General features: G+C 37.9%; 11 protein-coding genes and 2 long non-coding RNA genes across 25 annotated transcripts; 7 read left to right on the top strand and 6 right to left on the bottom strand.

Annotated features, from left to right (window-relative positions):
• Positions 1-4,530: 4,530 nt before the first annotated feature.
• Positions 4,531-7,940, bottom strand: lbx1 (ladybird homeobox 1). 2 transcript variants are annotated; one of them, XM_078008501.1, is made up of 2 exons: positions 7,411-7,940; positions 4,531-5,487 (listed from the first exon to the last, which is right to left on the bottom strand). In XM_078008501.1, the coding sequence occupies exons 1-2, from the start codon at positions 7,841-7,843 to the stop codon at positions 5,090-5,092; spliced, it is 831 nt and encodes a 276-aa protein (XP_077864627.1). In that variant the 5' UTR covers positions 7,844-7,940; the 3' UTR covers positions 4,531-5,089. The 2 variants fall into 2 exon arrangements, with proteins under 2 accessions (XP_077864627.1, NP_001158500.1); NM_001165028.1 differs by having other exon boundaries at positions 4,531-5,484; positions 7,411-7,859.
• A 6,282-nt stretch (positions 7,941-14,222) lies between these two features.
• On the top strand, positions 14,223-18,510 carry LOC100366907 (putative glutathione S-transferase 6). Its single transcript, XM_002733872.3, has 6 exons — positions 14,223-14,508; positions 16,548-16,683; positions 16,778-16,882; positions 17,155-17,267; positions 17,424-17,537; positions 17,945-18,510. Exons 1-6 carry the CDS (start codon positions 14,467-14,469, stop codon positions 18,119-18,121), a joined length of 687 nt encoding a protein of 228 aa, XP_002733918.1. The 5' UTR covers positions 14,223-14,466; the 3' UTR covers positions 18,122-18,510.
• A 2,427-nt stretch (positions 18,511-20,937) lies between these two features.
• LOC100367059 (glutathione S-transferase 3-like) lies at positions 20,938-26,080 on the top strand. Its single transcript, XM_002733873.3, has 5 exons — positions 20,938-21,168; positions 22,302-22,421; positions 23,456-23,568; positions 24,503-24,610; positions 25,233-26,080. The coding sequence occupies exons 1-5, from the start codon at positions 21,036-21,038 to the stop codon at positions 25,422-25,424; spliced, it is 666 nt and encodes a 221-aa protein (XP_002733919.2). The 5' UTR covers positions 20,938-21,035; the 3' UTR covers positions 25,425-26,080.
• Positions 26,081-48,878: 22,798 nt separating this feature from the next.
• Positions 48,879-59,296, top strand: LOC146737982 (uncharacterized). Its single transcript, XR_014930801.1, has 2 exons — positions 48,879-49,133; positions 58,141-59,296. It is a non-coding gene; the product is annotated as an uncharacterized LOC146737982 (long non-coding RNA).
• Positions 59,297-104,509: 45,213 nt separating this feature from the next.
• Positions 104,510-106,630, bottom strand: LOC102803106 (transmembrane protein 45B-like). The gene has a single exon (XM_006815398.3). It carries the CDS (start codon positions 106,438-106,440, stop codon positions 105,598-105,600), a length of 843 nt encoding a protein of 280 aa, XP_006815461.1. The 5' UTR covers positions 106,441-106,630; the 3' UTR covers positions 104,510-105,597.
• A 4,664-nt stretch (positions 106,631-111,294) lies between these two features.
• LOC146737980 (uncharacterized) lies at positions 111,295-122,692 on the bottom strand. 3 transcript variants are annotated; one of them, XM_085504765.1, is made up of 4 exons: positions 122,498-122,692; positions 113,735-113,825; positions 112,791-112,919; positions 111,295-112,283 (listed from the first exon to the last, which is right to left on the bottom strand). In XM_085504765.1, exons 2-4 carry the CDS (start codon positions 113,744-113,746, stop codon positions 112,071-112,073), a joined length of 354 nt encoding a protein of 117 aa, XP_085360891.1. In that variant the 5' UTR covers positions 113,747-113,825; positions 122,498-122,692; the 3' UTR covers positions 111,295-112,070. The 3 variants fall into 3 exon arrangements, with proteins under 3 accessions (XP_085360891.1, XP_085360892.1, XP_085360890.1); XM_085504766.1 differs by lacking the exon at positions 122,498-122,692 and having other exon boundaries at positions 113,730-114,206; XM_085504764.1 differs by lacking the exon at positions 122,498-122,692 and having other exon boundaries at positions 113,735-114,206.
• Positions 114,521-116,860, top strand: LOC146737981 (uncharacterized). Its single transcript, XR_014930800.1, has 2 exons — positions 114,521-114,582; positions 116,730-116,860. It is a non-coding gene; the product is annotated as an uncharacterized LOC146737981 (long non-coding RNA).
• A 26,649-nt stretch (positions 122,693-149,341) lies between the features above and the next one.
• Positions 149,342-186,504, bottom strand: LOC144350257 (uncharacterized). Of its 2 annotated transcripts, none has more exons than XM_078008507.2 (2): positions 186,201-186,504; positions 149,342-152,122 (listed from the first exon to the last, which is right to left on the bottom strand). In XM_078008507.2, the coding sequence occupies exon 2, from the start codon at positions 152,105-152,107 to the stop codon at positions 151,145-151,147; it is 963 nt and encodes a 320-aa protein (XP_077864633.2). In that variant the 5' UTR covers positions 152,108-152,122; positions 186,201-186,504; the 3' UTR covers positions 149,342-151,144. The 2 variants fall into 2 exon arrangements, with proteins under 2 accessions (XP_077864633.2, XP_085360541.1); XM_085504415.1 differs by lacking the exon at positions 186,201-186,504 and adding an exon at positions 153,745-153,817.
• Positions 168,966-170,675, bottom strand: LOC100368570 (uncharacterized). The gene is made up of 2 exons (XM_002733882.4): positions 170,535-170,675; positions 168,966-170,271 (listed from the first exon to the last, which is right to left on the bottom strand). Exon 2 carries the CDS (start codon positions 170,236-170,238, stop codon positions 169,477-169,479), a length of 762 nt encoding a protein of 253 aa, XP_002733928.2. The 5' UTR covers positions 170,239-170,271; positions 170,535-170,675; the 3' UTR covers positions 168,966-169,476.
• LOC144350256 (uncharacterized) lies at positions 176,634-215,353 on the top strand. 7 transcript variants are annotated; one of them, XM_078008505.2, is made up of 4 exons: positions 176,681-176,746; positions 199,580-199,703; positions 206,838-207,025; positions 212,182-215,353. In XM_078008505.2, exons 3-4 carry the CDS (start codon positions 206,965-206,967, stop codon positions 213,378-213,380), a joined length of 1,260 nt encoding a protein of 419 aa, XP_077864631.1. In that variant the 5' UTR covers positions 176,681-176,746; positions 199,580-199,703; positions 206,838-206,964; the 3' UTR covers positions 213,381-215,353. The 7 variants fall into 7 exon arrangements, with proteins under 7 accessions (XP_085360539.1, XP_077864631.1, XP_085360538.1 ...); XM_085504412.1 differs by lacking the exon at positions 176,681-176,746 and adding an exon at positions 199,450-199,465; XM_085504413.1 differs by lacking the exon at positions 199,580-199,703 and having other exon boundaries at positions 176,634-176,746.
• On the top strand, positions 180,735-184,495 carry LOC146737979 (uncharacterized). Its single transcript, XM_085504410.1, has 2 exons — positions 180,735-181,432; positions 181,644-184,495. The coding sequence occupies exon 2, from the start codon at positions 181,831-181,833 to the stop codon at positions 182,800-182,802; it is 972 nt and encodes a 323-aa protein (XP_085360536.1). The 5' UTR covers positions 180,735-181,432; positions 181,644-181,830; the 3' UTR covers positions 182,803-184,495.
• A 3,985-nt stretch (positions 215,354-219,338) lies between the features above and the next one.
• LOC144350260 (uncharacterized) lies at positions 219,339-227,854 on the bottom strand. 3 transcript variants are annotated; one of them, XM_085504762.1, is made up of 2 exons: positions 227,610-227,854; positions 219,339-221,266 (listed from the first exon to the last, which is right to left on the bottom strand). In XM_085504762.1, exons 1-2 carry the CDS (start codon positions 227,674-227,676, stop codon positions 220,014-220,016), a joined length of 1,320 nt encoding a protein of 439 aa, XP_085360888.1. In that variant the 5' UTR covers positions 227,677-227,854; the 3' UTR covers positions 219,339-220,013. The 3 variants fall into 3 exon arrangements, with proteins under 3 accessions (XP_085360888.1, XP_085360887.1, XP_085360889.1); XM_085504761.1 differs by lacking the exon at positions 227,610-227,854 and adding an exon at positions 223,958-224,165; XM_085504763.1 differs by lacking the exon at positions 227,610-227,854 and adding an exon at positions 222,782-223,436.
• Positions 227,855-274,506: 46,652 nt separating this feature from the next.
• Positions 274,507-283,305, top strand: hhex (hematopoietically expressed homeobox; the record flags this gene model as incomplete). Its single annotated transcript, NM_001164930.2, is given in 3 exon segments — positions 274,507-274,946; positions 278,063-278,250; positions 282,738-283,305. Coding segments are annotated over 3 exon segments (804 nt in total), but the record flags the coding sequence as incomplete, so codon positions are not given.
• Between the last annotated feature and the right edge of the window lie 5,053 nt (positions 283,306-288,358).

Here is a 288,358-nt window from a genome sequence, read left to right as displayed (position 1 = left end):
ATAATGCATTTTGTGTAAAATTGCCATGTTTTAAGTGTTTACTTCGACAACAAGGGCAGTTTAATTGTTGTGTGAGATATATTAAAACAAACTTGCCATTTTCTTCCAGTTTCTCAACCAGATTATTTCATACGAGTTCCTTCTTTTTTTTTTGAAATTTTGTATTTGTTGTTCTGACGACGGGGATTTATTTGCTTTCGGACTCAGACCAATTTGACATCCTGGCATTTGGTGAGTACCACCATTGTTCCACTCACTCCGGTGAGATATGCAACTCCCCCTGTCAAAATCAGCCCCCCACATCATGATACACTTTCCGGAATCGACGGTATCTGTTTTCCAAATCAGACCGGAAACCCCCGAAGGCTCGGCTTTATCTACCGACTCAAACTTTCCATCTTGTTAGTTATCCAATCCCACGTGGCTGTAATGTTTACGCTGTTTGAAATAGACCATTTGTAGGGCTTCAATGACACGTGATACTTGATACAGAGTACGTCATCAAATTCGCCATTTTTGTTCACTGTAGTTCGTAACTAGTTCTAGATGTATATCTGTCACAGCAGGGCATAAAAGGCCGGTAAATGTTAAATTTGAAATACCGTAAAGTCATCATTTTGGTGCACATTTGAGCATGCATGTCTACCAACCGCGAACTAGCCGAAAGTTACGAACGTAATCGAACAGAATACTAGTAGCACGGGCTCTAGAATCTCGCATTTGGTATGTTAGTTAATAGAATAAAAAGTGATGATGGTCGAATACCATGCTCTGTTTCTTGTTGATCGGGTGACTAACTTTCATTCCGCACATGCGCACCGGGATATATTAACATTCAGCTTGTTTTTCAAATATTTAAATCATATCCTAATATCAGACGTTCCAAAATTATCAATAACAAATGATAACAAACATAATTCTGTGTTTTATTTACGAAATGAGATAAAAAGCTGTTAGCCGGCGCGCAACGCGTGTTCGAATTACAAGCGTAGTATGTCGCATGCAGTGGGACGTCTATCGAACACAACGCGGTGCAACGACTGACTGTAAAAAATACTGGGAAGTTATAATCTAACATGGCATGATAGCACTGGTCTTATACTGTGCTCAGTGCGTTGTCGTTATTGAAATAAACCGATGCTGCGCATTAAACACAGAGTAAGACCGATATGTAAGCATGCATGTCTGAACGCGAGACACAATTCCTTATCTTGCAATATACAGTCTATAAAGCCGAAGGTGAAACTAACTAAAATAATATTTACGTTCTGAATAACCATCTAGTCACGATGATTTATAACGAAATATTAAATCTCATGCATCCCTGCCAATATAACCATAATTTATTTATAACGCGTTGGTGTTCTCAAGACACGACCTATGTGTATTATTAATTCGAATTCCAGGCGTAGCTTTCTTTACTAAAGACATTACAATGATGGCACGAGAAACCCCGCTATATTGGAATCATGTCAACGGGATTTCTTGTTAATTACATGTGACGTGCAGTGAACACGGCGACACTACCACTGTGAATGTTTATCAACTCACGCAGGGTGAATTACCGAAGGCTGAGCTGTGATATAATGCAATCGAATGATTTTTACTGTTTGTGTGTCAAGAGAAGACACTTTCTCTATCCGGACTTGAGTCAGGTCTATAACGTGTGTGCATCGAACAGACATCGATAAGCGTCACAGAAGTGGCGTAGTGGTGAAAAGAATTCACGACGGACGCCAAATAATTAAAGTTAGGACCATAGCGCAAACCGTGATTCATCTCCGATGTGTCGTAGGTCAACTACACATCTGCTAAGATACTTGTTCAATTTCTTAAGCTGTGCCGGGTGAGATATTACTTGCAGCCAGTTGACTAACTGTTAATCAGAAACAAACACTGACGAATGGAGAGTGAATTAATACATGTTTTCATCACGTTCCTATAGGTCAACGTTATACCCCCTACCCTTTGTTCTACTCCGATGTCAAAATTTGAATATAAAAAATAGCCCGATACGTGTTCGTGGCGGGAAGTAAATATTCGCCACAACTTTTCGTTGGTGAAGAGGTAGTAATCGAAAAATCGAACTACTCGTAGCGGCGGGGAGTAAAATCACCGTTACATGGCTGACTATATTGCATTGACCGGTATGGTCACAAGCATTGGCTGAATCGACTCGGAGGTCACGGCTGGGATGGGTGAAGGAACTCGGAGGTCTACACATCGTGGGCAGAACCTGTCCCCTTGTTCTGTTCGTACTCTAAACTGAATGCACTTTACTTGTTGTTGTCATGGGGACTAATTGACACAAAAATAACTAGGAGTAGCACAACAGTATGGACGCACTGTGGATACGGCTTACGCCATCTACTACTTAACTAGTATTTTCAAAATAGAATATGCATATTATACGTATGTGTTGTTCTAAAACCCATTTCTACGCCAACCAATGGGTTGAAAGTCTTTGCGAATCATAATGATCAGCCATGATTTTTAGATATTTCTCAAACTTATATTTCAGTTTACCTCCGTGTATGTCCTTAGTTTGTAACTGTCCTAGTACGATTGTGTGTCTCAGTAATTTTTGAGTAAATCTTTCACTTTTGTGTTGAATACTGACGGGTTTTATTTATATTGTTTTCCTGCTTCTCTGAGTTGTTAAATGTAAGTGTTTGTATCCATTGTGATGGATACACATTTCTGTTTGGTATGTGTATTTTACACGTGCTGTATACGTCGCTATGAGTCCCATATCGAACAGGACGGGGCGCGACAACTTCCGCCATTTAATCATCACTTCATTAAAGCAAAGAAATTAGAAAAAAAAATTTAATATCTTTCATTAAAGGTGTTTTAATAGCGAAAATCGACTTATTGCATTCACCGTCTCACATGCACGGACTTCTCCTTCTGAAATCACGTGACGTTTCAAGATATTGATTGATAATAAACAGATAATTACCATAACATATGTCCCTCCTGGAATTTAAGCCTGTCTCTGCAGTTCACACGTAAGCCACATCGTGAACTTCTCGTGATATATGGGTCAGCAAGTGCTACCATAAACAACGGTCGGCCCATGTAACGTTCAAAGCGAAAGCCTAAATTCCAACGAGTCAATAAAAAACAGAGAATATTGATATTCAAGCTGGTATTTTATCAAGGACATTACTTACAATGTCAAGGATATACAAACTTGAAGTTCGGGTTGGCACTATAAAATATTTGTAAGCTTTGAAACTATCTTCGATTGATATTTGTTTTGAACACGGATTGTTAAAGTGACTGCTTAATATCATTACTAATTTCAATATTCCGGACACAAGAACACCAGTTTGTCGAAAGTACAGTGCGTTAACGGACATAAAACAATGAGCAACATGTTTGGAAACGCATGTTGCAGCAAATAACTTTTTGCTTTGATAAGGTCACTGGTGAATGGTGTTGAACTTAGCACAACACATCAACTATGACGATCTTGACGTTTACGCGTGACACTTAACTCGATCGCTGCACCAGTCAAACATGAAGCCCCTTGCATATTAAGTCATGCAATATAATTTTGGAAGTCAAATATTCACAGTTAATAGTCTATATAGAAGATATTTATTTTTAATTACCCGCAGTTCGTTCCCGACACTCTGGCTCAGTAATTACTTCACGAAAAACTCGTTCCGTTTCAATTTATTTAAATTCTGGCTGTATATATATATAGAAGTCGCATTATCAACTGACAAGTGGACTTTACTGTAGACAAATATGTATCGATTGGTGATTGATTCTCGCTACTCTTGATTAATTTCACATAACATAAATCATTGAATCGACCAAAATGTCATCAGAGTTTGTTGTTACAGTGTTAGTGCAATTCGTTTGTATTCACCCCGGACGGCGATAACGAACGTTCAAGTCAACTTTACCTTACTCGGCGTAGGTTGATCAAGTGCCATTAATTGCCCAATGTAAACCGATTATCTACTGCAGTGAGGAGATAAAATCCACTTTCCACCAAGAAACCGTCACACTGCGCAAACATAGCGCGGAAATCATCGGTGATTTAATTGGGATTTAAAGAGCAAACACTACCGTCGGGCCCGCATCTTTCTTAGCAAAGCTGTTAAATAAATTACATTATACCCATATGCAAGTCTGTGATGATGAATCATGTTTATCTTTTAGTAGGGTACACTCAGATTGTGAATAAATACATCACCGACATATGAAATGCGCCCCATGAAATATATACTGAGTATTTCTATCATTTATCAGACGGAGGTCAGTCGGGAGGGACCAGGGGTCGTGGGGTGAACTGTCACTGTCATTTAGTCTGAACGTTATTGCGGATTAATTACATTTATAGCTCCCAGATTTGAAATTAGACAACATGTCAAGTACGTAATGACATGCTACATGGAAACACCACATCATCTAACAGTGGTTGCGTGTGATTTCATGAACATGATACTATACGTGCATAATGTAAAAACGTTGCTGTAATATCAGCCATATACTAAACGTATTAGGAAACTGTTTTAAAAGAAAACCAACATTTATTATCTAACCAAGTTGTGAAGGATATTTATCACAATAGGTAACATACGTACTCGATAGCAGTATTCAAAATGTCCAAACAAGTTCACGGTGTCACTTTGGATAAATCTAGTACTACGACCATCATAGAGAAAATAGCGTATATCTGGTTAAACCAGGCAGTGGATGGAACCAGGGCGTCGAAACGACGTCATGCTACATCGAATGCAAATATTCGGAGTATACGTAATATATACAAAATAACACTCGTTTTTGTTAGTTAGACACCGTCTATCATTTCTCATAGTAAAAAAAAACACATTATATTGTCCTCTATTTCATTTCTCTTTAGAAGAATTCAAATAATTAATTGTTCTGGAAAGACAAAATTAGTGGGCCATGTGTTATTTAACAATGGAAGTGTGTTAATTCCGCCATTTATGTTCTTTCCTTCTCCGAAAATATACAAACTAGGCGAGATTACATACATATTATATCGTCGTCATAGTTCAATATCAAAAGAGGTTGCCAAATATGTTCATGATCACATCACTATTATTCATTTCATAGATGTATCCGAGCAACTTTCGTCTATTGTAATGTCTTCTTCGCCATCATTAACGCTGCCATTATCATCATCTTCGTCGTCATCATCGTGACTCTCTGTGGTCAGTGTTTTGGCAGCAGATAGGTCGTTATTCAATTCCTCTACGTCCCTCTTCAATTTCGCACGTCTGTTCTGAAACCACGTAATAACCTGTGAACTACTTAGGCCTAAACTCGAAGCTATTTCGTCTCGATCTCCAGGCGATAAGTATTTTTGATACATAAACCGTCTTTCCAGTTCGAATAACTGTTGGTTTGTGAAAGCTGTTCGAGATTTTCTTTTTTTCCTAGATGAAGAATTGCGTTGACTGAATAGATTGAGATGCGATTTTTTTCCATCTTTCGCTGCTGCTATGAAAAAACAAAAACAAAACAAGATGGTGTTAAAAATTAGGTGACTACAAAGTATTTTCTTTGTTAATGAATGTTCACTGTCCGCTTTGTCCAAAGTTTCGTTCGGAGCGCGCACTGTTCACTATTGTACCGCTCCCATTATCACGTCTTCAAATAGACACTCTTGCTCAGTTATGTTCCGTCTCGCATTTAAGCAAATCTGGAACTGCGTATTAGCCTAGCTGCCACAATGAACTGACATGCCGTGGTTACTTTCAATATCACACAGAGAGATTTTCGATACATGGTTTTACAGAATTTACTACTGCAACAATCATGTATTAAAAGTTGATATTCGACTAAAGTCTCCAGATTCATTGTCGCGAAATTGAATAGTAGTTTTATTTCATCTATGATTGCTGTCAAATGCTAGTGACATTTGCACATCACAAAAGATTGCGATCAATGCGACGGCGCTGTTGAGTAGTTTCCTAATTTATTTTCTTCACAATATTTTGAATGGGTTGTTGTGTGGACGCGGTAGATTTTTACGGGAATAGTAGACGAATATTTTAGTTGTTGTGCAATTGCGGTAGTTTGTTCACTTGACGAGATTATTTAATTTCCATCATATTTTACTTGTTTTTATTCAATAGCCGTTATGAGGTTATTTATATATAAACCATAACAAAAGAAAAGATGAATCAATAACAATAAATAAAATATTGAAAAAAATAATGGATTCTAATCAGATAGTGGTAATATTTGATTTTCATCTACACGACGACAAATGTACTCTTAGTTTAAATTGCTACCAACGTTATTATTTAGCCCCCTTTTATTTTAAACGACTACACATTATACGACGACTTCTTGCAGTACAGTCGCCTTTAGTTAGTTTGATATACGAGCTCCAAGCGGAAGACAACAAATAGCAGACTTACAAAGTTGCCGACTCCACGATACAGGGATTTAATTATTGCATTCAACAATACAGTCAAACGTCAATATTACATCTGATCGACTGTTGTTTATTATGTTATTTTTCTGACATTCGACCTCTCAGTATTAACTCGGCAATTATACACGGACGTACTTGCTATAAACCTTTGATCGACAGTTGTCATATGTCTTTCGTCACCGAGTTCTAAAGACACCAGATGCCGATGAATTTATACTTAAAACTGACATTTTACATTCATTGTCGTCTATTCGGCAAGTATGCATTGTTACCGAGCCCCTGATGTCAGTCTTGTGAGATGTCAGTGTTTTTTGCGCATCGAAACATTTGATGATTAACCACAGGGTGCCGAGGTTCGTCAATACCGTACGTGCCTTTCAATACTTGTCCTACAACAGGCGAATAATTTATTGAAACAGACGCGGAACTGATCGTGAAATATATACATATTTCACCGACCGCTGTGCTACTTTATCGTAAATGCGTACGTATCTGTGTCACTCCAGTTTCCTCTTCGCTCGTAACATGGATGACCCAGTGTTTGGAAATTGACACACGGTTTCTCGTAAATGAAAAAGAAATGTATAGTTGAGTTGAGGTCAACAATAACATAACAAATCTACTTCTTAACTGGATGTCGTTGAGACGTCTGTAATAAGCTAATGTGTAAACGTATCCGTCACCAAAGTTCATCATTTTATTTTTATCTGGTAATGTGTTAGTAATTACTGAGATTAAATTTGCTGTAACTTCCATAATTAAAGGACAATGAAGAAAATTAATTTCATTTTCCACGGAGACGCGTCTTGTCAGACAAGTTGATTGTCGTAAATTGTGAACCTTCATTTGACTTGCTCACGGTTACGGTGGAAACGAGTTAAATCAGAATATCTCTACAAATTATCGCTTACACCCTCGAGTATGGATGTTTTCAGATACAAATGACTAGTTGTGGAATGAATCACTCGATGTTAACTTACCCTCGGCAGTTTTGATAATGTTTTCTTCCAGTCCTTTGAACGTCTCTTGAGTGAGTTCTTCTAAAGCGTCCAGTGGTGAATCCGGAGTCATCTGGCTGGATGTGGCAGTGACATGACGGCTACCATGCGGTCTACAAGGCTGTACGGCTACATGGTGATGGTCAGCTTCTTTCGACCATCGATGATATCGCCTACTTGGAGATTTCGAGTTCAAAATATCCCGTATCGAAAATGGTGTGAGTGGCTTTGTAGGGTTCGCCGGTGGAGGTAGATGAACTTTCGACAAACGCTCCACTGGGTCAACTTCACAATTTCTCTTCGTCCTCGTTGATACTAGTTTCTCGGCTGATTTGTTTTCCGGCATGGCAGATACGACGTACCACGGTCTCAAAAAATGAGTATCAGAGCCGTTAACAAGACCTCTTCTTACCATAACATGATTCACGGCGTATTGACTGGCTATCACTTGCCTGACTTCAAGAGTGTTACGGGTTTTTTTTTCCGACTCCTTGAGAGGGTGAGAGGAAATACTGTCTGGCTAACAGGGTGGTACCACCTACTACATCGAGAGATTAGAGCATCTGATTGGCCAACAACTGAAAGTCCTTGTCAATTGCTAGAATTTAGGGCCAATCGTACAGTCCGTAAAAGTGATATCATTAATTAGCAATATTGGGCGGGGTGAGTCGGGATTGGTATTTGCGGAAGTTGGATAAACAGCTCCCAGTCCTGTCATCTGAAACTGGCCGGTGTCAGAGACTCACATAGCTAATCGTATCTCTCGTGTTACACTTGAAACCCGCGTTGCCCTTCAAGCGTTTTAATTAATTTGTTCAGACGTACCAGTTGGTACTACCAGTCTTATCTTGCCTTGCCACGACACATGCAATAAGTCAACTTTACAAATCAACTTAAGACGATAGTTCAATGTAAAAATGCAGTCAAAAGGAAACGCGTAAAGCAATAAAATTAAAGTGTGTTTTCAAAACAAATAACAACTGCGCATATATCAGGAGCCGTAATTATAGTTGCAAGCGTTAATATTAGTATTGTGATGCGTATTCACACATCGCTCATTTACCAACATTTATCTTACGATTTTATAGTTGAATGATGGCTGCCGGCAGTGGTGACAAATCGGCTGTGAAAAACCAACACGTACTTGACGGTGTTTGAATTATAAATTAAAACAAAAACGAATTCGCGCAATGGTCGTTTTGATGGAAAACAGATTCTTTGACGGACTCAAGCAAACTTATCGCTCGATCTCATGGCACTGAATTACCGTCGTGGTGCGGAAGCAAACCATATCAAGGTATTAAAAAAAGCTAACCGGACTTGCTCACTGAAATACTTTCTCCGTCAATTATGATCTTACTCATTGTGAATCCTTAAAAACCTACATATGTCAATAGAAGCGTTCGCGCACTTAGCACGGACTGTAAAGTCAATATCGTTACCCCGTACTAACAAAACGGGCCAGACCGCGCAGTACGAACTAAGAAACTGTCAGTCCGAGTTTGATGCGATCCCGGGCTTGTTAAAGTGCGGTGGTCGTCGCGCAACGCGTGTTGGAATTTCATGTAAGTGAACAATGTATTGTACACGCGTTGTATACGTCGCTATGAGCCCCATATCGAACAGGACGCGGCGCGACGACTGCCGCCCTTTAACGGTCCAGTCCCTTTGGTTAGAACTCACGGAGAGTGTGCGAACGGCTAGCTCGGACTAAGTGCCTTCTGGGAGTATATTTGGCAACAGATCCCACTGTACCGTATTCGTTGTTCATTTGAACGAGTAACTTCGTATATTCAGAACTAGTCATTTCGGTATGCCATTACAGACGTGACAAGCAGCGTAGTCGCGTCTAGAGACTTTGTTGTCAAGAACAAAAATTGACTAACGATGAAACTCTCTACTACTCTCTATTGTCTTTTGCCGTTGTTAGTGTACATGGTATAACCTAGGAACTAAAATGCATACCATCGCGTTTAATAATGACAGCAACTTTTGAAATCAAAGGCCTTTAGTACTTCAATACTACTAACAGTATCCCCTGCCCCTAACGTCAACACAACTGGGTCTACTTGATATACAAACATGGGTCTACCTTTAATTTTAGTCCGCAGTACAGGGTAGACTTAAACAACTAGTTTGAACAAACCTAATGATAAGTATATCTGGAATTCGTTACAGCGACGACCGTCATTCAGACTCACGGGGAGTTTAGTTTGTAAATGGGGGTGAAGTAATGTTACAAAGATAAAATTTTTGCTCCTCTTAGTAACAAGTAGAATTTTCGTTATTGTAGTAATCATGCCCCGATGATGACATGCTTGGAAAGCGGATACTGATCCAACGTACGAAAATTGTATTCATGTAACATGGCCTGTTGTTATTAGGGTCACATCTCAAAGTTACTTCTATTTGCATTATATTCGACGCTAAAATTATGAAAACAACCCGAAAAGTAAGTATTTAATATGACATGTTCATTTTCGGCTGTTTCTGTGCTATAAGACATAGTGACTAAACAGCGCAGCTCCGAAAAAATAAATTAATATCCCGGACGTTTTCCTGATCGCTGAAAACGGATAGCCCGACACGGTTAAGTGTTGTTTTTCCATCCAGCGTCCTTTTAAGTTTGCCGCAGAGCGCGACATGCCCGACTGATCAAACCCGAAGCCCTAAAACAAATTCCCAGCGAGAGCCGCATCCTATGTGGTCACTGGTTTGCAGGATTGTTCATTTCATCTCCCGTGGCTATTATCTCTTAATGCGGCGGCCCGCACTGTAAAGGACACCCTGCGAATGTGTGGATGAGTGGACGTCTTGTTAGTCCTTGTTAGCGTCATTGTTTGCCCTGCATTTGCGTAGCTCGCCATACCGAGCCTCGACCCCGATCTCAAAACGTATTTATCCATGTCAGAAACAGCGCTAACTTTGGAAATGCTCGAGGATCGATTTCACAGTTTCTCGCCGCGGCTGTCAATACGGATAAGCATCATCGATGTTGTTATCATCTGTTCTTTGACAAGAGCTCACCGATGATACCCTTGCTACTGACATCAAAACCAAACTAAGGGTCTGGAAACTTACAGAGGCTGTCACGTCCAGTAAACAGCACCCCACTTTTTAAAACTTGATTTCGATGCGTAAGGCTCGTAATTGATTTGGTGTCATTTATATATATCCCGTATTACTAGCGCTCTTTTTTAACTCTTGGTAATTTTTGTAAAATTAAGGTATTAACTTCCATTCAATTATAATGTTATTTATTTTCATATGGATGTTTCTGGTAATATACGATGAGTTGGATGAATCTGAATCTTTAAACAGTCGTATTTGTTTTGTAATTCGTGTAGTAAGTCTCAACTTTGGACTTCTCGCGTGATTTGTAAACCTACTAATTCATGATCATTTTTCGCTGTATCCCACGAAAATCAGAACTTAGATGCGATATGCCTTACTACATCTGCGTTCCTCCCTGGAAAAAAACTATATTTATTTCCATTGCGGGCAGCGCCCTCACACGTTAATCACGGAAAGCTGGATATTGTGGATCTAACTCAGTAAAACGCTGAACGCGCATACACAGTTGTTAGTTATCAACCAGGAAGCAGTAGCGGATGTAATACTCTTTGGATCCCGTAAATTTAAGCGACATGCTATAATAAGCACATTTATCAACTAACGGGCACTACATCCTGATGTTAAGGTCAACTGAGCCCTGGAGCGTTGGGCTTCAGTGATGTATACAGCGGATGTATAGTATAAGTCACATACTATAACACCAATAAGTCTTCTTGGACGACATTGTAAAAACTTTAAAAAATGGGGTTATTTTATAAAGACAGTGTAATCAATGCACACAACATGTACTCAACCCGGTTCACATAATTAAGGAATCCTTAGTGCCTTCACGTATGGGGTGCATATGTGACTTCACGTATGGGGTGCATATGTGACTTCTCGTATGGGGTACCTTAGTACCTTCACGTATGGGGTGCCTATGTGACCTAACATATGGGATGCATATGTGACTCAATGTATGGGGTGCATATGTGACTTCACGTATGTGGTGCATATGTGACTTCTCGTATGGGGTACCTTAGTACCTTCACGTATGGGGTGCCTATGTGACCTAACATATGGGATGCATATGTGACTCAATGTATGGGATGCCTATGTGACTTCATGTATGGGATGCCTATGTGACTTCATGTATGGGGTGCATATGTGTGACTTCATGTATGGGATGCCTATGTGACTTCATGTATGGGGTGCATATGTGTGACTTCATGTATGTGTTGCCTATGTGACTTCACGTATGATGAGGTGCATATGTGACCTCATAATTTATCTTCAATTCCCAGTAGTACAACATATAATAATTCTACAGAGTTTACCATCCCGCCCCGATATCCTGAAAGATTACTGCTGTACACCATATGGGATGCCTATGTGACCTAACATATGGGATGCCTATGTGACCTAACATATGGGATGCCTATGTGACCTAACATATGGGATGCCTTTGTGACCTAACATATGGGATGCATATGTGACTCAATGTATGGGATGCCTATGTGACTTCATGTATGGGATGCCTATGTGACTTAATGTATGGGATGCCTATGTGACTTAACGTATGTGATGCCTCTGTGACTTCATGTATGGGGTGCATATGTGTGACTTCACGTATGATGAGGTGCATATGTGACTTCACGTATGATGAGGTGCATATGTGACCTCACGTATGATGAGGTGCATATGTGACCTCATAATTTATCTTCAATTCCCAGTAGAACAACATACAATAATTCTACAGAGTTTACCATCCCGCCCCGATATCCTGAAAGATTACTGCTGTACACCATATGGGATGCCTATGTGACTTAACGTATGGGATGCCTATGTGACTTAATGTATGGGATGCCTATGTGACTTAATGTATGGGATGCCTATGTGACTTAAAGTATGGGGTAAATATGTGACTTCATGTATGGGATGTCTATGTGACTTAACGTATGGGATGCCTATGTGACTTAATGTATGGGGTACATATGTGACTTAACGTATGGGATGCCTATGTGACTTAATGTATGGGATGCCTATGTGACTTAACGTATGGGATGCCTATGTGACTTAATGTATGGGGTACATATGTGACTTAACGTATAGGGTGACCTAGTGCCTTCACGTATGGGATGCCTATGTGACTTAACGTATGGGATACCTATGTGACTTCATGTATGCCCCGATATCCTGAAAGATTACTGCGTACCCGGTCACACAGAGAAACAAATTGTGTTAAGTGAGTTTAATAAGAGCGATCCGGGACCAACTCTAATTTTATTTATTTATTCAGTCATATTCTACACATCAGGTGGAATATTTTGATAAATCATATGTTGATTTTCGTCAAATCAATTTTTAGATAAAAACGCAAATTACATACGTATTTGGTCAAATTATTCAAATTAAGGGAAGTGCATTCAAACATGGTGAATGTTAATGAATGTTTTTTTTCTTTTTTTTAGTTACATTGTAAGCACCTCCAGTCCATGATGGACTATCAAGTCACGGTTCAAATGGCTGCACGACTCCGAGTCGGACAAAGCAGTTTTGGCCCAGGGCGGTTGATGTACGTCTGACAGTGACCGTACGAATGACATATTCTTCCATTAACGTTTTGCTAATTAATTAATTTCAACTTAAGGTTTGAAGTTCGGTGTTTGACGATTTTTGTCAGAATATTGCTCCTGCGTCACGGTAGTCTCTTATACAGTTCCATTCAAATATATATTGCGCCATCTACGGACACCCACTGGTTGACAGACAAATGAAATCCCGCTAAATCAAAAAACTCGTTTTTATAATAAGCGTAAGGCCAAGGGGTTTAGATAAATGTTGTTTTATAGCTGTATAATTATTAATTGAGTTATTTGTTTCCATCATTTGCCGTCAGATGCGTGCTGCACCCTAATATATATATATATATATATATATCTGGGCAACCGCCGCGCCCAACCAACGCATTCTCTAACTTTTATTCTATCTGTTCCTCTCGAATATTCTTACATAAACTACGCCTTCTAAAAGTGCACTAGCTAGCCACATGGCAATGACTAATCATATTCCCAACATTAAACTAATCACAGACACGCCCGTTAACAATAATAGCAAATGATGTCATCTGATCTGATCTGCTGGTTCGTTTACTTTCGAACTGTGAAGTCCCCGAGTTTAAATTAACTCTATGCACAGACTAGTATCATTCAGTGCAGAATCGACCAAATGTAATTAATAAAACTTAATTTTACTTATATTGCTTTATTAGACAGTTGTTTGTTATAATTTACTATAAAGCGTCAGGTATTCCTTAGAGAAATAATACTGCCCCGACCGGCGTACTGTACGAGTCCATTGCAGGCAATTACACAACAAACTACAAATGTTTAACATGTCGTCAGCAAATGGCACAGGATCGCTAGGGTACTTTTACTGCAGAATGCATTCAGACGAGACGAGGTAAAACCATTCTATAACTGTATAGGTAAAAACATTCTGATTTAAATGTGGTGTGCAGAAATAGAATGATGACTTCACTTTAATATTATATTTACTGTGTGTGTATATATAATAATCGTAAATATTGTTTTGAAAGCGGCGCTCTGTGTCAATTTTAAACCAAGGAACTTGATAATGATGATTCGGGTAAAACTGAACATGATCGGGGTAATCGTTGGTGGCGTAACATGTCCACAATCACGAAACTAAGTGGCCCTTTAAGTGCTTGTCTAGCGATACGTCAATATTGTTGATAGTTTGCCCAAGTTACCTTTGTTAAATAAGTAGCGAACGAGGCATGCTTGAACACTACCCAGCTAAAAACGTTGACCTCAGTGGTTCAAAAGGTCATTTATTATCAACAAACCTGTGAGTCGTGAGAAGACATCGTGGAATAACAGTGAAAAGCTGTCAGTGTGGAAATCCCATACTCGCTCCGACACTAGACCATATAAGAATTCCACGTTTAGTTCTTTCTTGAAGATGGGTTGCAGTGGCAGTAAAAGCACCGGGGTGGACAGTCAGGTGAGCTGTATGAATGCATTATGCATGTATACGCAGATATAACTTCAAATCATCGGTTTCATACTCCCCAGCGTATTGTTTTCTTTATGTCTTGTTTTATTGCTTCAATGTGGGAGTCAGACTGAGGAAATGGACGTGCGGGTTGGGTACTGGCATATTCAGAGTACCTCGTACCATCTTCGACCGTCCGCGAGACACGGGAGAATTGGAGGTACTAGTCATCTATAAAGTGTTTGTTTTTTTCTTCATGTAACCGCTATTGCATGCGACGTATAATTTCGAATATGATATTTGGGGGATGAACCATTGAAGTGAGTACTTTCCAACTTCGCAAATGAAGGCAACATTTACCGTTTACCGCCCGTGTGTAGTCTCAAAAGGTCTAGTTTTGTATATAGATGATACCAGGTACGATGATCAGCCTCATCTAATGGAGCCAAAATAAAGAGGGAAATGAGGAAACGGGTCTATCTATAGTTATAATAATTATACCGACTCACATGTTCGCATGTGACTTTGGGTTTGACTCAAATAATAAATGCATTTTTTTCGTCGAGTTGAGTTAAATCACCACGTGCACTTGCGAATCACTAATATATAGAACTGACACGCACACTACGTACTATTAACAGAAAGGACAGACTGTCTGTCCCTGATTGGGAAAGCTTTCCTAACTTGAATGATTTGTAGCCACTGGAACTGCACAGGCCCTCAGGAAACACATTTTACTAAAATAAATCCCATTAGAGGGACGTTTCTCGGCCGTGATTGTATTTCAGTGAATGCATGGCGACTATAGAGCGTATTAGATATACACCCATTCCCTCTATACTTATGCGGGGTCGGTATTCGATCCCATGTCAACGAAGGCCACGGATTAACGTTTACTACACCGTACTGGCCGGGTGAGCTCCCATGCATTCGGCAATCTGTTTTCCCGTCAATGAATCATCAAAAATCAATCTACCGTACCACTGTTAGGCTACAATAGAGCTGTGCAATTCTAAAATTCAGCAAGTCATGGTGAATATTGGATACTAAAGAAAAAAATGAGTGATCGTTGGAAAATAAACACTTACATCCTTGTTTCTATGGGTTGCCATAACAAAACGATACCTTGACGTGGGTCAGTGACAAACTAAGTTACCGGGACACCTGTTTCCTTCGTTACATGTATTGACTGTATGGAAGCCATGGTGATTATAAAACAAATTAACCGTGATCGCCCATATGCAGATGGTGTTATTTCTTCTGTGTAAAAGTAACACGCCTGTCTCAAACGTCTTTTGCAATAATCTGCCCTTACGGTCAATATAAGGATATTTACATTAAAAAAAAAGTGTCGGACTTAACATCCTAATTTTTCGACGGCCATTTTGTCAGAACGCTTTAATGCGCCTTTACCATATGCCATCCTATGGTAGAGACATTATGAGGCTAGTACGAGAATGCCGCAAAGTAAGCGCGAAGGTAGTACTGTGATCGAATCGACCGATGCGTACCATACTGCCTGAGTGCATGCATACTTTGCGGTATTTCCTTGATAACCTTATTATTATACATCTGTTCTTTGCTTGTAGTAATAATTTAATGTGAGATAACAGCAAGAAATGGCAATAAAAAACGTTTCGCGATGTGTTAACATTTGCGTCCAGTGACGGGGTTCTATTTCCATCGTGCGCTGATAGTGCTTCTGCGTCGCAAGTAAACAAAGAAATATGTTCGAATCTGACGTAAATGTGACGCACATTTTTCAAATAAAACACCTTGTTAAACGCGTTCATGACACTTTTGACGGCGTTTTACGGACAGAAAAATTCTATTGTTTCTCGTGTCAGATGTATAATATGCCATGTCTAAATTTGTTTACCATCTTGTTACTCTAAATCATCAATAATCTGGTTTTAAAAGGCAAGTTCCTTGCGACATTTTCACCTCAAACTAAGATACTTTCTATTCCTTTTCCCTATGTTGGCTTGAACTACAATACCCAGTTTCCTTGACCAATAATAACTCACGTTTGCTTTATCTTTTTTCAGAGCACAAGCAAAATAGTATTGCACTACTTCGTTGTCCGAGTCCGTGCCGAACCGATACGACTTCTTTTGCACTATGGTGGAATTAAATTTGAAGACAAAAGATACACAATGGAACAATGGATGGAGATGACTAAGAGTGAGTATTGATAAACTGTATTATTATGTTTCTAATTTTATTTCTAAATCTATGTTACGCAGAATTGTATATTGGGTATTTTTTCTAACTACAGAGGGTGAGTTCAGGGGTCCGTTTGGTGTTCTGCCATATGTTGAATATAACGGTGAGATTTTGGGACAAAGCATCGCTATACTAAGATTCGCTGCTAGATCAGTCGGTAAGTTGTAATATTTGTTGTCGAAAGTTTTGTCGTTGTGATCACGTTTGTTTAAAACAATATTGAATGGTGTACATTTCTGCAGCTGTCGAGATCCACAAAGCCCCGAGTCCTCGAGAACAAGACGTCTATGAGTAGTGTCGATCTGATTTCTGTTTGAACTAATCTCATGTTCACCTCATTACCGCGTTGACCGTAAAGCGCCATGGCGTGTATTCAATTATATTTCAGGAGTGTGTTACATATTATTACATTATTGTATTCATTTTCAGGTGCGTTCGGAGAGAATGCTGTGGAAACAGCTCAGGCGGACAGCATAGCTGACACCGTAACTGAATTGGTGGAACCGCTTAGCGGCCTCTTACTTATGAAGCCAGATGACATGGTAAGCCCACCCGTCCAGGGCTGTATATCGAGATGCGAAACATCGTATCAACTCGGCCGAGTTGCATTGACCATTATTATAATCGTATATCCACGAAATACACAATTGCGCCATAAAGTGCGAATATTTTACCGTGTTTTTTTTTGTTTTTTTTAGGAGGAACAATTGAAAACCCTTTACGCTGCCACTATTGTTACAAGTATGAAAATGTTAGAAAACCAAATCTCGACGACGAACGACGGCAAAACAGGGTATCTAGTTGGCAAGAAGGTAATGAATCATCGTACTCTCTTACATTTCATCATCACTGTATCTATGACGTCATGATTGATAAATATGAATGTATAAATAGGAAATTATAGATTGTAATTTATACGTGTTCGATGAAATAACGAAAACGTTATACGCATTCATCTGGGATTTACCTTACTTATACTAGTATTCAATAGACCATTTTCCGTTCACTGCGAGATCCCGCGTTATGCGTGAAGTCGAATGTATAAACAGGACAAAGGTCATAGCTTCGTATGGTTGGATGGCTGTCATACACATGCTGGCCTTCAGTTGACTCCACCGCCTCCCGATAACATTAGAACATTCGATACAACAACTTAAAATTATCAGTATAGGAACAACATAAATAGACTACATGTATTTACGTATAATTTCTTTCTCAGATTACACATGCTGATTTCATGGTGTTCAATATTATGGAGACGATAGAGAAGACGTATCAAAAGGACGATTTGGACATCTATGCGGAATTTCCACTACTGAAAGGTCATCGCGACCTTATAAAAAATTTGCCACAGCTGCAAAAGTACCTTAATTCACGTCCTGACCTACCTTTGTAGTGACAGTCTTATAACTAATACAATAATTGTCTGTTTAAATTGGGAAATTCAACTTTGAGGTGACACAATTAGTTAAACTAACATGTACTTCCAATAAATTATTTAGGTTCGTATCCTGAAAAATAGTACAGTTTAATTGTATTTTAGTAACATCCCGACTTATTTCTTAAGCGGAAATTGCTCTTGCCTGAATAACCCACCAACAACAATAATAACAACGGGAGCTAAGGATTAGTAAACCACCTCACGTTCAGTTACACATTTTGTTTTTGCATATTGCAACTTTTGTACCAAGTTTGTTATTTTTGTAGAAATGCTTCATTTTCCATGTACATATTTTCATTATTCCTCCGTAACAAATAAATACCGAAGTGTATGATAAAAATAAACTGGTAATTTGTGTGTAATTTCATATATGACGGATTGAGTATATGAACAATAACAAGGAGCAGGGTTGTTACCATAATGTTGTATTTGTTAAAGCGGCAGGGTCGTCACCTGCGCACGCGCTGGAATTGCGTCTCGAGCGACGATAACAACACACGCTAAAAACGCAAAGGCTCATGGGTAGACGCTTGTTTGTAAACAATGGCACGCTATGGCCATCTGACGCATGCGCAGGTGACGACTCCCCCGCTTTAATCCCTTGAATACTGATTCCAACTGATTGTTTTGGTACCAAATGAATACACACAGGAATACAAATTCCCGGATGTACGATACGGTCCATACCCAAATTTCCAAAAATCACAGCTCATGGCGCTTCAACAGTGGGACTAATAACAAGAAAACATGTACTAAAGGACCATCTTCTTCGATCATATCAAACACACCCCATGATCATTCGCCATAATATGTTACAAGTTGCGAGAACAAAAAAATAACAATATGATAAAAACGACAAGTGCAGTTAACCAGTCATGAATATAATTTTTTTTTTGGCATAATTTCAAATTCTACTTTCATGCTGATGTCACAAGCCTTGGATACTTTTGAGCGAGGACACATTTTATGGAGTGAGGTCACTCCTTATTGGGAAAATTAGCATATTGGATACACTCAAATGATATTACACCATATTCCTCAATAACATAGTAACACACCTCTCGATGAGCAATCGATACATACTACTATCTATGGAAGGTACCTTCCATGTATTATCCAAGCTTATTTTATCTGAAAGAATTAAACAGATAACAAAACGTAATATTTTATCGGCTCGAGTGGTCTCCAAGCATTCGAACCCGACAATTGAGTCGGCCTCTCAATTTATGAGTCTCGATATGACTAATTCTGCCACGCCCAATGTGATTTGGCAAATTTCATACTGCATGTATTAACAACAGTCGACACGAGCGACTACCGCACGGTCACATGTTTTGAAGTGTCTCGGAAAAGAAATTTGTAACCAATTTGACCTACGCCATTAAATGGGTCACATAAAATATATATATCAAATATATATCAAAGCATCATGTATTCTAGGCAAGTAGAGATGAACCTAAAATTTATGTCGAAAATAAGTAACAACAGCACACTAATTGTTGCTTATAGAGCCTTTAAAATAGTTATCAGTGAGTGATGTAATTTCCCTTTAAGCATTGTTTGAGAATTTTATCGGCAAATCAAGTTGGGTACTGGACACTAGACTGTCTTCTATTGTTTTTTTAATTAAGTTTCAAACAGAAATTAGTAAACGTTTTTGGCTGAAACATTATTCGTTGGATCTCTCTTTTAATGGTATGCGCGGTTATTAAAAAAAATAAAAACCTGTAGCTCCCATGGGTATGTTGACAATCCCTGGTATTGCTAAACCAACAGTTTCAAAACATTCTCAACTCCGATGAAAAAACAAGTTTCTGCCACTCACCGCGAAAGCCAGTCATCGCGAAAGCCATTCATCGTGAAGCTACTAGTAATACATTAAAGGGAAACCGCTCAATCCCATGGATTGCACCAATGAATCATGGGACACTTTTGTTTATGTTGTTTACAAAGTTAATCTATCTTTTGTTATCCACTGTAATTTGAATCCAGAAAGTAAATTTGTTGTGAGATTAGGCTTAACTGGAAGTGCCCCTTTAAATAATATGATTTGTAATGGTAATTATTGAAACAACAGCGTCAGGCCAGTGTCACCATATTTCGTTCGAATGTTAATAGGGATGATCACATGTTTTTATATAAATGACTTTCGAAAAACTCCCCATTCTGTATTTTCTGTTTAGCCCCTTAGAGGAAGACAACTATTATGGTGATAGGAGCTTGCTAGGTGATTTGCTTCTTGAAAGCGTCGAATATTCACTCTCCTCGTTCGATGAGCGGTCAGCCTTACATATAAATGTCAAAACTATAAATTATAAGTGAGAACGACCACAAATTAGTCGAAATAATTTTATATTATACATGCGTCAAAACTCATAATCAAAGTGAACAATTATATATAGCACCACGTATCTAGTATCTAGAAAAAATCCTGACCCACCGTTGCCATGGAAACAGCCAAAACAACCTAATTTTTGAATACCTACGCGCAAAATGCATCCGTCTCCTTCTATAAATCTTGGCGTAAACACCTCAATTTGGCTATTACTATTTTGAGTATGTCCTACCATTACCATGGCAACACCCGTTTTTTTAGCGGCCTAGCGGATCGACAATCAGTCTACCGGCTTGTTTTCTGTTTGGTTCAATGGGTTCAGCTCTGATATAAAATAACATTATATTATATCAGTCTTTACTCTAAGCCAATAACACTAGAACATGCTGTCAAATAAAAAAACAATGCGCATGCTCAGCACATAAACCTTGTACAAAAGTCAGTTAAAGTCTTCCGCTTGCTTTACACTCTGCTAGCACCGAGAAGCGACTCTGTCATTCGAAGCCAACTTGAATCACTTATCAAGCGCACACTATGACTAAGCTAAAGTTAACGTATTTTGACGGTCCAGGTAGAGCAGAAGCTATCCGTCTTTGCTTCGTGGTTGGAGGAGTCGAGTTCGAAGACGAGAGAGTTAATAAGGAGCAATGGGGAGCCATGAAAACAGGTAAGTCGTCAGCTCTATGATAACGAGGAACTGTGGAATAGTTAAACTACGGGGATATGCAAGTTTCAATGTATTGCAATCAAAGATGTTTCTCGGCGTTGCATATAATTGGTATTCTTAAGTTATTTATATCGTCAATGTGAAAAAGATATCAGTTATAACTTGATTTGAAAATAAAAAATACACAATGAGGAAGATCCAGTTTACTATCGAGTGTAAACAGGTGTTCTTGGATAAATTGCTTTTAAATATGCAAATATGAATAAATAACAGATTTATCTTATCAGTAGTTGACAAGACACGTTTTTTTTCCATTATCGCGAATGTAAATATAGTTCAAGTTCAAATTGATGGATGTTGTATTATCCCATCAGATCGATGGTCAAAGTCGTCTAATAACAAAAATGTCATTATATTTATTTCGTCAAATTCAAGAACGTATTTTCTGGCCTTTGTAGGGCGAACTTTTATATTAGCCGTTAGTTCCTAAGAAATGTATGTATGAGTATCCTGCGCATGGAGTTGCCTGGACAATGTGCTAGTAAATAAAAACATGTCATTCGAACTGTACGCCTGGTCGATGCCCTTCGTCAACAATCTAACGCTTGCTTTTCAAAGTGTTTTTGTTCGCGAGACAATGCAATACCTCAACCATATTCAAAGGCACATACCTATTATTAACAGCTAGGTGCCTCAAAGAGAACCCCCTAACACGCTATAAATTGCAAAAAATTGCAAAATGGCAGCAAAATATATTGTCGGCAACATTAATCACGTCTCCTAGATTTTATAAATAATGTCGAAGATTTGATTTTATATTTTTCATAATTGTATTATACATTGCTAGATACAATTGTGATTATCGCATAGTGTTGCGTTGAAAAACGAACGCATCAGGCCTGAGGGCGTCTTACTGTGCCAGCCTGACAATAGTACTTTGTAGTTTCATGACTGTGCAGAATCAGCGTATTGTCATATTGTAAAACAATATTGCTGAGTCATTGTTCGCTAGACGAGTAGACAATAACGCGACGAATGCAAGTCACTGTGATAAGTTAAAGTGAAGGAAATAAGTCCCTTTTTTACTCATGATTTTTTTTTCAAATAACCAAAACTTTTTTTTTTGTCAACAGCGGCTTTGGAAAATGAGAAAAGAAATATATGTCAGATGCCATTTTTGCCTTGGTTGGAAGTAGATGGAGTCGTTATCAGTCAAAGTCTCGCCATTCTAAGATACGCCGCCGCAACAGCAGGTACTGTATGTCTTTATTTGTTCTTCTAGTTGTTGAGGGCGCACTAACCCGGACGTTTATTGGAGGATTGCAGCGATCACACGCACAACTTCCCATAGTCACAATGTACACAACTTGAAAAACAGGGGCTATTAAGATTCCAGTACTAGTACACAACATTTAACACAATGAATAGAATGATTTCTCTATTTTTCTATATTTCTAAAAAAAATGTCATTATCGCGGTATGATCTCGGTATTATCAGGACATGTCCCCCGCCAAATACCGACTGTCAGTTGTCATTTTCGCTAAAATCCCACTAAAAATCTATAGCTATACAAAAGTTGAAACTGGCACTCAATTATCAGGGTAATTATCAATGTTCAGTATTGTTGAATTGGGCATATTACATTTTTTGCATATTATCAGTTGTAAATTTGGGTATCCTTGGGGGCGGAGCTACGTCACAAGACGTTCCACGTTGCTAAGACGCGCATCACGTACCATGCATTTCTATGGGTTCTGTGCGCGCTGCTGTGGAACGCCGGTCGAGCCGGTGAAAATCCGAGAAAACAACACAAACTCAACTTTGAAGTAATCCTGAACAACCAAATTTATATATGTTACACACGTAAGGCTAATCTTGTTACACTGTTCAGGGAAGTCTCAACAACCATTCCAAAGTACCGTTTTCTGCGAGTTTTTGGCCTTTGTTTTCACCGCAAGGGTTGCCAAGCGATGAAAATGCCCGGATGTCCGCCCCGAGGATTATGATATTGAAATAATGGCTCTTATCGTTCAATGAGTTCGGTAATATGTATTTCGTACAATCGCGCCCTCTACTGATGAATTGAAAACAACTTGTTATTCAACTCGATAAATGTGTTTGGTTTTGTAGTTGTTTGTCATTGAGAATATAATGAATCTTTCAAAAACATTATCTTTTTACTGACGGACAACCAATAAAAAAAGTTATTATTCGTGTTGTTTTACATATATGACGTAAACAGTACGACATGCACATATTCTAATTATTAGTTTTTATGCTATCCAGGTTTGGATGGAAAGGCACCACTGGAAAAAGCCAAGATTGACATGGTATTAAGCACGTTTCAAGAGTTGTTAGAAATCACGGTGAAATATGTGTTGGCGGAAGAAAGTGACAAGGCAAGTATTATACGGGACTTTGCAGCTATAAACGGAGAATCAGCTCATCCAGGCACGAAATGTAGTTACACCTGCATGCTTGGTATATAATCACTGGGTTTTAATTTTGCTCATTTCGCTAACTGGAGAATGCGCTAAATTTAAAACCCAGTGATTATGTAAAATTTAGCATAGAACACATTATCTAAATGATAAAACAGTGAATTCAAAAACCACTGAAAATGCCTGAAATGCCAAATCAGTGAAATTTAAGTGAAAATTATTCATTTGAGTATATAATATATTTAAAAAAAAATTCAATATCAGACATACAATTGAAATACGTTTCAACAAAACTATATAAGTATACACAATCCGTGGCAGTATGCCACATTAGGCAACTAGTTTAGCTCATATATACCTACTGATCAACAATTCAATTTAAAACAAAAATCACATATTAATTCTGGCACTTACAATTTCGTGACTTTTAACTTTTACTTTGCCAAGACTTCGGATTATTCCTTCTAGTTCGGCTTGGTAGTCACTGTTCGTCCGAGTAGCCTCCAGTACCGCCACGAACAGACTGATATCTCGAACGATGTGCCTCTGTTTTAACTCCCAGTGATGGGACAGGGCAGGACCGTCACATAGTTCCCCCTGTAAAGTATAATGCAATGTATGAGCGTGATAGAGTGGGAGGCTAACAGTTGTATGTGGCAAATATGGACTGTTAACGACAATTTAATGGGACAGTACGGCTTCGTAAAAAAGAAAGTGACAAGGCAAGTATTATACGGGACTTTGCAGCTATAAACGGAGAATCAGCTCATCCAGGCACGAAATGTAGTTACACCTGCATGCTTGGTATATTTCTCCGATCCACACAAACTGACGATATATGGTCACGTACTAGGTCATGGTTGTTTAATACTCATTGCGTTTTATTTGACAGGAACAAGTGCTTGAAAAAGCCAAAGAAGTGTGGAAAAAAATGCTGACCAAATTAGAAAGTATGATGAAAGAGAGCAATGGTGGGGGAAAATGGCTGATTGGCAATGATGTGAGTTACCATGACAACGCTTCTATACTTTCGTGATTAGTAATATAATTGCGTGGGGCATTGGTCGTACTCTTGTGTCATGTGTGGGCCCAAGTTGGTACTGTGAGAATATGTCGTACAATTGTCTGGCATGGTCGATTCTTTAAATTCATTGTCGTGTTCCCCTACACCCAGCCAATGCATATGTCTCATGGTGTGTACAGTGAAGGAGAAGTTGTGAAACCGTCTTTTGGCCCGTGCTAACATATGTCTAGCATTACAAAAACCACACTAGCATAGAATAATCGGATCATCGTCAAAAAAATGAGAATTTTATGGGGGGTATTTTGAGAGGAAGAGTGTCGCTTCATTTTATAATCGTGTGGGTGGGGGCAGTAGATTTATAATCTCGTCGGGGTCGAACCATTCTGTTCCACAGCTTCTCGTTTTCTGTATCGAGACATACACGCCGTAATATTTTCAACGAAACTGCGCCACCAACGTTCGCTTTATCAAATTATTACACGTTAATGGTCACTGCCAGGGTGTGAATTGCAATGATAAATACTTTGCACGGCTAAAATGTAGAAAGTAACGAGCAGTCGATCATACAACTAAACGCTACCATGTTTTTTCTTATCAGATGTCTGCAGCGGACATAGTTATATTTTCATTCCTCAAACAAACGGACGCACGCTTGTCTTCCATGGTGAGTAAAAGTATATACGATGATCTGGACATCCCTTGTCTCAAAGGACTGGCTGAACGAGTTGGGCAGGTGGAGAAAATAAAAGAATACTACGACAAACAGGCGGAACAATCAACTAAATCGTAGTTTGGGTGTGTGATCTAATTTAAACAGAATACTTTCTTAAGGTAGCGAGAAGGGAAATTTTCACTTTTTTCTTGATAGAAGCAGTAATTGTCCATAAAGTAATCTAGGTACAAACTGAGACTTGTTTGCACTTACAATCGATTGAGATTTCTTGTCTCACAGTCAAAGAGCAAAATTGTCGGATTCTACAAATCGAAAACGAAAAAGCTCACTCAGTCAATATTCATTAGTTTCGACGTTTTTTTGTATTTTTTTTCCAGTTTAAATCTGTGTAACATTAAAGTCTAAATAACATGTGCTGTACCAAATGAGGGTAACATGTTAAAATGACTACACCCTAGACACCCCAGGAAAACTAAAGCATAGGGGTCTTCACCCGCGCATACGCGGGAATTGAGCCTCGATCACATCGACGCGAGCTAAAAACGCAAAGACTCATGGGTAGACGTTTGTTTGTAAACAGTGACACGCTATGTACGTCAGCTGCATGCGCAGGTGACGACTCCCAGGCTTTAATTTTGATCGAAAAAACTATTTCCAGACAGTTAATTTAGTTAATTTATATTGCATAGAATGAAACTGGGAACCATGTCCTTTTAACAAGATTTGTCTTTCTTTGTACTGGGACCACGTAATAATACTGAGGTCATGTTATATCAATTATGGTATGTTTTCTGTAAATATTGGGGGTGATCTGAAAAACCAACCTACTGTGTTAATATTTGCGCAACGCTCTCTAGTTAAAGCACTACTGTAGGGCTTGGATTGCAACTTTCACTGATGGAAACGTCATACACAAGGCATATTGTTCCGTGCAGTGTTTTTTAATACATTCTGTGTTATTTCAAATAAAATATTAGACCATAAAAGTATGAAATGCATATGTCTGTTTATTATATATCATACAGTCGTGATCGACAAAACTATTTTATTACATGTTTTTATCTCGTAAAATACAATATACTAAATTATGCACACAATATCAAGTTAGTTTGGTTAACATTTTATATTAAAGTTTGTATACATACTGCCACCAACGGTAATAACTGACTCCAACCCAACCGCGACCATAGTCACTTATTTAATATAAATGTTACATTTGATCACGTTGTATGTTGAACTGCACATTGAATATTACACCACCACATTATGCAGGTCGATTAACGCCATCACCGTCGGTTTCAATTTTAAGCGCCGTAGTGACAAAGAGGGCGCAACACACAACTCATCAGTAAGTTTTATAACGAATTTTAACACGGCGGATAATAATTATCCATATATGGGCATTTATTAAGAGATTACATTAGTGATACTTAGTATCTACGTGTCGTTTCCATTATACTTGGTTGTGTATTACAAGAGAAGTTTTCACACAAACTGTAATTTATTGTTTAGAAAATATTTGTAATTTTTCCTAACATCATGCAACACTAAATTTCTACGATGGCTTTTAAACTTATTTTGTCAATAATAATTTCATAGTTTTAGAATTATTGAATACAATAACAAAACAGATTATTAAATAACTTTTTGGTATTAAACAATGTTCCTGGTATATTCAATCGAAAATTTACCATATCGTTATTAGTTTTGAAATGAAACGTTAGAAAACACGTCGTGTAATTAAATCCTACATGAAATACTGTTCTAAGTTTCATTCTAAACGTTGTCACCTACACCTACATAAAAAAACACGCTAATACACGCTAAAAATATTCCTGGTTATTACATTCAGTTTGTTCCGGTAGCTGTTGAAATGGAACAGCACCGTCAATAATGAAATTTTGAGCTTCGAAACCTCGGTTGCAAGTAGAGAAATCAAACCTTTAAACGCGTATATATTTTTGGTTCTAACAAGAATCAACACGAGAAAACCCACTTCTCTCATTGACCAGAATATCAAATATTTCAACTTCCATCTTGAGCCTCTGTAGGAAGAGCAAAAGTCGATGCACTACCGCTATAGTGAAAGCATCTCTTTCAACTGGAATGTCGGTGAATACGGTAACTGGCTGATCAATATCCAGGCCGAAATGTAACAACTAAAAAAAAAGAATTGAAATAATTGATGTTATATGACACTGCATTTGCGATATTACCAGTATATAACGTAGAAGACAATCTTCTAATTAGTATTCACTGTACGAAAGAAATTGGTGCATGCGCAGTAGTTGACAGTACTGTAAAATGGTTAATTAATCACTGGGTTTTAATTTTGCTCATTTCGCTAACTGGAGAATGCGCTAAATTTAAAACCCAGTGATTATGTAAAATTTAGCATAGAACACATTATCTAAATGATAAAACAGTGAATTCAAAAACCACTGAAAATGCCTGAAATGCCAAATCAGTGAAATTTAAGTGAAAATTATTCATTTGAGTATATAATATATTTAAAAAAAAAATCAATATCAGACATACAATTGAAATACGTTTCAACAAAACTATATAAGTATACACAATCCGTGGCAGTATGCCACATTAGGCAACTAGTTTAGCTCATATATACCTACTGATCAACAATTCAATTTAAAACAAAAATCACATATTAATTCTGGCACTTACAATTTCGTGACTTTTAACTTTTACTTTGCCAAGACTTCGGATTATTCCTTCTAGTTCGGCTTGGTAGTCACTGTTCGTCCGAGTAGCCTCCAGTACCGCCACGAACAGACTGATATCTCGAACGATGTGCCTCTGTTTTAACTCCCAGTGATGGGACAGGGCAGGACCGTCACATAGTTCCCCCTGTAAAGTATAATGCAATGTATGAGCGTGATAGAGTGGGAGGCTAACAGTTGTATGTGGCAAATATGGACTGTTAACGACAATTTAATGGGACAGTACGGCTTCGTAAAAACTCAATAATATTATATCATGATTTTAACTGGGAAGATTTTCGCATACCAATCCGTTCCAACGACGACTTGAGGTTGGAATATATTCATCTATAAATCCTCTTTCCAAGTCGCTCAATGATGTAATTGACTCTGTGTAGTCCATTACCTAGCAAACAAAAGAACAGTGAAATATTGGTGATCAATACATGTTCTACCATTAGGCCACACTGATTTAATTTTATGGATGACATCCTCTGGAGACCCCAAAACTAATGCGAGAGGGCGAAAAAAAAAATCCTGCCAAAAAAAAATGCTGCTAAAACCACAGGACTACGGAGCTGGTATTACGAATTGAACCACAGAACACAGTGTATCGAAAAAACAACAACAAGTCTTTATTTGTAGAATGCACATGTTGATGTACACATCTCGTACTGTATTATTGTCACGGGTATAACCATTTCAGACAAGCTCTAGTACATGTAGTCATGATGAAGTACCTTCAGTCAGAAACATTGCATTCAACGTACAGCATGAACACCATTTTCAGTACAAGTCAAGGCGGAATGTACATATCACTACTTTATGACAATAACTAACAAAACATTGCAATGATACAGAAATGTCCTTGCTTGCTCCTCTTTACACAGCTGGGGTTAGCTTTAACTGTGTTGTCAGATGAAATGAAGCCTACATGTTAACACTGCAAATATGTCTAGTGTCCCATGTCTAGGGATCTCAACCTTAAGTATCAAAAAAAAAAATGATCTCTTGCACTCCTCTACACCCCACACATCGATCTCTTCAACAATAGGTTTTTTCTTCCTTCTCAGCTATCACATCCTTAGGCCACCATACACCTCCACTCCTATCCCATTTCTCTCATCGTTGCATCGCGGGACAGCCACTCTGGACAATATGTCCTTATAGCTGTGTAAACGTCACATCTCCCTGGCCGACGTCAATTGCGTACCAGTCTACAACAATCCCTCCGTTTTTCCTCTGAACTTTTATGCTCACGTATTTTGGTGGCGTGGTCGCCATGTTGGAATTCCCGGCAACACAGTACGCATGTGCAGAAGATCATTTACGACATAACTGACACGTTTTGAGATAGTCCAAAACGAGTTTTACAAAAAACCGGCGTTTTGAGACAATATGAGTTGGCAAGTTCCAGACTGAAAACCGATCTGTGGAGACTCATCGTAGGAGATTTTTTTTTTTTTTTTTTTTTTGTTGTTGAGATAATCGATTTGTACAAAATCAGATTGGTCTTGTGACTCGTTTATCTAACAGCAAAACCACACATTACAGATTAGCGCCAAGCTGAGACGTAATAGCGATACGCTGTTTCGATTACGTTCAGTGTATTTTTCTATTTTAATCGTTTAACCCTCTTTGTCAACACCATGTTACGTATCAAATTACCAAATGGATGAAAATAGGCCTGCTTTCTGGACCAACCACATGGTACGCGCCAATGTACCTGCTATTCATGGCAAAATTACATAGTTTCAAATATGTATATTCGAGAAATAAATCAGATTTGTTGATGTAATAAAGAAATAAAGAAATAAATTTTAACGTTGATTGCCGTTTTTCCCCGAATAATTTAGAGCACAAAACTGGAATGGCACATTGCTGCAGTGTATAATTCATTTCATATTTCAAGTGCGACCCCCCAATATAAAATAAATTGAAAGGTCATAAAAGAATATTTGATCCATGCCGGGTGCGGGGCAAACGTTTTTGCGATATTATGGATTTTCACTAGCTTGGTAAATTAGCGAGTGTACTGATCGCATGTTTACTTTGCCATGACTTAGAGTTTTATGATAGAGTTTGTAAGATATTGTAACAGAAGAAGGAGCGAAGAAAGCAGCGAGGTGTGACCTCAGCTGACGGTTTGGACGATATCAGTAGCGAACTAGTGTGTGTTCCTTTGGCTCGAATCGTGTATCTCTACGTGTAAGTCTTATCAGCCAAGTGAGACAGAGTTTCCTGTTCACAACATATGGTGGAGAACAGTACAAATATATATTACAAGAATCTTATGAATAGATTGCGTACTAATTGTATTTGGGAGTGGCAACTTCGAAAGGCTTTAACCGTGAGACACATCCCTGGTAATTATGTGACTTGGAAACACGCTTTTGCACAGTAACATATTTGTAAAATTATATTATTTATATTTTGTATTTATTTACACTGGTTTTGTAACAGCTCTTTCACCTTCAGTGTTTATCTTTTTCTCTCGATGTGCTATGCTACCAAGTGGATCAAAAGTGGGCCGGCGACGTTAACAAACAAACGTACCGAATGGGTGAAATCGTCCGTACTTTATTTGGGCTAGAAAGGTGTTAATTTACGCAATAAGGGAGTGCCCATTTTATTACAGCATTGTTATGAACATAAGTTAAAATTTCGACTGCGTTTTGTGAGCATTTGTGGAAACTATTTTCAGTGGCATGACAAAATACGACAGGTTTGGTAATTTAGAACGGATTACATAGTGGATAGAGTTGAAAAATGTGCCGATTAAGGATTAAATTTAGTAATGCAAATGATTATCTCTTATCCATTAACTCTTTTTGTGAACGTGACCGGTGTATATAAATATATGAAATAACAAATATATCATGAGCATCGAGAGAAATATACTCAGAAATTGCGAAACTCAATACTACGCACAATACCCTTCAGAACACTTGCACTTTTGGTTGAGCTTTTCAGTCTTCGAGTTGTTGGAACAAAAAATAGTTTGAATTCGAAAATGTTACGTTGTAAATGCCAAATATGTAGTGTTCGATGTACTCACCATGTGCGAGTAAACCTGGTTCGTTAACAATTGTACAGATAACACCTCTTGCCATGCAAAACACGATGCCGTCGACAAGACAGGAAACGACGACAAAGTTATGCATGAAAAAGCGGCACAGTTAGTTGAGTCCACCGATAGAAATATCACCAGAATACCTGAAATAAAGAGTAAACATCGCAATATTAGCAGCGAGTATAACTATACTCTTTTAAAATTAAAATTTAAAATTATTTCATTAACTAATGTATGTTGCGAAATCAACTACTGTACAATGGTTTCCAGTGAAATGAACATGAATACTGACTGACCTATGACAAACAGCGTATCCCGGTTCATTGTCACTGTTAAGATATATTGGTTATTAATCTGACGAATGTTTGTGTGATTCCTCCCACTGCAGTCCTGTTAATACCGAAGATTACATGCATTTTTCTATATTTATACCTTTTTAAGGTGAGAGACGTACTTTTCCTTTTTGCGGCATATTTCTAAAATAGCACAAATGTCATGGAATTGACACAAACTTCACAAATACTCCATACATTTAAACAAAAATCCAAGATTTTGTCGTATTAAATGACGGTCGTACACACCTTAATTTCATCATGACATTCTATGCTATGAATGACCATGTAATTTAATCAAGACGAATATTCAACCCCGACTTACCGTAAACACACACCAACAATGTGGGCCATATCAGATTATCTTCTGCCTTTTTTCATCTATGGATCGGGTGTCTAAGATGTGGGCATGTGGGAATGATAGGGGCGTCACTGTTTTCAATGAAGGTTATAATTTTACACGGTTCTACTCGGAAAAAACGTACCTCGCTATCCCATGTATATAACTTGTTTTGTGAAAGCAGTAATCAATGTATGAACACCTGTTGTGTATGTAATGTTCAGATCGGTAGTTTCTCAATTAATAAATCAAAAAAATCAACTTTTCAATCAATTTGTTTATTTAAATTGACACATAACTTGATGCCAGGCAAAAATGTTAGTATAAAAGTTTGACTATTTCTATGTTTGTTTCTATATTTTTCGATAATTTTGAAGAAAATTTACATACTTTACAATGGCTCGATAAAAGTATTACGGATTTTATTTGTTAAACTTAGAGGAGAAAAAAGTAGCATTCAAAATGTTAATGAATAAGAAAGCCAAAATATCTGTATACATGTATATTTCATCCGCCCATCGACTCTTGCATTGCGAGAGGGCGCTGTTCATGTTATAATCTGTATATTGTAAAACATGTCTTTTTCGCGGGCATGTCTTTTTACAAATTTAGCTAGAGAACTAATTCGCTAATTTGAGATGTCGCTAATGACTTTATTATAAATTCAAAATGACCAAGGCTTGAGGATTTGTATACAGTAATCCGGAACATAAAAATCTGGGGCGCTTTCTAATTACACTTGACATTTTTTGTTTGTTTTTATTGAGATGATAACTGCGCATTTGTTTTGGTAGGCGACAGACAAGTATTGTGAAAACAGGAGATCAACAAAGACAAGAAAGATTCGCTTAATCAACATCTCGCTATTACATCATTCTACCACAATTCACTAAAATAGTATGTCGCCTTTTCAACATGTTTTACAGTAATTCCCATGGCTTCGGACTTATATCATAGATATGACGTACGATATCGTAGGGAATTCCCCTTTCTTTTCCCTTCACATGCTGCATAAAAGATTAATAACAAAAATTTATTGATAAAATGTCAGAACCACGCAAAAATAAATGGGATAGTCTGCTCGGTGATGTTACATGGTTACGTGTTGACTAAATATTATGTCATTTTAAGGCTTGTAAGTAAATTATAGTTCAAGTCTCATACACAGTGTTCACCAGAATATCAAACCATTCTTATGCACATTTGTGTCTGCTGCTTTGCTGGGCGGATTGGGTGTGGGTTATATAAACGATTATTAAATTCATTTTTTCTTCAATTGATAACTTTTCCCCGAAACCTAGCTTTAACACTGTTTTTGTTTTTAGTAGATTTAGTAAATTTAAAAAATTTAAAATACATAATCCCGTTAATATATATATATATATATATTTATCAGCACCTGTACTTGTGACACTCTTTTACCAGCTGTAACAGGATGAAGAGGAACCCATGCCTAAGGTTTGTCTAATGTTCACGATTGAAGGCCCAACCCAGATGAATTACGCAATGTTTTACACCCAGTTTACTACAATGGACTGTTTGTTGTATATGTCATGTGAGTCCGGCGAGTAAAACTATTTTTGATACGAATAATGATTGTTATTGTTGATGTAAAATTACAAGCAATTATTATTATGAAAAATGTATGTCTATGACATTATTGTATTGATTAAGTGTTAAAACGGTTGTATTTGTAGTTTTATTTTTTTTTTATTGAATCATTTCTGAAATGCAAACGAACTTTCCAAGGAGAAGTTTAGCAGTTTATTAAATTGATTCTGAAGTTCAAACCAACCTTCCACTGTGACGTTTAGCAAATTACATTAAATACACGAAGCTAACTAATTTCCGGAACGATCATATTTACAGTTTATTAAATGTCAAAAATAAGTGCAGCACTATAGAACATTTGTCACAGTGACATGATACTTGATATAAAGCATTTTCAACTTTAACATCATTAGTTAAATAGTACTCAACGTGTTAATAAGTCAATTACTACTCTACCTGAAGCTCAACAACATATGATACACGTATGGGCAAAATATATTTATGGAATAGTAGAACATGACAATATTGTAAATATTTTTTGTATTGATTTTTTATAGGCGAACATATTCCCATACTAATGCATGTGTTGATTGGTACAGTGAGTTATTTTCAGGATTGATTGTACCTATCTGCTTGGGACTGAATACGTGGATTATACGGGGGGTATTACGTTGTAATATGATGGATATTTTCTGAAAAGGCATGATGCCAACGAGTACAACCTCCTGTGTATCGCATTCAAATATATCCATGAACTGGCAAATACTATGTCGTTATTGCATAACTTGGAACAGATATGGAACAGATTTACTAACTATTTCTTTTAAAAACCTGGCATCATATTTGGGGCGTATGTCCATAAAATCCATATACGTTTTTCTCGCTAATGTGACAATACATTGCAACTGTGATGGTTGGCCGTTTGATTTCAAGTCAGTGACTATAATTCTTTTATCGATCGCGTATTACATAATTTCTACCTATCTGCGTATCTCTCAAACTTGAACAGAACTTGAGTATATGTCATATATTGCAGCTAGTTTATAACAGTGAGCTAATGGCGCCAGGATGTCCCCCTATCACATGCATGTTGCACTATAATTGCATACACACTACCACTTGGTTATAACTTAATTTGATATACTACGGTGGGGTATCACTCGTGGAGAGCACGTGTGCTCGACCTTTTCGAAGTACCAGGCATAATTTTCTTGGCTTTGACGTCCACTTTCACTGCTTTGATCATGCATTGTAGTTTGCCAGTAAGTAATACGTTTATTGTATACTTTTTGTGTTATGTGGTATTGAACTTTACATATTACGAATCTGATTGGAGTCTGATTGAATATCATTCTACGATACACATACGTTTGTTAAAATGACTTTAATTCATAACACACTTGGGAATCTCTAGATGATATAGATCAATCAAAGACATTAAAATATTATTAATTACATAAAATATCAAGGTATTAAATATACTTGACGTAACTTGGTACTGTCGCTTCTGTTCGTGTAACCAATCGCAACAAAATACAATCACACAAAAAGTATGTACGCTTCAACAAAATGCAGAATGTGTACGAGCTTCCACGTAACTGACATGTCGTTTCGAGGGTACGTTCTTTTTGGTAAAGGATTTTGCACCACGTCTTTATGGACATATATGAAACAAGATTTGACTCAGAATTCGAAAATTAACACAGCTGGTCGGAACTTTTCAAATTAATTTTACAATATGGGACAACAATAAGAAATAGCTATTTAAAATATATCCTGTTATGCTGTGAACGATCTAAAATAATTCCGCTAGCTAGCTGAGACAATAGGTCTCTATAAAATTAAATCAAAAAATATGAATACTTTCGTTTCCAATTATCAATTTGAAAAACACTGTTTAAAATAGTCACCGTTTAAAAAGGAAATATCAAGGGCATGTGCAAAAGTCTGACTGTAAACATTGTTACTAAGGCAGTGTAGCAATAATATTATTGAAATCTCGCCCGAGGGCCACCTGTACTGCGTAGGAGTGGCGGCAGCATGAATTATCTATGGCAATTGTAATGGTTGATACATACGCGCATAGCAAAATTGCGAATAATTTCCACTAGTTTCCTAGTCTTAATATATCGTTATCGCATCCTTGAAAATGCTCGTGGAAGAGTCCGAAATAGTGTCTTAATTTTGGCAAATATAGTTGAAACTCTGTTAAAAGTACAATAGATTCGACAAATAATATACTAGTGCTCTTGTCTATTTCGAAGTTATCTAATAGCACTTGCTCTTGCTCTCGTCTGTCTGAAAGCAATTCGCAAAGCATCTCAGCGGATAGTTCAATGCCTGGTCGTTCAGAATCACTGTAGTTAGTAGCTGCACTGGCATTGCTCACGCTGTCAAGACCAAGTGGGATAGCCATCACATCAGAGTAATCTGGGGCTTCAGTGTTGTTGCTCACCATTTCATCCGTGTTATAGCAAGTTGTAATCTGTCGACAAGATAAATTACAAACAATTGTTAGACAAAAAAAAATACACATGGTTTGCTACATTAATTGTTCATTATATACCTGTATAATAAAAATTGATAACAATTTTAATTTAATATATTTATATTCGTTTTCAATAATTCCATATTATATATGATGATATATGCTAACACAAGAACGTCTTTGGCAAGTATAACTTCAACACAAGCGCAAGCCGATTACATAGTTACATTTTCGATGGGCTGACACATCTGATTATTGTACTTGGCGTTGAAATTGAGCGGTAAAATTGTCAATCATGAATTATTACAGATAAATGTAATTTATTAATTTAATTTAGAAATGCGGTCAATGTCGGGACCGAATCAATTCCATACAAATGAGAGATAAATATCTAAATTGTATTTAAAGAAGAACACAATAGCATCAACAACACAGTATTTAACAACACAGTATTGGCCTAATTGCCGGTATCTCTTTTCATTCATTTTAAAAAACAAACAAACAAAAAACTACCGTGTCATGTCGATTGGTAGATAATTCTGTATTCCGGTGATTGTATAGGTACATCAGTAATATAGGGTAACCGTTACTACTCACCAGTGACGATACAAAGTGAAGCGTACGACACGTGTGTCTCAATAATCCCAAGAAATCGTCGGCAATAGATCGGTTATCGCCAACAACTGATTCGCGCCGCCAAGTATGGAAAAGATGATTGACAAACACGTGCAATGTACTCTGCGATTCATATAGCATAGGTTCCCATTCGTTGGATATCTAGAAAGTGAGATATGATCATATATAAGACACACTTCCATTGTTATCACCGTTGATTACTTTCAGATAGAAATTGTTATATAAGATAACTCATATGTCTTACCGCCAATTGTTCTACATCCGATCGAGGATGGGATACACGAGGCAGACCCTTGATACGCAGACTTGTTTCCAGGCTTGCATTTCCAAAACGCACACGTTTCTGTGGGTGAAGAAAAATTATAATATATTTTGTTGAAGTGTATTGATTTTCTCGTCCCTTTCCTTCAGTTCACATACTATGTTTTGATTGCATATATTCGTAATGTACCTGTAAACTAAACTAAACTAATATAACATTAATTATTAATTATTCAATTAATTAATACTCATTCTGGAATTGTATAAATTAAAATGTTCTGTTACTAATGACATGCTTTGGAATGTCGATATTTCGCGATCTCGTTATTGACACTGAAAAGAACTCACGTAATTATTATACGTCTCAGAGATTTCGGCGTGCAACATTTGCGTGGATGTTCTGATTTTCTCGCCGAGTTCCACCACCATGTCATCATCACTCGTACGTTCAACATGTTCCATGTGCGATCGCAACCATAGCATATAGGAACTGCTTCCAACGATGTTAAATAACAGACCGACGATGACAAACATACTTCTTTGTGAGAACATGCTTGTCAATATTTCTAGTAGTTAGCTTTCTTTCTGAGGGATAGAAATATTTAATTTAATTTGTCAGATTATTATGTATTGTATTGTACACGGTTTACAAATACTTCATCATCAACAGGTTTAAAACTTATTCAAAATATAATTCATTGATAGTTGTTATTCTTTCTATTTACTTGGTGTTTCTAAATTCAAACATGTGTAACCGAACAATGTATCAACATAATGCTAGCTATGCCCAATTGATGTAAACTTAATAAATTTAGTAGAAATTTGAAAAGTTATACAAGAATTCGGATGACCAATGGCTACGTTAACTCCACTCATGTCTTTAACGAGAAGTACATACGTCATATCGGGACAATCGACATCAAACGCGTATATCAAATGCCAACGTGAATGTCAACCGTAATTTCTCCAACGCTCCTATTCATGGAAATCTAATGCTATTTCCTGGTATTCATTCCATGTAAGGGAAATCGCAGGAAATTAGGGAAACAGAAGTTTACAAACCTTCAACTGGAACAGAGTATCGCCTTAACGCCTAATTCAACGCTAGTTTTGATTCAATATTCTTCCTTCAAGTCTGCCAGCTGTAGTCTGTGCGCAAGCGTGATCCCAAGAACGTTGCTTTTTATAGAGGCCAGTGTAGCTTTTATGATTGCCGACTAGTTTAATTTTAAATTTATGTAAAACATAAGAAGACATCTTTTACAGCAGTTTCTCATTTGAAATACAGTTGTGTTGGTAATCTGTGATGCGATTCAACGCCCCCGTGCTTTTATTGGACTTCCTCACTATTAATACACCCAGTTGTTGGCTTCTGGTTGATTACTTAAATGCGCCAAAGAGCTTTACATACCATTTCCAAATTAAACGACTTCCCATGTAGTTTTTTTAGGCAAATTGTTAAAATAACCACAAAAACAATCGAGCATGAGCGAGTTTTCAAAAGATCAGAGTTTCATTTTTATCTTTAAAGATGGTTCATCTCTTCTTTTTATCTCTTTAAAGCAAGATACAGAACGGCTTTAACTTTAACAGGGCTGTTCTGATCGGTTGTATGTAATGTAGTGTGTAGTTCGAATAATTTTTTATACCGGTTACAACAAAAATAATTTGGCAGTAGAGAAAGATAATCTTGTCATTCTGAATATATAAAACAGAGACATAGATGCTGTCTCAACACATTCGTGACACAATGCATGTTTGCGCGAAAAAATGCATATTTAGTCATAGCAAACACATTTGCACATTTCTACTTAACTTAGTGTCTAATATATCAACATATTGCACATGTTTCTATATGTATAACTGAAACATACGTAACTTTTTAAAATTTAACAAAAAATGTTATATATATTTAATTGTTTTAGCAGCAACATGCTTGATACATACAAACTTCCAATGTGAAATCCATTTTCGTTTTATCAACAGAAGCCATGGAACGGACAACATAATATACATAATGCAAATTATGGTATCATTGGAAATGCAAAAGGTTCTAGTTCAAAAATCTCCCGTTTTGAGTAATATATATATTATATATATTATGTTTAAAATGTTTTCTTTCGGTTTGAGAAAAACATCTTATTTCGTAGCCGGCCAAATAGCCACTAAATGATCAACATCTGTGAAAGTGTTTTCATATTTTATTTTTAGAGGTGAAAATATTTGTAAATAAATGATACAGTGTGTCCAATAAACCTGCATTATATAAGCGAATTCGTTGAATTCGATCTGGCCATGCACTTCGTGCTGCACATACAATGATAAGTACGATCATAAGTGGGAATACACAATGTGCGTATCTCTCTCTATATATATGCGAGGTGTTTGCTAGTCGTCGCATTTCTACACGTTTTCAAAGAATTGAAAAGAACACTCGTCAGTGTGTTGTGTGAAGGTAGTATAGGATAGTGTAGTGCAGGTTTTTAGAATAACACCAGCTTTACACTTCGCAGATATGTAATCCAATGTATCGAAGCGGCGGCGAGTAGCCTTTGAACGTTGAGCTTTTGTGCACAACCCCCAATATGGTACGTACATGTAATATGTAATGTGTTTTACAAATATTAACCTTGAAACGTTTTGTAAAAACTCCGAGGCTTTCCATGCGCTCACTACTAAGTTTTTCCACCTCTTGTAAATATGATATTCTTTCAGCTTTCAGTTTGTGGGCCGGAATTTCTTCTATTTGCGCAGTTTGTATGATATATTATAATTGTCACAATTTTCATCTACAATATTTATTGTGACTACACGCTGGATTATAAAGAGTGACACTGTAGATTTGTTTTACATACACATACATATATGTATGGTATGATCGTTCTGGGAGGCAATTTGTGCATGGGATATCATATTGTCTAGGTGTGTGTGTGTGTGGTTATCTCTTATCGCAGTTGGTCTCACATAAACGTTGAGGTTTTTGTTATAGCCACATGGCAACGGCAAGAATACTAGAGTTTAATCACGTTTACAAATCCGTGAAAAATAACAACAATTACGTATACACATTCAAAGTTCAAATCTCAATTTGACTGGTACCTGGCTTACACGTATTTCATTTTCTCATCTCGTGTTGTCTCCCAAAGGTACAATCAGTTTGGGGTCCAGCATTCATTAAACGTAACATTGCACAATGTAGATCGTTTAAGCGAAGATGCTTAGGTTGTCTCAAGCAGTCACGTTTTATATGGAATCAATTGTTCTAATATAATAGGTATATTTTGAATATGATGAGATATTAATTCAGCTAGATATGTTTAAAATACGACATGCTACTCTTTTGTATAGGTTGCGTTATGTGTTGGGCTGTTTTATTCACGTGACCTTGGGAGATATGTTATGACGATATGTGCCATGTATGAAACAAACCGTTCTGACTTCTATAATATTCGATAAAATGGGTTGTTCCATGTTTGTGTGTTCTTGCTGAAAATAACGAATGTGTCCTGTGTAAGATAAACTTTCTGTATCGACTGTTTACTGAGATTGTGTTTTTGGTCGTAATGTTCTGTGTGCGAAAAGAATACTATTGTCATGGTTATGAATATATCAATACGGGTTGATAGACGGGATAGATGAGCTGATCATATTTGTTAATTTCTCCCAGACACATATGGAAGAGTTTATACAGATGAACGCTTGAAATTATAGCAGTCGTTTGTTTAAATTCGGTAAAACACAACAGGCTTACCAATATTAATGTCAGTTTTTTTTTATTTTTTCTAATAATATACGTGTTTATTTCAATATTACATTCCAAGAAACATGAACATTATTAATATGCAGGCACACAAATTCTATCTAAATGACGTATTTCAGAATCCACTGGCCTGTCCAACGTTCAAAATAAAAAAATATGTATAACTTTTAAAAACAAATCAAAATAATATAAAGTGCGTAAATATGAAAGTTAAAAATTATCTAACAACAACAAACTAGACTTTTACTACTTCATCAACTGTCGATGAAGTTTGTTTAAACTCAAATTGATAGAATCTTTTAATAATAAGTAAACGATGCGCAGCGAATTGCGCTACTATTTACATGCCACGTAGCAATGTTTTTTTATTTTTATTTTGACATTACGTTCCCGTATCCGAATATTACGACATCACCAATCTTTCCAGTCACATTTGAATACTATGATATTACAAGTGAATATTCCGGGGAGCTGCAGTCAAAAATTGCTGTTTAACATGTTAGTTTCCAACGTTGGAAAAGTGCTTCAAAAAGTTCTAGTCTGAGTTTCAGATTAGAAGTCATTAATTTGAAATCCATTAACGTCAATTCATTACGTACTATGTCCATTTCATTTTGTACTTCAGCATTGTCGTCGGAATCACCACCACTTCCCTGATCATTAAAGTAGATATAGCCTTCTTCATTTTCAGACAAGATTTTTGGGTCTCTCTCAATTACAACGTATTCACCTGGTTCTTTATCTCTGTAATCTTTCTCTTCCCTCTGTACCTCATCCTCATCCTCCCTCTCGGCATCATAATATCCATCATCACCAACATCATTATCATCACCGCTTCCCTGCTCGCTGATAACACCATCTTCATATTGCCAGTATTGTTCTTCTTTAACTTCGGTGACGCTATACAATAAAACCTATGAACAACCCATGTCAATAAATAACACTGTTATTTTATCACAATGGTACAACACGTACATGGCATTTCGTATAAGCAGTTGATGCGCCCGTTTTTATTTTCAAAAATTTCGATTAAGGTAGAGATGCAGGTTCGTGGGCACTTGGGAGTGAATTGTTTTTTTCTTTGCTTTTTATTATCCAGAAAGTCTTGACTGTTGAAATTGTGTAGAATTGTGAATAGTGAAACATACTCAAAAAACGATTTTAAAATATAGATAACAGGTGCAAAATTATCTCTTATGAATGCTTAGCAAGATATAGCAAGGCTGTACATAAATAATAAAAAAAAACATGGTGAAAAAAAGAAATAACGGGATCTCCATATTATGCACTGTATTTAACTTTTTACAAAACGATAATACATTTAAATTTGAAACTGTTACAGCCATTTTAATTATGAGCATTAGCAAACTTCTTACTGAGTGAATTGTTATGCAAATTAGTAATTATCTCAGCTTCTTTTTAGTGCACATTCCAGAACTTAAAAAAAAATAGCTCCTAGACGCTTTGATCTTTTGTTTTGAAATTTTCACAAATGATTGACAATGTGTTTATCTTCAAAACGCCGTCGGGCATTGTTTTAGTTGACTAGTGTTGCAGCAATCGTACAGACAACTAGCCTGGGTGTTAATTTATGCATAAATTTGAAGTAGTGAAATTTGAGCTGCTGCCCTACAAAATTGACAACTAGTAGACAGTTTTCAAGACGGCGCTTTCTTCATAGTAAACATATGTACCCAATAACCAATTTTGACAGGAAACAGAAGCATGGTTTAGAAGCTAATTTGTTTTAAATCACTTTTGACCAAAAAAGCACATTTTTGTGCATATTTCAAATCAAACTACAGTGTCCATAAAAATAAAATATTAACAAAACTTTAAAATTCATACAATAAGCATTCCGAAAATATAAAGTTTTGTGGACAAGGGAGGTCATCTTGGTTTCGTAATTAACTAATTAAAATACCTGTCAGGTAAACTGCATCTCTACCTTAAGTGACTTATAGTATCAGGTTATTGCAAGAATGAACGAAGTATACAAAAATGCAGTACGACGATATAGTGTCGACCGACGCGTGTATACTTTGCGGGAAATCATTGTCTGTTTGAAGTTAAAATTTAGCAAGACTAAAGACTACATCATCCCGAAAAGCCACTGAAAAGCATTTTACGAGATTCGTGCTTCTGTCGTTATTTTCGTTGTTAACGTAAATATGACGTACATTTTCCATTTAAGGAAGATGACTCTAAGGCCACACCTTGTTCGTAGTACATTCGAAAACGACCATAAATTGTTTCTCAACTTTATTATTTACACTGCCAATTGTATAATAAGGCTTGATATCTTACAATTTTTTCAAGAAGCCTCTCTAGAATCTTCATATAACGAACAATTTTCTTGAGATCACCGATAATCGTTGCCGATATATCGTCATTTTGCCTAATTTCCCACTCAAGTACTTCTTCAATGGGTTCCACATAGTGTTGCAATACCACGTAACTTTCTGTTAAGATCTGCATCCACGAATGGCTGTCCTGTATACAAAAACGGAGATTCACAATAATAGCAGAATCATATAATTGAAAAGTCAGGTGTTTCGTCATCAGTGCCATGCTACGTTTTGACTATCGTTGGTGCAATGTACGCCACTCACAATTCCTGTAAACCTTTGATTGAAACGGTTTCTAGTGTCGACCTGAATGTCTATTCTACAGTGCCCATATTGATGACCGACTCCATGCGTGGGGAGACCCTTTCAAGTCACACGCTGATCCCAAATGTTTGTATAGTAACTTTTCAAAGGCACGTACTACTATTGATAGTACGCACTGATTCCATTCATCCAATGACAAGAGGAAGTACTCGGAACTGTGTGGACATAATGCCCTCACTGTATCGAATGGACGGTCTTTTATATAATTTTACCTACACTTTCCAATCACCGCACAAAACACCGAACAATCCTTCAGTGTAAACACACAGTTAACATATATATATATGTATATATATTCATCGCACAAATTAAGTGTACGAGTACTAACCGTGAGTTTCTTGAGAAGCGATCTAGCGCCAGATAGTTTTGGAAGACGTCTCAATACGAGTTTCTCACTATGGTAATTGCCCAATGTTTTGGCAAATCGTAAGTCCACCTGAAACAAAGATAAACACGTATAGTTAGAGTGAATGTAAACTGATCGAGCGGCATGGATAAATATATTCTGAACATAATAAAAACTTACAAATTTCTTGTAGGTGGTATCTGTAAGGTTCTGTAGCAGTTTCGCTGTTGATGACAAACGACTTTGGCTTTTAAAATCGCATATGATTGCCTTCCATTTCGCAATATCTAACTCAACCATACCAGTTTCGACTAGATGGAGTTGTTGGTAATGTATAGGACTTGGCCCGGTAACTGTCGGTGCTCCACCAATCATTTCACACCACACGGCAACAAACACAAATACACCTGTTGGTAAATAATCCTAGAATAATTCAAGCATTCTATAATATAATTTTTGCCATTTTAGCACATTGTATACCCGGTTTACGAAATTACAATTATTATTGTATATTTTTCATGTTAAAGTCTACTTTAGTTTCTTTTCAAGTTTTTTTAGCAATCAATTTAAGATCGTGACATGTCCCGGAAATATGACAGAAACCAACCGTAACACTATCGGAGCACATACAACCCGTGAATGCGGTACTGGTAAACATAACATATTATACTCACAATGGGTCAATAATAGGTGTGCCATTATAGGCTGGTTCGTTTAGAAATCAATGGACCGTATCTTCACCTACTAAGGTGGAACTGTTAAAATTAGATTATATCTCGCTGTAGGTAGATTCAGTTACCTCTCAGAGTAATGATCATTGACGGTGAAGTCCTGATTTATAGATCGAATTCTATTATTCAACAACAATGTAACAGTAATTCTTTTATTTATTGTCGCATTGTAAGTGTCGCCGATTTCCCTGTGATGACTCTGGGACAGTTATATGCGATCATATCGCACTGTGCGTTAGATTTTTTTGTACGTAGGGTAAGTTCCCACTCGTTTTACTATAACAATAACAAGAACACATTTCTGTCCTTGCTTTGAAATGTTCCTAATTCGAAAATAGGAAAATGACTCACGTCGTTGTACATGTTTAAGGCTAAGTTAAATACAGTTTTAAACAAATCATTCTAACGGAACTACTCGACTAATTCCCCGTACGGGAAATATTGCGTCATAAAACTTGCGGGTGTGGAATAATGTGACAGGTACTCGTTTTCGTAGTTCTGGGTACGGTCGAGTAATTTAACAAAAATAGAAAGTACTGTGTGATTTAAAAAGTGCGAGCGTTCTAACTACAAATGAGTGCTCACTCTAACACAATAAAAACGTTACAATAATAATGTTATATTTATAGTTATTAGATACGGGTGGTTGAGCACGACATACTTTTATCAGTGGTCAGTCACACTGAATGTATTGGTCATGAAAAGATCGGTTAACTATATTCGTGACAATGTTGATGTAACGATTTCCATTTGACTCAAGGAAAAACTTGAATATTTTTAAAACTAAGCATTCAATTTGGAGCACATCACCACCCGCCAAAAAAACAAACTCTGCCCAGACATTGAAAGGTAATTTGTATTGTTGTTGACAGAGACAGTAGTGGGTAGCAGCTTTCCAATTCATTCATTATGTGCATGTTACGTAACATCAAAGATGATTTCTGGATGTATTATTCAATCTGCCTCAAACGTTTTTCACGGATTGTTCGAAACAATATTCACTGACATGAACACGCAATTTCTTGATGTCGACACATTGACTACGGTTTTATAATTGTGTAATTTCGGAAGATCGACACATCAACTGAAAATGAAACATAATGAAACAAAAATGAAACGATCCTTCGAGATATATATTAAATTTAGGTCTTGACGGGGGTGGTTTAAGAGCTCCACACTTTCCCACTATATTTGCAGCACAGATCCCGTGGTTGAAACGACAATTAGTGTTCTATCATGAGTGTTCATATGCCCAAAATTATATTAATAAATATGGTGGTTTATAACTAGTTTTATTATGTAATTTTGTTGTGAAATATTATAATAAAAATCCTACCAATCTGTAAAACAGAAATGTCACTTTCCTGGTCACAAGTAAATGGTTTATATGAATCAAGTGTTTTTAAATCTTTTCGAAAATGATGGGGATGTAGTAGCTTTTGAAATATACGTACAAAGGGAAGTTAATTTTTTTATAATCTGTCAGTGTTGCAAAACAAAAACAAAATATCAACAAAACAAAAAACGATCGGAAACAAATTCCACCAACATCCATGCATCCAAATCAAATTTACTGGAAACTAAGATGACATATTTTCTGCTTTCTCTATAGCATAATAGTTTCTACCACGAGGAATTATCAGTATAAATTTCTGCATAATTTTCATGGCACAATAAATAGTTACACAAATGGAAAGGGATAAATGGGTTTGTACAAAGATGAAGGTTAACTTTTTTGCACATATTCTGTGACTGTATCTCTGTAAAATTGTTTTGGACAGACTATAATGTCGAATGGTGAAACAAAAATAATAATATTTATTTACAGTTGACAAATGATGATACCATTATGGTATCTCCTCATCAATTATATTACGTTTAATTTAGTAATTTAGAAAAAAAAACATTTTTACAGGTTCTATGACAAAAAATAACCATATTAAGAAACCGTTGGGGGCACTTACACACAACTTTGCTGACTAGTTTAGATTTTTGTTATTGTTCTTTGTATTTGAATATAAAAAACAACAACATAATACAACAATGAGAGAATAAGGAAGATATAACACTTCTACGGTCACCCAAATACAGTATGTTTCAAGGTATGTACAATGCTGTGCGAATGATTCCAATATTTACGTACATTGGTAATCATACACTTACTGACTACAACGGGCCAGATACCATACGCACTCGAGATCAAAAATGTGACAAAGGTAGATTCTAGTACAGTTCATATCAACACATTGAAAGTGTATTCGTAGGTTAGTAAGTTTGATTGATTGTAAAAGCGGTCATTATCGAAGTAAAAAAAGATATTTTCCAAATTACATTTGTATTTCAAAGAAGGTTACTTATTATAATGAACATTGTCATGTGAAATAAAGAAGCACTGCAAGTTTCAAACTTGAAAAGGGTCGTTATTGCTTTGGTTATTATCGCATTATTTTAAAAAGCCTTTTTCAGAAAATCTGACATTCATTCTCTAACCGTTTTCGTTAAGGTTATAACTTGCCGATTATACTGTGTCCGTGTTGTCGTAAGTCGAGATCAACCACCGTTAATGCAGTCCGCAGTAGTCGATACTCCCATGTTCTCGATAGAATTTGATCTGTCATTAGACAATTACGAGCGGTTGACCCCTACCACTGGGTGAGTGTGCCACAAACTCGTGGACATGGAGGCAAAGCTCACTAGATTAATTCAAGAGAGATACATTTCTGTATTTGGTGATACAAAATATGACTACGTCGCTAAGTAGTATTATGATACACGTCTTGGATACGAATGTCGTATTTTCTCTACAGGCCGCCGTGGAAGGGATCCGATTCACTGTTTCATATGTGCACGATGATCTATGCCATTAAATCGCCGTATTGTTAATTTCTCGTTTTAGCTTTAGGGATGTAATTTTATATTATGATTGAAATCGAAACAAAGCGTGACAAATGCAAATTTTGGTTATCACTAGATATTCGTCATAGGAGATAAATGACATTGATTTGGACATCAGAGTAGATATATGGGCACACATCGCCTCGACAGTATTTCAATGCATTTCATCAAAACGAATAAGATTACATTAGAAACAAATTAATATTCTAAAGCAGAACGATTAAGTACATGATGAGATTCTTTTTTTTTAAATATTTTGGCATTTGCTTCTTTTTTGGCAAGCAATTGTAGTATATAATCGTGAGAAAAACACAGCCACAACAAGTCTTTATTTGATATGTAGCAAAGTTTATTCTTTTTAATAAGCAATTATTTGAAAATAAAAATCGTATATGTTATGATATATTCTGTCAAATAGATATCCATATTCTGGTTAATAATACTAAGTGAAAAAAATGAAAATTGTACTACAAATGGTTCATTTTTTGAGAACAATAATTATATAATATGTTTCAAAATAATGCTAAATATTCTACGGATATACACACAAAATACAAATTAACAAAAACAGTACTATTATAGTAAAAAATATAACTACAAATTGTTTCAATCGATAATAAATTACACATTTTTCGAAAAATCATCTGTTTGAGCGCTGGGAAAGACTATATTGCCGTATATATGGTATATTATATATTAAAACTGATGAACAGTTTGAGAATTACATCTACGAATATAGGTAACTAATATTTTTCACAGATTTTTCATTGACGCATGTGCCAATATCACCATCCAGTTAATATAACGTTGAATTCGGTACCATAAATTATACATATATTAAATTTAAAAAAGGTTTAAAAACACAATCCATTTATACATTGATATTCTGTTAGATTGGTATATATAAATATATATATATATATAAAAATCGACATATATATCTAAAAATCGACAAAATTGGAGTCTTGTATTTATTGTGAAAGACGAATGATTCCAAGGAAAATCAAATAATGATTAACAATAAAACAATTTACTAATAAGATGGAGGTATTAATGAAATGTAAATCAGATAAATCTCTTTCCATGTATTAACTAATTTGCAAGCTAAATTAGCGAAACATTGCGTTAATTTCTGAAACGAAATTCAACACGACTGTTAGTAGTCAATATGACCTACTATAATTGAAATTGGCAAGCCATAAACTTGGCCTCGTGAGTGTAATAGTCGCCCGTCTATATTATCGGCGTCTTTAAAACAAACTCTGCATATATTCAAAGTCTTTTTTTGCACGAGATAGATACTGATGGTAACCATGAAGCACGGACAAATCCCAAACTGCCAAGTCGTTTTCATTCCTGGTAGCAAACCGGGCTTGTAAACTCACTATTTCGCTGCGATGCACAGAGCTGTAGGCGAAGGGAAGTCCTTCCGATGATCTGATTCGTTCAACCTGCGAAGAAGACATTGTTTAAATTCACTGCCATGAATTTTATGAAAATACTCCTAGCAAACCGAAATCTACTTTGTGAGAGGCTAGTAGTTGTTTACACTAGCACCGGTGTCTACATTGCTTGTAACAGTCGCGGTAAAACATGAACACTGAACAGTCCCACCCCCTTATGTCTGTCTGTACATGATAAATAGATTTATGCTTCAACAACCACCAGTGCTAGTAATTGAAAGCACCATTGAAAGCGCGATAGGGAGTACAAAGATCGGTTCAAATAGCGAGGACAATAGCATCACTATGTTTGTATGCCTCGCCCGGCGGTGTCATTCGTAAAGTACTGCTAATGCTAGGCTGCAGAAAAAAGAGGTCGTCTTACCAACGCCGTAATGTAATTTGCAACTTGTTGAAGTCTTCCATCCATTTCGCGAATATCGTCGACAAATGTCCCATCGTCTGCATGGTTGACTTCTTCGTCGGTGAGTACTTGCACAAGGTGGATACGAATGATTTCCAGATCGTCTCTGTTTGTCTGTAGCATGTCTAACATCTGAAAGCAGCGATAACATATGAGATGTGAGTACATAACTATTAATTCGTTTACTATTACGTATTACTGACTAAAAATCGATCCTGTCCAGACAGGTCAAATGGAAGACGTGTCTAAAAATCATTTTGCTCATTATGCATGGGGGAAATGTTATTGAATAAGATGTAACACTCACCGTCATACTAAACCATTCACTATTTGACCTGGCTGCAGTTGGTAAGTGTGCGAGGGGAGTGACAGCGTCCAGAATTGCATCCCTACTGTGAAGACTAAGCCGTTGACGGCCCTGTATAGGAGACAAAATATAATTTAATAGAATTTAATCGTGTTATGATTGAACGTACACGCATATAGTTTTTTTTTACCTTTTTCATTTAACCATAATAGATTTTGCACTTTAGATTTTGTACAAAAGGTACATTGTTATTTATTCGACGAAGCGCTTCGCTTTCCGAGAATTCGCGATAAATATAGCATGATAGGCTTTGCCATGGTAACGCTTTATTGAAACCTTTTGTTGAATGTCTAAGGTTGAATTTAGTACATTGACTCATTTAAAATGAACGTGAACATGTAAAGTTCATTCTAAAATTAGAAAGTGGAAATAAGACTTTTCCCATCAACCAATCCAAACTATTTATGTTCGGAAAATACGGCAATATTAATGGCTGGAAATATATGTATCCAAACCCAAAGGGTTCTTGATTTTGCCGCTCCAATGACAACCACGTAATACCATGTTATAAAACCCACTTACAAATTGATGTAATGCCGTTCTGGATTCCTCCATCATTATTTTAATATGACCGGTAGTGATTTGCATGATTTCCTCATTCGTCATTCTGTGCACAAAGTCATCTGCTATAATGTCATCAACGCTTCTTTTCTCAAGCTGTCTAGTGTGACGGGCGTGGAGAGGAGTGGAGCAAACAGCTAAAATCGAAGACAAAACATTAAATTGTATTTCAAAAAAATCTGAGACAAGAAATCGTACCGTGTACAAATAATGTATGTTATAAAAAGTAAAACTCGTTCTCTGCCTGCAAACGAACATTTGGTCTCTTCTAATGAATTAACTTACAAAGCAGAATCATGTCGCACATAGGGGTGCATTGCTAGGAACCAGATGAAATTGTGTTCCGAATAGTTGATATAATGGCATTTTGAACAGCAAATGAAATACTCGGTTTGGCACATTTACAAATTACGCGACAAATGACCGACAAATGAATCCAACGTAAAAAGTGGAAGCGGAAAAGTAGAATTTGGAATCGTGCCTCTGTCATCGACCTACCTGTAATCATATATAGCATTACCGTGACTAAAGTTAGTAATAAAGCCATTCTGAGTTGATACCCAAGATCAAATTTTTGTTCGTATAAAATAGTATACTATGGTCGATACTGAAGTGGAATCTCACCTTGTGTTTACTTAACGTAATTCGATCATATTTATTACCTGATGGCACCGGAAGTGGGTTTAAATATAGACTGATATGACTTGTAGGATAGTCAAAGAGGTCACCAAAAAAATCCCCAAATTGTTGTTTATCTTGCGTTACCTAGTGACTGATCGTTTTGTATAGGATATTTCCTATAGCGTGCGATGAATCCACAAATACGTTAAACTGTTAATCGGACTTCCCTAAGTTGATTAATTGAGGTAGGAGCAATGACTCACCTTTGGGAACAGATCGTTACATGAATTGTATAGTTTTAACAATCGTAGGCTTGGTTATTAAGTCTTTCATTTGTCTACGTGCGGTTAAAAGAATATGTTTTAAATCACGTTGGTTGAATTCAGACGCCCGAACTCACTCACTAAACATATCCGTTAATCAATGGCCTGAAATTACATGCACTCGGAACAGTAAAAATGAAATGTACTTAAATGTTGGGGATCAATATGTATTCGCCACTTAATCATACTCAGGGCCAACATACTTCTGGAACAGAAATTTCTTAAAACTTTGTTGAATTGTTCTTGGTAGTTAACCAGTTAGCTTTCATAAAATCCTAACAAATACACCTGGATATCGTGGATAAGTTTTGAATTACAATCCACAATTTTGGACATATTTTCTAATTCAGAATGGCCACCGAGGTAGAGATTAATGCTATAGAGTGATAGGAAAACCGCTGAGTCGTTATTTCTATGTAGATGAGTTTTGTGCACCGATTTATATTTGCTACTTCGCGTTTAATATTTGTTGTGCAAAATTATTTGTTGTGCATTTATTAATTGTTATCCGCGTCCGTCTATAACATCACGTAAAATGATTGTTTTTATGTTTTTTTAAATGTTCCAATATTTGTTTTATAAAAAACAGACTTGTATAATTGTAGCACAGGGTGGGTATACACATTATGGACATAAACAGCGCCTCGGGCCATACAGCCAGAGTAATAGATTCCCAGAACTGAATTCTTGACAATGGACATTTTTATTGATCTGAAAAAGGTGTGCAGCCCACTGTCCGATGGAATGCCAGGCGTTTTTGCGTGTCATGTTAGTGGGTAGATACTGGTGTTTTTTTTCACACGCGACGTATATATACTAACGCCCACAGATGGAGATTTCATGACGTGAATTTTTAACAGGATAGTGATGAAAAGTACGACAAAGGTCATTTATGCAAACGTACATTTTCTTTAAAAAACATAAATGATTTTATTTTATTTTATTTTGTATTCAAATTCTTCCGCGGATCGTCGTGGAAGCTAGTCAGAAGGCTAAACACTTACCGTCACAGACCACTACTTTTATTTTAGCATTGCGGCATGTCGTTGTGTGGTCAAACCGATTTGTCGGTGTTTTTTTGGTCGAGTGAAGAATGATTAAGGGCTTGTTGTTCACAATCTATCATGTGCCGGATCACCGGTCATATGTATCACTGGAGAGCATCCCAACATAAAATGACAGATTACCGTTGGAGAATTCCTCACGGTTCCACAGTTCCGCATTCTTCGAACTGATCAATGGAAATCCATTCTGATTAGTAATACAAACACGTGCAATTTTGTTCTTAAGAATATACTACTTTTATTTGTTGCGTAAACTGTGAACGTTTTTTGTTGTTGTTTCCCTGTATTCATGACTGCAATGAGCTCCAATGAAATTTACTGACAGTGTAACTTGGCCGCTAAGTGAAAGTGTAAAAAACAATATTTTATATTGCTCTCAAATTCACAACAATATTCCGTCATTTATTTAGTAACTTAGTGCGTGTGGAAAAATCTTACTTTTGAAGAGATGTAAAATCTTGGAATAACCAGTTCTAACTTGAGGAATTTTTTTTTATTCTCGAATTGATATAATAATGCATATAAAATGTATAAAATCGAAGTCAATCTCAGGTTCACCAATGATCTCATGCAGGGATGGTCTACTCTTTGTATTCTAGCGAATGTTTATTATTTTGTGTTGACGATGTTTAAATTTGCAACGACAGTAAATTTAAAAATCAGACCTTCAAATCAGTTTTCGATTCCAAGTTAATCAATGTAGCTTTCGCTCTCCGTTCATAATAATATATGTTTTGCTAGCTGTGATTAAAATAGATTAATTACTAATGAATATAATTAGAACTAATTGCCGACTTGAAAAACGATTGACCTATGGGTTGGGGGCGATACAATCTGCCGAACCCGTGTGTTTCTATGTTCACAATACACGTTAAGCAGCGGCAGTATATATAGTCTATGACCGGCTCAAATTTGCCTGAACGCCCACTGATGATTTGTTTTGCCCAAAGTGGTTTTACAATACACCTAAGCTTCTTGATCTATTTTCAATGTACTAATTCCGATAGATTGAACTAAAACTAAACATTTACAGTAACAGTGGAATTCATATCTCCGACGTATTTGGATAATTTATCGCAACTGCCAAGAAAATACATAATGTTGTGATAGAAAGCCTAGATCGACAATATATATTTCTAGCGGACAATGTGCAGCATTACATCTCAATATGAAAATGTGAGTGCAGAATAAATGACTTACAGTTGAAGGTTGTTTTTTATTTAATTTTTACTAAAAGAATTACATAAAATCTATAAAAAATTCATAGCACTCAATTATATACATTCTACATCCAAACAGGAAAAAAGTCTGCAGCTTTGTATTATTATTTGTACTATCTGTACTGTGCAAGGTGTAGTATTCGCTTTTGATTTAATTGTGAAATTGGGGAGAAGACTAGTTAAAGTTGGTTTCTATTAATAAAATACGTATTTCATGATCCAAAAAAACATACAAGTATGGTTTATACATAGAAAGTTTAATTTGTTAACATGCATATATTCCCTGGGGGTCAACAACAAGTTGTCGCTAATTCGGATGTAGGAACAAATTATCAAGAGAATGCATAGTTGATAACCGATGGCACATCCACGCTGCCGTATGTGTTGCTTCTATCCAAAGTTATCGCCGACAATGTCACATAAGTGTTCAATGCCATCGCCCTTTCAAGCAACTTCCGATATTATAATACGCGATCGGATCGATAACTTCATGATATTAATGAACATTAGAACAGACATCTGGTGTTACGCAATCAACACAAAGAATTCCGTATTCTCTACTGAAACTGCTCAGATACAGCCCTAATTCTTGTAGGAATACACATGATTCTATTGTGTCTTCTTCATCGTCGCCTGAAAAGCTGCCGCTAGCATCCTGAGTTATTTGCGAAACGCGTGACACCATCTCGCCAATGTCCACTCCTACGACGCAGTTCAGCTGTTAGTCAGAAAAAACAAAACAAAAAAAACAATATAATTAACGTAATTCTTAATTGCGTAACTGCATCGTGCTACACGGGACCATGGTGGCCTTTTTAATTTTCATAAAATGATGAAAAGGTATGTTTTTAGTATGTTAGCGGAATCATTAATTCTATCATCTTCGAAACTATACTTACCAACGATAACAACCCAATCTAGATCACTTAATAGTATGAATGGTTTAGGCCAGGATATATTTAAATAAACTAATAAATAGAAAAAAAACATAAAACAAGTAACAACCATCACGTGCATTCTAGCTATTAAATACAAAAGCAATACATCCAAAAAAATAATTCAACGGAATAAATAAATGAATAAACAAATAAATAAAACAAAAGTGTTCAAAGGTTTGACTAACTAATTGCTATGAACTTACCACTGAAGATATCGATCGAAATAGCCGTCCAATTAGCATATTCATTTGAGTCCACTCGCTGTTTATGTTTGGTTTCACTTCTCCTAAATGCTCGGTGTACAGAAAAACGTCGGTCGCCACTGCTATCAAGTTATCTAACAATATTCCTTCCTGGGAAATGTGAGCATCATTAGAAAACAAAAGCATACATATTTGTATTTTCAGAGCGTTGGTGGCAGTACTTCGATACTTTCAATTATATTCGGGGTGATGGGAAAAGTTGTTGAGACAAAATTGAAACAATTTAAGTTACGTTAGTGTCACCCTTAATACAGTGTGAACAAATAAGACCAATTGTTTCCGTTATGGAAATTTGCAGGATACATTAACGTCTGTTAGATAATGTTGCAAACAAAACAGTCGCGGTGTGTGGTGAAATATCGCCATGAAATTAAGCAGATACGCTGTTGCGTGTCTTACATACACGCCAGTTACAATGCGATCGCACCTGGTATATCAGCGGTATTTGGCGCCTTCTCATATTCAACAACATTCTTGGAAGATTCAGATGTGTTACGAACCGGAATTCGTCTTGGTCGCATCCCTGTTGATATCAATAAAATATCAGGTTTACAGTTTTTGACGTTTGACGATGTTGTAAAGATTATTACGTAACACGTCAGCAGCGGTAACAGATCACCGAAACACGTATGCTGGCTGACGTATAAGTAGAAAGCCTAAGAAAAACAAATGCTACAACAATACCCGGAATTCGTACAATGTTTTCTTGAACTTGCTTCACTTGGAATTGTGCCTCGTATAAATGGCAGATCATGTATTCATACAGCAGACTCCTTTCGGGGCAGCCACCTGAGGGCGCTGCTTCCAATTGACCAATCGGAGTTGTCGATGCCATGAGAAGACAGCACCAAAACACAGCAACTGAAAGACAGAGTTGTTGAGAAAAAGTCGTTAGTACAAATATAGATGATGAAGGTCTGTTTAGGATGTGTTAGGAATATAACCATTATTCGCTGGTGGACAATTGTAACCAGTAACGCGCCGCGTGTTCGATATGGGTTTCCAGTGACGTAAACAACACGTGTAAAATACGCTGTTTGTTTACATACAATTTAAATGGGCGATGCGCGATACGCGATAATCACCATGTATATACACATAAAACACAAGTATGCTCACTTGGTACTTACATTCCATGAAAAACATATTATTTTAAATATATTACGACGCTTAAAACGAACTACGATGAATTCAAGTTGGAAGGAGGGTGATGTGTTCCGATGTTCCTCCGTCTACGCAAAATGTATTTTGTTTCGAAAGTTGCTGTTTTTATAAGTTTTCCTCCTGATATATTCAAAATCGATCGTTAAAATTGGTAATATTACCGCAGTCGGAAATCGTCAGTCGTCACTTCAAATTCCCACATCTATTTACCAAGCGTATTATCATATGACTAAAATGTACAATATAAACTTACTATTGCTATTATCCAGCTTACACCATGAAATTTCCAACAACAAAAAAAATATTAATTTGCAGATTTATATTGCCATGTCAGTGTGTGAATGTTTTCTATTTCGTCGTCATGACAACAATGATGCTTTGTGGTAATTCCGTAATGGCAGACTAATGACTGTTCTTCACGGTGATCTAACATAAACGTCGGGACCACTATTTACCTCGACGTATGTGTGTTCTACGTACGTGGTTCAATTCTTGTGGCATATATTATCTCGTTTATCCGTAGAGAATCGCGGTTCGTGCTCGGTTCACTCTTACTTTGAAGGCCAAAGTCACTGACCAAGATTCATTCATTCGCGAATTCAACTTTCAAATTGGAGGAACCATGTAAAAGACTGTGTTCGTCTCAGTCTGGTTGATTCCAGAATAGTTCATTAAAATTGCTAAAATATCGCTATGATAAACACGTGTCCACACATTCCTCGCTCGCACCGCACACTACAGGAAATTATCTATGTGAAGTCAACGTTGTATTTTTTGCAAAAATACACATAGTAGTAATAGAAGCAGTCGAAATGAAATTTGAACTTATGTCATTTGTGATTTCTTACAGCCGCTTGACACCGAATGACACTTTGAGCAGAATTGGACTGTATAAATTTCCACAACAATGCGGCGCTATTTAATAGAAATATTACATAAATATATCTGCGTTGACTGAGTGCCCATTCTCGTCAATCCAATTTGTGTCGGTTGGTGTATATTTGTCTCGTATGGAACACACGAGAAACACGATGAAACTGATGCAAGACTATACATGTCAACTAAATATGTACATTTTAGAGGTGATTTTTTTTTTTTTTTTTTTTTTTTTTAAATAAAATGACACAAATTTGTAAACATAATGCAGTTACAACACGATTAATGAAAACAACCTAATATGCAAATTCTAAATGCAATCAAAATATAATAATGAATATATAATAGGTCTAATGTTTTTACAAGGCATCCACTGTAATTCATAGCTTATGGCGTGTATAGCCATTACCTATGACGTATATAACTTTACTATGACGTATGAATATGTCCTGAAGCGAGCGAAATCACAAAGCTCTTCCGACTGTGATGTATCCGAAAAGAATATATACATTAAGTACATATACCAGTTGACATTTTCTATCAAACCTGGCCGATCAGAAAGAAGCAAAATTCTAAAGAAACACATTTATTTGTACTGATTCCTCAACAAATCGATTGTTGGCCATACATTGTTAGCTAAGAATTGCTTCTAATGAATCATTCAACATATTTCCTTTACTTTTACAATTGTTTTTTTTTTATTTACAAAATTGCAAATTCCATATGTAAATTAAAAATATTTAAACACCTCAAAATATTGCTCGGTAACAACTTGATATATACAGGCGCTGTAGAAATGTCTTATGCAGTTGTAAGTTGGGTACTCAAGGCTACTCAAGGACTAGTGGGTAATTCCGATGAATAATATATGATTTGTTTATGATATGATTACTTCATGGATTTAAAAATTGTTCAAATTTTATTGTGAGATACCTCAGGTGATTTAAATTAATTTCAATAAACAGTTTTTGTTTGAACCCGTGAACGACAGTAATTCTTAATCCCTTTTCATGTGAACATTTTCCAGAGCCCATTGGTTACAATCTGAACACCGCATTCTAATCAGGCAACTAAATCCACATGCATATTTCAAAGTGTGAAAAGAAAATTTAGTAATTAACAACTTAGTGCAAATACACACATGTCAATGACATCATTGACTTAGCTTCGAAATTCCCTGATGCAATGTTCAAATAAGGTACATAACGTAATATTTATACACTATTCCCTGACGTAGTATTTACGTAAGATTCCCTGACGCAATGTTTTTTTTTTTTTACAAAACTTCAATCCAAGTTTCAACTCATCGCGGTATTTTGCATTCTAAATTGAATATTTTCACTATTTTTACCACAATCACGTACCCAAACCTAATTTTATCATATATTTCAATTCCTTGATTACAGCCATTTCAACGAAAGCATTTATTAGAGTGACGTATTTATGAATGAGCTGCAAAATGATTTTTTTCTTATACATGTATATGATAAGTGTATAGTTTCACGTGGTTTCATGTGTTGTGCATTAGAATTGCTAGTTAATTATTTAGGGGATAAATAATAATTTGTTCATAACCTTAGTATTAGTAGCAGGCCTGTAATAAAACAATTAATTTTGTTTCAAATACTGTAAATTTTAACAATTGGAAACCAGACACGAGAATCATTGCTGAATAGTCAAATTATTAATATAACTGGACAATTAATATAAAGATGCTCTCAAAATAGATTTTATTTATTAATTTATTTTTATTTATTTATTTATACAGATTTTCATTACCAAATTATGTTCCCCAGAGGGTATGTCCATGGAAATATATTGGAGTTTGGTTGACCGACTCACATTGCCAAGGAAGCGAAGCCTATGTGGTTGCCTGAATACCACCAGCCAATAACAAGGAATGTACATATCATAATTCAATTCGTGTAATTCGAAAACATGGGACAATATTTAAGGCATAAAAAACATGTATAGCTATGATACAATACCCGAGACGATCTACTTAATCATTCCAACATATAAAAAAGGATCCACTGATGACCCGGGGAATTATATAGAGAAATTTCCTTGCTCAGTTTATTTGGTAAAATTTTTACTTCGATACTAAATAGACGGCTGTATTTTGGGTAGAAGCACTTGGTAAGATCGATGAAGCACATGCGGGATTCAGGAAAGGTTACTCAACGTTTGGTAACATTTTGATTATGCAGTCAATTATTCAAAAGTACATTACCAGAAAACGGGGAAAATATTATTGTGCGTTCGTCGATTTTTCGAAGGCCTTTGGCACTGTTGGTGGACAAAGGTCGTGGTATATATGTGGTATATGTGGTATAGGTTGTGAAAATGAAATGGAATAGAGAAAAAACAAAAGTTGTGATTTTTAAAGCTGGTGGACACTTGTCTAAGAATGAAAAATGGTTTTATAAACATAACGAAATCGAGGCAGTTTCCTATAAATATCTTGGAATTGTATTTTTTCTTTTAGAGTTCTATGGTCGACAGCAACAAAGGTTTTAGCACAACAATCCAAAACGACCATGTCTGCCATTATGAAAATAGGTGACAAAACAGGTACCCTAAATTATGATGTATTTTTGTAACTTTTTGACTCCAAGATTTTGCCAATTTTAACATATGGTGCTGAAATTTGGGGTTTTGACAGTATGATTGCCTGGAACGAATCCAGTTTTTTGCTTGTAGGTATTACCTTTGTGTCTCACAAAAATCCCAAACAGTTGTTTATTAGGTGAGTGTGGGAGGTATCCCATTTTTTCTATATACCGCGAAACGCTGTGCAAAATATTGGGCAAATTAATTAACATGCCCCTTAATAGATATCCCCGCAAATGTTATGATATGCTTTACAGTATAGAAGAGTCTGGAGTTAGAAATAAACATACATGGATTACTGATATAAAGAATTTGTTGTTTATTTGTAATATGCATAATTGTTGGTACAATCAGGAAGTTAACAATACAAGCACGTTTATGGAAACATTTACTGTTAGATTAAAATGTACGTTTGAGAAACTCGTGACATATCGCGAATTTAAAACAGCGTTACAGCGCGAAAAATATCTTACTTCGGTCAATATAAACTCCCACAGAAAAAGCTTAGCAAATTGTCGTTGCTCTTCGCACAGCCAAGGCATCGAAACTGACAGGGGAACTCTTGAGAGAGACCAGCGGCTTTGTAAAGTCTGTGATACAAATCAAATTGAAAACGAACACCTTTTAGTATGTCCAATTTATTCCGAATTTCGTCAATTGTATCTTCCAAAATAACTATTTCAACCCTCCATCTTTTCATACATTTGTAGAATTATTAACTTCACAAGAAACCAATATAATTAAATGTTTGGTTGCCTATGTTTATCACACATTGAAACGTATGGACGATATTGCTGATTTTTGAACTTGTAAATATATATATATATATATATATATATATATATATATATATATATATATATATATATATATATATATATATATATATATATATATATATAGCACCCGGGACGATCTACCTATAGCTGTGGTCAAGTAAAATGAATGAGCCCTGGAACTAGCATACAGCGAGTATAGAAATATCGAGCAGTGGCGTAAATTCGCATAATACGATGTGTAATTTCATAGTAATGAATGCGTAATCACAAATTAAAATTACATTGGAGCAAGGGACTCCGTGATAAGAGTTGGGAACATAAAAAGGAAAAAAACACATACATTTATTTACCAAATTTCTAACTCCCCGAAGTATCAGTGACATAAATCCATGTAATATTTTTCATATCAACCCCCCCCCCTACCCTGAGCGGCACATCCATGCACTCAATTTGACGTCACTAGCCAGTAACCTCCTAGAACGGCAAAACGTAGCTCGTTGTTTAAAATGTGTGAAATATTATGAATCTGAATATTCTCACTATATACAGATATGCGTAGCCGTTTTAAAAGATATCGTTGCTTCTAATTCTCCCAACCTCACCGTGCGTGACAACGCAAAAGGATCATTTCACCACTGAATCGTCTCTGCTGATGAGCAGTGCGTGAAGACAGCGATAGAACTAGCCAATATTAGTGTAAGTTTAATGAATTTATCGCGGCGCACCAACAAACTTGGACCAATAAGATGAAGGTGTTGACCACGTACTCAAGACAAACATACGATGTGACACATTGAACTCTATTCAGACTTTTGCCGTGACTGACGGCGTTAATACATGGTATAGTAATTAGTATGTATAATCCCACGATATAAATCCTAGGTGGGCGCAAAGAATACGAGTGATTATCGCCAATGTTTCGCAACTACCACTAGAATAGCAGGGGAATAGCATCAATCTTTGCTATTCGCTCGGATTGATACAAAACTCTGGCGGAAATCACACGAGTCTGAAATAACAAATAAATATATAATGTACTGGAATATAGTTAATATAATACCTACACATTATGAAGATTAATAACCAAATATACAAATGAAATCCCAGTTGAATAAAATTTTACAAATATCACAACAGCTATATCCATATACATAACCATAAATAAATGTACATGTCAATCAAAATAAATAAATAAATAAATAAATAAATTAATTAATTAATAAATAAATAAATAAATAAATAAATAAATAAATAAATAAATAAATAAATAAATAAATAAATAAATAAATTCTCTATTTAATCATTACATTTTATTTAATTACATTTTACATATACTATTTTATCTAAATTCTATTTTGAGAGCATCTTTATATTAATTGTCCAGACTATTCAGCAATGATCCTGTCTGGTTTCCAATTGTTAAAATTTACAGTATTTGAAACAAAATGAATTGTTTTATTACAGGCCTGCTACTAATACTAAGGTTATGAAACGTAATTATTACATAAATAATTAACTAGCAATTCTAATTCTTGTACATGTTTATTTTATTTTATTTTTTACTAAAACGGTTTAGAAATGGCCGATGAAATCATGTTGAGAGTGTGATTTACACACAAATATATGTATATGTTACATATGAAAATGAATTCTAATTTTTTTAAAATGCGTAATACGTCCACATTCTGCCTGGCCTTTTCTTCAGTCGTGACGTCACTAGCTTTTGTGATTATTAGCTTGTAGGATAAGATATTCTATCATTTGTTTCGCAGAGGGCGTGTACACAGTTGCAAGATGGCGAAGCACGGCTAGCTGTCGTTCGTTGATCAAAGCCAAGTCATCGTATGGTAGCATGTCTCCCTCATCGAATGGCGAAATGTCATGGCCAGTCGAAAGAACCTCTCGCTGGTTTATTATCGAAAGCTGAAAGAGTGAAAAGGTTAGAGTCAATGTGTGGATTCAGTTGACGTCAGATAGTGATTTCGCACTGAAAAGTATAACTTGAAACAGAGTTGCTCATGCACGCATAAATGAACAAGTGTGGTGGAAATACGTACGCACATATTTCCTAACAACTAGTGTTCGCCCCAGGTGGATGGAGAGTACTCCCATAGTTGGACGGTATACGGGTATACGGGTATGCGCCGATGTTTTTACTCCATTTTACGATTTTAGCAAAAGTTAGGACATATTTTTGCGAAAACGCCCTCAACGTCGAAAAGGAAGCATTCCAACCCCAAATCCAGATGAGAGTACCCTTCCGGATCGCGCAACAATCACAGAGAATGGAGGGGACATACAACTGAAACACTGATTATTTTACATAACATAAACAAAGCGTAACGATGCTAACGTAACGATGCTAAGTCACGTAACACTAAACGTAAATACAATAAATTACGCAGTACTTATATAAACAACAACAACTAACACAAAAACACGTCTGTACGTGCGACTCCATAAACTTACAAAATCGGGAGCCTCTGTTAGCTGTGATAGAAAACATTACGTAAGAGGTCAATGAAATCAAGCAACATAGCGAATTAACAAAACTAACCGGAACGGAAATGAACCATCGCAATTCATATAAAGTGACCGGTGCCATAATGTGGTAACATGGTTCAAATGTTTTTGTTTTTCTTTTAATATTTAGCTGATAACAGATTCAACTTACCACGGAGTTAATGTCCGTTATCGTACGCCTCAATCTCAAAGCAATCTCTTGGAAATCAGTCGCAAAATCACCTCCAAGTTGAGCGTTGAAGATCTCGTCCTCGAGAATTAAAACAACAAATACGTGGAACACTTCGAAGTCATTTCTTACCCTCACCAGTAGGTCATTATCCTGTTTGCATAACAAAGGAAACTGGTTACTTCGCGGAAAATTTCTGTCTCGTAATGTATGTCTATTTCCTAAGCGGTATGAATTTCAGAACATAAACGTCTAAATTTCGAAACAGAGTAAATAAATGAAGTTCGATTGATATGTTCATGTCCTCTGAACATAATGCTTGTCAACGAATGGTAATGTCACGACTATAATGTTTATCTGATTGCATACTTAGTCTAATGCAATTCGCGTCATAGAAACGACAATTTCTACCATGCACGGTTTCCAGGTACGACTCACCGATGTCCTCATCATCTCTATCCTTGTGAAGGAACGTGGAAGTGTCAGATGCGGGTAGGCACTGATAACTTGGTCAACGTCAATGTCATGGAAACGATTAATTTTCTGATGGAAAACAGAATTAAAAAATTAATAAATTAGATTTTAAACAAACAAGGCAAGAGAATGTTGATCTGAAGCAACGTGTCACGTAGAATGCACGAATTGATGAAATGTGTTCACAACCATACACTGAGGGTTGAACAGAATATACAATACATCCAAATTATACACATACATTCAATTAAATATGGCGTGTGTTTTCTAGTCAGTTAATTAAATCAAATTATGTAGACGTATTTATATGTATCCTATACACAATGACGGTTCAGCGTAAGAAAACAGTGAAATCATTTTCGATATCTTATTGGTCAAGGCAAGCAATCTAAATATGTTGACATTGATCATGGCAGCAATCAGTAAATATGCCAATATCTCAAGAAGAGAAATGAGAAATTTATTTATTCGATAATTTCTGCTAGTTCCAAATGTCAACTATAACATGTTTGCGATACAGAGCTTAATACGTGTGTAAAACCCACAGGTTGAATTGCTTTCGAAATTATTAATCACGTTAATAATACGTATCTCAAACCGCAAATATATTGATGCTTCAAATATAATCTTAATGGCGTAAATGGCGATAATGGATATTATTTATGATAAAGGATGAACGCACTACGATGTCTTAAATGCGCGCTCATATATTACGATTTTTAAGGTTTAAAACTAATAAATGGGATGACATATATTTCAAATTTGTGACTCTACAAAATCCTATTTATTTAACGCGTACAGTAATTTTCAGGTTTGCCTTGCGCATGCTCGGAATGACAATTACTGCAGTCGGTAATAAATAAATCTAAGATTATGTTAAGTAGTAGCACCATTTACACTGATTAAAACAAAATAAATTAAATAAATAAATCTGATACTGTATGGTCGTTCGCGAGATATCGCATATGTATTTAGTTGCTATATCGTATTGATGAAAAACGCGAATATCCCAATAAATATCAGCCGGGTTTCTATTGTTATTATGATTCACATAAGGTACATATACTTGTATCATGGATTCATCACTTAGTATTGCCGATGGGGGCGCTTTCCTTGATCGTACTTACTCTGAAAATTATAATTTTTTCCCGGAAATTGTGGCGCTGATGTTGGCGTGGGTTTCTATTTTTAAAACGGACATATCAGCGATGCTGCGTCTGATGTAGCTACTGACTTACGTGCCACGTGTCAGTGTCCAATGTCGCAACAACGCAACCACCAAGAGAACTTGGCAACTGTAAATGTATTGGTCAAATTCACAATAGCAGAGGATTGGAACTAAGTATAACTAAAGCAGACGTGGGTTAATTCTGCGAGAGACATCGTAGATTTGATGACGTAATCAACCACACATATTGGGCCTCAATTAGTCATAAACATTTTTCGTGTTCGGAGTTGCCTAGTAGTAATATGGGAGTTCCGCAGATTTTCCCTACGTATACCGTGACGCAAGAGTGAGGTCGATTTTCATTGAAGATGAGTGTGGGGATCGGAGAGATCGAACGTGGGCGTGATCCTCTACCGGATATATTTAAGTTAAATTTACATTAATATGTATGTTATTTACTGACTACATTATACGTGGAACCGTGCCGTTCAATCATAACACGCCTCGTTTTTGTTTTCATTCTGAGACTCATATAATAGGTGTACCTAAGTTTTGTGATAAATGATATATCAGTGTTTCGGTATTATAGCAACGGTTTTAATATGATAATTTGTTAACTGATTACATATTGTTCTGTGAATGGCTCCGATGCAAACCCGTTAAGCAACTGAGAATACAATGGGCTACGCCGCGTACTGTCCGATGAAACCGCTACCCACTGCGTTCCTGTTTTCAAGGAGGAGGGGCGCGGTCATTTTTGTCTGATACATAATATCAGTCAATGAATTCATCGTCTTTTTTCGAGAAATTGTATAATGTATAATGATATTTGCATTTGTAATTCGAAAGTCCAGGCTAAGAGTCTAGGTTATGATAAGTCAGTTTTTATTTCTTCCTTCATTGTTTATATCTGTTGAAATGTGTCAGGGGAACATGTTTACAGTTTGTCAATTCGGCATTCAAAGATAGAAATAGAATATTTTACACTCCATGGTTCACAGATTTTCAAAAAAATGGTTTGTCACCAACATTTTCTCTAATATTTCGTACTTAAATAGTGGGTTTTCTAAAATAAATTCTCTGAGAAAATGGGTAAAAATTGAACATCAGCAACAAGTGTTGGATCCATTTGCATAAATTGTGCCGCCACCGGGATTTCAACAGCCACGTTATGCAACATGTGTAAGTTCATACAAAGTCTAGCCATTTAATCAATAAAATCTTGTCTATATTCGATTCAAAAGTGATATAGTGTTAACACATTTTTAAGACATAAACTTTTTTTGAATTAATGCAGTCATGGGTACTTAGATCCCTGATTACATTTGCACACCTGGTCTCAAGCGTTCAAACACATATTTTTTCTTGTTAAAAACTAACATGACTAATTTAAAAAAGGAATTGAAGCTGAATATTATATTTAACTCAGTTTACCTGGCATTAGTGAAACCAAAAATGCGCCTTTTTTATCGTATTTATTCCGAGGTCACATTTTGTGTATAGTGCAATAGCACGTGATTATTATACAAAGAATACTTACAAAACTGTCATAGACTGCTTTCACTTTTTCCCTCAGGTCGTAAATCTGGCATTGCAACGTGGTGTATATCTCTTGATTGTCTGTAAGTCGGATCTGTGATTGGCATGGATACGGTAGGGGGTTGCTGGCATCAATGACACAAAGCAGAGATGCTGCCACTAAACAAGATACCAACTCTAGATGGATGGATACATAATTATGAAAAAGATAACAAACTTTCATAAGAATAATTTCGAGAAACAAAAAAACACTCGTGATTTAAAAAAAAAAAAAACGATAGTTGATACAAATTGTAGGTTTCTAGAAAGTACGTGTTACTATAGTAACTGAATCATCATGCATTATATCGCCTAGCGTACAATAATACACATTTCGCAAGCCGTACTTTACGACTACAAAGCGAATATTATCCAAAATATGTCAACAGATGATTATGTTTTACATACCCATCAAAGGAACCTCAGAATGTTGCCAAATTGTACAGAAACATGCACATATAGGAACCCCATTGACCACTACACCCTTACATATATCGGAAAATGCAATTCAGAACGGATATAGGCATTATTAAATAAGGGTAAAGACCATCCAGCAACGTTAGGAAGAAGTGTATCAGTAGAACAGGAAATTATAACATTTAACCATATTCTCCTTTGAGCTATCTTACTGAATACGGTGTACGAACTCATCTTAATAATTGAGGATTACGAGCACTCGCACTGTAGTAGGTGTTGTCGAACGAAATGTGTTTCATATAATGAAACGTTTTTTTTTATAATACTATATGAAAGTATTAATAAGAATAAAATAAAAATGTTATTTGGGTGAAAACCCCCACATTACTCACGATTACGTTACACGTTATTTCCGGCGTACCAGTCTGTTTCCTAAAATATATTATAATACAAATGTGTAATAGACAGCGTAATATTTCTTAATTACGAAATGTAACTATTTCTATATGTTATACTTCCGGGTCTAGCTGCCGTGTGGGCACAAATAAGCGTTATCGGAAAATGTAATCGTTTAATCACTTTAATAAGAATATTCAAATTCCTGTGACGTCGGAAATTTCCATCCTCGACGGGGATGCCATGTACGAGGTGACGGAAAATTGCTGGCAGTGTAACATACTAGCAGTTGTAGTGACTAGAATATTTGACACATTGTTATTGTTTGATGTTAGCTATACTACTGTTTAAGGAAGTCGTTCTTGGTGTGAATAACACCAGTTGTGGTTACAATTTATGAAGTTGTGACTAATATCACTACAAACTGGAAATTTAATTTAGATAAATCCGATTGTGTAAACCGAAAACTCTAACGTATTCAATTTCATTAAATTACCCTGATCGTTTGATAGACAAGATTATGTAAACTCATATTTATTTTTCCATCTGATAAATTGGATGCAGTTTTGTCAGATAGTTCTATTATCGTGTTCGATATGGAACGCATAGTCACGTATACAACGCGTGTAAAATACATTATTAGTTTTCACGAACACGCGCTGCGTGACGACTGTAGCGCTTTGAATTCTGTACAGTGATTGGTCAACCTGGCATATTCAAATGTTATTTACAATAGATGGAAGTTTGGTCCAAGTTTTCTGATGAGCTCTCTTGTCCAAGCGCAAGGCTAAATTGCCCCTTATTGCATAGTGTGTATGTTTCTTTAGACATATGATTGTCTCAACCACGTGTTCCCTCTTGCTATGACCAATTTCGATGAGACTTAGTTGCTATAACGCTAGTACAGTGGCGTGGTTGTCTGGCAGAACTTTACAAAACGGAAACCCTTCAATTCTGTCGGATTTCAACCGAAATTTCAACCGACACGACCATAACTATGTCCGATTTCAATCGTTATGTATTCAAAGTTATCAGGTACATAGTTATTCACAGAGGGCTACAACTTTAACCTTAAATTTCAAGTTGACAGAAAAATTGGTACTATTGGCGGTTTTGATCCAAAACTATTTACTGCTTTAGCTTCCACATTATCGCTTTAAAACTATAACACAACATTGACAGACATGCTCCACAAAATATATTTGGCAGTTGCAGAAAATGAAAATCGATGCGAAAATAACTCGGATTTCAATCTATATGGCCATAACTCGATCGGGTTTCAATCTATATGGTCATAACTCTATCGGGTTTCAATCTATCGGTCATAACTCTATCGGATTTCAATCTATACGGTCATAACTCTGTCAAATTTCAATCTATATGGTCATAACTCTATCGGATTTCAATCTATCGGTCATAACTCTATCGGATTTCAATCTATATGGTCTTAACTCTATCTGATTTCAATCTATACGGTCATAACTCTATCGGATTTCAATCTATACGGTCATAACTCTATCGGATTTCAATCAATACGGTCATAACTCTATCGGATTTAATTCTATACGGTATTAACTCTATCGGATTTCAATCTATACGGCCATAACTCTATCGGATTTCAATCTATAGAGTCATAACTCTATCGGAATTCAATTAATACAACCATAACTCTGTCGGATTTCAATCTATACGGTCATAACTCTATCGGATTTCAATCTATATGGTCGTAACTCTATCAGATTTCAATCTATACGGTCATAACTCTATCAGATTTCAATCTATACGGTCATAACTCTATCGGATTTCAATCTATATGGTAATAACTATATCGGATTTCAATCTATACGGTAATAACTCTATCGGATTTCAATCTATACGGCCATAACTCTATCGGGTTTCAATCTATGTGGTCATAACTCTATCAGATTTCAATCTATCGGTCATAACTCTATCGGATTTCATTCTATACGGTCATAACTCTATCAGATTTCAATCTATCGGTCATAACTCTAACGGATTTCATTCTATACGGCCATAACTCTATCGGATTTCAATCTATAGAGTCATAACTCTATCGGAATTCAATTAATACAACCATAACTCTGTCGGATTTTAATCTATACGGTCATAACTCTATCGGATTTCAATCTATATGGTCGTAACTCTATCAGATTTCAATCTATACGGTCATAACTCTATCAGATTTCAATCTATACGGTCATAACTCAATCGGATTTCAATCTATACGGTCATAACTCTATCGGATTTCAATCTATACGGTCATAACTCTATCGGATTTCAATCTATACAGTCATAACTGTATCGGATTTCAATCTATACGGCCATAACTATCGGATTTCAATCTATATGGTCTTAACTCTGTCGGATTTCAATCTATACAGTCATAACTGTATCGGATTTCAATCTATACGGTCGTAACTCTATCGGATTTCAATCTATACCGTCATAACTCTATCGGATTTCAATCTATATGGTAATAACTCTATCGGATTTCAATCTATATGGTCTTAACTCTGTCGGATTTCAATCTATACAGTCATAACTGTATCGGATTTCAATCTATACGGCCATAACTATCGGATTTCAATCTATATGGTCTTAACTCTATCGGATTTCAATCTATATGGTAATAACTCTATCGGGTTTCAATCTATACGGTCATAACTCTATCAGATTTAAATCTATACGGTCATAACTCTATCGGGTTTCAATCTATACGGTCATAACTCTATCGGATTTCAATCTATACGGTCATAACTCTATCGGATTTCAATCTATACAGTCATAACTGTATCGGATTTCAATCTATACGGCCATAACTATCGGATTTCAATCTATATGGTCTTAACTCTGTCGGATTTCAATCTATACAGTCATAACTGTATCGGATTTCAATCTATACGGTCGTAACTCTATCGGATTTCAATCTATACGGTCATAACTCTATCGGATTTCAATCTATATGGTAATAACTCTATCGGGTTTCAATCTATACGGTCATAACTCTATCAGATTTAAATATATACGGTCATAACTCTATCGGATTTCAATCTATACGGTCATAACTATATCGGATTTCAATCTATACGGTCATAACTCTATCGGATTTCAATCTATACGGCCATAACTATCGGATTTCAATCTATATGGTCTTAACTCTATCGGATTTCAATCTATATGGTAATAACTCTATCGGGTTTCAATCTATACGGTCATAACTCTATCAGATTTCAATCTATACGGTCATAACTCTATCGGATTTAATTCTATACGGCCATAACTATCGGATTTCAATCTATACGGTCATAACTCTATCGGATTTAATTCTATACGGCCATAACTATCAGATTTCAATCTATACGGTATTAACTCTATCGGATTTCAATCTATACGGTCATAACTCTATCGGATTTCAATCTATACAGTCATAACTGTATCAGATTTCAATCTATACGGCCATAACTATCGGATTTCAATCTATATGGTCTTAACTCTGTCGTATTTCAATCTATACAGTCATAACTGTATCGGATTTCAATCTATACGATAATAACTCTATCGGATTTAATTCTATACGGTATTAACTCTATCGGGTTTCAATCTATACGGTCATAACTCTATCGGATTTCATTCTATACGGCCATAACTATCGGATTTCAATCTATATGGTCTTAACTCTGTCGGATTTCAATCTATACAGTCATAACTGTATCGGATTTCAATCTATACGATAATAACTCTATCGGATTTCAATCTATACGGCCATAACTCTATCGGATTTCAATCTATAGAGTCATAACTCTATCGGAATTCAATTAATACAACCATAACTCTGTCGGATTTCAATCAATACAACCATAACTCTGTCGGATTTCAATCAATACAACCATAACTCTGTCGGATTTAACAATAATCAATGAGAACTAAACATTTTTGGGCAAGTTTATGTGCATCTTTCCCGCACAGAACCGACTCTTCGTGCAATATGAGGCTCTGGGGGTCGTTCATTGTTGTCTTAATAATACATAATTATTAATAATTATAATTCGATCGTATTTATTACTTCATGCTCACTATAGAGTTCATTTAAAAAAGAAAAATTCTATACAATGTTCATTTCAGTGTAATATAAATAAGATTGTGTACTTTAAAATCAACGTTAGCTTAAACAATACTGATAAATAAATATATATGCAAGAAAATATTATTCGCCAATAGGCATACATTTCAGTATATCCCCTTACTGGGGAGTAGTATGTGTAAACCCGAACAGGGTTCCAATGACTCACCGCGCCGAATGTGTTCTACACATTCAATTCGATAAATATGTTTATAGTTATTCACATAGAGCCGATAAATACATTAAAAACACGTCAATGAAATAAATGTGTAAATTTCTATTTTTTTTCATAAATTATCCGCATTTTCAAATGTTTAAAACTATCACAACGCAATGATGTGTTCGCGTTATTGCTGTCGATAAATAATATAAAAAATGGCGTCATTAAAATGACAATAAATATACCAGATAATGATCATCCACATTGTTAGTGTCAAATTCACTTGACAGTTTTTCAGTAATAAAAAAACATTATCTTCTCTAAAGAAATCACACTGTGAACTATTCTACTAACACGTCCTTCCTTAGGAAGTACACTTAAATAACTTGAATTTACGTGTTCGTAGAATCCACAGGATTTCAACATTACTTCATAATAAATATTAACAATTATATTATATTAATATATAAACTGTATACAACAATAACAGTTTGCACATCATAAACCTATTAACGACAATTCTACGCCGTCTGTTTTGTTAGGTTGAAGTATTAGATGTACGCATAATATATGCGAATACATGATTTCGGTTTGTCTATAAAATGGCTCACTGAACACATTTATACAAATTATAAAAAAATTCCGAAATGACAAGTTAATTTTCTGGTCGAACATTTGTCGTGAATGTAGCTATGTCAAACGACATCATTCTATCTCCGTCCCCGTCGCTTTCTGGGATATCAGTGGGTTCTGGTTCACCTTCCTCTATTTGATTTAATCTATTGAAGTCATATTTGGCACCAGGGAGATACAAATACAATGCGTAGATGGTTTTCAGTGCTCTCAGATCCCTCAGTGCCTGGTTATCTATCGATACCATAACGCTATCCATTGGTACATCAATACTTGCTTGTAGTTCTTCTATGAACCCAAGATCGAATAACTAAATAACAATAGAAGTGAGATGGTTAAACTGGTAACTAGCAACATTATCAAATATGGATGAAACTGTACAAAATATGTTTTACTTTTCTGTGTATAATGGTGAAGTTTCTGTCAATACGATGTTCATAAAAGTTGGGGTTTCAAGCAACAAAGGGCCTCTGTGACGTAACTAGGTGTACGGGACTAAGTTCACATCATGGATATTGCTTTGATCCGTTGCCGTCCGTGACAATTGTATTTTCGGGTTTATTAACTTGACACGTAATTTCATGAAAGTGTAACATCGGCGGTCCCTCGATCATAAAGCTAAACTAAAAGCCACTCTTGATAGTATGCAATGTCAGAAAAGAACTCCCGAGAGCATCAATCGTATGTAGAGTTGTTTCAAGACCCCTTTCACGTGATCCTCCCCGTGGCTTCTCTCTGTGAGGCCCACTCCCCGGGTCCCGGACGCGCGCGCACATCTGGAGAACTGTTAATCGGTATGACCCTGGCAGTTCATTAGATTCAACTTAGGTGTAAAAGTTTCCAACAACATGTCTGTGTATCATTTCATTTATATTGAGACACGTCGAGGCTTTTTGTGCCACACTTAAACAACAAAACAAGGACTTATTGACTTACCAAGGAGTTGATTTTCACCAATGCCCGCTGTAGCTGCCTATTGACTGCTCTGTATTCAGTGACAAACGTATGGTTACTATGATCGTTGTTCATTTCTTCAATTGTGATGATTTCAGCAAACTCTTGAAATATTTGCAAATTAATCTTGTGTGTTATCAATAATTGACGCTCCTGTGAATATAATAATTATATGATAAAAGTACTCATTATTGTTTTTGTTTTTTTTCTAAGGATGTGCTCATTAGAAAGGCTGGGGTGGATTCTGAATATAACAAAAACGCACTGGAAACATTATGAAAAAAAAAACAATCTCCAGGGAAAATTAGAATTTGAAAGGCACACACACACATACTTGATAGAGAAAAAAAGGAAAGAAATAATAATGGTCAACAACTAATAGTGATCCCATATTTCCATTCTTGAAAAGGACTCTTTCATTTTTCTCACTACGATCATTGCTGGGTACTCATGTTTTAAAAGCAACACGTTTTTGTTAATGCTGTTCTTATGTATCACACACGCCTACCGATCTATATGATGACAGCTGTGCGTACTATCATGGCGGTTTGTCAAATCTATAGGAGCTCAATGGAGTCACATTGTTTCCTCGTGAGCTTCTGTCCTCCGATGGCATTCTCTGACAATTTTAAAATCAGCGGTGAACAGCTAGGCAGCTCGTCAGCGGTGAACAGCTAGCAACACGACGTCACAGGAGCTTCCGTGTTTATATTGCTTATTCCGAGGGGGTTTCCCCGAGTATTAAATGTAGGTCAATGTGTCAAATTGGATACTATACAGGAAACAACGACATCCCTCGTGACGTCACACTCAACTGTCAAGTATTAATTAATTAATTAACCATATACCCGTAGCGAAGAGTCTAAGTAACCAATTACCATGGCAACACCGACAGAGTTCATGACGACATTATACATGATTAACCGACATGATGTACCAGACAGCGCGGATGAATTACTAAGGGGATTGCCTGACCTATTTTATAGGCTATGAGTCAACTATATTGCCTGTCTTCTGACGGCACTGAATGAAAAGCATTGGTTCAGAGGTTGACAGAGGTTGACACGTTTTGCTGGATATCTTGAATATCATACATCGAATCGAATAGCCAGTATGTGTTGTTATTTTTTTTTTTCATAACGGGGTACTGACTGACATATATTGGCCCAGGAGTCAACCTATATTGTTGAATTTCTCTTCACATAAAGGATGCTGAATTGAATGTAGTGGCGCATAAGTCAGCCTGGGACGTTGAATGAAATGGAGTGGCTCATTGATTAGTGTTGCCGGGTTTCTGTAACGGAATTTAGGGGACTTGGACGTACCTTCATCGTGCGCGCTGTGAAGTGTGACAATGGGTTTGGTAGTCCGGGAATTAGAAACACGTCGATTTCACGTTCCACATCTGGGTCTCCGAAGCGTACCGTTTTCTGGAGAGAGAGAGAAAGGGAAATCTGAATTTCAGAATATATGATATCGTCTACTGTACAAAACACTTATGAACATTGTTTGGTATAAGAACACATTTTTGATCGGACATGGCCGATAACGCGTGAGTTGAAAATGTATTCGTTAAAGCTAGAAGGATTGGTACAAAATATAGTGTAGTAACTCTACCGACTGTTTGACGACTAAAAGAGGCATTGTGTCACCTACCAGTTTGTCGTATATGTCTTTGTTGGCTCTTTGTAGTAATATCATTTCGTGATCCAATCTCCTGTACGTTTGCGATATTTCTGCACTCCGAACTGAACGTTCTGCTCTGTCCGTCTGTCCGAGACTGTTTATTAGCGGAACAGCGTTTGTCACCACCGCGGATAAAAATATTCCACATAAATCTACGAGAAATTGAATGATAGTATTAATTAACACACGCATATCAATAATTCTGTTATGATGTTCATTACCACTAAAAAATGAGTTTTCAAAGAACTATTGTTTTAAAACGTGAAAGAAAAGTACGATGCTTACATATAGGAACCATGTTTGCTATTGAGATGCTCGAGCCTAAAGTCCCTGTGTCGATCTGATGTTTTTTTTTGTTACGTTGCCGAGAACATTTTTATAGTATTTTCTGTTAGGGAATTCCTTTTTGCGAAAATCAGGTTTATTTAGGGATGAAATCCCCTTACAATTATTTCATTCCGCTGAAAAAACGAAAGTGATATGAGTCACCATGGTGCCGCGGCGCATGCGCTGAATAAACCCGTATACGAATGATGGAGCAAAGTATTTGTGACGCGTAGTTATAAATAGCGCTAGGTCGGATTTGTGATACCGTATCATTCTCTAAAATTGTACGCTCTCTCACTGATTCAGAAGATGATCAACTTCAAGTGAAACAAAACGTGTCGGATATTTGTGAGTTTACAAGCTAACGTAAAAATATTATCAATTCTGTAATACTTCAAGACATTATAAAGTACCTTTATATCTTTCTTTTACCGTATGTCACCAAGCAAAAGTTTGCGATATTTAGAAAAATCCTTATCAAGGGAAACAATACTAAAATGCTCTAAAACAGACAAAACAAAACCTATCATTGCTCATTTTCAATTTAATTTATAAAGATAAAGAAGAGAGAGTTACGTATTGTATACAAATTGAAATGACATCCATATCGATATTGATCAGGACTATATCCCGCGAAAAATAAACACTCCGGAGTAAGTTATTTGGGAAAAAGAACAAGATTATAGCAAACAAGATCCAAGCTTCAAAGCGAGTGTTAATACTTATAATCTAATAATTGACTGATAAAGTAATAATTTTACAATCCGCGTAATGTAATAACAAATTTTACCGATATTGTTATTTTTTCTTCAGCCAAAAATGGAAAAAAACGATTTTACCGGTTGTACTGATATACTTGTAATAACATCCCATAATCATGTAATATTAATGACAAAACATGTATTTATGGTCGACGAGTGTGGCTTTGAATTCAATTGTTTGTTTGCACTCTCCATCCACTATATACCATATACAGAGGAGGCGGCACGAAATTTTGCGCGACCTTACTACGGGGTTCGGGGGTATGCTCCCCCTTAAAAATGTTGAATTCTACACCCTCTGAAAGACTATTTCCTGCATTTTGAGGGGCAAATTTTGCTGACACAAAGGGTTTCAGCTTAATTTTGGAAGGGCGACGAACCCAAGGCTTTTTTCGAGGGCCCCCCTCAGACCCCCCCCTGTGTCACCGCCACTGATATATACGGAAAATATCACACTTTTGAACGAGTGTCTCCGTCCATTGTACACCATATATACGGGGAATATCGCTCCTTGTGAGGGACTATCCCTATCCAATACAAAACATAAATACGGGAAATATCGCTCCTTCTGAAGGAGTGTCTCAATCCAATGTACACTATATATACAGGAAATGTCGTCTTATCTGAAGGACTGTGTCAATCCACTGTACACCATACATACGGGAAATATCGCCCCTTCTGAAGGAGTGTCTCAATCAAATGCACACCATATATATATATATATATATACGGGAAATGTCGCCCCTTCTAAAGGACTGTCTCAATCCATTGTACACCATATATACGGGAAATGTCGCCCCTTCTGAAGGAGTGTCTCAATCCACTGTACACCATATGTACAGGAAATGTCGATCCTTCTGAAGGAGTGTCTCAATCAACAGTACACCATATATACGGGAAATGTCGCCCCTTCTGAAGGACTGTCTAAATCCAATGTACACCATATATACGGGAAATGTCGACCCTTCGGAAGGAGTGTCTCAATCAAATTTACAACATATATACGGGAAATGTCGCCCGTTCTGAAGGAGTGTCTCAATCCACTGTACACCATATATACGGGAAATGTCAACCCTTCTGAAGGAGTGTCTCAATCCACTGTACACCATATATACGGGAAATGTCAACCCTTCTGAAGGAGTGTCTCAATCCAATGTACACCATATATACGGAAATGTCGCCCCTTCTGAAAGACTGTCTCAATCCACTGTACACCATATATTGACAATGTTTTTTTATTTGGATATCAGGCAATTCAAATAGTACCTTTCACATATGCTGACATTCTGAAAAAGACTTAAGAATTATAAATGTAATGAATTAGTGTGTTCTGCTTTCAACCAAGAAAAAAATAATTGGTTGCAAAGTCTACAAAAAGCAGAAAATAACAAATTACAAACATACAACAAAATAAAATTAGCATTCAAATTTAAGCCATACCTGGATCTTGTGAAAAATATGAAACATCGAACGAGCTTAACTATGTTTAGAATTTCAGCTTATTCACTTCCGAATGAAAAGTTGAGATATCAAGAATTACCTCCATAAGGAAGAATTTGTACACTGTGTGATCTAGGGGATGTTGGCAGTGAACCTCATACATTCATGGACTGTGAAAATATTGAAATTAAAAATAGTCGTATAGAATTTTCAAATATGGTTTCAGTTCATGATGAAAAAATTCAAGAACTATCTAAAGATAACTTACTTAAAAAAATATTTACCTCAAATGATAATTGTTAACAGTGTCGAAAAATTTGTTCAACAAATTATAATGTCTAACAATATCTGAATTTTTTCTTTATTACTACTATAATTTCATATTTCTTTGCTTACTTATTCTTTATTTGTTATTGATGTTTATTGTTTTTTGTTGTATGCTTATTGACTATAGATAATGTAATTCAATGCATTATTTCGTGCCAAATAAAATGTACCATTACGATACTATATACGGGAAATGTCACCTCTTCTGAAGGACTGTCTCAATCCACTGCACACCATATATACGGGAATGTCGCCCCTTCTGAAGGAGTGTCTCAATCCACTGCACACCATATATACGGGAATGTCGCCCCTTCTGAAGGAGTGTCTCAATCCACCGTACACCATATATGCGGGAAATGTCGCCCCTTCTGAAGGAGTGTCTCAATCCACTGCACACCATATATACGGGAATGTCGCCCCTTCTGAAGGAGTGTCTCAATCCAATGTACACCATATATTCGGGAAATGCCACCCCTTCTGAAGGACTGTCTCAATCCACTGCACACCATATATACGGGAATGTCGCCCCTTCTGAAGGAGTGTCTCAATCCAATGTACACCATATATTCGGGAAATGACACCCCTTCTGAAGGTGTGTCTCAATCCACCGTACACCATATATGCGGGAAATGTCACCCCTTCTGAAGGAGTGTCTCAATCCACTGTACACCATAAGTACAGGAAATATCGATCCTTCTGAAGGAGTGTCTCAATCATATTTACACAATATATACGGAAAATATCGCCCCTTCTGAAGGAGTGTCTAAATTCAATGTACACCATATATACGGGAAATGTAACGCCTTCTGAAGGAGTGTCTCAATCCAATGTACACCATATATACGGGAAATATTGCTCCTTCTGAAGGAGTGTCTCAATCCACTGTACACTATATATACGGGAAATATTGCTCCTTCTGAAGGAGTGTCTCAATCCACTGTACACCATATGTACAGGAAATGTCGATCCTTCTGAAGGAGTGTCTCAATCAAATTTACACCATATATACGGGAAATGTCGCCCCTTCTGAAGGAGTGTCTAAATCCAATGTACACAATATATACGGGAAATGTCGCCCCTTCGGAAGGACTGTCTCAATCCACTGTACACCATATATACGGGAAATGTCGCCCCTTGTGAAGGAGTGTCTCAATCCACTGTACACCAAATATACGGGAATGTCACCCCTTCTGACGGAGTGTCTCAACCCATCTTACACCATATATACGAGAAATGTCACTCCTTCTGAAGGACTGTCTCAATCCACTGTACACCATATATACGGGAAATGTCACCCCTTCTGAAGGACTTCTCAATTCACTGTACACCATATATACGGGAAATGTCACGCCTTCTGAAGGAGAGTCTCAATCCATCGTACACCATATATACGGGAAATGTCACCCCTTCTGAAGGACTGACTCAATCCACTGTACACCATATATACGGGAAATGTCACGCCTTCTGAAAGAAGTGTCTCAATCCATCGTACACCATATATACGGGAAATGTCACCCCTTCTGAAGGAGTGTCTCAATCCACCGTACACCATATATACAGGAATGTCACCGCTTCTGAAGGACTGTCTCAGTCCACTGTACACCATATATACGGGAATGTCACCCCTTCTGAAGGACTGTCTCAATCCAATGTACACCATATATACGAGATATGTCACCCCTTCTGAAAGACTGTCTCAATCCACTGCACACCATATATACGGGAATGTCGCCCCTTCTGAAGGAGTGTCTCAATCCATCGTACCCCATATATACGGGAAAATGTCACCCCTTCTGAGGGACTGTCTCAATCCACTGTACACCAAATATACGGGAATGTCACCCCTTCTGAAGGACTGTCTCAATCCAATGTACACCATATACTAGTATACGAGAAATGTCACCCCTTCTGAAGGACTGTCTCAATCCATCGTACACCTTATATACGGGAAATGTCGCCCCTTCTGAAGGAGTGTCTCAATCAAATTTACACCATATATACAGTAAATGTCGCCCCTTAGGAAGGAGTGTCTAAATCCAATGTACACCATATATATGGGAAATATCGCCCATTCAGATGGAGTGTCTCAATCCAATGTTCACCATATATACGGAAAATATCGCCCTTTCTGAAGGAGTGTCTCAATCAAATTTACACCTTATATACGGGAAACGTCGCCCCTTCTGAAGGAGTTTCTGAATCCAATGTACACCATATATACGGGGAATGTCACGCCTTCTGAAAGAGTGTCTCAATCCAATGTACACCATATATACGGGAAATGTCGCCCCTTCTGAAGGAGTGTCTCAATCAACAGTACACCATATATACGGGAAATGTCGCCCCTTCTGAAGGAGTGTCTCAATCAAATTTACAACATATATACGGGAAATGTCGCCCGTTCTGAAGGAGTGTCTGAATCCAATGTACACCATATATACGGCAAATGTCACGCCTTCAGAAGGAGTGTCTCAATCCAATGTACACCATATATACGGGAAATGTCGCCCCTTCTGAAGGAGTGTCTCAATCAACCGTACACCATATATACGGGAAATGTCGCCCCTTCTGAAGGAGTGTCTCAATCAAATTTACACCATATATACGAGAAATGTCACCCCTTCTGAAGGAGTGTCTGAATCCAATGTACACCATATATACGAGAAATGTCACCCCTTCTGAAGGAGTGTCTGAATCCAATGTACACCATATATACGTGAAATGTCACGCCTTCTGAAGGAGTGTCTCAATCAAACTTACATAATATATACAGGTAAATGTCGCCCCTTCTGAAGGAGTGTCTAAATCCAATGTACACTATATATACGGGAAATGTCACCCCTTCTGAAGGAGTGCCTCAATCCACTGTACACCATATATATGGGAAATATCGCCCCTTCTGAAGGATTGTCTCAATCCACCGTACACCATATATACGGGAAATGTCGCCCCTTCTGAAGGAGTGTCTCAATCAAATTTAAAACATATATACGGGAAATGTCGTCCGTTCTGAAGGAGTGTCTGAATCCAATGTACACCATATATTCGGCAAATGTCACGCCTTCTGAAGGAGTGTCTCAATCCAATGTACACCATATATAGGGTAAATGTCGCCCCTTCTGAAGGAGTGTCTCAATCAACCGTACACCATATATACGGGAAATGTCTCCCCTTCTGAAGGAGTGTCTCAATCAAATTTACACCATATATACGAGAAATGTCACCCCTTCTGAAGGAGTGTCTGAATCCAATGCACTCCATATATACGTGAAATGTCGCCCATTCTGAAGGAGTGTCTCAATCCACCGTACACCATATATACGGGAATGTCATCTCTTCTGAAGGACTGTCTCAAATCACTGTACACCATATATACGGGAATGTCACCCCTTCTGAAGGAGTGTCTCAATCTAATGTACACCATATATACGAGAAATGTCACCCTCCTGAAGGAGAGTCTCAATCCATCGTACACCATATATACGGGAAATGTCACCCCTTCTGAAGGACTGTCTCAATCCACCGTACACCATACATTCGGGAAATATCGCCTCTTCTGAAGGAGTGTCTCAATGCAATGTACACCATATATACGGGAAATGTCGCCCCTTCTGAAGGAGTGTCTCAATCCAATTTACACCATATATACGGGAAATGTCGCCCCTTCTGAAGAAGTGTCTAAATTCAATGCACACCATATATACGGGAAATGTCACGCCTTCAGAAGGAGTGTCTCAGTCCAATGTACACTTTATATACGGGAAATGTCACGCCTTCTGAAGGAGTGTCTCAATCCAATGCACACCATATATACGGGAAATGTCGCCCCTTCTAAAGGACTGTCTCAATCCACTGTACACCATATATACGGGAATGTCGTCCCTTCTGAAGGAGTGTCTCAATCCACTGCACACCATATATACGGGAATGTCGCCCCTTCTGAAGGAGTGTCTCAATCCACCGTACACCATATATGCGGGAAATGTCGCCCCTTCTGAAGGAGTGTCTCAATCCACTGCACACCATATATACGGGAATGTCGCCCCTTCTGAAGGAGTGTCTCAATCCAATGTACACCATATATTCGGGAAATGCCACCCCTTCTGAAGGACTGTCTCAATCCACTGCACACCATATATACGGGAATGTCGCCCCTTCTGAAGGAGTGTCTCAATCCAATGTACACCATATATTCGGGAAATGACACCCCTTCTGAAGGTGTGTCTCAATCCACCGTACACCATATATGCGGGAAATGTCACCCCTTCTGAAGGAGTGTCTCAATCCACTGTACACCATAAGTACAGGAAATATCGATCCTTCTGAAGGAGTGTCTCAATCATATTTACACAATATATACGGAAAATATCGCCCCTTCTGAAGGAGTGTCTAAATTCAATGTACACCATATATACGGGAAATGTAACGCCTTCTGAAGGAGTGTCTCAATCCAATGTACACCATATATACGGGAAATATTGCTCCTTCTGAAGAGTGTCTCAATCCACTGTACACTTATATACGGGAAATATTGCTCCTTCTGAAGGAGTGTCTCAATCCACTGTACACCATATGTACAGGAAATGTCGATCCTTCTGAAGGAGTGTCTCAATCAAATTTACACCATATATACGGGAAATGTCGCCCCTTCTGAAGGAGTGTCTAAATCCAATGTACACAATATATACGGGAAATGTCGCCCCTTCGGAAGGACTGTCTCAATCCACTGTACACCATATATACGGGAAATGTCGCCCCTTGTGAAGGAGTGTCTCAATCCACTGTACACCAAATATACGGGAATGTCACCCCTTCTGACGGAGTGTCTCAACCCATCTTACACCATATATACGAGAAATGTCACTCCTTCTGAAGGACTGTCTCAATCCACTGTACACCATATATACGGGAAATGTCACCCCTTCTGAAGGACTTCTCAATTCACTGTACACCATATATACGGGAAATGTCACGCCTTCTGAAGGAGAGTCTCAATCCATCGTACACCATATATACGGGAAATGTCACCCCCTTCTGAAGGACTGACTCAATCCACTGTACACCATATATACGGGAAATGTCACGCCTTCTGAAAGAAGTGTCTCAATCCATCGTACACCATATATACGGGAAATGTCACCCCTTCTGAAGGAGTGTCTCAATCCACCGTACACCATATATACAGGAATGTCACCGCTTCTGAAGGACTGTCTCAGTCCACTGTACACCATATATACGGGAATGTCACCCCTTCTGAAGGACTGTCTCAATCCAATGTACACCATATATACGAGATATGTCACCCCTTCTGAAAGACTGTCTCAATCCACTGCACACCATATATACGGGAATGTCGCCCCTTCTGAAGGAGTGTCTCAATCCATCGTACCCCATATATACGGGAAAATGTCACCCCTTCTGAGGGACTGTCTCAATCCACTGTACACCAAATATACGGGAATGTCACCCCTTCTGAAGGACTGTCTCAATCCAATGTACACCATATACTAGTATACGAGAAATGTCACCCCTTCTGAAGGACTGTCTCAATCCATCGTACACCTTATATACGGGAAATGTCGCCCCTTCTGAAGGAGTGTCTCAATCAAATTTACACCATATATACAGTAAATGTCGCCCCTTAGGAAGGAGTGTCTAAATCCAATGTACACCATATATATGGGAAATATCGCCCATTCAGATGGAGTGTCTCAATCCAATGTTCACCATATATACGGAAAATATCGCCCTTTCTGAAGGAGTGTCTCAATCAAATTTACACCTTATATACGGGAAACGTCGCCCCTTCTGAAGGAGTTTCTGAATCCAATGTACACCATATATACGGGGAATGTCACGCCTTCTGAAAGAGTGTCTCAATCCAATGTACACCATATATACGGGAAATGTCGCCCCTTCTGAAGGAGTGTCTCAATCAACAGTACACCATATATACGGGAAATGTCGCCCCTTCTGAAGGAGTGTCTCAATCAAATTTACAACATATATACGGGAAATGTCGCCCGTTCTGAAGGAGTGTCTGAATCCAATGTACACCATATATACGGCAAATGTCACGCCTTCAGAAGGAGTGTCTCAATCCAATGTACACCATATATACGGGAAATGTCGCCCCTTCTGAAGGAGTGTCTCAATCAACCGTACACCATATATACGGGAAATGTCGCCCCTTCTGAAGGAGTGTCTCAATCAAATTTACACCATATATACGAGAAATGTCACCCCTTCTGAAGGAGTGTCTGAATCCAATGTACACCATATATACGAGAAATGTCACCCCTTCTGAAGGAGTGTCTGAATCCAATGTACACCATATATACGTGAAATGTCACGCCTTCTGAAGGAGTGTCTCAATCAAACTTACATAATATATACAGGTAAATGTCGCCCCTTCTGAAGGAGTGTCTAAATCCAATGTACACTATATATACGGGAAATGTCACCCCTTCTGAAGGAGTGCCTCAATCCACTGTACACCATATATATGGGAAATATCGCCCCTTCTGAAGGATTGTCTCAATCCACCGTACACCATATATACGGGAAATGTCGCCCCTTCTGAAGGAGTGTCTCAATCAAATTTAAAACATATATACGGGAAATGTCGTCCGTTCTGAAGGAGTGTCTGAATCCAATGTACACCATATATTCGGCAAATGTCACGCCTTCTGAAGGAGTGTCTCAATCCAATGTACACCATATATAGGGTAAATGTCGCCCCTTCTGAAGGAGTGTCTCAATCAACCGTACACCATATATACGGGAAATGTCTCCCCTTCTGAAGGAGTGTCTCAATCAAATTTACACCATATATACGAGAAATGTCACCCCTTCTGAAGGAGTGTCTGAATCCAATGCACTCCATATATACGTGAAATGTCGCCCATTCTGAAGGAGTGTCTCAATCCACCGTACACCATATATACGGGAATGTCATCTCTTCTGAAGGACTGTCTCAAATCACTGTACACCATATATACGGGAATGTCACCCCTTCTGAAGGAGTGTCTCAATCTAATGTACACCATATATACGAGAAATGTCACCCTCCTGAAGGAGAGTCTCAATCCATCGTACACCATATATACGGGAAATGTCACCCCTTCTGAAGGACTGTCTCAATCCACCGTACACCATACATTCGGGAAATATCGCCTCTTCTGAAGGAGTGTCTCAATGCAATGTACACCATATATACGGGAAATGTCGCCCCTTCTGAAGGAGTGTCTCAATCCAATTTACACCATATATACGGGAAATGTCGCCCCTTCTGAAGAAGTGTCTAAATTCAATGCACACCATATATACGGGAAATGTCACGCCTTCAGAAGGAGTGTCTCAGTCCAATGTACACTTTATATACGGGAAATGTCACGCCTTCTGAAGGAGTGTCTCAATCCAATGCACACCATATATACGGGAAATGTCGCCCCTTCTAAAGGACTGTCTCAATCCACTGTACACCATATATACGGGAATGTCGTCCCTTCTGAAGGACTGTCTCAATCCAATGTACACTATATATACGTGATATGTCGCCCAATCTGAAGGACTGTCTCAATCCACTGTACACCATATATACGGGAAATGTCGCCCCTTCTGAAGGAGTGTCTAAATCCTATGTACACCATATATATGGGAAATGTCGCCCCTTCTGAAGGAGTGTCTAAATCCAATGTACACCATATATATGGGAAATATCGCCCATTCAGATGGAGTGTCTCAATCCAATGTACACCATATATACGGGAAATGTCGCCCCTTCTGAAGGAGTGTCTCAATCAAATTTACAACATATATACGGGAAATGTCGCCCGTTCTGAAGGAGTGTCTGAATCCAATGTACACCATATATACGGCAAATGTCACGCATTCTGAAGGACTGTCTCAATCCATCGTACACTATATATACGGGAAATGTCACCCCTTCTGAAGGAGTGTCTCAATCAAATTTACACCATATATACGGTAAATGTCGCCCCTTCTGGAAGAGTGTCTAAATCCAATGTACACCATATATATAGGAAATATCGCCCATTCAGATGGAGTGTCTCAATCCAATGTACACCATATATACGGAAAATATCGCCCCTTCTGAAGGAGTGTCTCAATCAAATTTACACCATATATACGGGAAATGTCGCCCCTTCTGAAGGAGTTTCTGAATCCAATGTACACCATATATACGGGAAATGTCACGCCTTCTGAAGGAGTGTCTCAATCCAATGTACACCATATATATATATACGGGAAATGTCGCCCCTTCTGAAGGAGTGTCTCAATCAACAGTACAGCATATATAAGGGAAATGTCGCCCCTTCTGAAGGAGTGTCTCAATTAAATTTACAACATATATACGGGAAATGTCGCCCGTTCTGAAGGAGTGTCTGAATCCAATGTACACCATATATACGGCAAATGTCACGCCTTCAGAAGGAGTGTCTCAATCCAATGTACACCATATATACGGGAAATGTCGCCCCTTCTGAAGGAGTGTCTCAATCAACCGTACACCATATATACGGGAAATGTCGCCCCTTCTGAAGGAGTGTCTCAATCAAATTTACACCATATATACGAGAAATGTCACCCCTTCTGAAGGAGTGTCTGAATCCAATGTGCACCATATATGCGTGAAATGTCACGCCTTCTGAAGGAGTGTCTCAATCAAACTTACATAATATATACAGGTAAATGTCGCCACTTCTGAAGGAGTGTCTAAATCCAATGTACACCATATATACGGGAAATGCCACCCCTTCTGAAGGAGTGCCTCAATCCACTGTACACCATATATATGGGAAATATCGCCCCTTCTGAAGGATTGTCTCAATCCACCGTACACCATATATACGGGAAATGTCGCCCCTTCTGAAGGAGTGTCTCAATCAAATTTACAACATATATACGGGAAATGTCGCCCGTTCTGAAGGAGTGTCTGAATCCAATGTACACCATATATACGGGAAATGTCACGCCTTCTGAAGGAGTGTCTCAATCAAGCGTACACCATATATACGGGAAATGTCGCCCCTTCTGAAGGAGTGTCTCAATCAAATTTACAACATATATACGGGAAATGTCGCCCCTTCTGAAGGAGTGTCTCAATCAAATTTACAACATATATACGGGAAATGTCGCCCGTTCTGAAGGAGTGTCTCAATCCAATGTACACCATATATACGGGAAATGTCGCCCCTTCTGAAGGAGTGTCTCAATCAAGCGTACACCATATATACGGGAAATGTCGCCCCTTCTGAAGGAGTGTCTCAATCAAATTTACACCATATATACGAGAAATGTCACCCCTTCTGAAGGAGTGTCTGAATCCAATGTACACCATATATACGTGAAATGTCACGCCTTCTGAAGGAGTGTCTCAATCAAATTAACATAATATATACGGTAAATGTCGCCCCTTCTGAAGGAGTGTCTAAATCCAATGTACACCATATATACGGGAAATGTCACCCCTTCTGAAGGAGTGCCTCAATCCACTGTACACCATATGTACGGGAAATGTCGCCCCTTCTGAAGGAGTGTCTCAATCAACAGTACACCATATATACGGGAAATGTCGCCCGTTCTGAAGGAGTGTCTGAATCCAATGTACACCATATATACGGCAAATGTCACGCCTTCTGAAGGAGTGTCTCAATCCAATGTACACCATATATACGGTAAATGTCGCCCCTTCTGAAGGAGTGTCTCAATCAACCGTACACCATATATACGGGAAATGTCGCCCCTTCTGAAGGAGTGTCTCAATCAAATTTACACCATATATACGAGAAATGTCACCCCTTCTCAAGGAGTGTCTCAATCCAATGTACACCATATATACGTGAAATGTCGCCCATTCTGAAGGAGTGTCTCAATCCACCGTACACCATATATATGGGAATGTCACCTCTTCTGAAGGACTGTCTCAAATCACTGTACACCATATATACGGGAATATCACCCCTTCTGACGGAGTGTCTCAATCCAATGTGCACTATATATACGAGAAATGTCACCCTGCTGAAGGAGTGTCTCAATCCATCGTACACCATATATACGGGAAATGTCACCCTTTCTGAAGGACTGTCTCAATCCACTGTACACCATATATACGGGAAATGTCGCCCCTTCTGAAGGAGTGTCTAAATCAAATTTACAACATATATACAGGAAATGTCGCCCCTTCTGAAGGAGTGTCTAAATCAAATTTACAACATATATACAGGAAATGCCGACCGTTCTGAAGGAGTGTCTGAATCCAATGTACACCATATATACGGCAAATGTCACGCCTTCAGAAGGAGTGTCTCAATCCAATATACACCATACATTCGGGAAATATCGCCTCTTCTGAAGGAGTGTCTCAATGCAATGTACACCATATATACGGGAAATGTCGCCCCTTCTGAAGGAGTGTCTCAATCCAATTTACACCATATATACGGGAAATGTCGCCCCTTCTGAAGGAGTGTCTAAATTCAATGTACACCATATATACGGGAAATGTCACGCCTTCTGAATGACTGTCTCAATCCAATGTACACTTTATATACGGGAAATGTCACGCCATCTGAAGGAGTGTCTCAATCCAATGCACACCATATATACGGGAAATGTCGCCGCTTCTAAAGGACTGTCTCAATCCACTGTACACCATATATACGGGAATGTCACCCCTTCTGAAGGACTGTCTCAATCCAATGTACACTATATATACGTGAAATGTCGCCCAATCTGAAGGACTGTCTCAATCCACTGTACACCATACAACTGTACATACGGGAAATGTCGCCCCTTCTGAAGGAGTGTCTAAATCCAATGTACCCCATATATACGGGAAATGTCACGCCTTCTGAAGGAGTGTCTCAATCCAATGTACACCATATATACGGGAAATGTCGCCCCTTCTGAAGGAGTGTCTAAATCAAATTTACAACATATATACGGGAAATGTCGCCCGTTGTGAAGGAGTGTCTGAATAAAATGTACACCATATATACGGCAAATGTCACGCTTTCTGAAGGAGTGTCTCAATCCAATGTACACCATATATACGGGAAATGTCGCCCCTTCTGAAGGAGTGTCTCAATCAACCGTACACCATATATACGGGAAATGTCGCCCCTTCTGAAAGAGTGTCTCAATCAAATTTACACCATATATACGAGAAATGTCACCCCTTCTGAAGGAGTGTCTGAATCCAATGTACACCATATATACGTGAAATGTCACGCCTTCTGAAGGAGTGTATCAATCAAATTTACATAATATATACGGTAAATGTCGCCCCTTCTGAAGGAGTGTCTAAATCCAATGTACACCATATATACGGGAAATGTCACCCCTTCTGAAGGAGTGCCTCAATCCACTGTACACCATATATATGGGAAATATCGCCCCTTCTGTAGGATTGTCTCAATCCACCGTACACCATATATACGGGAAGTATCGTCCCTTCTGAAGGAGTGTCTCAATCAAATTTACACCATATATACGGGAAATGTCGCCCTTTCTGAAGGAGTGTCTAAATCCAATGAACATCATATATACGGGAAATGTCACCCCTTCTGAAGGACTGTCTGAATCCAATGCACACTATATTACGGGAAATGTCACCCCTTCTGAAGGAGTGTCTCAATCCACCGTACACCATATATATGGGAAATATCGCCCCTTCTGAAGGATTGTCTCAATCCACCGTACTCCATATATACGGGAAATATCGCTCCTTCTGAAGGAGTGTCTCAATCATATTTACACCATATATACGAGAAATGTCACCCCTTCTGAAGGACTGACTCAATCCACTGAACACCAAATATACGGGAATGTCACCCCTTCTGAAGGAGTGTCTCAATCCAATGTACACCATATATACGAAAAATGTCACCCCTTCTGAAGGACTGTCTCAATCCACTGTACACCATATGTACGAGAAATGTCACCCTCCTGAAGGAGAGTTTCAATCCATCGTACACCATATATACGGGAAATGTCACCCCTTCTGAAGGACTGTCTCAATCCACCGTACACCATACATTCGGGAAATATCGCCTCTTCTGAAGGAGTGTCTCAATGCAATGTACACAATATATACGGGAAATATCGCCCCTTCTGAAGAAGTGTCTCAATCCACTGTACACCATATATACGGGAAATGTCGCCCCTTCTGAAGGAGTGTCTCAATCCAATTTACACCATATATACGGGAAATGTCGCCCCTTCTGAACAAGTGTCTAAATTCAATGCACACCATATATACGGGAAATGTCACGCCTTCAGAAGGAGTGTCTCAGTCCAATGTACACTTTATATACGGGAAATGTCACGCCTTCTGAAGGAGTGTCTCAATCCAATGCACACCATATATACGGGAAATGTCGCCCCTTCTAAAGGACTGTCTCAATCCACTGTACACCATATATACGGGAATGTCGTCCCTTCTGAAGGACTGTCTCAATCCAATGTACACTATATATACGTGATATGTCGCCCAATCTGAAGGACTGTCTCAATCCACTGTACACCATATATACGGGAAATGTCGCCCCTTCTGAAGGAGTGTCTAAATCCTATGTACACCATATATATGGGAAATGTCGCCCCTTCTGAAGGAGTGTCTAAATCCAATGTACACCATATATATGGGAAATATCGCCCATTCAGATGGAGTGTCTCAATCCTATGTACACCATATATACGGGAAATGTCGCCCCTTCTGAAGGAGTGTCTCAATCAAATTTACAACATATATACGGGAAATGTCGCCCGTTCTGAAGGAGTGTCTGAATCCAATGTACACCATATATACGGCAAATGTCACGCATTCTGAAGGACTGTCTCAATCCATCGTACACTATATATACGGGAAATGTCGCCCCTTCTGAAGGAGTGTCTCAATCAAATTTACACCATATATACGGTAAATGTCGCCCCTTCTGGAAGAGTGTCTAAATCCAATGTACACCATATATATAGGAAATATCGCCCATTCAGATGGAGTGTCTCAATCCAATGTACACCATATATACGGAAAATATCGCCCCTTCTGAAGGAGTGTCTCAATCAAATTTACACCATATATACGGGAAATGTCGCCCCTTCTGAAGGAGTTTCTGAATCCAATGTACACCATATATACGGGAAATGTCACGCCTTCTGAAGGAGTGTCTCAATCCAATGTACACCATATATATATATACGGGAAATGTCGCCCCTTCTGAAGGAGTGTCTCAATCAACAGTACAGCATATATAAGGGAAATGTCGCCCCTTCTGAAGGAGTGTCTCAATTAAATTTACAACATATATACGGGAAATGTCGCCCGTTCTGAAGGAGTGTCTGAATCCAATGTACACCATATATACGGCAAATGTCACGCCTTCAGAAGGAGTGTCTCAATCCAATGTACACCATATATACGGGAAATGTCGCCCCTTCTGAAGGAGTGTCTCAATCAACCGTACACCATATATACGGGAAATGTCGCCCCTTCTGAAGGAGTGTCTCAATCAAATTTACACCATATATACGAGAAATGTCACCCCTTCTGAAGGAGTGTCTGAATCCAATGTGCACCATATATGCGTGAAATGTCACGCCTTCTGAAGGAGTGTCTCAATCAAACTTACATAATATATACAGGTAAATGTCGCCACTTCTGAAGGAGTGTCTAAATCCAATGTACACCATATATACGGAAATGCCACCCCTTCTGAAGGAGTGCCTCAATCCACTGTACACCATATATATGGGAAATATCGCCCCTTCTGAAGGATTGTCTCAATCCACCGTACACCATATATACGGGAAATGTCGCCCCTTCTGAAGGAGTGTCTCAATCAAATTTACAACATATATACGGGAAATGTCGCCCGTTCTGAAGGAGTGTCTGAATCCAATGTACACCATATATACGGGAAATGTCACGACTTCTGAAGGAGTGTCTCAATCAAGCGTACACCATATATACGGGAAATGTCGCCCCTTCTGAAGGAGTGTCTCAATCAAATTTACAACATATATACGGGAAATGTCGCCCGTTCTGAAGGAGTGTCTCAATCCAATGTACACCATATATACGGGAAATGTCGCCCCTTCTGAAGGAGTGTCTCAATCAAGCGTACACCATATATACGGGGAATGTCGCCCCTTCTGAAGGAGTGTCTCAATCCACCGTACACCATACATTCGGGAAATATCGCCTCTTCTGAAGGAGTGTCTCAATGCAATGTACACCATATATACGGGAAATGTCGCCCCTTCTGAAGGAGTGTCTCAATCCAATTTACACCATATATACGGGAAATGTCGCCCCTTCTGAAGAAGTGTCTAAATTCAATGCACACCATATATACGGGAAATGTCACGCCTTCAGAAGGAGTGTCTCAGTCCAATGTACACTTTATATACGGGAAATGTCACGCCTTCTGAAGGAGTGTCTCAATCCAATGCACACCATATATACGGGAAATGTCGCCCCTTCTAAAGGACTGTCTCAATCCACTGTACACCATATATACGGGAATGTCGTCCCTTCTGAAGGACTGTCTCAATCCAATGTACACTATATATACGTGATATGTCGCCCAATCTGAAGGACTGTCTCAATCCACTGTACACCATATATACGGGAAATGTCGCCCCTTCTAAAGGACTGTCTCAATCCACTGTACACCATATATACGGGAATGTCGTCCCTTCTGAAGGACTGTCTCAATCCAATGTACACTATATATACGTGATATGTCGCCCAATCTGAAGGACTGTCTCAATCCACTGTACACCATATATACGGGAAATGTCGCCCCTTCTGAAGGAGTGTCTAAATCCTATGTACACCATATATATGGGAAATGTCGCCCCTTCTGAAGGAGTGTCTAAATCCAATGTACACCATATATATGGGAAATATCGCCCATTCAGATGGAGTGTCTCAATCCAATGTACACCATATATACGGGAAATGTCGCCCCTTCTGAAGGAGTGTCTCAATCAAATTTACAACATATATACGGGAAATGTCGCCCGTTCTGAAGGAGTGTCTGAATCCAATGTACACCATATATACGGCAAATGTCACGCATTCTGAAGGACTGTCTCAATCCATCGTACACTATATATACGGGAAATGTCGCCCCTTCTGAAGGAGTGTCTCAATCAAATTTACACCATATATACGGTAAATGTCGCCCCTTCTGGAAGAGTGTCTAAATCCAATGTACACCATATATATAGGAAATATCGCCCATTCAGATGGAGTGTCTCAATCCAATGTACACCATATATACGGAAAATATCGCCCCTTCTGAAGGAGTGTCTCAATCAAATTTACACCATATATACGGGAAATGTCGCCCCTTCTGAAGGAGTTTCTGAATCCAATGTACACCATATATACGGGAAATGTCACGCCTTCTGAAGGAGTGTCTCAATCCAATGTACACCATATATATATATACGGGAAATGTCGCCCCTTCTGAAGGAGTGTCTCAATCAACAGTACAGCATATATAAGGGAAATGTCGCCCCTTCTGAAGGAGTGTCTCAATTAAATTTACAACATATATACGGGAAATGTCGCCCGTTCTGAAGGAGTGTCTGAATCCAATGTACACCATATATACGGCAAATGTCACGCCTTCAGAAGGAGTGTCTCAATCCAATGTACACCATATATACGGGAAATGTCGCCCCTTCTGAAGGAGTGTCTCAATCAACCGTACACCATATATACGGGAAATGTCGCCCCTTCTGAAGGAGTGTCTCAATCAAATTTACACCATATATACGAGAAATGTCACCCCTTCTGAAGGAGTGTCTGAATCCAATGTGCACCATATATGCGTGAAATGTCACGCCTTCTGAAGGAGTGTCTCAATCAAACTTACATAATATATACAGGTAAATGTCGCCACTTCTGAAGGAGTGTCTAAATCCAATGTACACCATATATACGGGAAATGCCACCCCTTCTGAAGGAGTGCCTCAATCCACTGTACACCATATATATGGGAAATATCGCCCCTTCTGAAGGATTGTCTCAATCCACCGTACACCATATATACGGGAAATGTCGCCCCTTCTGAAGGAGTGTCTCAATCAAATTTACAACATATATACGGGAAATGTCGCCCGTTCTGAAGGAGTGTCTGAATCCAATGTACACCATATATACGGGAAATGTCACGACTTCTGAAGGAGTGTCTCAATCAAGCGTACACCATATATACGGGAAATGTCGCCCCTTCTGAAGGAGTGTCTCAATCAAATTTACAACATATATACGGGAAATGTCGCCCGTTCTGAAGGAGTGTCTCAATCCAATGTACACCATATATACGGGAAATGTCGCCCCTTCTGAAGGAGTGTCTCAATCAAGCGTACACCATATATACGGGGAATGTCGCCCCTTCTGAAGGAGTGTCTCAATCCACCGTACACCATACATTCGGGAAATATCGCCTCTTCTGAAGGAGTGTCTCAATGCAATGTACACCATATATACGGGAAATGTCGCCCCTTCTGAAGGAGTGTCTCAATCCAATTTACACCATATATACGGGAAATGTCGCCCCTTCTGAAGAAGTGTCTAAATTCAATGCACACCATATATACGGGAAATGTCACGCCTTCAGAAGGAGTGTCTCAGTCCAATGTACACTTTATATACGGGAAATGTCACGCCTTCTGAAGGAGTGTCTCAATCCAATGCACACCATATATACGGGAAATGTCGCCCCTTCTAAAGGACTGTCTCAATCCACTGTACACCATATATACGGGAATGTCGTCCCTTCTGAAGGACTGTCTCAATCCAATGTACACTATATATACGTGATATGTCGCCCAATCTGAAGGACTGTCTCAATCCACTGTACACCATATATACGGGAAATGTCGCCCCTTCTGAAGGAGTGTCTAAATCCTATGTACACCATATATATGGGAAATGTCGCCCCTTCTGAAGGAGTGTCTAAATCCAATGTACACCATATATAAGGGAAATATCGCCCATTCAGATGGAGTGTCTCAATCCAATGTACACCATATATACGGGAAATGTCGCCCCTTCTGAAGGAGTGTCTCAATCAAATTTACAACATATATACGGGAAATGTCGCCCGTTCTGAAGGAGTGTCTGAATCCAATGTACACCATATATACGGCAAATGTCACGCATTCTGAAGGACTGTCTCAATCCATCGTACACTATATATACGGGAAATGTCGCCCCTTCTGAAGGAGTGTCTCAATCAAATTTACACCATATATACGGTAAATGTCGCCCCTTCTGGAAGAGTGTCTAAATCCAATGTACACCATATATATAGGAAATATCGCCCATTCAGATGGAGTGTCTCAATCCAATGTACACCATATATACGGAAAATATCGCCCCTTCTGAAGGAGTGTCTCAATCAAATTTACACCATATATACGGGAAATGTCGCCCCTTCTGAAGGAGTTTCTGAATCCAATGTACACCATATATACGGGAAATGTCACGCCTTCTGAAGGAGTGTCTCAATCCAATGTACACCATATATATATATACGGGAAATGTCGCCCCTTCTGAAGGAGTGTCTCAATCAACAGTACAGCATATATAAGGGAAATGTCGCCCCTTCTGAAGGAGTGTCTCAATTAAATTTACAACATATATACGGGAAATGTCGGCCGTTCTGAAGGAGTGTCTGAATCCAATGTACACCATATATACGGCAAATGTCACGCCTTCAGAAGGAGTGTCTCAATCCAATGTACACCATATATACGGGAAATGTCGCCCCTTCTGAAGGAGTGTCTCAATCAACCGTACACCATATATACGGGAAATGTCGCCCCTTCTGAAGGAGTGCCTCAATCAAATTTACACCATATATACGAGAAATGTCACCCCTTCTGAAGGAGTGTCTGAATCCAATGTGCACCATATATGCGTGAAATGTCACGCCTTCTGAAGGAGTGTCTCAATCAAACTTACATAATATATACAGGTAAATGTCGCCACTTCTGAAGGAGTGTCTAAATCCAATGTACACCATATATACGGGAAATGCCACCCCTTCTGAAGGAGTGCCTCAATCCACTGTACACCATATATATGGGAAATATCGCCCCTTCTGAAGGATTGTCTCAATCCACCGTACACCATATATACGGGAAATGTCGCCCCTTCTGAAGGAGTGTCTCAATCAAATTTACAACATATATACGGGAAATGTCGCCCGTTCTGAAGGAGTGTCTGAATCCAATGTACACCATATATACGGGAAATGTCACGCCTTCTGAAGGAGTGTCTCAATCAAGCGTACACCATATATACGGGAAATGTCGCCCCTTCTGAAGGAGTGTCTCAATCAAATTTACAACATATATACGGGAAATGTCGCCCGTTCTGAAGGAGTGTCTCAATCCAATGTACACCATATATACGGGAAATGTCGCCCCTTCTGAAGGAGTGTCTCAATCAAGCGTACACCATATATACGGGAAATGTCGCCCCTTCTGAAGGAGTGTCTCAATCAAATTTACACCATATATACGAGAAATGTCACCCCTTCTGAAGGAGTGTCTGAATCCAATGTACACCATATATACGTGAAATGTCACGCCTTCTGAAGGAGTGTCTCAATCAAATTAACATAATATATACGGTAAATGTCGCCCCTTCTGAAGGAGTGTCTAAATCCAATGTACACCATATATACGGGAAATGTCACCCCTTCTGAAGGAGTGCCTCAATCCACTGTACACCATATGTACGGGAAATGTCGCCCCTTCTGAAGGAGTGTCTCAATCAACAGTACACCATATATACGGGAAATGTCGCCCCTTCTGAAGGAGTGTCTCAATCAAATTTACAAAATATATACGGGAAATGTCGCCCGTTCTGAAGGAGTGTCTGAATCCAATGTACACCATATATACGGCAAATGTCACGCCTTCTGAAGGAGTGTCTCAATCCAATGTACACCATATATACGGTAAATGTCGCCCCTTCTGAAGGAGTGTCTCAATCAACCGTACACCATATATACGGGAAATGTCGCCCCTTCTGAAGGAGTGTCTCAATCAAATTTACACCATATATACGAGAAATGTCACCCCTTCTCAAGGAGTGTCTGAATCCAATGTACACCATATATACGTGAAATGTCGCCCATTCTGAAGGAGTGTCTCAATCCACCGTACACCATATATATGGGAATGTCACCTCTTCTGAAGGACTGTCTCAAATCACTGTACACCATATATACGGGAATATCACCCCTTCTGAAGGAGTGTCTCAATCCAATGTGCACTATATATACGAGAAATGTCACCCTGCTGAAGGAGTGTCTCAATCCATCGTACACCAAATATACGGGAAATGTCACCCTTTCTGAAGGACTGTCTCAATCCACTGTACACCATATATACGGGAAATGTCGCCCCTTCTGAAGGAGTGTCTAAATCAAATTTACAACATATATACAGAAAATGTCGCCCCTTCTGAAGGAGTGTCTAAATCAAATTTACAACATATATACAGGAAATGCCGACCGTTCTGAAGGAGTGTCTGAATCCAATGTACACCATATATACGGCAAATGTCACGCCTTCAGAAGGAGTGTCTCAATCCAATATACTGCATACATTCGGGAAATATCGCCTCTTCTGAAGGAGTGTCTCAATGCAATGTACACCATATATACGGGAAATGTCGCCCCTTCTGATGGAGTGTCTCAATCCAATTTACACCATATATACGGGAAATGTCGCCCCTTCTGAAGGAGTGTCTAAATTCAATGTACACCATATATACGGGAAATGTCACGCCTTCTGAAGGACTGTCTCAATCCAATGTACACTTTATATACGGGAAATGTCACGCCATCTGAAGGAGTGTCTCAATCCAATGCACACCATATATACGGGAAATGTCGCCGCTTCTAAAGGACTGTCTCAATCCACTGTACATCATATATACGGGAATGTCGCCCCTTCTGAAGGAGTGTCTAAATCAAATTTACAACATATATACGGGAAATGTCGCCCGTTGTGAAGGAGTGTCTGAATAAAATGTACACCATATATACGGCAAATGTCACGCTTTCTGAAGGAGTGTCTCAATCCAATGTACACCATATATACGGGAAATGTCGCCCCTTCTGAAGGAGTGTCTCAATCAACCGTACACCATATATACGGGAAATGTCGCCCCTTCTGAAAGAGTGTCTCAATCAAATTTACACCATATATACGAGAAATGTCACCCCTTCTGAAGGAGTGTCTGAATCCAATGTACACCATATATACGTGAAATGTCACGCCTTCTGAAGGAGTGTATCAATCAAATTTACATAATATATACGGTAAATGTCGCCCCTTCTGAAGGAGTGTCTAAATCCAATGTACACCATATATACGGGAAATGTCACCCCTTCTGAAGGAGTGTCTCAATCAACCGTACACCATATATATGGGAAATATCGCCCCTTCTGTAGGATTGTCTCAATCCACCGTACACCATATATACGGGAAGTATCGTCCCTTCTGAAGGAGTGTCTCAATCAAATTTACACCATATATACGGGAAATGTCGCCCTTTCTGAAGGAGTGTCTAAATCCAATGAACATCATATATACGAGAAATGTCACCCCTTCTGAAGGACTGTCTGAATCCAATGCACACTATATTACGGGAAATGTCACCCCTTCTGAAGGAGTGTCTCAATCCACCGTACACCATATATATGGGAAATATCGCCCCTTCTGAAGGATTGTCTCAATCCACCGTACTCCATATATACGGGAAATATCGCTCCTTCTGAAGGAGTGTCTCAATCATATTTACACCATATATACGAGAAATGTCACCCCTTCTGAAGGACTGACTCAATCCACTGAACACCAAATATACGGGAATGTCACCCCTTCTGAAGGAGTGTCTCAATCCAATGTACACCATATATACGAAAAATGTCACCCCTTCTGAAGGACTGTCTCAATCCACTGTACACCATATGTACGAGAAATGTCACCCTCCTGAAGGAGAGTCTCAATCCATCGTACACCATATATACGGGAAATGTCACCCCTTCTGAAGGACTGTCTCAATCCACCGTACACCATACATTCGGGAAATATCGCCTCTTCTGAAGGAGTGTCTCAATGCAATGTACACAATATATACGGGAAATATCGCCCCTTCTGAAGAAGTGTCTCAATCCACTGTACACCATATATACGGGAAATGTCGCCCCTTCTGAAGGAGTGTCTCAATCCAATTTACACCATATATACGGGAAATGTCGCCCCTTCTGAACAAGTGTCTAAATTCAATGCACACCATATATACGGGAAATGTCACGCCTTCAGAAGGAGTGTCTCAGTCCAATGTACACTTTATATACGGGAAATGTCACGCCTTCTGAAGGAGTGTCTCAATCCAATGCACACCATATATACGGGAAATGTCGCCCCTTCTAAAGGACTGTCTCAATCCACTGTACACCATATATACGGGAATGTCGTCCCTTCTGAAGGACTGTCTCAATCCAATGTACACTATATATACGTGATATGTCGCCCAATCTGAAGGACTGTCTCAATCCACTGTACACCATATATACGGGAAATGTCGCCCCTTCTGAAGGAGTGTCTAAATCCTATGTACACCATATATATGGGAAATGTCGCCCCTTCTGAAGGAGTGTCTAAATCCAATGTACACCATATATATGGGAAATATCGCCCATTCAGATGGAGTGTCTCAATCCAATGTACACCATATATACGGGAAATGTCGCCCCTTCTGAAGGAGTGTCTCAATCAAATTTACAACATATATACGGGAAATGTCGCCCGTTCTGAAGGAGTGTCTGAATCCAATGTACACCATATATACGGCAAATGTCACGCATTCTGAAGGACTGTCTCAATCCATCGTACACTATATATACGAGAAATGTCGCCCCTTCTGAAGGAGTGTCTCAATCAAATTTACACCATATATACGGTAAATGTCGCCCCTTCTGGAAGAGTGTCTAAATCCAATGCACACCATATATATAGGAAATATCGCCCATTCAGATGGAGTGTCTCAATCCAATGTACACCATATATACGGAAAATATCGCCCCTTCTGAAGGAGTGTCTCAATCAAATTTACACCATATATACGGGAAATGTCGCCCCTTCTGAAGGAGTTTCTGAATCCAATGTACACCATATATACGGGAAATGTCACGCCTTCTGAAGGAGTGTCTCAATCCAATGTACACCATATATATATATACGGGAAATGTCGCCCCTTCTGAAGGAGTGTCTCAATCAACAGTACAGCATATATAAGGGAAATGTCGCCCCTTCTGAAGGAGTGTCTCAATTAAATTTACAACATATATACGGGAAATGTCGCCCGTTCTGAAGGAGTGTCTGAATCCAATGTACACGATATATACGGCAAATGTCACGCCTTCAGAAGGAGTGTCTCAATCCAATGTACACCATATATACGGGAAATGTCGCCCCTTCTGAAGGAGTGTCTCAATCAACCGTACACCATATATACGGGAAATGTCGCCCCTTCTGAAGGAGTGTCTCAATCAAATTTACACCATATATACGAGAAATGTCACCCCTTCTGAAGGAGTGTCTGAATCCAATGTGCACCATATATGCGTGAAATGTCACGCCTTCTGAAGGAGTGTCTCAATCAAACTTACATAATATATACAGGTAAATGTCGCCACTTCTGAAGGAGTGTCTAAATCCAATGTACACCATATATACGGGAAATGCCACCCCTTCTGAAGGAGTGCCTCAATCCACTGTACACCATATATATGGGAAATATCGCCCCTTCTGAAGGATTGTCTCAATCCACCGTACACCATATATACGGGAAATGTCGCCCCTTCTGAAGGAGTGTCTCAATCAAATTTACAACATATATACGGGAAATGTCGCCCGTTCTGAAGGAGTGTCTGAATCCAATGTACACCATATATACGGGAAATGTCACGCCTTCTGAAGGAGTGTCTCAATCAAGCGTACACCATATATACGGGAAATGTCGCCCCTTCTGAAGGAGTGTCTCAATCAAATTTACAACATATATACGGGAAATGTCGCCCGTTCTGAAGGAGTGTCTCAATCCAATGTACACCATATATACGGGAAATGTCGCCCCTTCTGAAGGAGTGTCTCAATCAAGCGTACACCATATATACGGGGAATGTCGCCCCTTCTGAAGGAGTGTCTCAATCAAATTTACACCATATATACGAGAAATGTCACCCCTTCTGAAGGAGTGTCTGAATCCAATGTACACCATATATACGTGAAATGTCACGCCTTCTGAAGGAGTGTCTCAATCAAATTAACATAATATATACGGTAAATGTCGCCCCTTCTGAAGGAGTGTCTAAATCCAATGTACACCATATATACGGGAAATGTCACCCCTTCTGAAGGAGTGCCTCAATCCACTGTACACCATATGTACGGGAAATGTCGCCCCTTCTGAAGGAGTGTCTCAATCAACAGTACACCATATATACGGGAAATGTCGCCCCTTCTGATGGAGTGTCTCAATCAAATTTACAACATATATACGGGAAATGTCGCCCGTTCTGAAGGAGTGTCTGAATCCAATGTACACCATATATACGGCAAATGTCACGCCTTCTGAAGGAGTGTCTCAATCCAATGTACACCATATATACGGTAAATGTCGCCCCTTCTGAAGGAGTGTCTCAATCAACCGTACACCATATATACGGGAAATGTCGCCCCTTCTGAAGGAGTGTCTCAATCAAATTTACACCATATATACGAGAAATGTCACCCCTTCTCAAGGAGTGTCTGAATCCAATGTACACCATATATACGTGATATGTCGCCCCTTCTGAAGGAGTGTCTCAATCCACCGTACACCATATATACGGGAATGTCACCTCTTCTGAAGGACTGTCTCAAATCACTGTACACCATATATACGGGAATATCACCCCTTCTGAAGGAGTGTCTCAATCCAATGTACACTATATATACGAGAAATGTCACCCTGCTGAAGGAGTGTCTCAATCCATCGTACACCATATATACGGGAAATGTCACCCTTTCTGAAGGACTGTCTCAATCCACTGTACACCATATATACGGGAAATGTCGCCCCTTCTGAAGGAGTGTCTAAATCAAATTTACAACATATATACAGGAAATGTCGCCCCTTCTGAAGGAGTGTCTAAATCAAATTTACAACATATATACAGGAAATGCCGACCGTTCTGAAGGAGTGTCTGAATCCAATGTACACCATATATACGGCAAATGTCACGCCTTCAGAAGGAGTGTCTCAATCCAATATACACCATACATTCGGGAAATATCGCCTCTTCTGAAGGAGTGTCTCAATGCAATGTACACAATATATACGGGAAATATCGCCCCTTCTGAAGAAGTGTCTCAATCCACTGTACACCATATATACGGGAAATGTCGCCCCTTCTGAAGGAGTGTCTCAATCCAATTTACACCATATATACGGGAAATGTCGCCCCTTCTGAACAAGTGTCTAAATTCAATGCACACCATATATACGGGAAATGTCACGCCTTCAGAAGGAGTGTCTCAGTCCAATGTACACCATATATACGGGAAATGTCGCCCCTTCTGATGGAGTGTCTCAATCCAATTTACACCATATATACGGGAAATGTCGCCCCTTCTGAAGGAGTGTCTAAATTCAATGTACACCATATATACGGGAAATGTCACGCCTTCTGAAGGACTGTCTCAATCCAATGTACACTTTATATACGGGAAATGTCACGCCATCTGAAGGAGTGTCTCAATCCAATGCACACCATATATACGGGAAATGTCGCCGCTTCTAAAGGACTGTCTCAATCCACTGTACACCATATATACGGGAATGTCGTCCCTTCTGAAGGACTGTCTCAATCCAATGTACACTACATATACGTGAAATGTCGCCCAATCTGAAGGACTGTCTCAATCCACTGTACACCATACATACGGGAAATGTCGCCCCTTCTGAAGGAGTGTCTAAATCCAATGTACCCCATATATACGGGAAATGTCACGCCTTCTGAAGGAGTGTCTCAATCCAATGTACACCATATATACGGGAAATGTCGCCCCTTCTGAAGGAGTGTCTCAATCAACAGTACACCATATATACGGGAAATGTCGCCCCTTCTGAAGGAGTGTCTAAATCAAATTTACAACATATATACAGGAAATGTCGCCCGTTCTGAAGGAGTGTCTGAATAAAATGTACACCATATATACGGCAAATGTCACGCTTTCTGAAGGAGTGTCTCAATCCAATGTACACCATATATACGGGAAATGTCGCCCCTTCTGAAGGAGTGTCTCAATCAACCGTACACCATATATACGGGAAATGTCGCCCCTTCTGAAAGAGTGTCTCAATCAAATTTACACCATATATACGAGAAATGTCACCCCTTCTGAAGGAGTGTCTGAATCCAATGTACACCATATATACGTGAAATGTCACGCCTTCTGAAGGAGTGCCTCAATCCACTGTACACCATATATATGGGAAATATCGCCCCTTCTGTAGGATTGTCTCAATCCACCGTACACCATATATACGGGAAGTATCGTCCCTTCTGAAGGAGTGTCTCAATCAAATTTACACCATATATACGGGAAATGTCGCCCTTTCTGAAGGAGTGTCTAAATCCAATGAACATCATATATACGGGAAATGTCACCCCTTCTGAAGGACTGTCTGAATCCAATGCACACTATATTACGGGAAATGTCACCCCTTCTGAAGGAGTGTCTCAATCCACCGTACACCATATATATGGGAAATATCGCCCCTTCTGAAGGATTGTCTCAATCCACCGTACTCCATATATACGGGAAATATCGCTCCTTCTGAAGGAGTGTCTCAATCATATTTACACCATATATACGAGAAATGTCACCCCTTCTGAAGGACTGACTCAATCCACTGAACACCAAATATACGGGAATGTCACCCCTTCTGAAGGAGTGTCTCAATCCAATGTACACCATATATACGAAAAATGTCACCCCTTCTGAAGGACTGTCTCAATCCACTGTACACCATATGTACGGGAATGTCACCCCCTCTGAAGGACTGTCTCAATCCACTGTACACCATATATACGAAAAATGTCACCCCTTCTGAAGGACTGTCTCAATCCATCGTACACCTTATATACGGGAAATGTCGCCCTTTCTGAAGGAGTGTCTCAATCAAATTTACACCATATATACAGTAAATGTCGCCCCTTAGGAAGGAGTGTCTAAATCCAATGTACACCATATATATGGGAAATATCGCCCATTCAGATGGAGTGTCTCAATCCAATGTTCACCATATATACGGGAAACGTCGCCCCTTCTGAAGGAGTTTCTGAATCCAATGGACACCATATATACGGTAAATGTCACCTCTTCTGAAGGACTGTCTCAATCCAATGTACACCATATCTACGGGAAATGTCGCACCTTCTGAAGGAGTGTCTAAATCCAATGTACACCATATATACGGGAAATGTCGCCCCTTCTAAAGGACTGTCTCAATCCACTGTACACCATATATACGGAGAACGTCGCCCCTTCTGAAGGAGTGTCTCAATCCAATGTACACCAAATATACGGGAAATGTCGCCCCTTCTGAAGGGGTGTCTCAATCAAATTTACATAATATATACGGTAAATGTCGCCCCTTCTGAATGACTCTCTCAATCCACTGTACACCATATATACGGGAATGTCACCCCTTTTGAAGGAGTGTCTCAATCCACTGTGCACCATATATACGGGAAGTATCGCCCCTTCTGAAGGACTGTCTCAATCCAATGTACACCATATATACGGGAAATGTCGCACCTTCTGAAGGAGTGTCTAAATCCAATGTACACCATTCATACGGGAAATGTCATCCCTTCTGAAGGAGTGTCTCAATCCAATGTACACCATATATACGCGAAATGTCGCCCCTTCTGAAGGAGTGTCTCAATCCAATGTACACCATATACAGAGGCGGTGGCACAAAATGTTGCATGAGAGGCGAGATCTACTCACCAACCTAGCGCCGAAGGCGCAACCTTACTAGGGGATTTGGGGTAATTTTGAAATCTAGACTCTCTGAAACGCTACACCATATATACGGGAAATATCACACTTGAACGACCAATGAATATCAAGAATTGCTAACTGTACCTAATCGGACCTAACAAATATCAAAACTGTTTTGGAAATATAAAATGGCAATTTTTACAGAAGAAACAGAATACTTACTAAAAACACTGTTAATTTAATTTAAGCCATGAAAGGCCATATCTGGTAGACTAACAAATGAGTATCGACACCACTTGGCAAAAAGTGTGAAACTCCATTATCATCACTGGTCGTGATCGTTGGTGGTAGACGTCTTGGCTAGGATTTCAAAATGCTTTTGTTTTTTCTGACGTAGTCGGGGAGGCAAGATAGAACTTGTAAAGGGGTAGACTGGCATGGTGAGGCACAATACACATTCAAATATAAGAATAAAAATCTAGATTTAATACTAAATATCCCTATCACAAAATAATAATATGCTAGCACATAAAATAAAGTCTAATCAAAAAACTGCAATAAAGTGTCAGTGATTTTAGTGATTACATTACTACATAACAGTTCTCCCACACAATGGAGATGCGTTGTCGCAGGTACAGTATCAAAAGCCTGTTTCACACATGTAATAAATTGCACGCCCATCAAATCGCGAATCGAATCCAATCGCAGCTACATACAATATTCCATTCACACACCAAGAAAAACGATTTAATATTTTTCTTATGTTGTCAGGCAGGCTAACACCCTTTGATCGACCAGGACCAAAGTGGTTTCGATCTTTGTTACGTCCCAAATGTAGTTATAAATATTTATAAACTCATTATGCAATGTACAATCTCCATGTGCGGGTGACGTGCTGCAAGTCAGATAAACTGTAGAAAGGTTGATATTTAATGGAAAAATAACAGAAAAACTGCAATTTTTCGGCCGAACGAGCTTCAGTTCGAAAGTATCGGATAACTCACAAGGCTTGAACTGTATGTATACTGATTTCGCGATCATTCCAAAGCAGACAATAAGAACAGAAGTACAGAGAAGTGCAGTGAAACCATTTATCGAGGGTGTCCAGATCAAACTGATTAAAATCAGATGTATTGTTACAGTAGGGCAGCTTATTTTTCTTTCTGAATTTCATATATTTTATTTTAATAGTACTACATTTGTTTAGTATTTCGTAATTTTTATAAAAACTGCTCAAATGCTTTAAATGCTCAATTATTCAGTTTTACAATGTACATATTCACCCCATCCTCAAATAAAAGCTAAACACCCCCTAAACAATTATAGATAAAAACTTCTGAAACATGGACATGGAACGGGAGCTGGGATTAACTGCTCGAGTTAATGTATCAACAAGACGAAACCAACAACGAGGAGTATACATGTTCGTGGAGTATACATGTTCGTGGAGTATACATGTTCGTGGAGTATACACCCTGGACTCTTCTCACGGGGACGCACACACCTCCCATACGCTTACGCCGAGCGTCAACGTCAATGTACCGGCATGACATTCAAATTTCATCGATAAGCTTATCGTAGCATTCAAGGCGAATTTCGTTGGTGCTGGCCTGGGTGATAGTCATTCGGAAATAGACAGATATTACGCCGAAGATTCCAGCCATCACAGCCATACATGCGAGGATGTGCCAGCAGAATGCCATTGTTACAAACATCAGGTTCTCGTGACTGTCGGGGTCCCAATGAGCGCCGCCATTAGGTGGGTATAATACAAACGCGACTTGCCAAAACCACGTACCCTGAGTGAAGGTTAGACCGGTGCGAATGAACGGCAGCAGTTGGACATCAGTTTTCCAAATTTCGGTGAATGTCACCAGTGCGGTTAGCAATACTGTAATCACCAACATATAGTGCAGTGAAATGTCTAAAGGCGAACGGGCGTGAACGTGGAAGTAAAACAGCATACCTTCGATGAAAAAAGCCAAGGCCATGAAAAAGTGCTCAAAAGCTTTCAGCCCAGTGACACACGTACGTGCAATGACAAATACTGCACCGGCGATGCCAAAGAATATGTACATAGTGCAGTGCTGCCATTCTACCGAATGCACAAATTTTCCCGTGTCTTTGTCTAACATGGTCCATTTCCATTCAGGCCAAGATTGTTCAACGATGACCCCAACACTACCGAACACAACGACGATTATACCTTCAATGAACTCGGCATCGCGGCTTGTAAAGAAACGTCGTGTTCCATTGCTGTTGACAGTCGGGTTGTTGGTCTGCCTAAATACGTTTGAATTCTTACGAATAAAGCGGTAGGAATACTTTATGCACCACCATACCCCGAAGACGATGAAAAAGCTGCCGGGGAGAGCGTGTCCCATGAAAAGCCCCATAGCTGTTCCCGTTAAATTATCGTCCAATTCAATCGTAACTAAGAAAGTAATCAGATGTTTGACCTGCGGTGTTTCGCCACGTCACTCGTACGGACAATATGGCTTCTCATAGGGTCTATGAGCTTCCAAGACTGTAAGCTACTACTGCGGGTCAAATCGCGAAACAAAAGAGTCGTGAACAAAGAACTTTCGAAGGCAATAAATAATACATGTGAATTACCTAGAGGTCGCTGTTCGATTCGCTAAAGGGTGAAATCGACCATGGAGATTTTTTTTGCTCCATGAGTCGACGCATGTGTCACCCAAATTAAGTTTGAATGACAAATTGAAAAAAAAAAAAAAAAATTTAAAGATATCCCCACTTATTTAATGAACCCCTGCAGATGGTATTACCATGAAATACAAAGGATCAGAAATGTGTGAACAATTATCAAGACAAGTTCTAACAGGAAACCGGTTACGTAAGAACGTATCCACTCACTGTGTACTTGTACCTTTTTTTAATTATCATGAGTACTACGTTTAGGGGGCGGTAAAATTCACATGGGTCCGAAAGTGGGGGGCTTGTTGCTGAAAATATTTTTAAGTGGCACATGAATATGAAGTCCCATCCCCTTAATTGTAAACAGTGACCCCACTTTTTCAAATAGAGTACCCCCCCCCCCCAGTTTTTATGTTGAGCTATTTTTTTTTTCTAAGAAATAAAACATCATTACATACATTTAGTTACTTTTAGAGTCGCTACAACATGAATACATGTACGTCATAATGAAAAAGATTTGATAATTTTTTTTTCAGTTGTGACTTTCACTAATTCATGGTTAGTACCTTCATGGAGGTAAACAATTTACCTCCATGGTACCTTCCATGACTAATTGAATGGATCTCGACGGACGAAACATAATAGTGGATGTTCCGCTCACCGCGATATCCCACGAGATGCCCTGACAACGGTTGCCAGCCACGTGACACAAGCTTTGGTTCAAAATGGCGTCCTAGCTTACGATCCGTTTGTTTTACGTTAATATAATGGATAATGTCGACAAACTTACAGTGCCACGGTTCAAGAGCTTTTTACGTAAATTTGGTGTCTCAACATCGAATTCTACACTCCTTGCACCAATCACATTTGCCCATTTCAACCACAGTCCCTCAACAAACGGTTTAGGAACGCTATTGTTCAAAGTTGTGAATTACACTTTACGTTGATCCGACGCTGGTTATGCTATGAGTTGTGGGAAAAACTGTCATACCGCCCTCTTATAGCTGTGCTTGTGAATTTTATTATACATGTATATACATATATATATATTTAGTTTCCGTTATTCTGACATTACTATTTGAAATCACAAGAGTCTCAGATAAAGGAGAGAACAGATTTTATGCACGAACTAGGTGCTTCTCTTAAGATAATTGATCTGGTTATGATGCGAAGTACTGATTTTATAAACCTATTCAGATATGTTGAATGGTACCCAAAAAAAATATTAGCATCTATAGAACAAATATAAACTAGCAATATTAAATTGCATTCTATTCCATCTATATTTAACACAGTTTTCTTAATCAAAACTTGGGTTGTTTTCAAAGTTAAAATTTGCTATAAAGGTGTGAATGTGAAGCCATAAAATCATGTGTCTGCTTTTTTCAGGTTTCCAGAATGGCTTAAAAGTCTAATAAATAGGCAATATTCCCAGTCGACACCAACATCATCAAAATTGACGAAATCGTCGTACATTTTCACGTATTTGGTTATATTCTTGGTTATATCGAACGATCGAGAGTCACATTGCATTGATCAAAACAATAACATTGGGTATGAGCATACGCATACTGCATTTGCGTAAAGCACCCTGGGTTAAATGATATCGTGATTTATGCTAATTTAATCGTGATATAAATAATGCTATGTTCCACTGGACTATATCTCCAGAACTATGGTTTACGGGAACGATTGTAACTTAATCCCCAGAGCAAATATTAACACGAGACATACATGAATGTATATGTCAGCTTTCTGAAAACATATACATTGCCATAACTGCATGCTTAGTAACTGGCGAGGAAAGTCCTAAACTCTATTAAACTATAAATTATGTTTCCCCTCTCGCTACCTTAGTGGGGAAAAAATCATTCGTAAGACGTCCGTTCTTATCTATCGAATAAACATCCAGCGGAAGCGTAATTAGCATAGTACAAAGGGAAGATTTTCGTTTCTCACCCGTTTTTGAGGGACTGTGTTTCAACGAAGTTGACGTAGATTCTCATCAACTTCGTCACTTGAGGGCGCGGTGTGTATATATCACATACTCATACAGTCTATTGTTCTATATACCTTGGGTGGCTAAATGCCCACTTTGTAGACCTGTCAAATCTGTTACACTTAGTGAAATAGGTCTCACTGAATCGTGGTTACAGAGCTGTCTATATTTATATTTCCGAAAATGTTAAAGTGGGATGGTGCAGATCTTTGCATACACCAATTAACACACAGCTATTGCAATATTCTTGTGTACAATACTTTATTTTCGCTTGGAATTTATTTTCGCTATTTTCGTTGAAGGGATGATTCAGCGAAAATAAAATCTACTGAATATGCCTTTTTTCCTATATTTTACATTTAACTTCAAAAATCAATGAAAATAAATTACATACAAAACACCCAGCAAAAATTAATTCCAGCTAAAATACAGTATTTTACAGTACCGCGTTTCGAAGTATAGCGGTAAACTATTATCTGTTCCTAATAAAAACAGACGGGGTATGGTATGAGGGATCACGTTACTAGGTTTTGAATACCAGTCTAGACCAGTCACGCCATAATGCAGTTTTCAATTTAATTTGTTTGTATTTTGTTTATATTTTTCGTTGTCACAAGTGGTGTGACACCCGCTACTGTCCTCGGGACACGCCTGACAGTGCAACGGATACAGGCTTTTTGCCAAACTTCCTTTTGGAAAGGACTTTTCATTCCTGGTCGGCGGTCGGAGTGTTAGTAACGGGGAGTGTTATTTTTATTAATGATTGCGTTTACCATTTTCAAATTGTTGTTGACTTTGTTGTCAGTTATTTCGAATTTTCTTTCCCTCGTAATGTTAGTTGCCGTGTTCCACAGCCCATTTCGGCTTTTTGGGGATATAGAATCCGAATTCAGTAAACTTGTGCACTACATGCAATATAATGACAAATATTTTGGTTTGTTGTGTCTTGATAAATAAATTATTCGCCGTACTGCATATATGTGGCTGCCCCTTACTATATGCAAGTGTGTGTTGTACATTATTCAATGCGGTGGGTCTAAATAAGACTTACTCGTAGTTAGTTTACGCCATTGCGTTTATTCGTTGAGATTCACATAATATCACTCTAGAGGGCGCAATTGCCATCTATAATTTCTCCGGTAGACCTTGTATGTTCTGGGACGACGGTAATTTACTTAGTTGAAGGCCTCATATTAATACAAATGAGAACAAAATTAGTAAAAAGATTAGGTTAATATTTACGTCATTATTTATCCAAGTGAACCATGATAATATTATATAACTCACTAATTCTTTCACACACATACATGTATGGGGAAATACTTTCGCCACGTTCATAGGTTCTATTTTTATATTACAGAAAAAAATGTGTCTGTTTAATAACCTTCTCGTATTCAACTTCGTATTCATTCAACTACTTCTATTGACGTAGCTGCGTAATCTTGATGTATATAATTAGCATATGTAATTATCACATGTATATACGACCTGACAACTATAGATGCGCTCGTTTTTCAAGCCATTGCGCTTTTTTTCAAATTCTCACTCATATTCGACCATATCAACAACCAGCGATAAACTTGCAATTCCAAAAGAGAAGTTTAGCATGGCATTCTAAATTCATTTAAAACACTAACCACGAGGACTCGTTTTAAAATTGCCCAATTTATAATAATTCATTTTTTAAGTTTGACTATTTTTGTTTACTGCTATTGGCATCATAATTTTCTGCATTATCTTTATTATAATTACTGAATTTAATTTTCCGATTTCACTGTCCATTTAAATATAGTTTACAACAATTAGCAAGGGCAAGCTACTTGATTAGTTCCACCGTGACTAAAACTACATAACTAGTCCTCATCAAATAAGTACATATATTTCTTTTCTTAACGGCGTTTGTTGTGCGTGTATACTTTATTTCATATCTGGTGGAATTAACTTGTATAATTATTCAGATGCAAATAGCCACCGAGATCTCAATCAGAGCGAGGGAGCCGCGAGACTTCGATCACAGCGAGAGTGTTGCGAGACTTCGATCAGAGCGAGGGGGCCGCAAGATTTTGATCAGAGCGAGGGAGCTGCGAGACTTCGGTCAGAGCGGGGGAGCCGTGAGATTTCGATCAGAGCGAGGGAGCCGCGAGATTTCGATCAGATCGAGGGAGCCGCGAGACTTCGATCACAGCGAGGGAGTCGCGAGACTTCGATCAGAGCGAGGGGGCCGCAAGATTTTGATCAGAGCGAGGGAGCTGTGAGACTTCGGTCAGAGCGGGGGAGCCGTGAGATTTCGATCAGAGCGAGGGAGCCGCGAGATTTCGATCAGATCGAGGGAGCCGCGAGACTTCGATCACAGCGAGGGAGTCGCGAGACTTCGATCAGAGCGAGGGGGCCGCAAGATTTTGATCAGAGCGAGGGAGCTGTGAGACTTCGGTCAGAGCGGGGGAGCCGTGAGATTTCGATCAGAGCGAGGGAGCCGCGAGATTTCGATCAGATCGAGGGAGCCGCGAGACTTCGATCAAAGCGAGGGAGCCGTGAGATTTGGATCAGAGCGAGGGAGCCGCGAGATCTCGATCAAAGCGGAGGAGCAGTGATATCTCGTTGGCTGTCTGAGGCTGAGGTTTATTCTAAGCGAAACAAAAAAGAAACAAATGAACAAAGCGAATACAACTTTTTATAATAGTACATCACTGGAATCCATACCTTATATTTCAATTACATTGGAATGATAAAACTAATCTATATCTCGAGTAAGTACATGGCGAGCTTCATATAATGTATAACGTAAAATGGGTTCTTGTATATTTATATATATATATTACTATATTTCTGGGTAAATCTCCATAAGCGGCAGTTTTGTAACCAATGACGGCAATGATCTTCTCATAAGTAAATGTTGTGTATTATTTTGGCAGTCATGAGTTGTCTTGAATTGTTGCGCCCTCGCCGGTGGAATTTGCGTTTGCGATTACCGGAGAGGGCGCACTGATTAGTGTTGACTATATTTCTATCACGTTTTTTAGTTTGAAATTTCGATAAAACGAGCAAGTTTAACTAGAAAGGCGCCCTCCCAACATGCCCCCCTATTGTCAGCACATATTAAAGCAATCGATACAAACATACCCACATGACTAAGTGGCAGTCGTTCGGATAAACAAAAAGTAAACATCGACAATATAGTAAAGTTCGAGAAGAGCTGGCAGTCACTTTTGTATTATATTTTTGTGGACTAAATACAAGAGACAAACTTGATTTTGCCGTAAATCTACGAAATCCAAATCATGCGACAAAGATTGAACTAGAACATGCGCGGATTGAACTCTATGCATGAGGTAAATATAACAGACGTCGCTGCAGACAGCCGCCATTGCATCAGGTGATTATTTGTTCACATCGAGGCACTGTGATTACGTCATCATGATCACTTACTGCTTGCTGAAGAATTGAACATTTAGACAGCAGGCCGAAATATAGTCGAGGAAACGTTCCTGAATATACAAAGATATGGCATCGGGGTCGTTGCTTGGCAAGTGTCGAGAGCGATGTACCATCGTGATTATCTGGCTGCCATTCGAATTGAGATAACTGAAATAGGTAAGTAGTAGATCCAATAAATCAATATGACGAGAAGTTATGTTGTCATAGTAATAATATAAATACATCATGTTAAATTTGTGATTGGTATATGGAATACTCGCGTCGGACAGCACAATCGCTCAAAAAGATTTTTTTTTTGCCAAAGAACATATACATAGGTGTCCCGTGGAAAGAAAGTAATTATAATCACGTCTGACGTATGTGCACTTCAAATTGGCGTTGTCTTCCATTGAACATGAAACCTCGAAATTAAATTTACTTCATATTTAATCAAGAGAAAATAATGTACAAATGAAAGGAAATCTGCCATTCCCAAGGATTGTAATAGAAAATCATGGGACACCATAGTCTGACAAGTTGGCGTGCGTGGGGTTCGCCCTTTGTCATTTTCAATGACTAATTCTAAATTATTTCACAACCAAGTTCGTCAAGACTGTCTCAGTCGGTACTCACCCGCCCTTCCAGTTTGTGGATAACTCTTTCTGTTTTACTGACCTGTTCTTTAAAATGAATGGCATAGTTTGGTTTGGTACTCTGACTATGGCGCTTTTCTTTTTCTTCAAGGGCTGCCAAGTAGGTAAGAAAGACACGCAATTCTCCCATGTGCTGTAGCAGGACATCATCCTTGGGTGGGAATAAAAGAACGAGATTGAAAAATCAATATAATTCCACACTTTAAATTGTAGTTAACTTTATTATCGAAATGGTTAAATTGGGAATAGGTCGAAAACCTTAATAGATATAATTTATTCAAATAATTATTCGGCGCAATTTATTTATTGTAAGAAGGATATTTTCAAACGAAGCACGTGTCAAAATAATCTGAAGACATCATGCATAGTCAATCACATTACGTCATGCGGAGTGACGTCATTCGTTATTCATATAAGTACTGGTAACAATACTGGTAACGATGCGATTTCCGTGTTCTTAGCAAGGTTTTAATTAAGCCTAACGATTTACATGTGAATGTCACATCGCAGACCAACGCGGCGATGATGATTGTCAGTTAAAAATAGAGCACGAAATGTAAACTATTGATTGACGGGGACTGTGGAGACTGGCCAAGTCGGAACTTCTTTTTTGTTTTACAAAAAGAAATAATTAATTGGTCTGTTAGTCCTTTTAGCGTGATCGCGAAAACTAACCTGACCGCTAGAGAAATCCTGACGGGATGTCTTTCGCAGTCACGCTAGTTTTCGTGATCACGTTAAAAAGGCTAATTGACAATTAATTATAAGAAGTCCCGACTTTTCCAGTCTAGGGACTGTGCTGTCCCTCATTTTTTCGAGTCTGTAATTGACTCCGACGTGATGATCAGAAATGATAGTATGAGTGGGCACAGCTTCAATCCTGGAATTGTTGGCCACACAAATTAAAATTTAATATTTTTTTTTTAAATGTAATGACATAAAGGAAACATACAAATGTTACCTCACCCATTTCACCATTCAACCGGAATGGTGTCGGAAGTGTATCAACTTCTGGGAAGTCGGAGGGCAGTGACTGTTTAGTATTCCGATTCTCGACCTAAATATCAGAAATATATTAAATTAAGACGGTTAGATATACAATTATATTAAAAAAATCCATGACATATAAGTTACAGAGCCAGTAAGATCACTCTACTGCAGACGGTGGTTTGATCACTTTCACGTGCTGTTGAATGTTAAACGCAATACAGACATTACGTATCATAGTTTCAACTTATCCGGGTCATCTCCCATTTGCCGTGGATAACTGGTATATTCCATGACTACTAGTATTTGACCTCCACTCTCATAACTGTTCAGTTGGAATGCTGAGGTCGCGACCTTAAAAATTGTTGACAATAACATGAAGGTGATACAGCGGCGATAGTATATTTTGGTTTCGTGTGACAAAGCACGACTCGACGCAATGATCCCGGAACCCGCCGTAGGCGGCAGTATTTTCATTCGAGGTCAATTTTGGATCACCAGGTCATTCCTAAATGCGTAATTAGGACTGAGTCGAGAATCAATTTTGGGTGCCAGAAATCATCCAAAGACGTTTATTTGGGTATAATTGGCGCTGTCAAGACAAAGTTCAGGCTAATAAAATAAGATTAGCGACGTTTTCCTATGAGAAAAAAGTGAATTATTTGTTGAAAAAAGCGGAGAAAAATTGATACACAGAAATCGTGACGTTGACTCTACGCATGCAATGCAGCGTCATGGAAATTGTCTACAGTACACGTGCACGCATCTTTCGATGACGTGATTATTTTGCCAGCCAGCCCAGGACGCCGTACAGACATTGTACTAAGGTAAGAGCCTTTGCCCTTTTCCACAAATTTTAATATATTCTTAACAATTGCTTTACCTCTAAAATAGCACACCATGCTATGATCATTCAGTGTTTTGTATTAAACGACTCATCGCTTAGCAAAACCAATTTTCAGGATTTATTGGCACATGATGTCATGAATCAGAGAAACTAATGACCAAAAATAAATATTGCATCGTATATAAATGATGACAGCAATTTACTGGGCCTATGGCCTGTGAACTCATATGACGTGTGTGCACGGTGCAACTAGTAACAATTACCTAACCTACCGGTCCTTCACGGTCACAGTTGTCGCGATGCATCTCAATAAAATAGCATCTAAAACCAATTAAAGCCGATATGTGTAAATACTTGTACATTAATAGTCTAGTCTATGCAACCAGCAATAATGACATGCAAGAATGGCATTGGCAAAATGATGACCTCGGATGTAGCCATGTCTAGGGCCATGGATATGATTTTAGTCTTTGCCCATTAATGTAATGTTATAGTGTCTATGAAGTATGTGATCATGATTAATCTTCATGATTATTTGTGACCACACCATTGATTATTCGGCATAGGCTACCACACACTGTATAATATTGAGCAGAAAGTCATGCAAGAAATTGCATTTGACCACCACATTGGCATGGCTGGCTGTATTCATTCTTACTTTTTCATGATCATTGTTTGGCTCACTACAAGTTTCTTGTGATTTAGGCGGATTGTTGTCACATGCAAGAAACAGCAAGAGCTGCAATGTGTACATCAGAGTGCTTTTATCATTCTTGTGTTGTTGCTATTGTAGGTAAATGGCCACAGCAGAAATGTACATAACTGTCATTTATGGCAGAAACTGATAGGGGCCAATTCCTTGCGCTCACTACATACACATGTACATCAGTGAATGTTTTTCTGTTGCCAGCTGCCATTTTTGAAATGGTGCCACCGATCAACAGTTCATGCCACTCACCTCAACCTTAAACAATGACATGTGTTGTCATTTGTTATTAATTTTATTTTTATTAAAATGAGTTACCTTTTTCTAAAATAAACAAAATTTGATAGTAATATCATGTAAAAAAAATGTTTAAAATGATTGTATTTGATATAGACTGAACATGTTGGGGAAAAAATAAATCTAAAATAATAAAATCCCTGCCTAACTACCCAATATTTTTTACTCTAATACTGGAAACACCAAATTTGTTTTTCATTGGCCTCATAATGGTTTGAGATCTTTTTAATATGATCCACATAAATAATGAGGGATGAACTGGGATTCTGTACAAACAGGTCCATGACTCATTTACAGCCCTGTCATTGGTGATACCAGGATTTTACTCCTTATAGCATGTGTGTGGGCTGTCTTATGCAAACCAACAATGCTGTTTTTGCACATGGTCAATTCACTTCGGTTATATGTTAGATGACACAATACCATTGCCATGCGATAAATTCATTACTTTTACCGGTTCTATCAGTCTGATGGAATTGATATCATCATTGATAACTCTATGAAGTACAATTACATTCCATATAGTCTCTTTGCACCTACTTTATTTCTTATTTATTCTGAATGGACAGTTGGATGAACATACAATAGCCTAAAAGTAAGGGGGTATATTTGTACAACACCCTGTAACTTTGCATGATATGGGTCTATAATACTGTCTTGTAAACAGTTAACTACTGGTTTTGTACAGTTTATTGTTGCTGCACATATACTTATTGAAAACAACAAGATATAGTATTTTCGGTAATATGACTACTACCAAATTGATCGGTGGTGATACCTATCATTTGGGTCTTCCGTCAACACTTATCTGCTTTTGCACCATGAGTCGTTCCATGCACATCATACCAGATTTAATCATGACACTCCGTTTACAACACTAATTTACCTCATTATAACGTAAATGTGCATAACCTGTGTTTTCATTGAGAGGATGCTTGAATGCACAGTTTTGCTTTCAGCGTCCTCTCACTAGTTATTTACAATGTGCCTCAAGATTTCATTTATGGAAAGTTCAATCATTTAAACAATGTTCTTCCTATTGAACATTCCTCTACTCAACACCTTACTCAAATCATTCATTACAATATATAATCCTTACCACTTGTTTTTTTATTTTCTTCCAGGCGAGATAATTCAACCATCACCTGTATCTCCTATTGGTTCAACTTTTTACTTTATTCTTACTCAAATTTTTTTGTAAACTTGTTGTATATTGATGGTTAAGATAAAAAATAAAAACTTTATTTTTTCCTTGTCATTACAGACGTTTATTCTATTCACACTACTTTTACATGGTTGTCTTCCAACTAGTCATGCTGAGTGATTTCTAATAGCAGCTGGCCAAATTACAATCGAGTGGTGGGTGGGTCACAGTCAAGTACAAATAAGCCATTCACTGCCAAAGAACAAATATAATCATTCTTTCCGATCAAGTACTTTAACCTCCCCCTCTTGATTCAAATGACATAACCAACAGACTTAAGACACCACCTACTTCCTATAACACACAACACCATATTCACATAATTGTTCATACATGTATACATTGTCACAGCAAAATCAATTAAATAAATTTACCAACAGCTCCAGCAAATCATCTGCCCATATTAACTATAGCCTCTTTTGTAATCCCTCTAATACTTATATTTTGTGTTTCAATTACATAATGTTAGTCCGAAAATGTCAGCTTCTATTATTTGAACACAATCCTATTATCAAGGTCACGTTTGTATTGCGCTGGTCCCGCTAACTCTGGACTCTTTAATGTAAGGTAATACAAACGCCATCACCACGGTGAAAAAAAAACACCGTTACAGTAGATTTACACTGGGTACGTGATATTTTTGTCCGTTCGGGGAGTGGTGGGCATTAATTCTATTGGGACTACGCTACAACCAGGTAATTAAAAACTGACAATTAATTTAATCAAGTAACCGAGAGGAGGAGACTGGATCTATACACGGCAAACGATAAATCACCAAAGCAACAGATAACAAGAAAATGGGCAAAGACATGTACATTCCCGTAAGATATATTGGTCTTCACCGTCAAGAAACACAAGCTTAAAGAGAGTATTAACTGAACTGAATCTGCAAATGCTGTTTAATCACTTCAGTTAAAATGGGGCACCACAGTAACCGCAGTAAACAAAATCTGCTTATTTAGAAAGTTAAGTCAACCCAGACTGTTGTAATTAATTTACTATTATTCCGATCCCTGTTACGTGAGAAAATATCTGTAGTACAGCAACCTATCCACATAAACGTTTACGCACAGAGAGGGACTGTGATTTACGTAACTCCATATTTGCAGGCAGCTCTCCAAGTTTCCGATTCCTTACCGACGTCTTGAGCACGGCCCCTTCGTGGTGAAATAACTGAGTAAACGCTCTTAAATACACATTCGACCGAGAAATCCCCGGACAAGAATAACTACTTGATCTCATAGGAAAGTTTTCCACTGTGACGATGGTAATCCCCATTTATCCCACGTGAGAACCGCGTGATCCCCGCCACGTGCACGAATTGACGCGACTCAAGGATGTTGTAGAGTTTGTTTTGTTTTTTGTTGTTTTTTTTTTGGGGGGGGGGCAAATGTTACCGGTAATCTAAATGAACTTTTTTCTAATAATCTATCTAATCTAATCTAAGTATTTTTTCAATTATTATACAATTAAACTGGTGATGGTTGTGAAACCATAACTGCCTCAGCACAAAGATTGTTATGTAATACAAGGGAATGTAAAGGGAAATGACTGGTAGAAGCAAGGCTGGGCAAATTTTGCGAAAAAGTAGTTAGTTAGAACAAGACATGAATGTCACAGTCCCCGTCATTTAATTATAAAATGCTCATGTCAAAATAATACATGGAACATCTGCAAACAGTTGAATTAATATGTACTAGTACTCTATGTGTGTACTACTCATCATAAAGTGATTTCCCTTAATCTAGTAATGTACTGATAACTGAAAACTTTGTTAATTCGGGTTTTTGTATATTACCAGGACCTGGGTTTGTTTCAGTATCACCATTGTAATTCCCCTCAAAATGTAGCCCTGACACCCGATTATAGTTTTTTCACTGAGATTGGTAATGGTACGACCTATCTGTCACTGATTCAGTCCAAGGTCACGACCAGGCCATGACATCACTAAAAACCCTAGCATTACAATTTAAGCTTAGCCTAATTATTTATTCTGAGCATGCTCAGTTGTTCTATCAGGGGTGTTGGGAGAGGTAATTTTGGGTGAATATCATGAAAAAGACCCACTTAGGTTTTTCAGATCTGGAATAAAAATTACGTGCATATTCGGCAGAGACTTATTCATCAACCTGCCAAGTTTCATCGATATCTGCAGCAGAATTTCTGAGAAAATGTCACAGACGGAAACCGGAAATAAGAAACTATACTCCCGACTAATTAATTGCCAGACACAAATTCGACACATTGTGGGATATCGAAATATGGATGATGAAAGTGATATTTCCAGAGATATAGTTGGAATTGAAGCAAATGAGTGGCTTATTAATCCATGAATAAACAACGAAACACGGAAAGTAAACCTAATATTGTAACCTGGTCTGCAAAACAAGGGGTTTTAAAATGCTGCCCACTGTCTTCCCCCAATCAAAAATGAGAGGGGGGCAAGGGGGTAGCTGGTACAGTTTTACGGAAAATAAAAAAGGCTTTTTACAATTTACAAGGAAAAAAAGACGTTTTTACAGTTTACAGTGAAAATTGAATGTTTACAGTTTACAGAGAAAATAAAGGTTATTTTACATTTTACGTACTCAAATTCTCTGCCATTACTGCGCCGTGTGACGCATGCGCATATTACCCTCGTAGTGCTCTTCATTCGGTTAGAGGGCCTTTTACGTCTTGACATTCAATTTTGCAGTGAATTGTGTCATCTAGTCGTTTTACAGTTTCGAAAATGTAATTTCCCTGGATTATTCTTTACAACTTTTTTTATTTGGATGTAAATTCTTGTACGCACCGAGAAAAATTACACATTTTTACAGTGTACGAAAACAATATTTGATTGATTACGTTGTACGTCTAGCCTGTGATTACAGAATTACGGAATTTATTTTTTCAATTTACGTTGTACGAACAAAAAATTTTTGCAATTACGTTGAACGAAAATACCCCCCCCCCCTCAAACCTGGGTCAGTAAGTTTTTCCTGGATATGTCATTAAACTCAGCTATGTATGTCAGCAAAATTTGCCCCTCAAAATTCAGGAAATAGCGTTTCAGAGGGTCTAGATTCTAAATTTCGACGCGAGGGGTGGTTAGCAGACCCCCCCCCCCCCCCATGCACAATTTCGTGCCGCCGCCCCTGATTCTATTTAGCGGACTCGTATGTTCACTGCTGGACACTTTAAAAAACAATGTCTCGATAAGTGTTTTATTAACCGGAATGAGAGGTCCGGAGTCACGGTGACTCTAAACATGTCTTCAACCAGCCTAGGCCAATTATTAATGTGCGGGGTAATTACTAGTACTCTGGCCAATGATATTGAACTTTGCTCCTCGATAAAGCAGTGGTTTTTCACTTCAAATAATACTCTTGATACCCTGGAAAAATATGTCAACTGTTTCAAAGGATTTTCGTCTTCTCAATTTCTCACGATATTGAATCTCCATATGTTGTTTAAATTTGTTTACTTGAAGGAAATGTCTTTTGACAGCATTTCTTGTATTAATTTCCATTGCACAAAAACAGCAAACACTGTTACTGAAGCACGGATTTTGCATGTATTTTTCCCCGGCCAATTACGAAAACTGCAAATCAAGGCTAATACCTCATCCATAGTTGTTGACACTTTGCAGCCGCCATGATGGATGTACTAGTATTGTGGCGTATTTGACCCCGGAATCTGACCTTGAATTCTGGCTACATTTACTGTCCTTTCATATCAATTCGATTTCCTTTCATTATTTCATCCAGATTTCATGATATTTAATATTTAAAACCAACCTTCATTTTACAGTCACTCTAGTTTTCACTTTTTTTAAATTATTTTACTGATCAAAAGAATTATCACTCCCATCATGCAATCCCCCAGAGTACTTCCACAAAGTCAGCGACGATCACCAACATAAATACAAAAAACCTCGCTCTCGGAATGAACATTTCAGAGCTCTATCATAAATGGAATATGCTTAAAAGGTGGTGGTGGTCGCGTAAACAAACAATGTATTTTACACGCGTTATATACAGTACGTCGCTATGAGTCCCACATCGGACAGAACGCAGGGTAACGACCACCGCCCTTTAAGACAGTGATCTCAATTTAAAACCCATGTTTTATTAAATAATTAATAGTCAAGTATAAAATAGTCTTAGAACATCTTTAGTTATATATACTGGACGTCAAAACATTAGTGCCATTATTCATTTATTGATATGCAAATTGGTGTATTTCTTTGTATTAATTCTAACATCAAAATATTCAATCAAATGGGTACTACTGTAAAATACTTTATTTTAGCTTGAATTAATTTTTGCTGTAAAGTCTTTTAATATTTTGGTGTTCAGTATGGAGTTTCTTTTCACTGAATCATCCCTCCAGCGAAAATAGTGGAACTAAAGTATTTTACAATATTCACCGGCACTCATCAGATCTTCGCACTGTTTTCAGAGATTGTAGATGTAATACATATGAGCATACCAGTCATAACAAATAAATTCATGCATTCTAGAGATTTCACTATCTGAATTTAAAAAAGAAAAACAAATCTTGTAAAAAAGCAAACATTTACTTTTTGTTACAGCTCAGTCCCGAGAATTCCCCGGACGAGAATAATCAGTACATGATCTCATCATGGGAAAGTTTTTTCCGCCGTGAATATGTCCATTGCGAGGACAGCGTGGTCCGTATATATGATATGAAACTTATACGGCTTAATGTGATCGACGAAACGAAACGAAACAAAACGAAACTGAACGGGATGACACACATACCCGCCGATAATAAAAAAATAAACTGCAATCAGAGAAAATGGGTTTTATACTCACAATATTTACAAAATATTTGCCGCAAATAACAATATGGTTCGTTTCGCTAATTACCGATAATCGGAAATCTGTAATCAGCGAAACAAGGGTCTTACACGTACAATGTTCACAACTGTGGGACGAAACTTGACCAGTATACTTACATTTCAGTCGTGTATATAACTACATAGAACATTTGCCGAAAATACCAATATTTAATCAGTAAATGGTTCGTTTCGCTAGTTACAGATAACCAGAAATCTGTAATCAGCGAAATAAGGGTCTTACACGTACAATATTCACAATTGCCAAATGCGTTTTTTTGCAGACTTTACAAAACTGTTCAATTTTCAACAATGTGCCTTGAACATTACAAACAATTGAAATTACTAAACAAAAAATGCAAAAATTAAATAACTGTAAAAGACAAGACTCAAAAATAATAAATTTTCTCTCCATATTTGGTAATTGGTATGAAATGTCAGCATCTCTGAAAATGAAATAAACACGAATTAAAACATAAAATGCCTTCAGTTTGTTAAAAAATAGAAAAAGTTGTAATTTATGATTACTGACTTCAGAAACACTAATGTTTTGGAAAATACTGTATTTGTATCTTCTTTACATACATTTTTGTATCGTTAAAAAATGTGCATTAAAAAACTTAGTTGTACTGACAATGAAGCAAAATGTTCTTTTATTAAATAACCCTATTATTATAATACCTCATTGGTTGAAAGGGACATCATTATAGGAGGGGAACAATGTGGGACCCCCTCCACACACACACACACACACACACACACACACACACAAATCTGCCCATGACATGTTACTTGCCTTTACTTGTTTAATCACTGATTAGTACAAGAATTTTTTTTTTACTTACTCATCACTTTCATCCTCATAATTTTCAGATTCATCTGTTTCGGTCTCTGGTATATAAACAGACATGTCCTCTGCTGATGATTCAATCTCACTCTCACCCTCTAATTCATTATCTGAATTTATTGGCGTAGATGCAAGTAATTGTTTTAACAGATCACACTGTATTCCAACTGTGACTTGTTCAACTTCTACCAGACATCCTAAAAAAAGACTTATTGAATGAGAAATTTTTAAAATGTGCGATTATATTAAAGAAGGAAGTAAATTACCATGAAAATAGCCATGTCTAAGGTATTTTGGCCAATAGCAAAAACAAATTTTAGTTTATAGACAAATGCTATGAATCATAGTTCAAATATCAGAGAGGTTATAAAACTTTCCTACTGGAATTTTTGACTCCCGTGTGCGAAGTTTCTGTCTGTCTGTGTGTGTGTGTGTGTGTCTGTTCCATCGATATCTCGAGAACCAATGTTCGGATTTCAATGAAACTTGGTATATAGCTTGTCTGGGGCAATGCGCAGATTTGATTAGTTTTTGGTTGACATCCATGCATATTAATGAGCTCATCTGCATAATAATGTGTGAATTTTAAGCTATTTCAGTTATATCGCAAGAAGCATTAAAAGAAGCATTTTTATAAAACTTGGTAAGAATGTTACTAATGATTGGCTGCTGCAATTCATTGTTGTATTTTACATTTTAATTAAAATTTTGCATTTTTTATGTATTTTTTTATTATTTTTTTAAAAGTTTTTTTATGCCAAATTGCATGGATACAACTAATAGGAATCGGTGAGTGGACTAATTTGCATAATGATGCGCATGCGTATTCTATTTTTTTCATGACCAGCAATTTATGATGCTGTCAGCCATTTTGTTATTTCCAGTGTGTTGTACAAAAACGATGCAAGCGCTCGGGAGATGAAATGTATCAGTTTACATTATGAAAAGGTCTAAGAAATTACATGTATGATTTTTTATTATCGTATAAGTAAATAAATAAATAAGTAATTGACCAAATGTATAACCTCAATGACTGTGAAACGAATTACTGTGCAAGCTAGTTTACATTCACGTGTGGTGTACAATTACATTCAAGCCACGGAACATTGAACCCTGTGTTAGCCCAGTCAGGAAAATAATGAATGTGAGATTCATCATCGCCAAAACCATGGCAGTGTTGAAGATAGGAAAATGGTTGGTAGGTTCGATTTCATGGTAAAATGTTGTGTAAATTCGTTGTACTTGTGAATCCTGATTTATCACCGTATTATTGAACGCGAGAACAAATATGGTGACCTCCAGCATCAATGTAGTTGTATCAAGTCACTGCCGTAAGGAGATATTTCCTTTGTATCGCTTACCAACATTGTATTGTACTTCTTTCCTTTATTTTCCTTTACACATTTGGAAACTTGCATGGTGTACTTTCACCCCCACCTTCCCCAAATTATGAAGCTATCAAGTCGATTAGTAGGTATAGGAGGTCTATGTGTGTCGATGACTACTGCGTTGTGTAAGGGCTTCTCGTACGTAAATGGGACACATTCCCAGTAAAAATATTTATTTACACAGAGCTGACAAAATTCGCCTACATGTGTAAATATATGTTGGGATTTGAAGAAAAAAAACTCGTAAAACATACCGAATTTACCGTGACAGGAGTGATCAATTTTGGTGCCGATTGTTGGTGGGCTAATCAGCATGTCGGATTATTTCTGAGAACGTTCTTCGTGTGGGAAATCACAAAATCATTAGCACTAAGTAAGCTGGTTTACCTTATTTTTGTGTCAGAGTACCCTGTACAAATGACATGAATCGACATGCGATGATTACCAAAACAATTTGACAATCGGTGTCTCATTTGTTCACCACCCCCTCAACACGGTGATTTGTTATGACGGTGATTTGTTATGAGGGGTATTTTTTCCCGGCCCTTTTCGTCGGAAATGACGAATTCATTGGCTCTAATATATCCTAGTTTACTTTAGTTGTTTCATCCGATTATTGTGTACATTGATTTTACCTAGCAAAGGAAACAATCGGTGTCTGGTTTTGTTATATTTACACTATTGCAACACCTTATGTGGGCCCCCAGCGTGAGCCACGTGTTTCACTATTTTTTTCATTGAATATTACACGGCACGATATCCCTCAAATCGGAAGGCACATTTATTGCTCGAGTTACTGTTCCTATTAAGTTAAGCCATGGAGCAAAAAAGAAAATATGGTTAAGCTGAATACCATGCTTCATGTGGAATGTATAGACCGTGATGTCGGCATTAACTACTGGATGCACAGTGGAAACCACTGGGGCAACGCCACGCTGACCGGCGTCTCCTGCCTGGTAAAAAAAAACATGCGGGACGGGCTGCAGGGTTTTAAGCCATCGTAGATGTTTTCGAAATGAAAATTAGCGAATAGGTTTTGTTTCGAGCCACTTATAATGTCCTGTGTGTATTTTTGTTTGGTACTCATCGCGTGCAACGTGTCCCAGATAGTGTCAATTTATACGCAGTAACAAATGAGACGCGTTGGGGATTACTTTGAATTTTATGTACCGAGAAGTACGTCTGCCATAAATTATTAAGAGCAAATGTCTGTAAGTATCAAACAATGGTGGCAGGGGTTAAAAAATCGATTTGGCTCATATTTTGCACAGTGATAGTACTTGGTCCACAACCCCTCAAAACAGCCTTCTTTTAGATCAAAACTCATTGTTGCCATGGTAACGGGCAAACAAAGTTTTCTGGCCATTTTCCCCAATTTTCGCATCTCAAAAACACGGAAATCAGCATAATTTACGGCATTGTCTCTGCCACACCTTTGAACTTATCGTCAAAACAAAACAAGATCCTAATAGACCAACATATTTGAAAGAGATAGACTTCAGTTCCTTGGCAGCCTGAAAACAATGCAATGTTTCGAGCTTCTAAAAAATGTAATTTTTTGTCAAACTTTGTAATGCTATAAGTGCCGCTCTGGTATTTTTTTTTACTTGAAATTTGTACCATACATAGATAATCAAAATATCTTTCAAATAATATCTTCCAAAATTTGGTAACTTGTTTGGTTCATACGTGGTCGTCCCAAGAAGTAGGTCATTTTTTTGCGTTTGACCAAAATTGTGAATGTAAGCCATCTTCAAAGTACTCTACATTCTAACTCTAGAATTCTAACTCGACTTCTTTCCAAATGTAGATCTATGCATAACTTATCAAATAATTGCTTGTAGAGTTTCGGGTCGTAATGTTTAGTCACGTGGTTGTCCCTGAAAGTAGGCCATTTTTTGCACTAGGCACAATTTTGGAATTTTAGCCATGTTCAAAGTACTATACTAGACAAAGTGAATTAGAACGTTAACTCAACTTCTGGTCAAATGTAGATCTATGTATTGTCTATCAAATGAATGCTTGTAGAATTTTGGGTCGTAATGATAAGTCACGTTTGCATTTGCCAAAAAAATGAAATTTTAGCCATCTTCAAAGTACTCTACGGGACAAAGTGTAATCAAAATGACACCTGGCATGTACTTCTGAATAACCTGGATAATACAAGTGTGGTTCTGGTAATGGACTGGGCCATGAAGTTTCTGCCAAGGAAGTACAGGGAGAGCCAAACAGACTGGTTTAGAAAGCGGGGCATACCATGGCACATCTCGGTAGCATACCAGCAAAGGATCTATCCAAGTTCTTATACCTCCGAAGTGACTATGCTGGGTGTTATCACAACACACTCATACTTCAAGCAGCTAGGCATATCAATGAAACTGCAGGAGTCACCATCAGACGACTGGACTATTGCGACCCACAAGGGGGGAAAAGGTCATGTGACAGACAGGCCGCAACAGTGAAGTTCCACATCAAGACCTGGATCAATGAGGGCCACAATGTTGAGATGGCCGAGGAGTTTAAGATTGCTGTAGAGTCTCGTGGTAGAATCCCGGGAGTAAAGTCTTTCTGTGTGAAGTGGTTGCAGATGTTGCAGCGACATCCATGAAACTGGATTAAATCACCAAACTGATCATGAGTTTAGTGATGCAGGTCTACGTGTCTGACGAGCATACAACATCGGGGAAGGGAATATTGTCCCTTGGCTGCGATTGCCTGCCATAGAACCACCGCTGCTGAAGATTGTCAGTCAGCCATCAAATCCTGGTTCTGCATTTCGACCCATCAGGTCCAGGCAGATGAAGGTGTAAGCTCAACAAGAATCAGATTCTGATGAAGATGTGGCAAGTCATGAGACTGTGCAACCCAGTCAATGGTAGCCTTTTCCCTTGTCCAGAAGAGAGCTGTGTCAAGATTTATAAAACATGCAAAGGTCTGGAGGCTTATGTAGCTGTCGGAAAGCACAAACGTCACCTTGAAAGAGAGACTTTGCTGGACAAGACAAAGTTGAAGTACGCGAAAAAGTTTGCACAGGGCCTGTCAGAAGTGCCACATGTAGATCCATCCTTAGAAGTAAATAGAACAACACCTTTCCCACAGCAAGGATGGGCACTGCGCAGTCCGAAGATGGCTGTCTGGTTTAGCCACAAGTAAACAATGACCTTGATAAGCGGTTTCGGCTTGGACAAGCTACTGGACGAAAGTCAGACCCGTTACTGTGTCCAAAGAAATGAGGCATGCGCGTGATGCACAATGCCAACGGCTATTCCAGTCTCTAGCTATTTCTCCCGACTGGCAGCTAAACGCCTTAAAGCTTCAGAAGATTCTGAGGAGGAGGAAGAGGAGCAACATGACCCTGCTGTAATCGAATCCTCCAACAGTCGCATACAAGAGAAAATCATCACCAACGTCGAACTATGTCACCCTGTCTTGTACGATACATTCAACCTTTGTGACTTTGCAAAGAGGGGAGGCCTGTATGAGGTTGGCATAGTACTATTAAGGTCAATTTGCCAGCACTTTGATGTCGACGTATCCTCCATCACTGACCGTCGACGCAAGTCAGCATTTTTTGCAAAACTTCGAGAGTACTTGAGTTTCTGCCTGGTTTGTGTAAAACTAAGTGTACTAAGACATAGAGGTTTGTGTGTTCTTATGTAGGCTTAGTTAGAGAAGTGCTGTTAGGATGTTTCGTTACTTTGGAGAAGATGCCTCTTGAACCGTTTGTTTCTTTTAACATTGTCAATGTCCAATGTATATTATATTGGTACTACAATGACTGATAATGCACTTACAGTGTTAACTTAAAGTTTAGTTAAGCGCCGACTCTGTTATAAGTGTAAATATCAATTTTAATAAAGAAACTAAGATATTGTTTTAAATTTAGCTATGTTCTATAATGCATATCAAAAGGAACACAAACACGGGAACAAAAGTTCCTAACATTCAGTTGATACACAATGTCAGATACCTCCCGGGACTAAACGTCACTCCCTAAAACTCTACGAGCATTTACTTGACTGGCTTAAGAAGTTGAGTTAGAATCCTGTTTTGTCAGGTACAGTAGCATACTTTGAACATGGTTCAGGGACAACCATGTGATTAAATGCCATGTCCCGAAGCTCTACAAGCATTTATTCAGTAAAAAATACAAAGATGTACATTTGATCAGAAGTTGAATCAGAATTCTTCTTCAGTTCTTCACATAGCATACTTTGAAAATTCACAATGCAAAAAGTGGCCTACTTTCAGGGACAACCACGTGACTTAACGTTATGACCCGAAACTCTACAAGCATTTATTTGATAGACAATACATAGATATACATTTGACCAGAAGTTGAATTAGAATTTGTGTTCACTCCGTCACGTTGCGTACGTTAAACAAAGCTAAAATTCACAATTTTTGTCAAATTCAAAAAATGGCCTACTTTCAGGGACAACCACGTGACTGAACGTCATGACCCGAAACTCTACAAGCATTTATCTGATAGACAATACATAGATGTACATTTGACCAGAAGTTGAAATAGAATTATAATTGTTTACTTCGTCACGTAGTGTACGCTGAACAAAGCTAAAATTCACAATTTGCGTTAAATGCAAAAAATGGCCTACTTTCAGGAACAACCACGTGACTGAACCTCATGACCCGAAACTCTGCAAGCATTCACTTGATAGGCAATATATAGATTCACCTTAGATAATAAGTTGAATTAGAAATATATTTTACTTTGTCATGTAGCGTACTTTGAGCATGGCTAAAGTTCACAATTTTCGCAACACACAAAAAGTGGCCTAATTTAAGGGACAGTCACGTGACAACCAAACAAGGTACCAAATTTTGCAAAAATGCTTTTGATAGATGTTCCAATTATCTATATATGGTACAAGTTTCAAGCCAAAAAAATACCAGAGTGGCACTTACAAATTTGGGCCAAAAATTATTTTTTTTGAAACTTGAACATCTAATTGTTTTCAGGCTGCCCAAGAACTAAAATGTATGTCTTTTGAAATTGCACAACAATTTTGAAAAAGCCAAAATGTTGGTCTATTCAGATCTTGATTTGTTTTTATGGTAGGTTTGAAGGTGTTGCCAAGACAGTTCCGTAAATTATGCTGATTTCCGTGTTTTTTAGATGCGAAAATTGGGGAAAATGGCCAGAAAACTTTGTTTGCCCGTTACCATGGCAACAAGGAGTCTTGATCCAAAAGAAAGCTATTTTGAGGGGTTGTGGACCAAGTACTATCACTGTGCAAAATATGAGCCAAATCTATTTTTTGACCCCTGCCACCATTGTTTGATTCTTACAGACATTTGCTCTTAATATTTGTTATGGTACTGAGCTGTACGATGGTTGTAATTTTACCATGTCGATTTTCGGGATATACGAACCAATCCAAAAGATTGTGATGCCTTCCTTATTAATATACGTAACTGAAAATAAATAAATATAATATTTATTGACACATATATTGATATTAAGATAGTGGTTTGAATTTTAGATATTTAGATTGTGATTGTTTGTCAGAAATTTACATAGTTGTTCTTGCTACTTTACGTTTTCCGTGTTAACTAAATTTTTAAAATATTTTTAAATGCCCTATAAGTTTATTTTGGGCATTTATTTGTTTACTATTTTCGTTGCATTTCATTTTCCCCAATGTTTTATGAATTATTTCAGTTTTCTTTTTAATGTTTCAATTTTGTGTAGACTTTTTATGCATATTTTTAAGTAGGCTTATTGTAGGTATACGGTGTCTATGTGTGTAGATGACTACTGGTGGCTCCTTATTTAATAGATTATTAATAATTTGTTTATCATTTTCAAATATTCCCGAATATTACATCATGATCCCTATTCCCTCAGCACACGGGAGTTCTTTCTAAGCTTTCTTTGATTTTTATTGTATATATAAATAAACATACCTTTACTTTTATGTATTGTCTTTGTTTGTGTCTTGACACGTGTCACTTGTGTCTGTATCTGTGTTTGCGTTTGGGTTTGTGCTGGTTTCTTTACAGGTTTTTGGGGGAACTCCGTGGTAGTTTGTGCAGTAATAACTTGTTCGTCATAATTTTGATTTTCAAATGTATGGTCAACCAAGTCATTTGTGATTAGCGTTTGACGCACCTGAAATTAAATTTAATAAAAAAAACATTCAGTAATATTTTAGTGGAAAATCAACATCAAATAAAGATTTGGTTACAGGTAATTTGTTTAAAAACATTTAAAAACTGAAAATGGTTATTGGAAACCATCCCATTGTCAGCAACTAGTTTTACTGTTGTGACCTGTAATGAACAACTGTATTAACTCACTCTTGAGTTCTCTCGTCTTCTGAATGTTATTCTTTCTTCAGTTGGTGACAAACTGCTACCCGAATGTATGGTGGGAACAGCCTCTGGGAACAATCTAGGGCGCCTATAGTAAACAACAACAAAAACTCTCACAACATTTTAGAAATAATAACAAAGTTGACATCACCTTTGCAAGAATTAAAAATGAAAACTTGTTGAAACGTTCGCATATGCAAGTAGTTTCTACAATTTCGACCCTCTGTTATGAAAGGATGCGAAAATCGCTGGTAAACATTTTTCATATGAATTCGATCCACGGATAATAAGGGCGAGAACACGTAATGTCAAACATGCAGTGACCGCGATTGCTAGTAACATCTGTAACTGTCTGTCGAGGCTTAGTCTTTTCCACGAAACGAAACGAAATGAAACGAAACGAAATAAAACTATATCAAATTTTTTAACGACATAGAAATAAATTTCTCGAGAATATTTAGTTTGCAGCTCAATAAATACCGGTAACTAACATCATGACAGCTCAATAAATAAATACGAGTAACTATAACATGGCATGACTTTCTTCATAGTAAACAGATTTACCCGTAAACCAATTTTGACAGGAAACAGAAGCATGGTTTAGAAGCCATTTTTTTAAATCACTTTTGACCAAAAAAACACATTTTAGTGCATATTTCAAACTACAGTGTCCATAAAACAATACTAACAAAATTTTAAAATTCATAAAATAAGCTTTCCAAAAATATATAGTTTTGTGGACAAGGGAGGTCATCTTGGTTTCCTAATTAACTAATTAAAATACCTGTCAGGTAAACTGCATGTCTACCTTAAATTCTGGCTACATTTACTGCCCTTTCACATCAGTTCGATTTTCTTTCATTATTTCATTAAAATTTCGTGATATTTAATATTTAAAACCAATCTTCATTTTACAGTCACTTCAGTTTTCACTTTTCTAAAATTATTTTACTGATCAAAATACTTATCACTCCCATCATGCAATCCCCCATAGTACTTGGGTTTATAGGTTTATAGGTTGATTGAAGGTTTTAGTACATAAGTTCACCAAGCTAGTTTGTCCCTATTAAAATGCTACGGGGAATCACAATCTTGGGGTATAGGTTCTTAGCAGTCAGGCAAGTGTCTCCTCGCTTAGCAACCGGGTGTTGCCTTATATCCGCGGACAGACACTTCCTCACAAAAAGAGCCGTTGACACTTTCCTATGGAGTGCGAATACAGGTCACAGCTTGGGTAATAAAGTCACAGCTTGCCAAGTAATAAAATTTCAAGAATGTTTGAAACATCTCCAAATAAGTGTAATATAATTCTAATTTAGTAAGTCAAATTGAAATAAGTATGGATAGTATCATTTGTGAGTTAACTGGAACCCACAAATGATTTGGAATATATTTTAGCTTTGTGACATTCTATTCGCTTTCCAAAAAAGGAAATTTCCTCATTTCGAAGGGAGCTATCTATTCTGTTTATGGACAACTAGCTTGCAAAATTAATTGTATACATTACACTTAAAGATAGATAATACATATACAAGAGCACAGAGTAAAAACAAATACCATAAATAGTCATAATACATATCAGAATGGGCACACAAATAGATCAAAATATACAAATTTCAGAAAAAAATACGATAAAAATACGATATTCCATAAGATGGTGAACCATAAGTAAATTAATGGTGATATTTATATAAAAAAAGAAAAAAGCACAGAAATTAACAAACAGATAAAAATATATATATATAAACATCAGAAATATTGGTAACAGTAGTCACCAAAGGTAATAATTAGATACAAATGTCTGAGGTATTCATAAGGCATTTGCAGAATGGGAATTTCAGAGTAAATAGAGGATTGGCCAATAAGGAGTCTATGGTAATAAGCTTGGGAATTGATGATTCTATTTGTCTTTGAAACATAGCCAAATGGAATTTGTATACAGGCCGGTAGATTTAAGGTGTTCATGGGGTGGCCATGGAGCATAAATTTGACATGTGTCCTCTGAGAGTCCCAATCTTGACTGCAGCATTAACAATAGATTTGCGAAAGCTTTTGCTAATGGGATATGATATGGGATGGTTTGGGTGAAGAAAGTCAAAGATTCATCATCATTTGCTATTTCTAATAGGATTTTTGCTTCCATTTTCGGGAGCTAAGCAAGGAATGGGAAACAACTTATTTTTAACATAACATAATACGGATTTCCCTAGAAAAAATAAGATCAGACCAGTCATTATCATAATGATACCAGAAGTGTGTTCAGGTTGAAGAATAGTCTCTGCAAGTGGAGTATCAACTGAGTTTGCCGAGATTGAGGATGCAGTTGTAACATGTAGCCTGAGAATGTTTGGAGCACTTTTTACCTCAGGAATTAGATTGTGTGCAGCAATGGCAAACGTAAGATGTTGTATCTGAGCATGCATACGGCGCATGTGAATATAAAGTACCAAACAAGCAATAGAAGTACATACAGCTATGACCAAAGAAGGAGTAAATATTTGGGCAATATAGGTATATGGGGCAGAGAAGAGATCATAATTCTGATCTGAGGTAAATGCTAATTGGTCAATGGGGGAGGCATAATGACATTTTAGTTCTTTATGTGATTTAGCAATTTTATCCATGTCCAAAACAATTGATCGATCTTTGGCCAGTGTGTCATCAAAGTCCTTTTTCAATATGCTTATGTCTGGTAGTTCAGCTTTCCACGGAGATGCAACGGTTTTGCTGCCAGTTAGGTTTGACATATCATATTTTGGAAATATAGATTTTATCAGCTGTATGTTGAAGATGTGAGATGTGGTTGTAGTCTTGTTTTCTGCGCAGTGTAGCAGAGTGGCACCGACAAATGCCCATTTAGATTGCAATTCACAGCCACATCCCACGTCAACTAGGCATAGATCACATGGATCAATACGCACATCTGGTTGTCTTGGGCAGACAAGTGTCCAGCTGGTATTGTGGCTATGCAATAGAATTTGGGAGTTGTCTAAATATACAGCAGTAGGTTTTGGAACATGGTTTAGTAGAAGTCTAATGTCACAGTACTTAGAAATGTCCTCATGTCTGTCATAAAAGATAGCATACGCACATGAGGGATATGTTGTTTTATAGGTGGTGAACTGGTTATCACAGTAGAGGTTATTTTCTCCTAGGCACTCGATGATATCCCATTCAGAAAGTTCCATGAAGGCATTGCCATGTTGCGATATATGCCAAAGTATTCTGGCAAATTGTTCATCACAGTGTAAGAGTTAGCCAAACTAGAGTTGTGAGTTCCATGGACAGTTTGTGGAGCCGGGATAGCAAAAGACATCACACGATAAATATGATAAGCTGAATTTGATTGGGAAAGAGGGATTTTGGTCTGTATGTATAATGAGGATGCTGTCTGATGAAATACAACATCTTTGGTTTGATAGTAGTATGCAACATCATCATGTGTAATTTTGAAAGCATCGCTTGATACTGATAAATCAGATCTCAGCTTGTCCAGTGTCTGTCTCATCTTCTGATGACTGACAAACTCTATTGGGAGAAATCCTTCTATCAGGGAATGTATACCATTTAGATGATACTGATATGTAAATTCCAATTCTGTGAGAAGATTTGTTCTGTCAGAAACCTGAAATTGTAGTGCTAGAAGAGAGCTCAGATGTTTTAATTCATTTGCAGTGTTGTTAATGCTTTTATTTTAGTGGATTGGTATGCAAATGTGTTGAGAAGTGCTATTTTGTTTATAACTTCTTCTATGTTTTTGTTGGAAGCAGTAACACTGTTTGTTAGTTAGAACATTTGTGGAGCTGAGCTTATGGGCCTGATTATTTAATTCCAAAAATAAATCAAGAATCTTGCCAGTTTCCAGATTGTCAATTTGAGCCGCAAGTATTTTTAATTGTTTTTCTTCAACCAAACCAGTAAGAGAGCCAATAAGCTGTCCAAAAATGTCTCTCTTGTTCCTAACAGAAGAGGTCATGGTAGTGTCAGGACTGCCAAGCAGAGAAATTTCCTTTGCAAGGTGTCTGATCCTCCCAATGGTTCTTTCCGTATGGAACTTAAATGAGGTAACAATTTGGTTATACGTGTTACAAAATGGATTATTAGTAATCGAATCACAGGGATGCGAGAAATCTTCAAGGATGGTTTAAAAAATCTTCAATTTTGGCTTTGGTACAACAAATGTTGCATAGCAGTGGGAGCTTGTCTGTTGGATACGCCGAGCAGGTTTAAATATAACACCATTGTTGAGCCTCAGTCTGACATCAACGGCAGATGTGCATGGTAGAAGTGGGAGTAGCGTTGCTAGGATGACTATGATAGAGTACATCTATAATAAGAAATCAGAGATTGTATAGTTTTAAAATCAGCGGTAGGTAATGTGCCATGACCAGAAGAATTTTTTTTTTTTTGTAGTGATCACCAATAGACAATTATCACAACCATACAAGTTGTAGGTTGAATCACTGTTAACAGTCATGTTGGCAAGGGAAATAGCTTGATAATATGTATATACAGTACCTTGGATGGTCTTGAGTTAGTAGCAGGAGTCAAGTATACAGTACGCTTACAGAGCAGTAAAGCTGGAGCAGTTCTCAGGAAACCAGTCATGGGAAAAGCAGCAGGGAATAAGTGTCCGCACTGACACTAACTGCTCTTTAAATAAAATAGGAATATGCAAATACATACCTGATGGTACCTTCTGATTGGGAGTCAACTAGTCATAAAAGTTTTGCACCAATCCCAAGACATTTTAGCAGGGTCATGTGATTGTTTGTGAATGGTAACTGGACAATTATACCATTGCTCACATGCCACATGTATTGTTCTATTATTGTAATTAGCTTTTAGCACTATAGGATGTTTGGATAGATTTAACAAGACAAAACAACTGTTACAAAGCATGACAAAAGATGTTTGCTCTTGATGACCGTGTGTGATAACAGGGTCTTTGTTTTAATCTTGTCTCCGCAATAGCACAATGCAGACTCTAGTAAAAAAAATAGAAAGCTTTATTAAAGAAACAAAAGATTAGTTATTTTAGTACCTCAATGGTACTCGTAAACCGGTTTAGATCAATTTCACAAGACCAAACAATTATTGTAGAGCTTCAGAAACATGATTGCTCTTAGTGACCGTGTGTGATAACATGGTCTTTGTTTTAATCTTGTCTTTGCAATAGCACAATGCAGAATCTAGGATAAAATAGAAAGCTTTAATAAAGAAACAAAAGATTAGTTATTTGGTATCGGATGTACCTCAATACTGTAGTATTTTTTTTTTTTTTTTGGTACCCATGGCATGTTTGTTCAGCCTAGAATAAATGAAAGAAAGACTTGGCTCCTGCTAGAGAAAAGTGAGATATTATTGTAAATCAGAGTCATATGTTGGCATACCACTGCTTTTTAGTAGAGATTTAATATAGTTTCCTTTAGGTTTCTGGAGTCTACCAGTATGAGGAATGTAATTGTTGTCTACATAGTCTTGGGCTGCCTTATTCAGATCTTCATAATTAACATACTGGTTATGACTGTGAGCAAAATTTAACCATTTGAGCAAGTATTACATCTTTCCTCGATGAAGTCTAGACTTGACTATCTTTTCAATTTGATATTGTTCTGGTTCTCAGGAGACTGTAGTTTGAGATGAATCTGTCTCTGAAACTTGAGTAGATGCATGTTCACTGTTTCTAGCCACTGGAGAACCAGGATGCAAATTATTTGTTAAGTTAGGGGGTTCTTCTTCTTCTGCTGTCAATTCTTCGCAAGTAGATCTCACATATGCAAATTTTAGTCTATCAAAATGGACAATATGTTTTAGTCTTTTGTTTGTTTCAGGATGAACCAATTGTACAGAGTTGTTAGGCAGTATATTTAGAATTTTGTATGGGCCACGAAATTTCCTACTGAATTTACCTCTTTTGGATGGGTTGGTAATATAGACCATGTCATCTGGTTCAAAATGTATAGGATGTACATGTTTATTATATCTTTCAACCATCTTGTCCTGATATTTTCTTATGTTCTTTAGTGCGGTGTCTCGCATTTCTTGCCTTGCTCTGAAGAGATTACTATAAAAAACACCAGCATTCCTAGGATTAGTAACATTTGGCGTGGTGTCCATTTCCAATGGTATTTTGATGTCAAATCCATACAAGATCTGAGATGGAGCCAGTCCAGTCATGACTTGTCATCCTATATGAAAGTAAAGAAAAGGGAAGAAACTTATCCCACATGGTAGGATTAGAATGAACATGTCTGCTTAAACTGTTCAGAATAGTTTGAACTTGTCTTTCTGTTATGCCTTGGCCTCTAGGATGTACAGCACAGCTGGGTCTGCAGACATGAAAGATTACATGAAAGATTACATCCGCCCATAGATTTGAAGCACAGTCAGTGTACATTTCTTTAATCACTCCAACCATACAGAACAGATCAACTAATCTATAGGCTATCGTCTCTGCTTTGCTATCTGGAAGTGTATATGCAATAGGAAATTTTGGGAACGAATCCATAGTTAACAGAATATATTTCATGCCATCTGCTGAAGTAGGGTATGGTCCCATTAGATCCGCACACACCCTGTGAAAAGGAGAAACTACAGATTGGGAGAGAAGTTTAGAACGACAAGGAAGATTGGCTCGTTTGTTAGTATGACATGTTTTGCATGTACGTACATAGTCATAAGTATGCTTGGACATTTTCTCCCAAAAATATTTGTCTCGTAGTAGCCCATATGTGCGAGCGTAGCCCATATGGTTGGCAGCCAATTTCGAATTGTGTATATGACTAAGTATTTCTGACTGTAATGATTTAGGTACAACTAGTTGTTTCTTGACCCCCAGAGCACTATTTGCTTTACCCACAGGGTTCGCCATCCTGTAAAGAACACTGTCTATTATTACATAAAAATCAGCTTGATGCAAAATCTTTCTAGCTAGTTTTGTATCTTGAGGCAAAATTTCATCCTCATGGAATTTAAATAAAGGTTGTAGGTCTTGGTCTTGTCTTTGCTTCTGAGCTATAGATTTAAAAATATAATCATTTTCATGATCCGATGGCTCAGAATTGACAGCCGGGCTAATCAATTCTTCAGAAGTAGAGTTTGGGTCGTATACGCTGTCACCTTGTTGAGATTGAAAGCTGTGAGTTAATATGCATATTTCATCCATAAGTTGAGTGTCAAATGCAGGTGTAGGTGTGGTTTCTGGATTTAACAGTTTGAAAGCGTTAAGATCAGACTCAAGACAATTTAGGCTGTATACCTGGGAGTAGTACTTACCAGTTCTTTTTGGTGGATGAAGGTGGATCAGTGGAAGTTAGTGTAATTTGTTGGATGCTTTGTTCTATCATGTTATTGGGTCGGTTTGGCAGCTTTGATGTAAAAAGAGTTTTCCAACCAGATTTGGTGTGACATCAGCATTGTCAGAGATATCAGAATCTACTAGTATGCCTTCTCCATCAGCATATGTTCTTCTGCTGAGACAATCAGGTTGATTCATATACATACCTTTCTTATAAATCAGCTGAAAGTTGTACTGTTGTAAGGCTAAAATCCAACTACATAACCTACCTTTCAAGTTAGAGTCCTTGAAATAAGAGACCAGGTTGCTGTGCTCAGTGTATGCTTTGAAACAACGACCAGTCAGTTGTTTTGATGGCATAATAAAGTGAATAAAGCTCTTTTTCAGCAATGGTCCAACGGGACTGTGATTGAGAAAGTTTATGTCCACCACACATTATAATCCGTTGTACACCCTCTTGTTGCTGTTCTAAAGTGAAACCAACACCTATATCACTAACATCTGCATATATTTCAAATGGAATGTCCGACTTTGGATATGCAAGTACAGGTGATGAAGACAGTTTCCCTTTTAGAGTATTGAAAGCAGTCTCACATTTTTCATCCCAAACAAACCTTGTATGTGACTTGGTGAGTTCATGTAAAGGACTGGCAATGGTAGAAACATTAAGAATAGATCTGCGATAGTAGCCAGCCATGCCGAGAAATCGTCTCACCTCATGGACAGTTTTAGGAATGGGAAAATCTGATATAGCAGAATTTTTGGTGGGTGAGGGTGATATGCCCTTAGAGTTTAGAGTGTGACCAAGATACTCAATTTGACGTCTGGCAAATAGACACTTTTCTGGTCTAAGCTTCAGACCTGCTTTTCCAAGGGTTTCGAGTACTTGAGATATGTGTTTGAGATGAGTCTGAAAGTCTTTGCTATATATCATAATACCATCAACATAAATTGTGAGATATTCATACAGTGTTTACTGAATAGAGCGAAGAGTGTTCTTTGGAACTGGCTAGTGCTGTTTATAAAACCCATACATAGGACATCTACGGTACTGATAAATGTTATTGTGGGTTTTAAATGTTGTGAGGTGTCTGTCAGCTTCATGCAATTCTAGTTGGTGAAAACCAGATTGAATATCCAGTGTGGTAAAATATTGTGGATTTGTTGTTCCCACTGCTTCCAAACATTCGGTAATTTTTGGCAAAGGGAAAACATCAGGAATACTTGTGAGTTAAGGCCTCGCAAGTCACAAGTGATTCTACATAGATCATACATGTTAGGATACATGTCCCCGACCGTCCGTGAGTTCCTAAGTCTGTCCGTCTGTCCGTCCGTGTGTCCGTCTGTTCGTGCGTCAGTCTATCCAATGTCATATTTCAGAATCCTGTGGACCGATTCTGTCCATTCTTTGCATGTGCCTAGTACCTTATGTGGGACATATGCACATGCAGTGGTTTAGCGATTCGATTCAAAATGGCCGACTGGCAGCCATCTTGATTTTGAAAATGTTGTATTTTGGACATGCTTTGTCAGTTGTCATTCAAACTTGGTACATATATTATACATGTTAGGATACATGTCCATGCCGATTTATTTCGCAATTGGATCAAAGATGGTCGACTGGCAGGCTTCTTGTTTTGTTTTTTATGCGGTATCTTGGACGTGCTCTGTTAGTTTTCATTCAAATTTGGCGCATACATGTACTTTATACGTGTTAGGATGCATATCCATGACAATTTGTTTCAAAATCTGGTCAAGGATGGCCGATTGACAGCCATCTGACTGTTTGGCCTTACTACTATATTTCCACAATTTATGTACCATTTTCATTCGAATTTGGCACATACATCATACATTTCAGTGTGTTTCATAATCAGATCAAAGATGGCCGAATAACGGCTGTTTTTATTTTTGGCTATATTACTACTACACGAAACATGTGTTTTGATGTAAATAAACAATATGTTGTATACGCCACTTGGAACTCAAGTTTCAAAGACACGCTCGTGACAACCCCTCTGCTTTAATATGACGAGCACAAAGGGAACTTTCAAAAATTTAACGGGGACTGTGTCATTTTCAATGACTTGTTTACCATGTTTCTTTTTGATTATTTATGTACAGCCTTGCTAAATCTTGCTAAGCATTCAAAAGAGAGAATGTTTGTACCAGTTTTCTATATTTTAAAATCGTCTTTTGTGTATGTTCCACTATTCATAATGCTGCGAAATTTTAACAGTCTATAGCCAAGACTGTTTGAATAATAACAAGCAAAAAAAAGAAAGTAAATTCACTCCCAAATGCCAACGAACCTGCATCTATACCTTAACCATCCATGGTTTAACACTTTCCGTTTCGTGGATTTTACCTTTTTCATCGACTGTTGTCAGTCATTTGTTTGTACATTGTTCGTACATTTTCTTCCCACGAGTTTTGTAAATAGATCTACTTGCTCACTCACCTCTTCCCCAATGATAATAAATGAAAAAGAGGTCAAAGTGTAGGGGTGACGCCGCGAGATAGAAAGAAAGTGGTTTGAACCGCACGCCAGAGTGCAAAGGTTAAAATGATTGTAGCATTGATATTTTTAAAATTCCGTGTACTATATGGCTGCCAGCACTATGGAGTCGGTGAATTCTGGCAAGTTTCCATTGGTTTCTTGGTGAGCAAACTGTACATTTTTATGTAGAGTTGACATATTTTATTAATAATTGAAATAAGTGGTCTCTGACACGTCCATATTATTAGCCAATCAGGACCAATCATGCATTTAAGATGGCTGCGCCCGGCAATTGACATACAGCGGTAGTCATTCAGACTCGGAAAAACGTGTATTTTATCGCTAATTTGCCGAATTTGATCGTGGTATGAATAGATTAGCACTTAACTGTATTCAATTTGTGTGTTGTTTTTTCTAAGGTAAATGATTGATTACTGTTTAAAATTCGAATAATTGTGAAACTATGACGTCACTCTGGTTTTAGAGTGTCCACCCTTCTCGAACTTCGTTCTCGCCTAGGGGCTTTCACGGTCAGTCGACGAGCCCCTGTGGTCAAAACCTCCATGGCCGAAATTCTGCCTTACAATCATCCCGTATCACGGGACAGTTCTCTGCATTACCCATCCCTTGTAGAATAATACCTCCCCCCGCATGGAAGAGATAATTGTGGATTGCTTCCTGTGCGAATGTTATTGTTTTCAAGTGCATTGCTTCCCCGATGGACTCACTTCGATTATGTGCATGCAAATAGTATATACCGTACTAGAAATTCATTTGGCGTACATTTTGTATTTTTATTTTGACGAATACTATTTTAAGGCATGTTTTGTAAGTATCCAATGTGCTTATGAACATGTACTACTAGTATAATTAACGACAAACACTGCACCACAAAATACAATAGAGCTCAATGATAATACCTACAAAACAGTCATTAAATTGGTGGCACCACGTGATATTAACACGTGATTTTAAATTGTCGCGCATTTCGTGGACCGTACCAAATCGGTCGTTTTCTTCTCTGTGTTTGTTTTGCAATACCTTCAACTATGTACCGGCAAGCGGATACCGATAAAAAATACTGTAATGGAAACCTGTGCTTTATTGCATTATTAAACTACGATATTTGTTAACCTAGATAGACCTTTCGGGTCGCCAGGTAGTGGTGGAATATTCCACTCCATATATGTATAAGATGTACGCCTATTACAGATATTAGCCTATCGGATTGAGTATATAATATCACATGACCATTTTTGATTGAAACATAGAAGGTACTAACGGAAGGAGCCACGACGCCTATCAAGTGGCCACTTAAGCCTCTTAATTGGCTTATTTCCTTTTGTTTCAACCCAAATTAATCCTGATAAGGCCATTGTGTAGCTCATCTTTGATGTCCATGATAGTTTGCGATTGTTTACACAAGTAACGAGTTAGCGGAGTATGATACAACCCCGCCATTTTTTTAATGTGACTATGAAATATATGGGCATTAAGAAACTACGGTCATCACACATGCGCACTGGGTTTGTGTAGGTGTAAAAGGTCAAAATACGTATTTCACAACCGGAAATTCAACAGATGAACGTTTGACTTCACAAATTTCCCATGTTTTAAATATTTTTTTTTTTAGCAATTGTAACTAGAACAAGATTTCGAGTGCATACAACAACAATTCCTACGGACTCCTAAGAAATATTATCACAGAGAAAGTGTGGAGGCATGCTCTTCTTTCGATACTATCTTTTCTGTTGGTGTTCGCCGATGTCCGGTGGTCAAACATTTCGACAGTTTCGGGCGCCAAAATGGTACCATTGAATAATGCAATCGTCACAAGCAATCATTGATTAACTCTCATTACCATTACAAATACAAAATTCACGATATTTCATCAGTTCTTCTTCAATCAATGTTATATGTGACAATTTTCTATTAAAGTTTGCCATTTTCAATATTGTACATGCGAGGTACTATCGCTTCCGAACATGCTCCGAATATTACCGAATGCTCGGGATTAGCATAACCCATTGTACGAAGGTGTTAAAAGCTAACAAGAACAATGTTTGTGAACAAACATTGACAAACGATCATGGGGTAAAGCTAAAACAATAGCGTCGTGGCTCCTTCCGTTAGTACCTTCCATGATTGAAACGTACACTCTCTGTAATTCTTCTGGTCGAGCAGCATGGCGTTGATGTGATGCTTCATGGAAAATATAACTACTCTGTTTTCATCCAAAATCAGTGTTTGGATCGTTTTATTTCGATAACATCGTAAAGTGGTTGAACCGAGACTGTACCAGGATCCCCCTGAGAAGAAAGTGCGTGCTGTGTGTCCGCTAAATCAATTAATTTGGCCGCTTGTACGTACCACGTTACCATTTCAGTACACGTTCATGATGTTGGTCGGCCATATTTGTGTTGACTCATTAGCTTGCCAGTGGATACGAACGTTGTAATTTGGCGATTGAACGTCGGTGATTTTTGCACACTCGATTTGGTTTCCGACAGAGAAAAACAGACAAAACGAATTGTCTTTCTTTTTTTCAAGGTTCTGGGTATTTAAACTGCAGGGTCTGCTATCACGTTGTTTATTAGCTAGGGAAATTCTAGCTGCAGTTCTGTAGCTCGCTTGGTTTCGCTGTCGGTTATTTTGTTCGTCGTGGTGTTAACGCGAAACCAGGGAAACTACAGCGAAATCCCAGCGTTTGCCGCCATCTTGAATTAGTTATCGTGACGTCACAAGGCGTCACAGTTTTCCCATTTCACGCAGTTTTCGTCGTGAAATCGACCAATTTCGGATCATCGCCCTCAAAATAATTGATGAAATAGTTTCGGGATCCATCGACAGTAGAAACGTAGAAACTTGAGGCGAAAATAATGAAAAAAAAAACGGCTGTTACGGCCCGACCTGATTTCAGGTCGGTAAAATATGGTAACTCGCATAGGATGGAACTGTAGCTCCCTGGTTTCGCGTTAACACCACGACGAACAAAATAACCGACAGCGAAACCAAGCGAGCTACAGAACTGCAGCTAGGGAAATTCTATCGAGTCGGTATGGTCACGCGTCACACCTCCTTCTTGTCTATAAATACAACACTTCTTTTTCTTCATTCCTTCTTTCATAATCGTGAGGTCCGATCGATGTAGTATGGAGGTTTCTGTTGATAGCGAGATTATATTTAATGTTGACTCTGGGTTTTCTGCATCGTCACAGAAACAAGTGAGCAGTAGCCCTTTGGCGGGAAGCAATAACGTACAAAAATGAAAAGCTGGAAACAAGCTTTAGCTGATGAACAAGAACGCCTTGAAAATGAAAATAACGAATTAAAGAAGGCGTGGCAATCTTTCTATTTGTCGGAGTCCGTATTGAAGGTAGCAGGCAGAGAAAATCAACCTGTAGAGACAAGGCGGGAAAAGCATAGTGACGTGTTATTTTTACCACAAACTCCGATCATGCATAATGCTGTTGTTAAACGTGAATTTGACAAGTCTGTGAACTTTTTCCCAATATCGACTTGTAATAAAGTGAAAGAAAATACTAGTGATGTTTCCGTGTATGCAACCGATGGCGGATCCAGAGGGGGGGCATCCCCCCCCCAAACGCATGATGATTTATATCATCTGGATTACGCATAGCTTCTCTGCGATTTTCGCTCCGTATATCTTAAGCGAAGCTTCCCCCCCAAAAAAATACATTTTGCTGGATCCGCCACTGTATGCGACTGATGTTGGTGTCCCGATGTACCCTGAACAGAAACCGCCTGTTGCTATGTGTCACACGCAACGTAATATTACCGTAATTGATATAGTACAGGTGTGATGGTTCAAATACCAAAATGACAACACTAACAAAAAGACTTCCCTGGCGGCGATGATAAAATACGAACACGGAGCCAACTGATGAGGTTTCAACTGGTACTGGTATTATTATACTCTGCAAACATCAAGTACAATAACGCGGTAAAACTCCACTACTCCAATAACTAGATACTTAAACTCCAATACAATTCAACGAGATCTCCGATCTGATCTCAGCGCTGAACAACTCCCCTATATATACCCACACTGTCTATAAATAGACCATTACGTCAGCATACATAATGAGTCTGGAACTTACTACAAATTTCTAGAATGTTCCATTACCTTCTATTGCCTCCTACAGTGTTCTATTACCTATTCAACCAGTTTCTAAAAATTCGACCCAGACACAGTACGGTTCTAGAACATTCTCAGTCACACGGAAGTGGTAACAAGTCGTATGCGACACTATGGGAACCAATTCCAGACCCATTGCTCATCCAGTATACCCTGAATATGCATCGCCTTTCGCTATGGGAACCAACTCCAGTGATACTATGGTTAACAGTCCCAGTCAAACAGAACATGATGCGAGTACCTGGGTTGACAATAAAGTTAGGCACACTTCATATCGTTAAAGGTTGACCCCTGAACGATATTCAGGAAATGTATCATGGGATATATATCGAATCCATTTCAAGATTTACTGTGATATGCACAAACTTGATGAAATGGAACGCAGAGAGTATTTGTCGGCATTGTTGACTGGCCCTGCACTGCAATTGTTGAATTCTCTGGATATTGAAAGTCTGACATATTCCCAACTTTGCCAAAAACTTGCTGATCGGTTTGGTTCCATAGGTAGAAGGGATATCTGTAGGTTGCGACTAAAACAGTGTGTGAGAAAAGATGGTGATTCTTTACAAGGTTTGGCACAAGAAATCAGAGAACTAGTTTCTGTTGGTTATCCCGATACCAAGGGTGACATGTTTAAGCAGTTATGTATCGATGCCTACTCAATGCAATAGATATTCCAGAAGTTCGTAGAAAAGTTAATGAAACTGCACGTAAACCAGTATGTATGTTTGATGAAGTAGTGCGTGAGAGCATATTGGAAGAGAATTATTAACTGGTCCCAGAAAACGACCTATTGTACGAGTTGTTGGTGATAGAGAGGACTCCTCTGACAAAATAAATGAGTTGTCTGGTGTTGTGAAACAGTTGCTGCTGCAGTGTGTTGATAAAATACAGGGTGAAATTGCTATTCTTAAAAATTCAACTTCGACTCGAGATCAAGGTCAGGGGAAAGGTCGTAAAACTAAACTTTTCACTGAAGTAACAATTCAGGGTGTCAAATGTCATATACAAGTCGACACAGGTGCCACAGATACCTTTCTTGCAGAACATTGGTTCTTCAAAATTCCAGAAAAAGATAGACCTCAGTTGAAGGTCATTCACGAGTCAGTTTTGTTGGAAACAGTAAACAAGAAATTCTTGGAATGTGCCTTTGGTGTCTTGGGTCTTTCTACTATTGGGCCATTAAATTGTAAAATTGATGCTTTTAATGGAGTGTTGGAGATGAATGGACAAATTATTACATGTTCTGATAAACTTGATAATAATGTTGAATTTAAACCTTATGTATCGAGAATAAGTGTCACCAAATACACATATATCCCTGCATTGAGCGAATCTTTGGTGATTGGTAGAAAGGTTGAACCACCAAGGGTTGGTGAGGTTGAGTACTACTTAAAACCATGTTATAAAACTAATATTGGGAAAGCTACAGATAGAGCCACTGCTTGTATGAAATGTGACACAGTGCACTGCACTTTTGAGTCTTACGATGTCAACTAAATCTTTTGAGAATGGGATTGGTGTGTGTAATGCTATTGTGAATCCCTGGAGTACCAGACTACCTGTCCGTGTGCTCAATGTGAATGAGACTGATCAGTTCTTAAAAGCAGGTACTGTTATGGCACTTTTGCGAGTTGGGACAGAAGAAGTTGAACAGTTTGATCTGCCTGAGGGCAATGTTAATAATAGTGGTGATTGTGAAGAGATAAACACTGCTAGTTGTGAACCCTCTGGAGACAGATTTTACTCAATTAAGGCAAACACGGTTAAAGCTAAAGCCTAACAAATGCATTATGTTTAGTAAGGTTGTAGAATTTCTTTGTCACAGGATTTCAGCAAAGGGAATTGAAACTGATCCTAGTAAAGTAGAGGTTCTGCAAAATTGGCCCACTCCTCAATCTGTATCCGAGGTACGTGCATTTATAGGTTTAACGTCTTATTATCGGCGATTTGTTGAAGGCTTTGCAGAGTTGTCTCGCTCATTACATGACCTGACAATTGAAAGAAAAATGTGGTTTTTATCTGGAACGAAAGATGCCAGAGTGCATTTTATAGTTTAAAGGAAGCGTTGACTACAGCCTCAATTCTAGGTTTTCCTTCTCAACATGATACTCTTGTCCTTGACACTGATGCCAGCAATACCGGCATAGGTGCTGTCCTCTCTCAAGTTCAAGACAATAAAGAAATTCCAATTGGTTATGCTGTCGTGTTGTGTCTGCTACTGAACGTCTGTACTGTGTAACTAGGAGGGAGTTGTTAGCTGTAGTTAACTATGTAAAGTACTACCGTCATTATTTGTCTGGGAGACATTTCATATTGCGTACAGACCATGCATCTCTAATTTGGTTGATGCGTTTCCATAATCCTGAAGGATAATTAGCCCGTTGGCTAGAAATGTTACAACAATTTGATTTTAAAATCATTCATAGACCAGGTGTGAAACATTCTAATGCAGATGCCCTCAGTCGTCTGCCAGTGCAAACAATGTGGACATATGCACCCCAGTAGCTATATTTCCGAATGTCAGCAAAAGTTAACAAATGTGAAAACCTTTTCGTTAGATCCTAAAGCTCCAGAGTATGTACCTGTAGCAAGTACAGAGCATAACAAAGTTGTAGAAGTTGGTGATGCTGTTCAATCTCTATCTGTGAGGATGGGGCTGCAGGGAAGCCTTTGGTGGCCAAGAGCATGGATTCTCCGTCTGATAGTGATAAAGACCTTGATATTGGTCAGAAAAGCGGGCAGCATGATGTTGGCATACTGGTAGCAGTACCACTGTGGACCAACATTGAACTTCGTGTAAAACAACTTCAGGTGGATGGTATGAACATTTTGATTTCTGCTGTGGAAATTGGTGAAGAGAGACCTGCTTGGAAGGACATTTCATTGTTCTCACATAAGTTTAAGATGTACTGGGCTGCGTATGATCATCTGCGAGTAAATAATGGAGTTCTGTATCGCCTGTTTGAAACACCTGATGGTTTCAGAGTGAGGTGGCAAATGTTCCTTCCATTTGATTGTTGAGAACGTGTGCTGCAAGAATTACATACTGCTAAGTCTGGAGGTCACTTAGGAATGGAAAAATCACTTTCTAGACTGAAAATAAGATATTTCTGGTATGGTATGGCTTCAGATGTCCGGGCATATGTGAGGTCTTGCAGTGTTTGTGCTCAACGTCAATCTGCACAAAAACCAAGAAAAGCACCACTACAAACATATATGGTAGGAAATCCAATGGAACGAGTGGCAATTGACATATTGGGGCCTTTTACTGAAAGTTCTGAGGGCAACAAGAAGGTCTTGGTCTTTGCTGACTATTTTACTAAGTGGCTAGAATGTATACCTTTGAAAGATGAGAAAACAACAACAGTTGCCAAAGCTTTGGTCAGTGTTGTCTTCAGTCGCTTTGGTGTGCCAGGTGAAATTCATTCTGACAAAGGGAAGTGTGTTCATTGTTGGGAATTTCCAAAACTTACACCACTCCACGACACCCTCAAAGTGATGGAATGATAGAAAGGCACATGAAGATTGTAGTGGGAGTAATTAAGTCTTATATAGACCCATCGGCCCAACAGCGTGATTGAGATCAGTACTTGCCATATGTGTCCATAGCCTATCACTCATCCGTACATGCATATACCGGGGAAAGCCCAAACATGTTGTTGGGACGAGAGGTAACATTACCAGGAGATTTAATGTTTGAAGTCAACAACGATGAGTGTGACAGTGGTAAATCTGATTATGTTTTGGATCTAAAGGCCAAAATGCAGAGTGCACATGTATTGGCACGAGAACGACTAGGTGCAAGTGCTCGTCATCAAAAGAGACATTATGACCATTACCTTATAAGAAAGGGTACCTGGTCGGAGAGTTTGTGTGGCTAAAGGAAGAATGGAGGAGGAAAGGTCTCAGCCCCAAACTACAAATGAACTTTGAAGGTCCATATATGGTTGTCAGTAGAATATCTAGCGTAGTCTCTGCAGCAAGTTTAAAGTAGTTCATTATGAGAAACTGAAAAGATACCAAGGAAAACCAATCATCCCTTGGCTAGATCGTGTACCATTAGTAGGCTTGGAACAGAGAATACAAGATGGTCACCCAGAAGAAGAACTCCAAACTACGAAGGTGACGGACCAGATTTCTGCTGTTGAAACTTCACCTTTAGACCCATCTGGAAGGCCAGAAGAGTCAGCGAATACTGAGACTATGACTATGCTTTGCAAAGACAATAATTGTGAGAAGAACAACCAGGGTGACAGACAGTCTAGGTACCCGAATCGTGATTGGAAACCAACACTTTATTATGAGTACGGAAGGATTAGACGTGTAAACTTGGATGATGAAGATATTTATCAAGTTTGAGAATATATTTGAACATATTGAAAACTATAGAAAACTACTTTTGTTTTAGATGCATGAACCCTTTTTTGTGTATAAGCATATTGATGTTATACAGACCAGCAGCCTGCGTGCATGCAAGTCTATTAGGTGTTATGTGTTCGTGATTTATTCTTTTACAGGTATATACAGATCGGATTGACAATGTTTATTGTAGGTAACCTATGTGAAGCTAGACTTGTTGTAACTACTGTTGAGATTACGACTCAAACACAAGATGTAGTTTGGACTAGGGAGGAGGAGTGTAATGGAAACCTGTGCTTTATTGCATTATTGAACTACGATATTTGTTAACCTAGGTAGACCTTTCAGGTCGCCAGGTAGTGGTGGAATATTCCACTCCATATATGTATAAGATGTACGCCTATTACAGATATTAGCCTATCTGATTGAGTATATAATATCACATGACCATTTTCGATTGAAATGTACACTCTCTGTAATTCTTCTGGTCGAGCAGCATGGCGTTGATGTGATGGTTCATGGAGAATATAACTACTCTGTTTTCATCCAAAATCAGTGTGTGAATCGTTTTGTTTCGATATCATCGTAAAGTGGTTGAACAGAGACTGTACCAGGATCCTCCTGAGAAGAAAATGCGTGCTGTGTGTCCGCTAAATCACCGTACGACACAGTAGAAAGTGTTGTTGTTTATCGCCCCAAAATTACTAGGCCGGGTAAAGTTCTTTTTGTAGTGGAGCCCCGAATAAATTCCATTACAATACCATATTAATAACAAATAAACTCAAAGTACTCACATATTTATCAGTTATTAATTTATTAAATACATTGTAGTTTCAATCTACCTTACCCACTTGAATCGATACCACCGTTGGTTCACACCCCCCAACACCAAATCCAAGGATGCATCTAATTAGTGATATCGTGCATCAATCGAAACGACTCAAGCATAATGCGTTAACTATGACACCTTCAGTGATATATTTAGTAGCTGCAATACAACTTGCACTAGTCGCGCGCCCTCTAGTGACCAAGTGATTCTGTGACGTCAAAATGATGTAATGATTGAAATCAGAGCGACGACTGCGCTTGCTTGTGTCGTCGTACGTTATTTAGAATATAGTGAATATCGCAAAATTGTACTCATTGACAGACGGTCATGGGAAGTAATGTGTTAACTCCATATTGGGTTTTGCAAAAAAATTGTGGTTTAGCAAATTGAACTATAAAGGGCGTTTGAGGGAAACTCGTATCTTTTCCACAGCACTGAGCTAAAATCCTATTTTCAAGCAACGCGTTAGTGTTTTTTTTTTATGTTATGGTTATAAAAATAATGTATTCCAAACCTGATTTAAAATCCACCAGATCTGTTTAGTAAATAAGATAGATGCATGTTTGTTTTCCACTGTGATATGGAAAATATTAAAACATAAGTTAAAATAAATGAAATAGTCAATCGGATACACTTGCCCAGTTCCTACGGTTCCTACAGCTAGACAGCTTGCAGCCAAAAGCAGTGAAAAATCTAAAAAAAAATCTTTCCGGTTAAATTAATGGAAAGTCCAACAATATAACCATAATTTAGAAAAAACTAAAGCATTGCTTGAAACAGTTGGTTTTAACATAGGGCTCTAGAAACATTATACGAGCTAAAGGTCCGGTTTTTTTTTTAATGCACAATGTATTTTATAAGGCGCACTAATTTGTATCACCAGCGGGGCTGGAAGTCCTAGAAAAATTGCTCAATTCGTCAATGGACGTACTAGTACGTCCATGCTTCGTCATAGAATAAAGATTAACCCTGCAGTAAAGATCTTCCCGAGTTCGAATTATTCTGGTAAAGATCTTCCCGATTCCGCATTATACTGGTAAAGTCTCAGGCTGGGTGCGGCACGCGTTAAAAAAAAAAAACTTTCACGCCATGAAAGTGGTGGACCGCTGTGAGCCGCGCCGGGCTGTTGCTATGGTAAATGGCGCGCGGAAGTCTCACTTGGCGGCATATGGATGACACGACCAAGCGGCGACACAGTCTCCTAATGTCATGTGTAAATCCTGCCGCTGGACATGATGTGGTTTCACACATTTTAAGAGGGAAAACATTTCAAACACAAGAGCGTTGTAAAGCATCCAGTTTTCAAGACTAATTAAAATCTGGAGGCCATTTCGTAACGGATATTCTCAACCTTTCGTTTTCATGCAATAAAATATTGTCTGAAGCAGTTATGTGAGTGTCTCTGAGTTGTCTTTTGAAATCCTCTTAAAAACTCAGGTAATGTCATTTCAGAAAGTTCAATTTTCACAATTTTATGTCGATGGACCCCCAAGAAAGCTCGCACCGTCAGCGCTCGTTGGTCCCTCACAGAGTAAAAAGACCCCCCCCCCCCCAAAGCAAAATCGTGGCTTCGGGCATATCCCAATGCCCTCTACAGTTCATTTTTTTATCCCATAATCGTTCGCAAAATCCAATATGGAGTTAACACATTTTTCCTTAGAGATAACTCTTTGAGCTACATTTCTTTCAATCATTTACGTCATTTACACGCGACTCATGGGACATATATATTGACAGTGTATAAATGATATCAGATTTCTTATTATTTAAATCAGATTTCTGAGGTTTTGACAAAGAGTGATTTGTTGTCATCCGGTTCGTCAACAAGCTCGTTGATCGTTTCCACTCCTTCCAACCATTGATTAACACGACATTTTAACGCTCGCATCTTTTTATCATCTATGTGGGTGTCATTTGTTCTGATGCTGTCTGCAGGCGTTGCCATGACACCCACATAACCATCAGCAGTTTGGCTTGCATTGCTAGAGTCCGAAGACCTGCTGGTTAAAAGATGTTTTCTTTTACTTGTATATACATTTTTTTGAACTTCGTTTTCACTGGGAGGCCTTGGGACACGAATAGTGTCGTTGTCGTCGTCATCGCTACTGTTAACAATCGTTGTCTCTGGTAGGTCTAAAGTCGTATTATTGAGTTTTCTGTACATCCTATTTGTTACCACGCTGCTAGAAGCGATACGAGAAGTGATAAATTCAACGTCCTCTGGTACCCCTGCTGTACGGTAGAAGAATTCCTCTTCGTGGGCTCTCTTCCAAAAATCGCTTGCTTTTGCTCTTGCCGTCTCGCATTCTCTTCGTGCACGCCGTTTCAAATACTCCGCTCCGTCCGAGGTTTGTGGTCTGTTCGGTCCAGCTTCTTTCCCTCTGCTATGTTGTGTGGACCCAATCGCGGTATACCGTGAACTCTGTGGAACAATCGGCGACCGCACGCACGCGGTTCGTAACAGCCTTGCTCTCATTCGTGGGGAGTCGACCAATACCGGAAGACCTTCTGAGTTGATTTTAATAGTGCCTACAGAATGAGGGCGCTCTTTTGCAGGTCGCGCAATAGTCCCTTCCGGGAGGGTGAAAGTCACCGCTTTACCCAGTGATACGCGTTTGTTATTTTCAGGTTGGTGTGATGTAAGTTTTCTGTTCGGTTCTCTGGGTGCACTTATTGCATGTTTGTTTTCCAGACCTGTTTCTGAACGACGTGGTAGTCGGCTTGTCATCATCATAATGATGGATGTTATCTGAAATGATAAGGAGTCGCATATTAAAGACTGAGAACATACCCCCTAAGTCAATTACATTTTTCACAGTAAGCAGTTTCGATTTTTTTATATTTATAAAGAGAAACAAACATATTATTAAATAAAAACATTCAAAAAGTACTCGCATAACATATTGTTTTTTTTTTTTCATTGACAACCTGGGTGATATTGAATGTTTAGGCACTGGGGTTTGAAGTACAACATTTTGTTTCTTTTCACACAAACTTAGCTACGTAATATTAACGAATAGTAATCGAAATGCATATAAAAACTTTCACGTTGTATCTGACACATTTAAATACCAACTGGAAAAAATTATCAAAGCGCCCTCAACAGGTCTGATATGTGCATATTAGTTAATATGTGTGAATTCGCTGAATACTACTAGTATATTATTAGACTATTAATTAAAGCGCGGCAGTCGTCGCGCTGCGCATGTGCGACATTTGTATTGATAAACATATATTTTCCCACAATCCAATGCGCTCTTCAAATGGAAATCACATGTATGAGGTTTGACCTGGGCGCGACTTGCACTGATTACCGCCGGTGACTCCTTCGATACCTTCCAATCACATGAAAATTACCCAATTAAAGCTTGGAAACGTCTCAGTTCGTACTCGTTGGTCTGCACAACAGTCAAAGTCGTCATCTTTGTCTATATGAGAGCCATATATCTCGCACATGCGCAGCGCGATTACTACCGCGCTTTATTACACAGATGTTACGACGTTATACAGTGACGATGGTACATACTAGTAATGGTGTCTACGCTATATCAGACAGGGCGGAAAAAAAGACAAAGTCATTTGTTCTGCATGAAGAAACTCTAACACCAGTGATTAGGACATAAATCCAAATATTCCCAGAATGCAAGTGTAACATTTTTTTTAAATAAACTCAAACATTTGTAACCACTATCGAGTATAACAGTCATTATCACCACCCAGGCCATTTCCACTGCGCCAATATCATGTGTGTCGTTATTTCCTGTGCCACCTGTACCAGTGACATTATTTAATAAATTCTAAACCCACAGTCCCTCCTTGTAAATATAATGCCATGGACACTCAGCCTCGTCATACCATATCCACTTTGTGATACTCGGAGTGTGTGTTGACGGCCGAACGGGCGGGTATTATCTTCACTGATACGAGTTCAAATAATAAACTAATAAGGTGGAATATTAGGACTATGATAGTACGAATGTGTAAATTAAAAGCGAATCTCAATACAGTTGAAAATAGTTTGTGTTTGTATGATGTTCACTGTACAGTAAACACGTCGATCCTACTGCACTGTGTTGGATGCCACAAAGGGTACACCAAGGTATCATCAATGAGAACTGTTTGTATCTCAATTTCAATCCCAAACTCAGTGCCGGAAAGACCAACAAGGACAACCACGACACCACCAGACGACCTTCCATTGGCACACATTACAAAGGTATGTCCTGACCGACCAAACGAGCGATTAGAAATTATTACGAAAATGTACAAAATAAAATTCTAATCGAAATCAGTTGGACCTCAGACACTTGGGTTGGTTGTCTGAAGTTGGACTAATACACAACGTCAGAAAAAGGAAACAATCCGGCTTACCTGTAGTTTGACCTACTGATTGCAGTACGTACACCCTATACTACAGCACAGCCACTCATAATCCGTATTGGCAGAACAAAGCATATTATATACTTTTCACAATAACAAGTTTATTGACTTTTTACGTCACTTTAAGTCTATTATCTATTGTTTTCTTGTGGAAGGATAGATTGTATAAAGCATGCATTTAATTTCTCCAGTGGTGCGATACATGCCACTCATAGCTAGTTTACCAAGTCAGTGGTGGAAGGTTTTGGATTACCTCCCGGAGGCAATGTGTACGACTGATAATAATGGGTATATGTTATATCTTGTTTTCGTGATGTTGTAACATTAGATTTACTACTAGTTTTAGTGGAAAACATGTTTATTTACTTTCGAAATTAACTATCAAATCGAAAATGGGAATGCCTGTACTTTTTTTTAACGATCGTTTTCATCGGCGTGGCTATAGAAATACTAGTATTCGCTTTGCTGATTAACTACCTTCTATTAAAACATCGGCATGACGTGACGTGACAAACAACGTTATTTATAGCAAACACGTGATGCAGACTAACGAATAAGAGCCCCGTAATTCAACAAACTCACGTTACATCGAATGGTCGTTGAAAGTAGCGCCCGCATACATCATATTACCTGGAATTGTGTTTTATAGAATTTGGACCTTGTTGTTGGAAGAAAAAAATCGTTCGTTGTGTTGTTTAAAGATTGTTGGACGAGATTTTAACATATATATGGTATTTATTGTACTACATGGCCAAAATACAACGGCACATAAATAAACATCACATAGTAATGGTCAAACCATGCTCAAACTAAATTGCTGTTTCAGTCATTTCTTAAAATTACTCAGGCTTGGTGAACGAAATCATACAATTGTTTGAGTAAGGTGTCGTTCTCAGATGACATTGACTTAACAATGGAGGGTTATAATAATAGTTTTGTATGTATTTGCCTTTCAAAGTGTCAAAGAATGGACAAATCAAAACAAAATTATATTCTTGTGACTCGCACGTAAACACTTCATAAGCACAGGTGTGTTTTAAAAGCACAGATTAAAGTCCAGTATTATAAAGCATTTTTCAGTATTTACTAGTAACGTAGTGAGTTGGCATATTAAAGCGCGGTGGTCGTCGCGCAGCGCGTGTTCGAATTTCATGTAAATAAACAATGTATTTTACACGCGTTGTATACGTCGCTATGAGTCCCATATCGAACAGGACGCGGCGCGACGACTACCGCCCTTTAATTAATTTTGCTGAATGCTTGATAACTCATTTGCTGTTGATAAATACATTGGGTAACGAACGCACTCCCTGACGATTACTAAGTTTTAAAATTAACTATATATGCTTTCCTTGCTTGTTGGGACAATACTTTAGCATCATTAAACCACTACAGACGACAGGAGAATGAGACACCCAAATATTTGCATGACGCACGATTTGACGTTTTGATAGATACTATTTAAAATAGTAAACATTTCCCATTTTAAAAGAATATACCAAAGCTTTTGGCGCTCAACGTTATCGACAGTTTTTGCGCAATACAATACAGGGATATTTTTGAAATGTCAACAGTAGAGTGGCTCTCCTAAATCACACCCGAACTTCCCCCATTACGCCAGACTAGTGGACAAGACTCCTGTTTAGAATAACTCGCGGAAATATATTTTGAAGAGGCATGTCGCTATAATTACTTGGCGAGTGAGAACAGACTTTGTTATATATAGCTCTTTGGATCAATTCTCTGGAAATACTCCGTTTTCGAATAACCTTTTGAAAAGGATGCTAAGATGGGGAACCATCTGCTCGCACGTTTCTTTAAAGCATTTAGGTCAGACTTTTTTTATTCCTTGTTTCTCGAGATTTTATAAGGCAATTTTTGTGAGGAGTGCGGAAAAAATAAAATTAATTCTTTTTTTTCCATTAGATTTGTGTGATTCTCAAAGAATTGTAAGTGAGATCATTGATCGGAGAGAAGAAATGAAATAAAATTTTATTCCATGTATAACCTTGTTTCTCATCTGCGCGAGACTTCGGTGCTTTGATCATGATACTCCCACGAAAATGCAACTTAGATTTGGTATGCGGCGGGCGGTGAAGAAAATGAAGATAAAAATAATATTTTACGTTGAAATAAATTATTATTTTAATTTCATTTTCGGCTCCTGCTCATTCGGCGGGTTCGCAAAACATGGGATAATACAATTCTGGCCTTACCGATGATTCCATCTGAACCGGGAGATTTACAAGGTTATTCGCAATAGGGTCATTCAAAAGGTCAAAATTCTAACCCTCATTTACATCAACTAGCGGAAGTAGATTGTGATCCAGAAGATCGTGGAAGAATGTATGTCATTGGTCAGAGGAAACATGTACTGAAGTGGGAGTATATGTACGATTGAATTTGGTTAACAATAACTAGATTATTTCTTTCATTTTCAAAACGAAATCTGTTATAAGGTTGTACTAGTACGTATGGCTGTGATAGACAAGCGTCTATTGAATGTTTTGACCATGTTACACTCCTTAGCTGCATCATTTTCACAGAATTCTGATGGGATAATTAGCATCTAGACAGTTGGGGAGAACACGTGATGAACAAATTCCTCTGATTTTGGGGGTCCCGGACAAATTTTGTTACATATTTACATTATTAGACAGTTGGTTAGTATTCAGAATTCTGAAGGTAAATCATGGTTAGACTCTAAACGGGTCAGAATACAAATTGTTAATTTCATAGCAAATTGCTAAAGAGGCTGGAATATGTTCAACAGCTAGATTGCGCTGCATGTGTAAACAGCACGATTTACGTCTTACTCGTAACTCATTGGTAGTGTTAACGCTACACAAAGTACGGGCTAATCTCATATGTTTGCATGTCGGATAGAACCAAATGCGTTCACACATAAGAAGAAACAGTGGTTAGCTAAGGAACGTCCAAACTAGTTAAGAATACAATGTATACAAACATCTTCAGTCATTTTTACTATGATTATTCGGTAAATATGAAAGTATACATGTGAGTTCCACGCTTATAAAACAGTACAAAAGCAAATTCAGGAAGTGCAGATTGCAGAATAACAGGCCTCACATGTCCCTAGATGTGCTCGTATCCTCGGGGCGGACATCCGGGCATTTTCTACCGTCTGGCAACCCTCGCGGTGAAAACAAAGACCAACAACTCGCAGACTGAAACGGTACTTCACGATGGTTGTTGAGAGTCCCCTGAACAGTGTAACAAGATTAGCCCTACGTGTGTAACATATATGAATTTGGTTGTTTAGGATTACTTCAAAGTTGAGTTTGTGCACAGGGAGCTGGACAAACTTATGTATTTTAATAAATTATTAAATAATAAATAGTTATATAACTTTTCTTTTACCCCCCCCCCTTTCCTGGTGTCGATTTCAAGTAATCACTGGTCCTTGTTTATACCACTCTTTCCTTTATCACAATCTCCGTTACGCGCTAATGGTATATGCAAATTTTTACGCGCGATGCAGATACGCCCTATATAGTAATAGTGATTACCTGAAATCGATACCAGGAAGAGGGTGGGTAAAAAAAAGTTATATAACAATTTATTATTTAATAATTTATTAAAATACATAAGTTTGTTCAACTCCCTGTGGTTTGTGTTGTTTTCTCGAGTTTTCACCGGCTCCACCGGCGTTCCACAGCAGCGCGCACAAAGCCCATAGAAATACGTGGCACAGTGGTGCGCGTCTTAGCAACGTAGAACGTCCGTGACGTAGCTCCCCCCCCCCAGGATAGTCAGGTTCCACGCCTGCACGTGCATTCATGCCACCTACCACCATGACGATAGCAGATACCTCGTGAAAATTAGCTAATATTCAGCAATAGCTTGACTCCATTGATTGAATCAAGAGCATTGTAAGCGGAAAAGTATTCGAGAGGAATTTAATAGTATCAAATAAAATATTTTTTTTTTTCAAATTAAAAGTGACGCCTTTGACTAAAAATATACAATCACAGTGAAGAGACTGAATGTGTTTACCGAGGTCAACAAATATACAACCGTGGCGCATATCGCATGTTTCACGGGACACTGCTACACCGCGGTTTAACACTTTTAACCTAATGTGGACATGCTATCACGTGTATTAGTGACGTACGACGTGCATCAACGCGCTTACAGCGTGGGGGTAAATTGTAGTGATCAGTTGATCAAGTATTCTGGCGTCATCTCGTATCACATCATACATCAATACTGTCGGAAAAAGACGTATCAGTTTGTACGCCCTCTGTGGCAATGTGGTGTTTACATCTAGCTTTTGTATGATTCTATGTTAGCACTATACGTCGTATATAGTTATATATAAACGAAACATATCCATTGTGTGATTTTATAAATACATACACGTATTCGGAGATTATAACTGGCAATTCTCACAAGATATATTAATTTATCAATAAATGTGGCCTAATAATGAAATTGCTTTGGTTGTGTAGTAACATTTTAATTTCTTATTTTACTTTCTATTTCGTCATGGACTGAAGGCAAGGCATGTATTATTTATCTGGGACTTATGGCATCGCTGCACCGAGTAAACGGTGAAAATGTTTAAGAATTACGTACAATTTGTTATAAGCTTTTAAAAGTCATTTGTTCGAAACAAAATCAGCCCGGGGGCGCTCTGCTGACGTCAACAACACATTAGTAATATATGGGTACTCGGTACTATGTACCACCACCACCACAACAACAACAACAACACATTGATTTACGAGGTGAACCAACATTATATACATTAGTTTTCTCTTCTAGTACTTGAAATGAACTTAACATATATTTCCAACCTTGGACTATGTGACTTCCTCTGATACGCACGATTGTGTGTGAGTTGACTCCCAGCCAAGATGTGTCGGCCTTTGTGTTAAGTACCGTACCCGGTTGACGAATCGCCGAAATTCTGAAAATTCAATTCCGAGAGAAATAACAGGTCACGTAATCAAACAATCAAAATAGCGGTGTCGTCCATAGAATAAATTATAAAAAAAAAAACAATGTTATTTAAAAAAACAAATAGAACTGTGCTGGATGGCTTGCTAACGGAACATGATTTTCAACTGAGAGAATGGTCGACATTTATCTCAAATCTCATATACGGCAACGGAAGAAGGTATTATGGCTGGGGCTGGCTAACTCTTGTTGAAGCTCAATTCCCAGGTGCTGCTTCAAATTTAAATGTTGATGCTGGACGGGTGTATAAAAACTAAATGCTAACACGCTTACAATGGAAACCTTAATTGACAGGAACGAGATTGTCGGGTCATATTGAGTTCACCGACACACCAATATCGATTTCTTTCAGAACATCATCGACATCCCAGTGGCATTACCAAGGAAACGTCAACTGTCAATCTGGGACTGTGTTGATTGAGTTCGCTTATAGGTCAGTTTACAACTTGAAACGGCCATCGTCGTGGCATTGTGGACAATACAATAGTTGTTATTTTATAAAAAAGAACAATCATTGCATTGGACACCGACATGTGCGAAACATGCGTTAAACAATAACTTTTTTTCGGAAATCGACCTTATTCTGAACTTATTAGGACAGTTTTTACTGATAGGTCCACTTACTCGTCACGTGATTTAATCAGACAACTGTTGCTAGCAATGCATCTGTGCCAGCAGAGACCGATTTATGAATAACAGACATATCGAGGACAGTCACGTGACATGATCAGACGTTGGTCAAGGTGAAATGTAGGTTCAAGCAGTAAATAGGCAGAATGTGAGAGGGCGTTTAGTCGACGTGTATTTATCCCCCGGGCCATTTCGCCCTGGCAACAGCGCCATTATCATTGACGGCAAAAAAGCCGTGATATTATCTAAATTATTAAATCTATCAGCGAACACATTTCACCACCGCCGACTTTTTCAGCAGGATCGGGTTTAGAGGGTGCGAATCCCATATTTGCGCAAACTCGAATTACCCACAATGCAATGTGATAATAACTTCATTGTAAAGGTGACCCCGCCGCCTCTTCAAGCATAAATCCTACATGCGTTCCCTTCTAAACTTGTATCCTTCGCCCAGCAATCACACCTCGAGATGATTTCCAAAATGTTGTATAGTATAATATTAAATAAACTGATGAAAAAAAAATCGATGCAAAAGAAATATGTTAATTAAAATATAATATAATAGCCCAGAATTGTGTCGGTTCAACGTGATATGTGTGTCGGGGTGTTTCGAATAAGTGAGCACGGCCTGCTCCACGTGACAAGCCTGAGGGCTTCAACCATGTATCGATACTTTAGGTAATGAAATTATGAGGTCTTTGCCATAATAAAGACCTGTCAAATGATAGAAATTGAGACTAAAACATTCATGAATAGGTTTGGTATACTAGTATTGAAATACGTATATCCCTGGCAGCAAAGTATTTTCGCGCTCAGCTATAAACGCATGGAACACAGCGATAATTCGACCACCGATGAAAGAAACCGAATCACGGCATAACCTGGCCAGAACAGTTATTTTTGAAACATTTTACTATGATTTACTGTGGTAAAAACACATTTAGACCAATATTTATACAGGAATGGTGATAAGAGAAAACGATCATGATTGAAATTAGAGTTGACGTAATCAATGTAGAAATTTAAAAAAAGCGATTCAATTTTTACTGATGATTTGCTGACATATTTGCTTGCACCTATTGTGTGTGTATACAGACTTTAACGTAACTCTAAGCAAAGACTATAGAGAAGAGTCTTTGCTCCAAGACAGATACGTACGACTAATACATCAGTACACCTGAGTGTTACTGAATTATGTATGAATATTAATCTAGAATTGTTGGTGCATTGGAGTTAATAAACAATAAACATACTTGTTCAAGGCTATGATATAACGCACCTTGACTACAAACTAATAAGAACAACTTTTAAAAGCATAAGTACACTTTCAACGAAGTCCCATGAGCCTAACATCGTTCCCTCTCAAAACAAAACCTTGTCCAATTTTTAATCTCATTCCGAGTAACAAATACAAGTTGATTAGTTCTTTTGTTCCGTACGATTCAGATTCGAAGTTGATTCCGAAGCTGATCTATCAAACACGGTTTCGAGGTTAAAATAGTTAATCATTATGTTCGACCCTTCGATTGTTTTGTAGAATAATACGATTCATCAATATAAAGCGCTATTATTGGAAGGTGTCTGTCATTTGAACAAACAGCCTTGGATTACCATATCGGGTGGTCAAGATCCCGAGCTGAGTAGTCGATGATTCTCGGCGTTTTAACTTGAGTTGCCCTCTGGGATCATTCCTATAGATTTATTGAGTCCTGGGACTATTGTGTGACTTATTGGATGGTATGAATAGTTGACAATTCACTCGTCGCAGAAATTCGGGACAGAGACAAATCTTTGTGAGTTCACACGCTTTGGAAGATCGTTCAAAAGAGTTGAGAAATGAAATTTAAACTATGAAGACGAAACCGTCCTCGACATTTGGAGGAGCTGGAATCTTTCAGTACATATTTCCTTCGATTCGTGCATAATTATTTATACTAAAATATGTTTGGATATTTAGAGTACTAACAAAATTTCCACTTCCGGTCCGGTTAGACTCAAAATACACCACACATATTCACTTTTGAGATATAATTTTTGGTATGTGTTGGTTCTTAGATATTTCAGCTTCGTCGTCATGTACTTTATTAAGTGATTCGAACTTCCCAGATTGCGAAAAAAGGGAGAATTTCGCGATTTAGACATCGAAAATACTTTGGCTTAATTGTTTGCCGAGGAACGGCCGCTTAGATACGTGCCCTGTAGTTTGCAGCACATGAACCTAAAAACGTTAGGTAATCAAATTCACGAGAAGTTGACTATCCCTGATACGGGTATTGCTAAATCGCCAGCTGTGAGCTTTAGCAAGATTCCCATATAAGATTATTCATCATTCTAGCAAGGAAAAGTAATGATTACTTTTGTGCAGGTTAAATAATAAAATAATTAATATTTCATTTTTGTTAGTGTATCTTTAATTTTATTTATTAAAATATGTACACATTATATCTAATTGGGGTGGGAATTGCCAAGCCAATTTCTAAAATTATAAACAAATATTTTTGTAAATAACACTGACCGTGAAATACGCCCCTGAAAAGTGTTACTGACGGAAATTTATATTGCAATTTCTTTCAATTTATCTATATTGGAAAACGGTTATGAGGATTATTAATTTTAATAAACAATATTCAACTATCCTTTGCAATACCAATAAGATCATAAATATAATGTTTCTTGGTCTTTGAAACTATGGGCATTTTCAGAGCCTGGGTCTTATTTTGGAACTCCTGCCAGAGCAACTGCACACATCATAAGGGCAAATTAATAGCTTCTAAGGATGGTATTCCCAGAATAGCGCAAGTTGTTAAAGAAACATAAAACTTTAATTCTCAACAACGATGAAAGGACTAGTTACTGCGACAAAGCCCTACTCCCCGCGAGACCCACCCAATACGAAACCCACTTACCGCGAAAGCCACTTACCGCGAAGCTACTAGTTAAACCATAAAATATTTCACATTATAGTCCCAGCCTTACAACCCCCGAAAAGCTTTATGAGTGATATTACAGTGTAACATAGCGACCACGTGTATGTGGGACCCACATGAAAACGACATGGCGCTTTCAATACTTGAATAATATTATGAATCAGTGGAACGCAGATTATGATGTATTCCTAGTCGTTTGAGTAGAAAACTACACCCATCCTTTGTAATTTGGGCTATCTATGTTAAAACATCAAGGTGTGTTTGTGGTACGATAAATGACGCAATCACAAGTCACATGTACCATGTGTTTAGTCGGTCATTCACATCATGGCGATCCAATGACTGTCGTCCAATCGACTGCGTACTTTAATGGTAGTGTTTGCTGAAGAGAAGAGCCTCTTGTGAGCATAAGTGGAGGAGTTATGGTATTTTTACAACGCCCACTGTCTTCAAGTTGAATGATGAATAGCAGTCGGATAGACTGGACAATTAATGTTTATCCGAGCTAGAATTGAGGCAAATCTGTCTCAACATTTTATTAGTTATTTGTAGTTAACAATCGAGGACATGTGCAGATAAGTCCTCCGATAACAAGAAAACAAGTGACGGGAAGGTGCTCAATTGAAACGTGACCTGTGTGTGAATGAAAACAGATCAATTCAAATCAGTTTGGTAGTCGTGTGAACGATCGAAGTTGTAGAACATTGTAAAGGATTAGCCCTGGAGTGTGAATAAATGCCAGTATCCATGACTACGAAGGATAAGATACTTAGAAGCGGTATAAAGTGTGATAGAAGCACTGTGGAAGCATGTACGAATCAAAATGCCCTGCTTTTGTTGCGATCAATCTTTGCAATACCACTACTGAGACACGTCATAATCCCATGCTCAAGGATGGTGATACTGTTAACAGTCGACACTACGGGATTTTCTCCAGATGTTTATATATTTATTTTATAAATGTTACCAATTTATCACCGATACCTAATCGTGCGACAAGGCGCCAACTTTGTACATGCGATTTGGGGAATATAACAATAGTTCATGAAAAAAAAAAAAAAACTTGATTGTGGGTCCATCCAGACACGCATCGTCCTTTATTGTGGGTGATATGGTTTCTTTTCACAATACAACAATGACCGGACTCTCATTTTCTCGGTCATCCCATTAACCCAAATTCCGACGTTGTTGGAGTCCGTAGTAAAGAAGCCAATAACATATAATTGGATTACTCACGTGTACGTGTGTATTAGTAAAAGCCTACCACACTAACAGTTCGACAACTTAAAGTTGGTCACAAATCGCACATATGACTATGTTTACCGTATTTTAGATAAATTGGATAAATATTATTCAAAATGTTAAAGCAATTTTTTCAAATTCAAGTTTGGAACGGGGAAGTCGATGTAACTTATGTTTTGGTGATTTGAAACAGTCGTTAAGCGTGGTACGGCAAAAACTGTTAAATTTGTCGGTAAATAATTGTTAGTGCTAAAGTGTCTACACCTACTTAAAGGCTGGCAGTCGTCGTGACGCGCCCTGTTCGATATGGGACTCATAGCGACGTGTACAACGCGTGTAAAATACATTGTTTATTTACATGAAATTCGTTCACGCGCTGCGCGACGACCACCGCGCTTTAACAGCAACGCAGTATTCCCGCCGTTTTCTGGTCGATATGACGTGTAAAATACATTTGACTACATAAACATCGATTGTGGTGTCGGCGAAATTTTTGTTTTCCGTATCACCTCTTCGCACTGTGACGTCAGTGTTTACATTTTAGTTAACCAGCGTGCGAATGTCTTATAACAAACGTGGCTTACTGATCAACACTGGATCTCAATCTGCTGTGGCACAATTTCCCGCAATGTTTCAATAACAGGAACACATACACTATATATATATATTAACAACAGTAAAAACAACGCCATTCTTATTTTATCTTCGGTTGCGAATGACCGGTCCTTGTGAACCAGACTCTCTGCGCATGCGTGTTCAAGCGTACAAAGCGTAAGCAACTCTGATGACTGTTTAGCTCATTTTACCACTGCTTCCAGGCGAACTTCAGAAATAATTACTTACTTTTTAGCTTAGTGGAAAATCCGAAGCAGAATATGGACAGCAATACATGGGATTTATTGCAGCGAAACAAATAATAGTACCTTAGCCAGGTTTCGATCGGTCCCGTCTAGAACGCCGCAACTGATTTGATTTTTAGCGATGCTAGTCAAAATTGGAAGGACTTTCACTAAGTTTTGCCGACAATACAACTCTAATTTAAAACACCCTCTTACTTTGGGTTTAAACACTGACTTTTAAGAAGATCTGTCAAATAATGTATACTGTCGAATTATCGAATGAACTATTCGCATCCAAATGGTAAGGAAGTAACAAAGAACAAATGCATTGTTTTCACTTTTGCAATTTCAGCATACACCGATCTTGCCACCAGCCTGTGACATATCACATAAAAAATAGGAACTGTTATTAATTATTCACAGAATCGTTAAGTCGACTGTAAACATATGTTACTACCAGAATGCAACAATGTACATTAATTCAATTACCTTCTGAAATTATAAAACAAAATGTACCGACACCATGTATGTTATCAAAATAAATATACGTTATTTCCGCGTTCCCTGGTTACCTAGTTACTCGCGCCTGCAACAGAAAGAGGGCAGATTTTATATCAGTTTGTCTAAATTTTCAGTTCAATATACACAATCATATGCTCTCAGATATGTCATAAATGCACGTATGAACATGTTGTCAATTATTTTAAATTTAGTTGTTCAACTTCATCAATGGAAAACACGTTTTCCATATTCGTTAGAACCATGAACGTACCATGTTAGCACGTTCATGTTAGAACTGAAAAATATTGAATTGTCTTGTTAGTAATTGAATCTCACTATGTCACGGAAAGTAGTTATAATACCACAGGGAGCCCAGGAACTATAATCAACTGTACGCAGCATCTATGTACCGGGGGGGGGGTATCGGCTAATATCTAGTGTAAGAAATAGACAAGGAGCCCAAATTTTTAAACTCGAAAAAACAGACGAAAAGAATGAAAATTAAAATCTATAAAAAATACTAGCTTAAACAATATTAGTTGCTTTTTCAAATTTCGCCAAAGACTTACTTTTATTTTTCCGATATAAATAGAATAAATCAAGAAAACTACAAAAATTTATTCCATTTACGAACAATTAACGGTTACACAGAAAGCACACGGCACACGGCGTGGCCTGTTCAGAATTTGTCAAGAACCAATCACAAGACTGGTTACGAACCAGTTGAGCAAGGCTAACCGAGTCGTAAACTCGGTGTGGTTTTGTATTTTTTCATTTGTATATCGTAGAACGTCAAACAGTGGAACTACCTTGACTATACTTTCAAGGGAGCAACAAACTACGTATCAGTACATATGTGATAATTGACATGACACATGTGGGCCACCGTATAATCTAGTGCACCGTGATTTGTAGGTTAAGCATTCATACAATTGAATTCTGTAATGACCCGCCCGTAAAACGTCCGTACTTTTTGCATTCAATAGTTTGTCATATGTCGTTGTCGTTGCAAAGAAAAATTCAAATATTTTGTTTGTTTAAAAGTCATTGTTAGCATTACGGATCGAGCTGCTTGCTCAATAAACTAGTAGGGGAACTCATGGAACTACCCTGGATTGCCACCCCCTACGAGACAATTCAAGCGATATCACCTCAGATTCGAGTATACCAATTTCAAGCAACTTGAAAGCGATGTCCGTGCGCGCCTCAGGGACAAGTAAGGACCATAGATTGATGCGCGCTCGCTCCGGGAACGCCACGTTCTCAGTCTAGATTTGTGTGGGAAAAGCGGCATCTTCTATGTCCGTGCGCCCTATCCAGGACAAGCGAGAGACGAAGCTCCCTAGATTGTCATCTAACCATAAAGGTGTTACTCGGCAACGCACAAAAGCAGTAGTGAAATTTATACACAATAATACACGGATAATACACAATGTACTGTCACGATTATTGAATTATTCTATACTGTGGTCACATTGACCCGCCTGACATCAATGAATGGTATCAACCTGGGGCACGGAGGGTGGTAGTCACGGATTTCTATAGAGAATGACGTCAGTGGGATGGTTGCAGACGATAAGTAAACATCGGGTTTCCTTGTATTGTCTTCACCATTGTGTACTTCTGTCAGCTACGCGCAGGGTTCAAGTTGAACCCGTAGCACGCATCTTCCAGATAACGTTGTTAATGGAAACTAAGGAAGTAATGCAAAAAAGACTGGACGTAGTCGAGATAGTATTTTGTGTGTGTCAGATTTGAAATTAACAGCAGATTCACACATGCGCTGTTAGTTGTATTAACAACGGTGATGTGATCTTGCCACCAATTTCGCGAACCTTGCACTTTTCACATTTTTACATTATTTACAGTGTTTTTGTACACCCCCTCTAAAAAAATACGCCAAAAAGTGAAGCCACTGTCCGTAGCCAGATAATGGTACCCGGAAATACACACCGGTATAGTCACAAACGAACTTCCTTCGGACGTTAGTAGAGCGTAAAACAATATCATAATCATCCTTGTCCCACGGACAGTCTCGGATAATATTTGTTGAACCGCTTTCAAGTTTGCGGCGGACAACCCAGTCTGAGTGTATTTGTGTCACGTGCCAGATTTACATTAGTTAATTAGATGTTATTCTTCAATTATAATCTTCACTATGGACGACATTATAAAAATGTTAAAAGCAAGTCCATTAGACGCACAGAACCAATACGTCAGGTACCCATAATGTTAAACACATTGAAATAGTGGTTTTATTACCCGTATTACCACAGCAGTTGAAAGTCTAGATGAAACCGACTGAACCACGCCGGTAATATATGAAAAGTTGATTTTTTAAATTTGTCTGGTTGGTTTTTCGTAAATATTCGTACAGTATCTTTTATTGTTTTTTATATGTTATTCAGAATACGGCTCGTGCTCAACCCTTGGTTCCGATTTCATACATGATATTATTCTACATGAGTAAGTTTAAATGGCCCCCTCATTAGGATGTGTATCACGTTTGTTTACCACGCCCTCTATATTCATAGGTGACGTACGTCGAGAAATTCAGTAAACAGTAGAATCTCTGTTTAGTAATCGGAACCCTCGATAAGGACTAAGCCGTAGTCTCAACGGACCCTGGCTGGACTACATGTTGCTGTGTATACATTAAGGTGTCATGCATGGCAACCAAATAACTCCATAGTTCTCTTTTCCAAGGTCTGTGATAAAACGTACGTCTCCAACATGATCACTGTGTTTAAATCACAATGACGTCACGTCGGCGGGCTTCCTTATATATGTGCGACGCACCAAAGCACCGACCAAACAGTTATCAACTAAAAAAAGTTGAAGAGATTGTCAATATATTTGATTTTAAAAGTGCTCCCTGAAGTACCAATTCACTATCATTCACCCTACTAACATCGTACGTTGAACAATCAAAACGACATTCCACAACGTTCGTTGGTATCCGACCCGGTCCGACCGAAACTCAAACCTGAATACTGATCAGAGAGTGTGTGTGTCACAAGTATGAAATGGGACATTGGACGATAAAAATGACAACGCATCGAACAGAACAACAATTGAATGTACAAGGTCAAGTAACAGTCTAGTACCTAGCATGGTTACAAAGGTATGACTGTATAATACGAAACACTAATTGTCAAATAAACTGTATGGGACAAGTATTAAAGGAACTGGTAAACAAATCTTTCAAGCAACTTGAACCCCGGTAACGATGGCCCAACAATATTAAGACTGCTAGCCTACTTAGTGCTTCGGGGTTATCGTTCTTTACAGTTCATATTGTTGTTGAAAGCTTCATACTCTTTCATTGTTAGAACCGACTAAGCTGTAATTATGCAACTAGGTCTCCTGGGCATGTTAAACAATGTTACCCCTGAAAGTACGATTGGCCCTCTGTTTTCTCGCCTTAGTTTTATTGAGTCCCCTAGGCGCATGCGCGTTGTGATAAAAGCCCAATAACAGCACGGAACAAATCGCTTACTAGTACGTGTTAATCGTCATGCGACGCGTTCAATTGATAAACAACATCGAACCGAATACAAATGAGACATGTATGGTTTTGTGGGCTTGTTGACATCAAGCCAGGTCATCAATATATCTTCTTTTTTTTAATTTACGTTCAAAAGAAGAGTACAGTTGTGTGTTATACCACTGATTTGGTACAATGTAAATGGTATACAGATTGCATTAAATTACAAGGGATTGTCTTCTAGTTATAAAATCACCCCTCCCATCCTTACATGTTACTCGTACATGAATTATCTTTTTATTTTCACTATTATTATAGGATAATCTGATTAAAATCGGATGTAATGTATGGCGTGTATTTTTTTGTATTTAACATATTTTATATTTGTTATTATGTTGTAATTGATTTTGTTTGTTATTACATATATCTTAATACCGAAACTTTAAAAAATACCAGCAGATAAATAATTAATTGTAATAAAATTAACAATTAAATACACATTAAAAAAACAAGCCCAAATTAGTATCTTATTTTAATCAGACTAGGCCTAAATGTTGTCAGATAGTATCATGCGCGGAGGGGGCAGTCAACGGAAAATGAGGATAACATGAAAATTAATTTACTTTTCGTTGAAAAATGTAGTACCGGCCCAACTAAAGTTAACCTTAATTAAACTTAATATTTTGTCCAGACTATTTTACAACCAAAGGCATGAAAGAAACGTACAACATTGAATGGCTCAACTAATAATGAAAACAGGCAATATTAAAATAACCTATTGGTCTGTAGATGGTGTTCGTACATAAAATATACGAGTGTCGTAAACGTGTTCAATAGATAGAAAATATACTTTCAGTAGAACGGAAAATTCCACGTAAAAGAAATAAATTATTCTAATTTACTTATGTCCTTTCTCGGCAATGAATTGTGCGTGTTGGTGACGGACGGAAGGGGACAGTCAACTGCCATATTGTTATCATAACGTGACTAAAACATACACAAAATAAAAACAGAACAAATTATGCTCTTAAAATTTCCAGAAAATCGGCTAGTTGTATTAAACTGCATCGCAGCGTTGTAAATAGCAGTGAGATTGACTTTAACGTCAGCATTGTTACGTGGTGATATCGGTTTCCTTAGTCACTAAAGCGGGTAAGTGGTCGTGTGTGTCCACTGAATCATGATCAACATCGTCGAATCCAGTAAAGTGACATTTTTCAAGCCACTGCAAAATGCTTTGGTTTTTTGCTGGAGCCAGAAACCCTACAATTTCAGAAGCATTCTCGTCCTCTTTAGGTAAAGTTAGCGATGCACGTCTTCCGTTGAAAGTCTCTTGGACACACTCGCCTCCTTCGTATTTTATGATAAGAGTCAGTTCTCGTTGAATACCTTTTCGCGGCCGGGCGATTGGCATACTCGTCTGCTCCTCTTGAACTTTTGGGAGCGACGACGAGGCAGTAGTCGAGGATTCCCGCCTCTCTTTACTCGTTTTCCGTTCCCGTGTTGGCTGAACAATACTGCCTTCATTGGTCGTTTTAATCGCAGCGCGTTTTGCAGGTTGTAAGACAGTATCCTTTCCCATCGTATTAAGTCCAATTGTTGTATGGCTTCTCGTTAATAGGGGTGACTCCTCCGCAAGTGCCCTGCTGTATCGTGGGTTAATCAAGTTATGTGTTGTACGTTTCCTGATTTTCATCAACGGCTGAGTGCTTTGTGAGCTGCTGCTCGACCAACTGTTGGATGCCTTACTCTTGCTGTAAAGAGATAACGATTCCATACTTTCTGCGCGTCGCAGACGACTATTGCCAGACACAGAAATAGGCGGAAAAGTCGCCAGAACTTTTCGTCTTAACACGTCGTCCGTGTCTTTGTACATGGTTTAGAATATATAGGATGAGAGCGGTAAACCCTGTAAAACATAAAATCACTTCTGTTTAAAAGTCGTCGAAAGTGTATATTAACATAATACGAACTACGGCTTGGAGTACTACTAGTGGGACAAACGTCACGGCGAACTAACTAATTGCCCGGTCGATTCAAAACCCCGTGACTGCGACACAAAGATGAAATTTTCAGTTAAACAATACGCTGATCATTGACATTATTTTGTTTGAAGCAGGGGTTCCAAGTTACCACAATAAATGTTTAAAGCATCGACATATTTCACCATACCTTTGTTGCCGTGCTCCCGGTCTAACGTCTGCCGTAATCACGTGGAGAGAGTTCTGGTGCTGAACCTGTATTTGCCACTCATCGAGCCTTCCCCACAAATATGTCAGACAGAAGTTTATCGGTCTTATACCTTGGAAGTGTCAGTATGCGTGTGGCTACAGAAAAGCTGACAAGGTTGGTTGCTCATTAAAACCCCGTGGCTGACCATTCATTGTCATGGTATTAGTGTTTAAAGAGAGTCGCGGCCCCACAAGAATGACTATGACGTAAATGCACTGATCACACTCACAAGGGATTGCTCCTTGCCAACCAATCAAATACCACGACTCTGTGCATGCGTAGAACGTTCCCCCAGGTCGCTCAACTGGGGGCAAGGACTGCCAATTTGCGGGGTTTGTTGATTTGTATCGATTGCATCAGGTGTGAGTCAGGCGAAAATTCGAACATTTTTGGGGCTGAAAATGTCACATTTTCGCTGGTGACCGCATTCTACACTTTGTGCGAACGCATTGTAGAAGATATTGGCGAATATTATTGAATGCACACCGCCATGGAGACATCAAAACCAAACGTATTACAATGGGGCTTGTGCATGGTTCTACCAAGTGTCACAGCTGATGACACAATTGCGTGTCTCAGACTGTGAACGCTCGAGTTAAAACAAACGCGATATAAATATGAATTCGAACACATTCATTAGAGCAGAATATTGCAACTGAGTTCACGTAATTGCCTCGTGGTGCGTTCGCCCAATCAATAGCAAAAACGGGAAAAGCACGTAAAACTGTAGTAACGATGATTAAAAGAACACATCCGGTATTATAAAAAAAAAATCGTTGTAAAGTGCCGGTAATCGTTACGGTATTATGTTCACCAGTGTTGATACTGACAATCAGCTTGGAGTAATGAATCCATCTGGGATGTCTGTAACTGTAGACGGCCATTTGCACACACAGTAGGGGGTAAAACGAACGATAGATTGGCTTGGCGGGAGAGGGTATTCTTCCTTACACGTAAGCGAAAGGAGAATATCTCCCAAGCTGACTTAAAAAACAATAAATTAGCTGGAATATAACAAATACGGTGTAATTTGTCAATAATTTGAGTCTTGGATAAACAATCGTCTGCGTGGTAGGGATAAATTATGGCCAGCCTTCTGTCTCTATTTCACTTGGATGGAATATTTTCACGTTTTAGCTGTAACAAATAGGAACGATTTGAACTTTTTTTTTTTTTTTCAAGTGTATAAATGTGTCAGCGCATCTTTAACTTACACTAACGCTTAGTCATGGTGATTTGTTTGTACGCTATAAAACATAATGAGTGTCTCGAAATTGGTTGGGTGGTCTTGAATGGGAGCTGTTAAACCCGAAACAACCTTCATTTTGCGATTACTAGCGCAAATATTTTGTCTACCAGATATAAAAAAAAATAACTCCGATAGCGTGTCGTAATCGTTTTTTTCTTCTCCCTCCATGTCAGGTGTCTAACATCTTGATAGATTCTCACATACCACGTGGTACACGCATTAAACACAAATAGGTATGTTAAACCAGATTATATTGAGTAAAACATTCAACAACAATATCCACTATTTATCCACGGTTTATCATTTTAATTTCTCATATCAGACGATTTTGCAAAAAAAAAATGCGCGTATTTACTATATATCTTTCCCCCACTAGATAGACAGCAATGGTACTAACAGAAGTAACTGACGTACTGAGTAAGAACACTTGCTGTAATGATATGGCGAGACACAGTATTAGTGTTAGACTGAGCTAACAATGTCCAGGAATGCGTGCACGCCAAAATTGAGCTGTATCCTTTCTCAATGTCAGCATGACCCAAGAAAGTATCATATTTGCCTGAACAGTGTCACGTGGCATCGGAGACAGGATATGACACGGCAGGGGGCACTCGAGGAGATAGTGAATACGCAGGTGCGAGGTAATAGGTACAAAAGAATCTACCGTTGCCTTGTATACAGTTCCTTGTTTGTATTTTGTTTTGTTTTTCTGAATGAATAAAATAAAATATTATGTGATTGTATACAGATCTTTCTTGTTTCGCCATCTATCGATTCACTTTCATTTTATTGAAAAAAACAACACCTTAAAACAAACAAGAGGCTGTCTGTTTGCAAGTCTGGGCCTACCAAAAAACAAAACAAACTGGATAATGTTGAATTATTTAAGACAATTTATTAAACCATGACAATTTTTTAAAAAAACAGATTACCGGTTTAATTTTGTTAACTTTAGATCACCATGCTGCAGTTAAAAAAACGCTCGAATGTTTTAAGACACAATATTTGCCTCGCTAACTATGACGGAGCCATAGTAGAAGACAAATAATATTCTGTATAAAAAGCCGAGTGGACAGTGTACTTTTTTACACAACACAATATGAGTCACAATGGTAATTGTATGAACAACAATTATAACATAGATGTATTCTATTCCTTTGTTCAATAGCTCGGTAATTGTTGGAAGAAGCCGTGTCCTAAGCCGTCGCTCTGATTTTTGTCAAACTTTTCACTTCAACTCGAATCATGTACGTTGTATAACCTTTGACCTAATGTGAATGTATATGTGATCGTGGAATCTGTACTATACAGGTGAGGTGGGCTTCAGTTACGTTTTAAGTGCACATTTGTATATTTAGGTCTCAATCCTCTCCATTGAATAAAAATGCCTTAAAATTCAAATGAATTCAAATCATTAGGTTTTACAATGTGTGAATTCCAGTTGTTAGTTGTTACTTACAGCCTGTATTTTACTTTAAAGTCACACTTGTCACAATTTAAACATTTATTGTAGTATATATATATATATATACATTGTATTTCATAATGTTGATCAAGATCTGCAACGAATGGTATATTCTGTCTGTTTGATTCAAAATGCAAAAGGAAACCAATTGACATAGCTCGAGCCATTTCATTAGACAATCTTGAAACGTGTCATGTGAAATTTCGACCAACATTTATATATTTTTAGGTTTTTTTTTCTCATAAATTATGGTTATAGATGTATTTGAATGTCGACCAGTGTTAGTACGCTTTTATCTTTGGTTGATTTTCTCAAGTTGACTCGCCAACTTTGATTTCAAAAGGAACGGATTTGCTCAAAATATTGGTGTAAAATATGTCACGTTTTTCTAAGACAAATGAAGGTAAAATGTGGTTTATAACCAAGATTAGTTGAAGCAAATCTAAAACAGTTAAGATAAATGGCTAAATAGGCTTGAATATCACCAATAACGTATTTTTTTATGTAATGATCACGTGATCACAATGATTTGTGTGGTAAACTATCATGAATACATTCACATTTCAATCACCTCCAGCGCACACATGCTGTAACACCGTTACTATAGTGCCCACATTTCAATACCACTAATTAGGAATATTTCCACTCATTTCAGTGACTCAGTAAAGCTACGTAAATAATAAAGTGTTTTCAAGCTCAAGAATGAATGTCCACTGACCCGGAAAAGTTCTATCACGTACTACGTAGTTGTGATTACGACGACAACAAACAAGGCGTGGACTGAAGATGGCGTGATATTGATAACATGTTAGAACATGGCTTTTTTTTACGTCCGAACATTCATCACGCGTGGTACAATGTTTTGATCGGATTACTGTACTTTGACACAATTAGTTTTCTGAACTGCTTTTTTTTCATGAACACTATCCAACTATCCCAATTAGAACCAACGGAAACAAAAATTAAAATTCACTCACACCAATAATACGGAGCATACGTTCGACGTAGATGACGCTGTTGATACGACGAGGGACCAGTAGAAAACAATTTTTGTAAAGGTGTTTTTATTGTTCACATGTACTTTACATAAATTTGTATGTATGTATCTTTTTAGTCTAGTTCCCGAGTATTAGGCTCGGGGGTTAAATAAAAATTCACAATTACAATTACAACTATCGTGGCTAATTTTTAAAATAATAATCAACACTTATAGTTCAGGAGAACGGACCGGACCTGGAATTGGGTGATCAGCATGAGCTAAGGCTTGACTGAATAACACAGTAAAATTGCCCTTCTAAAACACCCCCATGTAGTATATCGTCCGCCATTAGGACAGACTATGTCTTACACTTTGACCTGCGAGTGAAGACTCTATCTGTTCACCTCCATCTTTCGGGATTTCGAGACATATTTTGTTTGCTCGATCATATGAACTCATATTTGCTGGTTTTGTGAATTTAAATGCGGTCAAAAGTATGCGTTGTCTTCTTGAAGTTCTGACATATAAGGAATGAACATGCCTTTGCCAGTGAAATCGACCATGTACTAAATAAATGTACAGCAACATGGGGTGGATAGGCCAGTGTTTATGCTAATACACAAATAAGGAGCGGCCCCTAAATGTGTTTAAGATATATTCATATATTTCCCACTATAGAAAATTATAACACTTTTGCAGACATATTTTAAAAATTATTTTTTACGTTTTGTAGTCTATGAGATATTATATTCATTTATTTGCGTCCAGGCACATATTATACTTTTACAATTTGTATTTTAATAATTCTGTGAAAACAATGCACGATTTTGAATACTTGTCCACATAAAAGTGCCTTTAGTTGCTATGTGATTACATATAGTGAGAATAACACAAATCCGTCTTTTTTGATAATGTATAAAACAAATCAAACCATCACAACAATCCACCAACAAAAAAAAGCGATATCTCAAAAATTAAACTTCTGTGAATTGTACATCTAGGCCCCCGTTATGTGATAAATCACATAATATATAATTTTTTAATAATAATAATAATTAGGAATAATCTATACATGAATATCAATTAATTATGATAAGTTTTTTATGGCTACATATGCAAATTAGGCATGGACCATCCACACTTTTCAAATGTAAACATCGTTTTTTTTTTCTTTGGAGGACACCATAGACTACTTGACCCGAATATTGATCTTATACCTCGGGTTGACCTTTAGATTTTTTTATTATTGAAATGTATTGCTTTAGCATAGCGAGACAACTCAAAAGACACGTGAAACTTGGACCAGTATTGCTCAAGTTATTCGTATTAATTGTAATTCTAATCCACATTTCAAGTAGCTGGTTGCTATAACATGCCGTATTCTATTTTAATTGGCCCTAGAAAAAACATTTATATCACAATTTGGAGCCACATAAGAACTGGGGTTGTTTTGGAAGCTCCATTATACAATTGTATTCAGTCAAACCTTTAGATATAGTGACGTTTGCACAAAAATGATTTATTTGGGCCCTGTCATGAATCCGCTCCAGTACTGTATAGCTTACTCGTATATTATACACAAAATTTACAAACAGCATGACTGTTCTAAGTGTGACCATAATTGAGTGAATAAACTAATCTAAAGTTAGAGAAGCGCGCCTGTTTTACTTCCTTACCCTTCCCCCACATTCAAACCGCGTACTTTACCAAACATTTCCTTTAATTCTAAAATGCGTGTGTAAACAAAAATGAAAAGAATGAAAAAATAAATCGGTTCAGTGAAATAAAAAGTGCAAAATCTAGATGTATATAAATGACCATTATTTTCATAGTTACATCGTTCGTTAAACGAGGGCACATTTTTCAGTGTTTGAAAACTCGTAAGGAGAGCGCCCTCAATGGGTATATAGCAAGATTAAATAGTTCATATAATTAGGACTGATACACTTGATAGATAATTTAAACTATATTTTGTGATTGTAGTTTTATTTATTATTAACCATATTACATATACCATGTAATTATTGTATGTTTAATTCACACAGATGTAAATAAAGGGCGGTTTAGAATCATGCGTCGTACTCCGCATACGAGTACACGAAAGAGACACTATTCCTATAAGCGAGGTAATTCTTCAGATGATCAAAATACGCAAAAATGTCTGTGAAAAGTGTCTTTTTTTTATTAATTTCTTTTGTTTTTGAACCCAAATGCAGACAATATAATGCCTGGATACAATAAACCTTGACGCCCTGCGAATAAACTACCAAATTAAGCGTGTGGCTTTAGCGCTCCTCGTGCGGCAAATTGTGAAATATCTTGTTTCAGCATGTCTGTTTACCAGACTCTCTGTCGCATATTCCGTGAACAAATATCTGTTACTCGTACTATATTAACACTTTCAGGAAATATATGTATTGCCGTTGTGATGTAGAAGTCACCGACAGAAACTGATAAAAGTGAGTATATCTGTGTAATGGTTTTGTTCGGCATAGTTTATCTAAGAATTCTTGTAGTCATTAACTGCTTGTTCGATTGAAACTAGTAAGTGTTTGTAAGCAATTGGTATTACACTTTAATCAATATAGACCTGGACATACATTTCAAGTTGTCAATGAGTTCCCCTTTGCTGTAATGAAAAAGCATGTTTGCATGTGTCTTAGATTTACCCTTTACGTTCAGGTAATTTGATATTTTTTTAATTTACAAAAAAAAATCAAAATTAGATAAAAACGTTCTAGAAACCATTCTCATTAAATAGGCAATAATGCTTATTGCCTATTTAATGAGAATGGTTAGGTAAAATTAAATTATTATATCCTAAAAAAAGACATATTTCAGTGGGTTTAAATTGACTAAAGTCGATTATTATGGGCATTACAGGCCATAGTTGAGTTTTACAACGATTGATTTGTCTGGCTGATTTTCTTCCCCGGTGACAACGCCCCTACCTACTAGTTCTGTTATACGACAATTTGACAGAAAACAGTTCGATAAAGTCTTTCCGTTTTCGACATTGTGAAATTCATTCGTTTTGGAGAGAAAACCTGAAAACAACTTAATTACAAGAAAATTCAGAAACATAATAGGAATAAATCAGAACGAAATGTATTCGATATGCACACATCGTAGAGTTAAAATAAGGCGATAAAGTGAGATTGGGGATAAAGGCACACATATATGACATGCAATTTCAATATCAATTTTTAAAAATTTATCAGAAAAAAATTGTCTGGCAAATTTCTGTCTCGGATGACACCTCAATCCTAACTAGTTAATTTTTACGACACTTTAGCTAAAACGAGGCTTAAAACAGAAATAGTTCATACATTTTTGGAATCAGCACCCCCACAGTTTTTATCAAAAAAATTCTCGGATGACACCCCCCCCCCCCTATTCTCCTTCTGGTCTATGTACAGCGCAGTGCACAAATGCATTGACTTGTATTAAATTAGTAAAGTATTAGTACCAAACACTATATGAGTACACTTTCTAATGTAACAGAAAACCAGTGTCGTGCTTTACAGATTGCAGACATAGTTATTTTATATCCGGCCTCTCTTCTATAAAATTATCACAACTTCATGAGTAATGTTTTTAACCGTTACATAACCGATTTGTAATATGTAACTGCACGTGTTTACAAGCAATAGATGTTAAGATTGGGTGAATGCTCGTTATTAGAACTACATATTTTTATCAAAATACACAAATATAATTATGCTATGAACATCGCGTATGTCGTAGTCGATATAAATACAGATACATTCTGTCGTAGAACTGAATTCTACACAATCAATATACGTTTCACTTCAAATATCAATTTGTATATCTGCATATTTTACGTCATTCGTTTATGTAAATACGCAAATTGGGGATGGGCTATCCACAACTTATATTTATCATATTTTTTCCATATCATGACATACCTCGAAATGCCAAATTAAAAAGAATGAGCAGCGTTTGTATTGTAATCTTAACCATGATTTTGTGTTTAATTTGAAATCTACATTGAAGATACCTTTCATTCCATATATCACATGATTATGTTTGAGTTGGTTTAAAAATGTATACACAAATATCATTTATTTCATTTGTTTACCTTAATATGCAAATTCGATAATTTTAGTTATAATTCGAAATCATCCAAAAACGAATATGAATTTAGTGATCAGTCACGTGGTATAGCCACCATATTTGATTTCTCAGAAAAGACCATAAATTGAGACATTTGCTATTATTATATATATATATTTTTTTTTTTACAATATTTCTTATTTCATAAGAGTCACCTAATATGGCGGCCATTTTGGATTTCTATAAATAATATTTCTCATGAGTGCGTCAACCGATTAATTTGACAATTCTCATGATTAACTTGATATTTTGCATGTAAGATCTAAGTTTTTTATGGAAAAAATCAATAATTACGTAGTCACGTGGTTTGACATTAATTTTAGATTCCTGTCTGTCAGTGAATGGCCACAATTTAAACGAGTGCTTTAAACGATCAACATGATAATTACCATGTAGCACATGGGACATAACTATTTGGAATAATTAAATAATTTGCATTGGTCACATAGTTTGGTACCAATCGTGGATTTCCTGCATAACTGTCACAAAACATTGTTTAAACAATGCTTTGACCGATTGATTGTGAGTTTTGCGTGCGAAAAATAAAAAAAAAGAGTTGTGATCAGTCGCGAGGTTTGGCTTTCATTTTGATTTTTCGAAAAATACATTTACCTAAAAATCAACAGTAATAAATTACTCATACTTCTAAAAGTTGTTGTTTGCAAAATCCATGGCAAGTGTGCTCCTACTTTTAAATTTATCATAGCATCATTTTTGGTTTGATGAATAATAATTCTTCAAAAATCTTCTTCTAAAATTCTTTGTTGATTGACTTGTAATTTGGCATAAAACATCTATATCTGAACCAATGAAGTTTGAACCAAAAATGACAACTAATAGCATGCTTTTGGCTTGCCTTTTGTTTTCACAAGAAATTGCTGAAATTCTTTATTTTTTTAAAATGTTCATGGTTAATTTATGCGCAATTTAGTATGAAACATTAATTATCATTAACATCAGAAGACATTCAACGTTTGACTTATGAGACTTTTTTTCAAAATATTACAATTTTACAATAATATAATGGTTGCTCACATAGTTAAAATAAAATAAAAAACACACTAGAGTAAAAAAAAAGTAAAAAAAAATGCCCTATAATCTATTTCCCACACACTGCACCACCAAATGATTTTACATTCAGTTTGTAACGTACAAAAGCAACTCACATTATTATGGTCATTTGCTATTTGGCTCCATTTCAGATTGAATATAAAAAATAGAGAGTATTCAAATGTTTCTACCTCATATTGCTTCACAGACCAGAAATCTTGCAAAGAAAACATATCATACTTGTCAACCATTAGCATGTTAATCTGAGATAATTAAACTGTACTGTACAATACAACTCTGGCTTAGACCCCCTTTGTGACATAAACAACAAAATCCTAAACAGTAAAATGTTTGCGTAAATTACGGGAAAATGCATGGAATGTTTCAAGAACAGCAAAGTTTGTAATATATATTGGCAAACCTGCCCCAAATCCTTGGATGACTTTTGTGAAAAATTTAAATTATTCGAAGGGTCAGATGCTGATCAATTCGATTATTTGAAAGGCATTTCATAGTGAACTATAATAAAAATATAATTTGATCACGTCGGTTCTAGAGAGATGCCCAACCTAAGCTAGTGACCTCAACTTTTTCTCTTAACTTGCCCCCTTCCAACCTTTAAAATATACCCAGTATTGCGTCCCACGACCGCCCCGACGATGAACTTGATTATTTTATTTTGAGTTAGAGCATTTTTTACGATGATGTTGCTGTATGTTGTTTCATTTTCTTTCTATATTGTTTATAAATATTTTTTTTTTTCGGTAACACCCCTCCCCGCAAAATTGTTTTTCAATTTTTTTCTCCAAATCTACCCCTCCAAGAAATTGTTATGGTCGTAAATACGAAATGGATTCATCTATCGCGCCCTCTTTTCATCCGGGATGGGATTTGAAGTAGTTTATAGGCGAATCTGAACACTGGGACATCTGAGATCTTGTGGATCTACTATAAAACTGAATCGCAAACTATCTTAATCCTAAAACAATGATTTTAGAAGATCAATTCTCTGAAATATTTAATTTCAAATACAAAGTGTTGTGCATTTCGGCTGCGTCCTTCAGCCACATTGTAACACGTATTGTTACAGTAATAACACTGAAGTTCCGAAGAGGGAGAACATTTGTCTGTATATTTGTTCTACCCCGCAGTGGATATCGTCGAATACGATACGCTGGCGCTTTATTGTTGTACAGACGGTGTGAACTCTTATCAACTGGCGGAATTAGAAACGATACTATTCAAATGTTCGCCACGTAAACAAATGCGATCTGTTTGTATTGTGGTGGTTGGCGAACGCTGTAATGCTGTAAGGAATTCATACCTGTATCGTGTCGCAGTTGTTGCCGACTAATGTGTCAATGTGTTTTGCAACGCGAGTCCCAAGACGACAATGTGACAGTTGAGATCATGCCGATCATTCCCATAAGGTGAAAATGTCAAAAATAGCCTGCCAGTAAAAACCAATTCTGGAACTAGACCATGAACGTTTTTTTTTTTTTTATGTAAAAGAAATAAGTATGCCCTCACTTGATTTAATGGCATCTGACCAAGTCGTAGGTATGTCACCATGGAAACTACCAACTGTAGGGCATCAGGGGCATATTTATCTACGGGAATCAGCTGACACAAGTTTGGCCATGATCTATCGATTAAATGGGCTTGATATCATTTGATTTACACCCAGCTAGTAAATCACACGCCATTCATATAGTGTGACCGCCCGACGTCAAACAGTATTTCGTTTAAATAAAAACATCGCAAAAATAAAGTAAGAAGTGTACAACTCGAGAATTTACCAGCGCGGACTCTGAACACCAGTGACAAACGTAAACGAACACGGGAGCTAGCATGCCCAGGGCGATTGACTGCGTGGTGTGCGCATGGCAACGATAAGTGGCTAAGTAGCGACGGGAGCACAGGTTAAAATAGACATGTGGAGGTTGATCAATTGGCAGGTACGTTTATTTTAATGTCGTGTGAAAAAGAAAACAGTCGCCTGCTTCGACTTGATTATGTGAATGAACTTTGCAGATACTTTCAATTTACTGTGGTTAATGTTATACTTCAAAAAGAGGGTAATTGGAAAGCAACAAGCGAAGCGAGACAGTCAGGTGTACGCGTTCGTAGTTTAATATATTTACCTTCCTGTGTGTCTTTGTGTTACAGACAATCGTTACATTTGTTAAAGTGTAATGGCCGACTGACGACCCACTGAATACCAACAATCCATAAACAACATACGAATCGCCGATCTACTAGTATATTCAAGGTAAAGAACAGATCAGACGTCACGGCCCCGCATGAGCGCCCAGACTGCGACATATGTTTCAACGAGACTTTGACGGCATTTACAATGCCGATTAGCGGTCGTGGCGGTATCAAGGTTCGCCCTCCGACTTCCCGTAATGTTCAGTCATCGTCCTCGGCTTATTTCCTTTCCCCTTCCGCTCTGCTTATCGGTGGAACTAGTCTCCCGACCGCCGCAATGTCGAATTTCTGGACTCGGGAATTGCACTCTGCCGATAACGAAAAGTTGCCAAACATCGACAGGAAACCTTCATTCAGCGTACGTGGGCATCGAGCTAAGAGCTTACCAGTGGTGAGTTCGCGCAGTGCGCATGCAAGACAAAAAGGTCAAAGACACTCGTGGTCGGAATCAATATTCGCGACGCATGTGAAACCCATTGATGACCGTAAAATAAACAGTGTGATCGCTAAAGGAGTTGAGGCTCGCCCGACTAAGTCTTGGGACAAAAATGGTCGTCGCCATGTCCAATTTACGGCAGTCCCCACGCTTGACGATGTCAACAAAGGACTAGATCGATTTCATGCCTCGCACAATGCTCAGGTCAGTCAGATTGTCGAAGAAACTTTAAGGTGCGATGGGGAGGAAAGCGAAATGACGCCTGTAATGCGAGTGACTATGAATCGTAAAAGTCAACAAACAGTCGCCGACGGAATTAAACAAGACATTCTGAAGCGGAAAATATCTGCGGAAGCTTGGTGCAAAAGGTATTTGGGCCAGCAGAGATTAAAGATTGTGAAACCCCCTTTACAGACTAGTACAACTAACGAGTATACCAAACCACAGCAGGATTCGACGTCGATAAAACAAAGCGATACCGCAGGCAAAGAACAGAATGAACGAACAACGTCCAGATATACGATCACCTGTAACCATGGTATGCCGGCTGAACACATCAACTACTGTGACGTCACAAAAACAGAACGGATTAAAAGGTGGCTGAAGGAAGTGAACGATGAAACTAAAGTGTACGAGAAAATACACGGTAAATGGGCTGGTACCCCAAGGGAGAGCGAATAAAGATATAATTTACGTACAGTGTAATACCAAATTCTAAACGAAAGTGCACTGATCCAATTCAAGGCAGTTGTATCTTCTGATGCGCTTTATACATCGTTTCTGTGTAACTATGGCAACCCAAGATTATTCCACAAAAGAATACGTTGACACAACAGGTTACCCACGCCTCAGTAAATTCTATTCTAAACCAGACTTATTCAATGTAGTTGCAAAGACTAAAGATCTGTCTTAAAATATTAGCCGGGAAGCGGTTTTGTAAGATCAAGCTCTAACCCCGGCAGCCATAATAGACTGCGTGACCAGTGCCCCGGTTCCCATTCCACCTTTAATGACTACCCCGACTGAACATCGTTAACGTTGCAGTAAACCTACTTCAACATAGAACCGTTGATAAGTATGTCATCGTGGCATAATAGATTGTAATTGCAGTTGCTTTACCTTTCTTTCGGTATTTTAATTACTCCAAATCACGACGCCTTTAAATTTCTGGTTTACCGTGTTCATTTCGGCATAATAGCTGTTTTGTGTTCCCAACAAGAACACCTTACAAGAGTTTGCGATTTCTTTTAACTGCACGGATCCCTATAAATGGATATTGTATCTTGGGCATAACAATACTCGTACACTTGTCGTGATAATGCGATTATACAATGACATATCGCAACTGTTCCCTTGACTACTTTATCACAATTTGTCGCTACCCCCTCGACCTTTGGATTTACAGATCGAGGTATTATGTAGTTCAAGGCGTATGTAGTATATATATCAATCAATTGTTTGTCGATACAAGGGTCATAATCGAACTTAGAATGCTGAAGGCAGTTAACTACGTTGTTTTTTTTTTTTGTTGTTTTTTTTGGTGAGACGTACTTTAAAGTTAATAATCTTCTACTTTTAAACACATGGACAAATTGCTAAAAGCAAAACACTGGTATCCATTGTCCTGGAATGGCTTGCCTACTGGGTAAAGATGTGAACAATATATACTTTTAAAAAGTCCATTTCAATCACGTGCCCATTTGAAGTGATCTGTTGCTTTCGACACGTATATAGTCACCACTTGTGTCACAGTATTGATTTGCCCTACCTGGTAGAAGTGGTCATTGCGTCACTATGTCGGCATGTGATGTGATATGTATTCATGTGACGTAGAACATTTTGCCAATTATAATAACACTCGCTATTATGTTGGATCGTCACCCATTGAATTTCACACATATATTTATTGGAGGATTTAATTGATTCGAGCAGTCTGCTGGTAATCACAAGCAGACCCATAGGATGAAATGATGTTCAGTCCTATGCTATATAAAGATTTTTTTTTTAAATGGATATATGTAAATATGTATAACAGTTCCGACGTATGTGAATTTGAAGAAGTAAGCATGTTTCTCCGAATATACCCACCCACACTTAATCAGATGTGGCATGTTGTGGGAAATATTGTACACATTCGATTGCTCATCCCTCTTTGATATAAATGTCAATGCAATTTATTTAAGGTTTCCATTTATTTAAAATTCTGTAAATAGTTACCCATATCTTCATTCGGCAATCGTTTGTAAATCTATCTCTGCCATGGACAATGTCAATGTTTATTTAAAGTAATATATAATTGTATCTTTCTAAACATTTTGCACAATTGTGTTGTGATTTGAATACATGATTAAAATAAAAATTATTACTTAAGTAATTACTGTCATTGGAGTTTTTTTTTAGCAGATGGGAACAGGTTCGGTCTTTTGCGATGTGTGTTCCAAGCTGATATTCTATGCGCCCATAACGTTGGTGTGAGTTTCCTTTTACTCTGCTTATTTATGTTCTGAAATATATTGTTACATTATCATACATGAGATCCACACACGCCGTAGTTAAAGTTGGCGAGAACGCCCCTTTTTGATCAACCTATTTTATATAACAGTAATCATTCAACCTACGTATAACACAACATGTTATTATTCCAGAACGCCCCTCATTGCTCTCCACATGTATTTAGTCAACGATGAAACAATAGTGATTTACCCAGATATATCGCCTTATTGTTAACTCCTTTGCTAACAATTCAGTTCACATATGTTATAATTGGTGAGTTGCCAAGAACGCGCATTATAGTGCAACCATGGAGGTAAACGTACAACCAACTTACTAACCAGTCGGTCCACGATGACACAAATAGCAAGTTGTCCAAATCGCTCTTCATTTCGTAATTCACTTTAAAACCCATTCAAAAATGGCTAATAGCCCTACATCAGTAACATGTATGTTACATACAATCGCCGTATGTGGCGCTATTTACTATTTCAAGATTGTTGATATTTTAAGAAAAAGAATGTTATTTCCATTAGAATAATGCAGTGTTTATTAAACGTGTGAGATACAATGCAGCGACTTAGTAAAACGTGTAATAAAGCACTGATCGCGCGCATCTCCACTAATGATATGTATCACATCATTTAGGCCAAACATTCAACGGATACATTAACACCTCGCAAATACTGGACATCACTGAGTCGATAAGTTTCTAAATCAGTTGACCTTGACCGTGAATGGTGTTATGTGTATATTTACCATTGTTTATATAACATTTTCGTTTCACCATACATTTGCGATTTGCTCTATTTTGTAGCGAATCAATTGTGATCCATTTAACCAACTTAAATCTGGGTCTTCTACTTTCGATCGATGACTAAGGGAAAGTTACCTACGTATTGGGTTTCTCTAGGTGTACACTTGTTTATCGCCTTTAGACTAAACAGCAAAGTACAGCACTGGGTAGATACCCAATACGAATCAATAAGTGTTGTCACTCGATATGGCGAGCTGTTGGTTTGTCGGTGAAAGTACCGAGGTCGTTTTGCACAATATTGTCGCCTGTTTATGATGACATTTTGAACCCGAAGCACCCAGCGACTTCGTCTTGAAATAAATGATTCCATGGCCATGATATTTTTTTACATATTTCCGTACAATCCGTCATAATCTGACTACAATGATGTCACGTGATATTGGATTAAACGACAGTAACAATGTTAAAAACGTAAATATTTATTCTAAGATAAATGGAATGAAAACTTTAAATAATAACGTCCCCTCAGATACCGTGCATGTATTGGGTAACCGATCTTTTTGTGCGGGCCATCGCCGCGGTTACGTGTATGAGTATTTGTTCTCAGAAATGTACCTTTCTCTCAATATTTATTCGCGAAAGACCTGTTTTCGTAATGTCACTTGTATAGACGCCCCCACCCCGCGTTGTGAACAACCAATCGGTCGTACAAGTATTAGTGTATATAGCAATGCGGCGTCAACACAATTAGATATCGTTGTTGTCACACCAGAGAAAGCAACACACAGAAATGAACATTGAGTAAAACGATTCTGTAAATACGTATACTTACGTATTTCTTTGCACCGCTTCCACCGATAATAGTGATGTAGTATTCAGTCTCGTAGCCGCGCTGTGCACATATATAATACCACAGTGAATTTAGCACGATAGCAAGGATCGGATACAATTAAACCACACTCGTCGAAGTAGCAGCTTTGCTATGGTCAGCCACTGATCAATGTCAAAGGATACGAATTTAGCAATCAATATCGTTTAGTCACCCAATTTCACGTAAGAGTGGCCGGATCAGTGGCCGTGTATATATTCCCCCGTGTTGGTGTAGTGCAGTCTATCAATTATTATTCAGCGTAAAATTCACGCAAAACTCGAGAAGCGGACTGCCTACAATAGAACTTTCAGTAATGGGCGCTTTGGACCAGTGCAGTGCAGTGTGGACAATAGATTTACGTAGTAAGTACTGCCCTCGCTTAGCTTTTGCCCGCAGCAATTTACCTACTTAAGGATTTCACGACCTAGCAGGTGTGTACTTTCCTTTAGCATGGCTACTTGTAGATTTTTTGGAACCAAAATACAAATAAGAAATATAGTTGAAAGACTGTTTTTGATTACTAATAAAATGGTCCAGGAGTAATTACGTGTTTTGTTCGGTGAAGTCACACACTTGAATATGTATCTGTATCAACATCTACGGAAAATTCACCCGGGCCTTGGATTTATGGTACGCACAATTAATGTGAAGCGAATGCGTTTAAACGCATGCGTATTTTTCATGTCAGCAAATGCTTTATTTTTTTTAGAATGATGCTGTACGAGAATAAATATTTTCACATCCCTGGCCGCTGGGATTGCGAGAGCACCAGTATGGGGTCGAGTTGAGCCCACATCCTGTATACAAGCGCGTAAATGACACGGTTTTGTTAAACGTTCTTTGATTTGATAATATTTCTATGAGTAGCAGAGACGCCCAGAACACTGTCCAATGGGGGCGATGCGTAACATGAACTGGAACTAAAAAGTGTACAGACGCCGTCAATGCAACATTAATAATAGCAAAAGACGTGGGTCGTTCGTCAGTGAACTTTCCCCGGCGTTACGTACTCGCGCGCGTAGAGCGTAAGCAGATTTGCTCTTGTCAGCCACAAATATTTATTTTGAGGTGATAAGAGAAAACGAATCCCACACACCAAGCGCATGGGATTGCGGCTCGGGTGAGACGAACAATTCCTAACGAGTGTGAGCAATCACATCCCAGGCTCTTGGGAATGTGGGATTATATTAATCCAAGTCAACATGGTACCCCTATTGACTTATATTTGGAACCAATTCAACAATGTTGTCTACTTAACATCAACACGTGAGACCATTATATCTGTCATCTTTTATACAAGTATACTTATAATAACACACTCCAGGACACATGTCAAATGAATTAATAAAATCACGAGAACTAATTCAGATTAATTCAGGCCACGTGTTATATTAAGTCGCTTGAAGTATATTGTGTGGTGCATGAGTGAATAACCTGGGGCCACACGGTCGTCGTATTTATTTGTTTTTGAGGTACCTGGATTTTACTAAAACGCTACCCTAGGCTAAACAAGAAATCAACGCAAACAATCGCTTCATGTGTGAGTACTAAAAATCACCGGAACAATAGCTTCGAGATGAATATAAAAAATGGATAAGCTTTATGCTTTGTGCCAGATTTAGCAAGGTTAGATCACGGTTACTAACCGTGGTTAGATTAATTATGGGGACTCTTCTAACACGCTAATTGCCAAAGTTCCTAAAGTCCTAATTTTTTCAAAGTCACTACGTCATTTATGACTGATAATACTTTTATGTCTGGCGTGGTGTAACTTTCTGTCTTACGCCAGGAGAACCATCACTCGTGCTGCCTGTTTGCTGTTGCGAAGGGCTTAGGTGCGAGTAGTGGCACGTCTTGCTCCCTGGGGCAAGATTTTCTGTTTGCATGCCAAGAGTAAACAACTCAGAAGTGGCGACTTCATGTTTATTTCTCGCATTTGTATTCAATTTCTTCTTTTGATGAATGTAGTAGGTGGACAGAATTGAGAGATTATTCGGTTAACAACTCGAACTTACTTTGGTAGATCTTAATCTGTTTGGGAATTGTGGCCGGTGTGGGCGCCTTGGTAGTTTACACATACTTTATTGCACTGTGCATTTCAGCCATGCAGCGGCAGACGTTTTAAAAGTACGAAACAAATACCGTGTTCACACGTGTGTCAAAACCCCGGCCTGGAGTCCAACTTCATAGCGAAGCGGACGTTGATACACGTGTAAACACGGCACAATTTAACTTAAGCCGCCCTAAAATGGCAAGTCTCGTCCAGCACTCAGCTCTAGAATATTTTAAAGATACATGGTGGCCGATAACAAAGCCAGCTCAGTTTAGTCTTTGTACACTTATGACCACAGGGCCAATTGAAACCACTGTGGCACAAGTGTGAATACTGTATAATTATGTACTCAATGTTTCACGCCCAATAATAGGCGAGGGAACCGGACATGACGTTATGCAAATATCACGTGATCGTTAATCAGTTAGAATATTAGAATACATATGTTAATTCGTTGATAGTCTTAGACAGGTAACTGATTGTATACAAGCATGCTAGTTGATTAATAATTTTGCTATAGAATAACATAGTCTGGCAAAATTTGGCGCCAATACGAATAAAAGCTATGATTTAACGGCGGCAAGAACATAATATCCAATTAGTGTTTGTTTTAGAAAGACGTACTAGTACTAGATCGATGCCAGTTCACGTAGAAGGTCCACTTTATGTTTAGGATGTCAATGCACCGTATTGTGATGTCGTTCTAATCCATTTACGGCATAGTTTGATTGGTTCCCTCAACAAGCATGTAAGGTAAACTGATTGGTGCTTCTCTAAGCTGCAGAAATACATGCCCCCCCCCTCCACGAGACCTTAGCGCGCACTAGTGGCGTATCAATATACTGAAAAAATTAATGCCACGTTTTAACAACCGCTAATCTAACAATTTGGTAACAAACACAGATTAATATTAAATATTATAGGTACTTCACATTTTCCGCGTTTTACGTCATCTACCAATTCATTAACATAACCGACTTTAAGCCGGGTCCCGGGTCCACCGACAACTTACACAGTTTCGTCTGATTAGTATATTATATGCGAGCACGGTGCCGATGATGCACAGACCAGAATTTGAGACGGTGGTGGATCTCGTGCAAGACATACACACTTAGTTGGGTAAACCTTCCTTCGGGGTTTTCCAAGGTTCGATGGACTTCGGGACTAATAATGCATTTAAATTGTAATAATACCGCCATGACAAGGTTAATGGTATACATTTTCCCCATAGTAACCAAACATTGCATGAAATGTGAAGTAAAATAACGTTACAGTTGCGAATTCAACGACAAAGAAATTCTATGATTTATGCCTGTGTTAACGTTCACGACCTGTACCCGGGCTGGATGTGTCACGACTCTATTGGGGGGGGGGGGCAAAACGGCTGATCGAGACTCATTCACTGACCTTTAGCATAAATGTAGTTAAGACCCGAATCTACCTGTGTATGACATATCTTGAATGAAACTGGTATGGTGGTCATATACGTATACATTAAGCATTTGCACATTTGTAGTTTGCACATTTGCGTCTGACACAGAAGCGTTTAAATACATGTTAATTTAAATAGCTAGTGTAGCAAATAAAACAGGACACATGGTATCCACCCAACTGTACACGAATATATGAGGTGTATATCTAAATATATTGGTGTGGTGTACTAGTATAATAAAACACCGTTCGACCGGCGAGTTATACGCTATGGCCTGGAACATATTTGCTGGAGTGACCCATAATCACTCGACGGGGGAAACTACGTATATTGTTTCCCTCCTGGCAAGTCAATGTTTTATGTGTATAATGCATGTGCGACATATAATTGCGGGCACTACACATGTCAAATGATGAAGAATCTGTGGCGTCAATGCACGAGGGTGTCGTCGTCTCATGCAAAAATAATTAATCAGAAACTTTAAAAATTACAATCGATGCTACTGGATCTGTGGTGCTGAGTGTCTATACATTCCTTCACGCGACGAAACGCAATATATATGGTGGGCGGGGAGTTAGAACACCCCTACATACCAATGCAACGCATTCTTTGTCAAATTTACTATAATAATTCGACGATCTCCGACCCTGCCTCTTCTGACAACAAGAGAAAGTGAGCAGCACGACGGTGAAACTAAACACCACATTGTGTACAACTACTATTAATAATATGACCCAAGTAATCTCTGGCCTGCCCCTTTGTGGGAACTATAGCTCGAAAATAGTCCATGTGTGAAACAATATATGTCACGCTGTATTCCTTCTACAAGAGGATTTTCCAGGTTTTATATGCAAAAATGCAATGTATAATTCTAGAAAAATCAAAACTAGCTGACTTCATTAATTCAAAACACGATTTTATCCGGAGATGTTGGCGCGTGAGACTAAACTGCTAAAGCAGCTATCCTGGTTGTCGAAATCCACCTCTTATGTAATCACCAGGTGCGTTTAATCAATTTGAGAAAGTATGCATTTAACGTTGCAGTTACTGCAAAGGACTAATAAATTGTGTTCATCGATTTTTAGTAACAGATTGACAGAAATGCGTATGCGTGGACTTTAAAGTAATTCTCTAACATTTAATTTCGCATGTCGACAAGATATTTACAACTATCTAATGTGAGTATGTCGACAGCTATTATACAAGTATTTTGCGCATGGCTTTTCCGAAGTACAGTGTTGTCGGCGATATCATAGATGAGATGCGATGATGAGAAGAACTGATGAGATGAAATGAAATGAGATGAGACGACATGAGATGGTGAAACGAAATTATATGATGCGACTAGATGATGACAAGAACTGATATGATTGGATGTGACTATATGAGATGATGACAAACATGTGATGCGACCAGACGATGATAAGACATGATGTGATGAAAATAGATAAGCTGGTGACAATAACTGATGTGATCAGATTAGATGAGATTGTGAGAAAAAATAATGCGATCAGCTGAGATGAGATGTGAAAAAATGGTGTGATGAGATGAGACAGTAAAAAGAAATGATGTGATTAGATGAGATGAGATGAGACAGTGAAAAGAAATGATGTGATTAGATGAGATGAGATGATACAGTGAAACAAATGATGTGATGTGATTAGATGAGATAAAATGAAACAGTGAAATAAAATGATGTGATTAGATGAAATGAGACAGTGAAAAGAAATGATGTGATTAGATAAGATGAGATGAGATGAGACAGTGAAAATAATTGATGTGATTAGATGAAATGAGACTGTGAAAAGAAATGATGTGATTAGATGAGATGAGATGAAATGAGACAGTGAAACAAAATGATGTGATTAGATGAGATGAGATGAGACAGTGAAAAGAAATGATGTGATTAGATGAAATGAGACAGTGAAAAGAAATGATTAGATGAAATAAAATGAGACAGTGAAAAGAAATGATGTGATTAGATGAGATGAGATGAGATGAGATGAGATGAGATGAGATGAGATGAGATGAGATGAGATGAGATGAGATGAGATGAGATGAGATGAGATGAGATGAGATGAGATGAGATGAGGCAGTGAAAAGAAATGATGTGATTAGATGAAATGCGACAGTGATGATGTGATGTGCTGTGATGGGAGAAGATGAGATTCGTAGATAGAATGAGCTGAAATGTTTTGTTGTGTTGTGAGTTTATTTTATGCAATTGTGATATAATTTGTATCATAGGTATTGTGGCATAATCTATTTAATTGCATTGTTTGAGTTTATGACCGAAGACGTGACATCTGTGTGAACTTGAAGTGCGACCATCTGATTATTAGCAAAAACAACACTTGTAAGCCATTCATCAGCACAAAGACATTGGTATGTCAGAGGTATCTACAAATGCTTTAGGGTTTGAACAAGAGATTACAACCGGTATGCGAGCAAACAATTGCACCATGGCAATCACCTGTAATATTTATATACGCTTTGGCGAGACACCAGCATTTGGTAAAACAAATTTTCACAAAAAAGACACACCTGTTGAAGCACATGATTGTCCGTTAAAGATGTAACAACAATGACGTCAACTTGGAGAAAGCTGTGCCAATAATTAATAACATGGATGAATTTGATAAACTTAAGTGATTGCAATTAATAAGAGCTGTGATTGGTGAAAAGTATATACTAATAATCTGATTGTTGGGTTAATATTTAATGGCGTGATCAATTTCTAAATGTAACATGTATCTGAAATAAAGGGAGTCTCTCGCTGCAGTCTGTGAGTGGCGTCCAGGTCGGCAACAAGTTGCAGTGAGGCGACTCTACCTGACAGAAGGTGAAAGGTAAAACTGAATATATCTGGTGGGTATAGCTACTGTACAAAAGGGGCAGGGCGACGTTTCAGGTTTCATTGTGACATAATAATGTTCATGACACGTGGATGGAAAACTCATTGATTCCTATCTACCATGTGGTGGTACAACAGCATAATCACCGATGTACAATATCTAACTGTCTAATTTGTTTACATTGTCAATTTGTTTACATGAATTGAGCACAAATCAATATATGGCATAAAGTATATGGAACATATATGGAAGTACTGAAAAGAATCATATCATAAATATGGTGGCTGCTTTGGTGTGACGGGCTCTAACGAGAAAATAGTGCTGGCTAGTTTGTCATGACATATTTTAATCAGAAAATTGGATGACATGCTTTAGAAAATTATGCTAGTCGCTTTAGGGTGACATGGGTTAATGAGAAGATGATGTTGGCTGTGTTAGAGCTAACATGCTTTTTCGAGAACATGATGTTGGCTGTGTTGGAGCCATGGTTTATGGAGAAGATGATGTTGGCTGCGTTAGTGTTGACATGCTTTATTGAGAAGATGATGTTGGCTGTGTTGGAGCTGACATGCTTTATTGAGAAGATGATGTTGGCTGTGTTGGAGCTGACATGCTTTATTGAGAAGATGATGTTGGCTGTGTTTGAGCTGACATGCTTAATAGAGAAGATGATGTTGGCTGTGTTAGAGCTGACATGCTTTATTGAGAAGATGATGTTGGCTGTGTTGGAGCTGACATGCTTTATTGAGAAGGTGATGTTGGCTGTGTTTGAGCTGACATGCTTAATAGAGAAGATGATGTTGGCTGTGTTAGAGCTGACATGCTTTATAGAGAAGATGATGTTGGCTGTGTTTGAGCTGACATGCTTAATAGAGAAGATGATGTTGGCTGTGTTAGAGCTGACATGCTTTATTGAGAAGATGATGTTGGCTGTGTTGGAGCTGACATGCTTAATAGAGAAGATGATGTTGGCTGTGTTGGAGCTGACATGCTTTATTGAGAAGGTGATGTTGGCTGTGTTTGAGCTGACATGCTTAATAGAGAAGATGATGTTGGCTGTGTTAGAGCTGACATGCTTTATAGAGAAGATGATGTTGGCTGTGTTGGAGCTGACATGCTTTATTGAGAAGATGATGTTGGCTGTGTTGGAACTGACATGCTTTCTAGAGATCAGAAGATGATGTTGGCTGTGTTGGAGCTGACATGCTTTATTGAGAAGATGATGTTGGCTGTGTTGGAGCTGACATGCTTTATTGAGGAGAAGATGATGCTGGCTGTCTTGGAGGTGACATGCTTTATGGAGAAGATGATGTTGGTTGTGTTAGCGCTAACATGTTTTATTGAGAAGATGATGTTGGCTGTGTTTGAGCTGACAGGCTTTATTGAGAAGATGATGCTGGCTGTCTTGGAGGTGACATGCTTTATGGAGAAGATGATGTTGTTTGTATTAGTGCTAACATGCTTTATGGAGAAGATGATGTTGGTTGTGTTAGTGCTAACATGCTTTATGGAGAAGATGATGTTGGCTGTGTTGGAGGTGACATGCTTTATTGAGAAGATGATGTTGGTTGTGTTAGTGCTAACATGCTTTATTTAGAAGATCATTGATCATCATTTTTATCTTATTTTGGGTTTCTATAAAATTTCACTTTGCTTGTAACAGCCTGCAACCTGGAACGGGTGCCCTGAAATCTTCTGACATGAACAATAAAAGGTAAACTCTTGTGAGTTGTAAAGTAAAGGGGTCCGATAAAACCTGGCACTGCTTTTGCTTTGTAATTATGAAGGCATTAATGTTTTCCTGACAGGTATTTTTATTAGTTAATTAGGAAACCAAGATGACCTTCCTTGTCCACAAAACTATATATTTTAGGAAATCTTATTGTATAAATTTTAAAATTGTGTTAGTATTTTTTTATGTACACTGTAGTTTGAAATATGCACAAAAATGTGCTTTTTTGGTCAAAAGTGATTTAAAAAAAAATAGCTTCTAAACTATGCTTCTGTTTCCTGTCAAAATTGGTTTATGGATACATCTGTTTACTATGAAGAAAGTGCCGTCTTGAAAACTGTCTACCAGTTGTCAATTTTGCAGGGCAGCAGCTCAAATTTCACTACTTCAAGTTTATGCATAAATTAACACCTAGGCTAGTTGTCTGTACGATTGAAGAAGAAGCTGAGCTAATTGCTAATTTGCTAATGCTCATAATTAAAATGGCTGTAACAGTTCCAAATTTAAATGTATTATCGTTTTGTTAAAAGTTAGATATAGTGCATAATATGGAGATCCCGTCATTTCTTTTCTATTTTTAATTATTTATGTATAGCCTTGCTAAATCTTGCTAAGCATTAAAAAGAGAGAATGTTTGCACATGTTCTCTATATGTTAAAATCATTTTTTTATGAGTATGTTCCACTATTCACAATTCTACAAAATTTTAACAGTCCATAGCCAAGACTGTTTGGATAATAAAAAGCAAAAAAAAATCACATATACATATACATATACATTATCAATTATACATATACATATACATATACATATACATTATACATATACATATACATATACATTATACATATACATATACATATACATATACATATATATATATATATATATATATATACATATACATATAAAAATATACATATAAAAAGAATATCTTTTACAACAACCCCATTCCAACCACCAATCCACCATAATATATATAAACCGCATTGTTGAATATTCCCCGTCCCCATAAACAATTTGTAAGAATGTCAGAGTCATTCTTCACCACTACAGTCAACTGAGCAATACTGGTTGCTTTGCCATGGAATTGACTACGTTTTACTGTGATAGGGTCTCGCGGTATAAACAGGACAACATCCTCCACAGCCATTAAAATGCACCTCATTCCTTAACGATTTCACAACGACTATGTATTGGCCGTCAATTGAACCTTAGATTATAATTAATTGCAGCAATGTCAAAGGCGATATATTTTGTGAAACGGTATACATATTTGTGTTGACAGGACAAATTAAGCTTTCAAGTTGTTTGTAAATCTTTCGGGCACAGTCCCGCCCTATATGAAAGATCGCCTAAAGCGGCACTAGGCACCGACTAGGGCGATCACCATCTCTGTGTTGAACGCCCTTCAGGCCAGTGACATATACTGGACGATGCAAACAGCCGGTACATTGTAAAATGGGTTTGGCCTTATAATTAACACATTTTTTCTTCTTCTGCTATATACATAGCCAGGTTTTTGAATACCCATAGTTCAGTGAAGCATTCTGAAGCTGTTCCGCTGAATTGGTAGCAATTATTCTATAGGTGTAAGTTTGTATTGAGTACAAAACTGCACACTTTAAGTTGTCAGTGTCAGCATCCATCAGAGCAGATCTATGATTTGGCCAAACATGACAGGCGCCGTCTGCATAAATCATGCAGTCTAGCCTAACAGACATGTCATCCAGTATATAATAGAGAGAGCACAGCTCTAAACATATGTATAACGCACTTCATGGGGGATTTAACACTCCATTAATCTCAAAAGTGAAATGAGTTTACATCGCTTGTAAACCAACAAATACGGCAGTTGTAGGTTCCAACTTTTGGTACGGTGTACGCATAGCGTTGGGTTGCAAAAATATACGCCCTGTAGTTGAACATGAGTGGGAGCTCCTTTAGTAGCTCATCTCGGAAAGTGTTGCATCTTCTCGCCTTGGTAACTTACTAATGGTTTCTCAGTATGGGGAACAATACAGTAAGTAATTTTAAAAACTGGGTTTTAATATTAGAGCAAAAATTGCACGTCATAATTTTACAGCAAGAAATGCACACGTCATAATGTTAATGCAATAATTACACAAGTCATAAAATTACAGCAAGAATTGCACACGTCATAATTTTACAGCAATAATTACACAAGCCATAATATTACAGCAAGAATTGTACACGTCATAATATTGTATACTGATTACATGAAAGGAAATTTCAAAACGTTAAAGTAAATACCTTTTTGAAAGAGGAGTTCGCATTTCCAAGGCTATGTTACTTTTCAAAGTACACTTCATTTTAATAAATTTCTTTGAGTAACATTCACTCCAGAGCTACATAGTCATCTATCAAGAAGGAATTGCATATACATAGACACAAGGGGGAGATTTTTAGACAAAGTTTTAAATACAAATCCACTAATATTTTGGAATAACTTTCCCACGTGAAATTGGTCTGCAGCATCAGTGATATATTTTTGATTTCATCTGAATGAATTTGTTTTTCGCATAAGCACAATTTTATTTTGTCATTTTTAAATTGCTGTATTTTAACTAACATGTGTATATTGCATATTGTATAGTTTGGACATAGCGAAATATTGGCCATACTTCGTTGACGACCTCTTGTCAACGGGTTTGATTTCCCACGTCAAAAATAAGGTACGCTATCTCCTGTCGGGCGTAAATAAATTCATCTATGTCGACTTCGGCATTGGTGCGTAATTTGGGGAAGGTGAGAAATGTAGAATATAAAGAATTTGACTGACCACAAAATGTTACAGTGTAGAAGACATTCCTGTGAGTTTTAAGTAATAATAAATTATGTTTAAATGCCATGTCTGCCATAGCAATTCAAAGCACAAAGGTGATACCATTCTCTCTTTCTCTCTCTTGGTCATAAAGACCCTACGGCCAACCAAATGTCGGCTTATGGACGATTTAGCAAGTTGCTGGAAGCTACGAACAACCCCCTGCCCTTGGCTGCTCTGCGGCGGTTCGCCTGAAAAGGGGAACACTTCTTGGGGCGGTATGAGCTTGTTCTGTTCGTTGAATTGAGACACGTACGTGCGAATGTCCATGTCGAGGACATTCTAAACGGGTCACGTCAATAAGACGTGTGGGGGCGGGCAAGAACAATTGGTACATTGTGTCTAAATGTGACATTAGGAGAAAACGATTGCTATTTCATTTCATAGCAACGTCAAGAGAACATATACTTTTTTATCGATGAAGCCATCGCATGATAAAACCCCGATGCGATTTGGTCCAAATGACCATGCGCTGAAACCGTGACGCACAAATATTTCAGTTCGCACTGAAGAAATTATATTGCGTATGGGCGCTACCAAAATGACCATACCAATACTACGATAGATCATGGTGTGTATGCAACTTCGAACACAAATACTGTATCCACCAAATTGAAAAGTCAAAAAGACACATATGTATTACTACACCTCTTCCTACCTAAAAGCTTTCGACACCTGAATTTATAAATACGTACATATATGTATATATCCACTGTTATATAAATACAAGTATACCAAGTGTAAACTGTATCAGTTGTCTATTATGTATGAGGGGGGTACTTGAGTTATTACGGTCCCTGATTCGCTGTATTTAAATCAGTTTCTATGTGAATCGATTATTGGACTACAGTAGCGTACTATGACACACATAGATAACCTTGCGATTTGTCCAATGAAGGTCGGAGTCACAGTCATAGACAGTAGGCTAATTGTATAGTCTACGAACAAGAAGAACGGCCCTGAATACGACGAGCCTTTAGGGACTGTTTCTTTGCTTTCGTGACAGTCTTTCCATTATTAAGACCGCTTCCAAAATAACCTCGTATTGTCTTGTATCCTATAAGATAGCAGCAATTATTCACACTCGACGATGACAAATGAGTCCTCATTTACTATAAGTGAGTGGGTGATTCGAACAATACCAGAGGCGGCGGCACGGGGGACGAGATCTGCTCACCGATTACTAGATTTTGAAAAAAAAAAAACTAGACCCTTTGAAACGCTATCTTCTACATTTTGAGGGGCAAATTTTGCTGACACAAAGGGTTTCAGCTTGATTTTGGAGGGGTGACTCCCCCGACATTTTCCCTCTACGCCCCCCCCCCCAGTGCCACCGCCACGGAAGACAGCAACGCCTACGCAAGTAAAGTTTTTTTTGTCTTGTTCAGTTTTGTCTTGTTTTAAGCTTTATTTCACCTCTTCCAGGGGACGGTCTGTGTTAATAAAATTAGTATTAGTGCTTATAACGTTTTATCAAAATTTCAAAACCTATTACCCACTGTAGAGTGTTACACGCTTTTCTTAGTAACAAATCGTGTGGATATATCATGTTAATATTTAGGTTTATTCAAATGATTGGTTAAATTGTACACGAGGAAGCACTAATATCGGTGTTTAATATATTGCGTGGCAAGGGCCTACACGTTATTATGGATTCCCCCATTCGTGCCATTCCAGCACCAACTACGGCGCACTAAGTTGAATTCCACCAGCATTTCACATGTGAACATGACATGGGACATACCAACACGTTTATTCGGTTCTAGTATTTATCGCCATCTCGTGCACGATATCGATCCGTGGACACGTATTTGGAATGTCTAACACCGGTACTTATCGTGCCAGTCAGGCGTCGTGATATATCGCCGCAATGCGCGTTGTACAAGGTGTCGAGACGATCTATGTTGCAGATAGCTTTCGAGCCCTACTTCAAAATGAACTACGCAACATACGCATATGATCTTCGAACTCTTGGCGTGTTCAGATGCCCTATTTAGCGGCAACGGACTAGAACAGGTATTCATATCAGGATGACTTGTACTGCGCAAATCAATTGGTCGTACAAATCGAATGAGTTGTGCACTCATTGACCTGGCAGGCGTCGTTTGAATACAAGGCAATTCGCGACACGTTTTGCTATTTAAGGGACCGTTCATAAAGTTTTTAACATACGCAGTTAAACATCCAGGGATTGTGAATCTAGCCAATCGGAACTCGGGCTTTCAATTGCTTCAATCGGTTCTGTATATTAGCATATCATTTGAATTATTTCAGCCTTCGAAGACAGAACTAGCCGAACACCGAGATAAGTATGTATGACTAATATCGGTGTTGGGAGTAGTTGGTTATGCATGATCACATTATCTACTAAATAACTGACCAGTACGCCTCTGGGTTTCACTTATTACCTCTATCCCCACCAGACCTGCATCTTCATATCTCCGATGCTGCAATGCAAGAGAGAGCCATGTAGATACAAAGCAATATTGGTCACGGTATCCGGGGGGGAAGCCTGACTGAGACTCGCTGCGGTGTGCACAAATACGGGTATGTAAGAGTCTTGCTCATTCTCATCGCATCGAACATTTAATCTCATGCTGTGATTTATTATTAGCACAGTGCACACACGTTCAGCTTTACAATACAACTTGTGCCAACAATGTTTGAGTGTTTAAGTCGACCGGGTTCAATTCACGTGGGAATTACAATCCTAACATTGGGTGTATTTGCTTATAATGTGTGCGTCTGGAGCATTTTTGGTTGTTCGCGGTTGTGCTTGAAAAATAATTCAGTTTGCACAATTACAAAGTTCATAAAATGCAGGGGTGGCAATTTGGAGCGAAATAGGCATAAGAATTGACAACTCGACTATTCTCAGAAAAAAAAATGAAACGAGTTCAATACGTTCTGACATACATGGAATTGACGTCTCTGATGAAGTCAAAGATACAATTCGGTTATTTTTTAGTAATGTTTGTAGGATGTGTATTTCATACCACGCTATGCTGAAGAACATTCGGTGTCTGTAACGTCACCGATGGTTCCCGGCGCTTCTGTACACATAAAGCTGAATCCATCGAAAAAAATCACACGGTCTCGACGTTTCTGTATGTAAATTAAACATTCGGTCGATTGCAATAGGTACCTCACTGCGAATGTGTATCAAAAAAGTTTTATAAAAAACTGTAACATTTAATACGGGGTAAAGATATTCAGTGTGAAACCAGTTTACGTGGTCGCACATCATGCTCCTTATGAAAGAAGGCGTGCGCTACATGCTAATGAGATGGCCAGAACGATACGCCCTGTGAGGTTATCGCCCCAAACCAGCACGCACATTTGCAATTTACAATTGTGGCACATGGCTCAAAATCCATTTTTTCCATTTTCGCGCTACTTTATTAATTATTGGTTAATCTCTCGATCTTCCGTTATGACAAAGCTTCTTACCCAGAATATATACACTGAGTACAGTTGTATAATCAAAACACAAACTGCCATCCATCGCCCTTGGCCTGTTCGGTACCTGGTTCGTTGTCTCTGTAAATACCGGTTTCAATGATACAGTATCGGCATAGCCTGAAGCAAGCTACGGCAATCTGTTATAAAACACCCGATGATAAACACACATTTCGACACTTAAAATTGAATGTATGCCTGAGTGATGCAAATGATGACAATGTTTACCTATTAGAACGTCCTTAGTACGTTGTAGATGGGGGTATACACTTCTATAGTACGGTGTAGACGGAGTATGAACGTCTAAATTATGGTGTCGATAGGGTATGGACGTCTATAATATAGTGTAGTTGGGGTATGGACGTCTATATTATGGTGTAGTTGGGGTATGGATGTCTATATTATGGTGTAGACGGAGCATGAACGTCTAAATTATGGTGTAGATAGGGTATGGACGTCTATAATATGGTGTAGTTGGGGTATGGACGTCTATATTTTGGTGTAGTTGGGGTATGGACGTCTATAATATGGTGTAGTTGGGGTATGGACGTCTATAATATGGTGTAGTTGGGGTATGGACGTCTATAATATGGTGTAGTTGGGGTATGGACGTCTATATTATGGTGTAGTTGGGGTATGGACGTCTATATTATGGTGTAGTTGGGGTATGGACGTCTATATTATGGTGTAGTTGGGGTATGGACGTCTATAATATGGTGTAGTTGGGGTATGGACGTCTATAATATGGTGTAGTTGGGGTATGGACGTCTATAATATGGTGTAGTTGGGGGTATGGACGTCTATAATATGTAGTAGTTGGGTATGGACGTCTATATTATGGTGTAGTTGGGGTATGGACGTCTATATTATGGCGTAGATAGGGTATGGACGTCTATAATATGGTATAGTTGGGGTATGGACGTCTATAATAAGGTGTAGTTGGGGTATGGACGTCTATATTATGGTGCAGTTGGGGTATGGATGTCTATATTATGGTGTAGTTGGAATATGGACGTCTATATTATGGTGTAGTTGGAATATGGACGTCTATATTATGGTGTAGTTGTATGTGCGTCTATATTATGGTGTAGTTGTAGTATGTGCGTCTGTATAATGGTGTAGTTGGGGTATTGACGTCTATATTATGGTGCAGTTGGGGTATGGACGTCTATATTATGGTGTAGTTGGGATATGGACGTCTATATTATGGTGTAGTTGGGGTATTGACGTCTATATTATGGTGTAGTTGGGGTATTGACGTCTATAATATGGTGTAGTTGGAGTATGGACGTCTATATTATCGTGTAGTTGGGGTATGGACGTCAATATTACGGTGTAGTTGGGGCATGGAAGTCTATATTATGGTGTAGTTGGGCTATGGCCGTCTATATTATGGTGTAGTTGGGGTATGGACGTCTATATTATGGTGTAGTTGGGGTATGGATGTCTATATTATGGTGTAGTTTGAGTATGGACGTCTATATTATGGTGTAGTAGGAGTATGGACGTCTATATTATGGTGTAGTTGGGGTATGGACGTCTATATTATGGTGTAGTTGGGGTATGGATGTCTATATTATGGTGTAGTTTGAGTATGGACGTCTATATTATGGTGTAGTAGGAGTATGGACGTCTATATTATGGTGTAGTTGGAGTATGGACGTCTATATTATGGTGTAGTTGGAGTATGGATGTCTATATTATGGTGTAGTTGGGTTATGGACGTCTATATCATGGTGTTGTTGGAGTATGGACGTCTATATTATGGTGTAGTTGGGGTATTGACGTCTATATTATGGTGTAGTTGGGGTATGGACGTCTATATTATGGTGTAGTTGGGGGATGGATGTCTATATTATGGTGTAGTTTGAGTATGGACGTCTATAATATGGTGTAGTTTGAGTATGGACGTCTATATTATGGTGTAGTTGGAGTATGGACGTCTATAATATGGTGTAGTTGGAGTATGGACGTCTATATTATGGTGTAGTTGGAGTATGGACGTCTATATTATGGTGTAGTTGGAGTATGGACGTCTATATTATGGTGTAGTTGGGGTATGGCCGTCTATATTATGGTGTAGTTGGTGTATGGACGTCTATATTATGGTGTAGTTGGAGTATGGACGTCTATATTATGGTGTAGTTGGAGTATGGACTTCTATATTATGGCGTAGTTGGTGTGTGGACGTCTATATTATGGTGTAGTTGGGGTATGGCCGTTTATAATATGGTGTAGTTGGAGTATGAACGTCTATATTATGGTGTAGTTGGGGTATGGCCGTCTATATTATGGTGTAGTTGGTGTATGGACGTCTATATTATGGTGTAGTTGGAGTATGGACGTCTATATTATGGTGTAGTTGGTGTATGGACGTCTATATTATGGTGTAGTTGGTGTATGGACGTCTATATTATGGTGTAGTTGGGGTGTGGACGTCTATACTACAGTGTATATGAATGTAAACGTCTTTAGAACGGTGTAGATAGGGATATGAACGTATCTAATACGGCAGACGCATCGGCACGAAATTTTGCATGGGTAGGCGAGATCTGCTCACCACCCCTACTAGGGGGTCCGGGGAATGCTCCCCCTTAAAAAATTGAAATCTAGACCTTCTGAAACGCTATTCCCGGCATTTTGATGGGCACATTTTGCTGACGCAAGGGGTTTCAGCTTGTGGTATGAATATCTGTAGGGTAATATGGTGTAGACGGGTATGAACGAATAAAGTACAGTGTAAATTGGATATCAGCGTCTATTGTAAGGTTCAGACGCTGTATGAATACCTATATTAGTTCGGCGTAGATAAGGTAGATCTCCTGTACCGGATAAATAGGTGTGAGCGGCTTTAGTATGGGAGAGTTGAGTATAAATGTCTATACTGTGGTGTATATGGAATATGAACAAATATAGCTCTATATAGATGTGTGTGAACGTCTATGAACATCTATCGTGTAGATGGCTATGAACGCATATGCTACGAAGCAGAAGGGCGTGTACGTCTATAGTATGGGGTATATTGAAGATAATATTTGGTAATCGTAGTCCTAAATAACTATTAAAAATAGCTAGACGTTTCGAGCAATGGCTCTTTATCGATAGCATAGAAGCAAGTGTGATAACGTACAGGTAGAACATAGGAACGTAAGAACGCGCATGAACTATAAGTTAGAATCACAAAAAATTCCACAATAGAACAAATAACGCGCCCTAGGTAGTGAGCTCAACAAATGAGTTGAACTGTTTGTTAATACCATGGGGTTCTTTAGTTCCAAGGCGGAATATAGTTTCCTCCTCGACACGCCTGAGCTGATTTTCGTTGCCATTGACAACACATACACCAGAAATAGACATATCTGTAATATTATGTCCACTAGAATTAAAATGAAGTGAAACCGGATAATAACGATTTTTCTGTCTAGTTTGCCGTAGATGCTCAGCAAACCGATCACCCAGTCGACGAACTGTAGAACCAATATAAAGTTTCCCGCATCTAATACATGAAATGCAATATACAACATTCATAGTGATACAACTGAACGGATATTTGACCTCAACATCTCCCTTGGGACCAAATATACGATTAGTGTCTGTAATAAAAGGACAAGTATTACACCTAGGACGATTACACGGGACAGAACCATATTTATATATCATATTATTATATATATTATTATTATATATATTATATATATTATTATCATATTATTTATATATCATATTATATATTATATTTATATATCAGGGGAGAAATATGGTTCTGTCCCGTGTAATCGTCCTAGGTGTAATACTTGTCCTTTTATTACAGACACTAATCGTATATTTGGTCCCAAGGGAGATGTTGAGGTCAAATATCCGTTCAGTTGTATCACTATGAATGTTGTATATTGCATTTCATGTATTAGATGCGGGAAACTTTATATTGGTTCTACAGTTCGTCGACTGGGTGATCGGTTTGCTGAGCATCTACGGCAAACTAGACAGAAAAATCGTTATTATCCGGTTTCACTTCATTTTAATTCTAGTGGACATAATATTACAGATATGTCTATTTCTGGTGTATGTGTTGTCAATGGCAACGAAAATCAGCTCAGGCGTGTCGAGGAGGAAACTATATTCCGCCTTGGAACTAAAGAACCCCATGGTATTAACAAACAGTTCAACTCATTTGTTGAGCTCACTACCTAGGGCGCGTTATTTGTTCTATTGTGGAATTTTTTGTGATTCTAACTTATAGTTCATGCGCGTTCTTACGTTCCTATGTTCTACCTGTACGTTATCACACTTGCTTCTATGCTATCGATAAAGAGCCATTGCTCGAAACGTCTAGCTATTTTTAATAGTTATTTAGGACTACGATTACCAAATATTATCTTCAATATATCATTCTTATCAGTCCGAGCAGCGTTTATTTATTTATAAACTACTATAGTATGGGGTAGATTGATACGAACGTCTATACTACGGCATGGATAGGTGTGAACATCTATTTTACCGTGTAGATGCGTATAAACGTCTATAGCTCGGTGTAGACAAGGTATGGATATCTAAGCATGGGTATGGAAGTCTATACTGTGACGTAAATGGGATATAAACGTCTATAGTTAGGTGTAAGTAAGATCTGTACGTCTATATGGTAGATATGATATGAATATCTATACGACGGGGTATATATAGTATTGTGACGTTTCTAATAGATGGGATATGACTGGCTGTAGTACGGTGTAGGTGGATATACTAATGTTTGCTCATTGTGTTAAATTAGTTTGGTTGAGAATTACGTGAAATAAATAGTACGTTTCTTATGGGTGGTAGTTAAATGAGATTGTTCCCAGATGCCTCATAACAAGTCGCAATAAAATTACCATTGTCCAATTGGGGAAAGCTAACGCCTCTGTTTTATGAAGCCACTCTTCGTCAAAGCCATTAAAATGGCACCGGGGGTTTGAGCAGAAGCTTTTCAGTGATTTTTCATACCCCTCTCCCAAAAAAAAATTCCCTCCCATGACTTATCAAAAGATGTGGATTTGGCATAAACAATTTCTGTGTTAGTGGAAATAACGACAACGGCGAAAATACGCTGAAAAAATGCTATGTAGCATATTTATTAAAAGCCGTAGTCCTGACAACGAGTCCTGGGATTCGGGGGTCACAGTGCGGAATTTGGTCCACGTAGGTACGTTGTTGGAACCCACGCCGCAGGGCCCAATGTACCGACGAATATCAACATGAGGGGGCAATAACGAATGATTTGTCGATAGAGCAGTCAGCGAGGACACCACATTCAACAGGTGTTCAGTGAGTGTAACTCGCTCGTGATATTATAGGGAGCCCCCGGCACCAGCAAAATATCATGCAGCGGTAACATGCGAACAATTAGCAAAGCCTTTTACAATGGATGCTGGCTGGCTTTGTTTAAGTTGACTCACATTGTTGGTGCCATGGAAAATGCCCATGAATACGATCGGCATGTTTCTGTTGCAGTAAACAACGCGGCTCATGGATTGCGTTACGTATGGCGTGTGTTTAAACCAACGATGCGTCGGTATTTTGTATATACCCTCGTGTTCCGAGGTTATAGTGTCATCGTCGCTATGACGACGGCGTCAGTGCACAGGTAGCTAGACAAAGGCTATTTACAAACTAAAATGGTAAGAGTAGCACCTGTCTCGGACTTGCGCAGAAAGTCTATCCGACTCCAACCATTGTAAACAGAAAATCGAAACTTTTTTTTGGCTGAATAGCGTGACTAGAACCAGAATAGCGACGACCGTTGGGCCCTAAAACTGAGCGCATCGTACTGTGAAAACTGTCGTTTGAATTCCGTGTGATCCAGGTCAAAAAGTGACGAGTGTGCCAAAGACTGTTACACGGTAGGCAATGTGGATTATTCTTATTATATGGCCCGTGGATATGTGTTTAAATGAGTCGAGCGTCGAAGTACGTAGCCTTAACAAAACTATATCTCACACCTTGACGTATGCACGCGTCCTTGTATTACGTGCTTTCAGAAACCATCGACGCGATGTGACAAACCAACTGTTCACCTATGTCACGTATTGATTTTACCGCCATAATTTGACAATTTATGTTCAATAAGTGTACGTCGACGCGGCTCAATCGCGGTATGAAACATCTACTAGTATGTCTAAGCGAGAGGAGAATTAAATTAAAATGTCATGAGGGTAACTTCTAAAACCTAATCTGTTTTGTTAACAGGGCACGGAGATGTGAAACAGCCGAACACTATGCGGTAGAGCATGGAGCTGCTTCCATATTTTACAACCACATCATCGAAATCCATGTTTTCGCGTAAAATTTTAAATTGTACATTTGAAATCTCAGCATGATTACCAAAACTGAAGAACAAACGCTCGAAATGGAGTCAGATGAAGGCAGTAGTAAAGGTGAGATTTGTTTTAATATGTGACTTTTATTTTTTTTAAACAGTAGTTGTAATGTACGATCCCGTGGGTCACGACTATGTCACCAGTGGCGGATCCAGAGAAGGGGCAGGGGGCCATGCCCCCCCAAAAAAACGCATGACGATTCATATCATCTGGATTACGCATAGCTTCTCTGCGATTTTCGCTCCGTAATGTTAAGCGAAGCTTTCCCCCCCCCCCCAATACATTTTGCTGGATCCGCCACTGCATGTCACTAAGATGTCTACATTATGTCACATTTTACAACAACAAAAACAACAATGATGATGTAGTGATGGCGAAAATACGATTTCTAATGACGCTGGAGATGTACATGTGATCAACCAGCAATGAAATGTATTGGTCAATGATGTCACTGGGTTATTTTTGTTATATTTCGTCGTTCAATGTTCTGTCAGTTCTGTAATATAGCGAGAAATTTCATTGTTTTTTATCCTGCGTTTATTTTATACAGACAAAAAATTGCTATGTTTTGTTTTCTGATTGGGGTCCATATGCATTGATCCCAGATTACAATCTGTTAAAGTCGAAGTGAATTAAAAGATTAAACTCATGTATTCCGATGAAAAGTAATATTCAGTGAAACGGCAACTTGTTAAAACGTAACTATCCCTTGAACCCAGCTCTTTGAACAAAAAACTACCAACATGCTGTAGGTAGATTACCGTACACAAGAAACATACATAGGTCATCTTTGTTGCGAATGTACACCAAACAAAAAATAACTTTAAGCCTCTTACGCAGCTAACAGGTATGCGTACTATTTCGATATCAAGATTATGACAAATAAACAAAAACACGTATACACCCATGCTGTAGATCGGTGTAATTACGGCGTGTTAAAACACATTTACATTTCCACGGGAAGTTATAAGTCTCGACTTTGTCACCGGCGACTCTATCAGCTACTGGTTCAAGCAAATAAGTCTGTACACCTCCATTACCAGATTCAGTATAAAGCCTAATATGCAATGTGTGTGTTGTACAATTATTACATCGAACTAGAAAATTAGCTAGACAGTGAACAAAATAATATAATCGCAAATTTAAAGTAAGGAGGTCTATTTTTTCCTCGGCTGTGTTTAAACAATACTGCTTACTTCGAGGGTGTTCAGCGCAGATTGCGTAACATATGGTCCCATGGAGATGCCGTGTAGATACATAGACCGCACCTGTTTGTCAGTTAGAATCGATCTGTAGGACTAATTAATATTGGGTGAGTATTTAAGAAAGATAAAGCGTTCGCAAGTTTAGAGGTCATCCAATACAATGGCGGCACACCGTAAATTATTGTCAAAACACAGCACAACTTGGATCGATATAACAGCGCTCTCTAATAAATACCATAAACGCGACACAGCAGACCCCCACGAAGTCGTTAGTGGCTTGTGCCAGTGTAAAATCCGAGTCTGTTCATTTCGCCGCCAGCATGAACATGGAACTACGCACAATGTGACCCACACAAAGGTAACGTTAAACAAGATAATCTGATTTATATAGATTTACCCGCATTTTTTTTTTATAGAATTTTGCCCTTTTGTGTAGCATGTCGATCGTTAGTGCTCGTCACTCTGAAACACATAGAGGGTGCATTGTTTTAATATGGGTGTAGGCATTTCCTGTACAACTTTGACACGAAACTCGTAACATTTGACGGCGGCCCAATTTGAAGACTGTGGTAACAGATACACATATATATCGTGAGATATTAGAAGAATGCGTCCAATGAGTGATTTTAGTAAAATATCTCATACAACGAGTCTCGATTTAAATGACTATGATGAAAATGATGTAAAAATTTGACGTTGCTTTCTTGATTTCTTCTTTTTGAACCACAAATCTGACGTTGTTTGCTCAAGGGGTAGTTTATACGATGATCGTATTTTTATGTAGTGCATGGCAGTCCATAACTTAGTAACATTGGTAATAACTATGTCATGTTTATTGCAAATCGGTCCACAGGTGTGTGTGTTTTCTTCGCACATATATGCTTGAAAGACTGAAATATCGTAACCACGTGATGCAAATCTCAGTGATCAGATTTTAACCTAATCCCTGACAAGCTTTAAATAGATTCAAATCTCCCTTAATCCACTGCCGCCACAGTTTTCCCGTTAATCTCAGCTATCATGTCAATTAACATATCACCAACACATGTGACAGTGTGGTACATCGCTGAAAAATCGATTATCCATGCATTGTTCTGGATCATTGATAATTGCCCTCCTTCCATTCTTTTCTTTGTCTGCAAATTTTATCAACAACAAAATTGTTTACAAAACGAGGTCCGCGGCGCAACATTAATATCATTTTATTCTGCCCACCCACTCTTAATAAACACGGGCTTTGTTTTTGTCGTTACCTACGACATACGAATCAAGTGGATGGTCACGTGGGATATGACTCATCAACTCTTGACGCCGTCAACATCCTGTATACTGTTGGCTTGATAAAACTATAACCGAGGACAGAATAGCGCATGCGTTGGATGACGTTGCGCGTCTTGAGACGCGTGTAATAGATAAGTGACGCTCTTTACATGATTTCGTTCTGCGCAAGGTGTCATCCACAGTTGATGATTTCCAAGTCCTTTGTAAAAATAAAAAAAAAAAGTTTATTCCATTTCAACCGTAAGTGGGTGCTTTTGTGGTGAGGAATGGGGAGGGGTGCTCTATACTCAGACGCGGCACCACGACATTTTGCATGAAAGGCGAGATCTGTTCACCAACCTTGAGCCGAAGGCGCGACCTTACTAGGGGGTCCGGGGCATGCTCCCCCTTAAATAAATTGGAAATCGTGACCCTCTGAAACGGTATTTCCGGCATTCCGAGGGGCAAATTTTGCTGACACAAAAGGTTTCAGCTTGATTTTGGAGGGGCGACGCCCCCTCAACATTTTTTTGGGGGCTATGTGCCGCCGCTACTGATACTTCCGATTTATACGTACGGGGGCTATGATGACAAATGTACTAAACAGAACTTTGGCAGACTAGGATAATTCCACATTAAATGGTCATAACGAAACACTTTGTCGAGAAGTAATTCAAGATAAATTACACAAAAATATTGTCGTGATTTATAGTAAATTGTAAAATTGTCACTGAAGCCGTTGTTACTATTCGATCATCTACTTGAGATAGTGTGAATATGAGGTATACGGGCACTCGGATCAAAAAGAACTTTATTTTTTTCTTTCATATTCATACTCACTCATTACTGGTTTTGGAGCTCTACCACATGTAGAACAATTAACAAAACAATGCACATTGGTGTTTATGTTTCAAAATGAGATAATTCTCATTTTGCTCATTCAGTTGGTCTCTGAGTTTCAAACTTAAATAACCCTGAGAGTGTACAGTGAACGTCTGTTTTATTTGAATGTTCACGTTATAGTAGGCGGTGAGGTCATCTACAGATAAGTTCGTGTATTTATTTATATATATTATATCGTTCTCATATAATGACGTCAGAGAATGCCGTCTTTATTAAACAAACAAACTACAAACATACATTATGATTATTACATTATTACTTCCTTATTAGTGTATTAGTACTGTATACTTTTACTATTATCTGTAACCATTGCCACTCTCTCCGGGAAGTGAAGTAAGTGTTAATAAATAAATAAATAAATAAATAAATAAATAAATAAATAAATAAATAAATAAATAAATAAATAAATAAATAAATAAATAAATAAATAAATAAACAAACAAATAAATAAATAAATAAATAAATAAATAAATAAATAAATAAATAAATAAATAAATAAATAAATAAATAAATAAATAAATAAATAAATAAAAAGATATATTGGGAGAGTGGCCAACTTTTACACAGTTTATTCGTCCACATATAATATTCGCACGCTAATAATTGAAGTGGCGATAACCCTCTCACTAAGGTCTTTTGTACAGTAAATCAAGGTCCCTCAATCATAGAGGGACTACGAATGAAGGGCGGCATATAGAAAGCAAATTATACATTTTCCTTATTTATAAACAATATCGCAAATTATGAAATGCATTCGCATGTTTTTAGAGTGGTCTCCTTTTTGTGGTAGATATCTTGAACATTAGCAGGGTGAAGATAAAATAAAAAAAAAATCACTAGTTCTTTGCAAATGTTCGAAGACCTACATGTATACCTATACCATAAACCATCATGGTCGTCGCACCGTGACGTAATGTTCGACATGGGTCCCATGCGACGTATACTACACTTGTAAAAATAGAATGTTTTTTTTTTTTACATTGAATTCGAACAGCCGCTGTCGGACGATCAGGACGCGTGGTGCTGTGATTGCGAGAGGGACGGCGACACCCAGAATGTCCCACAATAAGAACATAGCAAGATACGCTAGACACTAATCGGCATGACTGATATCGATGATTCTTTTGTGTATTCTTCTTCCTGTGGAAGTTTGTTTCAGTCTCAGATATATTGTTTTATATTGTATCCACAAACTTACATAGGCCCCGGTATCCTTGAACTGGTTATTATTACATTAATTTAACGCGTAACCATTACGTGAACAAAGAACTGATATCCTCAAACGAATGAAATCGATTACATCTCCCCATTATATGCGAATTATTTTAATTTGAACTACCTACAATTTACGTAACATTTGCGATTTTCTGAAAATATAATAGATCCCGGCGTCAATCCAGAGATTGGCCCGTATGATTATATTAGCCGTCACGCAGACACATTTTTTCAAGACAAATCGTATAATCGTACATATGGCACTGTAGGTGCGGAGGTTGTGTACCGGTGACTCACTCTATGTTCACGCTAGGTTGTAACTTGATCGAAGGTGCACGGCCTCAAGCCTCTTTATTATGATATGTCGTCAGAATGAATAAAGCCCGTCGTCATCAATTATTTTGAACCGAGAGTTTGAATATGATAACTGGGGATCTTACGATGTAAGCACGGTATACAATTAATAGTTTCATTTTACAACTTTTTTCTTGACCATGTCAGTAATTTGAGAGATACTAGTATATTATCTTATAAATGGCCTATCGCGGAACAAACACGACGATACACTCATCATTCAGGGTACAAGGTTCTGTCCCTTTTTAACTGAAATTATGTTGTGTTCTGTTGCAGAGAAGCTCTGTATCGTTGGTGGCGGGGTCACGAATGGAACACACCACCAGAGTCCTAAAAGTGGTACCATGAAGAAGTCCGCACGTGTCGGCGGCCACAAATCATTTGCCCTTCCGCCGAGTACTCCGAGGACCGCACTATTCCCGTTGATCGCCGAGGAAAAGAAAAACAACATCAAAGGACTGGCTCTTATCGGCAAGGCCAAGGAGCTCCATACTGATGTAACGCCAGTTGATGGCGATAGACAATCGTCGATTCTTCCAGAACACGAGAAACAGGCACGGACACCGACGCGAGGGAAGTTTGAACCTACACGGCTGGAAGATTATTTCAATATGGAGGGGTTTCAAATGGAAGAGTTCAGGCAAGGTGGGTTTAGTTTGATGGTTCGAGGCGATAGGAACAATACGAGTAGTAGTTTTCAAACGTCCAGGTCTGTGCGATCGGTGTGCAGCAGTGAGGATTTAATCGTCACTTCCATTAAACTGTCGCCAAATGAAAAAGAAAATGGGTATAGAAGCCAACCCCGCGTTAGTCCTAAAAGTCAGCAGCTCCCGGATACGGACTCTCACGTTATTGAGATTACTCCATGTAGGTTTCTGATCAACGGCAAAGAAGTGAAAATGCCCGATGTACCCCCACCGTCTATGCGCAGTGCTTATAAACCGTACCACAACCCACAAAATGGTGCTAAATTCTACTCTCGAATGCACCTCGAACGATTCCGTCGTCCCCAAAGAACAAGTCCACGCCCTCGAACAGTACCCATTGTCGGCGATGGAACAACTCACTTTGTACCGATTCAGCTTAAGAAAAGTAACAAAGTTGCTTTTGAGAACTATCTTAACAACAGTGCCAAACCGAAAAGTGCCACGTTACACAGACGGCCAGATGCGCGTGGAACACCAACCAGAAACAAACACGAGAATGAGGATACAAAAGCTGCGACCAGCATGCAGTTGGACATGAAGTTTTCGTCAGGCGGGCAAGAAGCGCTGGCGGGAAAAATTTTACATACGCCTAACCACGTTGACCAGCACACCGTTTTTTTAGGGAGTGAGACGGAACGAGACGTATTATCTAAAGCGACACTTATCAATCAATGGCTGGATGACTGCGAACAACAGAGAACTAAAAAAACCTTAGTTCTTAGTTTTCCGAGCATCGGCGAAGAAGTAGAGGACGGAGAAGAAGAGTAATCGGAAGGCCAATGGATGGATCATTGTTTTCTAAAACGTTTGCTACGACACCAGAAAATATATTGAACCATTAGAATGCGGGACAAACAATCAGCATATACAGGTCCCTTGTGGGAAAACTAATTTATGGCGATGAAGAAATTTAGCACGAGTTGTTATGCAACTGAGAACATATAGTAGAACAAATTACGGGCTATAGTGTAGAGTCTAGTATGGAATAATTCTCGATCTCACCCACGAGTACTGATGAATCAATCAGATAGATTCTAATCAGTCACGTGATCTATACGGCGCGTTCTGATTGATTAAGGACGACAGTGGTAGTCACGCCCGTCATAAATCCAATTCCGGTTGCTTGTATTGGAAGCTGGAAATAAAAAACAAAACTTGGCAGAGCAACCTGTGGGTCTTCAATACTATATATTGTCGATTACATTTATATATCTTGCCTTTACGAACCGGAACCATATGTTGACGATTATGACGTATGACTAGATGAAATGCCTTGGCTACTTTAATTTTCTATTTTTATTTATATTTGTTTATGTTTGAAATCTCCGTTGTACTGGTACTATTCCATGTTATAACATTTTACTTGAATTGTGTTTTTGTTTGTTTTTAGTTTTGGTTTATATTACACTATTTACATTGACTGCCACACTATAGTATATAAAAATGAAAAAAAAAATAATGTCAGTAACCATGACAATTGGGAAATCTAAATTATTTACCTGTTATTATTTAATATTCAATATTGAATTTATTTCGCTTAGTTCGAAAACCCTTATCAAAGCATTTGTGCTTTGTCCGTCCATTTGTACATAAAACAGTTTTATTTTTCAACTTTTATTTTTTTTAAAAATGGGGAGTGTATTCACGCCGTGAGGTTGTTGTGTACAGTAATTAGTGGTAAAGGTTGGGGTTGCTAAAACGATTCGGACCATATTCAAGTTGATACAGTCCCTGATTCACCGTGAGACGTCCGATATATCTAATATTATAAACATGGCACCATATATGTTGGCTAAGACGTACAAAATATTAATGACTTTTTTTTCAACAAATCTGATCAAGGACAATATCAAACGGAAGATTATGTCAATTTGGTTTTAAATTGACCAAGAAATTGAAGAAAATGCATATAATGGATTGAAAAATTGTCGTACCAACATTTAGGCGGCAACAACTGTTGGTATATATTGAATTTGCATTATTTCTGCATTTACTTTGTCATTCGCTGGTCGGATGATATGCCGTCAATATACGGGCAATATGAGGAAGTATTTAGTTCGATTGCGTGCTATTCACCTTTCAAATTTAAATGTTCATTGTTTTTGCAGATGTCCCGTGGTTCACAGCTGATAACGCGTTCCTTTCATTCAGTTCTTGGTGTTGATTGAATGCAGAATTTGTATATTCATTCAAGTTGTTCGACTATGGTGTCCCCCAACGTGAAAATCGGGAATTATGTGGTTAGAATGATATTATTTAAAAAAAATAGTTGTGTTTCATGTAAATTGTGTACTGGTGTGTTTGGATTTGATGAAAATAAACTCGTTTTTTATAAATACATGCCCGTCTTTGCATCGTACGTCGGTGGCCCAAAATGTAACGTAGCCCAATACGTACGTAGCAGTCCAATTGGTAATTATTTCACGTCTACTGAATCAGAGGGGCATGACGTCATACGTGATATTAAATCCTTCGAGATAAGCATTGAGTGGTTCGTTTACCGAGTGTTGCACGCAATCGTTTTTGCTTGTCCAGAGGCCCAAATCCAGAAGAGGCTTATTCGCGGTTTTCTGTTGCACCCCCCACCTTCGAGAAAAGTTACACTTAATAGTTCTAGGTAACATTTTCCGTTTTAAAAATGACGTAATTGTTTTAACTAACTCCAAAAACATCATGTACATCAAATGAAAGGTATTTTAATGTAGAACTCAAGTTTGAAATAAAATAATTTATCAGAGCAAGGGTTTTATCATTTCTTTTGTTATGAAATGTTTTAACTTGTGTCACAAACTTGAATTACTACAAAATTAAATTCATGTAGTTCATTCAAACTACACCTAACGCCAACATGGTATACTACATCAAAATAAAAAATAAAATCTAATTGTAAGCACAAACGTATTCTGAAAACAGATTCTCGGAATATGAGTAATAATATTAATAGAGATCAAAGTTTCATATTAAGGAGCCGAATTCAATGTTTGCACTACTGAGAATGTTACTGGACGTACATACAACATTGCGGGAATTTAATTGAAAACTATTATCAACCTGGAAACTCACTAAATTATTTTTTTTTTACATTTTACAATGTTGGATTTCAATAATAATATACGACTTTTAAATCCCATGTATCCGAAAAAAAATTGAGATACGAATAATTAAATAATCTCACCATAAAAACCAGAGCAAAAATTACAATTTGTCATTATATTTCGTACTCTTGTATTTAAAAAAAATCATCCGGTGATCTTCTTCACCAAATTGGGTATTCTGATGGTATGAACTCATAATCATGAAAGCATGACGAACACGACATATAATCTTCAATTCTACTCAAACCTCCCTGTGTGTTTAAGCACAAATAATGGTCAACGGGCAACATAAGGTTTTATTAAAATCGCTTCTCATTCTTCTGATATTGTTGTTTTCAGGTCTGCCATATTATTTCGAATAGAGGAAGCATGAAACACTGACAAATTGTGGATAGTCCACACTTATTTGTATATTTATCTAAATTCGACTTAATCGAATTATTAATATTCCAGGGTACAATTTTGATGTTGTTCATAAAACATCTTGAGACATACCAAATACGGTTAAAGGGCGGCAGTCGTCGTGCCGCGTTCTGTTCGATATGGGACTCATAGCAACGTATACAACGCGTGTAAAATACATTGTTTATTTACATGAAATTCGAACACGCGCTGCGCGACGACCACCGCGCTTTAAATGTTACAGTTCAGCCATAATATTACAGAATATTAAAAGATATCGTTAATATCATCATGCAATTTCATACTTCCTCCATTCGAAAAAAATATTGAAGACCTGAAACTACCAATATCAAAGAAATTAGGGTTAGGTTTTATTGGAACACTCTGTAGCCTATTGACCACTCCATATGAAACTATTCTAGAATACGTTTCTGGATAACATCACCTTTATTCTGATGTGTATAGTGTGTATAAATTACATGAATCTCCTTTTTTTAGTAATTCATTAACAAGTCAAAAGGTCAAGCCTCTTCACAAATAAAGCACATTTATCTCAAAAACATAAATTTTATTTCATAATTGAATTTTACATCGAATTCCCTTCATTTGATATATTAATGGTATTTTTGTTGACATTTTTGGGATTAACCATTAACTCAGCTTCACAACTTGCATATATAACCATTAAATGTGAAGTAACTTCTCTCATAGGGGTCGCAACATAACGAACAGTTTGAGCATTTGACCGCAGGACTAAGTGCTTCAGTTGGCAATCAGCCAAGTAAATGTCAGTATGGGTGCCTGCCAACAGTGGGATTGCGACTGGTAGTGTTATTACCGTAGTTGACATGTTTTTTTTTTGTTTTTTTATTTAATATTCGATACATTATGACGTTGCCTTGGAATCTTTTCCAGATTCCGATTCTGTTATGGCGTTTAATCACCAAATCATACATACCGTAGTTGTAATCATTCTAGGTCACTTTAAAGGGCAGCGGTCGTCGCGTCGCGTCTAGTTCGATATGGGACTCATAGCGACGTACACAACGCGTGTAAAATACATTATTTACATGAAATTCGAACACAAGCTGCGTGAGAGGTTTTCTATAGATCAAACAAAATAGGAAAACTTTAATCCTTACCAATTAATAAAATCAAGCTTATTATATGGTTAGCTATTGCATAGTATTTTCAATATATACCCACAGAACGTTGTTCCTATATGTAGCGCCCTCTGTCGACGAAGCGTTTTTTTATATTACTTGGCTGTATAGGGCTACGTGTTGTACAGAACGTTCATAACGTTGTTGGCTGGAAGACTCGTTTTTTCTCTATATCTGCCTTCTCTAGCTACGTCCCAATAACCACAGACACACTACTAACAGTCCATTGTACAGTTTTGATAGGTTGTAATTAGATAGATAAAAAAAGCTCAGAAAGGGTGAATACCACTTAGGCACAGTATATGTACCACCATATTCGGTTGTTGTTCTAGCATGCTTAGTAACTGTCAGAGAATGTCTGAATTACAGATAACTCGATTTTCTCATGTTGCTACCTTAATTATTCGCTGGGTTTCATGTTCCACGGATAGTTAAACATTTTTCTGTCACAATATTTGAAACTAACTTTGATTTATGGCCTGAGTTTCACGTTTGAAACTTGTAGTTTATTTTCGCACGTAGACAACCGGACCAAGGTGTGTGAGTTTATACAAGTACTCAATTATTTTTTTTTTATTTATTATAATGCGCATGACAAATGATTTCATAATTAAACACAGTTGTCGAACGACATCCACTTTGCTTCCATCTACACCTCTTTGATTGTAGAAGAGCTTCGTCGATAGAGGGAGTAATTTATCGCCTAGGTGTATTATTACTCTTATTGAAATGCGGCGAACTTAATAGTGAACACGTGTCATATCCGCTTAGGCCAATCAGCATCGCTTCCCGAGGTGAACGTCAGTTGCTATGATTTACCCCTAGATTCCATCTGTTTTCAGGGGCAATGTAAGAGATCTTTCACAGCTGGTTTCACAAGAATCAGAATAAATAAAGCCATTCGATATGCCGTGTCTTATTCTTTTACTAATAACATGGACTCATCTCATCGGTGAACTGCTTCAAAAATAAGTATGCGTAATTAAAAAAAAAATCAAAAACAAAAAACAAATTGTTTGATGTTGGTCGACATCTTTCGAAAGTACAATGTCCTTCTGTAAAAATATGTTGTAAACTGTTCTTAATGCAACAGCGCGCCCTCGCAGTCTGTTTTTGTTTTATGCGTTCTTTCGTAGCTCGATTTGTTGAATGCATTCCGTGTTGCGATGTTATATGTATATTAACATCCGAATAAAACGTTCACCGGTAATCGGTAACCGGTTGTGGCGCCGGATTCAAGGTATATGCCGGATATATCTCGTGTTCAACCGAATACTAGCTGTGGATAAAAAAAAAAACACCAATAAAATAAATTCTGGGTAAGTGTGCCGTGGAACCGTCGACCGTCAGAACGCAAATGTTCGCATATTTTCCTCTCCAAAGTTAAAGGTACGACGATTGTGCCGTGTGACCCAATATTAGTCGGTTACTAGTAAATTCGAACAGGATACTAAGAGACTCCCCATCTGAAAAATGGGGCCGGGCTAGAGTATTTCAGAAATCCAAATATTGTCGTGAGAGGTGTGCCTAAACTCAATTTGTGTTCATATTTTTGTATTCAATTCTTCAACTTTTATCTACATCCACTACAATTTCGTTATTTCCAAAATCCACAAGCTCACTCCAAGTTTTTTTTTAAAACTAGGATCATTAAGCGAGAAGATCACGCGTATTGTGAGTTCACGTGACCTAGTTCTGTGTGAGCGCAAGATTAGTTATTATTCGAAAACACGTTGAACGCCACCGTCCCCAGTGTCCCCTATCATCGTAGCGTAATTATGACTAGAATAATCCCCGCCATTCACTTGTGCCAATTTTCCTGTATTACTAGACTGGCGCAGTCGGGGTGATTAATTTGTATTTGTAGTTTAAATAAAATAAAAAAAAAATCGCGAAATGGGGGTGTTCGCAGTTACAAGGGACTTTGCGCTAACACCTCCATTTCGCAATTTATTTAATTTTATTTAAACTACAAAAACAAATTAATCGCCCCGACTGCGCCAGTCTACTGTATTACCAACACGACTTTCTTATCATATATTCCAATCAAACAATATCAGTACCACTTTCTTGAATATATACAAACCTTGCCATTTAATGCTGTAAATCGCCATATCACTCTCAATTAAAATCCCAGTCACGGGAGAGTGGTCTATTAATTATTTTACTTTTTCAGATTGAAATAGGTAGTCCATACACTCGTCTCAAATGGAATGTAATACTTATTTTGGTATCGTCCAGGCTGTGAGTGAGTGACATCACTCTGGATGAAGACACCTCAAAATATAAAATCAATTGAAAGCGATCCAACATTGTCAAAAAGCAGCGTAGAACAAATGAGCAATAATAATGTGCGTTGATGTCTCGGTGGGGGCGCTGCATAACATGCCTCATGACGGACCATCACTGCATCCAGCAGTTCCTTCACGTCACGTGACAAAACAAATTTGACGTTGTTTAGCGAGAATTTTTTCAAATACTACACTTGAGAGTTACAAATATGTATGAAACACCTTTTGTAATAACATTGTTTGGGAAATACGTGTGTCCATTACATTAGAGCAATGGTCTATATTCAATGGGAAATTAAATCAACAAAAATCAATTCGTATGATTTGGGATAATCTTCATAGTAGAGTCATGAAATTTACTTGCACTATAACACAAATATATATATATCTATATAATATATATCGTTATTGCATTTCCAATCTTATATCAAATCGGTACCATTCGGTAAATTATTCGTTATTATCGCTGTCCGAGTCTGATGACGAGTTTGAACCCGTCTCATCACTTATTAAGTCCGTTTCCAGTGAAAGGCTATCGCGGAAATGTGATACTCTGTCAGTAATAGTAACCATCTCGTTAGGTACCATAGCATAATCTGATTCCTCGACCGTTTCCAGCCACTTTCGACAGCGAACCCGGTTTTCCCTAAGGTATATCCTATCATCGTGAACTGTTTCGCGTAAATTGAACTCCATGGGCTCCGTCTCGGACAAACTTATAACAAGCTCCGCGTCAGGCAACTCACCTTCGTCGATGCTAAGTATACTCCGAGTCCTTCTTAATTTGGCCGCTGCTCGGCGATGTTCATTGCTATGGCAACAGGGGTTTGGTTCCTTGCAATATTCACATCGCTTTAGACTGTTTTTCATTGTGACAGTGTTTGATTCACTTGTTTTGACGTCAGGGTTCGTGGAATCCCCGGGCTTGCTCTGGTTGTTTTCTTTTATAAAGTTCTGCCAGGATGGGGGTTTTGGTGGTTTTGTCATGACGAACTGTTGTTCCCTGCTGCATGGCAGCGTCCCTGTGATCGTATACTTCGATAAACTTTGGGAATTCCGGTGCAGTCTACCAAGATGACGGCTCAATGCTTGCACTGGTTTAGTTACCTGATCTACGCTGCAAGCATGTTTTGTACTAACGTCAGTGATTAGACTCTTACTCGAATTACCACAGTCTATTTTCAGATTATTTAAATCCGTCAGGGTCGGACAGGAATGCGCCGATTTTAAATTATGCCCTGCGCTCCTCTTGTCTTTATACGCATTTTTCCTCGTTGCACAGGGATGGCTTTTTCTAAGTTCTTTTGACACGACCCTCGAAGACTGCCTCCGATGTGTAACCGACGTAAACTCTAGTGGCATATCCGAATTGTTTGTGTTATTCATACACAATACTCTGCCTGGTTTTCCATTTTCCGCCTCGTTGGGCTTCTCTCCGGTACTCGGATTCAACGCAGACATTCGCGCACAGCCAATTTTCTCTTGTGACTTTCTCCTCTGTCTTGTTGACGCAGTGCACTCTTGGATTCGACTCGAACAACTTCCAACGCCGTCCGCGTTTTCAGTTTGCACACATATTTTTGAACCGCTTTTGCTCGTGGTAATCCCCGGAGCGAGTCTAGTCTTCGTACTTATTTGGTTCATCGTCATGTCGGCCGTTGGATCCTGGCTAGTCTGTGAGTAAGGCGATACAGCTAGGGAACCTATACAATATGATAAGTAAAAACACTGTTATAAACACCTGTCAAATTAATGCACCTAATCAATAACTTTACTAGATTTGCATAAACGCAGGGTTGCGTACAGCCGGAATGAAATGATTAGTAACAAGTCATTGTAAATGGCATAGTCCCCGTCTACAAGTACCTTAACATTTTTAAATCTGTGAAATCACGGAGATTAAGCTTAGAAATAAATGACAGGGACAGGGTGAAAAATGACCGGCAGACGGCCATCAAGATGAATCGGAGCTTAATAAGTGTGCAAACCTTCAAAACTTCAAACCAATGTGTATTGTTGCCATCGAACCCCAATCGACCCAGTCATATCATAGTTTCTTTAGGAATTAACTACTTTATTCCTAAAATGCAGTCGTTCGGCAAAATTTGATCAGATCGCAAAACAAAATGATGATTGATGATTGTCCGAGAACTGGTTATGGCTATTCAAATACGTTTCCATGAAATGGCCGGAAGGCCCACGAACACGCCCGTTGGAACCCGAATTAATAGTTTTCGGACTTCTCCGATCAAAAACAACCTTTTTCAGCGAAGCTATGTGTTGCAAACTTGCTGTCAAATAAATAAAGATCAAAATATTTCTCGGTTCTGTCCATCAGCCGAATGAGAAAAAATAAAGCATTTTCTTATTACATTTGTTGTTATGTACGTGAGTCTGTAAGTCTAGAAAAAAAAAACAATATTTCGAATTGATCAGGTGACCATTCAGTAAGCTGACACCACCCAGACCAGTACTCGGCAAGAAATCGCAGTGCTATCACGCTGTGTGGCTATGTTCTGAACATCACACGCGCAGTTACAGCAACGCTAATACTTGTCTTATAAATGCACATTAGTGTTAAGATAAAATGGCTGTCGAACAAGATCTATAACGTATATATCGTGGAAATACCATTTTGTTAGACAATCTATGTATTTGTATGGCGCCTGTTAATTCCAAAATGACACCGATTAACTAAAACAAACTAAAAACAGACGGACAGACTGAAAGACAGACTGGGACAGGCAGCCGGACTTGCACAAAATGATAGACAGCATAGCACTAAGGCACATTATTTTAAAAAGATTAGAATATATAAAGTTGTATCCAACGACACAATATATTGCTGTTAACAGCGAATGAATTGTTTGATTAACATGTGTTCTGCCGCCCATTTATATTCAATATAATAGTATTCTTTATATATATATAGAAAGATATCCCGCCTCTCGTTGCACTCTATTACAGGTGGGTTACGCGTCTACACTATGAATACTAACTAATCCACAAAATCCAGAGCCAGTAATAAGTCCATGCAATATAGGTATATGAGGATTACAGTTAATCGGCATTCACTCAAGGATATGGACTAATCCGGTGGGGAGAAGATGGTCAGATTCAAAAGTTTCCTGGTGAAACGAACAAGGCAAACGGTACACATATCGCCCAAAAGGAAGACTACAGAAAAATATATCGGATGAATCGAAGCAATAAGTTACCTTTATTCGAGGTGACAGTTTTACCGACCCAGAATCGAACACACGCTTTATGAATGCAACTTAGTTGTTATGCATATGTCAGTTGCCTAAAAAGGGTAATCCTACTGTTCATTTGTATTATATCCGTTGCGCTCGGTACAGACACCATCGTGATATTGAAGTAAAATACCGCTGTGTAAATATCATTGTTGTGGCAGTATGCAATATGAAATGTCCTTGTTAGTAATTGTCATCCTACTTCCCTTTGGTCAAATAACGCGTTTATCTGGTACGCCCCCAACAAATAGAGCTGACTGGAGCCGGGGGGGGGGGGTAAGGCGGCCGTAGTAGCCGGATAGGGCAAGTAACATCAGACATCCGTCTCAAACTTTACACGCTGCTCCAATTGTTGTGCATTTCCTCTCAAGCCTGTACTGACCGTAACTTATTTAGATCCAATGAACTTGAAGAAACGATTGATTATGTTGCTCTGATTGTATATTCGGCAACGTTTTGACGTCCGCGAAAATTCCAGTTTAAACTGACACAAAATCAACTATCGATCGCTGAAGTTCGGTAATGCTGGTGGTGGTAAACAACCTAACACGTGAATAAGAAACGCACCGGACATCGAACATAAAGCCATCGTCTAACCATTGACTGCCAATGTGCTTAACAAAAAGCGGAATCATACAGCGAACAAAAGTGCCTATTGACAGTGGGAAGCCACGGGTGAACCCCGCTACAATGAGTTTTCCCGTCCGATGACCTTTTTACATTGAGGTCACGAGTTTTTTTAACAACAGCAATTATTGAATACAAAGCAGCATTCATTTGAAACGCATTCATTAGTATGAAATCAAGACTGAGTTTTTATGATCATGTCCTTGCATCCGACATCTTCGCAAAGTAATGTGTGTTTCTGAATCTCTCATCCTTGCTGAATGATTAATGTATGAATTGTCAGATTTTTCAACAGAATATTATTATAATACTGTCTACGTGATGATGATCGATTGGCCCATGGGCTCTTTACTTGTAGTACCTTCCATGATTGGCCAAATTGACAATGTTACAGTGTAAACACGTGGGATCCACTCTCCTAACGTGTTCATCACATCCTTTATATAAACACGGTCATAGCGCACAACCTATCGTAATTTATGAGTTATACTAACAACTATAATTGAAACTCACCAGTGCCACAAATCCGACGGAGGGGGGATTTAACGAGCTTCCACCAGGAAGAGCGGGGCTTACTCAGTTCAGTTCTGTTGCTGGCTTCTTTCATATCTGGATTTTTCAGCCGACGGCAATAAGCAGGCATCGCCTTAAGCCAGACGCTCCCACAAACTGTGCGACAGCTTGCTTTGCTTTCCACGGATCCAGTAACGTCGTCAGAAAGGGGAACGACCTGTACTTCCTTTCGCAGCGTTGAAGTGAAGTATGACAAACATCCAATCACGCCAATTCACTGCATGTGTATCGGTGTCGGCGAATCCCAACCACAGTGCTTAGTGTGTGTGAGGCGGACACAGTTATTGTCTTTGAATATTCCCACACGAATTACAGTCGGTGATTGCACATTCTTTGGGGTTAATAATGATATGTAACCCATCAAAAATGTTTTTTATCAAATAGGGCCTGTCGCAGCACGCTAAGGTTATTCGCGCTTAGCGACGTCAAAGGATGCGTGCCCCGCATGTATGGGGGAAATCACGGAGCTGAAGGAACACTCATACAAAACACAGACTTGAGTGTAGGATTGGGCTATTTATAGTATACATGTCATTAATTGCAACGCATTACCACACCACGCCACTTGGCACAGTTAGTTTGGTCTGGTATATTTCAAATTCCCGTTTCGTTGACTGGTTTACAGACCCAAACAATGTTGATACCAAGTTATAAACATCTCATTACGTTGTGTAGCGTTGCGTTGCGTCGCGTTGCGCGACCGAAGATTATGACAATAGGTAACACAATAGGTACAGGCACATAAACGTGGTCGTCGCCTTAGAGGCATATTCAAATGGTCAAAGCGCAGTACCCGGCACGTTGACTCAACGAGACAGTATCGAATAACTATCCTTAAAGAACGGTAATTATAATCCAATTCCGCGGCAGTGAGTCTCCGAGGGGGTCTACTATTAAACAAAACGACGTATAATAGAGTCATATATCACTAGGCACTGGGCATAACCTAAAACAGGAAAGTAACCTGTTCGAAGAACAAGCAAAACAATCCATACTAACTAAATGTTCCGCATTTAATCCCCGTTAGGTGGAACTAAATTACTTAGCGACCTCAGTCACTCAATTTAACACCATGGCGCGGTGATATGACAATCAGTCTAGCCTACTGGGGGGGGGGGCGTGTGAGAGGACGCCGTATCATTATCGGCGCGGTCCTTATTTGTCAAGATAACATGCTCACAATTTTGAAAAACTAGACAGTTATATTAAAATATGTTCAAGCACGAAAACAAACAGTAGAGTTATGTGAAACTTATGTTCTAATATGCTAATCACTTCAAATTCCAGGCTACGTGATTTGTTATCAGTCCAACTCAACGTTGTCGCTACGGGTGTCGACACAGAAAGACCTCCACCCACCCCGGCTATCGCAATTCATTCTAATGAAACGATTGATTGATACGCTGGTGAGAGACGGGGCAAATCGTTATCGTAACTGACAATCTTTTTAATTGTAATAAACATCGTTTCCCATGGTCCAGTAGTTGAACTTATTGCTCAGGTCCCCTACCTGTCTGTGTAATCGGATTTCCGTGGACCAGACACGGGATATCCAAACATGTCAGTTGAACGATTATTTTCGTCCTAATCACAATCATTTATGCGTGACGTGCTTATTTCGCATATTATTAATTTTCGTTAAAAAGTTATTAGCTATGTTCAGCAAGTTTAAATGGCGGTGGCCTCGCGCATGCGTGGCGCGACGACCAATGTCCTTTAAACCTCACGCAGACCTCATGACTTGGAGTAGTAGTATATTTATCCTCTGACAACTTAACCAATCCCCACGCGGAGATCAACTATATTATCTCAACTGCTAATACGATATGCACAATACTGTAACAGATGATGCAAATGGCGAAGATTGAATGTAGCCTTGATTTGACAGTTGGGTCAACGAATACTTTCGTGGTAGGGCAAGGCCGTAGGAAGCAAAAATTAGTTGGTCCGGCCATCTATCTAGGGCCGTAGGCCCGAGGCGTATGATGACGTGGGCCGAAGGATCACGTCTGCTAGGGGGATGGGATGCAAAAGTGGTTCGGCTATAGCCGGTATGGCCAGTACGGTTCCTACGGTCTTAGGAGGGGGGGGGGGTCATTTGAATGTCACTACCTGTGTTCGCATCCGTTCTGGGATAACCGGGGCATCTGTCGTCTTGATGTTCGCAATGGTAAATATCCTTCTCAGAAGCTGGTAGAACATGGTCGGTGAGACGTAGAAATGACACCATGCGCCCAATCAATTTTCGTGATTCACGAATTCAAGTCTAAAGACACATATTAAACGACTGACAATCCACATGCAATGTAATACATAACAATCAACAACTGATGACAAGGTACACTGCAACACATGGCCATATCTGAGAGAGAAAGATATAAGACCTCAAGCCAAGCAGTGATGACAGGTGTTTGGAAACTACGTGCAGCTGGGCATATGCTACCTGTCATATGACAATCCAGTACCAAGTGGGGTGTGCCCGGTCAGGTGGACGTTATGAGAACTCGTGACTGAGAACACTCTTTCGATTTTTTTTTTAAATAGCACATGAACCATAAATTACATTTGTGCTAATAAATTGGTAAATACATAGCGATATTAAGTCAATGTAATATTGCATATATTTATGATAATATCATAACGTAGTAGATGGTGGATTTTTTGACAACCAAAAGTTCAGCACTTACACTTTTTATGCTGTCTGATTGTCCATATTTGATATCGTACCAAGTCATTGATACCTGTCATTTTTAGTTTACAGGGTATATTACAGTAGGTTGCGAAAACAGACCCGAAAACTACTTTACATTCTAACCCCATTGGACAATGTCACACTGTAAAATACTTTATTTTCGCTGAAGGGATGGTTCAGTGAAAATAAAATCCAGCGAATATACTTATTTTTTCTACATTTTAAATTCCACTCAGCAACAATCAGTGAAAATAAACTAATTAATTCCTGGTAGAAATAAAGTATTTTAAAATATAAAAATTATCGCGGTGTTGTTTGGCGGCAATCGACGGAGAGTCATACACTTCCCTGTCGCCACCGATATAATTAACCACCGACTAAAATCAGTGTGCGTGTGCCGTATTAAAATCCTTGTCAGGACACTCTGCCGCCGCGTCCGAAACGACAACTATAAGCTGGGTTGCCGTACTTAGCACAGTGCATGGGCACCGTGCTCGTATGAAGAAGGACAGTAGATCCACCGACAGCAAAATAATAGAGACCACTAGGGATCTACTTAGTCTGTTTGAATAATATTGACACTTGTCATTCTGTTTTACATACGGTGGATTGCCACTATTGACCTCTAAATACACAGTAGCCATTCCCTACTGTCCATTTTACTTGCTAGAACAATATGCGACGTGTGGGAGATATTCCCGACCCAGCGTAAGGATATATCACGATGCAGGGTGTTGTTGAACGCAAGCGTGTTTTCCTTTCGTCCATGAATGAATGAATAACATTAGTTTTGCTCATCTTTGTTCAAGCGCTTATGTATGTGATGCATATCTCGTTCTGCGTTGGCTCTTGCCGAGACGAAATCCAACTAAACGATGAAATACATAAGGTATGCATTACCTGGTGCACGAGTGGGTACCCGTTGACGTTTACCGACCAGTGTGTTTGTCCACATGTGAAAGTCCATGCAACCTTTAAATCAGTAGCCTCGTGGATTACATTCTGTGAACTCGTTTAAACACATCCTCAAACAAGTCACCCAATGTTCATTTCCTGCCAGAACGGCTGCGCAGATTATGGCACAATACACATTTCCCTGTACTGCAGCTACAACCAACCAACCAACCAACCAACCAACCAACCAACCAACACTTCCTTGTGGGATATGAAAGCTCATAAACTGGAAGGATACTTCTGAAATATAGCAATACAGTACAGGTTAAAGGTTAAACAAGTTCCACTGTTAAAGGTCAACGCTAAAAGGACAATGAATCACCATTCATTACCAGATCAAAAGTTGAATAATCACAACTATACCAGGTTAAATGTTAATCGATAACTCTATACGGGTCAAAGGTTAATTGATAACTGCTATAGCAAGTCAAAGGTAAATTTATAATCGCTGTACCAGGTCAAATTTTAATTGATAACTTCTATAGCAAGTCAAAGGTTAATTTATAACCGCTATATCAGGTCAAAGTTTAATTGATAACCTCTATATCAGATCAAATGTTATTAATAACCGCTATATAAGGTCAAATGTTAATTGATTACCGCTATACCAGGTCAAAGGTTAATTGATAACCGCTATACCAGGTCAAAGTTTAATTGTTAACCGCTATATAATATCAAATGTTAATTGATAAACGCTATAGCAGGTCAAAGGTTAATTGATACCCACTATATCAGATCAAATATTAATTGATAACCACTACAGCAGGTCAAAGGTTAATTTATAACCACTACAGCAGGTCAAAGTTTAATTGATAACTGCTATATTAGGACAAATGTTAATTGATAACCGCTATATCAGATCAAAAGTTAATTGATAACTGTAATATCAGGTCAAACCGTAAAATGATAACCGCTTTATCAGGTCAAAGTTTAATTGATTACCGCTACGACAGGTCAAAGGTTAATAGATAACTGCTGTACCAGCGCAAACGTTAAATGATAACAGCTATATCAGGTCAAAGATTAGGTGATAACCACTATAGCAGGTCAAAGGTTAATTGATAACCGCTATATTAGGACAAATGTTAATTGGTAAAAGCTATATCAGAACAAAAGTTAATTGATAACCGGTATATCAGGTCAAAGGTTAATTAATAACCAATATATCGGGTCAGAGGTTAATTGATAACCGCTATAGCAGGTAAAAGGTTAATTGATAACTGCTATATCATATCAAATGTTAATTGATAACTGGTATATCGGGTCAAAAGTTAAGTAATAACCAATATATATGGTCAAACGTTAATTGATAACCGCTATGACAGTTCAAAGGCTAATTAAAAACTTCTATAACAGGTCAAATATTAATTGATAGCCGCTATATCATATCAAATGTTAATTTATAACCGCTATAGCAGGTCAAAGGTTTATTGATAACCTCTATATCAGGTCAAAAGTTAATTGTAACCGCTATATTGGGTCGAAGGTTAATTGATAACCGCTATAGTAGGTCAAATGTTAATTTATAACTGCTACATCAGGTCAAAGGTTAATTGATAACGGCTATAACAGGTCAAAGGTGTACTAGTCATCACTGAATCAGAACAAAAATTAATCAATGCCCACTACAGCAGGTCAAAAATTAACTAATTAAATAATCTCTACTATATTCGGTCGAAGGTCACGATGGCAGATTAGATGATAATTAATCACCACTACATCCGACGAACAGTCAATAAAAAACACTGCGACATGTTAGTTAAGTGTCACTACAGTTGCCACTCTGACTGTTCTGAGCAATAACAGTGAACTTAAGGGAAATAAACCAGTGCACTATTCGAAGAACGACACAAGCATGTAATGAGAGAGGAAATCAATCTGTTATGAAAAGAATGTCTGCGTGTAAGTAGCCCTTAGAAGCCAGCACTAAAATAGGAAAAATTCCTCACGGAATTGTCAAACCAAACATGGAGGAATTCAATTGGTCATTGCTTTTGAAAAGGGATTATACTGTGCAGAATCAGACAAATTGATTTGATGAATGTGCGGTATGCCGAAATACAATAGGACACATGTGTACCCTGTCAATCGCTACGGGTGTAGGGACACAATAGGACAAAGTACGCGGGTGGTAACGGGTTGGTAGGGGAGTGTACAAATTAATTTATTGAATGTTCGATACGCCAATAGTACAATAGACCACATGTGTTAAGATGTGCACCCTGTCGCTTGCTATGAGTGCCTGCGACGGTAGGGAAGGGTGGTAAGAATGTATGTGAAATAATTGGATAAAAATATGGTATATCGAAATACAATAGAACACACGTGTTAGGTTACGTACCTTGACGATCGCCGTGGATGCCTGTGACATCTTTAGAGCAACGTGTGTGGACGAGGAAGGGTGGTAGGTATGTCTACGAATTGGTTTGATGCTTATATGGTATATGGTAATACAATAGAACACACGTGTTAGGATATGTGCCCTGGCGACCGATTGGTGGCTATGACATCTTTTGGACAACGTATGTGGATGGGAAAGGATCGTAGTGATGTTTATGAATTGATTTGATAATAAATAGTATGTCGAATTACAAGAGAATACACATGTTAGGTTATGTATCCTGGAATTCAATAAACTCAACAAATTTCGCATAATTTCTGACAATCGCTGTAAACACCTGTAACATTGTTTAGATATCGTCTCTGAGTGGGGGGTGAATGTCCAGAAAGTGATTTGATGAATATATGGTACATCGAAATAGGCAAGAGTGTGTAATACGTAGAGTAAGCTGCTTACTGCTATCAATGCCTGGGACATCAAAATAGGACACCGCCACTTTGTGGGTAGTAGATTTATGCTTGAATTACAATACAGGACATATATATTCTAACGTTCATCCCAATCGCTAGGGGTATGGAAACGTCGGTGGTGTCGGGCAGCAGGGATGTGTACTTGTTAGGGGTGATGTTACGCAAATCGAAAACCGTAGCACAATAATATATTTAATTGAACCAAAATATTGTTTTCTTTCATTGACACTCAGTCCCTAAACTATGAATATAACATAAATACTTCTTTGATGTAATTGGACCACTATGTTAGCTGGCCGTTTACTCGATCAATTTCCGAACTCTCACATATTTATCGTCAAGACTGTTGAACGCGTTCATTGTGGATCGAATACCAAAGCGCCGGTCCAACTCTCTACCTCGTGCCATGGCCTGGATTCAGTGCAGGTATACAATAACACCCCACGAGTAAATATACCCTATGTCAATAGATGGTGAATACTGAAAGTCAAAGTAATTCTAACCCGAGTTGCAAAACAACAACACTTAAGAAATGAGACAAGGTCGACTTTTGAATGTCAATACAATAAGCTTGGTTTGCCCAGCTGGGGAGATGGGGGATCGACATCTAGAGACGATGATTTATTATTTATAAGAATAAGTTACGTATTCCGATTAGTTAGTTAGTTAATTAATTAAATTATATTTAATTGTATTTTTGGAACGCACAGCGCTGCTTCCGTTTACGATACATGTGGTGGGCGTGAGACACGAGAAAAGGTCACAGACGATGTAATATACTGTATGGGCCTGTGTTGTTCCTAGCATATACAATTTTATCGACGAGGACATTCAGCTACATGAACCCGGACGGTTTCTCGCAAATCACTCAATAGAATAGTTTGGTATTAAATACATTTTGGAATATTTCAAAACAGATTTGAGTATGCACTTAAAATAATTTAAAATAATTCCTATATTATGTACAATTCCTTCTGCCAATAGTTATTATTATTTTTTTATATTGTTTCGTTTGGATTGAGAATAGACATATCACTTTAATAGTTTAAGATATATACTTACGTATCTCGGAGGCACGTGTTTGGGATAGACATACATGGCTATATGTATCTTTAGATATATTTACATATTGTTCATGTATTACATGTTGTAATTTATAAGGGTTTGTGTTCATGTAATTATATCGATACCATATCGATATGATATGTAGATATGATATGTAGATATGACATGTAGATGGGGGCAATGCGGATCCCCGAGGTACCGCAGCGTGTATCCAAAAATGATATATATTGAAATCAATTATATAAATGGCAGATATCAACACATCGCACTCGGAAATGTACTATATCGGGGAATCTGTTTCATCAAAGATCTCGCCACACCAGGCACATGGTATGATTATTTGCATTAATATACACAATTATAACCAGGACCAGGATCAGGATTGACACTGTTTGTCGGATGTCACGTAATTACTGTGGTTTGACGCCGTAATTAATATTTACACATACCTGTTACATGAGTCCTATGCCACTGTTGCTCTGGAAAGTCATCGACAGTCACTGCACGCGCACCTGTCACAATTCCAATATGGTTCAATGGTCGACAGTTACTGAATGGAAACCAACGGAATGCTTGGTTGCCGTAAGTGAATTGACCGCACCTCCACGCGATGTACAAATATTGTCCACGCAGGATATTTAAACTAGGCCATTGCCAACATATTCAGTGTTACGTAAACATGTATCCTTGTTACTCTGCCCAACCCGGAGACGGAGCGGACAGAATGACGACTAAGTGCGGACCAATGTAGTCGATTCAAGATGGCCAACTTGAAGTAAAAGTTAAAGCAAACAACCGAGTACCAACATAATACCACTGCAATTAATTGCAGAGAAAATATTTTGATTGACCGCTGTTCTTTTGTCATGCATGAATACAAGATCTCGTGACTATGATTGTTTCACGAATGGAGGTATTACTAGCATAAACCTTTTAGTACGTTGATTGAGGGTATAATGTAAACGTTGTTCTCTTGCATACTACATGCCACCTTTGCAGTGACCTGAGTTCCATGTGGAGATTTGATCACGTTGCCAAGTCACGCTGAAAACCAAGCGTGAATACGGTGGTCCTGATTAACCTCCCTAACTCTCCCCACCGATCAACGCCGGCAAACGTGTGTTACCTCAGTCTACCTCAAGTCATGCACGTACGCGTTCTATTCTCAGGTGACTCTTTGATAATGTAAAACTTTGATGATCCTTGCGTAACATTTATAGTCGTGCCTCAAGGGGAGATTTACCCTTTAGATAATTAAATTAAAAGTGACTATTTTGCATTTTGAAGACGACACAATAATGTTCTTACAATTCACAGAGATTTACTTGCAGACTACAAAGCAATGATAAAAATGTTATATTGATAAAGTAAAGCAGGAACCGGAGTTTGCAGTTGTCGATAAAGATTCTTAAAATCACTGTTGTCTCCGCCTCACAGTGGTCCGTCACCTAATATAGCCAACGACATATTTATTTAGTCAAACTATTTCTAACATTAATAATTTACGGATTTTTATTATGAGATAGAATATTGTTTAGACAATATGGATGCAAAAAACAGGTGAATCGGAAGGTAATTTTTATGAACTTAACGCAGAGATATCATATACCATGAATTAAAAGCAATGTTAATTATAAAACCGGTAAAGCACCGGGTTTCGACGGTATTTGTCCTAATATTCCACGTCATTTACCAGTCGAATTTAATAATACTATTCAATAATATACTAAATGTTGGGTGTTTCCGCATGAGAGGGCTAAATCTGTGATCTGTCCATTACATAAATAAGGTAGCAGGGAGTAAGCCAATAATTACCATGGTATATCTTCATTGCAAACTATCACAATAATATTCACTTCTATTTTATATTCTAGAATCAATAAGTGGGCTGAATTGAATTCTCAATGAGCAAGCCAGTTTTCGTTAAGGCCATCCCACTGTTATTCCAATACATGAGTGAAAATATTGCGTATATGTGTTTTATGAAAAGGCTTTTGATCGTGTTGACCACCATTTATTGTTTTATAAGTTTGCCCAAATTGGTATCAGAGGTAAAGCTTTTAATGTAATCAAAGCAATATACCATAATGCAAAAGCATGTGTTGGTACCCCTATGGTTTGACAGATAATTTTCACTGTTCTTGTGGGGTTCAGCAAGGCTCCATTCATTCACCTTTGCTTTTTTGGGGGGTGTTCATATTGGCGTTCTGATTTTGTTCTACCTACTTTGTGCCGATGACCTAGCTATGTTTAGTGGTAATGTTATAGATTTACAACGGCTTTTAAACCAAATAGAAAATGTTTGCAGTAATTGTAAATTATCAGTCAACAAAAATAAAACAAAAGACAAAAGTTATGGTTTTCAGGAAAGGGGGTAAGATCCGTGCAACATAAAAGTGGTTTTATAAAGTTGAAAGTTTACTAGTTGTGTCGCTTTACAATAAATTACCTTGGAATTATTTTTCAAGTACTGGCAAAGGGTACAGAGCACAGAAATACCAGTGCGATCAAGCTCTATTTTCGGTTAAAACTTCGCTTTATAAATATAGTGAGGTGTCAATTGAAACCATTATGTCTATTTTTGAAGGGAAAAAATACCATTTGTAATGTATGGATCTGAAGTATGGGGACTTAATGAAACAAAGGATGTGGAGATTATGTTACAAAAGTTTTGTAAATATTTCCTTAAAATTACAACGATATAAGCTACGAGTGGGCTAGGTCAACTAAGTTTAAAGTCACGTAGCTTGAGAAAATTACGAAATATTGGCAACGTATTCCGAAAATGAATGAACATCGCTACGTTCTTGAGTGCTATAAATTTCAACTTCACCAAGCAAACAATAATAAACCATGTTGGGCTCGTAATTTAAAATAAATATTATTTCTATTGGTTGCGAATCGACATTCCTTAAGTTACTTAAACAAAGATCGTGCGACATGGATTTCCAGTGTGACCAATAATACAGATTTATTATGTAATAAACTAATTTTTCAGCAAGAAAAATTGTCTAAGTCATGCAGATAATGTATTTACATAGAATTGCCTTCACCAGACTTCGAGTGTCCGCACATAATTTAAAACTAGAAACGGGAAGGCACTCTCTTAACTTGCTAGAATCGAAAGAAGTGTGTTATTATGCCTTATTTAAGTTCTACACCAGAGAGGTCATATTGATTCTATGATCCTCTGGGTAACATTTGTCATTATATTTAATAAACACTAGCTCATTATATCAGCTAAAACCTTAGATTAATAATTCGGCAAAAAGAAAATGTCACTTTAAATTAAAAAGTACTACTGCATATGAACTACTGAACCGGACATATCGAATTCAAGGGACACATCTCACGTATAATTATGTTCTAATTTTTATAACCATGGTCATTGCCTACATGTTTTACCAATTCATCGTACGCGTCGTCGCTGTTTTTGTAATCTTGTAATCGTAGTATGTATTCATGGTAGTTTCATGGTAACAAATCTGTGTCTATATATTCCTGCACATGGTCAGAGAAAATAGTTTCTATGCAAACAGTTACTAGTTAGATAAAGCATTGATCTGTTTATAATCTGACAAACATAACATCATGTTCGGGAGTCCAAAATCAAGGAAGCGAGAGGCAATGAATTAAATCGAGATGATAGAATTTTAACAGACTGTTCACATACAGCACTGTCGTTACCAGTAAATTGTTGTTCGTCGGCAAAACGGCTCTCAAGTTTACCCATTTCGGTTTCAGGCTGAGGGATAATACCACCACCACCATCACCACCACCACATGCAAGTTATTCTGTCTACCAGTATGAAATGAGGCATTCTTTCTACATCACTGGAATCAAGTTAATAAACACATTTACAAAACACTTACATTACATTTAAACTTGTTAAATCTACTATACATGCGAATTTAGTATAAGTTATTCATATTATTCCTCTACTCTACATCTAAGGAGATTGTCTGTGAATAAAATAAGAGATACTTACCAGTAATTATTGATTAATGCTGATACACTGGTGAATTCTATTTACTATAGGAAATAATTTGAAACAGAATAACATATATTTAAGTATATTATTATCATAAATTATCCTACTCAATTTAGATTGTTAATCATTTAAATACATACTTTGCTACCAGCTTGTTAAGGTAGCGATGCAGTTTACCTGACAGGTATTTTAATTAGTTAATTAGGAAAAACAAGATTACCTCCCTTGTCCACAAAACTATATATTTTTGGAAAGCCTATTGTATGAATTTTAAAGTTGTGTTAGTATTTTATTTTTATGGACACTGTAGTTTGAAATATGCACACAAATTAGCTTCTAAACCATGATTCTGTTTCCTGTCAAAATTGGTTTATGAGTACATCTGTTTACTATGAAGAAAGTGTCGTCTTGAAAACTGTCTACCCGTTGTCAATTTCGTGTCAGAAGCTCAAATTTCACTACTTCAAGTTTATGCATAAATTAACATCCAGGCTAGTTGTCTGTACATTGTTGTAACACTGTTCAACCAAAAACAATGCCCCGACGGCATTTTGAAGATAAACACATTGTCAATCATTTGTGAAAATTTCAAAACAAAAGGTCAAAGCGTCTAGGAGCTATTTTTTTAAAGTTCTGGAATGTGCACTAAAAAGAAGCTGAGATAATTGCTAATTTGCATAACAATTCACTCAGTAAGAAGTTTGCTAATGCTCATAATTAAAATGGCTGTAACAGTTTCAAATTTAAATGTATTATCGTTTTGTAAAAAGTTAAATACAGTGCATAATATGGAGATCCCGTCATTTCTTTTTTCACCATGTTTTTTATTATTATTTATGTACAGCCTTGCTAAATCTTGCTAAGCATTCAAAAGAGAGAATGTTTGCACCTGTTATCTATATTTTAAAATTGTTTTTTGAGTATGTTCCACTATTCACAATTCTACAAAATTTCAACAGTCTATAGCCAAGACTTTTTGGATAATAAAAAGCAACAAAAAAAAATTCACTCCCACCTGCATCTCTACCTTAAGGTGTGTTACTGTTGCTTTCAATGTTTGGTGGACTATGTAGCCCGAACCTGGAGGTAAAGGAAGAGCTGGGACAGATGCAGGACATCCGGGAACCTTTGTACAAACCTGATGAAATCAAACCCGTGAAGCTGCTGCAGGTAACCTTTTGCTTTTGACTGCGCTGAAGACTGACTTGAAGTGATGGCGACCTGTATATTAAGATCAATAGAAAACATAAAGTGAATGTGTCTATCTGGATATTATGCAATTCATATTTCAATATTTACATAAATAAGCCACATTTGCTTATTATTTATTATTGATTTGTGTGTTTTCTAAATAAAATTAATATATATAGTAGTCAATATTTATTTTCATTAAAAAAATAAAAAATATCTGGCTAAGATGTGGATTCATAGCCTGAATCAATAACCTTTTAATAGATTAATAATATCATTCTCTGTAGGAGACAACCATCGTGTCCCACCTAAACGAAGAAGCTTGACATCTAGTAAGACGTATGTGTAGTTGTCCATTTCTCAGCCCGTATTTACTGACGAAACGCATCATCTGCTTCATCAAGACGTCATTGCTGAGCTTGTGAAATACCAACTTTAAATTCTATGATAGCTTGATAAAAACCTGGAGAGTGAGTCGAATCCGCATGACAAAGACTCAACGTAACGGTGGACTTTACCTTGATGCGTGAAATGAACGTAAACCATATCCTTCTCAGGTCTACAGAGTTTAACATTACTGTGGCAGGTTACAAATAGTTTACTTACTTACTTCAGGGGTTTCACACATTTTACCTCTTTATTTTCCTGGAAATGTCTTTAACGTGTGACCTTCTCTTTTATTGTCCTTGTCGAGTCCATCTCTCTTAAGATGGGTACTGCCAGTAACAAATTTGCGCATATTTCGGGAACTTATCCCTACACTTTCGCTTGACTGCAATGGCACCATAACTCGCACGACAGGGCTTACAATAAATTACTCATACTGCTGATCGGCTATAATCCATGGAAAATCCCTCATCAAGCTGCTGTATATTTTTTTATGTTCCTTGTGTTTGTTTTGTTAACTTAACATTTGTTAAATTCTGGCGATGCATTATTTACGGTAGCGATGAATAAATTATTAATTTACTGACACTTATCAACTTTATCCTAATGCTTAGAAAAGTAGGTGGACAAAATGCAGCGACGTTACAAACTTTCGTGTCCTGGCAATAAACTTGATGGACTCCGGCGACCGGTAATTCAAAACACTTCCCTAATGCGGCTCTGCCGTCCTACTAAGGCCCAATATTGTAGGCCAGCAACATTAATTCTTACTTGAATGGCAATAGCTGTCAACACTATGCTTCTTCAGATAGGAACAATGAGGAGTAATATTTGAATCACATTTTGCAATTTCTGTGCATTTTTCTCAAAATTTGAATAGTAGATACAAACACTGTATACATTTATTTTTAGACAGTTTTGTGTACAATTTGTCTTATCAACGAATGTTCAGGCGATGAAGTTGCGATTCATTTTATTTGCAAACGACAATGATGTTTACATTTCCTAAACTATCTCTCAATACCATGGTATCTGTCTACATATATTGCCAATTGATAGAGCTTACATTTCCTAAACTATCTCTCAATACCATGGTATCTGTCTACATCTATTGCCATTGATAGAGCTTACATTTCCTAAACTATCTCTCAATACCATGGTATCTGTCTACATCTATTGCCATTGATAGAGCTTACATTTCCTAAACTATCTCTCAATACCATGGCATCTGTCTACATCTATTGCCAATTGATAGAGCTTACATTTCCTAAACTATCTCTCAATACCATGGTATCTGTCTACATATATTGCCAATTGATAGAGCTTACATTTCCTAAACTATCTCTCAATACCATGGCATCTGTCTACATCTATTGCCAATTGATAGAGCTTACATTTCCTAAACCATCTCTCAATACCATGGTATCTATCTACATCTATTGCCATTGATAGAGCTTACATTTCCTAAACTATCTCTCAATACCATGGTATCTGTCTACATCTATTGCCATTGATAGAGCTTACATTTCCTAAACTATCTCTCAATACCATGGTATATGTCTACATCTATTGCCAATTGATAGAGCTTACATTTCCTAACTATCTCTCAATACCATGGTATATGTCTACATCTATTGCCAATTGATAGAGTTTACATTTCCTAACTATCTCTCAATACCATGGTATATGTCTACATCTATTGCCAATTGATAGAGCTTACATTTTCTAACTATCTCTCAATACCATGGTATCTGTCTACATCTATTGCCATTGATAGAGCTTACATTTCCTAAACTATCTCTCAATACCATGGTATCTGTCTACATCTATTGCCAATTGATAGAGCTTACATTTCCTAACTATCTCTCAATACCATGGTATATGTCTACATCTATTGCCAATTGATAGAGTTTACATTTCCTAACTATCTCTCAATACCATGGTATATGTCTACATCTATTGCCAATTGATAGAGCTTACATTTTCTAACTATCTCTCAATACCATGGTATCTGTCTACATCTATTGCCAATTGATAGAGCTTACATTTTCTAACTATCTCTCAATACCATGGTATCTGTCTACATCTATTGCCAATTGATAGAGTTTACATTTCCTAACTATCTCTCAATACCATGGTATCTGTCTACATATATTGCCAATTGATAGAGCTTACCTTTCCTAAACTATCTCTCAATACCATGGTATCTGTCTACATCTATTGCCAATTGATAGAGCTTACATTTTCTAACTATCTCTCAATACCATGGTATATGTCTACATCTATTGCCATTGATAGAGCTTACATTTCCTAAACTATCTCTCAATACCATGGTATCGGTCTATATCTATTGCCAATTGATAGAGTTTACATTTCCTAAACTATCTCTCAATACCATGGTATCTGTCTACATCTATTGCCAATTGATAGAGCTTACATTTCCTAAACTATCTCTCAATACCATGGTATCTGTCTACATCTATTGCCATTGATAGAGCTTACATTTCCTAAACTATCTCTCAATACCATGGTATCTGTCTACATCTATTGCCATTGATAGAGCTTACATTTCCTAAACTATCTCTCAATACCATGGTATCTGTCTACATATATTGCCAATTGATAGAGCTTACATTTTCTAAACTATCTCTCAATACCATGGTATCTGTCTACATCTATTGCCATTGATAGAGCTTACATTTCCTAAACTATCTCTCAATACCATGGTATCTGTCTACATATATTGCCAATTGATAGAGCTTACATTTTCTAAACTATCTCTCAATACCATGGTATCTGTCTACATCTATTGCCATTGATAGAGCTTACATTTCCTAAACTATCTCTCAATACCATGGTATCTGTCTACATATATTGCCAATTGATAGAGCTTACATTTCCTATACTATCTCTCAATACCATGGTATCTGTCTACATCTATTGCCATTGATAGAGCTTACATTTCCTAAACCATCTCTCAATACCATGGTATCGGTCTACATCTATTGCCAATTGATAGAGCTTACATTTCCTAAACTATCTCTCAATACCATGGTATATGTCTACATCTATTGCCAATTGATAGAGCTTACATTTTCTAACTATCTCTCAATACCATGGTATCTGTCTACATCTATTGCCATTGATAGAGCTTACATTTCCTAAACTATCTCTCAATACCATGGTATCTGTCTACATCTATTGCCAATTGATAGAGCTTACATTTCCTAACTATCTCTCAATACCATGGTATATGTCTACATCTATTGCCAATTGATAGAGTTTACATTTCCTAACTATCTCTCAATACCATGGTATATGTCTACATCTATTGCCAATTGATAGAGCTTACATTTTCTAACTATCTCTCAATACCATGGTATCTGTCTACATCTATTGCCAATTGATAGAGCTTACATTTTCTAACTATCTCTCAATACCATGGTATCTGTCTACATCTATTGCCAATTGATAGAGTTTACATTTCCTAACTATCTCTCAATACCATGGTATCTGTCTACATATATTGCCAATTGATAGAGCTTACCTTTCCTAAACTATCTCTCAATACCATGGTATCTGTCTACATCTATTGCCAATTGATAGAGCTTACATTTTCTAACTATCTCTCAATACCATGGTATATGTCTACATCTATTGCCATTGATAGAGCTTACATTTCCTAAACTATCTCTCAATACCATGGTATCGGTCTATATCTATTGCCAATTGATAGAGTTTACATTTCCTAAACTATCTCTCAATACCATGGTATCTGTCTACATCTATTGCCAATTGATAGAGCTTACATTTCCTAAACTATCTCTCAATACCATGGTATCTGTCTACATCTATTGCCATTGATAGAGCTTACATTTCCTAAACTATCTCTCAATACCATGGTATCTGTCTACATCTATTGCCATTGATAGAGCTTACATTTCCTAAACTATCTCTCAATACCATGGTATCTGTCTACATATATTGCCAATTGATAGAGCTTACATTTTCTAAACTATCTCTCAATACCATGGTATCTGTCTACATCTATTGCCATTGATAGAGCTTACATTTCCTAAACTATCTCTCAATACCATGGTATCTGTCTACATATATTGCCAATTGATAGAGCTTACATTTTCTAAACTATCTCTCAATACCATGGTATCTGTCTACATCTATTGCCATTGATAGAGCTTACATTTCCTAAACTATCTCTCAATACCATGGTATCTGTCTACATATATTGCCAATTGATAGAGCTTACATTTCCTATACTATCTCTCAATACCATGGTATCTGTCTACATCTATTGCCATTGATAGAGCTTACATTTCCTAAACCATCTCTCAATACCATGGTATCGGTCTACATCTATTGCCAATTGATAGAGCTTACATTTCCTAAACTATCTCTCAATACCATGGTATCTGTCTACATCTATTGCCAATAGATAGAGCTTACATTTCCTAAACTATCTCTCAATACCATGGTATCTGTCTACATCTATTGCCAATTGATAGAGCTTACATTTTCTAACTATCTCTCAATACCATGGTATATGTCTACATCTATTGCCAATTGATAGAGTTTACATTTCCTAACTATCTCTCAATACCATGGTATCTGTCTACATATATTGCCAATTGATAGAGCTTACATTTTCTAAACTATCTCTCAATACCATGGTATATGTCTACATCTATTGCCAATTGATAGAGTTTACATTTCCTAACTATCTCTCAATACCATGGTATATGTCTACATCTATTGCCAATTGATAGAGCTTACATTTTCTAACTATCTCTCAATACCATGGTATCTGTCTACATCTATTGCCATTGATAGAGCTTACATTTCCTAAACTATCTTTCAATACCATGGTATCTGTCTACATATATTGCCAATTGATAGAGCTTACATTTTCTAAACTATCTCTCAATACCATGGTATCTGTCTACATCTATTGCCATTGATAGAGCTTACATTTCCTAAACTATCTCTCAATACCATGGTATCTGTCTACATATATTGCCAATTGATAGAGCTTACATTTTCTAAACTATCTCTCAATACCATGGTATCTGTCTACATCTATTGCCATTGATAGAGCTTACATTTCCTAAACTATCTCTCAATACCATGGTATCTGTCTACATATATTGCCAATTGATAGAGCTTACATTTCCTATACTATCTCTCAATACCATGGTATCTGTCTACATCTATTGCCATTGATAGAGCTTACATTTCCTAAACCATCTCTCAATACCATGGTATCGGTCTACATCTATTGCCAATTGATAGAGCTTACATTTCCTAAACTATCTCTCAATACCATGGTATCTGTCTACATCTATTGCCAATAGATAGAGCTTACATTTCCTAAACTATCTCTCAATACCATGGTATCTGTCTACATCTATTGCCAATTGATAGAGCTTACATTTTCTAACTATCTCTCAATACCATGGTATATGTCTACATCTATTGCCAATTGATAGAGTTTACATTTCCTAACTATCTCTCAATACCATGGTATCTGTCTACATATATTGCCAATTGATAGAGCTTACATTTTCTAAACTATCTCTCAATACCATGGTATATGTCTACATCTATTGCCAATTGATAGAGTTTACATTTCCTAACTATCTCTCAATACCATGGTATATGTCTACATCTATTGCCAATTGATAGAGCTTACATTTTCTAACTATCTCTCAATACCATGGTATCTGTCTACATCTATTGCCATTGATAGAGCTTACATTTCCTAAACTATCTCTCAATACCATGGTATCTGTCTACATCTATTGCCAATTGATAGAGCTTACATTTCCTAACTATCTCTCAATACCATGGTATATGTCTACATCTATTGCCAATTGATAGAGTTTACATTTCCTAACTATCTCTCAATACCATGGTATATGTCTACATCTATTGCCAATTGATAGAGCTTACATTTTCTAACTATCTCTCAATACCATGGTATCTGTCTACATCTATTGCCAATTGATAGAGCTTACATTTTCTAACTATCTCTCAATACCATGGTATCTGTCTACATCTATTGCCAATTGATAGAGTTTACATTTCCTAACTATCTCTCAATACCATGGTATCTGTCTACATATATTGCCAATTGATAGAGCTTACCTTTCCTAAACTATCTCTCAATACCATGGTATCTGTCTACATCTATTGCCAATTGATAGAGCTTACATTTTCTAACTATCTCTCAATACCATGGTATATGTCTACATCTATTGCCATTGATAGAGCTTACATTTCCTAAACTATCTCTCAATACCATGGTATCGGTCTATATCTATTGCCAATTGATAGAGTTTACATTTCCTAAACTATCTCTCAATACCATGGTATCTGTCTACATCTATTGCCAATTGATAGAGCTTACATTTCCTAAACTATCTCTCAATACCATGGTATCTGTCTACATCTATTGCCATTGATAGAGCTTACATTTCCTAAACTATCTCTCAATACCATGGTATCTGTCTACATCTATTGCCATTGATAGAGCTTACATTTCCTAAACTATCTCTCAATACCATGGTATCTGTCTACATATATTGCCAATTGATAGAGCTTACATTTTCTAAACTATCTCTCAATACCATGGTATCTGTCTACATCTATTGCCATTGATAGAGCTTACATTTCCTAAACTATCTCTCAATACCATGGTATCTGTCTACATATATTGCCAATTGATAGAGCTTACATTTTCTAAACTATCTCTCAATACCATGGTATCTGTCTACATCTATTGCCATTGATAGAGCTTACATTTCCTAAACTATCTCTCAATACCATGGTATCTGTCTACATATATTGCCAATTGATAGAGCTTACATTTCCTATACTATCTCTCAATACCATGGTATCTGTCTACATCTATTGCCATTGATAGAGCTTACATTTCCTAAACCATCTCTCAATACCATGGTATCGGTCTACATCTATTGCCAATTGATAGAGCTTACATTTCCTAAACTATCTCTCAATACCATGGTATCTGTCTACATCTATTGCCAATAGATAGAGCTTACATTTCCTAAACTATCTCTCAATACCATGGTATCTGTCTACATCTATTGCCAATTGATAGAGCTTACATTTCCTAAACTATCTCTCAATACCATGGTATCTGTCTACATCTATTGCCATTGATAGAGCTTACATTTCCTAAACTATCTCTCAATACCATGGTATCTGTCTACATATATTGCCAATTGATAGAGCTTACATTTTCTAAACTATCTCTCAATACCATGGTGTCTGTCTACATCTATTGCCATTGATAGAGCTTACATTTCCTAAACTATCTCTCAATACCATGGTATCTGTCTACATATATTGCCAATTGATAGAGCTTACATTTCCTATACTATCTCTCAATACCATGGTATCTGTCTACATCTATTGCCATTGATAGAGCTTACATTTCCTAAACTATCTTTCAATACCATGGTATCTGTCTACATATATTGCCAATTGATAGAGCTTACATTTCCTAAACTATCTCTCAATACCATGGTATCTGTCTACATATATTGCCAATTGATAGAGCTTACATTTCCTATACTATCTCTCAATACCATGGTATCTGTCTACATCTATTGCCATTGATAGAGCTTACATTTCCTAAACTATCTCTCAATACCATGGTATCTGTCTACATCTATTGCCAATTGATAGAGCTTACATTTTCTAACTATCTCTCAATACCATGGTATATGTCTACATCTATTGCCAATTGATAGAGCTTACATTTTCTAACTATCTCTCAATACCATGGTATATGTCTACATCTATTGCCAATTGATAGAGTTTACATTTCCTAACTATTTCTCAATACCATGGTATATGTCTACATCTATTGCCAATTGATAGAGCTTACATTTTCTAACTATCTCTCAATACCATGGTATATGTCTACATCTATTGCCAATTGATAGAGTTTACATTTCCTAACTATCTCTCAATACCATGGTATCTGTCTACATATATTGCCAATTGATAGAGCTTACATTTTCTAAACTATCTCTCAATACCATGGTATCTGTCTACATCTATTGCCATTGATAGAGCTTACATTTCCTAAACTATCTCTCAATACCATGGTATCTGTCTACATATATTGCCAATTGATAGAGCTTACATTTTCTAAACTATCTCTCAATACCATGGTATCTGTCTACATCTATTGCCATTGATAGAGCTTACATTTCCTAAACTATCTCTCAATACCATGGTATCTGTCTACATATATTGCCAATTGATAGAGCTTACATTTCCTATACTATCTCTCAATACCATGGTATCTGTCTACATCTATTGCCATTGATAGAGCTTACATTTCCTAAACCATCTCTCAATACCATGGTATCGGTCTACATCTATTGCCAATTGATAGAGCTTACATTTCCTAAACTATCTCTCAATACCATGGTATCTGTCTACATCTATTGCCATTGATAGAGCTTACATTTCCTAAACTATCTCTCAATACCATGGCATCTGTCTACATCTATTGCCAATTGATAGAGCTTACATTTCCTAAACTATCTCTCAATACCATGGTATCTGTCTACATCTATTGCCATTGATAGAGCTTACATTTCCTAAACTATCTCTCAATACCATGGTATCTGTCTACATATATTGCCAATTGATAGAGCTTACATTTTCTAAACTATCTCTCAATACCATGGTATCTGTCTACATCTATTGCCATTGATAGAGCTTACATTTCCTAAACTATCTCTCAATACCATGGTATCTGTCTACATATATTGCCAATTGATAGAGCTTACATTTCCTATACTATCTCTCAATACCATGGTATCTGTCTACATCTATTGCCATTGATAGAGCTTACATTTCCTAAACTATCTTTCAATACCATGGTATCTGTCTACATCTACTGCCAATTGATAGAGCTTACATTTCCTAAACTATCTCTCAATACCATGGTATCTTTCTACATATATTGCCAATTGATAGAGCTTACATTTCCTAAACTATCTCTCAATACCATGGTATATGTCTACATCTATTGCCAATTGATAGAGCTTACATTTCCTAAACTATCTCTCAATACCATGGTATCTGTCTACATCTATTACCAATTGATAGAGCTTACATTTCCTAAACTATCTCTCAATACCATGGTATCTATCTACATATATTGCCAATTGATAGAGCTTACATTTCCTAAACTATCTCTCAATACCCTGGTATCTGTCTACATCTATTGCCAATTGATAGAGTTTACATTTCCTAAACTATCTCTCAATACCATGGTGTCTGTCTATATCTATTGCCAATTGATAGAGCTTACATTTTCTAACTATCTCTCAATACCATGGTATATGTCTACATCTATTGCCAATTGATAGAGCTTACATTTTCTAACTATCTCTCAATACCATGGTATCTGTCTACATCTATTACCAATTGATAGAGCTTACATTTCCTAAACTATCTCTCAATACTATGGTATCTGTTTACATCTATTGCCAATTGATATAGTTTACATTTCCTAAACTGTTTTTCAATACCATGGTATCTCTCTGTATCTATTGCTATCTGGTACACCTTTCATTTTTTAAAACTTTTTTGTCATTACCATGGCAACTACCGACATGGCAATGGTTACCATTTTTTCGGCATACAGTTATTTGCAAAGAGTACCTAAAACTAAAAGTGGTTGTTGATGCACAGACGTTGCTTCTTCTAGATTGTTATTTCAACTTTTTTGTAATTACGACTTTGCCTAACAATTAGTTCGCTATTGCGATGTTATAAGCTACAACTGATTTGCATATTGGGTTAATTTCGTTTTCACGTCATACCAATACTTTAACTGGTTCGTTTCCTATGACTTACACAGACACAATGTCACCAAGGTCGTCAACCGGTCCTATCGGTAACTTTTAATAAAGCAGCTTGTCCGAATGTCCTGCTATAGTTGTAAAAACAAAGTATTTATGTTGAATGATGATAAATTGTTAATTCGCCTATTAACAGTTAAAAGGCCAGATTATAGGCATTCAGTCTGGCTTGCATAGCCTCACAAAACTTAATTCTAGTGATTGCTGAAAAGACCGTAGTCCGATTGGGTCAGCGGTGAATAAATAATGCATGTCTCGTGGGATTGGTGGCGCTATTCAATCCTACTCCATGTTTTATATATGGACGTAGGTCGAGGTCTCATTTTTTCAAATGTTTCTGTAAACACTGAATTGGCGACATACCATGCTGATTGTTCATGTGACTGACTTACTAGACTAGCAAAAAATGCTCAAATATTTAAATATTTTACCCGCGGCGAAAAAGTGGACAAGAAAAGATGTGTTTTTGTCAAACAAAGTGTATGAAGCCGAGAAACGTGATAGACAATTCCAAGAATCATGGAAGAAGGGTTTCCCCTGGTGATCCACGGCCCTGGTAAGGGTGATACTGATATTCTAAAAATGTATTGTGAAGTATGTCCAAGTATGTATATGGTCCCCTGGTTGTTAACAAGCAGTCGAGAATTTCTGGAAACGTCCTTAGTAGGTACACCAAGTATGCAACCGACCCCCTAGTAACTGAACGCAGCAATAAAAAATAGGACAGTTTTGTCAGGTTTTATATTATCTGAGGGCGCAAGGAATCTGATATACTTGTTGCACGTGAGACAGAAAAATGTATTCTTCAACTAAACCATCAAGTATTTTGTTATAGTTCTTTTCCTTGATACTCATGTCATCATTCCACACCATGAGTGTGTAATCTTGACGAAAAATGGGAGTAACTGTGGGGACCATTGTCGAAATGATACACAGTATGAAAAGTTCATAGAGTTTGGGTGGAAACCCCAAAAAACACGAAATCTTTTGAAAAACACTAAACCAGTCGAAAATTACTAAACCTGACAACCAAATCGTTAAAACCGAGATAAATATAGTACTATAATAATTCAGTAAATTGTTGTTGTCAAAAAGCGAAAACATGAAAAAGAAGCTGACATACTAGTAAACAAGGCGGCCCTTGGTATGACAATTTGAATAACTTCCATGGTTTTTAAATTTATATTTTTGTATTTTTACCAGAAAATATTCTATTTATTTCATTTAGGTGGTGCAATCTTTAGAATGTTTGAATAAAAAATAAAAATATATATATATTAAATTTTCAATCTTTGAAAAAGTGAAAAGATCTGTTGAGTGCCTGCTAAGTAGTACTCAGTTGATTGGTATTTTTGATGTCAAAATTAAAACAAAGAAATACACTAGTTTGCATATCAACACACTCGGATCTTAATTTCGTTTACACATTTTGTCGATTGTTAGTTTGTTAAATGTGATTCATACAGACACTGTGTCACCGCCATACTTGACGTAACAATGCTAGTACATGATTGGTGTTTTAAACGTGATGTATTCAGAGTGTATAAAATAGGTTATTTATTTGCACACAATATTCTGTGCGTTGACTGTGGTGGCGCTTTAACATATTGTGTATTGTTTATACTTAATTATTCAATTAAAAAGTTACCTTACATAGTAGTCATCCATGACATTGACTGCATCGAATGAACATGTAAGGCACAAAAACAGCGGGTAAGCCCCCTCCACCTTCTCTCTCACACACACACACACACACACACACACACACACACACACACACACACACACACACACACACACACACACCCTCACGTCAATTGGGCTAGCTTCGTTATTTAATTACATAACCATGGCAAAGCCTAAGTGTTAAAAATAAATTTGCGGAGTAGAGTTTGTTGCACTCTAATTTCCCTGTAAATTTATCTCGCCATCCAGTCACCTTGCCTGGCGTCTTTCAAATTTCCCTTCCCTTATCTTCAAGCTCCAGTTTCCGGATAACCGTGATCCCGGGTATCACCGTTCGCTGCCTCCAGCACGTCGTCGTATCCGAGAATGTCATATCGATTACGTAGTCGTTGTATGGCCCCTCTAGAATGTCGAACACATGCCTTCTCGTCCACTGGCATTAACCCCTTGACCGGGTTGGATCTTGCTCATCTTGGAAGTATTTCAACAACATGGTTACTGTCCGGTCTTTGATTGCTTGATTTATCTACAAGAACGATTTCTGTGATTTTGTGAAATCGCCAGGAACCCGTTGAATCTCCGACCGTCTCAATTACGATGAATTACATCCGCAGACTCACCCGCTGGTTCATACTGATATTGTACATCCGGGTATTGTTTTCACAATATTCTGAAATCAGTGTATCGTTATTGTCAAACCAATAAAAAAGACGATTTCTTGAGTGTGATATTCATTTAATCCTTGTGCTGTTACCGTTGAAATTATCTTGTGCCAGATCTAGAGAAAAATAGGTGTGTGTGTGTGTGTGTAATAATACCCTTACTCAACAGTGCACTTCCGAGAAACGACGATCCCACCACGCTCCTTGTGAACATTGTATTGGCTCGTGTTGTGTGTGCGTTGCGATTATAACTCATTTCACGAGTTTTCATAACGTGCGTGGTGGTGTAGAAATGATCAGGTCGTTTCCGAAATATCTAGGGGCAAGTTGACCAGACATTCAGCCAATAATATCATCTGTTAACGTCTGGGCGCCCTGATATAGATATGTTTCGTCGCTAGATGGCGCTATTTTTTAAAGGCGTGTTCCTATCGCGAATTTACGATACTAGCATACGAGTATATCGTTATATAGTTGTTTGTTACAAATTCAATAACCCCAGCCGTTGTAGATTATACAAGCCATTAGAAAATGTTGCTCGTCTTAAATTTCATGATACTCAGCCTCAGCTGCAAAGAATTACAATTCTGATCTTCTTCAGTTCGTTTTATAATGTAACAGATACATAGAATATAATTCCGAGAGGCTATATTTTAGTCCGGTATATTGTGAAATCATTGTGAATATATCACCAAGCTTCAGTGAGTACATTCTGATTTCACTTGATTTTTCTATGAAGCAAGTCCGTGTTCTTCTACATCCGAGCTTTCAGAAATGTATATATGTATAAATATCATGGAATACAGTAACTTACAAAAGCAGATTTGATTTAATATTTATAAATATTAATGACATTTAATCGGTCATGATGCGTCGTGGTCGATGTGGGTCCCATGAGACGTTATACAGCACGTGCAAAATTCGAACGCGCCCTGTATTTTCTCTAATTTGTCATTTTTTTTCACTTTTATTTTACCCAAACCAACTGAAATCAACTTTTCAATTAATTTTCTGTAAATATTGTCAAATGTTGATATTGTCACTATTATATTTATTTGCTGTTTAAAGATTAGATGTCGTCGCGCCGCCCTGTGTTCGATATTGTTCTCATAGCAACGTATACACAGCGGGTATAAAACACGCGAAATTCGAAAACTACCGTGTTCTTTAAGATGGGCGTGATGTTATGTAACATGTATATGTTAATGCATGCATTGTTCATATATATAATACCTCGTGGGTGGACATCCGGGTATTTTCTACCGCCTGGCAACCCTTGCGGTGAAAACAAAGACCAAAAACTCGCAGAAAACGGTACTTTGCAATGGTTGTTGAGAGTCCCCTGAACAGTGTAACAAGATTAGCCCTACGTGTGTAACAAATATGAATTTGGTTGTTCAGGATTACTTCAAAGTTGAGTTTGTGTTGTTTTCTCGAGTTTTCACCGGCTCCACCGGCGTTCCACAGCAGCGCGCACAAAGCCCATAGAAATACGTGGTACAGTGGTGCGCGTCTTAGCAACGTAGAACGTCTGTGACGTAGCTTCGCCCCCGAGGATAGAGACCCATGAAGTGTGGAATATAACCTGTATCGAAAGTGCGCCCTCAATATAAACGTATGCGATACATGAGTAAACTCATGTCGCAGAGGGCGTTGTCTCCATTCTCATTTCGTGGCATGGGCACTTGCTTTACTTAGTATCGAATGTTTATCATTACCATGTGAAAATCTGTGTTCACGTCAACAGTATAGTATATTAAAAAATCGATGCACTTGTTAATCACAGGTCATTCATGACATCTACAAATACAAAGAAAGAAATGAATGACTTGCCGGTTTGTATTAGACACCCGAACTCCATAAAACAACATACAACGCTAGATTTGTTGCTGGATCATCGAAATCATCAAAGAATTGCCTGAAATAATAACATCAATATTGTTTACTATCAATAAGAGGTTCTAAAAATACTGTGATGTAATTTTTTTCTAAAAATGGTATAAATCAAATTGGGTATTGAAATAGTCCAAAGAATATTTGAAAAAAAATGAAATCCGTCAACTTGAGATTATTTTCAAATATGATTTCAATTACCACTTTTGATTTTTCCACCCTATATACTAGAAATTATCTATCAAGCACTTTTTTATTTAAAACATCGTTTTAGTCGGCACTAATAAAAAGTGATTCTGTCTACATGTATTTTCTTAAGAACAACTTGAAGACTGATTCCAAAACTAAGAATGAAATTAACAGTATGCTAGAACTCTTATATGACTTTTTTGTCGAGTTTGAAAAATATATTTTTGAAACAAAGTGTCAGAATTCCAATGGAAACAAATTGGGCTCCCGACTGCTGGCTGGTTTATTTCGTTTTATACAGAAATTTGCTAAAAACAATAGGTACAAAGAAGCCAAATCCTTTATTTTCATATTCATCATTGATGGAGTAAAATTTAAATTTAAAAAGCTAAATTTATTGATAATAATCCAGTGATATATTCAGCTGAACATAAGGTGATTGCATAATCTGCGTCTTCGGCTTCAGAGTAATTATATCTGTACCTTGAAATTGACTAGACAAAAGCGAGGATTTTAATTTTACTGTCATTGATTTTCTACAATTCAATATTTCCTACCTATGGGATATACATTTCTCTGCTATACACACCGGGACCTGTGGTAAATATGCAGACTTTTTAAAGCGACATTGTCATTGTTTCGTAATTTTGACTATTGAGGTTTTGCGGAGAAGAACTGACCTTAACATTCAAAAGATTTGTTGGCAGATATAATGAGCGTATGATTAAACAAGATAACCATGTTGCACAGATGATCTAGGAAGGCCTCAATGTCACTTGTCCGATGTAGACACCGGGGTTCTTACATATACCATTTGATTATATCTAGGAATCATATGCGGGTGCCACATGTGGAACAGGAAGTGCTCGCTCGAAACACCGGACATCATTTTATGGTATACCATCGGGTTCATATACCTTTCTCTTACTGATTATGCACTACTCTGTTGCCGACTACGTTGTGTTAGTAGTGTACTTGTCAGTCATTTGTGTTGTGTTCTTTGACTATATGACGGTTGTTCACATATCTACTGTTTGGTATGTTATTTTCACTACCCGGGAAGATCGCTCTCGTACCTGCGCGCCGAAAACGCACAATCAAACTACGAATTCTAAAATTTATCTAGGTTTATTTAGTTATCTTCGTATCCATGGAAACTACTATTTCATTAACTTCTTACTATTACATTAACTACTTATAAAGGTAGTTGGTTAGTATTTCATAGTTTATGATTTGTGTTTAAATGATTTATTATTTAACACTTTTGAAACAAAACAAAAAGTGTTACATATTTGCCCCTGTTTAATCTTTAGCTTCAAGTTGATAACCAGTTTGTTCCATATTACTAATTGAAACCAAATTCCATTAATGGTTCTAGTTTTTAGTGCCGAAATTCAACATTTATGTAGAATGCTCGTCGATTTTGCACATGTGAATTTGTATTACATTTTGCATTCATACATTCGACAATGAGTATTTGGCGTGTGCACACGTGACAAGAATATATATGGCATGTCTACACGTCACCCAAAGCCTAACTTGAAACGTGACAGACCTTTTTTCACTGCAATTTCATCAATTTGTGTTCAAATTGGTCGCTAGGCTGCCCTATTTAAACGAATTGTAATAAAATAAAAATACAATTTTCACGACGACGATTTTGGTGACCCAAACTATGTTTAGTAGCATATTTAATAATATATTTGACGCAATAAACTGTTGCGAAAAGTACAATTTGAAGGATGTCGTTCTTGTTTGATATTGTATGATTCACAATTCGTCGCCACCTAAGAGGGAGAGGGGTAGAAAGCATTCACACTCAAAACATAAAGCTTGTAATGATAATCTTCTTTCGATTTTTGGTAAACAGCGTCGCATTTTATCCCAATTTTCAATATTTGTCTTGGCACACAAGTCACAGACGCTTAGTCCAAAGCGGCGTTGTGAGGATGGCGAAAACTCAAAAAGTACCAAACGGGTACAGTTTCCATGACAATCACAAGAAACTGTCGAATAAGCCCTGTACTCCTAGATTGTGTTTGAAAAAACTGTTTATTTAGGCAATCAGTTTTAATCCGTGCCGTTTCTAGGCTGGTCAATTTCTGGCGCCACATTGTATGCAGCCTCTTATCAATCGTTGTGGCACCAATGAGTCCCAATACTTGGCCGTGTTCGCAACTAACGCACTTATACAAACTTGGTTTATCGAATAATACGAGTCTTTGATCACATCGACTCGCTGCTTACTTTATACTGCCTGTCATTCAAATTTGGCACGAAATGAAATAAATAACATCGTCGTACCCATTTCGATCGTTTTGAGATCGAAGTTTCTCGTCGTATAACAGTGCGTGGAGTGTGCTACCTATTACTGATAATCGCCTCAACGTAACGATGTGGCCTATATCAAACGCTTTCTACACCCCCCACGTAGACTGCAAAGATGATATCAACGAAACAATCATGGTAAGAATATATATATTTTTGTATTGTACAGATAATGTTGCTTATGCATGTCGAAACATACATTAGCGGGACTACTTCGATGAGCATGAAACCGGCGTCCGTTCACAGTCAGGAAATCGTTGTTGGTATTGTGTTGATATCACTACGCCAAGATGTTTATGTCACTGCGCCATGGTGTTTTAGTACGCTATGACAAACACACTGGGCGATATGGGCCAGCATAATTCCTAGCTCATTGAACGCCATCGATTTTAGGCACCAGGATTATTCGATAGCGCGTTACACACGAACTGTCAGAGTGACTGACCAATGTATGTAGTAATACCTGCGTTTCCTTTTCTTGCACAATTAACTGTTAAACGATTGTGAAGCGCCCCCATGCGGTTTGCAATTCTTATTACTACGTATTCTTTTCAGAGATGCGCAATCCCGTCCTTGGATAAGCCGTAATGTTTACCAAAAAAAGAAGATTATCATTACATGTTTCGAGTGAATGCTTTCTACCCCCCCTCCCTTAAGTGGCGACAATGAATAACTGGGTAAATAAGACGAATATGGTTGCACGCATATGTTGATATGTTGAAGAGATTAACATTACTTCAAAGGGGTTGAGACAAAATTGGAAATTACCAATAATCTAATATTCAATATAGTAGAATGCTTACTGCTACATTGGTAAAACCGGATTTGCGAAATTTAAAGTATATAACTGCTCAATAGGGCAACAGTGATGAAAACAATAGGTGATTTTCCGTACAATTGTGAGATCTCGCGAGATGCATGAAAGACGCGCGTCGAACGTCTGCCGCAAAAATCGAACGATTTGATTTTGAACTCGACTTTCCTTATTTTGTAGCTCACACCGACCGGCCGATCTTCGACAGAGGAATATTGCTTCCGAATACCCTTACTTAATCGAAATTGCCTATCATCAAATGTGGACAGCACATTATTAAGCATGGAAATGTCCCCAAAATACTTTCGCGTTTGTCGAATCCCACGCGATGTTTGACGCGACTACGACGCTATGACCGTTGTTTGTCCTGTTTTTACGTTCGATTTCACGCATAACGCGTGATTCTCGCAGTGTACGGAAAATGGTCTATTGCAGACTATACTGTGGAATTCAGAGTAGAATTACCAAGAAAGCATTACTTAAAGTAAAACTCATATTTATAAAATAAATTTAAAAAATACTCAGTAACGAAATCCAGAAAAAATATCACTATGCAAAAAATGAGGTATGAGTAGATATCTTTTCTATACGGAAGCAACGATAAAGATAATGTCGTTCGGGGAGGGGGGGTGTTATTGGAGTATTATTGGTATCAAAGTGGTTCCTTTTCTTTTTTGTTGAGTATTGGTGACGCGTTCACATGTCATATTCATGTACCCCGTCTGAACATTTTCATTCGATAAAATTAAATATTTTTTTTAATCTAAATGCTAAAAATTGGCAACTGAAAGAAAATGTATCAGCGATTTTCAATTCGATAACCACAAGTTTCAAGTAAATACGGTGATAGTGTCGATGACTTAGAATTTATATTTATTAGTTGGAGGTCCCGTCGATCACATGAAACAGAGAGTGACCATAATATAACGATTTCAGGTACAATATTCGCATTTCTGGCCATCTCATGCGTAACAATGTATGTGCTCACTATATACTCAATATTCATGGAAAAATAAATATAAATATAAAAGTAACATGAGAATCGAAAATATAAAAACGTGCGCGCGCATTGTTTTTGGAACACAAGTTGACCAGAACCTTTTTTTTCAAGCTTTAGACAGTATATTTAAAGACTATTGTTTTACGGCAATCTTTGTTGAATATGTTGTGACGAGTGTTTTAAATTGATTTAACGAGTGTTGATGACTCAATAAATATCTGTACTTCTCGAATCAGTGCCATGCCGATCTAGTTTCTTGTTAAACATCTAAGGAAATATAATATGGTTATTCCTGTTTCTTTATTGTGAAACATTTCTAGGGACACTTTTTACACTGTTTGGCTTTAATTTGTCTATTTTTTTCAAGAAACCACATTTCATTTGGGTGTTTCATAAGTTCCAATCATACTAGAACGCGGTACGTAGTACGTGGAAGAATCTTTTTCGGACTTCCATGGAAAGTCACCTACCGATGTACTTGTTTTATTTGCCCTATAAAATTAAAACACAATTAAATATGATAGCACTGTTTACATACCGAATCTGTGGGAATCTGTGACTCGGATACAATCTCGTGATCCGTCCATCGTACTATGTGCCGCCACTTTGAAACGATATAGAACTTATTCTCAGAATTTAACATTTGTTTTCGTTGATGAGTTTTCATGTTTGGTGAAGACGATAACCATTGGATTCCATGTGTATATGACTATGAGTATTCGTATAATGGTCTCGAGAATCCTCGCTGATTTCAATGGGTTGTTTGTCTGGCTATATGGAGTAGTCCATAATATATACATAATGCAAAATTTAGTAATATATACAGACATTTCGGATTTATGGTCCCAATATTATTTACCACTATAACTTGAATAATATTTTTAAAACTCGGATGCATTGCGGGATTATTTGGAGATGGTGTCAATTTAGCGTATTTGCGATGACTATCGGAGCGAAGTTAAATCCGAACCGTCAATCCCCATTACCAGTCAAGTCGTAAGTTTGCAAAATAAATATGGTTAGACTGGTTAATATAGAACACGATGTTATCGTAGAGCAGAACTAACTTTCCCTGACACTCAGGAATTACGCAATGAGAGCGCGATCTTACAGGAGTCGCTGCGGGAATCGCTCAATTACACAATACCGGTAATTTGGCGGATAAATCCAATGTCTTATTATGTGTTGATTTGACGATGTCATTCTGAATGTCCGTTCGTGAACTGGACGTATGTAGGAGATTGATGCGGGTGCATGACGTCAGTGTATCACATGACTTATGCAGTTATCTTACTATGATTGGTTAAAAGGCCAATCCAAGTTAGAAGTGTTATATATCCGGCGTTCAACGTGAATAAAATGCTGTATTTTTCATCACTGTTTTTGCTGATAGTCAAATACCTCAAATGTCGAGACAAACACCGATTATAGTATAGACCAGGGCACACTGCGTTGCGTTTGACTGATTGGCAGGAAAGGTCACTTATGTTTTTATCAAAACGTAAACGACGTGTTATCGCACGGTCAGCCGAACGTTGTACAGATAACAACTACCTCTACGAGTCGGCGTGTTGTGTTACCACATATCTACTGATACACGCGAATTCATTTTACATTTTAGTAAAACTTTCTCTAATATATTAGTAAATCGGCAATCACGCACAAAATAGTATGCAATTGGGCGATGTGAACAGACGCCGTAGACAAATGTTGTTAAAGCAACTTTAATAAAAACATGGCTTCCGAAATGATGAATGTCGCACCACCGGGGATGATGCCGGTGACAGACTAAACCTCTAAAACTAAACCTCTCAGACTAAAAACGGGCGAACTCTACGAATTAATATAATTTGCAAATAAAATACACTTTTGAACGTCAGTTTCTCTCGAGAAAGACGCAAAAATGTCGTGATGTAGTTTCAGTCGCTATTGTCGATTATATGTAATGTACAACACATATTGTTATCTAATCTGATTACTAGATGCTTAATACTTGTATATTACGCCGATCAGAAGGGCTACATTTTGTAACGCGGAATAATACATCAACTAATTTTAATAACGTATTGTTCGTATTGTTTTTGGCGAGAAAACAATACCACATCCCAACTTGAAAGCATGGAATGTGATTTCTCATACTCTTTGTGGATTGTGTCCCATTGCAGGTCCTTGGTGCGTAATATTCCCAAAGGCGGTAACGCTAACATTTAATTGGACATCGCTGTTCCAAAACGGCTGCCAGTTACCTGTAGCTAAGTTATGCGCGGACAATGAATTGGTGATCAGTAACAATGAACTGTTGCACACCTGATCGGTGAATAGAACGCAGAGCTAGTTTGGCCAACCTCAAATTGCCGAGCATTGCAGTCTGATCACATGTAACACATATTGGTGACACGTAGTTACTGTAACGAACTGTATTGGGGACACGTAGTTACAGTAACGTACTGTATTGGTGACACGTAGTTACAGTAACGAACTGTATTGGTGACACGTAGGTACTGTAACGAACTGTATTGGTGACACGTAGGTACTGTAACGAACTGTATTGGTGACACGTAGGTACTGTAACGAACTGTATTGGTGACACGTAGGTACTGTAACGAACTGTATTGGGGACACGTAGGTACAGTAACGAACTGTATTGGGGACACGTAGGTACAGTAACGAACTGTATTGGGGACACGTAGTTACAGTAACGAACTGTATTGGGGACACGTATGTACTGTAACGAACTGCATTGGTGACACGTAGTTACAGTAACGAACTGTATTGGTGACACGTAGTTACAGTAACGAACTGTATTGGTGACACGTAGTTACAGTGACGAACTGTATTGGTGACATGTAGTTACAGTAACGAACTGTATTGTTGACATGTAGTTACAGTGACGAACTGTATTGGTGACACGTAGTTACAGTGACGAACTGTATTGGTGACATGTAGTTACAGTAACGAACTGTATTGTTGACATGTAGTTACAGTAACGAACTGTATTGGTGACATGTAGTTACAGTGACGAACTGTATTGGTGAAACGTAGTTAGAGTAACGAACTGTATTGGTGACACGTAGTTACAGTGACGAACTGTATTGGTGACATGTAGTTACAGTAACGAACTGTATTGGTGACATGTAGTTACAGTAACGAACTGTATTGTTGACATGTAGTTACAGTGACGAACTGTATTGGTGACATGTAGTTACAGTGACGAACTGTATTGGTGAAACGTAGTTAGAGTAATGAACTGTATTGGTGACACGTAGTTACAGTGACGAACTGTATTGGTGACATGTAGTTACAGTAACGAACTGTATTGTTGACATGTAGTTACAGTGACGAACTGTATTGGTGACATGTAGTTACAGTGACGAACTGTATTGGTGACATGTAGTTACAGTAACGAACTGTATTGGTGACACGTAGTTACAGTAACGAACTGTATTGGTGACATGTAGTTACAGTAACGAACTGTATTGTTGACATGTAGTTACAGTAACGAACTGTATTGTTGACATGTAGTTACAGTGACGAACTGTATTGGTGACATGTAGTTACAGTGACGAACTGTATTGTTGAAACGTAGTTAGAGTAACGAACTGTATTGGTGACACGTAGTTACAGTGACGAACTGTATTGGTGACATGTAGTTACAGTAACGAACTGTATTGTTGACATGTAGTTACAGTGACGAACTGTATTGGTGACATGTAGTTACAGTGACGAACTGTATTGGTGACATGTAGTTACAGTAACGAACTGTATTGGTGACACGTAGTTACAGTAACGTACTGTATTGGTGACACGTAGTTACAGTGACGAACTGTATTGGTGACATGTAGTTACAGTAACGAACTGTATTGTTGACATGTAGTTACAGTAACGAACTGTATTGGTGACACGTTGTTACAGTAACGAACTGTATTTGTGACATGTAGTTACTATAACATACTGTATCGTTGACATTTTTTTTAACTGAATAAATCAATGATACGTAGTTACAGTAACTGAATATAGAGCTTTGATGAGCGATTAGTTGAATGTGGATAAATTATCTCGCGATAGTTCACAGACGCAATACTATTTTATGTGATTTATATTTCATCTTCAAGGGATTAATCAAAACATTTAGAACATGATTTCTATAAGAACAACGTACACAGTGGAATGAGACGTGTATTAAAACTATTTGCATCAAGATCTAAGTTTTCTGTAATTCTGGCATCACGCACGCCTGATCATCTGATCCGAACCGGAGAGTACTTTGACTAAATCACGTGAATATGATCAACCAATGATTTGGTCGCAAGTCAGTTTTCATACTCACTTGGAAGTATGGACCTATAAATATGTCCATGATTCTTATTAGATCGTAAACAGATTGGATTCTCCCATAATACATTGCGGACCAAACGGTTAGTCTCGATTACCCATCTCAGTGGTCGAATTTGAGCGACCAGTGCCGATCGATCACGGTTGCCTACTTACCATAACCAGAATTGAGCCTTGACAATATGAATTCAAACATTGAGGTATATTTTCATGTACAACATTCTATTTTCAACCTATTTTGCTAGGTTTGACTGACCCGTTCAAAACCAACCAGTGTACAGATATTTGCTCCATGTACTGTAGTATTTTTAAGTCGGGCACACCTGTACATGAGATGCGCATCCACGGTATGATGCGACGGGGAAAATTCAACAATGAATTAAGCGCGCTCTTCGTTTTATACTTTGACTAGTTATTTAGGACAATGATTGTCAAATATCGCCTACTATATATCGTTCAGTATGTAATCTTATTTTCACGTTTGTTTTCTAATAGGTACTAATTATAATACTACACAGCCTTTACATTTCAACGTTTGTTGTCATCGCCAATATGTTTTCCCATTCAGGTACATACAAACTAGTCACACGAATGTTAATATGCTTAGTATTATATGCGTGCGCTAATTGGAAAAAAACTAATCAGGTCATTATCCCTGAAAAATTATGAGAAAATCTTGTTGGAGACTTGTAGTGGATTCAATGCCACTATTAGCGCAGTTAGCTCGCTATAATAATGGACAGTTTGTGGAACTCGACAATGGCGATAGGCCTTATCAATAGCTTGGCATACTGCTTATTTATGCATTCTGACTACCTAAGAGGGGCGCTCGTCGGACTCGAGGGCCACTTGTAAGTTATACGGCTGCCTATTTGTCTGTCTCAGCTAAATTCAACAACCGGGCAGTCAGAACGTAGCGAGCGACTAAAAAGGCTGCCGACAGGCTAGGCACGGTTTTATGAAGAACCACTAGTAATGACAGAGGCTATACCAGCCATCGTCGTTTTTTAGTTACGGTACTTGAATTTCTACTCAATTCACTTCTTGTCAAAGTGCTTTGCGGCAAGCATACGTGAGTCCATCCAACTTTGGAAACATCATTGTCTTTATAACATTGAGCTATCTATCGCTGTCTTAATGGGTTTTTGTTTACCGTCTGCCAACAAATACTGCCGCCGATATACTGGTTGGGTAAGGGAACGTACAAAACAACTGGCTTGATGCTTAAAACTGGCCGCCAGAGAGTCTTTATTTTCCCCGTCTCACTGCCTTACTTTAGACTGAGGGCAGATACATTGATAGCATAAAGCGTGGTGACAACACAGCTTAGCATATAGTAGTGTCGGTACATCTGTCGACGTCTCTTAAATGCTAAAGAAAGCCGCCCCTTCGAAAACGATTTCCTCCGTACCATTATGTTCAATAAGAAAGTACTCAATAAATGCGAACTGGCGCAAAATAAGAGACAGAAATCGACAAACTTAACCCGTGGCGTTATCCATATAATATGTATTGGGTATATATGTGACGTGTTACTGTGCCAATTAAAACGTGTAGGTCAACAAATCATAGTAGATTAGAAACATTTACGTGCAATCAATTTAAATATTGTTCTCATTCGTCAGAATATCCTATCACAGTTAAATCGTTATATTCCCACTTACATATCAAATTACAGGTAATTCCCCGTGTCTTGCTGCTATCGTTTTGCCTAATAGTTCAAAGGCAACTAAATTTAACAATCAAGTGATGGCGCCGCGGCATATTAGTCCAATGTTTAAATCTTTTAGAGCTACCTGTTAGCTTGTGTCTAAACTGTTGACGCGCGTCGTTCAGCAAATTTACTGAGACTTCTTCGTAAATCACGACTGTGATTGGGCGATAGAGTTTGTCGCCAAGCCTATCAGATGACGCTGAACTATCAGTCATGCGAAGTCCGTCTGTGAGGAGATTTCTTATCAGCTGGTTTTGACATCGAAGGATTAGCTTTTGTATCGTGAAAACAAAGCTACACGACTCAAATAAAAGCATTTTTTTGTGTCAAGTGTTCTTCTGTGCCAATAACTAAGGTAAGAATTGTCTTTACAACAAATTGCAGAATCGCGTCAGCATCGTGGTTTATTTCCCCTTTTCAAACTTATTTTATCCGTTTTATTTCGAGGCACCATGCACCATGGTTCCCGCCAATTTTATACCACATGATTTACACATTCACGTACGATAGGGAAATGTTAGGGTTAGAAATAAAGACAAATTTGGACTCGTTCTGTATTAGGAGGTGACAGTTAACACCAAGAGAGGGAGGAATGTGTTTTGAAAGCACGATATTTCATCATAAATTGGCAGCACGACGCTTGTGTGTGGGAGGAAATAGCATTGCTTATATTCGGAACAAAAGTGAGATAATTGTTTTTTAATGGTCGTGTGATGGATATCCTTGCAAATATTGAAAGTTTCGAGGTAAACAATTTCGTTTTTTTTTTCTCAACAAGGCGTTGCAGCTCCAGACGAGGGACTATTAAAATCTGACTATACACACACGATTGTCGCCCCCCTGCCTCATTACTGCTATCTCTGCTAATATAGTCTTCTTACTTGTATTGTCTATTGCATTGTAGGGTGGTTCTAGGGCGCCAAAAAGACTGACGTCATGGCCCAGTGTTGAGTGCTTCGTTTATATGAAGCTTTTCTGATTCTGATATACATCTTTGATAATGAGTGGGATCGTGTAGATGCTTCGCGTCATTACTGGGTATGTTGGCAACACGCTAAAAACACGGACATTGAAGTTTTCGAATGAAGTGTGTTGGTTCACTTATGAAGTCAAGATTTGGCAATTAATAAATGGAAATGATTATTACCGATAGTATTTCTGTCAACCGTACGTGAGAATTATTAAATCTGTTTACACATAAAAACTGTCCGCTCCTGACGAACGTGTAACTTTTTTTTAGAACGGCTATAAAACTGCCACCATGTTTGTTTTTCTCTGTGGTTCGACGATTTCAAGTAGCAGCGCCGCCGTGACGGTCAAAGTTGACACGAGTTTGTCGTTGTCTATTTAATAATCATCATCACCATTATCAATTTGTTTTGTTTTGATTCGTGTAAAATGAGCATTGCTGTCCGTAAATGAATTCGCGAGCAGTTTCGCAATATCCGTCACTGTGAATACACGTACAAGAATGTTACGATATTATTCAATGGGGCCCGTATGAACGGATGAATTCGGCGATGTACATAGAGGTAATCGTACTTAGTATTTATTTATTCACATACGAATACATATAAAATGACCACCTTAGAACAATTTGAATTCATTTTTGATTAAAGAAAATTGTACTCCATTTTTGTTGTTTACCTAGCCCACGTGTTCCACAGAAAAAGACGCCATGCTGGATTTACTCACTGTTTTGAAGAAAGAAATATAGATTCCCTATGTGGTGTTCAAAATACAGGGCTTGAACATCAGTGTAATGCAGAACATCTTTAAAAAATCGAACCGTTTTAAGTTTTGCGACGAAGTATAGACCATTCACGATCCTCTGTCGGTCATTAATGTCGAAGTGTAGTTGCTAGTATTTGATATCGAAAAATCAGTAAATATCAAATGGACCGAGCTATTGGTGAGATTATTTTGTTTTACCTTCCCAAAACAAAGCTATAAACATTTTCAGAATGTTAAGTCGTGTTTTGTACGAGATTAGGGCCATGTATCGGTAGGCTGCTGTAGCCTCGGTAGCTCCTCCATCGAGTATCCTATATAGCTATACCTTTATATTTAAAGTCCAGATAACTACATATTTATAATTTATTTAATTGTTTATTAAAATGGTGAATTCTTTTTAAAAATCATTTCGTTTTCTGCATCACCGATTCAAACCGGCAATGAGGATGGTAAATATCGTTAAGTTGTCACATCAATATGATCAAGTTCCATGCACTCGTGACTGTTCATCTATTTTCAGAAAAAGTCGCTCAATCATTGCAGCACCCGACCAATAAAGTTGATGTGCCGGTGCATACAGTTTCGATCAATCAGGTCTCCTTTAGAGACGTCATTTGGAAATGAGGGACGGAGCTTGTTTTTAATTGCGTTCAGTCACCGTCTTCACTGACGGTAGTTACAGTTAATTGCCGATACAATATGCGGTAAAGTGGATGGGTTAAGTGGGCCGTCTTTGCAAAAATTCTTCTCCCTAATTGGAATATATCTAAATATTCTAAATAAGTACGATGGCTAGTTTGTTAACAACAAAAATCGTCATGCTTTAGTCGAATCGATGACTGTCGTAAATGAAACATGGAAGTGGCAACGCCATTCATACGAAGAGGAGGTTACGGATAGCATCTCAATAACTTGGATTTTAATTGTGAATGTTCACACTCTTTGCACCTGTCAAGTACTCTCTAAAAAAACTTACGAAAAATGACCAACAAATGAAAAATCCCAACGCGCGTTTTAAATTGGACCCACTTCAAGTTCTAATGGCATGAGGTTACATGTGTTTGGAGGACTCTTTTGACACAATCGCCGATTTCCCGAAAATATGTTCGTTAACTGTGTGCGCACTATACCTATTGAGAGAGAAATTGATTCCAATTATGGGCAAAGTGACGAATTAAAACTGACATTTTTAGAAATAACATCTTTCATATTTCCATAGTTACAATCAATTAATAATAATAATAATATTAATTGTTCTGATATTTGATGACATCAATTACGGTGCGCATGCAGTCAATAAATATATATCGAAGTAATATCGTACGTTGTGTATAATAACAAAAACAACCCAGACTCGGTGCTTTGCAATTCGTAATTAATTCGTTGGTTTACTTCAGTTTAAGGGGTCCAGTTTCAGTTCCGGAACTGTTGTTATCGACCAGTTCAGAACGTGATGAATATTCCACAGTGTCGCGAAAATAGGGCTCAATATGACACAAGATTGTTCACCAGCATAAAACTGACGGCTAGCTATCAAATATTTCTGTTTTCTGATTTGCATGGTGCAAATCATACCGTACAATATCGGGAAAATATCGTATACTAAATCAGCGATTCAGGATACCTGCATTGCAAAATTTGACGTTGGTGTGAAAAACAAATATTTATACGGAAGAATATAATTATAATAATGGACTCAAATTTGGGGCGAAAGTCAACATTACTCGTTTTGGCAGTGGACAGGTTGAATTAGACCCGAGGAAGAAATGAGTAGAGACGAGGACTTTATGCTAGGATACCCACGTCCGTGCGTGCGTGCTTTATGCATAACAAAACGTCGCATCAAGCACATCATTACAATGGGCGCACTTGTTAATGGCTCACAGTTAATATGAATACCGCTTTCACGACGGCATTGGAGCAGTCAAAACGATTCAGCGGGGTTATTTATACATGCCATTTAATCTCAAGTGCGCTCCTCCCTTCTGTACGGATTCATTTCTTTGAGAGGGAAAAATGTAATTCTGCTTTAAACATCGTATTATGCGGATGTCAGACGTGATCTATTTCATTCTTAGCGCACGTTTCAAACGAATTCTTTATCATATCAATATCATTTCTGGTAAAGTATGTGCGTTTCTTTTGAAACGTACCCGCGCTTAGGCGATGATTAAAACGAGCAGGCCAGAATGTCTATAGAACATTTTTAACCCGTTCAACTTTGGTATAAATGCGCTGTAGAAAATATATATAACAAAAGCGGTGAATTATTAAAGGTAAAGTTGAAAACAATGATAATGCAGTACAAAGACTATAAGAAAAAAAACACCCAAGACATTAAACGCATTATTTGCATGAACCATATTAAAGTACCTTTTCCAACAAAATACAGTCCACTGATCAACCCTAACTAGACTACATAGTAACAAGTTTCGGATAAGTAGCACCGTCTTATTATTAATAGTATTTCAGGATTTCCACCGGCTCATTCACGTTTGTATCCGCTCAATCTTTCCAGACACGCAGCGAGCCATGTGTAAACGCAGTCATATACCGTTAATGTACACATATATATGACTAACTGGCGTTGTCACTTCGTCGCGGGTCATTGTTGTTTCAATAGTGTCAGCAGCTGTAGTATTTTCGAGGTCAGTCACGGAAAAATGAATATACATATCATTGAATGACCTCGATTTTCAATTTACTAGTAGACAATCAATATATAGATGTGTTGATTTCGCTCGAATGACCCCGTCTTTCTAAGCATATCGTATTAATTCTGATAAAACTTATTATTATTGGGTGCTATTGATAAGTGATTAGATGGATAACTTTAAAACAGACCATCAGTTTTTTTCTTGTCATTTACAACGTGGGGGTAGCTTACTCTGTTTTTCACAAAATCCAGATAAAATGTGTGATTACCATGAAATTGCTCAAACCTTCACGAAAAAATAACGGTAAAAGGATCCTTTCTCCTTCATATAAGGTGAAAGAAAACATACTAGTATGTAGTTCGTACTGGGTAAACAAAATATTGATGTGTCCAAACTAATATCTCATATTTTGAGCCCAGTATATGCGATAATCCCCCCCCCCCTCCGGTATGGTAACAATATTGCCATCGATTCGAGGCCCACATTGCAATATAGTTACATTTTTTGTTATGCCAACGAAAACATTTTGAATGACGGATTGCAATCACCGTGACTGACCGTGACTACACATCTGGGATTTTGTATCTTCAAGAATTCCATTTAAACTTCACTGCCATTATCAACATTCAACACACACCCTAGTGTATAATCCAAATTACTGTAATTGACTTGTGACAACGGCACGGCGTCGTGTTAATGTAAATAAGGTTGCCATCCAAACAGGAAGTAGTCATCCAAGTAGTATGCGCTCTCGGATAGTTACTATGGCGATCACGAAGCGATGGTCAGACCAGACAGAATTGGTTAAGTGGAGTGTCAAATAATTGAATATCTGGTTCACCTATTATTATAAATATATCTCTGATTATGTCGTTCTACTGCGTTGTTTTATCTAGTAGTTAATAGACCATTTTCCGTTCACTGCCAGAATCACGCGTTATTCGTGAAATCGAACGTAAAAACAGGACAAACAAAGGTCATAGCGTCGTAGTGGCGTCAAACATCGCGTGAGATTCGACAAACGCGAAAGTATTTTGGGGAACATTTCCATGTCAATAATGTGCTGTCCACATTTGATGATGGGCAATTTCGATTAAGTGGGGATATTCGAATGCAATATTCCTCTGCCAAAGATCGGCCGGTCGATGTGAGCTACGAAATAAAGAAATTCGAGTTCAAAATCAAATCGTTCGATTTTTGCGGCAGACGTTCGACGCGCGTCTTTCATGCATCTCGCGAGATCTCGCAGTTGTACGGAAAATCACCTATTGCATATTTAAACCCTGATATAGTACTAGGCTGTTATCGAAGGCAAAGTCACAGCTTATGAGGAGAAATTGTCTTGCAATTATAGATTGTTTTGTTCGTTTGCGATGGCTGTTTAATTATTGTTCAAGAAGAAAATGATCGATTTATACAGTGTCAGTGGTATTACGAGATTGATTATCAGCGCCGTTTTCTAGTTTATAATTCCAATTAGATTTTTTTTTTTTAATTTTCTATAGACATGCTATCCTGCCAATGTTAATAATCGCCTAAACGCGGAGTCGCTTTAATATAAACGCGCCGTTCACCAGAAATGATATTGATATCATGATGGTAATAAATTCGTTTGAATCGTGCGCCAATACTCGTCAGACATAATTATAATTAGCGTCTTCCTTGACGAAATAATCAACTAATTGTTCTGTTTGTAAATACTCAAATGTACGATGGTCGCGGTGTCGGTGTGACATAGCGTGTCTGTGGACCGGCGTCACATTCCGGTTTATAGTCCGGCAGAACGACATTTGTGGACCGGCATCACGGCATCACGTTCATTTGCGAGCAAGCATCGCATTCGCTTTGGAATGCATTGTTTAATTTGCTGCTAAAATCTAATTGTCACATGGAATTCAAACGCAATGCTCGCTCGCGCGTATATCATGCAACCCATGACGTCATGCTGTCAGTTCCCAATAGCCATAATAGGTTGAAGGTAAGTATCCGTGTCTTTGCTTGTTTGGTCTCAGACAATTCTTCTGTCATGCTCAGTTGATCTGATAGCTGAGAGGACCAGGCATTTGTCTTGTCATCATCTACCATTGTGCACACGAAATCTGTTTTAACTGCACCATAGTGCTTAAATCGATTATCATATCCAGTTAACTAGGATGTCATTAGCCATTTACAGTCGGTGCAGTATTCGTACCCCGACTTTTTACTTTGCGCAATCGAGCATTTAATGTCTTAAGTGGTTGTTTTGTAACGTTTAAAGTCGTTTCACGGTCTCATGCACGCGTATAGAATCAAAGGATCAATCCACCAGCAACATGGCTGCCCGGCTTATCCTAATACTGTGTTTTTCATTTCTCAGTAACCGACACACCCATGCGCTACGATGAAGACATTACATGGATGGGTCAGTCCAGTTCTGTACTTTTTTCTAGTGTATATTACAAGTACAGTGTATGTTTCATGCTACGAATGTTGATTTCATGCCAATTTCACGCCAATTTCATGGTTGCCTAGGTTTGAGTCTCCGAACCCTTTGTGCGTGGCGGTTTTGCCGTTCTTACATACACACTAACCAGTTGGCAAATTAGAATGCCTATGTCGTTGATTCACATTCATTTTCAATATGACTTCTCCCCATCCGGTGAGCCGAACTTCAATAGCTCCCGACTTTCCCAAAAACATAAAAATCTTTTCGGGAGGGAGTTTTTTTTTACATGCGTGATCTAGTAAAGAGATTGAAAGTGCTGGTGAAATGGCCCACTAAGTTCACTTCTAACGGTCAATTTCACACGTTATGCGTACCGTACGTCAACAATTCTCTATCACATGATAGTCAACTTGGTAATGGTTCCCAAGGCTAGGAATGTCATACCTCGACAGTGAACTTGAAGTTGTACGTCGATGTAACACATACGTACAACGAGAATGTGCACAGAACATCAATAGTCAAAAGTATCGTAACACCAAGAACATGCCCCTTCCCTTCTATGTATGTCGCAAAATATCACACAGCTGTATGAAAATATATGCCGTTGTACGATTGATGTTGGTGTGACAATAATCAAAACAGTTTTAGGCTGGAGCATGGAAAAACTATTTGGTTTTAGAATGGAGCATCGTCGATACAAATTCAAATCGCCGTGCATATATGAGTGATGGAACACAAGAAGTTGGAGAATGAAAATATTTTTTTTTTTTTTTTTTTTTTGATGTTGAAGGAACACTTATCGAAACCTAGCTATTGTGAAAGTTCCAGTAACAACCATTTCAGTAGATGCTAGTGGTTACGTAATATACGTGGAATTTGAAGAAAACGTGCATCACATCCCACTGTTTAGAGAGTTCGAGTAATATGTTTTAAAAGAATCGCCACTGAATAAATAACAGCTTATAATAACTTGAAGACAGAGATACGGGAAGAAATTGTCTATAAGTTCAATCCTGACAATAATACTGACTGAAACACGCGAATATTGTAATTCAGTTAATGAACTTTCAAATTAAAACCGTCGGCATTTTAAGCCATTCGGTTTAATATTGATTCCCGTTCCTGCAAGAAAATTAAATATGTTCAGAACGATTTTCGTCATGGATAGCATTTAATCGGACCGAACTTAGATTATTATGTGGTCGTTGTGGTGAACCGTGGCGTTATCGCCACTTCATCCTTCAATAAACAGGTGTCAGAAGAACGCAATAGTCGACTTTTTATTGACCGATACAAAGTCATGTTTTGTTTTATTTTAGTTTCAGTATGTATTCAGTCATAAGACCTAAATGTCGGCTTCCCTACTAATCATCGAAACTTACTGCAGTGTTTATCACCCATAGATATGTCAGATGAGAGAAACATCGTTGGTTGACTAGATGTCACTCGCACATTGTGGATACGATCAATGCGGTGGACAGTGATCGTATCTAGACTAGAACCAATTGTAACCATTTTCGGAATTTGTTTTTCAATTCCCCGGTGTCAATCATTACATACATACATCAATGACGTTTTGAAGTATTCGTAGTCCGGGTTTAGTGAGCTGTCTAAAGTAACAATTAGTGGCCACTCCACGCACGCTAAGCTAAAAACTAAATTGATAAAGAATACCTACCCGTCTGTCCAAAGCGTCTGCTATATTATTTCGTTTGTCCTTGTCGCTCTGTGAAGGAGATTTTCAACTTGATGACATCTCAGCTGTTGACCTCCCCCTTTATATCAAAAAATATCACGTTTTCAGACTCGCATTAAAAGGTCGTTGAATGAATGGCGTGCATTGATAGATCCAGCCATGCTCGTATTTTTCGTATTTTGTATATATTAGCTGTCTTCAATAGCGATTACTAAATCGGCCGATATCCTTGACTATGTTCTACTTGACGCACCCTCGTATAGGGCGCGATGATTTCGATTCAAACATGAAAGTGGCAGTGGTAATCGATCGAATGTGGAACCGGGAAGCTTTCCACGTCGTTGATATTGGCATTAGTGTTCTCGCGACAACAATTTAAACACATTTCATCGTCTATAAAATGCATCGTTCTTGATCTAACACTCAGAATATAACTTTCTTATTGCACCGATTTAAAAGATAGGACTCGAAAACGGAACTTCGGAGTTTTCACATATTGCAGCGAAGATACGGCATAATTTCAAGACACTCTAAAATAGTACACTTCTTCCACTCGTCCCCAAATTCAAATGAACGCACTATTGTTTTACCTATCGACGCGTATACCGTCAAACACACGATATCAGACCATTGGCTCCAAAGTAACATCTCCAGACATGGCAACCATATACTTGAAGATTTCTGGCTACATTTTTTTTTCACAAAGTAAATATATATATATATATATATATATATATATATATATATATATATATATATATATATATATATATATATTGTAATAACTGCTTTCTTTGATCGGCTGTGATGTACTTCTTATCAGAATGGTAACGCGCCTTCTAGAAACCCATTGAAGCCCATTATTTTGTCCTGAAAATTCTTAAAAATCATGTAATTAAATTAACAATGTTTCATCTTAATTTACAATCAAATTTAATACTAAATCACTAGTATTGATTGTGATACAAATCGAACGCTGAATTTTTACTCCACACAACCATAATTTTTGGTGTATAGGTAGCTCCCGATTTTTTTTTTTTTTTTTTTTTTTTTTTTTTTTTTTTTACAATTATCTAAACTTGAGTTTTTATCAATTTTCTATTCAAGTTGCTGTATAACGTTGAAATGTGGTCCTGGAGGATAAAATTCACCATTATATCTTATGTGTTGAACGTTGAATAACATTTGTAGCGGACAGGTTTTCATAACCGGGAGAGTGCTACTAAGAGCAATAAATGTAGTCGGGTGATGGATATAACACGCCAGACGCGAGACGATTTAGGGCCTTGTAGTATGTTACACAGCGTATTTTACCAGATATGTAGCCATGTAGTCACGAGGACAGGCAAGGATATAACACAAAATGTATTGTTTCTAACACCTGTCAATCACCAACAGTGCGGACTTGCTGGCAATGCAGAAAATTCTAAATGCCGAAAATTGTCACACCTGTAAGATAGCCATCAATCGACTTAACACAGCGGCATCTCGGCAACAAATAACAATAAAATAGAAATTAGTGCAAAGTACACTTCCGCTCAACAACATATCCATAGAGATAAGATTTTTTTTCTCGAAAAATTAAACTTTAGACCTATTCATCAAAGTAAAGTAAAGCGTAACACTGTTTGGCGCTGTGTCCGTCTTCTGCCTTTCGGGCCACAGGTCGCTTCACTGTAATTTACAGGTTGCGTTGTGTTTGTATTAAAACGATCCCTTTTTGACCGGGTTGAACGCATAATAGGTGACAAATCTAGAAAGAAGATCCTCGGGGAAATTGAAAGCTACGATATAAAGTTTGAAAGCGGAAAATACGTATTGTTTTGGTATATTTATATACAAAAACCCGACTGTGTATTCTAATTTGCCATGAACTGGCGCAAAGTCATCATTATCGTTTCCTTATTTGGTAGAGATTTTTCCAAATAAACAAACGTTTATAGCGACGTTCTTTTCATTGATTGCCAGACAACGCGCAGTTACGGCAGTAAATATGACTTTAACTGACAGTCCCGAACCTCATATCCTCAATAAATAATGGGAGCATAATGGGAGAATACGATGAATTATACTCCCTATTGGCCTTCGCTAGGTGTTGACCACTGACCGTCGACACCCCCCGGTGTTCGACCTGCCATGCTTCGCGGAATGCCTAGCAGGTGATGGCGTCAGGTGTAACGGTACTGAGCGTTGTCTGTTAGCGCTTCGTAACTCCATGTACACAAAGCATATACTACATACATATGTGGTAGATGCGAACTGGTCCCGTCGCACTAGCGTTGGAGATATTTAGCCAACTCATGGTGCTCTATGGCCAAACCAAGACTTGTGTAGTTTAGAAATCGATGCAATGCACTTGAATCTCTCAAGTCCCTTTATTATTATTATCAATAATGACGCAAATAGGAATGTATCGGAGGTAGGGGATTAATAATTGACAGATTCAACTAGATCGTTTTGAATTTCCACTTACACTATATATATATAGTACATACCATAATTGTAACGCAACTCTAATACGTACAATAAACAGTTTTGTGATTGATGTCATCACCATGTTCACCGACGTCTCCCGTGACATTCGTGACACGGTTAATTGACGAGGCGTCATATTTGGTTTACGTCACTTGCACCGCCCCGGGTAGGTGATGTACGCAACTGAAGTGTATGTGCACGGTAGGGCGGTGTCATGTGGATTAAGACAAACTTACCCTTAAATTATATTTGAAGTCTCCGACTTCTTGCATGGTGTCACGGTGATTTGGTTTTTTTAAAAAGGTTTGTCAAACGGGTATTATATTACTATTCATACGCAGTCATCGAGCCTGTGATGATCGTGTCAATAAGCCGACGTTCATTGTGCATCCGTGGATATAGACATCCATACAAGTTGGTGATGAACTGACTTAATTACGACAATCTGGCTCACACATGTTAACAATAAAATAAAATTCACTTGTCTTCTCAATACGTGTTTTTAATAACTGGCTGGTTATACTGGTATACCGTGGCAGTGCTAAAATAATTCGGTTTACGGTTGGGCAGACTTATGAGTCCCTCTGTTGGCGCCAGCTAGCGATTCCTTTACTGGGGATTATGTAGTATGTTTTTCTAGCACTGTATATTTTTCTCGGGTCAATTCTCTTCAAAGTAGCTCTTCAACTACAAGTCATTTTTGAAGATTTCCTTAAAGGGGGGGGGGGGCTCAGATAGATAAGACTAACTCTAAACGCTTTTTGCATGTGTCGGTTCTGGATACAACTTGATTCGCTCAATGTGATTCGTTCGACGCGCGAGACAATGACCATGACTTTCGGGATGTGACTTGCTGTGACAGAGAAAACTAACTTCTGTGTATGATTCCCATGAGAGACATTTTTAGTTAACTTAACTTAGTCGTTGCGGAAATGTTAAAATGCAGTTAGGTCAAAATTTAAAATCCACGCTTTTCATTGTAAGTACGTATGTTGCTACAACTATAGATACCCTGCAAAGGTGGTCGGTTCCGAATACAGTGTTATGCACCATGACGCTAGAAGTAAAAAAAAAGGATCCTTCCAAAACAAACAGAGACACGACAGAGAAGCTTAGAAGATCGGCTTGAAGAGGGCTGGCGCCGCGGAGTTGAATAATCGACAAACAAGTGGCGTTTTGATTAGGGAAGCAAAGACTATTGGTCAGGCGTGCTGTGCGTTGTATTGCTTTAATCGCCATTTAAAGCGCAGTGTTAAGGGAAAAGTAGGAAAAGTTAGGTACACACATTATACCCGATGAACGAACTGTGAGTCTACTCGGCTGTTAAATTTACTCTCTGACTTCCTGCTGATGCTAACGACAAATATAATGTAGTAATTCACCTCCGAAAAAATAGAGTAAATTACCCAAATTATATATTACGCTGTTAAAATTATGATACTATATATGTAGCCGTGTTCTGTAGATGTTATGCTGGGTACATCGGGTGCATTCTGCGGGGAGTGGTGACAACTGTTTAACCAGCTCTTCCAGTTACGTTTAATCAATCTATCGCAATTATTTGCGTTTAGTTATCGACTGGCTTGGGACGGCCTCTATGAATTTACTGGTCAAACATTCGTACAGTTAATAAGTATTAGACAGGCCAATCGACAAGCGCCTCGCTCAATTAGTGGCGTATTAGGAAAGTTATGCAAATATGTTGTTCTTCCTGGCTCCGCCCCTCTCATGTACTAATAATTGCTCAGTAGACACTCAATCCACACAATAGACCCCCGAGCAGCCTCAAAATCAGCTCTGCTCCCCATATATTGTGTGCATTCATATATGTATTTATATACTTGAACAAACGGAAGGTGATTTTGTTCCTTCATATTTTCGTGTATCTTCGCAGCTACCTGCTATGCAGTATCACCAATCAGCTGTGCCTACCACTGGATTCAACGGACTTAACATGGCTGTGTACGCTCCCACGCCACTGCAACCCACCGTTCAAGCCATCCAACACCAACCAGCACCTGCCGCCGCGGTACACCATCAAACGACACCGTTCTACATCGAAAATATTCTCGGACACACGCACACAAGCCCGGCGAGGCCGACGCCGACCATCCCTACAGCAAGCATTGGCGCAGCGAGCACATATAGACACTACCCTTATTACGAACATAGCACGCTGCCGTTATCAGCACCCGCAGCGCACATAAGTTATGCCGGGAGTGCGTTCAGTTCGCCGTTCTATTATCCATACAGTCGCCCAGATCAACACTATTCTCACAGTTTTCTGGATCGGCACGAAGCACTGGGTTAGTACACATTATTATACTCATATTTTAAATTAAAGTCTAAAAAAATATTATTTGCCGCCTATAATAATAACTGATATCGGTTATCAATCATATTAGGCATATTGATTGATTGCAATAATCGTATCGTCAATATGTCGTCAATTGGCCAGTTATCGCCACTCACTCATTATTATCTAGTACCGAACCGATTTATCAAAATATGAAGGCTACTGTCAGACTACAAGTACACTAACAGCATAGACAGCTGGACAACGACAAGTTTATACATGGAGCAAACCGGAAATTCAACAATCCAAAATCAAAATCATTAAATACCGTTTCACGCCCGAAATTAAGCTCAGTGTCAAGTGTCAAATCTCCTGATTGGGTACCAGGTCCGAACCATATAACAAAATAACAGCGAGATCGGTCGAAGCCAATAAAATGCCGACACACCAAAATCCGCCGAAGTTTTACGTTACCGTAGAAACCCACGACAATCTTATCAACTCTCTTTGTCCGGCTACATCTTTCAGTCCCCATTAGACTGGCATTACCATCAGTATGGCACCAATAATATCATATTTATTCACCGTCGTAGTGTTTGCACATGCGCAAAAAAAATGGACCCAGCAAAGGTGACCAGGAGTTATACTGACATACGGCTGTGTGATAGCCTTAGTGCAAAAAAAACTCCGCATGTCAAACACCTAGTATATCACAAGACTGCATGCGATTTGATTTCCTTTTCGATCCGAATCTCATATCACTTATGTTGAATTGATTTGCAATACATGGATGTGCTGAAAACGATAACCACCAGATGTCTTATCGAAGAAATGCACGACGTTGGGAAATGCTCAAAAATAGACCAATCAAGGGGAAACAACTGATCGTGTTCTCATTGTTAGGAAATCCGGTGGAGAAATCTTGTGGGCGTTACATAGGAATGATTAGTCACGATATGCATACCGAAGCCCAATACTCAGCAACTTCCACTTATTGTGTTAGTAAAATGTAGTTCCGTGATTTATTAATTAATTCTCGGTGTAATTATTACGAATTTGAACAATGAACGTGCTTATTAGCTTCTCTCTATATTCAACACAACGAGGTTGTGGTATGCGCAATTTTCTAAGCAGATATGTTTTCAAAATTCAAATACAATAATAACACAGAAGCGATAACAATTGTCTTCAACTTTATTTTTAAAATCCCAACCTAGAAAATGTGATGTGCATAATAAAATGCACGACGTTCGTTTCCGTAGAAAACTAGAAAATGATTTCTGCCATCTTATAGCTGGGGTATCAAATACATTTTTTGCCTTATAACATTTTTGTTATTTGTGGCTCTAATCCTGGAGCTATTTTTTAGCTATATTTTTTAGACCGAATCATAAACCAATTGATAAACATAATTTTAATTGTAAGCCATAGACGTAACAGTATGCGAATACAAATTTCCATTGTTAGTAAGTCATTGAAACATCAGAAACCGAAGTTAGTAGTTCACCAAGTCGTGTCATTTTTTACGTTTTTCAAATTAATGAAAAAAACAAAAAACAAATCAATATTAGCTTTGTCCTTGTTCCTAAACAAATTCACCTATAAACATTTGTTTTCAATTGTTTCGCATGTCGCGCTCGTGTGTCACAAGTACGTGTAGTAGGGAATGCAACATTCTGTGTTGGTTTGCACGCGACTTTCATAGGAATCGAGTAGGTTTCCGAGTATCTCGGTATAACGCCGTATTAGTAGTATCGGCAAATGAAAGAATCCTAGAATAAAAGTAAAATTGACGGATCAAATCAGGGAAATTTACGAACATGGGACTATCGTGTAACAGATCGGCGATTTTGATAGGAATCGATCCTGACCCCGGGGCTTCTTGATCAACGGACGGGAAACCATCATGTATAAGGTGTAATTATCAAACAATCGGAACAATGGAGACGTTTTGGGCCGATCAGTTTGTCAGCCTACCAAAGTGTTTCACCTTTTTAGAGCCAACAAAAGATCAATTTTAACGCTTAAACGATGCTAAACAAAAAAGGCAATATGAAAACGGTAGCTTACCGACACAAACGTGTCAATTAGCGTCGAGCCACACCATGGTGGATTTTACGTGTAGCCAATTTATTAGTTTCTGAACAAGTTCCTGTGTCGTATAAAAGAGCCGAGATTTAGTGAATAAGCCGGTTAACTTAATGGACAGCCGCATCAGATGTGTGCATACTCCGACTATATTGTTTCTTTAACCCAAAAGCTGTAGTCCAAATATCGGAAATTAGGAATCAGGCGTCAATTGCAGGATAAGTCAACAGTAGACGGAGACAACGGGCCGCGTGGATTAGATGCCCTACGGTTAATTCTAGTAAAATATTACAAGTTTATTTAGACATTCGACGTCTTATGTGTTTCTCTTCCCCTTAAATCGTCATGAAACAATGGAATGCATAGTAAAATGTGCAGACTCGAAAACCGAAATACCGTCCCTCGACACGATGGGACGGGACGGTGCCCAAAGTGACTACTACAGACCGTCTGAGAAGGCAACCCGAGTCAAAGTCAATACGCAGAGGAAGGATCACCGGTTCGGTCCATTGGGTGGGTGACCGAATGGTTGTATACACAGTGTCTGTATGTTGACGGGGAGTGGCAAGTTTTATTCTCCAAATATATGAATAAAAGTTATCTCGAAAGAACACTGTTGGAACGTGTTTGCCCTTCGGGTGGCTTTTTGTGTGTGTGTTTTTTTTTTCAACAGCTTAGGCCCGCCTATGTCGCGGTATTGTATTTTATACTAATGTTGTCGAAGACTGAATCGATGAATTTAACATCAACATACACGGTCCCGATTTACAGCTACAACAAAAGTTGAAATTTAGCATTTACAATTTACATTTTTTTTTCCATTTTGACTGTGTGCTTTTAATGGGTTTTTAGCTCGAACAGCTAGGGTATGTAATATTTTCAAATCAGCGAGCATTGAGTTTACCCCCAACACATTCAGTGTTTTATGCAGGGTCTTAATCGAAATATTAACAACGAACACATTCAGTATTTCCTGTCTATTATTATTATATGTGTAATTGTTTTCTCACGCTGTTTGTTTTATCTTGTTTCCGGCAGTCGTGGCAGGCAAACCAATGATTTGGAATCCGTTCATACAGCGACCACTACACAAACGCAAGGGAGGCCAGGTCCGTTTTTCAAACGACCAAACTGTAGAGTTGGAAAAGAAGTTTGAAAACCAAAAGTATCTTTCACCACCAGAAAGGAAAAAGTTAGCGAAGTCACTGCAACTTACAGAGAGACAGGTAGGCGATCAATACTTCATCTGACGTTTTTAACATTGGAAGAAGCACCATCGACGGTATAAATATAGATCCTCGCCTATTTTGAAGACTCAAATGCCAGAATGCTGGAGTTGTTTTGTTTTTCCAGCGAGTGGGTTATTTAATGGTTTTTTTTTCCGGTCCCTTTATATTCGAGTTTCACATCTCCGAGAAAATGACACATAAATAGGATCTTATATTTACACACACAAACCGACAACAATTAGTTTCACAAGAAAAACACGATAAGCGATACTTGCATCATTCCAGTAGTTTATTACTTGGCTAATGATTTTTGATTGTGAGACGAAATGAAGATAGACCGCGGTTTTTAAATCTTTAGTTACTAGTACCTACGAAACGTGTGAACATGCCGCGTTGCGACCGTCAGCACAGGTTTTATTCAATTCATCTTTCAGTGGATCTGCGACAGACTGGTGTGTCGACAGTCTGCAATTAATTGCATGATCATTATTTTATTCGTCGTTTCTCCAAGTGCACGTAGAATATTTATTTATTTATTTATTTATTTATTTATTTATTTATTTATTTATTTATTTATTTATTTATTTATTTATTTATTATTTATTTATTTATTTATTTATTTATTTATTTATTTATTTATTTATTTATTTATTTATTTATTTATTTATTTATTTATTTATTTATTTATTGTAAATGTACCTTTAGAAAACATTAGAAGTGTATTCACTTCATTACCAGTCTGCTTTTTATTGTGTAAATAATTAGCAATAATTTGCAATCCCCCTTGACACTGTGAACGAGTAGCGGCCGACCGATACAGAATGTCTTTCTGCCAGTGGGACTGTACAACTATCTGAGTGGCTACATCATACTGTGAAATTTAACAATCGCAATTTCTTTGTCGACAGGTAAAAACATGGTTTCAAAACAGAAGAGCAAAGTGGTTTCAAAACAGAAGAGCAAAGTGGAGACGTCTCAAACAGGTAATACACATAAACTATATTTTAGCGATATATGAACAGTAAATTCACAATTCTGTGCTCATGTATAGGACTAAAACAAAAATACCGGTAATCCCTTCTGACTTCATATGTACGTACATTCATTTTGTGGTGAACTCTATCCGTCCTCACAAGAATTCGGGATCACTTCTGCCGGCAAGGTGTTAGTCCAGAGAAACCCGAACGCACAACTGTCATCATCTTCATATCTATTACACCGTGTTGAATTTTGAGGGTGTTTAGACTAGATACTCGAAAACACTCATAGCTCCCGGTCTAGTTGGACGGTTAGATTAGCGAAACTCGGGAACATATCGGCCTGCACCACCTCGATTACAATTGCATTAGATTCAAGTTTGCAGATGCACCAGAGAACAATTATTCCCTCCCTCACCTCACCACATTTTGTGCATATAGTTACGAGAATGTTTAGATAACTCGGGAATATATATATCCCTTTCTCGCTTCACCATGCTTTGTGCTGATATGTAGGGAACCCCTACCCGCAACACCCCGCCCACACTGTGCTGATCTTTGTTATATCAGATATACCCGAAAAGGTTTTTGTCTGCAACACTCGGTCACACAGTGAGTGAATCAAGAGGACGGCGAGGTCCGGAAACTCTGAAACCTCTGCCTGCGACACATTGGCCACACTGTGCCGAATTATAAATATGGTTAGATCAGAGGAACTCGGAAACACATTTGCGAGCAACACCTCGTATATTATTTGTGGTAAGCTGCCTGCAGTTTACCACTCAAACTTTGTGTTGAATATTATTGGGGTGTTTCACTTAGAGAACCCTCTTTCTGCGGTGAATCAGCATGAATAGATGCTTTATAATCATGTATTTTTCCACGGGTATCAGCTTCAATTGCTCGTTCTAATAACACTAAAATGCATAATCGGTCTTTGCGCGTGTAGCTCTATTAAACAGGGTATTATTTTCCTCATATCCACAGGGTATGAAAGGCCAATACAAATACGGCAATTCAGCACTAATAATGGTAATAAATGTTTGACTTTCATCAACATATGAATCTAATTAGCCGACATTTTAGCATATATGTCCGCTAGAACGACTGTGTATCAGTCATTTAGTTTTACACCTCTAGGTGGGGGCGGACTACCATGTGATTATTTTAGGAACTGACGATTACACATTCTCTAATAATTGTAACAACATTGCTTTGATGTGTTGGTGGGATTGATAACTATTCTTCCGTCAATCAAATCTAGCAGCCGAGGCGATTAGGATATCGGCATATGTATCATCTGTATGAATTTAACCATTTCAACGCCAAATATAACACAAAATAAATCAACCTAAACTGTTCTATGTTTTTCATAAATTTGAACAAGAACTGCAGGGAATGGGAAATTATGCGTATTTTGTCGAAATTTACAAAGAATTTATTGAAAAATGTTGTACAAAAAGGCTGGCAAACATGGCTTTCGAAGTGAAGCATCCACCTACGCATAAACCGCTTACGTTTCACGTCTCCCATGTTCTATGTTCGACATTTTTAATATTTAAATTCAGTGTGTTTTTTTTCGCTGAAATAAAATGTGCATCATAAACATGAAATCTTTGGAAATACCATTAGACTATAACAGAATGCAGCCTGTCTACAAACGTCGCGTATTCATACAGTGGCGTTAGGCGGCAAACCGTGACAGTATTGGGTCCCTAGGTCGTGACTAGGTACCGCATATGTAACACGTGTGAACAAAAACAGCTGCAAGTTTTGACAAGGCAGAATTCTAGGTAGTGAAAAATGTTTAATAATTGTTAATTTAATTGTTAGTTGTTAACATCTATAATGGGTCGATCGCTTTTCCGTGTCACTATTCGAAAGACGTGGTCGTCAGGCACAACGCAACACCTAAACTCAGTTTGTGTTTAGACGAAAAAAGCATTTGGTCGCCAGGTATCGGTTCACCTGTCAGCCAGTCATATCATTCTTATCACATCTACTGGCGCCGTAGCGGGTAAATTATAGATCATAAATGTCGCCCATAGATGATTACGAATGGCGTATCCTTTGTCTAATAATTGCCAATATAAGAACTAACAACAACATTAAACTATTCCAAGTCAACTTGTTCGTTTTGTATTGCCAATTCAAGTACAACGCTTACTGATTGGACCACGGAAAACTTGTCAAGTGTCCATAAAAAGGGAGTCGGTTGAACAAAAAATACAGACCCGTGTCAAATTACGGCGGTCGCCTAAGTGTCGCCTTTAGGTTGAAAAAAAACATGTTACGGGAAATCAGTTTCGATATTTGGCAATAGGTCAATACATCATACTGTCCTTTCCCTGAGTTCCGTTATCAACGTTAAAATTGCTGGCATGTTTATTTCAGGAGTGAGGTAGAATAGAGATTAGATTTATTTATCGAAATAATGTAGACGCGTCGCCTCGACTCTGGGAGAAACATCGCTTTCGATGTAAAGTGGTTTTAATAGCTAGCTGCTTCATAAATTACAACAGGAGTATTTGCAAAGAACTAAAAAATTGAGTTTCATCGATATAAATATTTAAATATCACGTGTTAAGAATGTCACGGACTAGCAATATTACGACGATTGGTGATTTTATTGCACTTTTTATGGCAATTTTCACACGGATTGTCATAACTATGCACGTTTCGAAGCCCTATATGATAATATATTAATACAAAATGCAAACACAAATACACTACTGAGAAAATGCTTTTAAGTGATTTGAATATTTCATCTGGTTCGATACGTGTATAGTATATTGATACTCGGTAGTGGATCAGTAGCTACACTTCAAGCAATTTCACTACTTGAGATATTGAGACATCGTCGTGTGTGCAATAGCACCGAATAATCGACGTTCCAATGTCCTCAATCCCATACTGCACGGTTCAGTCAACTTGCCCTGTCACGTGTCACTCACGTTCACGATAGCGTTGCTAATAGTCCAATATCGCAGATTATATTTTCAAACATGTCAAGAAACTAACGACCGTAATAATTACGCATGTATTCAAAACTACGACATGCACGTATACAGATGCAATAGCGTGTATAGCATCCCGGGATATTTTCCAGTGTTGCGTAAATTTACTGAGAGCACTCTGTCGTCGCGCAGCAACAATGTAAATTACACGCTTTATCACATACTAGTATACGGTGCATGGGACCCTACATCGAACATGACACGGCGCGACGTATATGTGGCTTTAATTCACGTTAGAAATAAACTAAGTCTACCATATATTCGAGTGACGTCGGGATTGTGAAAATCAAGATTTGTTTCAAATAAGTTACAACTACTTTTAAGAGAATAGTAGACGTCATACAGAAACTAAAAAACATTTGCGTGGTTACGTTTTGTTGTAATGACGTCATAGTTTTTCTCACAAATACAATAACCAATCAAGAAATTACCATCACTTCTCCTGAATGCATCCCGGTTTCTATAACAACCGCATTTTGTTTTCTTACAGGAATTGCCGTCTGGAAAATCAGAAAGTGACGACAACAAGGACTCTGCATCCAGTAAAGCCAACACTGACCATTGCAAAGACACATCTCTAGATTTAACAAGTAACCACAGCGACGAAACAAGTGATGATGACGAAATAGACGAGGATGAACGTGATGTCATAGACGTCGAATCAAATCATACAATACACATCATGCATCATGATAGAAAATAGTATCATTTAGTAACTGCCGTAGAGGGCGTGCCTACAAAACAATGCATTTTTACCGTGACACCAGTTGGGCTTGCCCGATGTGCACGTCACCGGGACACTCTGATGAAGAAAAAAAAATGTTTTGACAATATACGGTAGTTCTCGTCGGTTGCGTAAGTGGGAAAAAAATGTACCTGATGAACGCTGGACGACCAACGTACTCGTATCCTGCGTTTTGGCCTGAACATGCATGCGTGGGAATCTGTTGAGTGCTGGCGCGGCCCGAGACTGAATACGTGGCATGGCCCGCTGTAATAGCGACGTCTATGAATCAGAAACTTTAAATCGAATGCCAGCATCGTACTTTTATAGACTGCCAAACCCGAAATGAAGGGAGGCTTTTGTAACTGATGTATTTATTTTGTTTGCGACAATATGTTGTTCTACTATTGCTCAGTCGAAAAGGCGTTTACTGTTATACTATTCAATATATACTTTTATTATATAATATGGAAAACTGCGAACTGCCATTTTTGCAGATATGTGAATATTATCATCCCGAATAGAATACATCTTGTTGAGAAAAGAACTTAAAGGGCGGTGGTCGTCGTGGCGCGTCCTGTTCGATATGGGACTCATAGCGACGTATACAACGCGTGTAAAATACATTGTTTGTTTACATGCGATTCAAACACGCGCTCTGTGACGACCACCGCGCTTTGAATGTCGATGGTCGTCGCGCAGCGCGTGATCGAATTTCATGTATTTTACACGCGTGGTATACATCGCCATTGTCCTATGTCGAACAGGACGCGGCACGACAACCGCCGCCCTTTAATAGATAGTTCGGATACGCCGCACGAGTCTTTATACTTGCCACGTGGTTTTAATATGTAAATATATCATTTTTAAATCTAGATATGCATGATTTTCTTGTTGTTAAGGCAATATGCAACTATAGCTGTGACCGTGATAATTCGGAGTGCAATGTTTGCATGGCGTATGTAATATCTTGATGGAATGTGAAATTGATAATGTAAATATATTTACAACAAAATTGTCTGTGATTGCTTATTTTTTGGCAAATGACACGCCTCCGTATGTACTATGAGTCATTATCCGACCACCATTGCAGACGCAGCCAAGTTTTAGTTTATAATTTCGATGGAAACACGCATTGTACTTATAACAGTATCAAGAATATATTATTTAGTGTTCAAATCACGGTTGTCGTCACCTTACCATGACGGTCACCATTCCATGCATGGAAGTCCAACTTGAATTTGGGTCGGTGAAATGGGCATGGCTCTTCGTTTCCTTGCCTAAACTCGCAACTCCTAGTTCATATTACATATTAAAGGAAGTTGGGCGTCGCACAGCGCGTGTTCGAATTTCATGTAAACAAATTATGTATTTTACACGCGTTGTATACGTCGCTATGAGTCCCATATCGTACAGGACGCGGCGTGGCGACCACCGCCCTTTAACACACGTCTTCGAAGGCAATAGAAAAAAATACGAAATTCTAACGACGCTAACACACTTAGCTATATTGACAGCTTTGGTCAATGATCTTACTTTTGCTCGTACCCCGAACAACTGACATACGACAGTCACGCAAATGTTTACCTGATGAAATCCGATGAAATACCAGGTTTGTTTATGATCATCGTGATGTCGTGGTCGTTAAGATGACTGAAACTTAGCCTCATAGGCTAACAGGAATGGCTTTTCAATTCACAAGTAAGGCAGAAATCACAATCGATACTTGGATAAGAAGGCAGTAATACTGGAAATTTCGACTGGTTTCAAGTTGTTCAAAATAATAAAGCACTTAGTTCACGTTTTTCTTAGCGGTCACAATTGTGTAACATTTCGTTATTCCTGAAATTGTAGCATGGAAAGCGGTTCCCTGAACTTGGACTTGGACACTCGCCCTGTCGGCAAGTGGTTATTCGTTGGTAAACTCGCGTAGACAGAGGGACTTGAAAACAACAACAGCAAACAAGTTGATCGATAGATGAGGTACGAGCTTGCATCCTAGCAGCCTGGCGCCACTATGTCCAGCTAAACCGCGGATGTTAGGTGAAATATGCTACTCACCGTCACCTTCTGACTCCATTTGACATGCGGACAACCTTTATTACCAGCAATGAATTACATTAACCCGATAACCCGTAACCCTGGTCAGAATGAATTGCTTCACAACTGTGAAGCGGCGACGTTCTGCTTAGAGAACTTGAAATCACGTTGTCCCCCTTTCCTCTAGCATTCCTAATTCTCATGCACTCTGACATACTGCGTCTATTGCAAAAGCAAACAAACCACACATCAAATAAGGGGTAATGGTCTCGCGATTGCCTTATAACGAGAAGGCGTATAATGGCAACGTAAATATTTCACCAGTTCGACGATTAGCTGTGTAGTCGAAGTAAACACGAGTTTGTCGCTACCTCCGAAAACTGCAGTGCGTGTCACAAATTTCAATTTAAGTCACGAAGAATAGCGTATATATAGGTATAACCAGACACCATAGGAAAAGGTCTTGTTTCGCTAACATCTCATCTCATCCGTTCAAGGCGGCTGCATGAATCGACACGGCCCTCATGACTTCCCTTGTGTCATTGCGCCATTGATTTCTAGCCGTGACTTGAGGCTCGTTACTCGACCGACGCGCATGTCAGGCCCCGTATTCGTTCAGTTTTATTCGCTGAATTTTGAGTAGCTATTTTGCACTTAACAACTTAACCTTGGATGTTGTTAACAAATCTAGAAGTAACCAACCTTGCCATTTTTTTTCCAAACCCTTGGTGTTGAAGCGCTCTCGCGTTAGGGATTTCTATCAATGTGGACGTCAACAACTATTCAATGTCTGGATGTGAACACTGGAGTGGCGGAGACAATGTCGTCCTATAATGCTGTTAGTTTAGCTCTTCAGCTTGAAGTGCAAATTGAAGAGAATGGCAGGTGTCTTGGGTGCAGTGTGGACGCTTTCTTTTTCAAGAGACTCCATTGACTTTATGAGATTATGCTAACCTCACTTTAGCGGCGGTGGCGGAATCGGAGGGGAATTCTGAAAATCAAACCTCCGCCTTGATGCCGGCCGAACAATCGGTGACGCGATTAAAACAATTACACCACAATTATGAAAACATCTTCGAGTTCGTTCTATCTATAATTGTAAGTTGTATCTAGTGTTCTTAATCTGGGAATGATCACGCGACTTGTGGGCGTGAGCCAATCAAAATATAATGTGAAGTCAGTCGCGAACATTATCGGAGGTAACACGTTTACAAGTCGCATACCTTCATGTAGTAATATAGTCGCCGACAGAAGAACTACAGAGTTATGTACTTACCTAAACTAAGCCACCGAACAAGTAGATGACCTGTATTTAGAAGTAATATATTTGGTTTTATAAATTACACTCACTGGGCAATTATGTAATGGGAATTACGTGATATATTTGTTGGCTTGCCAATTTCATATTTAGTGCGACTCACGCCAAATGGGAAAGCAAAATTCTGCCACTTTCGACAAAATAAAACCTAAATATTGTTTTTTTTCTATTTACTTTTATTATAAATGATGATTATGAACTACGAGTATGCTGATATTAACATAGATAATACAGAAAAAATAACATACAAATGTTCAAGTTGTTGCACCACAATTTTAGAGGTTAAAATTATGGCGTTCATGGGTTATGAAAGAATTCACTATATTCTCACCGCAACCTGTTTTCCTACGAGTTCATCTTTTTGTTAATTACTGTATGAAAGCGATGACGTCATCTTATTTTAGATTAAAAAACAACAAACAGTAAAAACAACTCCTTTTTGGCAAAAATCATCTTTTTATATTGACTGTAAACGTACACACGCTGTTTCACTTATTGCACCTTGGGGAGTTGAAAAGGAAACTTTGGGTTTGTCTTGTTTTTGGAGCGCATCGTAGGGCTATGATGAAACTACATACTCAGCGCCAAGGTGTACCCCGGGTGCAGAGTGCAACTGGCATCGCATTCTTATTTACCGTCCGTGTTGTTTGGCAAATAATGAGCATTACAACAGCAATCAGTGGGCCATTAAAGACGAATAATCAAACATTTTAAAGCGGCTCGTTACTGTGGGCACTGATAATGCGTCGATAGCGCTGACGACATCCAAATTAACTAACTGTACGCGTAGATAAATATTGCACGGTGAAGCCGCAGTATACCGTTATCTCTCAGAGCTGTACGATCTAACTTACAACGTTTAATCTCCAAAAAATAAACTGCCATCTACGGTGTCTAATCTGAACCAATGCGAAAATAATCGTTGTGTTTTATCAATTTGTATGAAATTTCAAATTTAACGTTCCAGTTCAACTCTATAAAAAAGAGGGCGTCTAAGAATGATTGCTTGTACAAATAAAAACAATCATGTTCAGATTATTTTTCATTTGGAAACTCATAACACGATATAGGACATATATATACATGCAGCAGAGTGATACATCTTCAAACTTTGAATACACAACGTGTCGCACAATGCACCCCCTCTGTAGATTGTTTTGGGACTGTGATCTATGAGTAGTTTTTAGAGTTGTTGGCAGGGTCCAATCCAATCTTCCGATTGCCTTGTAGACTCGGCTTGTTCGGCTTATCTTAGTGGTAATCTTTAAACTGTTACAGTGTTTGTTTAAATGCGCCAAGCCGGCGGCACGATGTGAGTGGGGTGTTGAGACAGGTAGACGAAAACGCTGATCTTTTTACTTCCACTCTCCCCACTGGAATTCTAATCACCATCCCTGGCAGGGTCACTACATAGCTGTACCCAACACCAACATAATCACAACGAGTGTTGGTTACTAGTATTTAATGTTATTGGTTTTTGGAGAGGAATATCACATTCTACCACCACCACCCCAAATTGCAAATGAATTACATCATATTCCGCAGATAACTGAGGGCGATACGATAGCGAGGGTATCTACACCACACAATGTAGAAGTTATGGAAGAAGTATATGTCAATGACGTAAGATGACCCACCACACCATTACTAATAATCTATGTACTATGGAGATTGGATGTAAATTGACCTTGCTGTTATTGACAAGTACCGCCATTGAATACCACCGTTAAAAATATGTGAAATATGCGACTTGCGATCTTTCGTGTAGTTTATATTGTTTGTTAACAAATATTTCAAGTGAAAACACTGCCGTATGGTGTGCTTCCACCGATCAATGCAGAATTTATTTCTTTTTTAATCTATATTGATAAAATGAATAATACAGTCTTTCATTTTGTCTCGGGAATTCTTGTTCGATAAGAAGTCAAAGGTTGGAATTCCTAACTAGAAATAAACTCCTGCCTCAAGCCTGAACACTGGATGTTTTGAATTACGAAGAAAAAAACAGGCGAATTAGATAATACACCAC

This window comes from Saccoglossus kowalevskii, chromosome 10 (genome assembly GCF_978046115.1).
Source record: "Saccoglossus kowalevskii chromosome 10, keSacKowa6.1, whole genome shotgun sequence".
Lineage (NCBI taxonomy): Eukaryota > Metazoa > Hemichordata > Enteropneusta > Harrimaniidae > Saccoglossus > Saccoglossus kowalevskii.
This window is presented reverse-complemented; position numbering and strand designations above follow the sequence as displayed.

Excerpts from the sequence above, each read along its gene's own strand:
- LOC100368570 (XM_002733882.4), bottom strand. The coding sequence starts at position 170,238 with ATGTACAAAGACACGGACGACGTGTTAAGACGAAAAGTTCTGGCGACT.
- LOC144350257 (XM_078008507.2), bottom strand. The coding sequence starts at position 152,107 with ATGATGATGACAAGCCGACTACCACGTCGTTCAGAAACAGGTCTGGAA.
- LOC102803106 (XM_006815398.3), bottom strand. The coding sequence starts at position 106,440 with ATGGGGCTTTTCATGGGACACGCTCTCCCCGGCAGCTTTTTCATCGTC.
- LOC100367059 (XM_002733873.3), top strand. The coding sequence starts at position 21,036 with ATGACTAAGCTAAAGTTAACGTATTTTGACGGTCCAGGTAGAGCAGAA. Across the intron at positions 21,169-22,301 it reads ATGGGGAGCCATGAAAACAG|CGGCTTTGGAAAATGAGAAA; the intron begins GTAAGTCGTCAG and ends TTTTGTCAACAG. Across the intron at positions 22,422-23,455 it reads ATACGCCGCCGCAACAGCAG|GTTTGGATGGAAAGGCACCA; the intron begins GTACTGTATGTC and ends TATGCTATCCAG.
- LOC100366907 (XM_002733872.3), top strand. The coding sequence starts at position 14,467 with ATGGGTTGCAGTGGCAGTAAAAGCACCGGGGTGGACAGTCAG. Across the intron at positions 14,509-16,547 it reads GCACCGGGGTGGACAGTCAG|AGCACAAGCAAAATAGTATT; the intron begins GTGAGCTGTATG and ends ATCTTTTTTCAG. Across the intron at positions 17,268-17,423 it reads TTATGAAGCCAGATGACATG|GAGGAACAATTGAAAACCCT; the intron begins GTAAGCCCACCC and ends TGTTTTTTTTAG.
- LOC144350256 (XM_085504413.1), top strand. The coding sequence starts at position 206,965 with ATGATTACCAAAACTGAAGAACAAACGCTCGAAATGGAGTCAGATGAA. Across the intron at positions 207,026-212,181 it reads AGATGAAGGCAGTAGTAAAG|AGAAGCTCTGTATCGTTGGT; the intron begins GTGAGATTTGTT and ends GTTCTGTTGCAG.
- LOC146737980 (XM_085504765.1), bottom strand. Across the intron at positions 112,284-112,790 it reads CCATTCATTTTAAAGAACAG|TTATCTCAATTCGAATGGCA; the intron begins GTCAGTAAAACA and ends TACCTATTTCAG.
- lbx1 (XM_078008501.1), bottom strand. The coding sequence starts at position 7,843 with ATGGTAAGAAGAGGTCTTGTTAACGGCTCTGATACTCATTTTTTGAGA. Across the intron at positions 5,488-7,410 it reads CATTATCAAAACTGCCGAGG|CAGCAGCGAAAGATGGAAAA; the intron begins GTAAGTTAACAT and ends GTTTTTTCATAG.
- LOC144350260 (XM_085504761.1), bottom strand. The coding sequence starts at position 224,087 with ATGCCTGCTTATTGCCGTCGGCTGAAAAATCCAGATATGAAAGAAGCC. Across the intron at positions 221,267-223,957 it reads CCGTCGGATTTGTGGCACTG|GTTCCCTAGCTGTATCGCCT; the intron begins GTGAGTTTCAAT and ends CATATTGTATAG.
- LOC146737979 (XM_085504410.1), top strand. The coding sequence starts at position 181,831 with ATGCCGATTAGCGGTCGTGGCGGTATCAAGGTTCGCCCTCCGACTTCC.